We start from the raw sequence: 288,358 nt of genomic DNA on the forward strand, positions 1-288,358 counted from the left end.
TGGCTATGGCTTGGGGGGGCACTTTTTTCAGTGCCATTGTAACTTCGAACAGTTACTAAGTAAACTGTTATATAAGTTGAGGGCTACCTGTACTTCATCATTTTTTTCTTTTTTTGGTCATCAAGTTTTTGACACCTGCTAGACGACTGGTGGTACTCGGATGTTACCATATCCTAAAAGTGGTACAATAGGTGAAAAGGTTGAAAAACCTTGATGCATAGATCCCTTTTGCATTTACTACTGTTGAGCCAGGTTGTTATCATAGTTACTATTGTTGACCTAAAGATGTGGTATCCAGAAAGCTTAAAAGAGAACACTCATTTTAAGAAGAGAAGCCCCTACTCTAAATATTTAGTAGGCAGTAGTTATACAATCTCCACAGCAGTTACCTCAAGTTAAGGACAGATATATTCATCTGAAATTTGCTGTTTATTTCTCTTGTAACATCCTTCATCTAATAAAAATAAAATTAGTTTTGATTAACAAAAGGATAAGGCTTTGAAACTGGCAGGTATGCCACACAACTTCAGGTGAATGGAAGAATGAAACAATAGTACCACAGTAGGATGCCCAATGTGCTTCTGTAAAATGTTGGAAAGAAGGCCATGGGGAGACAGTACGTTTTACTGAAGACCTGATGACCGTGATGGCACAATGATTAAAAGAGACAGGTGAAGTAGCCCTTTCCACTTCTGCCTCTCCCCAAAATAAAAATACATCTGGTTGCTTGAGATGGTAAGTCAGCAATCATCACTTCAACAGACCGCATGCTTTAAACATTGTTCCCATACTTTCATGACACCCAACTGAAGGAATCAATTCCTGAAACCCTCTGAAGCAATGCTTGGGTAGACTGGTCATTTTTCTAGTTGTTTCCTTCAGCAGAACAGGGTGGTTTATTCCAACTCTTTGGGAACAGGTACCTGTGTGGGAATTGTAATAAAATGCATGAACTGGAGAAGGGAACGGCCAGAGAGAAAGCTTTTAAATGATAGAAACAGCATATACATTGCAAAAGACACGGTAAAGTGGAAAACAATTTCTTGACTTGCTTTCTGGCAAAACATATCAAAGCAGCTCTTATTCAGCAAAACATACAGTGAAACCATTTTGCTTGAAAGTAACTTGGTTGCAGAAAAATGCTGTTCAGCAACTCAGGATTTTGCTGTTCCAAAAATAAAACCTTTGCTCTGGTATCCCACACCAAACTATGTTTCCACTGCACAACAAAGTTGCCACCGTATTGAGTGCAAGTGACATAATAAATCAGGGAGACAACATTCTGGAATCACATCACATTTTATGTATCTGGTAAAAATCCTTAACCTTGTTTTCTTACTTCATAGGCAGCTAGAAGTTGAAAAACATTCAAATGTACTTACATTTTTCTTCTTGTCTCATTTATGGTATTTTATGGACAGTATATATTATACACAGGGGAATGATAGCTTTTTAAAAATATATAGTTATCATCACTTTTTTGGTCAGATGTAGCTCAATGCAATTCCTATTTTAGGTAATACTTAACTAGGTTTTCCCAAAGAATCTGACAAACAAGAAAATGTTAATAATGTTAGTTCTTCCCACTTGCAAGTAGAAATGTATTGTCTCTATGCATATTTAGAATAAATTGTAAATTTTAAAATAAATTATATATTTTTTCATCCCAGCTAATGTACTGATTCCCCCCCATTCAACACAAAATTTAGAACTTTAACTTGATTACACCCAAATCTGTGTTGAAATGTGACAAAGTCTTTATCTCAATGCAGTTTTTGTCTTTCACTCATTACTAAACGTTTATATTTTCTAAGCTTGATTTGCAATTCCTGTTGTGTTTTTTTCCTCCCCATTATGTCTGGCCTTCACCAGGCTTGAAACCAGGAGATTGTGAGTACTAGTCCTGCTTTAGGCATGAAAGCTGACTGAGTGATCTTGGGCCAGTCATTCCCTGTCAGCCTGGCCCACCTCACAGGGTTGCTGTTGTGGGGTAAGTAGGAGGGGGAAAGAATATTCGGTATGTTCACTGTCTTGTGTTATTTATACAAATAATAAAGGCAGAAGGTAAATCAATCAACTGATCAATCACATTTGAAACTGACTAGGATTTTCCTACGTTTTCTCTTTTGGAATGATAATTTACCCATAATGCCATAGTGCAATGAACTACCATTAGCTGTAGTATATACAGCTTGGCTTTGATCTTGGAAACTTATATCTGCACTTCTGAGGGTGGCGTAATTTACTACTGGGAATGACTTCACTCATTAACAGGTGCAACATACTGGCCTTTTCTCAAGTGAGAGCTTCTGTCTGAGGCATCCCAATCAATCTAAAGAGAGACATTGAATCCAGAGCTGGTTCAGTATGAACTCCAGCCCGCTGTGTAAATGAGAAGGGCGGACTGTGGCAGAAAATGCACTTCATGTCCTACAGTGCTTTCAGTAGATGGCATTTAAGAAGCCTCATCCCACCTTTGAACGATTTGTAAACATTCTCAAGTGCAGTGGTTGTTAGCTTTTTTTTATCTAATTCCTTGAGTGTGTGCAGGTGCATGCATGAAGCACAGAGACGTGTACTTCAAGTACTTCATAAGTTGAAGCCAATATAATGCTATTAGTAAAGGTAAAGGTAAAGGTTCCCCCGCACATGTGTTCTAGTCATTTCTGACTCTAGGGGCCGGTGCTCATCTCCGTTTCAAAGCCGAAGAGCGAACGCTTGTCCAAGGACGTCTCCGTGGTCATGTGGCCGGCATGACTAGACGCCAAAGGCGCACAGAATGCTGTTACCTTCCCACCGTAGTGGTCCCTATTTTTCTACTTGCATTTTTACGTGCTTTCGAACTGCTAGGTTGGCAGAAGCTGGGACGAGTAACAGGCGCTCACTCTGTTACACGGCACTCGGGATTCGACCCGCCAAACTGCCGACCTTCTGATCAACAAGCTCAGCGTCCTAATACCTATAATGCTATTAGAGATACTTATAAAATGTTGTAGTATCATTTTGGCTTACCAGATTACCTTACGCTAGAAGTCACCATTGATGGGCAACTTAGAAGCTTACTAAGCCTCCTTGTTTCAACTGAGTATTCACCCCTTGACAAGAATGTTCCTAAGATCACAGGCCAACATGTAGAAAGCCATTTAAGCATTACAGAATGCTTGTCTGCATGGACTATTTCTGATTCTAGTCAAAGAAATATTTATTCTGCCCTACACTTTATGAGCAGGTGCATATGAAAAGATCAGTGTTATCTTGTACAGTTATTGTTGTAAAATGGCTTGTATGGCTGAGCAGAACATTTTTTTAATTACATTTATATCCCGCCCTTCTCCGAAGACTCAGGGCGGCTTACAAGCTTAGCAGTAGCAGTAACATAAATCAGGAGAAGATAATAGATTTCTAAATCATCTGTAGGAGATCAGTAGGGCTTCTCTTTTTGTTTACTTATAATGATTTAGTAATGATGGCAACAAAATGCTTCCCTCCCCCTTACTTAACCTTGTAAACGTTTATCCTTCTTTACAATTAGAAGTTAGGGGAATTAGTAGTCATTTTGCTGGTGCTTCCTCCCCTCCCAGAGTTTTGGAAATGTGGTTTCCATAATCTGTTGTCTGTAGCTATGTTGGAAGCTGAAATCCAAACTTCCTGAAGAGTATGAAGCTGAAGAAAGAAATCTCCGTGCTGAAGAAAGAAATCGTATAATAATTAAAACCAGTGCTTTTTTGTAAAAAAAAAAAAAAGGTGCTGGAACTCACACACACCATACAACCTGCCTTGTCTACCCTACAAGGTTTCATCCAAAAAAGGTGCTGGAACTCCATTCTGGGCGTTCTATGAGAAAAAAAGCCCTGATTAAAACTGAATAGTTTTGTGAAGGAGAAAAGCATTTATAGGTAGCCCTTGACTTACAACCAGCAGCAACTGTCCAAAGTTACCAACAGACCCCCCTCACCATCCCAAAAAATACTTACAACTCAGTTCTGAAGTTCTGATGGCTGGCTGTACATTTCAGATGCTTGGCAAATTGGCATTTCAACCATTTGCACGCATCATGTGATGGTGATTTAAAATATTTTTTGCCCAAACCTGACTTTTACTTCCAGGTTTTGGTAAAAAAACAAAACAAAAAAAACAGCGGGTTTGCTTAATGACCACAGCATTCATTTAACAATCATTGCAAAAAAAAAAAAGGTAGTAAAACAGGTCCAGCCACATGATGACCTGCTTTATCACCATTGCTACATGACAGTAATGGGCATGTTCCATTACCATCGTAAGCCAAGGACTACCTGTCAATACTAATCACATTTTATCAGCTGTCAATTCTGCCTTTTCTAAGAGCAGCAATCAAGTAAAGAGCCAAGACTGCAAGACATTCCTTCTTGCTCGGGCCACTCCCTACTTACCGGTTTCAGATAAGCTACATTACTCTGACGAATATCCTTAAGTAGCTTCTCTCTTGGAGTGATCTCAACCAAAGGAGGGGGCCGCCTTCTTGGAATAGGTTTTAGGGTCTTAATCACATCTTTGAGGTTAGTTTTTTCAGTTGGCTCTACATATTCCTGGATAGAAGGTTTGCGCTGGACTCTCTTGAGCTTTACTATCTTGAAAGCGGGAAGGTCACCACTGCTTTCTTTATCGGGCTCTTCTCTTCTAGCAGGTTCCTCTTTTCGGCCAATCGGTGGGGCTTTGGGAACCAGCGTCATTGGAGGCTGCATCGAATGAGGCATCATTGAAGTCGGCATTGGTCCCCCTAGCAATTCCCACATCCCGGGAGGCAACCCAAGTCCGTTCTCCAACATAGCGATGAGTTCTTTCTGCTGCTTTAACTGTTGCACTTTTTGCTCCTCCATCCTTTTCTGTCTCTGCTTATCAAGGTTTCTACTAAGGAGATTAGTGACCACCATTCTGGGTCCTGGAAGTTCAAAGTGGTAGCCTATCTTAAGAAGTGTGGGGTTGGCTTTCAGGAGCCTGGCAATCTCCATTTCTGACTGATGACCTAACATACTTCTCTGATTGTGGAAACGTAGCTCTGTAAGCTTCTCGTTGTACTGAAGGCATCTCATGATGGCGACAATCCCTTTGCCTGAGATGAAATTGGAATCGATATTCAAAGTGGTGATACTCCTATTTTCACGCAGCATGTTGGCCAAGGCAAAAGCTACATTGTCATCTGCCCCAACATTGGCTAAACTGAATGTTTTTATGTGCTTGTTCTTTTTCATGGCATTGACAAAGTCTACTAGCATCTCCTTGGGGATGTTCTCAATGTTGTTTAAGTTGAGTTCTGTCATTTCTGGGTCATTTCTCCGGACTCTTTCTAGACTCCCTTCTAAATTAGTTTGATTTCCTGAAGGCCGTGCACTTAATTTAATAAAACTAGTATCTAGAGCTAATTTTTTGGGAATATTTAACTTTGAAATTTTCTTTTCATTTTCTCCTTCTTTTTCACCTGATTCTGTGTATGATCCTTTAGTTTCCTTGGTGCTCTTGCCATTCTCATAAAGTTTTTTTGTTTCCATATCTTTCTTCTCTGATTCTTCTATTTTCTCTTCTTCTTCTTCTTCTTCTTCTCCTCCTCTTTCTTCCTCCTCTTCCTCCTCCTCTTCTTCCTCCTCTTCTACTTCTTCCTCTTCCTCATCCATTTGATTTTTCTCTTTGTAATCCTTTATATCTTCATTTGCAGCATTATTGGCCATTGGCTTTTCATTGCTATTGTTGGCAACATTTTCTTCAGAGTGTTCTCTGATGGGTCTCTGTAAAAACAAAATGCTAAGAGCTGAAATAATTTTAAATAGTTTTACCACATTATTTGACCAAGACTTAGAAAGGTGATGAATTTGTTTTTCTATTAGGAAGATTTACAAGTTCAAAAGGCACCATAATATATATATATATATATATATATATATATATATATATATATATATATATATATATATATATATATATATGTGTGTGTGTGTGTGTGTGTGTGTGTGTGTGTGTGTGTGTGTGTGTGTATGGATCCTTGGTTTTTCGGGTTTTTCCCCGCGTAGAACTAAAGGTGTAGGCGCAACGTTTCGACGGAATCCCATCCGTCATCATCAGGCTTTAGCTTCCTTCTTCTGGGAGAAGCATGTGGCTGTTTGTTCCTCTTTTTTAAACTGCCAGAGGGGGTGTGTTCTGTGGAGGTGTGCTCTGATTGGGTAGGGGACCAAGTGTGTTCTGATTGGGTGGGAGTGTGTTTTGAATGGTGGGTGTGTTCTGATTGGGTGGGGGGGGTGTTCTGAGTGGATGGGCTGGTCTCAGCTGCCAGCTTCAGACCTGAGCTGGTGAGTTGTGCTGCTTTTGTTCGGCTTCGTGTTTGTGGTGGTGCCATGTTTTTATAGTGGGTGTCAGTTTGCTTATTGTGTGGTTTGGAGGGGTTTAAAGTGGCTGATGTTGCAGCTGTAGTTAGGTTTCTGTTTTGTGGTTGTGTGTCTTTATCGTTGTGGGTTCGGATTTGCTTTTTGAATGGTTGTGTGGTGGTGATGTCATGTGATGTTATCATGAGTTTGGGTCTGGTATCATTCTTGGTGGTTGGGCTTCGTCTGTCAATCAAGGCGGGTTTCCAAATGGCTGGTAGATGAGAGGTATCATCTCATTTATTCATGCTGTGGGGGCGTTTTTCTATCTCAATGGCTTCTCTGATTATTCTGTTGTTAAAATGTTCAATTTTGGTGATAGTTTTGGTTTTTTTAAAATCAATTTCATGTCCCGTGGCTTCAAAGTGTTGGACCAGGGATGAAGTTTGTTCTCCCTTTCTGAGTGAGTTTTTGTGCTCTTCAATGCGTGCACTTATTCTTCTGTTGGTCTGTCCGATGTATGTGGTGGGGCAGGTGGTGCATGGGATTTCGTATACTCCTTGGTTTTCTAACCCAATTATGTCCTTGGGGTTTCTTAGGATGGTGGATATTTTTCTGTCTGTGTAGAATGCTGTTTTGATGTTGTGTTTTTGGAGGACCTTGCTGATTCTGTCTGTGGTCCCTTTTAAGTATGGGAGGACGGCTTTGCCATTTTCTTGTTCTCTGTCTTGGGTTTTTGTGGGTGTCTCTCTTCGGATTAAGTTGGTAATCGTGTTTCTTTGGAATCCATTGGCTGTTAGTACATTAGTGAGAGTGTGTAGTTCGGTTTTTAGGTGTTGTTCGTCAGCTAGGTGTTTTGTTCTGGAGATGAGTGTCTTGGCTACGGAGTTGATCTGTGCTGGGTGGTGGTGTGAGAGTGCGTTCAGATAGCGGTTTGTGTGTGTTTTTTTATGGTAGATAGTGTGTCCTAGGGAGCCGTTGGATTTCTTGTAGACTAAGACATCAAGGAAGGGAAGTTGATTGTTAGCTTCTGTTTCCATGGTGAATTGTATTTTGGGGTGTAGGCTATTGAGGTGTATGAGGAAGTCATCCAGTTTTTCTTTGCCGTGTGGCCAGATTACGAAGGTGTCATCTACGTATCTGAGCCAGAGTTTGGGTTTGTGGTTGGATTTTTCTAGAGCCACGGGACATGAAATTGATTTTTAAAAAAACCAAAACTATCGCCAAAATTGAACATTTTAACAACAGAATAATCAGAGAAGCCATTGAGATAGAAAAACGCCCCCACAGCATGAATACACGAGATGATACCTCTCGTCTACCAGCCATTTGGAAACCCGCCTTGATTGACAGACGAGGCCCAACCACCAAGAATGATACCAGACCCAAACTCATGATAACATCACATGACATCACCACCACACAACCATCCTAAAGACGTGGACAGGATCATGGGGAAGCTGAGCTCCACCACGTGTTTATTGGACCCGTGCCCCTCCTGGCTGGTTTATGCGGCTCGAGATGGGACACGAGGCTGGCTCCAGGCAGTGATAACTGCTTCCTTGAGTGAGGGTAGTTTTCCCACCGCCTTGAAGGAGGCGGTGGTGAGACCCCTCCTTAAGAAGCCTGCCTTGGATCCAGCTGTATTAAATAACTTCCGTCCGGTCTCCAACCTTCGCTTTCTCGCGAAGGTTGTTGAGAGCGTGGTGGCGCATCAGCTCCCTTTGTTCCTGGAGGAAACTGACTATCTGGACCCGTACCAATCGGGTTTCAGGCCCGGGCACAGCACGGAGACGGCATTGGTCGCTCTGGTGAATGGTCTTTGGCGGGCTCAGGACAGGGGTTGTTCCTCTGTCCTAGTCCTATTAGACCTCTCAGCGGCTTTTGATACCATCGACCATGGTATCTTGCTGCAACATCTCAGGGGGTTGGGAGTGGGAGGCACTGTTCTTCAGTGGTTATCCTCCTACCTCCTGGGACGTTCGCAGTTGGTGTTGGCAGGGGGGCAGAGGTCGACCTCGAGGCCTCTCGTTTGTGGAGTCCCTCAGGGGTCGGTCCTCTCGCCTCTCCTGTTCAACATCTATGTGAAGCCTCTGGGTGAGATCATTCGTGGCTTTGGAGTTGGTTATCATCAGTACGCTGATGATACCCAGCTTTTTATTTCGACCCCAAACCACCCCAGTGATGCCCTCGACGTGATGTCCTGTTGCCTGGAGGCGGTCCGGGTCTGGATAGGGAGGAACAGGCTTCGACTCAACCCTGACAAGACTGAGTGGCTGTTCGTGCCGGCATCCCGTAAAATTCAGATTGTTCGATCTCTTACTATGGGGGGAGTTATTACCCCCCATAGATAGGGCTTGTAACTTGGGTGTCCTCCTAGATTCACAGCTTTCCTTAGAAGATCATATAGTAACTGTGACTAGGGGGGCCTTCGCCCAAGTTAGCCTGGTGCACCAGTTGCGGCCCTATCTGGACCGGGATGCCTTGCGTACAGTCACTCATGCGCTCGTGACCTCTCGGTTAGACTACTGCAATGCTCTCTACATGGGGTTGCCCTTGAGGACCACTCGGAGGCTTCAACTGGTGCAAAATGCAGCCGCGCAAGTTGTGTTGGGGGTCTCCCGATACTTCCATGTTACACCTCTGCTTCGTGAGCTGCATTGGCTTCCAGTTGCCCTCCGGGTGAGATTCAAGGTGCTGGTGATGATCTATAAAGCCCTACATGGCATGGGTCCAGAGTACCTAAGGCAGCACCTGCGGCCGGCGTCAACTTCCGTTCGCCCAGTACGCTCCCACAGAGAGGGCCTCCTCAGGGTGCCACCGGTCAGAGAATGTCGACTGATGGCCCCCAGGGGGAGGGCATTCTCTGTGGGCGCGCCAGAACTTTGGAATCGTCTACCGGTTGAGCTCCGGATGGCTCCCGACCTTCGCTCCTTCCGACGTGATCTAAAAACTCACTTGTTTGAACAAGCTGGCCTGGTCTGATGGGTGATGGGTTTTGGGTTTTAATTACTGATTTTAACTAATTTATTATATTTGGGCACAATTGTTTAATCTGTTTTAATTTTTGTATTGTATTTTTGGTATTTTATTGCCCTGTACACCACCCTGAGTCCTTCGGGAGAAGGGCGGTATATAAATGAAATAAATATAAATATAAATATAATTTGCATTAAGACTTTATTTTTCACATTTTTGAACTACCCATCTCAGAATAACAGAATAACAGATTTGGAAGAGACATTGGCGATCTCCTAGTCCAACCCCCTATGCAAGCAGGAAACCCTATACTATTTCAGACAAAATCTCCCTTTGAGAGGGACTCTGGGCAGTATGCAGTAAAATGTTATATAAAGACAATATATAAACATTAAACATTTAGAAGCAGGCAAGGATGATTAAACACTGTTAAAATTAGTTAAAAGGTGAAGGGAGAGCTGTCAGGGCATCAGCCTGCCCCAGAGCTGTGTGATCCTCTAGGGCAGGGATAGGCAACCTTGGCTCTTTTATGACTCATGCACTTCAACTCCCAGAATTCCTGAGTCAGCTATGCTGAGGTGAAAGAGAGAGGTTTCCAAGCTGAGCCATGCTGGCTCAGGAATTCTGGAAGTTGAAGTCCACGAGTCATAAAAGAGCCAAGGTTGCCTACCCCTGCTCTAGGGTCTTCACACAAGGCCGCAGAGCCATGTTTTGACTCCTTTTCAGAAGGCCAGGAGAGTGGGGGCCTGCTTCACCTCCAGGGAAAGAATATTCCACAGGGTGGGGGCAATAGCAGAGAAGGCTCTCTTCCTAGACCCTGTGGCAGAAATTGGGATCATACCCAATTGGGATCATACCCTTCTTGCCTGATTGGATGGGATGTGCCAATGAGATGGGATATAGGTAGCCTGCCCCTAAGCCATGTAGCGCTTATGTTGGCATCCATTCCCTCACCCCTGCAAACCCCCCTGTTTTGATGAACAAAGGTCTAAGTATTCAAGATAGCAATAGGAATTTATTCAACATACCAGTTTTCCTCCTACTGTTATTTTACGTTTACGTTTACGTTTTATTTAATTTATATACCGCCCTTCTCCCTGGGGACTCAGGGCGGTTCACAGGGCATATAAATAAAAATACAATACTATACAAAAGTTAAAACAAAGATTAAATCGGTGCCCAATTAAAAAACAATAATGCAATCTAAAATGACAATTTAAAACCCAGCTCCCCCATCAGGCCAGACCGGCCAATTCAAACAAATGGGTCTTCAGACCACGACGGAAAGTTCGGAGGTCCGATGCCGTCCGGAGCTCCACCGGCAGTTGGTTCCACAAAGCCGGGGCACCCACAGAGAAGGCTCTCCCCCTGGGGGCCGCCAGTCGGCATTCCCTGACCGGAGGCACCCTGAGGAGGCCCAGGGCGGAGGGGAGTTGAAGCCGGCAGCAGGTGGTCCCCGAGGTACCCCGGACCCATGCCATGTAGGGACTTAAAGATCATAACCAAGACCTTGAACCTCACCCGGAAGACAACTGGTAACCAATGCAGCTCGCGGAGCAAAGGTGTAACATGGGAGTACCGGGAAACTCCCAAGACAACTCTCGCGGCCGCATTCTGTACCAGTTGAAGCCTCCGAGTGGTCTTCAAGGGAAGCCCCATGTAGAGAGCATTACAGTAGTCAAGGCGAGAGGTCACGAGCGCATGAGTGACCGTGCACAGGGCATCCCGGTCCAGATAGGGCCGCAACTGGCGCACCAGGCGAACCTGGGCAAAAGCCCCCCTAGTCACGGCCACTACATGATCTTCTAGGGTAAGCCGTGAATCTAGGAGGACTCCCAAGTTGCGAGCCCTATCCACGGGGGGTAAGAGCTCACCCCCCATAGAAAGAGATGGAACATTTTGAATGTCCCGGGATGCCGGAATGCACAGCCACTCAGTCTTGTCAGGGTTGAGCTGAAGTCTGTTCCTCCCCATCCAGACCCGAACCGCCTCCAGGCAACGGGACATCACAGCGAGGGCATCACTGGGGTGGTTTGGGGTCGAAAAGAAAAGTTGGGTATCATCGGCATATTGATGATACCCAACTCCAAAACCACGAATGATCTCACCCAGCGGTTTCATGTAGATGTTGAACAGGAGAGGCGAGAGAACCGACCCCTGAGGAACTCCACAAACGAGAGACCTAGGGGCCGATCTCTGCCCCCCTGCCAACACCGACTGCGAACGTCCCAGGAGATAGGAGGAGAACCACCGAAGAACCGTGCCTCCCACTCCCAATCCCCTGAGACGCCGCAGCAAGATACCATGGTCGATGGTATCGAAAGCCGCCGAGAGGTCTAATAGGACTAGGACAGAGGAATATCCCCTGTCCCGAGCCCTCCAGAGATCATTCACCAGAGCGACCAATGCCGTCTCCGTGCTGTACCCGGGCCTGAAACCCGATTGGTAGGGGTCCAGATAATCCGCTTCATCCAGGACCAGAGGGAGCTGATGCGCCACCACACTCTCAACAACCTTCGCAAGAAAGCGAAGGTTGGAGACTGGACGAAAGTTGTTCAATACAGCTGGGTCCAAGGCAGGCTTCTTGAGGAGAGGTCTCACCACCGCCTCCTTCAAGACTGTGGGGAAATAACCCTCACTCAAAGAAGCAGATATAACCGCCTGGAGCCAGCCTCGTGTCCTCTCCCTAGCTGCATAAACCAGCCAGGAAGGGCACAGATCCAACAAACATGTGGAGGAGCTCAGCCTCCCCATAATCCTGTCCACTTCATCAGGGGTCACAGAATCAAACTCTTCCCAGATAACATTGACAAGACCGTCCGTGTCCTGATCGCCTGACTCTGCCCAGCTGGAGTCCAAACCGGTCCGAATCCGAGCGATTTTATCCGACAGATGTTGACTAAATTCCTCAGCACGACCCTGCAAGGGATCCTCCCTCACCTCCTGATTAAGAAGTGAGCGAGTCACCCTAAACAGGGCGGCCGGGCGATTATCTGCGGACGCAATGAGGGTAGAGAAGTAATTACACCTCGCCACCCTCATCGCTGCGAGATAAGACCTAATATAGGTTCTTAACCGCAACCGGTCGGGTTCGGATCGGCTCGACCTCCAACAGCTCTCTAGGCCCCGTTTCCGACGCTTCATCTCCCGGAGCTCCGCGGAAAACCATGGAGCTCGCTGGGATCTGCGCCGGGTCAGGGGCCGCAAGGGTACAACCCGGTCAAGTGCCTCAGTGGCTGCCCTTTCCCAGGTTTCCACTAAGGCATCCGCCAAGCTGTGAGCAATGGAGGCAGGTGGGGACCCCAGCGCCGCTTGGAATCTATCAGGATCCATTAAGCGTCTGGGGCGGTACCATCTAATTGGTTCCGTATCCCCACGGCAGGGGGTGGCAAAACGGAAGACCATCCGCAGGAGATGATGATCGGTCCATGACGGGCATAATAAATGGAGAGCCCCCACCAAGATCATCCAACCACCATCTAGATAAAAAAATCAGGTCAAGAGTGTGGCCTCCCTCATGAGTTGGTTCAGAAATTACTTGCGTCAGGTCCATGGCCGTCATGGAAGCCATGAACTCCCGAGCTAGCTCAGATGAGCCTCCCAGGGATGGTAGATTGAAGTCTCCCAAAACTATAAGTTTGGGAAACTCAACCACCAACCCTGAGAGGATATCAAGCAGCTCGGGCAGGGCTGCCGCTGTACGACTAGGCGAAATGTACGTCAGCAGCAAACCCAACTGCGCCCCAGAACCAAATCTCACAAAGAGAGACTCACACCCGCCTATCTGAGAAACGGTGGTCTCCCGCGGACATAAGGTCTCCCTAATAATAACCGCCACTCCCCCACCCCTACCTTGAGCTCTTGGCCGGTGCAGCACCCGGAAGCCTGGTGGGCAGAGGTCAACCAAAGAGACCCCACCCTCTGGGCCCAACCAGGTCTCCGTGATGCAGGCCAGGTCCGCATGCTCACCCTCAACTAAATCCCTAACGAGGGGAGCTTTTTTAACCACGGACCTGGCATTCAGATACACCAGCCGGAGCTCAGGAGGCTGCACATCCTCGCTCCCGGAACCTACTGGAATTCAGCGAGTTTGGACACTGTATAAACTACAGCCCTAAATTATGCCATTCCCTACTTTATTTTTCTGAAACTAGATTTCAGTGGCCTTTGTGCTAACTCTCTAGTCAACAAAACACAGGTTTACATGCTGCACAATTGTCTTTCCTATATTAAAAAAAAAAGAGTGGTAACTATTTTTTTGTCTTTGCACACATCAATCTAGTTTTGTAACAAGGACTGACAAAAAAAGAATATTTTTTTTAAAAAATAATGGTCTAAGAATCACAGTTGCACCAAATAGTCATTCTGGTACTTTTTGGTCCAGATTTTCTTTAGGCCATACTTTATGGTAAGCCATTGGACCTAATATGTATGGATGGAAGGAATAGACCATTTATACTATGTGGAATAAAAAACCTGAGCCTGGTTATAATCCTGTTTATGTGTCTTTTCGTGCTTGCCCCCTTTTGAAATATGCATATCATTTGGAAAAACCCGTGATGTAATTCAGGGGTCTTCAAACTTGGCCCTTTTATGACTTGTGGACTTCAACTCCCAGAATTCCTCTGCCAGCATACCTGGCTGAGGAATTCTGGGAGTTGAAGTCCACAAGTCATAAAAGGGCCAAGTTTGAAGACCTCTGATGTACGTAATTTTTCAGTCTTGTTCCTTGCTCTTCCAACAATCTCTTTTCCTTCCCCATCTGCTGGATGGAGGGATCATCACTTTAGAACCCCCAAGCATCATTTGCTAAGACTGGTTTGGAAAGAGAAATAATATAAAGCATCCCTTATTATGGTATTCATCCATTTTATTATGCTTTAATCTAAGAATTACCTCCTAAGAAAAAGGAGTGTGAGGTGAACTTGTTTCCATCGCAAAGTCAAGTCTACTATGTTTTTTTTCCTATCCTGTTGCCTTTTGAAAAAACACCTTTTGAGACAAGATTTCCTCAGGGCCAGGTGAAAGATTCTAATTATATTCTACATTGCATATTCTGGTAATTCTAGTATCAGTCTTTTCCTGGGAATCTGTGAAATCTTTCTTATTCTGGCTGAGAGTCACTCACCAATCCCTTGATATCTCTATTGATTGCCTGCCTACCCAAAGTGTTCAGGTGAAAATCAAACACATTTGCCCTCACGGATACCCATTTTTTTAAATATATCTACACTATTTCCTATGTTCTACAGATAGTCTTCGAATTACAACAGTTTGTTTAGTGACCATCTGAAGTTACAATGCCAGTGAAAAAAAGTGACTTATGACCATTTTCTCACACTTATGACCATTGCAACATCCTCAGGGTCATGGGATTTCCATTTGGATGTTTGACAACTGCTTCATGTTTATGATGATGGCAATATCCCGAGGTCATGCGATCCCCTTTTGCAACTTTCTGACAAGCAAAGTCAATGGGGAAGCCAGATTCACTTAACAACCTTGTTACTAACTTAACAACTGCAGTGATTCATTTAACAACCGTGGCAAAAAAAGTCATAAAATGGGGCAAAACTCACTTAACAAATTTCTCACCTAGCAACATAAATTTTGGGCTCAATTGTGTCTACTGCTCTTCTGCCCTTCTCAGCCTTCTGGAGATAGATCACATCCCTCAGCCTTTCTCTAGGTCATGAAATGTAAAGAAAGCTGACTTGTGTGATACTTTACATGATATTTATCTAAATATTATGAAGATTTAAACACTCAAATTTAAATATTTGTTGCTGTCTGCATTGCAAAGAAAGTACTTTACACTGAAGTTCTGAGACTCAGCATCCCCACTAGTGTTTCACAAGTGCGTGGAATGAATATGCAGGAATTCCCATTATCCATTCATTTATACATATGATGTGCCTCTCCAGAGCTACTTTGTGATATTTTTAAAAAATGCATCCTGTCTATTGGGAAAAGCTTTTGGTTATTGTTTTACCTGTGTTCCCCCCGAACAGACTGTATTAGTTAATGTTTTATTTGCTACATATATGCCTTTAGTGCAGGGGTAGGCAACCTTAGCTCTTTTATGACTCGTGGACTTCAACTCCCAGAATTCCTGAGCCAGCACAATTCCTGGCTCAGGAATTCTGGGAGTTGAAGTCCACGAGTCATAAAAGAGCCAAGGTTGCCTACCCATGCTTTAGTGACAAGATTTTTTTTAAAAAGAAATTACTATCTTTGCAGCAGATTTTCAATGTGTTTCTGTTTTTATTGGTACATTTTTCCAGCACATCAGTGCATGTTACTACAACAATCCCTTAGCTTTTCATATTCAGAAATTCTATATATGCATATCTCTCTCTCTGTCTCTCTCTTTCTCTCTCTTTTACCATTTTCTGCAACTGAGTCTCCTCAGGCGCAATCACCTTTCTGGCTTGCCATTCAAAAAGTTGATGTGGTACAACATAATATTTTCAGGACTTGGTTGAAGCACCAAGCAAAGCTACACCCCTATGCTCATGCTGCGTGATTTCTTAGCTTGAATGAGCAGTAGTAGAAAAACACCATTTTGCTCTCAGAGTTAAGTTTAGCACCCAACTTTCTCTGTACTGATATCCAGTGTTGCACTGATGCTAAATCATAAGACAATATTTGAAACACATCTAACAAATTAGAAACAACCTAGAAAGTGCGACACTTTGTATATCATTTTCTCTAAGGAACTAAGTCAATGTTTCCAAACCATGGCAATTTGCACGTAGGTGGTCTTCAATTCCTAGAATTCCCCATTCAGTTTGATCATTGCTGATAAATTCTGGGAGTTGTAGCCCACACACTTAGGAAATTCATGGGAGATGAAGTCAGACACATGAGAAGACACTGAAGGAAGGTCCAGATACTATGGCTTAGGCAGGTTCATTTGGCTCTTTGTGGAGGATGGGCTTTATTAGGTGAAGATGGTCCTTATGGATTCCTCCCCCCCAAATCTTCCTGGTTTTCTCTGATAAAAATCTTGTGAAATATTCTTCTCCATATAAGAAATATTTTAGTTTGCATAATTTAATTAATCTAATAGCTAGTCATTATAGCGGTGCAATGGGTAGAATGCAGTACGTATTACAAGCAAACTCTGTCCACAGCTTGGAGTTTGATCCTGACTAGTTCGAACTCCAAGGTCGACTCATCCTTCCATCCTTCCAAGGTCAATAAAATGAGGATCCAGATTGTTGGGGGCAATACTCTGACACTGTAAATCGCTTAGAGAGGGCTGTGAAGCACTGTGACAGTATATGCTATTGCTATTCCTGTTTTTATTAAGGAAATTTATTCAGCTGCTCAGGTAAACAGGAATATAAACACAATAAAATTAGTAAAAAAAGCATTATGGAATTTTAATTATTAATATAATAGGTTGGTTGGATTGGGATTTCAAGATTATTTTATAATAATAGCTTTTTATATTTTTGTATCAGGTAACAGTAAGTAGTAGAATATCATATATTTTAGACTGTTCTGTTAAAGTTCTTTTTTTATTATTCAACCAGACTGGAGATGTAAATTTTATCCTAGGGATCCATAAAGTTACCTGAGCCATAAAAAAAATAGAGCCAGGAAAGGTTTGCAGGTTGAACCTGCTGTTTAGTGCAGGAATAATAAATTAAAACATCAGTATGTCTTAGTCTACTACAGAAGTCCCCAACCTTTTGGGCACCAAGGACTGGTTCCATGGAGAGAGGTTTTTCCGTGGACCAGAGGGTGCGTGGTTTTGTGTGCTGCCTGCATCTCACAGATGGGGCTTTGCTTGTTTGTGTGGCCCGGTTGCTGGCATGCTGTGACCCAGTACTGGTTTATTACATGCAAAAAAATATTCTAAAACCTCTTTTAAAGTATAGACATCTGCTAAAATGCAAGACTTATTTATTGGAAATGGCAGCATGTTAGCAGGTGCTGATCAAACCCTGTGATAAAATATGGAATAGCACCTGTATGCAGAATATTTGCATTTCCTGCTCCTTACCTCTGAAGGTAATAGTGTGACAGGTGTCCTTTCATCCTCATGCATTCTTCTGGAGGCCTTCTCCCAGTACAGGTAATCAACAAGAGATCGATGATCAAAGTTTCCTGTCGGGGTTTTTTCCGTCTGATCCTTCTGTATCATGCCGACTGGCACTTTGGGGTCTGGAGCCATGACTTCCATTTCACACTGTAGTTCCTTCAGTTCTTCAGGAGAGAGGTTTGCTAAGATTTCATCTTCATCTATCTCTTCTGAACAGAAGTCCTCTTGGTCAGAGTTCTGGCTGAACTCAGACATGTTCTTTATTGATAAAAAATAACCACGGGGGCAAGTACTTGGGGGGGGGGAAAAACAACTGCCCGAATAGTAAAAAGGATAGTAATTCCTTTGGCAGCCTTATGAAAAAATCTTCAGTGTTCCTAGGTGTTTGTGTGTGGGTATTTTTCCACCCTCCGTCAGAGAGAATAACACAGCTCTGTCTTAGATGATGCTTCAGGAAGAGTGAGGGAGGATTGAAACATATGGTACAGCTAAATTAAGCAAGGCTTAGCCGGAGCAAGAAAATTTATGGAGGTGCTGCCATATTCTGTTTTGAGTAGCTTATGTCAGCTGTGTAAGCCCTTTTGACATTTTGGTACAGCTGCTCAGGGCATCGCCATAATCATGTTCTAGTGCATTCCCGTAGTTACACAATTTTAACTGGCTCATGATATACATTCAGCTTTAGAACATGAGAAAATAATGGCTTGTGCATGAATTGTATTTAGAACGGTAGAGATTTTAAAATTAGCATCGGTGACCCTATGAACCAATAGTTTTCACACTTGATCCAGAGCTTTACAACTGTTTCAAAATGATTGATTTATGAAGGCCAGATTAAATGACATTGGCAAATACCTCTGTTATTATTGACTCCAGAACTAAGGGATGCTTCTAAGTCACTAACAGATCAAATGGCCAGCACAGCAACAGCAACAGCACTATTAATTGCAAAAGAAAATGAAAATAATATTAGAAGATTACAATGTACATTGTTCAATGTTTTTGAAGAATTGGTTGGATCTCATTAAAAAACGATAAAGGTATCAGATCTGGTGTGAAAGGATATGTACCATCATTAGTTGTAGCAAAGATACAGAAAATTCTTTCTACTGTCATTTGGTGGTCATATGGATTGTCATATCTGGTGGCTTTACAAATTATCTATGTAGAGCAATCAGTGGACAACTATCTACTATATGTTGTTCGAAAATCTGAACAATTATTTGGTTCCAAATAATTGGAATTGGTTTTGCCGCATTTTATGTCCTTTCTTGCCACAGTTGTTAAGTGAATCATTGCAGTTGTTCAGTTAGTAAAATTTCTGTAACAGGGTTGTTAAGTGAATCTGGTTTGTCCATTGACTTTGCTTGTCAGATGATCACATGACTCCAGGACATTACGACTGTCATAAACATGAATCAGTTGCCAAGCATCTGAATTTTGATCATATGACCATGGGAATGCTACTATGGTTATAAGTGTGAAAAATGGTCATGTCACTTTCGTCAGTGCCATTATAACTTGAGACAGTCACCAAATGAACTGTTGTAAGTCAAGGACTATCTGTAATAATAGCATATCAAGGCAGATTCTCAATGTTCCTACTTACTTTTCATCACACTACTTAAACAATTCAGTGAAGAACCCTACAATGTATTATCTAGCAGAGAATAGTTATAAAGCAACTACTTATTTTTGTTTAGACTAGCATGAATTTCATGTCTCTGTCACCTTGGTGGGCAACCTATAGAATAACATGGATGGAATGTCTACATTCAGCAGTGGACAATCTGTTCATCTAGGAGGTGGATATCAATTCTCAGCAATCCCAGACTGCATAATAGTAATAAGAAGAAATATTAGGACCTCCACAATGCAAAATGTGGTGCGCAACAGGTTTCCTTGCTGTCAACCTTGTGAGGTAATCCAGACAAGAAATATAAGTACACCCAGATGAACTGATCCTACTTTATTGCAAAGTTACATTAACATAATCTTGCAAGACTCTGTATTTCCCCCCTCTCCACCTTAGAAGGAACCCCCTCTAGTTTTCCAGTTGTTTCTGGAAAACTAGAGGAGGCCCTTCTGAAATGCTTCTCATGCTTTCCCCTCACCTGAAGAATGAGTTGTTGCTTATCAGATCATTGCCCTGGCTGTAGGGCAGGGGTAGGCAACTTTGGCTCTTTTATGACTCGTGGACTTCAACTCCCAGAATTCCTGAGCCAGCCATGCTGAGGGGAAAGGGTGAGGTTTCTGGGAGTTGAAGTCCACGAGTCATAAAAGAGCCAAGGTTGCCTACCCCTGCTGTAGGGCTTCCTCCTGTCTCCCAACATATGTTTCTATATACCATCTCACCTGCCAAGATGATCACTCAGTGTAGCCTTTGGCAACCCACAGAAGATATTGATGGAGCCAGTTCCAATGTAAGTGCTACCAGGTTAGCAAAAGGCAATGACTATTCATGGGAAATTAAACCACAATGATTGTTAATAAACTCGGTGAACAACTTTGTTCCCGACCTAACTTATCTGCACATCTAACCGACATTGATAGAGTTCCTAGATGTGTTACATCTGATCTCATTGCCACATACCAGTTGAACATACTTCTCTCCACAACAAATAAAAACTAGCTTAGCAACCAATTGGACGTGCTTGATTGCTTGATTCCCCCAGAAAGGACACCGAGCCATTTGTTCTATTTTATATCCATTTTGCTGAAACAGTTCTGACTTAACAGAAAAATTAAATTCAAAGAAAGCCAATATGCAATGTTATATGAACTGCAAGGTACCCACAGTAATCAATTATGTTCACGTATTTTACTTTCTTCAACAGAAAAAAATAGTTAGGGATGGAGAACTTGCCGAATCAGAAGTTGATATGTAATAGGGGCAATCTTCAGCATATGTACTGTGCTTGGTTATGTAGCAACTATTATTTTTCTGCTGAAATCATACTGTTCAGAGCAGTTGTTTTTCAGCCCTGCATACATACACACAGACACACATATAAATACACATCAATATGAATGTCCATAGGCGATGTCGGTTGGTTGTTTATAATGCTTTCAAAAGAGAAATGAAGAACTGGACGTATGAGACCATCTTCAATTACACTGGAATTGTTTAAAGATCAGCAAAGTATATTGCGATGGGGAGAGACTACAGCTCGTCCTCGACTTACAACAGTTCATTTAGTGACTGTTCAAAGTTATGACAACACTGAAAAAAGTTACTTATGACCATTTTTCACTCTTGCAACCATTGCAGCATCCCCCTGGTCATGTGATGAAAATTCAGAAGCTTGGCAACTGACTCACATTTATGACGGTTGCAGTGTCCCGGGGTCATGTGATCACCTTTTGTGATCTTCTGACAAGCCAGATTCACTTAACAACCGTGTTACTAACTTAACAACTGCACTGATTCACTTAACAATTGACAAGAAAGGTCATAAGATGGAGGCAAAATTCACTTAACAACTGTCTTGCTGAGCAACAGAAATTTTTGGCCTTAATTATAGTCGTAAGGTGAATGAAAACTTGCCTTAGATGTCAGTTAGCTAGTGTTTAAACAGGAATTTTTCCTGCCAGTTCTGGGGAAGCTAACAATGGCACGTAGAAATCATTTGAGCTATGGATTTTCTTATGATTTACACAATTTGGTTTTTATCAGGAAATTCAGGTGTTTAACTGAAGGCAAAACTAGATGTTATGGCATAGTTGGCAATTGTTAAAAGTGTTTTTTAAAAGTGAAATCATAATGCAAGCTCTGCTCCTTTCAGATATGATTTCATAAAAATAAGCACTGCTTTCATCTTTACTTTCCCTTGCCTGTAGATGCCTCTCTTGCTTAAACAGACAAGTTCTAAGCCATTAAGCTTTTTAAGCAGTGTTTCTCAATGTTGGCAACTTTAAGATATGATGACTTCAACTCCCAGAATTCCCCAGCCAGCATGCTTTGAGAAGGTTTGCTCTAAATGTTAATATGTGGGATCCTTGTTGCTCTCTGAGCTTGGTTGTTTTCTTGCAGACATTTCATTATCCAAACTAGGTAATGTCATCAATGGTAGTCACTACAAGTTAACATGCACACTGTAAATTAAGCTAGAAAACAGCTGTAAGCAATCTAGAACTTTTTCTATAGAGCTGCCCTATTTTTTTTTACCTATTTCAGCGTGCCTGGCTGGGGAATTCTGGGAGTTGAAGTCCACAAGTCATAAAAGGGCCAAGTTTGAAGACCCCTGATCTATTTTGTACCACACAAGCTTCTAAACTCTCTTTACAGGAAGCTTTGCATAAAATGCATTGCAACAATTTAAATGAAATATAAGGAGAGAACAGATAATAGCTGACAAATTGAAAAGGCAGCAGCTGATACACTATGCACAACTGTTCAAACTAATTTCTACTTGAAAATTCTAGGGCCTGGAGTAAGATCAAGGAATACTTTTTAAAGTTGGAAACCTGATCTTTTGGGAAAGTTAACCTTTCTGAATTTGAGTAGTCAAGTTGGACTTTCAACCGATCAGTTTGTAATTTTCATTTAATCCAGAGTATTATCTAATTTAGACTCCACAGAATGGTGCAGACTTATTCCTTAGCATTAAATCAGACATGTCAAACACAAGGCCCGGGGGCCGGATCCGGCCCACGAAGTGGTTTCATGCGGCCCGCGAAGCCATACTGGAAACAGTGACAGAATGGCCCCCACTGCCTTGGCCCTGGCCCAGAGACCCTCCTTCTGCCAGAGACCCTCAGATCTGTCCCACTCCTGCCCAGGCCCCCATAGGCACCCTTGATGTGAACAATGTAGAGCTGGCCACACCCACCCAGTAGGCCATACACACTCTAGCCACGCTCACCCAGTAGGCCACGCCCACCCAGGCCACACCCACCCGGCCCCCTGAGAGCAACCGCAATGCTGATGCGGCCCTCAATGAAATTGAGTTTGACACCCCTGCATTAAATGAATGCTGAGACTCCATTGCTGATGGGTTGTTTCACTTGTGGTTTGTATTTTATAGTTTTTATGATGTTTGTTACTATAGTTTTCATGTCTGTATTTGTTGTTTTTATAGTTTCAGTTCTATTTATTGTCATGCACTACCCAGACTTGCCTCTGATAAGACGGGCAGCTATATAAACTCAACACATAAATAAATAAATAAAATACAAAAAAGAGCAACCGATGCTTCTCAAGTGTTGGAGCATTCACAACTTCTGGAGGCAGGTTGTTCCATTGGTTAATTGTTCTAACTGTCAGGAAGTTTCTCCTTAGTTCTAGGTTGCTTCTCTCCTTGACTAGTTTCCATACGTTGCTTCTTGTCCTGCTTTCAGGTGCTTTAGAGAATACCTTGACTCCCTCTTCTATGTGGTAGCCCCTGATATATTGGAACACTGCTATCATGTCACCCCTAGTCCTTCTTTTCATTAAACTAGACATAACCAATTCCAGCAGCTGTTCCTTATATGTTTTAGCCTCCAGTACCCTGATCATCTTTGTTCTCTGTACTGTTTCTAGAGTCTAGTGTCTCAACATCTTTTTTACATCGTGGGGACAAAAACTGGATGCAGTATTCCAATGTGGCCTTACCAAGGCATTATAAAGTGGAAGCGATTCGGGTTTGGATGGGGAGAAACAGGCTCCTACTCAATCCTGCCAAGACTGAGTGGCTGTGCATATTGGCATCTCGAGTGAATCACTCTTCTCCATCTTTAATGATGGGGGTGAGGTGTTACCCCCCGTCGATAGGGCTCGCAACTTGGGCGTCCTCCTGGATTCATGGCTCAGTTTGGAAGATCATATTGGAGCCGTGACCAGGGGGGCTTTTGCCCAGGTTCGCCTGGTGCGCCAGTTGTGGCCCTATCTGGACCTGGATGCCCTACGTACAATCACCCATGCGCTCGTGACCTCCCGGTTAGACTACTGCAATGCTCTCTACATGGGGCTGCCCTTGAGGACCACTCGGAGGCTTCAGCTGGTGCAGAATGCAGCCGCGCGAGTAGTAATGGGAGTGTCCCGATACTCTCATGTAACACCTCTTCTCCGCAAGCTGCATTGGCTTCCAGTTGCCCTCCGGGTGAGATTCAAGGTGCTGGTGATGACCTATAAAGCCCTAAATTGCATGGGTCCGGATTACCTTAGGGAGCACCTGCTACCAGCATCAGTCTCCCATCGTCCTGTGCGCGCCCACAGGGAGGGCCTCCTTAGGGTTCCACCGGTTAGAGATTGCCGGCGGGTGATTCCCAGGGGGAGGGCGTTCTCTGTGAGTGCGCCCGCCCTTTGGAACGAACTGCCAATGGAACTTCGGACTGCCCCCGACCTTCACTCTTTTCACCGGGACTTAAAAACCTGGTTGTTCGAATTGTCTGGCCTGGACTGAGGGATTTTAAATTTTAAAGTATTTAATTAAATTATATTAAATTAATTTTAAAATTTTAATTTTATTGTTATTAGGAATTGTGGACCTGTACTAATTTAATTCCATTTTATTCTTTTTTGTACTGTTTTAATTGCCCTGTGAACCGTCCTGAGTCCTTCGGGAATAGGGCGGTATATAAATTCAACTAATAAATAAATAAATAAATAAATAAATAAATAAATAAATAAATAAAGTGATATTAAAAATTTAATTTGGGGAGAGGGAGAGCTGAACATGCATAAGAAATGAAATTTGGATCTGTGCTGTGGAATCAAACGCAAGACCTAAAGCAAATATTCACTGCAGTGTTTATTAAACATTCCTACTGGTGTCTCTCCTCCAAAAAAATATTGAGAGAGGCCCCCACTCAACAAAGGGATGAATTCATATTTATACTCAAAAAAATACGTCTCAGAAAAGGCAGGAAAGACTAATGCATAAACTACAGATGATGTAAGAATACATGTTCATAGGGAAAGGATCTCAATTTTTAGATAATGGATCTCAGGTTACCTCTGGCACTCATTTTTCCTTCAGAAACCAAAAGGAGGAATAAAGCAATAAAACAATAAAATAGGGAGGAAAACACCTCCCATTAATCAAGAGGAGGGGGCAGTTTGGGAGTGCCAGATGCTAAAAGTAAAACATTTCTCATAGCAAATCTATGGGATTGTTCTAATAAGATAACCTGTGATTTACCTGTGATTTAACTGATTCCACTCATCTAAGAACACTTTTCCCCCACCGTGGCCCTCCACTATATTAGTTACTAAAAGAAAATAGCCCTGAACGTTGTCACAAAGATGGTACTAAAAATTAGCATCGTGATTCTGTAGCATATCATTTTGCCAGTTTGTTTTTAAAAACAATCAAGGAGAGCAAGAGAACTGGCAGATGCCAAAGATGTGTCTGCACCCACGTTAATCCTGATAAGATTCATGCATAATCCTGATAAGATTCATGCTAAGCTCGTAAGCCGCCCTGAGTCTTCGGAGAAGGGCGGGATATAAATGGAATTAAAATAAAAAATAATAATAAATAAATCATTTGCAGATTGGACAGCAGCACTTCCAAGCTGGTGGGCATGAACATACTGTAGCTGCCAGTTGATCCTAAAGCCCAGCATCTCTTTATTTAGCAACTAACCTACGAACAGAAGACTGAGGCAAGAGAGGCTTTAGTACGTCTTTTGGTGCAGTTTAGTTTAGAGGGAATATTGCTTAGCATGCAAGGTTCTTTTTTGGAGGGTCAAGAAAGAAATAAAATAACAGCAGCGTCAGTTCAATGAAAAAAGTGGCCATGTTAGGCTTCTATTTAAAATGAGAGTTCTGTTTTTTGTCAGCAACACATTGGTGGTTAATCTTTGTTCTTGTGTTCTTAAAGCTGGGCAACAGTTTGCAAATTCCACTCTAGAACATCTCATTCAATCAGTGTGATAAATGTCTTAGTAAATCTTTTCTAACAGAAGAGAATATATTAGTAAACCCGCTAACTCACTGTTATGTGTGCATGTAAATGAGTGGGACAGCACAGCACTTCTACAAGAGGTGAGTAACCCTCTGAGAGAACTTCCACACTGTCACCATTTTCTTTTCCATCCCTCCCCAGATTCTTAGATCCAGTTCCCAGTGATCCACGGCCATAGCAAGCAGTCATTAGATGTGGCTGGTGATCTCTCTAGCTGGCCAATGAGAAAATGCCAACATTGACATCTTGGCCCTGCTTTGTCATCCCATCCTTTGACGCACTGTGCTTGTTTTTACCACATGGCCCAAAATAGCAAACTCTGTCCCTGGCTGACTGGCTGCCCCTGAGCCCAGGGTGAGGGTACCCAGAGGTGACGTGGGATCAGGCAGATCAAAGGAACTGACAGTCCATTTCTGTCCCTGTGAAACTGGAGAATCCCCAGGCCCTAAAGAACCTGGCTCTCAAATTTTGAAATTTGGGACAATTAAGTTGGAAACAAAATCTTGAATACAAGGGTGGCTATGATGCCACTTTGGAAGTGGCACCAAAGCCCGTGTGGAAAGCGCCTGACATTTCCTGGTGTTTTTGTAGACATTATAGAATTGGAGAAAGTTGAACTTTCTCAATCCTCTTGGTGTCCCGTCTCCCTCCTCTACCCAATAATCACTACTGGGGAAGTAAATTCCCATTTGGTAGCTGCTCCTATCTCTAAATCGGGAGGCTGGAAGGGGACATTACTAAGAGGTTTTGATGACAGTCTAAGATCAGTGACAAACCATGGGTAAAAATTTTAGATAGGGCTTTTGTATCTTAATTCACAATTTATCCATGGTTTAGTTTGTACATTACACTTAGAATGTCATTTAAACCAAGTACTCATGCAATGGTGCCTTATCATCTAAATTCATATATGGAGTCATACTTAATATCAGCTAATTTATAAATCTGTTATTGATACATTATTCTAATATCCAGTTCAATTCCACCAGTACATAATGGTAATAACAATACTAATCCATCCTCTCCTTCTGTACTACTGTCCTCTAAAAGCCAATTTATACCCAGTCATTTTATGTTATTTATGTACATAATAAGTACACACAACCTTACACTTTGTAGAATTTCCAGGAGAATTCCACAGCTGAGGAATACGCAACAGGTCCCACCAGTACAGTTATTCTGGGTGGCGGGGCCCAGGAGGAAGTCCTCCTCTGCGGTGGCTCCTGCCCTTTGGAACATCTTCCCGCCTGCGATGTGAGGTTGGGCCCCAACCCTCCCATCTTTTTGTAAGGCTTAAAGATGTGGCTATGCCAGTCGGCTTGGGTCTCCAGTGGGGGAACGGCATAATGGAGATAGTTGATTGAGTAATAACAGATCCCATCTTCTCCCGACTCCACCCCCCGCCCTCCCCATGTGTTTTTAATGTCATTTTATCTTTTAACTGTATATATAAATGTAAGCTGCCCAGAGTTACCCTAGGGTAAGATGGGCAGCCAATAAATTTTATAAATGAATGAATAAGACGGGCAGCCAATCAATCAATCAATCAATCAATCAATCGTAAGTAAGTAAGTAAGTAAGTAAGTAAGTAAGTAAGTAAATAAATAAATAAGCCAGCCAGCCAGCCAGCCAGCCAGTCAAACTCAGCCTACAAACTGGACATCAGATAGACAACTAAGAATCCTTTTTGAATGGTGCAATTAAGAACTTATCTAAGAATCTTAATTTCTGCATTGACATCCTGGAACGCTGCTATTTTATATTGTGTACTCATAAGTACAACACTCTTCTCCCTTCTCTTTTAAACTTCAGTATAGTCATCTTTGATGTCATCCATAAATGGATTCCTGATCTTAAAAAAATAAATCAACTGTGGTCGCTACTTGGCATCTTATTCTCTGAAACCATACCGTTTGGGTCACTGAAGCTATCCATCCACCCTTGCAAATCTCCTGCTGATTTCTTGCCTGTAAATAACACACCTAGCTGTCTTCTTATATTTCCCTGATCTGCAAACATTCCATCTTTAGGGCATGAGCTTGTCTGATCGGCTGTGTTAAGGTCATGGTCTTTGTTGTAAGAGAAATAATCAAGAAATAGGCAATAGCACTATGTTTAAGGGCAGCCCCTTTAATTTAGCAGTTACATTTTTTTATTGGTAGTAGAGTTAAATGCTTTAGCCTGCCTGATCTTGCTATGTAACTCTTTTGTTTTTCCCCAGGGCTTTCTGTAACACGAAATTGATCCAAGGTTATGTTACCATGAGAAATATCACCATTTTTAACATCTGGAGTGAATGTATGCATTCATATCTATATGCCCACCTATTATATTATTTCCTCCTAGTATAAATAACAGGTATGCAGGTATAGGAGATAATTAAGAAATAGTAAGGCAAATAAATAGGAAACAAGAAATAACTCCCCTCAAAAGAAATAAAGCTACATCTAATTTTCTATAAGTAATTGTTTTTAGAACAATTTTTCTCTGAAGATGTTACCTAGCCTGATAGCGAAACATTCAGAAACCAACACACAAGCTTGGAGATCAAACTTTACCCTCATCCTACACCCCAGCTACAAATATTTGTCACTGTTGCAAACAATTGTTCTCTTTTATGCAATTTTTCTCACCCATACTCTTTCATTTCATCACCAAGGAACTTGTTTCTTAAGTGTCTTTAGCATAAATCCGTACACTTCTATGATACCCGGTAAATTATCATTTTATCTACTCTGTTCCAAGTAACTTTGCATCCTCTTTCCTTATGCTCACTGCATTAATTGTGTTGGGAGAGTAAGCTGTTTTTTCATACAGGACTCATATTTTTTCTTCTCTGCCGTCAACATTCTGCTTTCTCGTCTACATTTATTTTTCTTGACACTAGCAAAAATTGGTCTCTCACACATTCAGCATTTCTAATCAGTCTTTTATACTTTATTAATTCTCTCAATCTTCCATCACAATCAAACCATATTTTTCAATTCTTTCCTTAGCCATGTTCACGCATTAATTATAGTTAAACCACATATTCAAAAGAAAGAAACCTTTTTCAAAGCACTTATTTACTTGTCAGTTTTCTGCTTTATTTTCTGAATGGCCCTATCACTTTTTCTCTAATTTAGAGAAATTGACTGCAGTTCACAGGAAAATATATACAGCATGTATAATCTGGAGTATTTTATATCACACGTTTTTAACAGTGTAGATGGAGGAGAAAGCAGATAAAGGGGGATTAACTTTATCCCAGGAAAAGAGTATGTCTATCTTTTAATTTTATATGTTTTTAGCTCTTTAATGAGGAAAACATGTTTTGTTTTTGTTTTTATATTTTTAATTGTGGCTCATTGAAATTTCACTTGAATTTTTATTTACATTTTGTTATACTCCTCTAACTGTAGAAGCAAAGTAAGAAAATGTTTATTTTAACTGGTTATTTATTGCACCATTTTTAGTTTCTTGGACCAGGACTATCAGGTAAACACATGTTTATAATTTAAATATAATTTATTATATATACAAAGCAAAATATCTGCAAAGTTTCTTCAAAAGTTTGATGACTTACAATCTTTCTTTAAAAAAATAATAATTTAATTTTAATGGGATGGAGAAAAGATATCCAGGTTAGAATTTTAAGATACAATTAGAATCTTAATACTGCAGCCAAAATCAAACAACCAGAAAACATGAAAAGACTTTCAAATGACACAAATAATCCCAGGGCTGTCATGGATTCTGAAGCAGTTATACTGATATGAATGGAATTTATTTCCACATCAATCTGAGTAGGATTGGCGCATTTTCATGTTTACCAAAGTTTACCTTTGAATATAACAAAGGGCAAGGACATTGAAAACCACACTTTCCAAAAAGAAGATCTGATGTAAGAAGCCATGAGAAGTTAACATGCACCCATTTCCGATGCAAATCCTTATCTCGGCAAGTATACAAACCCCAGGAGGTGGGTCACAAGACATTGTCTTCCAAAGTTCTAGTTTTTCATTCCACATCTGAAGTAAAAGCAGACAAAAGGGAAGAAGCCCCCCCTCACAGCCATCAGAGCCTCCTCCTCCTCCTCCTCCTCCTCCTCCTCCTGGGTCACCACTTAAATTCTAAGTAGCAGGGTCATCAAAACATGCCTGAAGTGCCTTAAATGAGGAATGGATTCTATTTTTAAGATAACTGATGGGACAAGTGCTGACCTCAAATACTTATCAGAGCAAAGCTGCCCCAACCATCACACATTTTATCTGATAACTACCCTGCCAGAAATCATCTCCTATGGTAATGCCAGGAACACACTGGACCAAATGAACCCATGAAATGTAAACCTTTCCTCATTCTTTGTTGAGAGGCCTGATGGAGTCTAGTGCCGAAGAACACCAGCAGGCACAGTATTACAGTATTATATCACCTTGTTACCCTATAATGTAATATCAGGATTGTAAAGAATTCAATGGTAATTCTATGTTAACAGCAACAGCTAACCTCATCTAGAGTCTTTATGTCTTTAAGTCTTTAAGCTTAAGTGAGGGTGTTGATTACCATCAATATATTTTTATTTAATTTCACCAGTGCAGTGAGAGAGTCTTGGTCTCATCTAGTACCCATGTTATCCATAGAAGATTATGTTAGATGCCCTTAGGAGAATCACAAGCAGAACAGGGTGGCCAACACTAGTTAATTGTCCTCAGCATCTAATTATCAGGGACACATTGTTTCTTCATAGAGTGTTTTGGTTCTTTGCAGTTATAACTCATTGCTGATGGATCTATTGCCTGTGAATTTGCTAACCTTTTTAAAAAAGCTGGTGTCTAGCACTGAATCTTGTGGCAAAAAATTATTCCCATTTTTTTCCGTCCTGCCTTTATCTGGCTTGACTGTTCATTTTATTTATTTATGACATATAACCTTTCATCTCATACAAGTGAGGGTGGCTTGAAAGATTAAGCACTCTCTCAACCCCCCCCCCATTCTTCAATGTAACACAAGGATCTGTATTTTTGGCCACAGGCTAATAATACAATTATTGTGAGTCACTTCTCCTATTTGCACAAACTTCTATGTCTCTGTGCAAAAGAACAGTATGAAGAACATTTCACTGGCAAATAAATTGAAATTTCTATTCTGTTAACTTGAAGGTCTAAATAGAAGAGTCTTCTGTTAAGAGAACCAGGGAGGAATAGAACCTGGGTTTATACTTTGCACTAAGCCATAATCTGATCTGTTTGAGTCTGGTCTACATGGTCTTATGAAATGTCTGCAAAACAACAACAACAAAGTTCAGTGAGCACTAAGGACCCCACAGATGTTCCCTTTGTCTGATCTTAGGCCCATGATAGAAACAAATCTAAGTTTCAACTTAGACGACTCGCTCCCGTTATGACAAGAGCAACCAGTGGCACAATCAGGCAGAAGGCAGCAAAGTCAGAGGTTTAACAATGATCTTGCTTAAGTTACTTTGCACACCCTACATCAAGAAACTCCCTGTTAAATAGCAGGTTCTTTGATGCAGGAATGAAGATGCGAACATAGTACAGGTAACTCATACTTTATTTCGTGCTGTGACTGTACTGAGAGAAATGGCTGCAACCAGCCGCAATATATAGTCTAGCCCCTAGGTGGCAGCCAATAGGTTTGAATCAACCATTGCTGCCTGGAGATAGCCAATTGCAGCACAGGAGACTGGTAGTCTGGGTTGCTGGAGAGCCGTTAGCTGCTCCAGCAACCCACGTGGTATTCCCTCAAAAAGCCCAGTACATAACACTCCCATTCAGTGGCACCTTGCTAAGCACATTGATTTGTGCTTCTTAGATTGTAAGCCGCCCTGAGTCTTCGGAGAAGGGCGGGATATAAATGGGATTAAAAAAAAATAGTAAGACAGAGCAGAGGCTTTAGAAGAAGAAAAAGTAGAGAGCAGAAATGAAGAATGGCCCTGAAGTGAATGAAGCCCACCATTCTTTGGCCCAATGAACTGGGGCATTTAACGGAAATTAATAGCAACCCACAGGACAGGGAGAAAACACACTAATTCATGCAATAAGGATCTAGGTCTCTTGGTGATTTAGAAGCTGAACATGAGCCAACAGTGTGATTCCCAAAGGTGGTTTTTCAAGAGGCAACTGGACTTTCTTGTTGTTCTTTGAAGACCTTTCACTTCTCATCCAAGAAGCTTCTTCAGCTCTGACTGGATGGTTGAGAGAGGGGGAGGTGAAGTAGCCTAAGGACCACTCAGGACGACAGGCTAGTTAACAACAGGTTTATTACGAGCAAGGCAAACATAGAATAACTTGTCCGGCTTTTATAGCCGGCAGCTGGAAGCGAGGACCAATCAGAGGTGTTTATTTTGGCGCCGTGTCAAGCAGGGACCAATCCGCGCCGTCTTCTCTTGACAGCTCCGGCTTCCGCATGGTTGGTGTTTTGACAGCCGCGAGCTGTCAGTGGTTGCGCCTGCGCTGTGCGGTGGACGCTTTTGACAGCTCAGGCTTCCTCATGGTCCGGAGTTTGACAGCCGCGAGCTGTCAGTGGTGGCGCCTGCGCTGTGCGGGGAACTTTGACAGCTGTCAAAGTTCCCGCGTGTTTTCCTGTCAGACGGCTTCTTAGTTTATATACTTTGTCGATGAAGTATTATTGAACTGTTTACATATATAACACACCCCTTACCCCTCCCCTGGCGCGTTCCTTCCTTCTTGGACGTTTGAACCTGCCCACTGATAGTCTTTTAGGTAGGTGGGTGGTCTTCGATTCCTGTTTGAGCGGCGAAGGGGTGGAGGCTGGTCTGGTTCTGGTTGTTCGTTTTGTTGTTCCTCTTCCTGGTTTGGGATAGGCAGCATTTCCGGTGGGAGTTGTATCCCGGTATTGTCTGGTTGCTCAGAATTGTGTGGTGGTTGTCTGGGTCTGAGCTGGTCAATATGGCGGCGTATGTTGCCATGTGCTTGCGTGGCTATAAGGTATGAGATGGGCCCCGTTTGTTTTATTACTGTCCCTTGGACCCACTTGTTTTTATCTGTGTATGATCGTGCCCATATCAATTGACCAGGGTTGAGTGTGCGGGTGGGGTGGGGGTGCTCTTTTTCTTCTGGACATGTGTCAGGGTGCAGTCTGTCGAGTCTTGTTATTAGCCGCCTCCCCCATCTTAATTCAGCCGGTGATTTGCCCGTTGTTGTGCAAGGAGTTGTGTGTTGTGCCAAGAGGAACTGGCTGAGACGCCTCTGCCAGTTCCCTTTAATGAATTTTTTCAAAGCTTCTTTTGTGGACCGTACCATAATCTCAGCCATCCCGTTCGACGATGGGTGGAACGGCGCCGACGTGACCAGCCTAATACAATTCTTCGTAGCGAACATCTGAAATTCACGAGAGGTGAATTGAGGTCCGTTGTCTGAAACTATGGTGTCTGGAAGGCCGTGTGTAGCGAATATTGTTCGTAAGGCTTGAATAGTGGCTTCGGACGTTGTTTTTCTAAGGGGAGTGACTTCCAGCCATTTAGAATGGCTGTCCACTACAATTAAGAAACTTTGGCCCTGGATAGGTCCTGCAAAATCTATATGTATACGTGACCAAGGGTTCCTTGTAGTTTCCCATTTATGGATTGGCGCTTGGGGTGGCTCGTTCCTGGTCGCTTGACAGGTATAACACCCACCCACATACTTTTCTATTTGTTTATCTATGCCTGGCCACCACACATAACTTCTAGCCATCGCCTTCATCTTTACAATGCCTGGGTGTCCTTTATGTAAAATGTGTAATGTTTGGTCTATGTTTTTCTCTGGTATGATGACCCTATTTCCCCACAGCAGGCATCCTCTATGTGTTGAGATCTCATTTTTTCTGTTAAAATATGGTTGGAATTGGGGTTGTGGGTTTTGAGCTGGCCACCCTGTTGTGGCCCATTTGAGGACTCTGGTAAGTATTTTATCTTTAGCTGAATTACTGGCTATAATGTTTGCAGTCAAGGGGCATTCTGGGAGTTGGGAGATTGCTAAAATCTGACCGGCAGGGGCTGGGTCTGAGTCTATGTTTTGCATGGGTAGTCTGCTGAGGCAGTCAGCGTGTCCCAATTCTTTACCTGGCTTATGTATTAGTTGATAGGAATAGGCTGCTAAGAATGTTGACCATCGTAATATTCTCGGAGAGAGAATTTGTGGAGTAGTTTTATTCCAGGTGAATATGCCTAACAGGGGTTTGTGATCCGTAATTATAGTAAATGGTCTTCCATACAAGTAGTCGTGAAATTTTTTGACCCCTGCTACTATCGCTAGGGCTTCCCTGTCTATTTGTGCGTAGTTTCTTTCAGCTTTGGTCAGAGTGCGTGAATAGAATGCTATGGGTCTTTGTGTACCGTCCTTGAATAAGTGACTTAACACAGCCCCGATTCCATAGGGAGAGGCATCGCAAGCGATGCATATTGGGGTGTCTTCCCTGAAAAGGGTAATAGTTGAGCTGTGACAAATAATCTTTTTTAACGATTGGAAACTATTTTCATGTTCCTTGGTCCAGGACCAAGCTGTGCCCTTGTCCAGGAGCCTATGCAGAGGTTCCGCAATGGTGGCTTTATGGGGGATGAAGGCATGGTAAAAGTTTAATAGTCCTAAAAAGGATTGAAGCTCTTGCTTATTCCTAGGGCTGGGTGCGGTTTGAATAGCCTTTAGTTTTTCAGTGGTGGGGTGAATGCCCTGGCTATCAATTTTGTACCCTAGGAATTCTGTAGATGTGACTCCAATAGAGCACTTTTCCCGCTTAAGTTTGAGGCCGGCTTCTCTGAGCCGGCTCAGCACAGCTGACAGCCTGTCAGCTAGACTAGCTTCGTTTTCCCCGGCGATGAGAACATCGTCGAAATAGGGGCAGACCCCGGGTATTCCCTTCAGGGTCTTCTCCATGATACCCTGGAAGATACCCGGGGCTGCCGATATGCCGAATTGGAGCCTTTTTACTTTAAAGGCACCGCGGTGGGTGACAATAGTCTGAGCTTCCGCGGTGTCGTCAGTGACAGGCAGTTGCAAATACGCCTGCGTGAGATCAAGTTTGGCGAAAATGGCGCCAGAGCGGATGGAAGCAAATACGTCCCTTACCGCTGGCACCGGGTAAGCATGGGGGCTGAGGGCTAGGTTGATTGTCGCCTTATAGTCTGCGCACACTCTCACCTCACCATTAGGTTTGATTGGGGTGACAATAGGGGTCTCCCAGGTTCCCCCCTCTGTTGGCTCAAGCACCCCAAGTCCTATGAGGCGATCTAGTTCATTTTCAATTTTTTCTTTAAGGGCAAAGGGTACCCTCCTAGCTCTTATTTTAATTGGTTGGATTGCTGGGTTTAGCTGCAAGGAAATGGGGGGACCGGTATATTTCCCTAAAGTGCCATCGAAGACGTCGGCATACTTGTCGCAAACGGCTTCCAGGCTGGGTGCTTGAATGGTATTTACCCCCGTTAAGGCGATACCTAGTGGGCCGAACCAGTTTAGCCCTATCAAGTTAGTACGGTTCCCCGGCGTAACTAAAACCTCTAAGGGACCCTTGAACCCCTTGTACTGCACTACGACCTTAGCTCTCCCTACCAGAGGAATGGGGGTTTTCTGGAAATCAGCTAGATGTACCTGGGTTTGTCTCAAGGGAATTTGTTCTTGACCTTGCTGACAGATCTCCTGGTATGTTGTTAGCGAAATTAAGGAGACTGCTGACCCTGAGTCCACTTCCATGTGGCAGGGCACCCCCTGAATTTTGACCCAGATCTTAACCTTGGAGCTTATGCTGTTTACCCTGTCAATTGTCTCTACCAGGGGCCCTGGTGGGTTTTCTCTGCTGGCCTGGGCAGCCGGCCTACCTGGGGAATTTGCCTCCACATCATTGATGTTGTCCCGGCCCTTGCTGCGGCACACCGGCTTGATGTGGCCAGTCTTCCCGCAATTGTGGCATTTCGCGTTTCTAAAGCGGCAGCTTCCTCGGGCATGATTGCCCCCGCAGCTGGCACAGGCGGCTCGTTGCTCGTAACGCGGTGGCGGCGGAGGGGGGTTCCTGGACCTACGGCGGTCCGACGGGTCGCCTCTCCTCGGTTGCCGGCGCTCCATCCTGCGCTGCAGGGCTTCTCCATCTGTGAAATCCACCGACTCTCCGCTGTCGCTGAAGGTTGCGCTTTCTTGATAGACGGTCGCGGGGCTCTCTGGGGTCGTGTTTGCCGGCTTCTTCTTGTGGCTGTGCTTGTAAGCCATGATCTCTCTGGTCAGCTCTGCCAGGCTCATGTCGGGTTTGGAAGTTAGTTTCTTCTGTAGCCTCTCGTCCCTCAGACCGATCACCACCTGGTCTCTGATGCGGTCTTCCAGGTCGGGGAAACAGCAGTTCCGTGCGGCGTGTCGGACCCCGGCGATGAACTCGTTGGCGGGCTCGTCCGGCCGTTGTTTCTTTTGGGCGAATTGCACCCGCCAGTACAGTTCTGAACGAGCCGGCATGTAGTACTTGTTCAGCTGGTCCACCAGGTCCGCGTAGGAGACTTCTGTGATGGGCACCGGGCTGAACAACCCGACGGCTGCATCGTACACAGGAGGTCCGCTGATGTACAGCAGAGCGGCGGCCTTTGCTCTGTCGTCAGTGATTTTACTGATGAGGAGGAATCCCTCGACCTGGCCAAGGTGTTATTGCCATCTCTCGGGATGGCGGGTGTCAAATTCCCTCACACGGCCGAAGTTTGCCATGTCGTCCGGTCCTGGGTTGCTCCGATGGAAGTTAAAACGTCCGTGACAGCTCTTGCCGGGAACTTTCTTCCTCGGCCGTGACTTCAGCTCCGGAGCGATCCCACCTTCGTCGCCAGTGAAGTAGCCTAAGGACCACTCAGGACGACAGGCTAGTTAACAACAGGTTTATTACGAGCAAGGCAAACATAGAATAACTTGTCCGGCTTTTATAGCCGGCAGCTGGAAGCGAGGACCAATCAGAGGTGTTTATTTTGGCGCCGTGTCAAGCAGGGACCAATCTGCGCCGTCTTCTCTTGACAGCTCCGGCTTCCGCATGGTTGGTGTTTTGACAGCCGCGAGCTGTCAGTGGTTGCGCCTGCGCTGTGCGGTGGACGCTTTTGACAGCTCAGGCTTCCTCATGGTCCGGAGTTTGACAGCCGCGAGCTGTCAGTGGTGGCGCCTGCGCTGTGCGGGGAACTTTGACAGCTGTCAAAGTTCCCGCGTGTTTTCCTGTCAGACGGCTTCTTAGTTTATATACTTTGTCGATGAAGTATTATTGAACTGTTTACATATATAACACAGGAGGGACACGACATCATCTATCTCCAGTCTACAACATAGTCCTTTCAGCAGTTTCAAGAAGGTTCTACACCCATTTGCACTACTCAGATGACCCTGAGGACACAGATAAACCTCCAAGTGGCCTCAATGACTCTCTAAGGGAATGCAAATGTATAAATCCTTCCATTTCCCCACCATCCAGTCAGAGCTGAAGAAGCTTCTTAGTTGACAAGCGAAATGTTTTCAAAGAAAAATAAGAAAGTCCAGTTGTCTCCTGAAAAAGCACCTTTGGGACAACCATGACCTGGATGATTGAGAATCTCCATAGACAACAGGGAGATGGAGCTGCCAAAGAAGTACACACAATCCTCAACTTGTGATCAAAATCGGGACTAGAATTTCCATTGCTAAGCAAGGTGGCTGTTAAGTGACTTACCCGCTTTTATGCCCTTGTTGCCACAGTTATTGAACAAACCACTCTGGTTGTTAAGTGAATCCAGCTTCCTTCATTGACTTTGCTTGTTGGAAGCCACTTGGGAAGGATGCAGATGGTGATCACGTGAACCTGAGACACTGCAACCATCATAAATGCATGCCAGTTTGCTAACTACCCAAATTTTGATCACGTAACCCTGGAGATTCTGCAACCATCGTAACTGTTGTAACTCACTTTTTTCCAGTGCCTTTATATAACTTTGAACGGTTGCTAAATGAATGATTGTAAGTCAAGGATTACCAGTACCTCTAAATGCAGCCCTAGGCTGTAGCAATAGAAGTATACAGTGGCGTCAATATCAGGGGAACCCATTGTTCCTCTCTGTTTTGTGCAGTCCAAATCACGTCTAAAATACTGTGCCCTGTTTCAGAAAGAACACCGAGAAATTGGAGTCTGTTCAGTGGAGAGCAGCCAAGATGAAAGGCAAGGCCAAGGAGGAAAACCAAAGAAGAAGAGTGTTTAGCGGTACTGGATATGTTTAGCCTGACGAAGAAAAAAAAGAGGATAGGGGTTTATTATGTTTTTGAAACTTTCCCCTATGGATTCAGTGGAGAATTGTTCCTGAAGATGGGACAAAAATCAATTGATTTAAAGTACAAGAAATAGATTGGAGGACAAAAATGCCTAAAAATAAAAGTTGTCCAGTAAATACATCAGAGTGCCTTTAAAGACAGGGGCCTTTTTTTTTTTTTGCTGGATGTGTTGAAGCAGAGTTCGGACAGCAGTGAATTACTCTACTAGGGAAGGAGTTGGACTAGGTCAGGGGTAGGCAACCATGGCTCTTTTATGACTCGTGGACTTCAACTCCCAGAATTCCTGAGCCAGCTGTGCTGGCTCAGGAATTCTGGGAGTTGAAGTCCACGAGTCATAAAAGAGCCAAGGTTGCCTACCCCTGGACTAGGTGATCTCCCAACTGGATTTCAGCCTTTAAAATGTACGATTTGAACATTTGTAAGCAGTTAATTTTTAAGCCTCTGCAGCAGAGGTCCCCAACCTTTTGGACACCAGGGACCGGTTACGTGGAGAGAGGTTTTTCCATGGACTGGAAGGGCGTGGTTTTGTGTGCTGCTGCATCCCATGGATGGGGCTTTGCTTGTTTGTGTGGCCCGGTTGCTGGCATGCTGCGGCCCGGTACTGGTCCACAGGAGGGTTGGGGACCCCTGATCTACAGAACCGTTTCCTTGATTGTCATGGAAAGACCATTTAGCTTGTAATGATGCTAATAAGACACTAGAGGTCCTCACAGCCCCAGATGACAAAAGTTGCTAAAAGGATTCCTTTGGTTTATGGCAGACATTACTCAGTTTTTCTACAGCTGATCAAGATTGCACTTGTCATAGATTCCACTTTTGTACAAGGAGTCTCATTGTAATGATCCATGATCACGTTGACAGTTTTGTCCATTGAACTGGACAGTTTTGATATTAGTAACGAAGAAAGGATCTTTGGCTCAGCTCAAGGCCTGGGAGAGCAGGTAAATATCCAGTAACATTCTGAAAGTCCTTAAGGTGGGATCCATATAAATCAGAGAGGTTTTACTTGCTAGATCCTGAGATGACACCTAAAAGAGACACCTAAAGGCAGTCAATCTGCCTGATCTCACCTGATGGGCTGAAGCCATCAGAGATAGATGTTCCTTCAAATAGCTAGGTCCTATCTTTGTATGATATTGTTAACATGGTAGAAATGAAGACATTAAACATTATACTTTAGAGATATTTATGACCCTACTTCAACTTTGTTGCAAATACTAAACTTTAGCTTACCTCTAAAAGTAGGCATTGGTCTTCTTCGACCTTGGATACAGAGGCCATTAGAAAATATCAAGGCTATAACCTACATAGATTGGGAGGCAAAAAACATCCTGGAAAAAGGCATTTCTTACTGTTGTCAAGGTCAAGAAAACTCTACGAATAGGAACATCAGGATAAAAATATGCTGGATTGGATTTCTGACCCAACTAGTCCAGACATGTCAAACCTGCGACGTCACGTGATATCGTGTGACATATCGGAGCTTTTTCTCCATTGCCGGCAATGGGGTGGGCACGGTTTCCTGATGGCACATCTGGCCCGCGGGCTACCAGTTTGACACCCCTGATCTAGTGCATCAGTCTCACAATAGCCAACCAACTGTAAAAGGAATCCCACTAGCCTCCCAGCAGAGGCAGTCACAGTGCCATTAAGACTAATAGCCACTGTACCCCAGGACATCTATGATTTGGTCCAACTTATTATTATTACTTTTGAAGCCAGCCAAGTTGGTAACCAGCATTACATTTCATGTTAAGAGGACCATGCCACTTCCTAGAATTGAAGAAGTCCACTTGAAGAGGCCATTATCTTTTATCACACCTTACATAAGATGGTTCTAAGTAATCTTATCAAAATTGTGTATTTTGATTGAAATATTACAGCTGCTACTTCTATTGCTCCATTGTTTTCTCAAGTTGAACCTCTAAGGCAGGGGTGTCAAACTTGCAATGTTACGTGACGTGTCACGGCGTATCGTTATTTTTTTTCCATTGCCGGCAATGGGGTGGGCACGGTTTCACCATGACTCATCTGGCCCATGGGCTGGCAGTTTGATACCCCTGCTATAAGGGTTAGACCACATTAGGAAGTAATTCCTGAAAACAGCTGTACCACTAATCTGTGAACTACTGTATCTAGACTTTGCATGCCTCCTTTCAAATTTTGATGGTTGCAAAGTCTGTTTAGGCATTTGGAACAAAAGGTGGAAGATAATAATGATAAGGATAACTTTATTGTCACTTTGAATGTACACCAATCGGCATACATCAAAATGAAATTTCGTTGCATACAGCTCTCAAAGGGTCACCACCTCCGATATATACTTCTTGTTCATGGCCCGCTCAAATTTCACATTGTCCATTTTGGTCTCTAGGGAGTGAACGATGGCACACAGGACAGATGGAAATGGGGCTCCATGTGGATTAGCTCTCAAATTCGCTTGTATTCTGACAACCTCGCCTTCTTTCCTTTTTCTGATCCTGACTATTCCACCTTTTCCTTAAAGAGGCCTTGCTTCTTTTTGCCCCTGGAGCACGCTGCCGCCGCCACCAACTCCTCCAAAAGCCTCTCTCTCTTCCTCTGGGCCTGCCGACAGCCTCATCCAGTTCCTTTGCTCCATAAGCTCCAGGTCCTCTCCTCCTCTGCCTCCTCTGGAAACAGCCCTGATTTGCAATACAATCCATCACTGGGCCAGCAGTCAGATCTTGCTGCTGGTAGAACAAATTCAAACAGTGCCAACGACTTTTAACAGTCTCACCAACAGTTCCAAAACAACTAGAAACTCACCAGGCCAGCAAAGATTGTCGGTCGTATGTCGTATGTTACCTTAGTTCCACCATGTTGCTCAAACACATTAAAATTTCCTGATCATGTGGCCTATAGCCCTTACTATCCCTCCCAAAACTATTTGCCTTCAAGAGCCAATGCAGCCGCAGCCATTCCAGGTGCCGCCATCTTAGATCAGTCTGATTCTAGTTGCCCCAGCTCTGTTTGGACTTTCCAGGAGATGCAGTTAAGAGCAACAGGTCACCCATGACTAGATCTTGGCTGACTTGAAGCTTTGTCTCAGCAACAATACAGTAGTAGGACTGCGTTGTGATTCAGCATCAGCCTGTGATACTGGTAGCTGAGCCTGATGATTCTGAAGAGGAGGAGGAGGAGGGGTTTGGAGAGCCTTTGGTGTCAGAGGGAGGCTTTGATACACTGCAGGACTCTCAGCCTGGCCCCTCCTGTCATGTTCCTCATCAGACTCAGCCGTGTGAGCACGAGGTATTGGACGTAGATGATTCACAGCTGGATCTATTCAGGGACGCTAGGAGCAGGAGGCAATCCAGCAGAGCAGAACAGAGAAAGGCAATGAGGCAACTCGGTGAGAGGAAAAGAAGGCAATGAGAAGCCACGCCTTGGGACTGCTGATAAAAGGGGAAGGTGTGGGAGGTGCTGGTTGCTGAAGGCAACTGTTTGAAGATCTTCTGCTAAAGTCCTGGTCTGTTATTCCTGTTTAACTCTTGTTTGAACTTTTGATTTCTTTGTAAATAAATTTGGTGGGTTCTTCCAGCCTGTTGACTATAAAAAGGGGTTGTCCCTGACATTCAAACAGGGCCGGTCGTAGGCTGGAACAGAACAGACTGTCCATCATGGAGGTAAGCAGGGTTTGGTATCATGATGAAGGTTTCATGTTCTGATTGTGTGTGTGTAAGGGTATCCCAACTCAGGCAGATGTTTTTTAAATCATTATTTATTGTATTGCATTTATATCTCTTATACCATGTGATTTGAAATTGTTTTCTTATCTAAATACACTTTGTAACTTCTGGTGTGTTGTGGCCTGGTATGATTTGTTGGGTGGCATTAGCTTGGTGGCTGAAGATCTGCAAGTATGTGCAATGACTATATGAATACAGACTATCAACATTTTGGGAGAGGCCAGCTATTTACCACTGGGTCCTGCTGGTCATTATGAATTCCATCGAGAAAAAGTTCATTAGCTATTGCATTGGATAGCAAAACTGGTTATATTGCTGGCTATTCAGTAAGATTCACTTCTAAGGATTTCTGCCTCATAATCTTGTTGCTAATGGCAAAATGAGCATTAGAAATTTGCTCTTTCTCAACAGAAACCTGGGGAGGCTCATGGTTGCCTTTGAAGAGACTCTTTTCTAATTTTAGCCCTTTTTCCATTATATCAGAAGCCGTAGTGGCGCAGTAGTGAGAATGCAATATTGCAGGCTAACTCACTGCTCACTGCCAGGAGTTCAGTTCTCACCGGCTCAAGGTTGACTCAGCCTTCCCTCCTTCAGAGGTCGATAAAATGAGGATCTAGATTGTTGGCAGCAATACGCTGACTCTGTAAACTGCTTAGAGAGGGCTGTAAAGCACTATGAAGCAGTATATAAGTCTAAGTGCTGTTGCTATATCCATAGCCTAAATTTACAGGGAGCCCTGTTGGATTAAGGCAATGCCCTACTAAGACCAAGATTCTATATTATACACTGATCAACCAGATATAGCCTTTCATTTCTTTTATGTCTCCACTATAGCAGGTATTTATCTCATTCTAGCCTTGATTCAGAAAGTGCCATCCAGACATCAGTATTGACAGCTATTGTATGTTTTGCCCTCTCCCCCAATAAGCAATCTAGTCTGCTTTTAAAACCATCTAAATTGTCAGCTATCATCACGTCTGACAGCAGCAAATGTCATGTCTTTGTATACAGGCCTTCAATTTTCCAGTTCTCCCTGGGATCTTGTTTCATTCTCCCTTGTTGTCACTGTTTGAAAAACTCCATCTGTTGACATGCACATCGTGTGTCTCTTGCCTTTGATCTCCCTTCTCAATATCCATCTTTTCTGCAATCTTGTTCTTGAATCTTTGCAGCATTACTCAAGTTTAAGTGTGGCAACTGTATATGTTTAGCTCTTTGTTCACTGGTTGCTTTTTCTCTCCCAGGTTTCAAATAAGGCAAAGCTGGGGCGGGGGGGGGGGAGGAAAGCTGCTTAGTTCTCGTCCCCACTTTGCCTTGAAAAAGTGCAGGTAGGAATTACCACAAGGCAAGATTCAGGAGACAGCAACAAAGAACCCTTCTTGCATACATGTGGTCATGTCAGGTGGAAATACTATTTGGGGGGGGACCATTTTCTCTAATGCACCTGCTTTGATTTAGCCTGCTTGGCCTGAACTATGGGCAGCTGCTAATAAGGGGCCAGTCCTGTCATATACAGAAGTGTACAAAAGGTGGTTCCCCCCCCCCTGCTCCTAAAGCATGTTTGAAGCACGCCAATCAAGAAGCTTATCTGAGCTTCCTCAGTTCATTGTTTGCAAAAGAAGGTTATTTAGGTTAACCTGTGACAGGTTTAACTTTCCTTCTTAGGTCAAGATGAGGTGAGGTGAGGAAACTTAAGACTCCACTGTAATGCTTAGTAGGTCCCACTCCTGATATCTTGCCTTTTGATAGCAGAGAGAAAAATGAGTATTGAGATTGGACCATTCTCTGAACTCAAGGCATTATTTTTTTAATGGAATTAAATGCTCCTGATCTCTGAACCATTCTGGAAAATAATTTAATCCATTGGCCTTCTAGGAAGTTCATGTTTTATTTATGGCTCTGCCATTATGGCAGAAATCTGTGAGCGCCCACAGACAGCTTCAAAATTGTTAAGTGTATTCACTGGTTTCCCCAAAACAGAGTTCTGGCACGGGCAATGTTGTGTGTTCAGTTTATACAGGCCTGTGCAGTTGTTTCTGTGTTCCTGCATACGGCTCATTTTTCTCTCCATGGCAAACTGATATAGCTGTTCTGTCGGCTGACTGGATGTTTTAATTTCAAAAGAATGTATGAGATAGAGCGAAAAAGAGATATAGAGGATACGAATTTTCCTGTTGAGTTTTTCAAAGCTTACCTTGTTAGACATTTTGTTATACGAGCAGCTTGGTTCAGACAATGGTGAATACACTAGAAACTTAACATCTATCTTTATGGAAAAGATAGCCCAAATTCCAAAAAAGTGCTGCAACTTTTCCTCCGAGAATTTTCTATGACAATTACAAAATCTTGTGATGTCTCATATGTTAGTATTGAAAATTTGTAAGAACTGGTAATCTTGCAAGTTGGCCTCAGTTTTGTTTTTTTATGTTTTATTTTATGCTCCAATGCCCTTAAAGTTGAGAAGGAAAGTCTTAAACAAACAAAAAGAAAGTAAGGAAGTATTTAGTAGCATAAAGTTTATTTACCTATACAAAATCATAGGTCTCTGAAAAGTCTGTAGCAGTAAAAGAATAAGCAAAAAAGATTTTCTTGTTTTTAAAAGGCTATATAAATATGCACAAAGAAATAAATTATTTGTGTTTTACATTTTCAATGTTTATTCCAAACTTAAAACTTTAATAATACAAATGACTAAGGACCAGCTTAACAAATTCAGCTTCTCTTTGTGAGTGTACGCCTGTGTGTTTATGTGAATACACAGACTCACATATATATTCATGTGAGCATATATAGAATTCTTTGTACATGCTTTGGAGTATCAGTAAAAAGATTCATTTCCCCCCCAGAAACTATTGTATTCACAATATGGATAAGGAGTGATGGACCCTATTTTTTAAAGTCCCAAACAGCACCATTTTAGAGAATCCTGAAGCACAGTGTAACTGAGAAACAAATATAATTGTATATAGGCTGCAAACGTCTGATAGATGGTGTTTAGTCCTACAGATAGATATGAGGTAGGCTGATCCTTCGTGGCAAAAACCTGTAACTTGATTGTTATCTCTCTCTTTTGCACCAAACCCAAAATTTACTGAGTTTATTGGAAATAAGTTACTTATCACTCTGTGGTCCCAAGTTATAGAAGTCAATTTATAATGTATGCACACATTTCCATTCACAGATCAGATCAGTTGATTTCACAGAAGGGTGGAAACAAAACGTGTATCCAGCTCCTGATTTACCAAACGGGAATTCAAGATTGTCTGCTCTTAATTCAATTCCCAACCTGGATTACTTCCTGCTTCGCCCTTTTTCCCACAATGCCAATCCTAGCCAATGAATCCTCCTCAAAGTTCGGACTTCTTTGTGCATTTGTTCTGCACATCTTGTACTCCCCCCCCCCGTTTTATTAATGCCTATCGATTTCAAGGCACCGACATGGTGTAATTAATGTATTTGCATTCACTATTAAACGAAGAATAATACTGGCCCAGATAGCCCCAATTGGTCAACTGCAAAGTTTCTGTTTCCAGTCATTGGATATTATGGGATTTCTGGACAGAGGAAGCGCTTGGTGCTTGTATTCAAAGGTTATTGTGCTGCTTTTCTGCCTTTTTCTTTTACTGTAAGGATTTTTTTTCCTGGAGAGAAACACAGAAGAAAAGGGGGGGGGGGAAATCTGGGAGTGTTGCAAATGGAAGACAGTGTAGCTCTTGTAAACAATTCTGTGAAAGCACCTCAAATGTGTCCTGGTGCATTCCGTATTAAACCTTGATAATTACACAGCAACATGGGAAAGGACGGGGAAGAGAACATGTAAAATTGCATTTTTTTTAAAGTCAGGAAAACAATAATGCTTTATTACTTTTATGTGCAACTATTTCTCTGCCCCCACCCCCATCCCACTCCGTGTTTAAACTTATGGATATATATCTATACCCAAGATGGCATACCTTTAAAAGAACTTTAACCTTATTCGGAATACTGTTTAAAACGCACACACACACACACACACACACACACACACACACACACAAGCATCCTTCAAGTAGCATTGCAATACAAAGACAGTCTTCCACTCTGCTCATTATGCTCGTGGCATCCTTCAATAGAATCTTTTTGATCGGCAGATGCGACTCTCATGTTGCTTGCTTCTTTCTCTCCAAATTGTGCTGCTAAAAAATAACCTCATCCCAACAAGTATCTTCTTTTCACATTTGGGGATGTTTCGCAACGTCCACAACTCCTCCCCATTTTCCCCAACATAAAAATAAAAAGTGCTTTCAAAAATACTTTTAACCCAAAGTAGCATCTGAAGGTTAGGAACTTTAAAAGCAGGCAACTGGAGTCCTCTTCCTTTGCTGAGGATATTCAGATTCACACTGTTGTGCGAGCTTACAGGCGAGATCCTTTCGGTTTCTCTCACTGAATGCTTCTTGTCCTTCCAGCACAACCTCCCTGATGGGAGCTGCTGCACCAGGAACCTTATTTTCGTAGGGAAAATGTGTGTAAGGTGCAAGGCACATGGGGCATTTGAAGGAGAGGGCAAGTTCATACTAAAGTCCCAGGTTTTGAATCCTCGTGCCAGAAAAGTCTCTGCTCGCTCTCTTGCAGACCTTCTTGCAAAGGGTTCCGATTGCTGCTGCCCAACTGGTTAGTTTCAGGATATATCCTGGAAAAGAAGCACAACCATCAGTGGTAGGCCAGGTGTTCCTTTAGAGTTCACCCAGAAGGCCTTCTTATTCTAAACAGACCTCCCAGTTCTTTCAAGGGATGTTCTGAAGCCAACTTTTAAGAGAAGGCAGCCTGCATCGTGCTATTTTCTGATTGCCACATAAAATTTATGGGCATCCAAAACCCCAATAAAGCTGTCAGGACCCACCCCAATCCACGTCTTAGGAAGACAAAAAATCTTGGGAGTCAGTTCTAGTCCAAAAAGAATCTTTACTAGGACATGCTTGGTTGTGGGAATACAAGACAGGACTTAGTATTGTTTTACAAATTGAAATTTTATAAAGGATACCCGGTTCAACCCGCCTTCCCTCAACCCCATTTGGTCAGCCCCCATCCTTCTACTTCGTGTCATCCCTTTCGTGGGGGAAAAAAGGAACTTCGAATCTTTATGGTTATTGCCTTCTTCCTCTCCAGAATTAAAAGAAGATACAGGCCAGATGCCTTCTTCTCTAACCCTCCCTTTTGTTCCCCCAGTTCAAAAGGTTCCCTTGGTCTTTGAAATAACCTAAGGCAGGCTGAATCCACATATGCTCCTCCTTCCTCGGGAGATGGCAGAATCCATATGGGGGGGATAATGTTTTAAACATACATTTATGAATGTGATATAAATGGATTCTGACAAAAGCTAAGAGTGTCTGGAGCTTCTCAATCATCTAAGTCAGGGGTAGGCAACCTTGGCTCTTTTATGACTTGTGGACTTCAACTCCCAGAATTCCTGAGCCAGCATAAAAATCATAAAAGAGTTATAAAAGAGCCAAGGTTACCTACCCCTGATCTAGGTCATGGCTGTCCCAAAGGTGCTTTTCCAAAAGGCAATTGGACTTTTTTTTTAATGTTTCGCTTCTCATCCAAGAAGCTTTTCACTTCCAGAACTTAAGAAACTTCTTGGATGAGAAGTGAAACATTTTCAAAGAAAAAAAACCCCCAAGGAAGTCCAATTGCCTTTTGGAAAAGCACCTTTGGGCCAAGAAGTTAAGGTCATTCAAGCAGTGGGCTAATGCCTCCTTAAGTAACACCAGCTGCCTGCAATTAGTGCAGGTTCGCATCCCACCAGGCTCAAGGTTGACTCAGCCTTCCATCCTTCCGAGGTAGGTAAAATGAGGACCCAGATTGTTGGGGGCAATTAAGCTGACTTTGTAATAATGCCGCTTGGGGTGTGTGTGAAAGCCCTAATAAGCAGGCATATACATAGAATGAAGGCTACTGCTAAGCTTGTAAGCCGCCCTGAGTCTTCGGAGAAGGGCGGGATATAAATGGAATTAAAATAAATAAAAATAAAAAATTATGAAGGCAGGGTGTTGGAAAGACACAAATGGATGCAGTCCACAAGCCACACAGTCAATAGCCATTTAGATAACAATTAATCTGTTATACAGGCAGACCTCAACTTATGACCATTCATTTAGTAACCATTTGAAGTTACAATGAATTTTTTTTACTTATAACCGATCCTCATACTTATGACCATTGCAGCATCCCCACAGTCACAATATTGTGATCCAGGCAACTGGCTCACATTTACAGCTGCTGCAACATCCCATGGTCAAATGTTTGTGATTTGCAAACTTGCCAGCTGGTTTCCAACAAAACGAAATGAATGTGAAGCTGGCAGGAACAGTCGCAAACTTGCAATCACGTGATGACAACCACAGCAATACCACAGTAATAAAATTGGATGCCTTACTTAACAACTGCACTGCTTAACAATAAATTATCCAGTCCCAAATGTGGTCATAGGACTATTTGTGTATGTATTTTTTTAAGTCACTGCTATGAACATATAGCAATAGTAAATTATATCCTTGTAACTAAACACCCATTAAAAATACTCATCCCACCCTAAAAATTTAGGACTGGTTTATACACAGAATAGTGTATTACCTATAGCTTCTGCCAGGAATGGTGAAGCGTTAATTATGAAGCAAGCCTCAGTTTACAACATGGTCTTGTTGGCAATAAAACAGGTAAGACTGTCCTCATTTAGCAACCATGATTGGGATTGTCAACTCAGCAGTGAACTGTGTTTATGATCTTATTTCAGCTTTCCTTTGCTTTACAGACCTGTGGAGGTTGTAAAAGCGGGCATTGGTTGCAAGTTACTTCTTTATTACTATCATAACTGTTGAATGGTTGCTATATGAGGCAGTCATTAAATGAGGACTACCTGTAATAGTTTAGAGCAAGGGTGGAGAAGGAGTACCTCTTGGTTATTCATGGCACCCCAGCTCCTACTCTGCAGCCCCCCTCCCCACCCACCAAAGTAACAGAGTATGCTGCTGGAATTTGACAGCAAAGCCATCTCTCATTTTATTTTTGTTCTGTGGTAAAAATGGTGCTAAATAGGCCTTGGCAATTCTCCTAAAAGGTGACATTAATCAAACAATAAAAGAACTCACAATTTTTGTTCGGTTATATATTTTTTTCACCTTTAAGCCTTTTTTTTAAAAAAAAAAAAGAAAATCACTTGGAACAGGTCAGTTTTAAAAGCCCTCTTTAAAATGAAGCAAATGCCACAACATCACAAATTCATTTCCCCTTAACTCTGCTCAGCAATAAGCAATCCTCTAGTTCAGGGGTAGGCAACCTCGGCTCTTTTTCTAGTTCAAACCACCTACCCCACTGATCCTCTTATTTCAAGGAATTTAAACATCAAGTCATTCCTGCAGATGTTAAAGACACAGAAGGGCTTTGTTCTAAGGGAGAAAAGAATTTAAGACAACAAAACAGAAAAGGGGAGGGGAGAGGGAGCAGGAACAGGCACAAAACAGGGATTAGGGAAACAAATAGAAACCTCAGGATTGGTGTGTGTGGGAGGGGGGGAAGCAACTGGCAGCACTGGAGGGAAACGTCAAGCTACTTGCTGTTGGCAGAAGTGCCATGAAAGCCAAGGAGAAAATACAAGGGGAAAAAAAAAGTAATGGAAAACAAGGCATGAGGGTTATTGGTGGTGTCCTTGAATGTCATCTGGAGAACACGTATGCATTTTGTTTAAAAAGCATAAACGTGCATTTGGCAGCTTGGTGCCATCCCAGCTATAAAAGCTGCAACTCTCAGCCTCACAGGACTCAAGTAAACAGGCTGAAGGAGGCTGCCCTACCTAATCTTTGTATCTATTTTTCAGAAGCCAGATTGGAAAAGAAAGAGACAAACAGAATACACAAAGAAGGCCCGGATGTGGCAGTGCCTTTGTCTTTATTTATTTATTCATCAAATTTGAATAGCTAGCTGTCCATCTCACAAAAGGCAACTCTGTGTACAACAATAAAATATTTCTATACTTCCATTTACTTATTTGACAGGACTCAGAACTCTCCCCAATCCCACAGGATTATGAGTGTCATATAACATCAAACAAAAGGAAAACAAAAGAACACAGGATAAATAGTTAAATCCAGAGCAGTACAAAAAAACACCTCCCAACCCTGAGGAAAGATACAACTACAAATAATACCTAAGATAGGTGTCCAAGGCACTCACCTGGCACCAAAAGGGTTTTGAAATAAATCAGTTTTAATCTGTTTATGGAACTGCAGAAAGGTGTGGTTTGCAGACATTCCTAGGAGGAAGGTATTCCATACTTTGGGAATTATTACAGGGAAAGTCTTTTGTTTTACCATCTCCAGCAAACTTCAGGAGGTCCTCTCTTCGTGACTGGACTGGATGGGCATATTTTGTTCTGGCAAAGAGGTGTCAAGAGGCATCCTGGTGTTATGCCAAGTTGAGCTTTAAAATTAATTACCAGCTCTTTGAATTGGGCCTGGATTATACTAAACAGGTTGAATTGATCTAATATAAGGTAAAGGGCAGACTTCAGGAAATCAGGTCCTGGAAATGGACAGTTACATTATATATTATATAGCCTTATGTTTGTGCTATTTTTTTCTCACTGATGGCTTCACTGGGCTGAGATGCAGCACCTGATCATTCCTATACAGATGTGGTTTTTAACCTTCTCCCACCCCAAGTCTACGGTTTTTGCAATTGTGTGCTACAATTTATTAAGCAATTTTTTCAGCAACATGAAGCATACTGTAGGGGTCGCTGCCCAACATGTAGGCCTTTCTACGTTCACAAAAGCTGCAGAGATAAACCCACGCCTCACCTGCTCTGCAGTGGGTGGTTCCCATACACATTCCCGTAACAGCTGGCAAAAGACGACTGTGATAGTGTATCATAATCAGGAAGTCCTAACAAAACCTGATTACGCCAGTTCACAGAGGAATTTGTTGAGGATGCTGCAATTGAGGAAAGAAGAGATAAGGAGAAAAAGAATGACAGCAATGAATTTTTTTCATTTGGATAAGAACTGCTTAGATAAAAATTTGGCTACATGGTTTGAGTTCAAAGAAATACTGTACAAAACATCCCAGATGAAAGTGAAATGCCAATTTGATTAGAACACTCCTTTTAATGCAGCCGCCTCTCCCAATTTAGCACATGGGAGGTGGATCCTGATACATCTACATGAACTATATTGGGAAAGGTTATCTTAAAATATTTATACATTTTATTCCAGCTTTGCCGATGTAAGATGAACTTTAGCAAATTAATGCTGAGCTCACTGGCTTTCAGCAAAAGATGAAAGATGAAATTAAAAATGACCACCTGCCTGGTGATGTACTGATTAGGGTGTTGGATTTGGACTGAAAAGGCTGCTTTAAATCTCCATTTAGCAAGAAAGCTCATCTGGTGCTTTGGGGCCATCGCTCTTTATCTAACATTTGGAATTTATCACCAGCAACGGCAGATACATTTGCTAGAGTTAGACCCTGTCCTTCCTATAGGAGCTCATTATATCCCCTTTCTCAATTTTATGCTCTCCTACCATGTGAGTTGATTTGGGAGAGAGACTGAATGTGGAATTTTTACCTGAGTTTTCTTAATTCTAATCCAACACCTTCTAATACCATTTAGGCTCTGCCACATTTTAAGGCTTTCTGAAGTTTGTTTATTATTATTTTTTTCACTTTCAAAAGTCTATCCAGAATTTCCAGAATTGTACAATAAACACCTGTACAGAACCCTTATATTTGGGATAACATTTTACAATGAGAGACTGCCGATAGTTTACCTCTTTTTCAATAACAATGAAAAAGTTGTGGGATAAGAAGCCTCAGCAGAATAAATTCTACAACGATTATAACTATCTTGGACTTTTCCACTGCCCAAAATGGGTTGCCTTTTAAAGGTTATCTCCTGTGATTAAACACTTGGTTCCTTCCAGGCCCTCGTCACTATGGGAGACAGGATGTGGGATCTGATGAGCCATTTGTACAAACCTGTAAGGCTTGTCTCAAATTTCTTAACCTCCTGCACACACTGTTGACACCCGACCCTATTACAAACCAGTATGACCATTCTTTTAAAACCAGTATAACAGAAATCTCATCAATTACTTGGGTAAAATCCACAACACTTGGTTGAGTTTTTCTGATTCTGTTTGTGAAAGATACAGTACCATGACTAAGCTGACCTAATGAAGAACACTTAAATAGCAAGTTGCACATTAAAAGTTGCATGTAAATAATGAATAAAATAGTGGGTAAGTGCTGACATCTAAATTCAAACATGAGTAATTCTCTCACTCAAGCTATAATCTATAACAGGTACAACCAAGATCCACATCCTCTGACATTTTGTACTATTGCTATGAGCACTGGTCATGCTGTTAAGTATTTCTGGAAATTACAGCCTAAGACATCTGAAGGATGGTAAAGGTAAAGGTTCCCCTGCACATGCGTGCTAGTCGTTTCTGACTCTAGGGGCCGGTGCTCATCTCCGTTTCAAAGCCGAAGAGCCAGCGCTTGTCTGAGGACGTCTCCGTGGTCATGTGGTCAGCATGACTAGATGCCAAAAGCGCACAGAACGCTGTTACCTTCCCACCATAGTGGTCCCTATTTTTCTACTTGCATTTTTATGTGCTTTTGAACTGCTAGGTTGGCAGAAGCTGGGACGAGTAACAGGCGCTCACTCTGTTACGCGGCACTCGGGATTTGACCCACCAAACTGCCAACCTTCTGATCGACATGCTCAGCATCCTAACCCACTGAGCCACCGCGTCCCTTAAAGGATGGTAGGTTAATACTATTCAGGGCATCTCAGCCTTCCCTAACCAGATGCTTTTGGGATGTTTTAGGAGTACAGTTCCCAGATTATCAGCCAGATGATGGCTACCATTGCTGGGAATGCCAAGTATTCCATTTTTGTGTTGCATTCAGCCCATTATATAGCTACTCATATTCCAGATTCCCCAAACACTCAAGTTTTTAACCACCAACAATTGGAGAATTCTCCTTTCTATACCTCGCCCCACCATTTGCAATCTAATTAAACACTTCCTTCTATTATCTGATAATGAGCTTCTATGAGAGGAGAGTTTCCCACTTATTAAAATAAGAGCTTTGGTCACGCAAATGAATGGATGGCGTTTCATAGTGATAATAGATAAACCTCCTGCAGACAGAGGCCATTATTCATTCATTGGACCAAAGCATGCAAGATCTCTGAGGAACATCAACGCAAAACAGAGCAGTTAAAAAAACAAAACAAAAACAAACCACCTGACAAGCGGTAGAGTTACCTAAAGAGAAAGAAGATGAATGACTGCTTTGACAACTTAGCATCTGTAGTCCAGCACAGCCTAGGCCTCTCTGGGACTCACGATCAGCATCAAGGCCTGCCTGCAAGCCAAGGACCTGCTCTTTTTGTCCAGAGGCACGCTGGTACCAGCCACGAAGATGCTCTGCAACTAAGGCCTTGTGGATATTTTTAGTGATGTGCTCTGTTTTCATTGATGGCTTCCGGGGCAAGCGCAGCGTGGCGTATGGATTGTGTGGCACTCGCTCCATTTCATCTTCGTGGAAAGATCTGAATTCCCGATATCGACGTTCGTACCCATAGTGTGCTGAGGAACGATAGGAAGGGTTGACCGTGTATTGGCCCTCTGTGCCATTCTCATATACATAGCCACTGTTGTAATATATGTCGCCCCCTGTAGAAGGGGCATAGCCAGAAATGTAGCAACTGGTCGGCATCTGTCCTTGCTTTTTTGCATAGACCCCATTGCAGTTGTCCTTCTGGGCTAGGTTAGGCATACTTCCTGAACTGGAAGCAGAAATGTTCTGTTTCTTGGACCGTCTCCTGTTTCTAGTGCGGTTGTCAAGGGTTTGGGTGCTATAGCAGGGCTTTGAATTTGGGGTCATGCAGTAATACTCTGCACTGGATTGGCTGGTGTAGGAGGATCCATCATCTAGGATTTCTGTGCTGCTACTTCTTTGGGATTTTGAAAGGGTGAACATTGGCTTTTCACTGGTGGTTTCGGATAAGAAGGTAGTTTGGGTATCCAAACAGTGCTGAGGGGATGTATCGGGTCTGAAAAAAGAAACAGGTTTTTGTTACAAGGAAAGCAAACAGTCAGTTCCCATAAAAAGCATAGAGCAATAGATGCAAAGAAAGTCTAGTAAATTTCAAACAAAGTCGGCAAAGTAAAAGATAAGTAAACACATAACAACAATTCAACAACACAGCAAGATACCTACGGATAGCAGCAGCATCTTTTTGAGATTTTCCTCAAGGAAAATCCTAAGAGGGAGTATTTTAGACACACGAAGTTGAAAAGGGTCACAAATCTGCTTCATGCTATATTATGTAGCAGAACTTTATTCTATAGTTCAATAAACTCCCTTTTTTACGATCCTGTAATTCAGGGTAGAGTCATAACAACTGGATGGAATCAAGCGTTTACTGGCTGGATGCCCTTCCTGATGCCTATGCGGAGTTCGCAGCAAATATTTATCTTTGAGTTCTAGGAGAGAAACATTTGTTGCTACCTAGGATTAACCTCTCAACCTTCCCAGTGGGAGACAAGTGTCTTCACCACTAGGCCACCACACTGTTCTTTTAATAAAACTATAGAATTAGAAGCAGGTTGGTATTTCACTGCTGATGAATAAATCCTACATACCTGATCACAGAAATAATTCATAAGTGAACAGTGAAATCACCTGTACAATCAGCACAATAACATTCAGTTAAATGGTGAAATATTATCTTGTATGAAAATTAAAAATAAATTTATCTAAGGTGGCAATGAATGACATGAAAGCTGTATCCAATGTTATAGGTGAGCCACGAACGTATGTACATAATATGTATAGTAGGAAAGCAGTTTAACCAAAACATGAGACTTGTCAGTGACATAGGATCTGAGGATCTTTGATATAATACATATCAGAATTACAACTATCATCAGGGCTACCAGTACTTAAATAAATGTGAGAATTAAAATAAATGTGTTTGTGTGTGTGTGTAGAAGGGGAACAAAATCCAACCTCCATAGTAATACTACAGTTGTAGGTAATAATCATATGGCATAAACAAATATTGGATACTATTTATATTTACTTTGGAAAGAACACTCTTTCAACAAGTCATGTTTCTAATAAACAACCACATTCCAAAGTTACTGAGAAATACTGATCTAAGAGTTTCCTAACATTTTCTCAGCTGACAATCTTGCTGGGTGTTAAAGCTAATCATTGGTGTCATTGATATTTATTCAGGAAATTTCTTTCTGGTAACTAGAATTAGGTAGACCAGGGGTCTTCAAACTTGGCCCTTTTATGACTGGCTGAGGAATTCTGGGAGTTGAAGTCCACAAGCCATAAAAGGGCCAAGTTTAAAGACCCCTGAGGTAGACCCTTCAAACTAAGTTAGGCAATGTTTAGGAGAAGTGGGTATTCTCTCTGGAGCCCCAAATGCCATTCTTTGGTTCTCAAAACTTCAAGAGGCAATCTTATGTGTGCGTATATGATTTCCATAGGAACACAATGTTACTCAGACGTAGTACTCAAATTTACTCTGAAGTTCATATATAAAATACTAAACCCCTCAACTCATTAAAACCCAAACTCTCTTCCTCCCAAACCTGCCACATCCATTTGGGTAAAACCATAATTGTCCTGTCCTTTGTACTTCCTGGCTAACCCGTTTTTTGTGTGACTCAGTTTCTAGCTTTGAAGACTATAAACCCATTTAATTTTACTGCACCTAAACATAATTTGAAACAAAGCTTCCTGGTCAAGTACTCTGATTCAAAGATATTTAGCCATCAAATTCACCTCATCTGTAACAAATCAACTGAGAACTATTGTGGACACACCTATAGGTTTTGGCTGTAATACGCCTTTTGTACATGAATAGGAAATACTTTCAACTCAAATGAGGAAAAAAAATGGCAAGGGACTGACTTACTGCAAGTGAGTGCTACTGTAGGCATTGCGTGTGAGGACTGGTGTTGTGGGCATACTTCTTCCTCCATGGTGTTGCCTCTCGGCTGTCCGGTATGGACTGCTATGAGTTGACAGAGAATCTCTATGATTAGAAACAAAGGGATCTAGTGACCAGCATCATTCTAGTATCTTCAAACCAATGCAAAGAATACCACCATGGATACTATTTTCCTACAGGCTGACAATGCAAGAACAGTGCATATAATAGCAAGTGCCTTCATGCAGAAGAGCATCATGCTACAATCTACTTTGCAAAACAGTTGTTACTAAGCAGGGAGAGGCTTAAAAAGATAGGCAATGAAACAGGGCAGAGGGAGAAATGATCAAAGTTAACAAAGTGTTCATAGCACACAATTGTTATGAGCTATTAATATATTAATTCTTATATACTGCAGCTGCAAACAAAGAAAAACGGAAAGCTTCAGCTAATGAGACTCCTTTCCAGGGAGAGGGGTGGCATATAAACTTAATAAAAAAAATAAAATAAAATAAATGAAGATTCAAATAAGGCCTTGGCTCTATTCATATGGCATCATGCATGTATAAGGAGCAGTTTTCTGGTTCCGGCACTTTTGCAAGGAACTGCTTAAAATGATTCCCGGACCACCAGGGGTTGAGTCTTAGTGGTTTAGGTTTTGTCCTGCAATTTCTTTGTGTAAAGCTAGCTCCTGGTGCCAAGCAGTTGAGATGTTTGAGGCCACTGCAAAATCTGATTACTTATGAGATATCAAATCACTGTTAATTCTCTGAAATAAAATAGATTGATCTTCTCCGGGACGATCTGTTCCAGAGGTATGTATACATTTGCAGTCAGAGAATAGGTGAAAGCTCAGACTATAGAAATCACTATGAAAACAGAACGCAAGCTCTTTTGTTACAAGGCATTTCGTATGCATCTTTTAGTAGAAAAAGTAATCAATCAATCAATCATAGCAACAGTTTAAAAAAAAACCTCACCGCTTTAAAGTATCTGGCAATGCATGGAAAGTTTAAAAAAAAAAACAGCAACAACAAAGCAATAAAGCTATTGCAGCTTGAACATCATCAATGGTCCCATACCTGGAGTGTCTCTGTTCTAAGAGCTGTTCATTCATGGAAGACTTCCTGAGATGGATTCTCTCCACTCCAGGAGATTTGGGTGGTGGAGAGGCTGGCAGAGAGATTATTCTTTGGACTGCCACAGTAAGGGAAGTATTGCCTTAAAAAGAATCAATTGGAAGAAACAGCATGACTTTGTGTTATCTAGTCTAGGGCTTTTCAACCTTTTCACCCATTATACCACTTTTAGGATATGGCAACATCCGAGTACCACCAGTCACCTAGCTCCAGCCATCTCTTGCTTAGGTTTCTGCATTGCTGCCACCAGTTCAGCTCATTCCCCTCCTCCGCTACCAATTTTCTAGGATGATCGCGTACCACCTGCCAGGTGCCAATGTACCACAGGTGGTACCCGTACCACTGGTTGAAAAGCCCTGATCCAGTCCTTACATAACTCTTTATATTTCTATTGGAAAGAAATATTCTATTTCTTCCTTTATGAACCCGTGTTACTTTCACAAAAGTGAGATGAAGAAGCACATTAGACTACTGAGCCCATAATATTGCTCAGTGATGAATCCAAATTTGATCATTTCACATAGATGGATGCACGCCATCTGGATTAATACATCCAACCAAGGAAAGCCAACTAATTCCCTAGGCACACAGTCATCTTGTAATTAAACCCCCTGATTCCATGCATAAGACTGTGGGATGACAACTGGTTTTCGCTAGTGCTTCTTTAAGAGACAGCTCTTAAACAACTTTGAGGATGCATCGTACCAAGGCTGTGTTTTGATCAGACAATTTTTGAGAAGAATTTGATATGAATAAAACTGGAATGATTTTGACCTGAAAATCCTATCAGCTAGGACTTTAAAGAAGTCCAAATGGATAGATTCCATTCAAAAACTGGAGGATTAAAGCTTTAAGCCACGGTGGTAGTTTTTTATTAGCCATTTCTTACTTGCTTACTTACTGTAATTATTGTTTGAAACTTTTGACTGATCACATCATTTCTTTTTCTTTTCCCAGTTAGGAATGTACTGTGTACAATGATAAAAACATTAAAATAAATGCTGTTGGCTAATAATAAACTGGTCGGTGGTTGGACCCTTGTGAAAAACTCAGGCCATGTTTATAACTTCCAGAGTAAAAATATACACACAGAAATTGAGGATTTTAAAATTTTCTCTGCTTCAAAGCATGACCAGGTAAAGGCACTGTATAGGATTCATTCCAATGCCGGTAGCTTTGTTCTTGAGACTAACCAACTGGAAAGCATTGCCTCATCAAAATGAAAGAATTTGGCACATTTTTTCTGTGATAATAAATAGGATAGTGGGGTTCTATTTAGGACTAATGACTAACCAAGGGAGTATAGCTAACCCAGCCCAGTATTAGCTGGCAGGAAGTAACAAACCCAGGTATCATTATGGCAGCACTGAAAGATTAAAAAGGATAATAATTGCTTGTTTATATGAGTTAAATGTTCATGAAGATTAGGAGATTGTATCAGCATATTGTCTTTCTTCTTTCTCCTTTAACCCACTAGCACCTGAGTTTCTTTTTACATATATATAAAAATGAATGGCTCAGAATCCTCTTTACTATCTGGGATCAGTTTGGCTGAGAATTCATTGGTGAAGTGCATAATCACACTGGAGGTGGCTGAAGGACCAACAGCAGAACACACACACACACACCCAGTACCTTCTGCTCCTTACCTCCCCATCTTTCAGTTATAATCTGTATGTTTACTGTGATTTTATTTTGATTTCATCCTGTATGTATATTCATGGTTTTATTTTAGTGTTACACAAGTCCTACCTGCTCACGTGATATTTAGCCATTAACACCTCTTCCCCATGTGATTCTTAAAAACAGGAATTTGCAAAAAAGAAAAAAAAAACCCTGATCAATCTTTATTTTCAAATAATGTTCAACTAGGTGTCCCATCATCTCAGCTAACTTTATCACTAGAAATCCAAGAAAATCCAGAGACTATTGCTCCAGACACTTTTTATTTGGTAATAATCCTGAAATCCTGCTAGAAGGAAGACAAGACTCATAGTGGCTTCCTTACTGTGCTTTGAATCAAGTTTATTTATTTGTTGTATGGCTGTCTATCTTAGTCAATGACATGTTATTAACAGAAATTGGAATATTTATATTCTTTCTGTTGCTTTTGTCTAGAACCAGAATTTAATTTTAATTCTATGAGAAAGTTCCAAGTTCAAGTTCTTTATTCCAATGACTCTGGCCCTCATTGTAATTCACTATATTCAGTATTTTAGTTAAATTCAATTTCCAGTTCTTATACAAATGCCATTATCACTGTCTTTACATTTTATTAGTTATCTCTTGGCTAGACCAGAACTCATGAAATAGGATGCTAGAGTAAGTTCATGGATAGAACCAACTCCTTCCCCTTTATAGTGACAATGCAGAAGACCATTATTATTTCAAGAAGTTTAGTGACATATTTTGTCTCCTTCATATTAAAAACAATCTAGAAGTTTAGAACTCACTCTAAGATAACCTGTTAGTTTTCCACTCATGCTTGCTGAATAAAAAAGGAGGCATAGTGGCTCAGTGGTTAAGATGCTGGGTTTGTCGGTTGGAAAGTCGGCAGCTCAGGCTGGAGACCTGAACGCTACGTGACAGGGTGAGCTCCTGTCCTTGCCCCAGCTCCTGCCAACCTAGCAGTCTGAAAGCAAATGCGAATAGATAAATAGGTACCACTTTGGTAGGAAGGTAACAGTGCTCCGTGACATTATGCTGACCACCTGACTGCAGAAATGTCTTTGGAGAGTAGTGGGTCAATGGCCTTCAAATGGAAAAAAGGGACTCCTTTTATCTTTATACCTTGCTGAATAGAGGAGGAAGGGGAGAATCTTCACATAGCTTCCCATACTGTAAACCTGTGAAAATCTCACAATCATGTGCCTCCAAGTTAAGGTCAGGTCTTGCTATCTCATAACTATAACCGGGCCGTGAAGTCATGTTGCCAGGTTTTGATGGAGACCCAGGAATTGATGTTGTTTGTGGAGAGCTTCTGCACAGAACTTAGCACTGAGTACTGTGGCAATTGGCCACTCTTGAGGTATCTCTGCTGAGATTATGAAGGAACTCCTCGCAGCTTATCAGAAATTTGGGCATCATCGTGCTTGGTATGCATGCTTTTTATGTCATGCCGTTCAATCTGTTTGCTACAGTTAAACAATAAAGTTTAAAGTTTCTTTATTCACTGGCGCGATCATTTTGTCTGGCTCCAAAATCACCTGGGAACCTGATCACTGCCCTGAGACTTGGACAAAACACCCTCCCACACTGTTGAAAATCTGCTTCCGTGGGTTTGTTCCTCCAAACACATACAGTGATACGACTGCAGAACAGAGAGGCATTGAAAACATTCCTTCCGTGAACATCTCTAAAGCCCAACTGCTTGGACGTGCTCATTTGCTAGCAGGCATATTTATTTAGAAGTAGCCTGGCCTTTTTAAAGGTGCCAGCCGTTACAGAAATCAAGTTTCCTCTCTTTACCTCCACACCCAGAGAAGACAAGCAATACAGAATATAACATTTCCTGCGTGAATTTTGCTTTTAAAGTTAAGAGTGTGGGAATACGCACCATCTTCAAAAGATGTTGTATCAGACAAGGAGCTGCTCTCCGATGGTATAATTTCATCTGTGGAGAAGCAAAAAAAAAAAAAAAAAGATACTCATGAGTGACAAAAGCTGCAGTTTGGAACCTTAGATACATTATAGCATACAATTATTAAGACTGCCTATGATCACTCAGGGATCACATATTTCCAGGATTGGGTGCTATGTACAAGTAAAATGAATAATTAAGAACAAACATCAGTAAAGTGGGATCTGTTTTTTATTAGCTGGAGGCGTTAGCTCCAAGCAAATCATCGCTAACACGCTCAGAGAACAGACTAAGTCACTGATATACCAAAGCCAAACAAGTCAGCTGCTATTAATTTTTAAGATTTTTTTTACGTGTTACAATAGTGGCTATTGAAGATAGGCTACACAGTCCCACAACATTTGCTGCACTTTGCACAAATGTTAACATACCGTAGTGCGCTGGTGTCCTAACATCATAAGCACTAACTTAGGACAACTATACAAGCATGCAAGATGTATTTAATTTATTCCCAGAATATACTGAGTCGAACCTGCAAAACTCTCTCTGCAATTGCGTCTTTAATGAACCGTTTCAAAAAAAAATCCTCATGATCAAAATTAGAGAATCATATTGGATCACTGGACAGCATCCAGCTTTCTTTCCCTGATCTACACAGTTTTGTTGTTATTGTTCAGTCACTAAGCTGAGTCCAAGTCTTCGCAACCCATGGACCGTAACATACCAGGCTGCCCTGTCCTCCCCTGTCTCCTGGAATTTGCTCAAATTCATGTTCATTGTCTCAATGACACTATCTAACCATCTCATCCTCTGCCATCCGCTTCTCCTTTTGCCTTCAACCTTTCCAAGCTGTGTTTATAGTTTTGCTTTTTTGATTCTCTTTGACCAGAAAAAGGGCAGGAGAGATTATTTCCTCTTGTCCTTGTATGTCAATGTATGTCAAGAAAGGGAAAAGCTAGAACTACTGAATGTAGTTAATCAATGCGTGACCTTTTTCCAGTGCATTATTTGTAAAAAAAAAAAAAAAGTGCCGAAACTCACACACGTCATGCAACCCGCCTTGCCTACCCTACAAGGTTCCATCCAAAAAAGGTGCTGGAACTCCGTTCTGGGCGTTTTATGACAAAAAAAAAAGCCCTGCCTTTTTCTAACCCTAAGGTCATAAATTGGTAAGGTGGTGCCAACTCTGCTCGAAAGTGAAGCTCTTCATGCTAGACCAAAAGGTGAGGTATAAACTGCAGTTTGAAAATCAAAGTAAATGCCGGGCCTTCATCAGAAATAATGCCGATGGCAAGAGAACAAATGCACCAAGGGTTGTGCAGTTCCTGGGTTCACTTGCACATTGGTTGCTGAAATGTCCGGCAAACTTTCTACTGAAGGAATTGACTTCCTTGTGGAATATGCTTGTTGAATCATTAATTGTAACTCCAGTTGTCGAAGCTCTACTAATCAGTTTCTCAGCTTTCATTCTAAGCCACTGGCAACACTCAGCTTCTTCAAAGAATCCATTTTTGGTCTTCAAATCATTCTCCCCCATGAAAATGCTGTATGTATAATTCTAATTTGCTTAGCTTTCTGTTTGATAAGGTAAGTGAAACTGAACTTCATATACTTCTCCCTGTACCAGTTGGGTTACCGAACAAACAAGTCATTTAGGGAGCTCTCCTACACACATTTCAAATTTTTTCAAAAAGCAGGCATCAGCTCTGGGCAAAATCATTCATACCTATCAGTCTTCTTATACCTTCCCTCCTACTTTTCTGCTCAGCAGGGAATTGTTTACAACTAGATGAAGTGAATGCCTTATCAGAGCTCTCCAGATAAAGTATAACACCTGAATGCCTGGGGCCCTCAAAATTAAATCACTGCAAACACACTGGCTTCTCAAACAATAATAAGTAAAATGAATAAGGTGAAGTGTTCTTGAGTAAGCTAAAATCTCTAAAGTGACTTTAGAGTTCAAAGAGACAAGCAACCTTCCACATAACACCAACATTATTGACAAGAAAGAAAAATAGGGCTAGGCAACCTTGGCTCTTTTATAACTCGTGAACTTCAACTCCCAGAATTCCTGAGTCAGCTATGAAGTCCACACATAAAAGAGCCAAGGTTGCCTACCCCTGGATAGACCATAGTTTTTTCAGCCTGGCGATCAAGATATATAAAATCTAATAAAGTGTGAGATTAGGATTGGACTGATGAATTAAATCTTTTGCTTATTAAAAGGTCCCTTCGGCTGAAGGTCTGTTGAGAGATTACTAAAGCTGCCTATGTAAAAAATAAGGGGCAAGTTGCTACCCACTGACGAGAGAGTCCTCCATGCAGCAGTGATGGCTCATGTATGTAAAACATCAAGAAAGTGATGAAAAGTGAAAGGAAACAGTTAAAAGAGCAAGTGGGTACAACAGGTACAGGTATTGGACTTTAACAATATGTGAAAGTTTCCCCAAAGCCCAAGTTTGGGACATAAACAAGAGGCCATAGGCAGCTGATCCAAAACTTGCAAATTCTCCAACGTTCTTGGATTACAAAATATAGAGGCAGTTCATTAAATTCCTTGTGCAATCTCTTCAAGCCCATCTTCCTTACGCTATCGGTTCACTGACTAGAACTGGACCCACAAAAGGTGAAAAGGGAGTGGAGTCCCCTTCAAATGACTTGCCCTCTGCTGTGCTGCATTCGCACCACAGTCATACTATGGAACAGGTGAAAAAAAAGGAGGTGTTTTAATAGGCTCCAATCTTTTCTCATTTTAAAGACTTTTGCCAAGTGCCTGACTCTGCCTGCTTTGAGGAATGTTGAAATTCTGAGAGCCAAGACTTTTGGCTGCTTTTTTTTTTTTGGACTGCCTTGTGAATCAGCAAAGGTGATATAATGGGCTGGGCCCAAGGGTGTGAATGCGCTCTCTCCTCATATAACCTCAATTTGGAGAACTGAATTATCAACCTCTGGATCTGTTTATTCCTCTTCTTCCTCCCTGGTTGAGAATTCCCAGAGCTTTGGTGCCCAAACACCTGGAGGATTTTAGTTTGGAGCACACTGCTCTGATACAGGCAGTCCTCATTTACCGACTGCCCCATTTGGCAACCTAAACTATGACAGCACTGAAAAAGTAGGTTTATGACCAGTCCTTGAATTTGTGGCCTTCACAGCATTCTGTATTCCTGTGATTGCCATTTGTGACCCTCTGGCAACCAAAATCAAAGGGGAAGCCAGCAGGAAGTCACAAGTCCCAATCATGTGAAAGCTCGCTTAACCACCATGGTGATTCACATAATGGCTGACATTGTAAGTTCACATGGGCACGTGATGTTTCACTTTATGACTCCATCACTTAGCAATGAATTTGCTAGGCCCAACTGCTGCCCAATTATAAATGAGGACTGCCTGTACTGTAGATACCATTTTTGCATCATGATATACAGGGCTTTATTTTTATGCTATGCGGGCTTCAATCTTTTTGTCTTGCTGACTCACCAAATCAGCTGCCTTTTTATCTCCTTTCCTTCCCTCTCCTCCCCTCCCAGCCAACACTTGTTATGAGGTGGACAGGTGGGGGAAGGTCCTGCTCTAATGATCTGCTTGATCTGTTTTGGATTGCACGTTAGCCAACAAACACACTAAACAGCCACATTCTGCTCAAATCAGCATCTGATTCTTGACAGAACACAGTACCACACTAGTTTTGCCTGGAAGAATGCCACCAGGCCTTCCAGCCAAATTAAAACGCTTTAATTTGCTTTTCCCCTCCAACGCGTCGGCACTTGTTGGAATAAATGCTTCATCTGTCTTCTGTCTCAACCACATCTTACACGAAAACATGACAATCAGATTACAGGTCAGATCCTAAATTTGCTGAAGTCAGGCTTATAGTCCAACTGTTTCCCCCCCCCCCCCCCCACACCGAGGAGCCTAGATCTTTCATTTCTGTTACATAAATATGCTAGGAAAACATATAGGTGCATACAGACAGACAAAGCCTTGGCAGCACGAATTAAAGGCGGGATATTTTTTTTTTGATACCTGGTATAATCAGGGTTGACTTCTGTGTAGGTTTCTTCCCACATTTAATTCTATATTCGTTGATGGAATTTTCAGTCTCCTGAAGCTTTTTCACTGCCTCTGTGTACTCTTGTTTTCTTTTCTTTTTCACGTTTTTGCACAGGTCTGGCTCCCCAGCCAGTTTCTTTGCTGCTTCCACCAACTTTTGCTGGATGAGAAAGTTGCTTTCTAGGTTTTGCAGCTTTGGGTCCTACAAAAGATTTAAATCAATCAGTCAATCAATCAATCAATCAATCTAGCCATTCTATGTCATTTCTTGCCATAGAAGAAATGACCTCAATTTAAGCTATACCTTTAAGGTTTCTTTTTTCTCTCCATACGCGTAACAAAGAATAGCTGGTCTTTTTACCAGCTTAAAGGTCTTTTTAATTCTGCTACAGCCCATCGTTAAGAAGCCAACCGTTTTACGTGATATTTATTAGGGTTAAAGCTCAATATCTTTCCAGGAGCAGCTATGGATTTGCATAACTGTCATTCTGTGAACAAAAAGCTGTCACATTTTCCTGCATTATACTGCATTTAGAAAGATGATAGGTAAAGGTAAAGGTTCCCTCGCACATGCGTGCTAGTCGTTTCCGACTCTAGGGGCCAGTGCTCATCTCTGTTTCAAAGCCGAAGAGCCAGCGCTTGTCCGAGGATGTCTCTGTGGTCATGTGGCCGGCATGACTAGACGCCAAAGGTGTACTAACGCTGTTACCTTCCCACCGTAGTGGTCCCTATTTTTCTACTTGCATTTTTTACGTGCTTTCGAACTGGTAGGTTGGCAGAAGCTGGGACGAGTAACAGGCGCTCACTCTATTACGCGGCACTCGGGATTCGACCCGCCAAACTGCCGACCTTCTGATCGACAAGCTCAGCGTCCTAACCCACTGAGCCACCGCGTCCCTAAGGAAGATGATAAACACTAGTATAATGCCCATACATCTGAAAATCTTATGTATCAATGTTGGTAAAGAATCAGAGAGACTCAAGCCAATTGTATTGTCAATGTCTTGACAAACACGTCACCAAACTTCAGTGGTGCAACCAAGAATATCTGTAGGGTTAAAAACGCCAAGACGGCTGTGTGACTTGCATGATCCAAGTTCTTCCTCTTTTTATCTGTGATGCATATTCACGACGTGTAAAACAAGTGATGGAGATTAAAACTGCATGCCCGGGGGCCACCATTTTTAATTTTTGAAAACTCTTCCCCTAGATGCCCCTAAACTAGAGGGGGCTTTGTGGAGGGGAGGGGGCTTAAAAAAAGGAGGGAAAGAAAGATTAGACAGTTGCTGAATGCCATCTAAGGCAAGGCAGCTTTCAAACACTGGAGGACAATTCAGAGAACACATGAAGAAATATACAGTACAGGTTCTCCTCAACTTAAAACAGTTCATTTAGTGACTGTCTGAAGTTACAATGGCATTGAAAAAAGCGACTTATCATTTTTTACACTTACCACCACTGCAGCATCCCCCTTGGTCAGGGGTAGGCAAACTTTGCTCTTTTATGACTCACGGACTTCAAATGGCTTGGGTCTGGGATATCTGAGGGAACACCTGCTGCCAGCATCAAGCTCCCTTCGTCCAGTGCGCTCCCACAGGGAGGGTCTTCTCAGGGTGCCGCCGGTAAAAGATTGCCGGCGGGTAACACCCAGGGTAGGGGCCTTCTCAGTGGGTGCGCCTGCCCTCTGGAACCAGCTGCCCGTGGAGCTGAGGACTGCCCCCGACCTCTGTTCATTCCGCCGGAACCTGAAGACCTGGCTCTTCGAGATCTCTGACCCAGGCTGAGAATTTTAATTTTTTTAATTGGGGGCTTTTACTTTTTCAGGGACTGTTGTAATTTTTTTAATCGTTTTTAACTTTTGTATTTCTTGTTTTAATTACCCTGTAAACCGCCCTGAGTCCTTCGGGAAAGGGCGGTATACAAATCTAATAAAATAAATAAATAAATAAATAAATAAATAAATAAACTTCCAGAATTCCTGAGTCAGCTATGCTGACTCAGGAATTCTGGGAGTTGAAGTCCATGAGTCATAAAAGAGCCGAGGTTGCCTACCCCTGCCCTTGGTCATGTGATCAAAATTCAGACGCTTGACAACTGACTCATATTTATGACGATTGCGGCGTCCCGGGGGTCCTTGTGATCACCTTTTGTTATTTTTCTGACAAGCCATGTCAAAGGGCAAGCCAGATTCACTTAACAAAAAGTATGTGAACAAAACAAGTTCATTTGGTGGGGCGAAACTCATACTTCCTTCCTGGAAGCCTGCTTTTCAAGTGACAAAAAAACAAAAACCACACAACCTGCTCTACCTCCACCCTTACTTTGCCCAGCCTGGGTGTTGAACCCAGTTTTCTTCCTGTTCCACTGACAGTTTAATGGAATCTTGCTGGTGTGCTTGAAGCACTGTTATGCTTGAAACCAGTGCTCTGTTTTACAGCATAGCTGTTCCTTGTTTGTTTATTTGTTTATACATACATACATACATACATACATACATACATACATACATACATGAAAAGAACCTTAAAAAATGGGAAGGGAGCAACCTGCATTATGTTGGCTTCCAGATACCGGGTTGAGGGTCCAGAAAATAGAAGACCATGGCATATCTATCCTTCCATGTTGGCCCATCTCTACATTTTGAAATACAGGTAGTCCTCAACGTATGACCGCAGCCGAGCCCAAAATTTCCATATCACCGCAATTGACCCAAAACTTTCCATTGCTAAAGCAAGACAGTTAAGTGGATTTTGCCCTTTGCGACCTTTCCTGTCACAGTTGTTAAGTGAATCACTGCAGCTGTGAAGTTATTAACACGGTTGTGAAGTGAATCTGGGCTTCTCCATTGACTTTGCTTGTCAGAGGGTCGCAAAAGGTGATCACGTGACCCCTGGAACTCTGCAACTGTCATAGATACGTGCCAGTTGCCAAACTGCTGAATTCTGATCACATGACCCCCAGGATGCTGCAAAGGGTGGGTGAAAAACAGTCATAAGTCGCTTTTTTCAGTGCCATTGTAACTTTGAATGGCCACCGAACAAAAGGTTGTAAGTCAAGGACGACCTATGACACAAAATGCAAACAAAGACATCTATTTTACCAAAAAATGCTTCCCAAAACAGAGTTGCACATCACATTTTATAAGTAATTGCAACACGGATTTGAGAACCTGAAAAATTACTCCAAATAACAGGTTACACAAATGGTTGCATAGTAGCTCGCCATATTTTGCTTCCTACGTTAGCTTTCAATTGACACCAGAAAAGACTGCCTTCCAATAGAAAGGCCTACAATAAATCCAAAAGGAAATGATGAAATCTCCTAAAACACGTACAGCTCTCAGTCGGAAGGAAATAGTTCACCTCCTACACATAATTTATGCCCATGTTATGGAGTAACATGCTCTTCAAAGAGGTAAAGGGAAGGCATCTTTTCCAATAACATGCAATTCCGAAAATCTGCTCAAAGGCAATTCTCTGCATTCTATGTTTCACTGAATCCCAACAATCCAAATTTCAGGCAACTCAAATTAATTAGAGTTAAAATTCTGATGAAGACCAGCTCTTAAAATAATTGTTCAAAGACTGAAACCCACCCACTGATAATTAATCTTTATTTCTACCAGTACTTACATGGGGGATTCAAGGCCCTTATCCAACACCAAAAAAAACATGAGCTATAACAAGCAAGGTATTTAAAAGAGATTCCACTTAAACATTTTGGGGTGACCTGATTTTGCCAATGAATCCTCCAATGTCAAGTCTTTACTCAGGAGCTGGGTTAGGGTGAAGTATTCATCCAAGATGGCTGGAGCGCCAGATTTTTGTTTTACATTTTGATTTTTACTGTTGTAGTGAGTCACCCAGATTTGTGTTCTTAAGATGGGCAGCTGCCTAGATATTACAAAATCATAAATAAATAAACAAATAAAGATATATGCCTACCTCCTCACTGGGTAGCATACTGTCATCCAATCTGAATGCTGTACCTATACGCCTTCTGACTTGAGGAGGCTTCTCTCCACTGTTCAGAGGATATTCCTTTGGCATTTTTCCAGTGATCTCCTACAGAATACGAGAAGAGCACTCTTAGCAACCCGAGAAAGAATGAATGAATACTCCCAAACTGCGCTTGACTGGAGTGAAAACAACCAGTCTCACCGCTTCCCGCAAACAGATCTTCTTCAACTCTTCAACTTTCTTCAAGAGTTTCTCCTGCAAAAGCTTTTCTTTCTTTCTCAGTTCTACGATTTTCTCTTTCTTCTGCTCTTCGCTGACTTCTGAATCTTGAGATCCTATATAAAAAAATATATATAGACATGTAGACTCAAAGGGCTTGAGGCGAAATCCAATATTTGTGGATGTAAGAAAAATGAACAAAACCAAACAAAAATTAAGGGGAGGAAAAGCACAAATGAATCCCTGTGAGTAGACATGCTCAGTAGCCATAAAAGGCTAATTAACTATTTGCATACTGGTGAGAAAACAGTGTTTGGAAAAATACAAATGCTTATAAGAAGCCCACAACTTGTATTGCAATTCCATTTGTAAATTTGTTAGCTTAGCTTTAAAAAGAATGTGTTTTCACATCTTTCCTTAAACTAACTTGTGATTTTTCAGCAGCACCCCAATGGAATTCAATATACATCAGGCATGTCAAACACAAGGCCTGGGGGCCGGATTCGGCCCGTGAAGTGGTTTCATGTGGCCCGCAAAGCCATCCTGGAAACAGTGAGGGAATGGTCCTCGCTGCCTTGGCCCAGAGACCCTCCTCCTGCCAGAGACCCTCAGATCTGTCCCACTCCTGCCCAGGGCCCCATAGGCACCCTTGATGCCAACGATGTAGAGCTGGCCACGCCCACCCAGTAGGCCATACACACTCTAGCCACGCCCACCCAGTAGGCCACGCCCACCCTGGCCATACCCACCCGGCCCCTTGAGGGCAACTGCAATGCTGATGCGGCCCTCAATGAAATTGAGTTTGACACCCCTGATATACATCCACTACTTTCAGCTCAGACAAACATGCCTATGCTCTCATTAAATGTATGCAAATTGTTTAAACTCATTAGATTATGAGGTGAATTCAAGAATGTTGTAAGAAGTAAACGTTAAGTCACTGCTTGATTTCTAGCTGCAGTACTTTATAATTTAAGACTTCCTTTTCAAACATCTTTTCTATATATGCTGAGCAGATCCAGAAAAACTAGGTGGTTTTTAGGTTCCTCAATGAATTAAACAAAGTTTGGAATGGGTTTATTCATCCGGAAGATTAAAGTTGTCCTTCTTACAAATGTACAAAATCTGAAAAGGCTCATTGGGAGGAAGTATGACTAAGGTGCTAAGGGAGTGATCGTGGACAAGCTAATTCAAATTCTCACTTGACCATGGAGTTTAGTGGGAGAGTAAATCAACAGTTTTCTCTCACTTTACCAAAAGCTATGAGGCTAATATAAGGGGTAAGCCTAAAGTACATTATCTTGAGCAATCTAGAGGAAAGTTGGGTTAGAAATGCAACAAATCAGCTAGTTTTGTTGTTTTAAATCAGCCTTTCCAGAGAGGGTGACTCCAGAGATGTTGATAAGTGCCTGTGGCCATAATGGTTAAGACTTCTGGGAAATGCAGTTTCAATGAATTCAACATATTGAAATACAATATAAGGCTGGGGACCTTTATACTACAGTCCTGGAAGACTAGATTTTTAGTTCACTACACTGAAACACAAATTCCAGAATGTGGGACAGGTAAATTGGCTACTGCATCAATATACAGAACAAGACCACAGGAGACTTCTGACTCCAGAGAGTCCAAGGCCATCTGGGTGGAACAGACAAAAGATATGACGTATGAATGTCCTCATGCCACCCTGAAAGTTGTCCTGAATAAACCTGCATAGCAGGAGTAGGGCTGAATGTAAACCAGAACAGACAGACTGTAAAATTATGTTTCTTCCTTGCAACCAGCAACTTCTTGCATGAGTAGCCAAGAATGGGGTGGCTAGAACTAGCTATTCACAATATAATTGGTCCTTTCCTCCTTTCTGAAACTATCACATTTACACAAAACTTCTCCTGAGACTGCTGCTTCAAAAGTAAAAAATGCAGAATAAGCAGGAGAGATGAATAACCCCAAAGTGGCCGGTTCCATCTGTCTTGATTTTGTTTCTCAGCAGTTCTGTTTGCTCAGGAGGTCCTCTCCAGATCTATGTAGTTTACCTCTGTCTCTCCATCCAACCACTACAGAAGAACAAATATATGAAGAAACCCCCCCACTCCCCAAAAAAATCTAGCAAAATCCCACATAAGAAGCCTGTCATCCACATTAGCCTAAGGCCTGTGGGGTGGGAGACCCAGCTTTGAAGAGGACAAAAAAAAAGGAAATTTTTATTTCTGAGAATGTATTTCCATTCACTTTTCTTAGGGGGCCAAGCTTTTATTAGTTGATTATTTTTCCCCCTATTACAGGTAATCCTCGACTTACAAGAATTCATTTAGTGGCTGTTCAAAGGTACAGCGGTGCTGAAAAAGTTAAGTTACAACTGGAGCAGCATTGTCACGTGATCAAAACTTGGGCATGTATTTATGACAGTTGCACTGTCAGGTGATCAGCATTTCCAACCTTCTCAGCAGGCTTCCGACAAGCGAAGTCAATAGGGGAAGCCAGATTCACTTAATGACTGCATGATTCGCTTAACAACTGTGGCAAAAAGGTTGTAAAATGGGACAAAACTCACCTAACAACTGACTTGCTTAGCAACAGAAAATTTGGGCTCAATTATGGTCGTAAATCAAGGACGTCTACCTGCTGGATAATTATCTACTTTTCTGTGCTGGAGGACAATGAAGATAATTTTCCCTGAAAGTCGCTCCCTGATATTTTTGAAATCTGAAGTACCACCACCACTAACAAGCAGGATGTACGGTAAGTTGAGAGAAAGCTTTTGTTTTCATTTTACCATCACTTCCTTCTATGAAAACCCATCATGATACCCAAAACTGACTGTGCGATTTCCCCCCCCCCCCGAGCCTCTGCTTAAAGGACTAGCCAAGGTTTTTGTTGGATTTGTCATGTTCAATAATAGATTTATCTGAGGTCTCATATTAGTAGGTTTTCTTTTAGGTTTTTACCATTTAGAGCAGGAGTGGGGAACTTGTGGACTTCAACTCCCAGAATTCCTGAGCCAGCATAGGAATTCTGGGAGCTGAAGTCTACAAATCATAAAAGGGCCACACTATAGTTCTCCACCTCTGATTTAGAGTGTAACCACCAGCACACTCTATGGTACAAACAAACCTCAGAGATGCAAACATTTCAAACGGGCAAGAAGCTAAGCACGTTGATTTGTGCTTAGATTGTAAGCCGCCCTGAGTCTTCGGAGAAGGGCGGGATATAAATGGGATTAAAATAAATAAATAAAAATAAATAAATAAATAAAGACTTCCTACCTGAAGAGATTAAGCTACCATTGCTGGCCATAATAAGTTGATTCTTTGCTTCCAAAGCTGTTAGCTTCGAAACTTTTGGCACTCCTGTATCTGTCAGGTCCATTGCAATATCATCCAAGCTTCTGGCTGAGGGAATTTTTGCCTGAAAGGATTTTGAAGCAAGCAAACAAACCAAAACAATGAACTACCATGTGTCACCAAGTTAACTGTAGTAAAATAAAAGGTACAAAACACATTTCGTACGGTCCCCAAAGCTAAATATATATTGTTTTGAGACTTAACCTGTTTTCTGGATATCAGTGATTAAAAACACAAGCCAAAAACCTAATTAGGCATTAGAAATGTTCAAAATGAATCTAGGAAAAAAGAAAGGAAAAATGAAACTCATCAATTAAACGTTGTATGTGTTTTTTGGAACATTTCTCCAGCTGTGGCTGGAAGTAGCACGAAATAAGTTAAACAACTGCATTGCTGCTCAAATATAATACTAAAAAAAATGACTGTATTAACTGTAGCCTTTCAACCCAGGCTTCCATATTCCCGATGAATATGAAACTATTTACAAATGATAAAAAGAGTCAGTTCTGCTTGTTGTTCAGAATCACTAAAAGGGATATTTTTACAAGGTAGGCTACAAAATGTCATAATTTGCAAGGATAATACAGGGAGACCTCAGTTAGTGACCACTCATTTAGTAACCATTTAAATTTGTGATAGTGCTCAGCAAGTGGCATTTATGACCAATAATCAAATGTTCTGGCTGTTGCAGCATTCCCCATGGTCACGTGATCACAATTTAAGAGCTTGGCAACCAGCTCACTTGCACTTATGTGTGGGTTTATAAAAATAATAAAGATGGGATACAACAAACAAACAAACAACGCTTGCAAGGTCACATGAGCAACATTTGAGATTTTTTTCCCTGCCAGCTTCCCACAAGCAAAGCCAATGGGGAAGTTGGCAGAGAAGGTTGCAAATTGCTCCTGCCATTCCTTCTCCTTAGGAGCGCACTAAGGAGTAGGAGTAGGAGTAGGAGCCCACTATACAATCTCATACTCCATAGCTTGCACGCCCGCCCACACTCTATATAGTGCTCACTCCAGTCACACTGCACTGGAATGCATCCTTCTCCTCACGCTCCGTAGTACTCCGTAGTACTCGCCTGTCAATGGGCTGCTTGCAAGTCACCTAGGACTTGCAATTTTGTGCTGGCTTCCCAACTGACAATACTTGTTGGAAGCTGGCAAGAAGTTGTAATTGTCTCAGTTTCTTGCTTTACAACCCCTGATCTTCTCTCAGCAACAGGGACAGCCAGGATTGCTATCACTAAGAAATATGTTAACATGACATCGCTCTTTATGAATGATGCACTGCTTAGCAATGGAAGTTCCAATCCCAATTGCTGTCGTAACCCAAGGACTATCTCTGTATAATCACTCTAGGACAATTCTATAATTACATTAAATATCACTGAAGACCACTTACTTGGCTTTGTTTCCTGTCCAAGTAAAACTGATGTTGACTGATTGCCATCACCCAGATGGATTTGATTAGAGAAGTGTTTGCATACCAGGTTTGCACTACAAGGCCACTCTGTCCAAAGGTCCGTCTTGATACTGAAATTCTAAGCATTTTTGTAATTTTAAATGAATATTGCTTTTTGAGAGAGAGAGAGAGAGGGGGGGGGAGTCAACCCTTTAGATTAGCCTTTGCAAGTCTGTCCTCTAGAGGTTAAATAAGCAAAGAAGCAATTAATCAACCAACAGACGCCCAAATAGTTAACACTTCAATTTTTAAATGTTTATGTTGTACCTAGCTTAGTTCTCACTAAGATAGCAAACCCGTGCCTGGCTGTACCACTTAGATTATATAAGAGGCAGCAGCAACTGCTAGAAAGACTGAACATTCATTCACAAGAGGGGGGGAACTATCAGACAGAAGAAACCTTTCCTCAGATAAGTTGGAATTTTAGACATAGTGGGATTTACTCACGACCATCCCCAACCTCCTACCTTTCCCACATACCTAGAAACGAGGTTTCTTTATACCCAGACTTTCCTTTCAGTAGAAAACTGAGCTGAATCCATTTCCTTCACAATTGTACAAGGCAGTTTTGAACTAATATTGACATGAGGAACAAAGCTGATGATCACAGTGGGGTGGTTCTTGAGAGTGCTTTTCTGCTCTCCTCCCTGTCTAGTTTAGTGCACAGAGTATGGATCAAATATAAACCTCTCCTTTTTTGGATGACTGGATGAAGTGTGTAGTGATTATGTTGAATTCTAGCTCAGGGGTCCCCAACCCCCGGGCCATAGACTGGCACTGAGCTGTGGCATGCCAGAAACCGGGCCGCACAATCAAGTGAAACCCCATCCATGGAATGCAGGCAGCACCCAAAACCATGTCCCCTCTGGTTTGTGGAAAAACCTCCCCCAAATCTCCAGGCAGAATGAATGCTGTAGGAATTCTAGAAGCTGAATGTTGTATCTATAAGGCATTAGAATTTATGTATGTGGATAATTTGTACCACATTTTTTCAAAAGACTTAATCTGTATACAACATTCTCCCAACAGTTTTATTCTTAGTTGGCACCAACTTTTTTCTTATAAATATATTCATGGCTCTTTTTCAGGAACTGATTGGAATGCTAATGGAAAAAAGGGCTACAATAGCAATCCTCCATTATATTAGACATAAATGCTAGATGGAGCTATTTCACATAACACAGATATATCTGGGAAACAATGATGTTGAATTCATCCCTTTCAGGTTAGCACAATGGGGAGCCATACTATTGTAAAACATTTCCCCCCTCCTTGGGATGGATGAGCTAAAAATGAACCACATTACAGTCTAGCATCATGTGTGAATATGGCATAAGCCTAGATTCCATAGAATTAGCAACTTATCCAATTGGACAGTTAAAATAAGTTCCCGGTTTCTTACCTGTGGGGATCATGAACTTCTACTGCAAACTTCTTTTCACGAAAATAGAGATTCTCCAGCTGCTTCCATTGAAATAACTAGAAGAATTTTTTTAAAAAAAGAAAATACAAGTATCTCAGAACTCATAATTTATTTTCTCACAATGCTACACTGCTAATAATTCCACTGAACTGTAACCTAACAGTATTCCAAGCTACAGGTTAGAATTATGTAAAACAAATCCTATCCTTTAAAGTATTTCTAAAATTAAAATGCCTGCAGTAATATACTTTCTATATTTCTACTTTTATGTTGTGCCACAATCACAAGGATATTATAGGGTGTGCAGACACACGTGCAGACACTGTGAGTCGATACTGTCTTTTGACTATTCTGATTCAAAATGCTGTATTGTGATTGATCCCTTTGTTAAGACCCCTGTGCTGGTCTGTATAAGCAGATGTTATCACTATTAACAATTCTTTTCAGATAGCAGAACTCATAAAAATATCTTTTATCATCCAGAAATACCTTTATTTGCATGCAGAGTAGATTACAGCAGATGAGGTGAATTAGATGATAATGCACGATATTTCCAAGGTCAAAAGACAGCAACGACTCAGTGTCTGCACGTGTGTCTGCTGGTCATGGAGGAGCATGTGTGTCTGCCGGTTATGGAGGAGGAGAGTCCCCAGGGAGAAAGAAGGAGGAAGTCCATCCCAGAAAGGGGCGGGGTGTAAGGCACATGATCAAGAGAAGGAGGAAATATGTCATAGGGAAGGAGGAGTTGGCTACCCAGATAAGATAGCATATTATAATTTCCCCAAAACAGCCACATGGTGGTAGCACATAGGGCATTTTGCATTTGCAAATAAAGTTAACACACACAATGAAACATGTGATGTTCTTGCTGTGATGTCTGAAATGATCAAATTGCGACCATCACCAATGGAGACTTGATGTAATTTTTATCTGAGAATAGCATATCATCAGGCAGGACAACTAAATTGAACCTGGATATATCTTCTCTATATAGAGTATGAAAATACAAAATTCCATATAAAATACATGTAACTAATAGGGTCTGAATTGGTTGCCTAAAGCTGCAGTTTTAATAATTTCAAAGCATTTCCAGGCTTGTGGACTACTTCTGGAGACCAATCATCTGTTTACACATACACACACACACACACCACACACTCATCACAGTGTTTTCTAGTTGCAAGAAAACAGAGCCCTGAATACAGGGAAAAGTTCCTGGAGGAACTCTTAGGACAGATATTATGCAGTAGTGAACTATGTGGCCGTTAGGTGGAAGGCAGTTTACATGTGTTATAAGTGCTTAACTGGATATAACACCCACTAAACTGAATAGTATTCAGTTTGGAGTAGACAAATTACAGGATTGCCCTTTACTTTCTTTTTAATGTTTGTTATGGCCTCCCGGGTAAACAGTGATTCAGCTCCAACTCTTGACAATTTCCCTTATATAAAAAGCGAAGATCTGTGGAGAAGGAGAGAGGGAGGGCATCCCAACAATCATGAAAAGAACGACAAAATCCTCTGCTGCTCCTGCAAACCATGTCTCCCCATAGACATCTAATAACAATTCTCTTTCCATGAACTCTCATAGCTTTCTTTGTCTTAAATGGCAACAAGGAGTCATCCTTTAACAGCTGCCTTCTTTACCCTGTGTGGCACAAGTATTATTTCTCTGTCTGAGATGATGCTGAATGCAGTGAAAACTCTAAATAAGTTCGCTAAAATAAAAGATGAAAGTGTGACAATGGGAATGGAGGACAAAGGAAGATCATTATATATCTCCTATGTTAATAAATAACAAAAGAATAGCGTTTCCAATAATAGTTTAATATCACTCATGAGAGAGAGAGAGAGAGAGAGAGAGAGAGAGAGAGAGAGAGAGAGAGAGAGAGAGAGAGAGAGAGAGAGAGAAGAATGAATATGAGAATGGACTTCAACTCTTGAAATTCCCCAACCAGCCCTTCCCCCAGCCAGATAAGCATTTCTCAACCTAAGGGACTTGAAGATGTGTGGACTTTTAACTCCCAGTAGTCCCCACTCCATACATCTTCAAGCTGATAAGGATTAGAAACACTGATCTAGAATCTGAGAAGACCTAGAGCAGCATGTGGAATGCATTCTTCAGTTCCTTATTCAGGTTTGTAAAGGGATATATTCGCCACATAAACTTCCAGTTGATTCAGAAACCCTGGGATACACATATTATTGTATTATGAGCAAACGCTAGATCTTTCTTTTCTTTCTGAATTTTTACCCATGCTCTTTTAAACTCATGCCATAAGTTGACACTGCTATACCCTAGAATGGAATATATTTTATTTGGAGGTGGATATTCCCAGTATACAGTGAGTAATCGTGAATGCATTATGAAGAAAACATATCCATCCTGCTTTTCTATATGAACATTTCAGAGAAAGATGCAAGAAAAATTGATAAGGTTGACGTTATCCATCTTATTCTGACTACAAGCTAACAATGCTGCCCTTTCACTGTGGTTGGCACTTGGTACAGGCAGCAGCAAGGATGCCTCAAGGGTAACCCCAAAGTGTTGAAAGCAGCTGGGAACAGGAAGTAAGACCTATGCAACAAGGAAAGGATGGAGTTTAGGAGGGATGATGCAAGAGCATAGAAGGAATTTAAATTAGCATAGAAGAGGTGAAATGAGATGAAAAGGATGCATATGATCCATAAAACTAGTGAAACATTAAAAAAAACCTAGGAGGCTATCTCAAACTGAGTGAGATCATCTGCATCAATATTACAGGCAGTCCTCGACTTACAACAGTTCATTTAGTGACCATTCAAAGTTACAACAGTGCTGAAAAACAGGGACATATGACCATTATTCATACTTATGACCACTGCAACATCCCCATGGTCACGTGACCAAAATTTATGCATATTTATGACAGTTGTAATGTCCTGGGGTTTATGTGCTTCCTCTTTTGCGACCTCCTGACAAGCAAAGTCAATGAGGAAGCCAGATTCACTTAACAACCATGTTACTAACTTAACAACTGCAGCGATTCACTTAATAACTATGGCAAGAAAGATGGTAAAATTGGGAAAAACTCACTTAGCAACTGTTCAGTTCCAAAAACTGAAATTTTGAGCTCAATTGTGGTTGTTAAGTCAAGGACTACCTGTATCTAAGATAATGGTGTCGAATCTACAACCCTTGCTGAACTACAACTCCCAACATTCTCATCCCTGGCCCTGCTGACCACCGCTTGTGGGACTGGAAGTTTAGCATCCTCCCTAATCTAGACTTTGTGACAGTAAATATCCAGGATCGATACCAGAGATCTTGCCTGGAGCAATTTACAAGCAAAGTTTATATTCTACCATTGAGATATGTTCCTTCAGGGCTTTTTTTTTCAACTCTTCCTAGAAAGGTACCTTTTGCTGTATGTCACCACTTCAGAAGTCTTAATATACAATCAATCTACAGTTGTCCCCTTACTGTATTTCTTGGAACTTGCAACAGGAAAGGACTCTGCTTTCTGAAGTTCTTAATAAGCACCTGTGCACAACAAAGCTAACAAATTTTCACACACGTCTCTGAAGTGTATGAAAGATAATGAAGTAAATGCACTTTAGTTCCAAAACCTTTTGTTGCTATTGTTGATGTAGGAGATGAAAAGATACTTAAACAGCTGGTTTGGCAAGTAAACCTTTTTAACTTCAGCCCAAGGTAAATCAAAGTAAGGACAATTTATCTGGAACTCCACAGTTCCAGGTTTCATGCTTTTAAAAATGATTATGTGTAAGTCAGTCTCTCAACATCTAAATCTTCTGCTTGGATATATAGAAATTAATTTACTATCCACTGTGCTCCTGAAAAACAGTGCTTGGGGATGTTATCTTACAGTCTGTGCCTTTTCATTAATAAATAGCTGTTAATTGAGCACAATTTTCATAGCGGTCAATCTAACTTACTCTCATGTATATATGCAAAGGAGTGCTACACTCAAAGTACAACACTGTTTATATCTTGTGAGGAAGCCCTTTGATCAGAAATGTAATGGCTTCTGAGTAAAATGTTCAAATTATTCATTTCAGTAGATAATGAATACATAGCCAAGATAACGGATACTTAGCCAAGAAATTGGCCTACAAAAATCTCATCAAGATATTTCAGCTTTTATCGTATTTAACACCAGAATATTTTGAACTATCGTATCTCAACAAAACTGCCAAAAGTAAACTATAGTCAACAGTATAAAGCAATCATACATTTCATAAACACGAAAGATTAAATTCTGTGCTAAATACACTTTTGTCAGAAATAACACTGCTCCTTTGTCTGTGTTCACGGATGAGCCAAGCAACATTATTTTTACCAGCCTTTCATCTTCAAAAATATTTCCAGCTCCAAGCTGTACTTTGCAATTGTTTTATTAGATGTTCTGTTTAAAAAAGCTGTGAACAACACTGGATTTTGCTTGACAAAACACTCGGCTTTGGTTTGCTGGAATGTTTCAACAGTCCTTGTTTACATACCCAATTTTTATTCTATAACAAGAATACAAACATACTCAAAACTAGGATAAAAAACTTACAGGAGTTTTGAGACATCTTATTTCAATGAAAAATGACTGCAAAGCAGAAATTAGAACTGTCTCTATCCAACAAACATGTAAGTAAGAAAATTTAGTCCTGATCTTAAAGCATATTATATAGACACAAATTGGTTGATTTCACACAAACTATGACCATTTGGGCTCACCGACTCTTTTCACCAACTCCTTTCTCCCCAATTTCCATAACAGAAAATCTGTGCATTTTAATGTTGCACACAATACTTTATACTTGCAGCGGAAAATAAAAACTGTCCAAGACGGAAATTTCTTTGTGCTTACCTGGATCTTTGCAGAGGCTGAAGGAATGGTTATTCTGTACGTTCCAAAAAGTGCAACAGGAGATTTTTATTTTGAAAATGCATGCTTAAGATAATCCTCCTTCCCTCCAAGCCTTCCTCCAAGGAGCAAGGTAACTTCTTGCCTCAAAGCCTCAGACACTTAGGTGTAACTCTAGTTTCACCGACCGACTCTCTCTGCTGACACATTGCTGACATCATCAGTTTTTATTGCTGGGGCTACCTCCTTATTCCACCCTCCTTTTCTCCTCCTCCTCCACAGAGAGCACAAGAGAGAAAAGCAAGCAAACCTGCTTGGTGTCTCCCAGAAGGAGGGCTATGCCAGAAACCCGGGATCGGAGAGAGTGAAAATGTTTTTAATGCAGCCCAGGGGAGGACTTGTGTCACAACTTCCCACTATGCAGGGTGAGGAAGAAAGACCACCCTCTACATTCCCCTTAGTCTTACTCACCCTCTCCAAAGGCAACAGGTTTGACAAGAAAAGTTTCTAACATTCCCGGGGCCCTTCCCTTTGGCTCAGATGAACACGGAGAGAGCAAAGAGTGCGTGAAACAGGACTCCTTGAAAGTGTAGCCTCTTTCCTTTGTCGCCTTATCTTTCTGACTAATAATGACTCCTAGGCACTCTCCCTTTTCATCACTTCCTTAGGAATAATTTATGAGCCAGCAGGGCATGCGTGTGATCTCTCTACAGATCTGAAGTTTGTGGGGAGGCCATCAGGGCAACAAGAGTTTACTAAAATGAACAATGTCTGTTCACTAGAAGCTTGCAAAGCCCTTCGTGAGTCCCATGCATAAGTGGATGCTACAGTTCCTTATGCGTTCCTGATGGAAATAGTTGCATGACTTGCTTACGCAGATCCCCATGTACCAAACTGGTAGTCCTCGACTTACAACCATTCAGTTAGTGACCGCTCAAAGTTACAACGGCACTGGAAAAAGTGACTTATGACCATTTCTCACACTTACGACCGTTGCAACATGCCCTGGTCACATGATCAAAATTCAGATGCTTTGCAACTGGCATGTATTTATGACAGTTCCAGTGTTCTGGTGTCAGGTGATCACCTTTTGACAAGCAAAGTCAATGGAGAAGCTAGATTCACTTAACAACCATGTTACTATCTAAACAACTGCGGTGATTCACTTAACATCTGTGGTAAGAAAAGGTCATATAATGGGTTAAAACTCACTCAGCAACCGTTCTGTTTATCAACAGAAATTTGAGGGTCAATTATGGTTGTAAGGTGAGGACCACCTGTATTAAAAATTCAAAGCACTGATTTATCCAAGAACTTTATTGATGGAGTGAACACAGCAGGTGGCTTTGCCCTCAAGCACCTTGGAATCCCATCCTGAATCATATCCATGCTAACTGGAATAGTTGGTGTGATTAACTATTAACAATATTCTGTTTGTTTTCCAAACATCAGTCCTGTGGGATTCTGTCAAGCTTACTCTAAGTCAGGGGTCTTCAAACTTGGCTCTTTTATGACTTATGGACGTTAACTCCGAGAATTCCTCAGCCAGGCATGCTGACTGAGGAATTCTGGGAGTTGAAGTCCACAAGTCATAAAAGGGCCAAGTTTGAAGACCCCTGATCTAAGTGGCCATATAGCTGGAGTGTAAAACATTTTAAAAAATAAATCCATTTAGTTCATGAAAGAAATCTTGCACTTGCCTCAAATGTATTACTAAATAAACATTTTAAGTACTAATGTGGAAAGCAAACATATTGTAGACGCTCATGAAATATGATATACGAAATCTAAGGACCAGTTTTCTCAGAATATTTTTCTTAAATTCAGTTTGGTAATCTTTAAGCTAAATTAATGAACATATCTATATCTATCTATCTATCTATCTATCTATCTATCTATCTATCTATCTATCTATCTATCTAAAAGGTAAAGGTTCCCCCGCACATGCGTTCTAGTCGTTTCCGACTCTAGGGGCCGGTGCTCATCTCCGTTTCAAAGCCGAAGAGCCAGAGATTGTCCGAGGACGACTCTGTGGTCATGTGGCCGGCATGACTAGACGCCAAAGGCGCATGGAATGCTGTTACCTTCCCACCATAGTGGTCCCTATTTTTCTACTTGCATTTTTACATGCTTTCGAACTGCTAGGTTGGCAGAAGCTGGGACGAGTAACAGGCACTCACTCTGTTACGCGGCACTCAGGATTTGACCTGCCAAACTGCCGACCATCTGATCGACAAGCTCAGCGTCCTAACCCACTGAGCCACCATGTCCCTTATTACAGATATATACAATAGTGTTAATTAAATAATATAGCTTCAGACTAATAATCATAATAAAAAACGGAAAAGGGGATCCTGTGGAACAGTTCTAAACACTGAAATCATATTGCTCTTTCTTGCCTCCTTCTTAATACAAAAACACCCTCATCACTGAAATATTTAGACAAAGATACATAGCAAAAATCATTCCTGAAATCAAGTGTAAATTTCTCACTACAACGTTGCATAATAGCTCTTTTTGTCCAACCTCATCTCCAAAAAACCCCCCAACGCTTCTTGGTATCTTGACAAGTTTTTAAATACTGAGGATATAGCTATGAATATTATATGCATGTTGAATGCAAAGAGACTGATCTAGAGTAATGTTACCGCACCTGTTGTTATTAGCCCCAAATGGGACAAAGACAGGAAAAGACCAAACTGTATGAGTTACTGTTCTAACTTGCAAATTGCGTCCACAAATATTGTAAACAATGCTTAGGGCAGGGGTCCCCAACCCCTGGTCTTTGGACCAGTACCAGTCCATGGCATGCCAGCAACCGGGCCGCAGAGACAACCAAAGCCCCATCTGTGGGATGCAGACAGCATACAAAACCATGTATTCTCTGGTCCGTGGAAAAACCTTTCACCACGGAACCGGTCCCTGGTGCCCAAAAGGTTGGGGACCTCTGGCTTAGGGTATTGTAATAGACCGTAGGAATAATCTTGAGAAACAGGGGAAGCAACCAATACACCAGTCAGTGAAAAGAAATCTGAGTTGAAGGCAGAAATGTAATTGAGATAGCATGACAGGCATGACCTCCCTAGGTCTCTTGAAGGTAAAAAAAAATATTCTGGTTTTCCATAAAGCTTCAGATCATCCAACAGAGGTGAATGTGAGATTGTTTTTAGCATTTTTTTGCTGTTGGGTTGCCAAGATTTGGTTTTAATTATTAATTTCTTAATTTTAAAAATAATAATATTATTAATTACTATTTCTTTGGATTGTTGCTGTTTTAGTGTGGCTTTATTAACTTTATATATAATTTTCTGTCTTAATGTTCTCCATACAGTGCTTTGTTGACATATATTAAAAGGTAAATATATCACTATCCAAAGTAAATAATACAGTTTATCGAATGAAAAAGCTCTGTATCCCTTTTGTGTACTGTTAGCAGAACAGCTGAACAAAGCATAATGAATCTGACATTAAGCATTCCAACTTTACTGAATTCACATGGAAGCACACTATGCCAAATTGCCATAATAGTTCACGAAACTGTCTACCCATAGAAGAGATTTAGACAAGGCTTCCTAAAAACTAAAAATGCCACTACATAATCAACTCTTTTTTATGCAAAATAGCAAATTACTTGCATGCAACCAATTGCAAGAATAATGTATATTTGAGCAAGATGAAATCAATTCAACCTTTCTTGATGTTTTTGAAGATTCCACTATAAGAGCTGCCACTAGCAGAAAACAGAAATAGTACACAAACTGTTTTCAAAAAGGGATCTCATTTATGTCTTTTGAAATACTGAACACTGAATACTATTACTGACCTTAACAGGTAGAATTTGAAACAAACATGAAATTAAATACCCAACTATTAATTAATCCAAAGGACTCAAAATGTTGGTTTTTAAAGTAATATTTTTGATTATTTAAAAGAAGAGAAGAAGGCAGCCTTATCATTGGAAATTTGGTAACTTTGTCCCATAAAAGCCCTCATATTATATCTGATCTGAATTATCAGTACTGGTACCATCTTGGAACTTCCCTAATATTGACATTATTAAACCTTTGAGTTTTTAAAATTTATCTAATTTCTTTTTGCTGTTGCGTATTAGTGGATGTCATCTGGAAAACATGCATTATTGATTTAAACAAAAGCTATTTTAAAATTATTTTAAACACAATGAAAATCTACATGCCCATTACAATAGCATTGTATACGTTTTACTTTTCTTCAGGCATGGAAAAAAAAAGAAAAAATATACCCTAAAAGTTTTCAGGTAAAAGGCAAATGGGTGAACATGTTCCCTTTAAATGAGACTCCTAACTTCTATAACCTCTACATTAATTTGGTGGCCATCAAAATGTTGAATAAGCAGCAATAAAATAATTTAGGTACTATGGATTAACAATCCATATGTAGACATGAAAAAAACAACCTCTTCCCCCTCTCATACATGCACAACTTCCTCTCACCCCTCCCCCAGCTCTTACTCATCACCATCTGATAATTTTTTTTAATAAGTCAATCGTTGCAACATCACTGTTCTGGTAAGAAACTTCTAAAATTTGCACTGGTAAAATATGAATAAATTGAAGTCGGAGTCATGCCCACTTCCTTCCCCTCCAGATTATCCTTTTCACCATCATGAAGGTCAATTATGTCTCATGCCTGGGTGTATTCTTACTGTCTCCAAGTGACATCTGAGGATATGTCAAAGAGGAGGGCTACCCTATTTGGAATGTAAATATTCAGATGATGAGATGACAGAAAAGATTTACCGCAAACTAATTCCACCACCTGGCAACGGTGGTCCTATGGGAGAAGCGAGAGAAGCAGAGGAGATGAAAAAGGCAAAGAGTATTCTAAGGGGATAGATCTGTGGTGGCGAACCTATGGCACGTGTGCCACAGGTGGCACACAGAGCCCTCTCTGTGGGCACGCGCACTGTCGCCCCAGTCCTAGACCTTCAGTTGGGTTTTATAAAACCTTTTCGCTTTATTTTTTAAAAAAGGTTCAATCAATCAACCAATTTAAACTTCTTGCAGGAAAAAAAAGATCTCGCAAAGTTGGAATTGATTCATTGAACTTTTTAGACCCACCCAGTCTGCAGTTACCACCGCAGCCACGCCAACCCAATTGGCCATGCCTACCCATGGGCCATGCCCACCCAGCACCCGACAATACATAAGTGGGTTTTGGGTTGCAGTTTAGGCACTTGGTCTCTAGAAGGTTCGCTATCACTGGGATAGATAGCATTTTTTTTAAAAAAAAGTCCAAATCGTCCAGCATAATGCTGGTATCTGGCCCACTTCTTGATAACCCAGCTTCTTCTGCTATTTTTATGACATGTCGAAATTGGGGTTAAAGCCCTCTACTGTCTCTCTCTATTAAGTAATCTTACAGGCTCCATTCTAGAAAACAGACGCTTAGCAAAGCAGCCTACTGAATAAGTACTTATTTTTAATACATGCAGAATACGTCTAGATCTTTATATCTGTAACCATATTAGGGAAACCCACTTACTATAATTAGCAGCATTTTAATAGCGATTACAAGGAGTATTAACAGAACAATTTTGCTTCCATAATTAATTCACCCTAAGTTAATGGGACTAAGGTTCTTCCATTAAAATGGTTTGTAGTTATGAGGCACTGTTCCTTTCTAGCTAGGATTCATCACAGCGTTTCTTGGCCTCTCTTTTTCAACCAGCCCACCCGTCCCCTCCCTAAACATGGATGATTAATTTAGACACTGCCATCAGCAAGAAACTGGAATAGTATTATTTACTACCCAGCAAGTTCATGGTCATACATAATAGACAAGCCCAGATTGCCATTACTGTGCAGGATCATGAAGAATGATACTCAAAAACCAACAAAGTGGCAGAGATGCTTTATCTTAAAGCTGTAACAAGATGTGCATGCAGCTGAACATACATTTGCTGTGTACATAAGCAATGGCTTTAGTCAAGCTATTTATCATTCCTTGTAACAGAGGGAGAGAGAGAGAGAGAGAGAGAGAGAGAGAGAGAGAGAGAGAGAGAGAGAGAGAGAGAGAGAGAGAGAGAGAGAGGGAGGGGGAAGGCATGTTGGACCAACTTATTATTTGGTTATCTGTCAGACCAGGACCACACCTGAAGTTCCTATTAAACTGATTTATTGCTCATACTTATGCATAGGAATCTATTCAACTAACTGTTAGCAGTATTTTAGTCTCAGATAAGGTTTAACAGGATTCAAGAGAGGTTGGGCTAAATTTGTTTGTGGGTACATAGAGACTGTAGGCTTATTCCTCTTTTGACTCCATCCCAAGGTTCTGCCACTACTTCTCTTACCTAACAATCATTCAAGGCACTGTATAGTAAAATTGCTACAGTGCTGTCTCTATTGCAAGAAATATTGCCATCCTGGCTCACGAGCCTCCATTATTCTCAATTTGACATTGCATTTACAGGCAATCCTCATTTAGTGAGTCTTATACAGTGACCATTCGCTGTTATAACCGTGATGAACGTAACTGTATGACCAATCCTTGCATTTGTGGCCTTTGCAGGCCTGTAAAACAAGGAAAACTGAAGGAAGATCATAAGCACAGTTGCAGATTCACTGAATGACCATTTCATTGAAGCGCTGCTCCCAATTGTGCTTATTAAGCAGGATTAACTTATTGATTTTGATGAGGAGCTACAGAATCCAATACCAAGATAGGCAAGCTAGCCAGCATCACTTGCTTCCCTTTTGACCTGAGAAGCAAATAATCTGTCAAACAAATCCCTTTTAGGCTGCTCAAATGGCTCTTAAATATGAAATCATCGCTGTCTCAGGAGCATTTATACTTGACAATTGTTCTGATCAGGAGCAAGTTCTGCAATGCCCACCTTTTCAGAGCCAGCCACCACATTAACTGGAGCCAGCCATAGGTACCATTCCTTGTATTTTTGAGTGAGCCAGAGAGCCATTTTGGTTGAGGGGTTAAGGCACCTCGCTAGAAACCTTGTGGTGAGTTCTGATCCTGCCTTATTCATGAGTGCCAGCTGGATGGCTTTAGGTCAGTCACTCTCTCAGCCCAGTCCAACTCATAGGATTGTTGTGAAAAAAATAGGAGGATAGAGTATATACCTTTATTGTTATTTTTAATGTGGGCACAATGATACATATCAAAAATGAAATTTAGTTGCCCGCTCTCAAAGTGAACACATACATGACACCCACCTAAACATACTATATACAACATATACATATTATATACAACATATGTGTAGACCTACACCCCTACATATACATTGTTGGGATTCAGGGTCAGCCTGTGGGTTCGGCAGTTGGGTCGGACGATTCAGAGGAGGAGGGGGGTGTTGGAGAGCTTGCTGAGAATAATATTGAGGCTCCACAGAGCCCTCAGCCAGGCCCCTCCCATCTGGTCACGACGCAGACCCAGCTGTGTGAGCCTGACAGCGTGGATGAAGATGACCCACAGCTGGCCCTGTTCAAGGATGCCCGATGCAGGAGGCAGTCAATCAGGAGTAAACAGAGGAAGGCAATGGGGCACCTCGGAAGGAGGCAGAGAGAAGCCACGCCCTGAACTGTTTAAAAGGGGAATGTGTGGGAGGGCTGGTTTGCTGAAGGCAAAATAGCTCCTGTTTCATGGTTCGTGTTTGCTCTCTTTGCTGTTTTATGTTAATAAATTTGGCAGGCTTAGTTCCAGCCTCTAGCCTTCTTGTAAAGGGGTTGTCCCTGCCTTTTCTGCAGGGCCGGTAGCAGGCTGGTACAGAACATACATATGAATGTTAAACCCTGTCCATCTTGAATATATAATATATAATGGAAGGAGGCACTGGTTGTAAGTGCATTTCCAAAGGCAATTCAAACTGTTGGCTATGATATATAAAGCTGTACATGGCTCAGATTCTGGGTATCCATAAGACCATCTTTCCTCATAAATTCTGTCTAGTCAGTCTGAAGAATAGAGCATGTTCCTCTGTATGCTGAGGGTCCCTATCAATCATGGGGTGTAACAGGATGGGGCATGAAATGGCGATCTCTAGGAGGCTTACCCACAACTCTCCCCCCCCCCTCCCGGTGGCATCTACCCTCATGGTAATTTGAAAGCTTGTTAAAACATGGCTGATTTGAAAGATGATGAGAAATTAGATTTTAAATCATTAAGCAGCTTGGCCTAGTATCTATTGGACCTGACCCACAGAACCCCTTCTGAAGAGGTCCTTACAGCCAAGAGTTCAACTACAGTGATTCTCGTATGAGATACAGGCATTATGAATTTGTAGGTGGTTCTTACTTTCCCAAGCTTTTAAATGTAAATGATTTCACTCTTTGCTTTTAATCCATGATGGATTTAACTGTATTAACTTCACTGTTTTCTGCTTTTCGTTTTATTGTTGTTGTAAGCTATACCTTCTGTGTTGGAAGCACAGTATACATTTGATAAGAATTAGAAAAGTAAAATGATCAATAGTTAAGACTTGACATTGACCAAAGTCTAGGACTTGGGAGGTCCTTTGCGTAGGGAAATCTATAAAACGAACACTTGAGGAGTGCAGAACCAGGTAATAGTTCAAAGCTTAAAGACTTAGTAATGACTGTCTTGCTTCTAACTGTTCCATTGGAAAAATCAATTTTTAAACTAGGAACCACCTGTGGGAGAAAGTAGATTCAAATGATCAAGAAAAGAAATGTATATTACATCAGTTTTGGAATCATAATCATTAATAATCATTCAGCGATACAGAACTTAGGGTTCTTTTCTTTGGCTTAAATTTTTGCCTTCCCACAACAAAATATAATAAGCACGTATGCACACACACCAAAAGGAGGGAAAGTTTTTCTAAGAAGAGCGCTTTGACTACTTTTCCAGCAAAGTCCATTTATGCAAAAATAATTCAAGCGCAACAGCTTTCAGAAATCAAAAACAAGGACACTACATATTATAAAAAGCAAAATGCTTGTTTAGTGCTTGTGAACTGCATTTTCAGAAAGCTGAGGCCACAATGAAGTAAATACAACAGCAGAGAGCAAGTTAATAATTTAACAGCCTCTACATTTCTAAGCTCCTGCAAAAGACCAAGCCATCAGGAAATACATCTGCAAAGTTTCGCTGAAATAAATAAACATAAGAGTTTAAACAAAAATGACACCCAGGAAATAATATGCACTGACTAATTAATGTGAAGTTTAGTAATAATAATAATAATAATAATAATAATAATAATAATAATAATAATTTTATTTATTTTATTTTATTTTATTAAACTTCTATACCGCCCTTCTCCCAAAGGACTCAGGGCGGTGTACAGGGCAATAAAATGCAACATACAAAAGTTAAAAGAGAATTAAAATTAGTTAGCCCTAACAATAAATAATTAAAATAAACATAAACCTTAGTCCAGGCCGGCCTGTTCAAACAACCAAGTCTTCAGGTCACGGCGGAAAGAGCGAAGGTCGGGAGCCATCCGGAGCTCAACAGGCAGTTGGTTCCAAAGGGCTGGCGCGGCCACAGAGAATGCTCTCCCCCTGGGGGCCGCCAGCCGGCAATCCCTGACCGACGGCACCCTGAGGAGGCCCTCTCTGTGGGAACGCACAGGACGAAGGGAAGTTGACACCGGCAGCAGGTGCTCCCGTAGGTAGTCCGGACCCATGCCATTTAGGGCTTTATAGGTCATCACCAGCACCTTGAATCTCACCCGGAGGGCAACTGGAAGCCAATGCAGCTCGCGGAGTAGAGGTGTTACATGGGAGTATCGGGAAACCCCCATCACAACTCGCGCGGCCGCATTCTGCACCAGTTGAAGCCTCTGAGTGGTCCTCAAGGGCAGCCCCATGTAGAGAGCATTGCAGTAGTCTATCCGAGAGGTCACGAGCGCATGAGTGACTGTATGCAAAGCATCCCGGTCCAGATAGGGCCGCAACTGGCACACCAGGTGAACCTGGGCAAAAGCCCCCCTGACCACAGCTCCTACATGGTCTTCCAAACTGAGCTGTGAGTCAAGGAGGATACCCAAGTTGCGAGCCCTATCTACGGGGGGGGGGGGTAACACCTCACCCCCCATAGTTAAAGATGGAATGAACTGAATTTCCCGAGATGCAGGTACGTACAACCTAATAATAATAATAATAATAATAATAATAATAATAATAATAATAATAATAATAATAATATACTTAAGCAAACCTCCTCAGATTTGTTCCATGTGTATTTCCAAAGCTTTCACAAATTGTTCTTTAAAGTACAAATGATAGTGACTATCACTTTGAAAACAGACAGTTCTACAAAGAGGCCCAGACTACTGGCACTGCCTGCACTAATTATTCCCAACACATTCTTCAGGTCAGATCATCTATCAGGTGGGGATCTGTTTTTCCCCACTATGATTGTGAAGCAAATGGATTTATTTATTTATTTAAATATTTTTTATGGCTGTCTATCTCACAAAAGTGACTGTAGGCAGTGTAAAATAACTTACTCCAACCATCCACTACCTGCAATTTTCTATCTCTTCTGAAATTGAAGGACCTGAAATGGTCAGCTAGCAACAGCCACGCCAGTTAGAAATTCTAGAAGTTGCAATCTCAATATATCGGGGGGGGGGGGGGGGGGAACATCAGATTGGCTTATCCTGTTCTCACCTGCCCCTCTCCCCTTTAACAACCAAGATCAACGGCAGGGCTGTCTAGGAATTATGAGAATTGTCCAATATTTCTGGAGGCTACCAAGTTGCAGGATGGGACAGTGTTCAATTACCTGAATGCTGACAAATGTTTAATCTTGATACAATGCCATGACTTTTTCTAGTTTGTTGATTGCCCAATGCGTGCATGCATGCATTAATTAATTCATTAATTTATTCGATCATTAATGCAATTTCTATAACTACTCATCTCAGTCAATAATTCTGGGTGCTTATAATTAAAAAAATATATTACTGTTTTAAAAATTTTAAAACAATAAAAACACTAAAAACATCCACATTAAATATACATAGGAACAAGATACTTGGCCAGGTAGCAATACAGCCAGGAATCGAAGGCCTTTGACACATTCAGCGCCCCAGGCTCGGGAACATAAGTCAGATTTTTAGGGCCTTATGAAAGGCTAAGAGGAATTCTGTGACCTTTCACGTCCTAAATACTGTAAATGCTGCAAGCTGGGTTGGAACCACAATTTTCCTATTAAAAATAATTTCTTAAAAAGCGTGCCTGTGTTTAATCTAAAATGGGGTGTATCTAATTGCACAGGCTGCCTCATTCTCCAGAGATAAAGATAAAAACGCAGCACCTCTCAAACAATTTGAAGAAGCTTTAAAAAGCCAGGCATCTACAGTACACTATCAAGAGAAACGCCAATATATGTTGACAAAGCTCTTGTGTGAGTTTGATAAACGGAATTAGCAACTCCACTTTACAGTTCATAGAAAATCCAGAAAGAGGGCACCTCCCTCTGACTCTTCCGCTTGAAAGGAAGAACTGCAGAGCTGGAGGAAAAGGATAGTCTTTGACTTTTGAGCAAACAAAACTGGTCATTCACCTGAAGATATAAAATGCATAGAGTGAAAGAAACTGGAAATTATGGGTGATGCCAGAGTCCAGTCCAGATACGTACATCAGAGGATGAGTCATAGATACAGAATATTCTTGAGGCAAAAAAAAAAAAAACTGGCTTTCTCAAAGGAAAGAATGAGCAAACTTTTTTTCTTTCCTACTGTTAAACCCTCCCCAAGAGAAGAAAGAACCAAATATTTCTAAATATTTTCCAAAGACGCCGTGTGCTATACTATAGGATTGGACAGGGCCTAAATCATCCCTAGAGGGTATTTTTCTTGCATTTTGCACATTTTGCTACAGTATTCCTTTACTTTGCCCAGAAGTACTTGATTGTATATTAAGTATGACAAACAAATAAATATAAATTATTATATTTATATAATAAATATAGGTGACTGGCTCTAGGTTACTTTCGGCTATGTGGCTGGATCTAGATGACTTTCAGATATAGATTTTAAAAAAGGACAAAATCAAGATGATTAAAATAGTATTAAGAACATAAAATTTATAAAATTTTGAAAAGTGGTAGCACTGTAGGGTTAAAACTCAGAGGCCCCTCAATCAATATCCACAACAATTCCCAAGAGGCAACCTCTGAGAAGTAAATAATTGGTGCTCAATCCAAGGTAACCTTAGGAGGATTTATAGACTGGAGGAGTTTAACATGGAATATATTGTGGGTCTTCCATTCTTATTTTTCTATCAAAACTTTGAGGCAAACTAGGTTAATGTAGGCATCCAGTGAGTTTCCTGATGGTGTTTGGGGAATTTCTCACTGATTTGGAAGATGCTACTTCTGAGCACCTTGTTGACCACTGGAATACAGAGGCAACTTGGATCATTCCTCAAACAGCCTCTACCTGCCTTCCTTAGTAAACCAAGAGACTGCCCAGGAAGTGCTATATGGCTATTCTGTTGATTCAATAGGACAAGTGTAGATTGAAGGTGGCCTGCTGAGTCATTCTTGTGGCTGCTCAAATATCTGTCACCTGCCACACCTTACAGTGAAGCCTGCTTGTTAAGTGGCAGTTTCAGAAAACTGCATCTCTACAAGGGAATACTGTATTCATGTTGACAGTGGAAATGGCAATGATATTTAGTTGCTTCGCTAGAAGGAAGGATGACATAGTGTTTTTGCTGCCAACAACAAAGGGAATACAAAGATATTGAGCAATGCAGATAGGGGAATGGGAACAATGTGCGCGTGTGTGTATGTGTCAACACTGCTAACATTGGATATTTTGCTTTGACAACTGATGGAGATGCAACCATTTTCTTCTTATGTTTTACTCTTAGAGTTAGATGATGTTGGGGGGAGGAGGAATGTGCATGGGAGTTTAGCTAGACATAACAATACTGAACCTAGTGTGTGAACCAAGGTTGAAATAAAAGATGATAAGAATTGGTGGGCTGGAGAACTGGAGGGGAAGCCTGCATTTCAAACTAATTGGAGAATGTGATTTATGACTGTTAGTTGGAGGAGGGAATTGTGCTTTGATACTATGTGCTCAGGGGATGGAAACTCAGATTTTGGCTTTTTTATTTTTTTTATTTTTATTTTTTAATACTATTTCTATACCGCCCTTCTCCCGAAGGACTCAGGGTGGTGAACAGGGCTTTGACTATGTAAGTGACTATGTAAATGCCGATGCTATGCTACTCAAATAAAGATTCTTTAAGGTAAACAATGCCTTGAAGTTCTTTGAAGAGTTTCATCTGTCGGAACCATGACAGCATGTATGTGTGTATACCTGCATGGGGATGTTTTGTGTGTCATACCTGGCTTTGCACACATACCCATTGGCCTCTAAAAGTCTAGCCCAGGACATGTGTTGCTTTCAGAGCCTCCAACAAATTATCCAGCTTCTGCCTAGAATAGCAGATGCTAAGAATAACATTCCTCCCATCTATCACATTCCTAAAACTTAAGTGATTCTGGACAGTGAAATCAAATCTGAAGTTATTTTAGTTTCAGTAATGCACTCTGGTGATAATTTGGAAAGGCTTGTGTGTTCAGAAAAAAAGTAAACTATATTCTAGGGTTAAGTGGCAATCTCCTTTTCAAGAGAAAACAAACATCAAAAACTTTAAATAGTTACAGAGAGGTATGATAATAATAGCATGTGTCAAGACTTTCCAAGACTTTTCACTATCTCTGATTTACAGCACAGACTTATATATTATTACTTATAATTGTTAGCAAATGGATACAGGATTTCTGAGCCAGTGATCATTTGGGAAAGATTTAGGTCTTTATATACAATAAATAACCCAAGTACCCTGAAATAAAACATCACATGGATATATTTATTGAAGACAGAAACTTCTGGTTTAAAGAGACTTCTTTGATGAATTTTAATGTGGTACAGGGGTTGGGGCGGAACAGACAACATTTAGCTCATTGCCCTTTCTTGCCACAAACACTGCCATTTGCAGCAGCAAAGAGCAACAATTTTGTCATCCTATTTTGAAAACCAATGTTGGAAGCATAAAATGCTAATCTTTTAGAAATGCCAATATCCAACTCCAGAATGTTGTCAGATTTTTCAATTAGCTTTTAATTTGCTTTATTGTCTAACATCATACAGGAATCCTGTATTTAGAATATTTATATATAGTGACAGTGTTCAAAATACCCATTTTCTAATTTACAACCCTATTTATAATCAACTATATTTAAGAATCTTCTCTTTCTCTTTTTCAAAGTAGTTCCCATCGAATGGATAAGAGTAGCTACTGAAAAAGTTTAGATGTCACCATAACAGTTAAGACAGAGCCTTGGGCTGTCTTCTCTTCTTTCAGAACTTCAATTAAAAAAAGGGAAATAGAAATGTATACTTTAGTTAACCACAACTTGATGTTTCATCATGCCAAAGGTGCATTCATAGCTCAACTTTTCTTGGTCACAGTTTCCTTATAAGCAGGATTTGGAGAACACTCATACTAACTTGCCTTGATTGATCACGTTATGAAATCAGTGTCAACTCTAAACAACTAATAGATTTTTTTACAGATAGATTGATTTGCCCCCAATCTGGTCATGCAGGTTTTCTAATGTGCACACACTGCTGTAACCAAATCTATCCACCTTGCCGATGGTCATTCTTTGCAGAAAGCCATGGTGATGGTCTTAAGGGAATAGTCAGAAGATGTTACTGAAACAAGGGCAGAAACATTCCTTAAGAAATAAAATAGTGTTAGGAAGATAGGCTGGCTCCCCCTGACTAATGGCCTATAAGAGGAAGGGAAGATAAAATGAAAGCAGATTTGCAAGATTCTATTACTACAGCACAGGGGTTCCCAACCGGGGATGCGAGACGATACTCCAGGGGGTGCGAAAACTTGGCTTTTCAAAATTATAGTGTATATGCGTAATTCGTTGCCGTTATTTTCAACTTTTGTAAGGGTTGCAAAGAATATATCTGAAGCATTCTAGGGGTTGGGAGCCGCTACTATAGCATATCTCAATAAAATAAAATTCCAGTCTTCTTTTGTAGTCAGTTTCTCGATGTGGTCTACCTTATAAGACTCACATTCTCTTCTCTTTCCTTCTAAACTTTCCCAATATTAGAGTGTTCTCAATAGAGCTAAAACCTTGTGGAACATTTCACAGGACAGTATGATAATGTGCCATGAATGAGAATTCTGGATTCATTTGTTCGATGATCTGTTGGGTTTGTCTGATTGATTATCCATGGTATACCCAATAGTCTTCTCCAACACTGACACCATTCTTTTAATCCTGCATCTTCAAAGTCCAATGTTTCCTTCCATAGACTGTGACAGGGAAAGTACTATCTGCAAGATTCTGGTCTTAGTAAATATGACATGTTTTTTCTAAGTGCTACCCTATTAAGTCCAGTATCTGTCTATGCTTTGTTACGAAGCATATTTCCTGACTTCTAGCTCCTCTGCTCTTGATGCTTGATCCTAAAAGGCAAAAGCTATCTTAACACTTCAGTGTCTTTATTGTCCATTCTAAGGCTGGTTGTTGGATCTGCTTTTATTGGTTTGGTCTTTATATTTAATCCTAGTCTCATTTGCTAAATGTCTCCTTGACTTCCATTGCACTTGCAGATCATTTGCATTTTCGAACAGCAAAATAATACCAGCATTTTGCAGGTTACTGAATTACTTCCTCCAATTTTAAAATAACTCTCATATCCTTGCAGCTCAAACTCCCTCAATATATATTCAAGATATAGTGTAAGTTGAATAAAGTCTTGTTTCACTCAATCAATCTGTTTTGCCATGTCTTATCTGCACTATGGCTTCTTGTCCCATGGATAGATTTTCATGAGGACAACGAGTTATTCTGAGATTCCTATTTACCCAAGGACTGATTTGCCTTACCAGATTGTAATTGTTGTGGCATAAATAACTTTATGGCATTATTATAGATCAGCATATTAGTACTATTCATGTAACAGAATAACAGAGTTGGCAGGAACTCTGCAGTTTCTGGTCCAACTCCCTGCACAAGCAGGAGATCCTATACCCGTGGTGGCGAACCACGGGTATAGGTGGCGAACCACAGGTGGCACGCAGAGCCCTCTCTGTGGGCACGCGCACTGTCACCCCAGTCCTAGACCTTCAGTTGGGTTTTATAAAACCTTTTCGCTTTAGACCTACGCCGCTGTGTGCAAAAAAAAAAAAAGGTTCAATCAATCAATCAATTTCAACTTCTCGTAGGAAAAAAAAGATCTCGCAAAGTTGGAATTGATTGATTGAACTTTTTAGTCCCACCCAGTCTGCTGTTACCACCGCAGCCACGCCAACCCAATTGGCCATGCCCACCCAATGGGCCACGCCCACCCGGCACCAGACAATACATAAGTGGGTTTTGGGTTGCAGTTTGGGCACTCGGTCTCTAAAAGGTTCGCCATCACTGTCCTGTACCATTTCAGGCAAGTGGCTGTCCAGTCTCTTTTAAAGGTCTCCATTGATGGAGCACCCACACCTTCTGAAGGCAAGCTGTTCCACTGGTTAATTGTTCTTACTGTTAGGAAATTTCTCCTTAGTTCTAGGTTGCTTCTCTCCTTGATTAGTTTCCATCCATTATTTCTTGTCTTGCCTTCAGGTGCTTTGCAAAATAAGTAGACCCCTCCGCTCTCTTCTTCATGGCAGCCTCTCAAATATTGGAACACTGCTATCATGTCACTCCTAGTCCTTCTTTTCACTAGACTAATACTTGCTTATTATCATTTTAGTTGCTGAAAATTAAGCTTATTTAATTATCCTTATTTAAAATAACTAACTGCACTGGAATCTTAGGCGTATTTGCTCAGACGTCCCACTAATCTTAGTAAGTTTTATTTCCAGTAATTGGTGGATAGATATACATTTATCTTTGGTCAAAGGTTTCTAAGGATTATTATAATGTGAAGTTTTATTTTTGAGGGCCGCTCATATAAATTTGTTTAATAATTATATATAATGTTATCCTTTCATTATCCTTTCTGGAGGAAAAGAGAACTTACAGCAGGTCACTATCATAGAAGGAAGAAACAGAACATGTGGTAGAAGAGAAAAAAGCAGCAGAGCAGGCAGGGCTTACAGTTAAATTTGCCTTTTGAAAAGTTTCTGAAATAAAAGCAGTTAAGTTGCACCCTTTCCCCCTACCTTGGTCTAGAAGAGGGTTATTCTCAGGTTGTATGTAAAAACTAATAATTGTTTAATCTCTTCTCTGGCAGCAGCTTAAAAGAATGCAGAATTGATTAAGAGCCAGTGATAAAAGAGAACACAGTGAGTTACCCAGCTGGAATGTAGGCAGAGAAAGAAGTAGTAGCCAATGCTTTTTAATCTAACTGGAGAAACTGTCTGAAATACCTCAACTGCTGTAAAATCAGCACTGCCTTCTCAGTGTAGGAAAGAAAAGTGCACTTGGACATCTTTGAAGCCCTAAATCCTGGAAAATATTAACTCAGTACAGGTAGTCCTTGACTTACAACCACAACTGAGCCCAACATTTCCACTGCTAAGTAAGAGTCGTTAAGTTAGTACTGCTCCATTTTACAACCTTTCCTATCACAGTTGTTAAGTGAATCGCCGCAGTTGTTAAATGAATCCGAAAGCTTCCCCATTGACTTTGCTTGCCAGAAGGTCACAAAACATGATCACTTGACCTCGGGACATTGCAACTATCATAAATACATTCCAGTTACTGAGCACCTGGATGTTGGTCATGTGACCAAGGGGATGCTGCAAAGGTCGAAAGTGTGAAACGGTGATAAATCCCGTCTTTTTAGTGTCATTGTAACTTCAACCGGTTCTAAATGAATGGTTTTAACTGGAGGACCACCTGTTTGTGCTCTGGTTAATTATAGTGCAGTTACTAAGTTTTGTAAGAACAATTGACTAAAGTTTGTGAAAATGTATGGATTTAGACTGCAAAAAATGTTCTCTTTCAGACAGAATAAAAATAATTGCCGATGTTTCGCCTTTAACTTGTATATACCTATATCTGGGGAGACCAGTTTTACAGGGATGGTGTGTGGATCTGAGTACTCTATCAAATAGAGCAGTGTCTGGTTTTTTTAAAAATAGATTACAAGTAACCAGAGATTGTGCAGAGAACACTTGTCCCAAAAGAAAGCTGCTAAATCCCACTTGCTATACACATTTGACCTGAGTGTATACAGCTCACCCTTGCCAAACATACATACCTATTTCTCCCAGCAACCAGAATTAGCATAACCACTTACTTTTAACAGTGAAACAGAGCAAACATAGAACCACCCTTTGTGTCAAGAAACCGTATATACTCTCATCACTTCCATTACCTCCTACTTTAAAAGGAGTTATTGTTTCTTAAGAGTTAAAGCCAACAATATTGGTTTCTCTCACTTCCTCCCGTATTGGGCACTCTTTGGGAACGGTGCAAATGCATATTGTGTTGTCAAAAGAACTGTTTTGGGGTGGAATGGAACCCGTCACTCACAGAACCAAGACCCATCCATTTGTTCCACAAGATGACTCTTATCTGTTCCAACATTCCCTACCCACAAAAGCCAGCCAGAAGCCTATAGGAAGCAAGATAAATACATTTATGTTGCTATTCTTCCACAGGAACTGGTAACTGGAAAACGTAATGTCTATGACGCTGCAAATAAGATATGATAGTTGTAACCAGCATCCTTTTTATAGCTGTATATCATCTACGAGTTGCCTAATTCACCTGTAAATGTTCAGTTTACTGAAAACAAAATGAAGATGAGAAAATGGCAATATAATTTTAAAATACGGCAGTGCACATTTTAAAATGTATTTTTCTCCTTTAAATATATTGATGTTATATTTAACTGTGCTGTGGTAATAATAATAATAAAAGTAATACTGAGTATTCAAAACTCAAACACTAAGATATTTCGGATAAATCGCGCCATTTCAAGATGTTACAGAAGAAACTACAGGGAAGAGATGAAGGAATCCATTTTTGCCCAAGTGAAAAATCCTTCCCTCAGTGGAGGCCTCAAACGCCACCTTTACCCATTTTTTTTATGTAGCTCTTCCATCAGTCCCCAGAAAGATTTAAGATCACTTCACAGGTTCACCAGGGAGGTCCTGCTTCACAACCCACCTAGGGATAAGTATTTAGGAACATTTACATCCCAATGACTCTCTGGTTACTCGCCTAAGGAGCCTGTCCAGATTAGGTGAGAAATGAAACTTCCCTGGAGGACATATACGGGGTCTCCCCAACTAGCTTGCTCAGATTGAAGAAGCTACTAGGCTAAGCAGCAAAACCTTTTGAACCAACAAGGAAAGAAGTCTAATTACTTTGATTCAGCTTCCAGACAACTCTACCTGGATGACTGAGAATCTTCACCAACAAACGTACTTCAATTGCATATGTTGTTAAGTTTCTTGGACAATTTCCAGGCCAAGAAATAACACATTATCCATTCATTAAAAACCACAATGCCATTTAATCCTTTTACATTGCATACTGCAATGGGTAGTTATGGTCAAGACTGATGCCTAATGCATTTCAAACAGTGTTCCAAAATTTTATACTGAGCAACATCTTTGTTAATCATGATTTTACATGCTTTTGCTTGCATGTACACTCCAGAGCCTTGCAGACTGCTTTGTTCAATTTTAACCAACCATGATTCTTAAAGAATGATGTAAGCCCTTCCAGTGGATTTCTTTATTTCTTATATATTCTGGAGAATGCTCTCTCAGGATCTCTTATTGTATTGTAATAATAGGTAAAGGTAAAGGTTACCCCGCACATGCGTGCTAGTCATTTCCAACTCTAGGGGCCGGTGCTCATCTCCGTTTCAAAGCTGAAGAGCCAGCGCTTGTCCGAGGACATCTCCGTGGTCATGTGGCCAGCATGACTAGACGCCAAAGGCTCACGGAATGCTATTACCTTCCCACCGCAGTGGTCCCTATTTTTCTACTTGCATTTTTACGTGCTTTCAAACTGCTAGGTTGGCAGAAGCTGGGACGAGTAACAGGCGCTCACTCTGCTACGCGGCACTCGGGATTCGACCCGCCAAACTGCCGACCATCTGATCGACAAGCTCAGCGTCCTAACCCACTGAGCCATCACGTCCCTATTGTAATAATAGTCATGCATTATTCTTTAACCTATAGTTTGAATATAAAATTCTGGAGCTAAGAAATTTGGAACCTTCTTTTGAGTTTAGTTTGACTTTGCAGAGAGTTTTGAGTTTACTCTCTGCTGAGCTTTTGTAAACCGTATTTGTCTCAAATGGTATATCCATGTAACTTCAGTTTAATGTGCTTAGAATACTTATGAGGGCAACTGGGAAGGTCCAATGTCTTAAATCCATATGGTGACAGAGAAACAATTGTTGCCCATCCATAGTTTTATTTTGATTATCCCCAGAAATAATATTAACTGTCTCAACTGATTGGCTTCATAATATATCAACAAACATTAAGCTTGGTGTTGTTGTATCTCCCTTATTTATATTTTTATTCACACTGCGTTTATATATTCTGTGATTTTTTTCCTTTTGTGAATAAATGTACTGAGTATAATAATATAATAATATAATATAATATAATATAATATAATATAATATAATATAATATAATATAATATAATATAATATAATATAATATAATATAAAGTTGGAAGGGACCTTGGAGGTCATCTAGTCCAACCCCCTGCTCAGGCAGGAAACCCTATACCATTTCAAGAAAATGGCTGTCCAGTCTCTTCTTAAAAACCTCCAGTGTTGGAGCATTCACCACCTCTGGAGGCAGGTTGTTCCACTGGTTAATTGTTCTAACTGTCAGGAAGTTTCTCCTTAGTTCTAGGTTGCTTCTCTCCTTGACTAGTTTCCATCCGTTGCTTCTTGTCCTGCTTTCAGGTGCTTTGGAGAATAGCTTGACTCCCTCTTCTTTGTGGTAGCCCCTGAGATATTGGAATGCCATGGCAAACTGACATGCTCTTCAGGGCAAAATAATAAATAAAATTTGAAAAAGAAAACTTAAGTTTAGGAAGCAGGTATATGTCAGATTCATTTTAATCATAAAAATATCTAGGGGTTTACAGTTGGCCTAAATTTGGATTATTAGTTTTTAATGTGGACATTAGCCCAAATTTTCCCCAGTCTCTGCTTAATTTCAGAAATAATGTTAATGAATCCGAAAGCCTCAAGGCCACCATCATCATCACCATCAACAGACCAATCAGGATCACATTTTGATGAGTACATTTGATAATCTTTGCTTAGAACCTATGAAGAGAAGAATTTTCTTAGAATTTTTCTTAGAATCCATTGAATTCACCTTCACTGTGGATAAAGGATACCCCCTATACAACAACTTTAATAGTTTTAATCAGAAAGTTCGAAATGTGAAAGTTCGAAAAGGAACAGGAAGCACAATTCAACCTCCTGGTTTTCCAGATAGCAGAAAGATACTGTATTAATTTCTCAAGAAAGGAATTAACAGAAACATTTGGCTTTTTTGGAGGGAGAATTAATGTGAGTCAGGGCAGGAGGAGGCATGCTGCTTCTATTCCCACATTGATCTCCATCAAACTGCTCAAAAATGCTTTATCTGTTGCGATGCCTATCCTTTAGAACACCATTCTTTGTGAGATTCAGATGGCTCCAACCTTATCTGTATTTTAAAACTTAGCTATTCTCACACGCCTTGAGCTGGCATCTAAAGTTAGCCTAGTTGCATGACTTATATCTGTAAGATGAAAGTTGCTATGGGGCTCCAGTACATTTAATGATCCCATGGTATATCTATTTTTGCTAGGTTTTACTGCCATGGTTTTATTCTATTCTTAGCTGTCCAGTGTCATGGAAGATACAGTCATGGCCGAAATTGTTGGCACCCCAGAAATTTTCTCACAGAAAAGTATTGCAGGAACACATGTTTTGCTATACACAGGTTTATTCCCTTTGTGTGTATTGGAACACAACAAAAAAGGGAGGAAAAAAAGCAAATTGGACATAATGTCAAACAAAATTCCTAAAATGGGCCGGACAAAATTATTGGCAGCCTTTCAAAATTGTGGGTAAACAAGATTGTTTCAACCATGTGATGCTCCTTTAAACTCACCTGCGGCAAGTAACAGGTGTGGGCAATATAAAAATCACACCTGAAAGCAGATAAAAAGGAGAGAAGTTCACTTAGTCTTTGCATTGTGTGTCTGCGTGTGCCACACTAAGCATGGACAACAGAAAGAGGAGACGAGAACTGTCTGAGGACTTGAGAACCAAAATTGTGGACAAATATCAACAATCTCAAGGTTACAAGTCCATCTCCAGAGATCTAGATTTGCCTTTGTCCACAGTGCACAAAATTATCAAGAAGTTTGCAACCCATGGCACTGTAGCGAATCTCCCTGGTCGTGGACAGAAGAGAAAAACTGATGAAAGGTTGCAACGCAGGATAGTACGGATGGTGGATAAGCAGCCCCAAACAAGTTCCAAAGGAATGCAAGCTGTCCTGCAGGCTCAGGGAGCATCAGTGTCAGCGCAAACTATCTGTCGACATTTAAATGAAATGAAACGCTATGGCAGGAGACCCAGGAGGATCCCACTGCTGATACAGAGACATAAAAAAGCAAGATTACAGTTTGCCAAAATGTACTTGAGTAAGCCAAAATCCTTCTGGGAAAACATCTTGTGGACAGATGAGACCAAGATAGAGCTTTTTGGTAAAGCACATCATTCTACTGTTTACCGAAAACAAAATGAGGCCTACAAAGAAAAGAACACAGTACCTACAGTGAAATATGGTGGAGGTTCAATGATGTTTTGGGGCTGTTTTGCTGCCTCTGGCACTGGGTGCCTTGAATGTGTGCAAGGCATCATGAAATCTGAGGATTAGAGCCCAGTGTCAGAAAGCTGGGTTTGCGTCCGAGATCTTGGGTCGACCAGCAGGACAATGACCCCAAACATACGTCAAAAAGCACCCAGAAATGGATGGCAAGAAAGCGCTGGAGAGTTCTGAAGTGGCCAGCAATGAGTCCAGATCTGAATCCCATTGAACACCTGAGGAGAGATCTTAAAATTGCTGTTGGGAAAAGGCACCCTTCCAATAAGACAGACCTGGAGCAGTTTGCAAAGGAAGAGTGGTCCAAAATTCCGGGTGAGAGGTGTCAGAACCTTATTGTTGGTTATAGGAAGCGACTGATTTCAGTTATTTTTTCCAAAGGGTGTGCAACCAAATATTAAGTTAAGGGTGCCAATAATTTTGTCCGGCCCATTTTTGGAGTTTTGTTTGACATTATGTCCAATTTGCCTTTTTTCCTCCCTTTTTTGTTGTGTTCCAATACACACAAAGGGAATAAACCTGTGTATAGCAAAACATGTGTTCCTGCAATACTTTTCTGTGAGAAATACTTGATTTTCTGGAAACATTTCTGGGGTGCCAACAGTTTCAGCCATGACTGTAGGCAGGCAGCCATATAAATTGTATGTAAGTTTGTATAAATAAATCTAACGATTCTGGTGGAGCAGTTTCTGCACATTTTCTGGTGTGTACTCTATGCAGGGTAGGGAATTAAGAGCTAGATGTGAAGCAATTACAGGACAGGAAAGTGCACAAGCTGATTCTCGTACATTATGTTACCCTGTTAGAACATCAAGATGACATTTTAACAGGACTGAAATCATGTTTTCTCACTCATGCACCTATCTGGGGGAAAAAGGAGTGAGTAACCCCTAACCCCATGTTACAGGAACTTTTCTGTCTGTTTTATATAAATGTTTAACAAGTACAAGAGACAAAACAGATTCAGGAAATCTGATCTATCTACTTCTCCACACATTGGGGTTCCTGAAGATGTAACTATTTTCTAGAAAGCTAACCAGATGTATCACTCCTTTATATACGTCACTTATGTTCCAAGGACAGCAAATGGTGCAATCGAAAGAAAACATGTTAAATCCAAAATATTCTGAGGACAAGAATAGCAAAATAAGCTTCCAACTTGGACAACAACATAAAGCAGAAAGGCTGAGAAGAAAAAAATATAAGGTGTTTTTTTCCTCTGGTACAATAACTACATGTGTTTGAGTTTTCTCCAACATGGAGTTAATTCCCAAGGTCTTCAGAGCTTATTCCAGATGTTTATTCTTTGTTCAAGAAGTAGCGATGAGGCAATTTCTATGTACAGACATCCCATCTTAGTTGTCTCACAAACTGTGCATGGAACACAGCAAGCACTTCTTGGCTCCCTGCACTTTCATGTAGAAAATGCTGCCTCAGTTGGGACTGTTGTTTCATACGCAGGCACAAAATGTTCTTTTGAAAAACTGCTTAGCATTTCAGAGAAGAGTTGAAATTTGCGGGGAGGGAAAGAAGCATAAGTAAGGCATCGCAGTTGGGGTTTCCTGACTTGGCAGGAACAATCACAATAGTTACCTTGCAACCTAATCTTCAGTCCAAGCAAAAGTTACAAGAGTTGGAACAATTTAACTTAGAAAACACATTCCTAATCTATTTCATAGAATTTCATAAAATGATGCGTGTTGTAATAATAATAATAATAATAATAATGAGAAGGAGAAGGAGAAGAAGAAGAAGAAGAAGAAGAAGAAGAAGAAGAAGAAGAAGAAGAAGAAGAAGAAGAAGAAGAAGAAGTAGTAGTAGTTGTTGGAAGGGACCTTGGAGGTCATCTAGTCCAACCCCCTGCTCAGGCAGGAAAGTACACTGAAAGCATTTTTCCTCCCTGTCATATAATACTTGAACCAAGAGCCAATCAGCGTGTGATCTGGCAGTATTTTCACAGGCAAATTGAAGGATGTACTTCTTCACACAACACTTCATTAAACTATGGAAACAACTGCCATGATTTCATGATGAATTAGCCAAATTCATGAACTCAGGATAGCTATATGGAATCTTCCAATCTCTTTACAGAATGTCTCTTAATATCAGTTGCAGGAATGGGGTAGGGAAGGGAGAGGAGAAATGTTGGTGGGTTACTAGTTCAGATCTTACTGGGAGGCATCTCAGGTATCTGACTAGTCATCTGGGCAGTTCACAGAACATATACAACATTAAAATATAACGCAAAATGAAGATATGTGCTCTAAAACAATTTTTACTGCGCCTAATTATTTCAACAGACTAGAACACTCTTTCCATTTTCATGTTCTCCAGATGTTTCCTGGACTACAATTCTCATATAGCCAGTTTCGCCACCTTGATGGGAACTATAGTCCAATATACCTGGAGAAAGTCGGACTGTGGGAAACTGCTCTAGAATTAAGAAATACTTTTCTTTTGCTGAATAACAGTGAGGGAAAAAAGGCACAATATGAATCTCACGGTCGCTTTCCATTTATATATTACAAAGACAAATACACATATGCAGATGGACTTACTTTTCTAGGTTTGACTTTATCTTGTAAGTCGTACTGGCCAATTCCTTTATAACTGATCCCAAGCCACCACGGGATGCCTTGTTTATCCTAAGGCAGAGAAGAATAGAAGTTCTAAGGCTTTTTAGCAAGAGTCAAAAACTTCAGAGTTGATATAAGGTTTCTTTACTTCATCCTGCAACAAGTATAAGCAGGTTAGGGAGATGAAGGCAGCCCTTTGTTAGCACACCTGCGGCTGACAGAGAAGGTTTATTGTTTGAAGGGGTCTGCTATTCCTTTCCCAGCTGGAAGATGCTATGCAAACAGCCAGAGAGCCGTAGGAAAGAGAAGCTGCCATATTCTTTGAAGCCATGGCTAGAGATGGGGCAGAAATGGAAGAAAATCTGTGGGAGGCAAGCGACAATAGTAAAAGAAGTCTTGATGAGGGACAAGTCCAAAGCAAGGGTGAACTGTTGAGAGAAAGGAATGGGCTGTGTACACACTTTGCACAATTCTATATGTAATTTGTACACTTGGTTCAGCTAGAGCACATACATTACTTTAAACGCACATATGAAGGAGCAGAAAGCGTTAAGAGAAAATAGTTATTGTGGTTTTTTTTTTAAAGAGAAAATTGGGCTGACATATTTTATGGGTGAGATTTTATCTTCCATAGAGCTCAGGGTTGAAATCAGGAGTTCTTGGTGCTCTTTGAGCTTGGTTATTTTCTTGCACATGTGTCATTACCCAAACTAAGTAACATCATCAGTGCCACTAAGGAGTGGAGTTTGCTCTCAATTTACATTTTAGAGCAGGGGTGTCAAACTCAATTTCATTGAGGGCCGCATCAGCATTGCGGTTGCCCTCAAGGGGCCGGGTGGGTATGGCCAGGGTGGGCGTGGCCTACTGGGTAGGCGTGGCTAGAGTGCGTATGGCCTACTGGGTGGGCGTGGCCAGCTCTACATCGTTCGCATCAAGGGTGCCTATGGGGGCCTGGGCAGGAGTGGGACAGATCTGAGGGTCTCTGGCAGGAGGAGGGTCTCTGGGCCAGGGCCAAGGCAGTGGGGGCCGTTCCCTCACTGTTTCCAGGATGGCTTTGCGGGCCACATGAAACCACTTCGCGGGCCAGATCTGACCCCCGGGCCTTGTGTTTGACATTTATTTATTTATTTAATTAATTTAATTTATATACCGCCCTTCTCCCGAAGGACTCAGGGCGGTGTACAGGGCAATAAATACCAAAAAGTACAAAATACAAAAATTAAAAACAAATTAAACAATTGTGCCCGAATACAATAAATTAATTAAAACCCCAAACCCATCAGACCAGGCCGGCTTTTTCAAATAAATAAGTTTTTAGATCACGTCGGAAAAAGCGAAGGTCGGGAGCCATCCAGAGCTCAACCGGTAAACGGTTCCAAAGGTCTGGCGCGCCCACAGAGAACGCCCTCCCCCTGGGGGCCGCCAGTCGGCATTCTCTGACCGGTGGCATGTCTGTTCTAGAGGCTTGCCCTGTCAATGTTGGTGGAAGTGGTCTTGGAGGAGCTATTTTTCAAGCAACAAAACAGTAAATTATAGCACTGCACAATAAGGCATGATTTCCATAACTTTTTAAAGCAACTTTTAAAGAACATTACAAGAGCTAGTAAGGTGTCCTGGTTAAGATGCTGGACCAGGAGCAAGGAGATACAAGTTCTGGCTCTTCCTTAGGCATGGAGGACAGCTGGGTGTCTTTGAGCCAGTTACTTTCTTTCATCCCTAGATTAAAAAGTTGAAAAACAACCTGGCAGGTGGCCAATGATAATACCACTACTGCAGGTTGCCAACAAAATTGCACAGACCTGTCCATGAAGTCATCAAAATACATGAAAAAGAAGGGGAGGAGGGGGTAAATTACTGTATTATTAAATTGTTTGTGGCTAAAATTAACCAAAGATTCCTAGCTCAAAACCAGCAAAATAAACTAAAGGAGAACTAAGGAAGCCAGAGACTCCAAACACAATTTATGCGTGGAGTTGACTCTATTTTTCCCTAAATAAAAAGTTATTTCCATTCATTTTATTTTAAAGGGAAGTTTTGGAAGGCAATTATAAGCTGCTAAAAATAAGATGCCAGCATTGTAATCTTCTTGAGGTACAGAGGGGGCTTTGGGTCTAATAGCTCCATATCCCAGAAGGTCCCACTTTAAAGGACTGAGAGTTGTGCCGCAGAAAAATTGCCAACAGTACTTTCAATAATGGAAGAATTTTGCTCCTCCATGTCATGACTTCTTCAATACCAGTAGATACCAACAAATGAAGACATCCACCAGGCCCAAGTCTACTCCATTCTTCAATGTTTGTTACCCACAGTTCAGTGTGAGCATTCCATGAAAATTAAAAGATTCTACAATTTTATTAAGGGAGTTTGAGGCTTTAAAATGTGGAGAAATGTGGAAAAACTATTCTAGTGTCTCTAAATTCCCTATCAAAATAGGGATTTGTGAAACACAGACATTTTTTGAAAAGTTTGGAGAAGTGATCATTTGCTACACAGGATCAATTCACATGTAGAGAAGCATGCGTATGACCACTTGACACATATATGATAATCTATGCCTCTGGCGGGATGTCTGAATAGGAATGTTGCTGTTCATATACATATTCAGCAAACTCATTACAGTTTGAGTGCAGTTTCAGATGGCGTGAATCTATTTGCTTTGTTATTAATATAACTGTAGCTCTTCTTGAATGCTAGCCCCATTAATATAATGTAAGTACTAGTTTCTGTAGGTTTTATTCACAGAGATGCAAAATGTTATTTGTATTATTCTAATCAACATTATAACTCTGAACGGGGAAAAAAACCTCTTGAATAAATTATAGGAACTTAAAATACTGTCTGCTAGGCAAAAGACAGAGGAGATTCCAAATGAAACAATGTCCTTCCTGCCATAATAATAATGATAATATGATGATGATGATGATGATGATGATGATAATAATAATAATAATAATAATAATAATAATAATAATAATAATAATAATAATAATAATAATAATAATAGTTGGAAGGGACACTGGAGGTCATCTAGTCCAACTCCCTGCCCAGGCAGGAAACCCTACAGCTTTTCAGACAAATAGCTGTCCAGCTTAATTTTTGTTATTAGTTAGAAACAAAGATACTCCATGTTCATGTAGTCTTTCGTTATTTCCTATGGCTGACAATTCTCCAGGACCTTAAGCCAAAGTCCTTATCATCTCCTGATAGTTTGATGAAGGATTATTGAAAACCATCACCTAAGTATAAGATGTGCAGTCATGCAGACTCTAGTCAAAGTGCTCAAGGTGGATCCAGGGAAGCCAAATAACAAACAACTGTATGTTGTTTGTTGAAGAGATTGAAGGATGAAGAGGACACCAAACTTTTTCATGATCTGAGAAAGGTAAGAAGAGCTGAGCCAAAAAGGTAAAAAGTCCTTAAATGGGGCACTATGACATGACAGCATCTCCTTACTCGTTTTAACCAAATGAGCTGCTTTTATTAAAAAAATGCATAAAACAGACAGCTCACTCAGTTTTGTTTTACAGTACTCACTAACCTTCACTCCATAATAATGGATTCCATAAGTAGGCAGAGCTTCAACCAATTTCATGTACCTGGAAGGACAGATATACAAGTCAAAGAAGCAGTTTCTTCGTAATATCTTCTACTAATACACATTACCTGAGTGATGCCTTTGGATTCATTCATTCATTCTATTTATTTACTTATCGAATTCTGAAACTGCCCAACTGCTTCACAGAGGGACTCTGGGAAGTGTTTTAGGTTTCACATCAAATTGTTTCAGATGCTTTAATTATATAAAACATCAATCAACATTAATAGTGAAGTCTGTGTACAAACAAGTTCAAGCACAGCAACAAACTAGTTAACATCTCAAAGGAGACGATTAAACTAGAACTAGCCTTTTTTTTTAATAACCTCCTTCTGCCCTCAGTCGCCTTGATGCTCTCGGGGTTGCCAGCTACTTCCCTGAAAGCATTCCCTCGTATAACAACGGAACAGAACTTGGCTTCATTTCTAGCAATTGAGCTCTCTACAATACTGATCTAAAATATTTTCCAAGTTTAGCTTTTGGGAATGTTCAGTTCTTCTAAAACAGCTCCACTGTAAACGTAGCTTGCCCACTTTATGAGTGCATGTCAGCCTTCCCAAGTAAACCAGACAGGAAAACAAGACTAGATGAGTTAAATCTACTTTATCGTGAAGCTACATAAATCTTGCAAGTCTGAAAGTACAAAACCTCTCACCTCCAATTTTAAGTGTCTGAATGATTGGGGCAGATCCTTTCTAAGTTTCTTCCTCTAACTGTTAATCTATTGGAGGCTCCTGCCTCTCTTATCTGGTTGTTCACTAGGTAGCATCTCTTCCCCCACCTTTCCCCAAGTTCCTTCCCACATTCCATTACAATGCATGACATAAATCTGAACAATAAAAGGTAGGAATCCTACAGGCCTGATCTGCTAAGCACCCATTCATAGGAAAGAGTTGTGTTATACAGCTTTTGCTGCTGGATAGGTTTCTGGTTTATCTCTAGTCTGAAAGGCCTTGTTCAAGGGATAAATACATACGCTATCAACCTCAAGTGAGAGGACAGCAGGGACCCAGAGGAAGAAGAGCAATGTGTCGGAAGATAAATTAGGTGGTCTAAAATGCTTCGGGATTGCAGAGGTGGAACCCAAACAAGCTCTGGAACTGCATGGATTACTGTACTCGGAAAGCATCAGTCCCAATCACAGTAGTTGTCAATAGTTCAGAAGAGGGCTGGAATCTGTTCTGTGTTGCAGCCTCTCCCATAAATAGATGTTTGCCTTCCTCATGCGGTAAACCAGCTAAGAAACACAATAAGCCAATTCTACTTTTTTTTGGTAAGGTTATGTTAACAGAATCTTGCAAGTCTGACAGGTCTTCTCCTCCCTCTTCTTTATATTCTAAAAAATTGGAGGGTGTCTTCTGCACCTTTTGCCCAACCCACATTCCTGCTGAGGGGGCTAAGCTGCCTTTTATCAGTCAACCCTTGGCTGTGGTCTCACTGCCTTTTCTTCCGAGGTCATTTCCACACACCATTACAAAAAGCTGAATAATAATACACTTACTGAACAATCGCTTGTCCTCTAGTCAGTCCCTTGTTCTTAATGTAATGTTCGATGACTCTGTCCTCACTGAGGAAAACAAGCAAAAAGGGTCTATTAAAGAGAGGAAGACGGGTTTTAGATCCTATGTTGCTCCAAATGCATCTCAGTCAGACGAAACGATCCACAGAATCTCTCTGTAAAGTATACCCCTACGCAGTCCGTCAATCCACAAAATGAATACTCCCAAGTTTTGGATGGCACAGAATGGACTTACAGGTTAAGCCACTTCCCGAGGAAATACTCTATAGCCGGGATGTATGCCATTTCATAAAAAGTAACTGTGGAGAAAGGGAGCTGCAATGGCTATAAAGTTAGCGGAGCTATATCAGGCTGTAAAAAAAACAAAAAACCCCAGTCTCTGCCCAATGCCTTTCAGACATGCTGGCCTACAACTTGGATTACTCCTACCCAGCAAGATTAATGACAGGGTTTTTCTGACACACACATTGAGACACACACCTTCCTTCCTTTCCTAAATACAGCTTAAATGATTTGCAGACAGGGCAAAAGCAAAACCTTTTATTTTCTTGTATGATTTGAGGCATATGGCAGTAATCTCATAATGATAGTGAAGTTAATTTACCACAAAAGTATGATGTGATAAAGAGGGTAATGTGTGTTGGTATGGCCCAGGCAATCCCAGATTCAAATCTGCTGTCTCTCTCTCTTTTCTATCTAAAAAGAGTGTGGAGTGCAATTCTCCTATCCTGGGGGTGAAATGGACTATTTCAAACATTTTGGAAGGTTTCATGCTTGTATCCTTAAAACTGAGCTATTTTGAGCTTGAAGCACTTCCAAAATGATTGAGATAAGGTGGTAAAGATATGAACCCATGGTCTTGAGGTTTGAAACATTTTCCATCTTGCTATGTTTGGAATATGGTTCAACAATCATGACTAATATGTCTCTATTTTTCTCTTTTTCCTCTCTTCATCCCATGGTGGAAAAATGGGTATGTTATCTTATTTGATTACATTTGTTTCTTGAGCATCAAAAATGAGATCAGCCTGCATGCTTCTTGAATGAAGAGAAACTAGACAAATACACCATGTACTCATGAATAAGCTAAGAATGTTGGGTACCAAAATATACTCCAAAAATTGGGTTTGGATTATCCATGGATGGATTTATCCATAAGTACATACAGTAATGCTTCTTAATGTACCGGTATATCCAAATATATTCACTTATAAGCCCATCCCTAAATAAGCTGATCCCAGAATTTTCCAACAAAATACCATGAAAAATGGCTAATCTGTGGATTACTCATGGATAAGCCAATTATGAAAATTAAAACACATGAAATTTTCAGGTATCAGCTTATCTGTACATTGTGCATTTTTTGTGGTATTTTAAAAGTTAAAATTTTGAGGTTGGCTCATCTGTGAACAGGTTTACGCACAAATATATACAATGTTCAGCACAGTCAGATTTGACACCAAGGACTTACACATATAGAAACTGATGTAAATAACTTCCACAATGCAAATGGTGACACTAATAGTAGCAGCCATAACATTAAAATTCAATTAATTTGCTCATCTTCCAGTGTTATTAATGATTTGCTATCAGTGCACTTGTGCATTCTACATAGATCAAATGGGCAAGTGTCTATACAATATAACTGAAACAAATCTTGACAACAAAATTGACAATATTCTAAAAACAAAGGGAGAAAGGAGAACTTATAACTCTCCGAAGACATATTTTACAGACTAAGTTGGCCATTCTGGAAGAAAGAAACTTCCAAGACAGATTACAACATAAAACAGCAGAGCTTCAATAGATTCAATTCTCTTATAACCCAAGCAAAGTCAGAATGAATGAATGTATGAATGAACGAATACACATAAGTACACATACATATAATACTATAGACCAGACTTTCTGAACCTTGGCAACTTTCAGATGTGTGCACTTCAACTCCCAGAATTCCCGAGCCAAGCACGGGGAATAATACTGCTATAAATGCAAAGTATATTTACCTTCAAATGAGATAAATGTATAAAGGGTAGCAATTCTTTCCTCCCCTGATTCTGGAAATCAGGATTTTGACTGATTATGAACCATCAAGTCAGTGTCGATTCCTACTGATCACACAGAAGTCTTTAAAAAGGGAACAATTCCTATAGCTGTGATTGCTTTATAGAGGCATTGTATTAGGAAGCAACAATACAGAGGATTTCTACTTTTGTGCCTTGGTTGTGGCTTTCCCACAGCAACTGATTGGCTGTTGTGAAACAAAGTATGTTGGGCCCAAATGGACTTATGGTTTTATGCATCAAGAACTCTTACACTATTTTCCCAAGATGCCTGTAGGAACTCATTGTTCGTATTAGTAATCACAAGTTATAATTTAAGTGTGACCTAAGGCTGCCTGATATTTTTACAGAAAAATTGCAGAAAGAAATGTCATATGGACATTAAAGGTATCTCTTTCAAGGAAAAATAGAAACCTGGTAAGTATTAGAACTACTTTATTATGCCAAAATGAAAAGTGCGCAGGTTTGATTGTATGGAGAGGAAATGAAACAAGCAAGGTTTTGTTTGTGTCAACAAAATAATCTCTAAATATTTTTATGATATCCCTGGGTTCTATGTATGGGGTTCTGCTTTTGGGGTTCCCAAGAAATTCACCTTTGTGCTATGACATATCACTGTTACAGAAAAAGCTAGTGACTTACCAGAACATACAAAAGCGGTATGTACTCTGTATGGTTAGGCTTCTAAAATCTTTGCATAACCATGCCCAGGATTACAACCCAAAGGGATAAGCCATCATAAACTATAATAGCCACAGACTATTCTTTTCACTGTTCTTCATTAAATTCATGTTGAAGCTTGATTATGTAAAGAAAATTTTACAATAACAACTTGACAATGATGGGACTTTTAATGATAAGACAGCAGCATATTTTTATTACAAAACCTTGCTACGAGGAAGCCTGGAAACAGCTCTATAATTAATAACTAGCTTTTCCTGACATTGTGCTCTCCAGGTGTATCCACCATGCTGACCAGAAATTCTGGAAGTTGCAGACTCAACTCTCTGGAGGACACCAGTTACGGAAGCTTGGGGAAACCACTAGAAACCAAAGTGCCATTTGCAAATGTTCTTACAGTATCAGAAAATGGTCTCAGTGGCTCCAAACCCCTGAGTTTTACTCACCTGCAATCCTAGCCATGCTTTTCAGATGACCCGTTTTATTCAGCATTCAATAGTCTACTCATGATTAGAGGCATCAAGGATTGCAAACTAAGACTCTTTCAGAAAGATGGCTAGTAGAAGTATGTTTCTTTGTGTTATTTATGTACAAGTAGTCCTCAATTTACAACCATTTGTTTAGTGACTGTTTGAAGTTACAACACCACCAGAAAAAGCGAGTTATCCCTGTTTTTCACAAAACGATTGCAGCACCCCCACGATCCCGTGATCAAAATTTGGACATTTGGCAACTGGCATGCGTTTATGATGGTTGCAATATCTTGAGGTCATGTGGTCACCTTTTGCAACCTTCTGACAAGCAAAGTCAATGGAGAAGCCAAATTCACCTAACAACCGTGTTGCTAACTTAAAAACTGCAGTGATTTATCTGAACAAATGTGGCTAGAAAAGTCATAAAATGAAACAAAACTGACTTAACAACTGTCTTGCTTAGCAGTGGAAATTTTGGGCTAAATTGTGGTCATAAGTTGAAGACTATATGTAGGGGGATATTGTTTTGTTAAACAAGCAAGCCTATTTTAAAATACCGAGGTGGACACTAATACAAAGGTCTCCAACTTTCTGGGCACCAGGGACTGGTTCCGTAGAGAGAGGTTTTTCCGTGGACCGGAGTGTGCGTGGTTTTGTGTGCTGCCTGCATCTCGTGGATGGGGCTTTGCTTGTTTGTGCGGACCAGTTGATGGCATGCCGCAGCCTGGTACTGGTCCATGGACCGGGGATTGGGGACCCCTGCTCCAATATATTATAGTAGTATTTATTTCCAGAGTTTGGATAAAATACAATCTTGTTTGATGATTTATCAAACAATCAGAATAGGAAGAAAAGTTCAGCCGTGCCATAAAAATACCAGGGTGTTAAAATGTGTACAAGAGACTGTGTTTTATTTTATAAAGCAGGATAGAACTTAGCAGCCATGGATACCAAAATGCTTATGAAATGTTTCTCAAGGAAGGCAAGGCCTCACTCTCCACATGGCTTCTATGTTTTAAAACTTCTTTCAATTTAAATAAATAAAGAGAGAGAGAAAGAGAGAGAGAGAGAGAGAGAGAGAGAGAGAGAGAGAGAGAGAGAGAGAGAGAGAGAGAGAGAGAGAGAGAGAGAGATTATGTCACGAAGTGTTTATTCTCTAGTATTATCTGAATTTAGAAAAATGCCTTTGGGTTCCATGTCAGCTTTGTAAGCATTAAAAATGGTGCTTGGTTTGGAAATTTGCCACCTGCCCAGAAAAAAAGACAAAGGTAAGCTGGAATAGAACCGAAAAACTTGGGAGATGACTTAATTAAGGAATTAGAGGGATTGGTACTGTTGTGTTTTGTGACTTGTAACACAAGCTTTACTACAGCCTTTTTGCATTCAAAGCTTTTTCCATTATGTAACCTTGGATATTACTGTCAATAGTTCACAAAGCTTTAAATTTATAAGGAAGGAGGATACAAAGAGAAGTCCAGGATCCCAATATGATATACCTGTACCTTTTATAATTAGGTCTTACCAATAGGCAAGTGAAGGATGCTCCTGCAAGGTTTTTGTAGGAAATGCAGGCAAGTTCTTCAGAGCTTTTCTTGCATTTTCGTCACTTTAAAAAGACAAAAAGAAGGGCAAAGTGTTATTATCTTGGAATCAAAATGATGTTTACATTAACTCAAAGTCTCCAATTTTAATCACTGAATAAGTTCATAGTATATTTCAGCTACCATGGCAGTCTAATACTGTAGAATTTTTTGCATTACTCTTTTACACAAAATATGGTCACTTGCATTACCATTTTGATTAAGAACACAGTGCTGCTAAAGAGATCCAGTTGCTGAGAAATAGATAAAGCTGAAATAACTTTTACTGGCTGTGATTGCTTCCAGGATGTTTTTTTGTTATAGGATATATGTTGGTTTGATAAAAGAACCTTCAAATATTTTAACATGAAAAAATGGGTGCTAAAATTGTAGAAGCAATCTTGATTCAAAACAGTTAAGAAGAGATCCAGAGGAGGAAAAACAGCTTCAAACTGTAACTTGCTTCAATACGCAGAAATTGGGCAAAAGTGAATCTAATCATTTTAAGAGGGCAGAAGCATGTGTGGTTGCTGGCACAAAACAAAACAAATAAAAGCAGGCAACATTTTTGGTTTGCATGCATGGTTAAATAGCCCAGTCGGGTTGTGCAGGATTTTGGAATGCTTTAATAGGGATCTGCAAGAACCAACATGAATTGTTGGTATCTAGGATTCACTGGGATGACTGAGTCATTACCAGATGTTTGATTTCCTGATGATGAAGGTTGATAAGTGACTTCTTCAAAACTGGGCCACATTCTTAAATAATTTAGCACTGGAAGGATTATACACCATTGATAAAACCTTCATTTTATTTTTCTGTAATTTCTGCCCTGGAATTGTGAATACTGAAGTAGAAGCTATTGGGATGCACATCTCAGTATACATTACTTTACTGGATGGTGGATATGAGGCTGAAAAACAGGGAGTCAAAACATGAGATAATAACTACAATAAATAAAACTATTTCTTAGGTGAACAACAGAATAGCTGCATGCAGTGATTTTACTCCTTTATGAATTAAGGGTCTTCTATCAAAAGTCACTTCTCACTGAGGTAGCTCAAGCAGCTTTATAATAACTGCAGACAACCTTGGGGGGGGTGTTGCACTAAGACCTTCTCCACCCCTCAGGGCCATCATTAAAAGTTTGGAGGAGTAAAATGATTTTAAGGGAAGAGATTGGTCACTAGGGCCTTATAAAATTTTAAACCCTTCTAAACTAGAGGGAAAAAAGCATTTTGTTTATTTTGGGTTTCAGACCATTAATGGGTACAGTAGGCTCCTTAAGTATCTGCAAAGATTTAAATTCATTTCACCCCTTAAGTCCTTGCAAAAAAAATACTCTCTTGATTTCTGTTCTTGTTTTGAAAGTTTGATTTTTTTAAAAAAATTCTGTATCTTAAACTCCACATTCAAAAGCGCATTTTACTACCAGGAAAAAGCCACTCTCTCTTCTCAACCATAATTCTATTATCCAAAGAAGATAACTGTTATGATCTCCAGATACGTTGGATTACAACTTTTATTTTCCTCATCCAGTATGATCTCTGGATGTGGATTATGGGAGGTGTTATAAAAACATAATTTTCTCTCTGCTAGTTATATACACAAAAAATGCATATGCAAATGCATTAGTATAACAGGTTTCCTTCAGCTGTTCATCTGTATCCAAAGAAGCAATGAAAGGTTTTAATTTCAATTATGAGTTCCTCAATAAAACACATTTCTCAGTGCCCAACTGCATGCTATTTTAAAGATGCCAACAGCATGGGGTGGAGGAAAGAAGGCTCCTTCCTATAATTCTTAGATTAGCATTTATATGAATCTTTTATCTATTTGCAAAAATGTTATCCATTAAGATATGTGAATAGTTTTTTGCAAACAAAAAATAACTATAAGAGGTCTCAGAAAGTATCATGACTACAATAGCAGGTAAAGGATTACAACTCCCAAGTTCCTGATATGTATCTTACCCAAATTGGATCTCCTGCTCCTACTCTAGAGTAAAAGAGGCAGAAAATGTAGTTGTCAACTACAGCTTTTAATAGCATATAATTTGGCCCATGTGTCAAACTAAACTTTAATTACCAGCATTCACTTCATCGCCTCTTAATTCATTTACCCTACAATAAAGGTGTAGAAGTCTGATCTAGATTCAATTTAAAGTATGGAAGTTGGGTAAACTTACACTTACACTTTCCCACAACTTGATATTTCTAAAATCTGTCTGCCCCCAACTCACTTGTAAAAAAAGAATAATAATAGATAATGGTGACTCAAAAGGAAAAAAAAACCTAAATAGACTTAAGGATCAAATCCACCCAGAGGATTATAATATTGGCCACAATCCTTATCAGCTATTCATAGAGTTGTTGTATGTGGTAACAATTCTGTAAATGGACCAACATTAAAGACCAATCCTGTTTCCTTGTAATTTTCAATCAATTCTTTGATTTCAGTCAGCTACCAATATTTAAACATCCACCTTACATTCAATGTCTCCTTTTTTCATGAAGAATGTGGGGTAGGAGGACATTTAAATTAGAATTCGACTTCCTAATGAACACATTTGTTCTCACTATAGATCAGCTTCCTGCATTCCGATTAAAAATAATTTAATAAAGGGATCCATAACTCTAGGAAATGGACTGCTGTGTTATTTCATTTATCTGCAATTAAGGAGATACAAGGAGTTGTGATGTCAGGGAAAAGGTTTTTCTCTGTCTTTCTATTAAAGGATTGTTCTGGATTCTCCTAGACTTGAAGTCCTGTGTTTTGCTAATAATTAAATTAATGATTACAAATGTTTTTCCATAGCCTTCAAGAGAGAATTCTCTTCAAGGAATGAAGACATTTGAAAAATTGCTAGGTACTTTAATTTTATCACATCTTATGCTGTCTTAGTGGAAAAAGTGGTCTCATAGGCACCAAAGAAAGTACCGTATTTTCCGGCATATAAGACGACTGGGCGTATAAGACAACCCCCTACATTTCCTGTTAAATTATAGGGTTTGGGCTATACTCGCCGTATAAGACTCCCCCTCTTCCAACGCACACTAAATAAAAATTAAAAAACATCAGATTTGATTTTAATATGGTAATTTTAATTCAAATGCTTATGACATGCAGGTGCTTAGTAGGAAAACTGTCACTTATAAACATAAGGCTGTTTGTCATCAAACATGTAAACATAAAACAGTGCAAGTGGATTAAATAATAATAATAATAATAATAATAATAATAATAATAATAATAATAATAATTTGGAGGGGACCTTGGAGGTCATCTAGTCCAACCCCCTGCTAAGGCAGGAAACCCTATAAACCCTGTCAAAAAATCACAGACTGCAGCTTCTTCTCCAATTGGTCCCGCTTTCCCTGCACAGACTAAATGGAAGATCCGCTCCAGGTTTTCCAGCCAGCCCTGTTTCTAAATTTTCAGCACCCGGCGTATAAGACGACCCCTCACTTTTGAGAAGATTTTCATGGGTTAAAAAGTAGTCTTATACGCCAGAAAATACAGTACTTATTTCCACTGAGTTTCAACTCACCTCAAAAATATTAATGTTTGCAAACATTTGTAATGATAATGATAATGATAATGATAATGATGATGATGATGATAATAATAATAATAATAATAATAATAATAATCATAAGAAGAAGAAGAAGAAGAAGAAGTTGGAAGGGACCTTGGAGGTCATCTAGTCCAACCCCCTGCTAAGGCAGGAAACCCAATACCATTTCAGACAAATGGCTGTCCAGTCTCTTCTTAAAACTTCCAGTGTTGGAGCATTCACCGCTTCTGGAGGCAGGTTGTTCCACTGGTTAATTGTTCTAACTGTCAGGAAATTTATCCTTAGTTCTAGGTTGCTTCTCTCTTTAGTTAGTTTCCATCCATTGCTTCTTGTCCTGCCTTCACGTGCTTTGGGGAATAGCTTGACTCCCTTTTCTTTGTGGCAGCCCCTGAGATATTGGAACACTGCTATCATGTCACCCCCTCGTCCTTCTCTTCATTAAACTAGACATACCCATTTCCAGCAACCGTTCCTCATATCTTTTGGCCTCCAGTCCCCTAATCATTTTGTTGCTCTTCTCTGTACTCTTTCTAGAGTCTCAACATCTTTTTCACATCTTGGTGACCAAAACTGGGTGCAGTATTCCAAGTGTGATCTTACCAAGGCATTGTAAAATTTTAATATGTTCACTTAAAATCTCAGGATATTTTCCACTGTCTTTTCATAATGGTATTCATAATATTCTATTCTGCTTATGAATGTGGGGCCAAGTAATTCTTGTTCATTTCGAAGAGAGAAGGCATAAGACTGGCTTGCAAATCCACTACAGCAAGGACTATCTTTGTGTAAAGAAGGGATGATATTAGAGGGAACAGTTCTTTGCTTCTGTTAGCATACTTGACTTTAACTTGTAAAGAAACTGTATTTTCAGTTTTGTACTTGCTCCCTTACTTAACCAGTGTGACCTACAAATGAAACATCTAAAATAGCAAGAGCACTTAGACTTATATACCGCTTCACAGTGCTTTACAGCCCTCTCTAAGCAATTTACAGAGTCAGCATATTGCCCACAACAATCTGGGATCTTCATTTTACCAAGCTTGGAAGGATGGAAGGCTGAGTTAACCTTGAGCCAGTGGGAAAATGAACCCCAATGAGAATATAATCTTAACAGAAAGTTGGGAAGAGCTAAAATAGTGGTGTTTATTGTATTTTAGCTAACAGTACTTCAAAGTTATTTTGTTTGCATTTGGATTATTTTTCTATAAACTTTCATGTTTACAGCCTATAACTTAATATAGATAAAAATACTGCTTTTTGAGTATGATTTACTAACTTGATATCAGTGTTTTAATTGGAAACCCTTGACAGTGCTTGCCCTGTAGTTTATTTAGCTGTCCAGTATGTCAATTAAAAGCTTGTGTTAGTTTAGATAATAATAGGCAAGTAATCAGCATGTCCTTGTCAAGAAAAAAGAAGATTGCAAAGTAAAACTAAAGCCATGGACATCAATAGTTACTAATTAGTAAATTATGTTGAAGAAGATATTAAAGTTCAGAGGAAATCATACAATCAATCATATTCATCCAAAGGCTCATAATTATAATCAGAATCTATTAATTGTAACATGTATATTAAGCTCTTGCTCAGTTTGTTTCTACATGAAAGAGTCACTCCACTTGGAATATTACAAGAACAGCCAAAAGGTTATTCTGAGCAGGATCCAGAAAAAAGAGGAAGGGCATAATTAATTATAACAATTTTGTCTCATAAACCTGTGAGATAATCCCCTGAAATATTTTAGATGTCTGATTAACAGTGGCCCATTAGCTAAAGAAACACTAAACAAACCACAAAATATTCCAGTGAGATTTGAAATTAACAATTCGCCTAAACGAGGGGTGTCAACTACCGGCCCATGGGTCAGATGCGTCATGGCAAAACCACGCCCACTCCATTGCCGGCAATGGAAAAAAAGTTGTGATACGTCGTAACACGTCATGTGACGTTGCGAGTTTTACACCCCTGACTTAAACTGATCTCATAAGCTTAATACATAAGTTTTCCCCAACTTTGGATCCCTACCTTGTTGAACTCCACCTCTCATCTCTTATGACTATCGGGGAAATTTAATTTAATTATTGCTTTAATTTTGCTTTACTAAGCTTTAAAAAGCTTTAAAAACTTAGATTTTTTTTAAAAAAAATACAGCGCTATACTGCACATAATGTGATTAAATCTGTTATGAAATGTTGCTGGGGAACTCTAAAATAATGCCGAACAAAGTGACTTGTTTGTTTGCTTTCAAATCTGTTGGCTTGAGCAAAAGGGTAAAATCTGAAATGGTTTTCTGCACTGAGTTGCCTATCAAATCCTGACAATCCATAGGAATGCCTTGCAGCAAGCATACATTGTATAAAGCCATAAGCAGTTAAGAGGTTATGAGATCATGTGAGCTGTTATTTATAATTGTAACTGCAATAAATTATGTTGCATGAACAAATTAATTATCCTCAACGAAGCAGTTTAAGATCACTTGCAATTTTTATTCACATAGCAAACACAGCTGAAGCTTCCTTAGATGAACTTAATAATTAAGCCAGCAATCCCAGAAAAAAAGCTTCCCACAATTATTGGGACTTGGACAGCATATACATTTAACAACAACAAACAAACTATTAGCCTCTTATCATTCCCTGCCAAAAACAAGTTGAGCAGCTCAGAGAAACCTGATAGCCTTTGTGATGGATTTCTCATTCTGCAATATATAATTGTATCATACTTTATGCATGACAGCAGCAATACTCATTAAATTCAATAAATCTAATCTAATCTAATCTAATCACAAAGACACCAAACCCATGCAGCAATATGTGATTCTATATCCAAAGTAATAAAGGTGTTTTAAATTTTTATTTTCACAGTAGGGATAAAGAAAAGTACCATACAATACAGTCCTATATGAGCTTTGGGTTGAATACAACTTGCTTCCAAATAAGGCTTTATGCTGCTACACTCTTATAAACTTTTCCGAATCAGCAACACACAAATTCACCTCCAGCAGACAGGATGGATGATAAATCACCTACATAACCTTTATGCAGATGATACCACTCTAATGGCAGAAAGTGAAGAGGAACTAAAGAGCCTCTTGTTGCGAGTGAAGGAGAGTGCAAAACTTGGGTTGAAACTAAACATTAAGAAAACCAAGATCATGGCATCCGGCCCTCTCAATTCCTGGCAAATAGATGGGGAAGAAATGGAGGTAGTGACAGATTTTATTTTCCTGGGCTCCAAGATCACTGCAGATGGGGACTGTAGCCAAGAAATTAAAAGACGCTTGCTCCTGGGGAGGAAAGCCATGGCAAATCTAGACAGCACACTAAAAAGCAGAGACATCACCCTGTCAACAAAAGTGCGTATAGTCAAGGCTATGGTCTTCCCAGTTGCAATGTATGGCAGTGAAAGCTGGACCATAAGAAAGGCTGAGCGCCAAAGAATTGAAGCCTTTGAACTCTGGTGCTGGAGAAGACTCCTGCGAGTCCCTTGGACTGCAAGGCGATCAAACCGGTCAGTCCTAGAGGAGATCAACCCTGACTGCTCTTTAGAAGGCCAGATCCTGAAGCTAAAACTCAAATACTTTGCCCACCTAATGAGAAGGAAGGACTCACTGGAGAAGAGCCTCATGCTGGGAAAGATTGAGGGCACTAGAAGAAGGAGACGACAGAGAATGAGGTGGCTGGATGGAGTCACTGAAGCAGTAGGCGTGAGCTTAAATGGACTCCAGAAGATGGTAGAGGACAGGAAGGCCTGGAGGAACGTTGTCCATGGGGTCGCGATGGGTCGGACACGACTTTGCAACTAACAACAACAACAAACCTTTATGGGTAGGCTGGAAGATTTGAAACTGAAGAGCATTTCAGTTTTCTTGCTTTTAAGAGAATAATGACCCAAGCAGGGTCACTGCTTGGTCATTATATAATAGAATAACAGAGTTGGAAGTGATCTTGGAGGTCCTTTAGTCCAATCACCTGCTCAAGCAGGAAACCCTACATCATTCTAGACAAGTGGTGGAGCACCCACAACTTCTGGAGGCAAGCCGTTCCACTGATTGTTCTCACTGTTAGGAAATTTCTTTTTAGTTCTAGGTTGCTTCTCTCCTTGATTAGTTTCCATCCATTGTTTCTTGTCTTGCCTTCTGGTGCTTTGGAAAATAAGTTAACCCACTCTTCTTGTATCAGCCCCTCCAATGAGGGCAATTAATCAGTGGAACAACTTGCCTTCAGAAGTTGTGAATGCTCTTTAACACTGGAGGTTTTTAAGAAGAGACGGGACAACCATTTGTCTGAAATGGTACAGGGTTTCCTGCCTGAGAAGGGGATTGGACTAGAACAGGACTTTTCAACCTTTTCACCCATTGTACCACTTTTAGGATATGGCAACATCCAAGTACCACCAGTTGCCTAGCAAGGTGTCAAAAACTTGATGACCAAAAAAAAGGAAAAAAGTGATGAAATACAGGTAGTCCTTGACTTACAACAGTTCGCTTAGTGACTGTTCGAAGTTACAATGGCACTGAAAAAAGTGCCTCCCAAGCCACAGCCGTGCTAGACACCTGCCTGCCCACCCGGCAGCGCTCTTCCTCCTGTCCGAGCTTTTCATTGTTGTGAGCATTTCTGTTGAGGATAGGCAGCGGGGGTGGAGTGGGGTGAGTTTAGTTTTTATCCTCCCCCCCAATCTGCTGGGTGGTTGCAGCAGGTTTTGGTCACTTCACATGACCCTGAGACACTATGACTGTCATAAATATGAATCAGTTGCCAAGCATCTGAATGTAAATCACAAGACCCTGGAGATGCTGCAACATTCCAGCTGATTGGCGCTTCTTCTGGGCTCAGAAGCACCAGGATCAGCGCCGAGCTCCAGGTGGAGCCTGGCACTGATCCTGGTGCTTCCGCTGAGCCCTGACAGCCCCGAAGAAGCACCAATCAGCTGGAAAGCAGCACTGATCCTGGCACTTCCGCTGAGCCCTGACAGCCCTGCATCTCCAGCCATCTCTCGCTCAGGCTTGTGCGGTGCTGCCACCAAATCAGCTTATTCCACTCCCCCGGTACCATTTTTCTAGGATGGCCGCGTACCACCTGCCAGGTGCCAATGTACCACAGGTGGTACCTGTACTACCACTGGTTGAAAAGCCCTGTCACCAGAAGACCTCCAAGGTCCCTTCCATCTCTATTACTATTATTTGCCATAGGTAAACCGTTTGTACAAATTTTCCCATAATAATACCTTACATTTATTTGTTCCAAACCCACTGATTCACTAAAATTGCTTCTCTCAATTTTTTCATATATTTTATCATACCATTTTTAAATAGTTTAATCTTTGGGTCATATTTCAGCAACAATTTGTAACTACGGTATGTCATAATGAATTATTTTTATTTTGTGTAAACATTTCAAATTTTGTCATCTTGTTTTTCCAGTTATTTGCAAATGCATTAAACATGGTAAATTTCTTCCTTCATTGTGCAGTTTTACTGTCTTTAATCTGTTCCTTGAACTTTGATATATGATAATGGTATATGTAATTAAATCATTTTTACTGTACTTATCCTTAAAAGTAAAAAAATGTTTAATGGTGAAGCTAGTGATGAAATTGCTGGACTTTATTCTTGTTAAGGATTCCAGATTTTTTTTAACAAACTTTGTATTATTATATGTCCTTTTAAAATTATTTTCTTATTTTTTTGTATCATTAGTAGCTATTAAGTCCATTAGTTAGTCACACTCTATTATTGATATTCTACTATTTGGAGAGTTTTTTTTCATTCTATCATCCATTACAGGCAACTTTCTCTATAATACAATCTTAGATTGGGAAATGTAAGTCTATCTTCTTCCTTTGAATCTTGTAGAATTACAAACATTACTCAGTTTTTTATATGAATCTGTTGATTATTCTTTGATAATCCTGAACGTTTGTCTGAAATTACAATTAATGCCATTTGGAACAAAAAGTTCCTTTGAGGTAATAACTCCAAAATACTGCCCAAACCTACTCAAATGAAATTTTTGACTATGCCTGCTCATCTTGTAGACTACTGAGACTTCAAAAGAACTTGATATTATTATTCTTGGCTTCACACTTCAGGTTAAGCCATTAACTTCTAAAAAGACAACTATTTATTTTTTATTTATTAATTTTATTTGTATACCGCCCTTCTCCCGAAGGACTCAGGGCGGTGAACAGGGCAATGCATGTTAAAAGACAAAGTACAAAAATTAAAAAAGATTAAACAGAATGCCCACAACTCTTACAATAAGTTAAAACACAATAAGAAAAGTTAAAACACATTAATAAAACCCAACCCCATCCCATCAGGCCAGGCCAGCTTGTTTGAAGAGGTAAGTCTTTAGATCGCACTGGAAGGAGCGGAGGTCGAGCGCCATCAACCGGAAGATGGTTCCATAAATCCGGCGCGCCCACAGAGAATGCCCTCCCCCTGGAGGTGGCACCCTGAGGAGGCCCTCTGTGTGAGCATACTGGGCGGAGGGAAGTTGATGCCGGCCGCAAGTGCTCCCTAAGGTATTCCGGACCCATGCCATGTAGGGCTTTGTAGGTCATTACCAACACCTTGAATCTCACCCGGAAGACAACTGGAAGCCAATGCAGCTCGCGGAGCAGAGGTGTAACATGGGAGTATCAGGAAACTCCCAACACAACTCTCGCGGCTGCATTCTGTACCAGTTGGAGCCCCCGAGTGGTCTTCAAGGGCAGCCTCATGTAGAGACCGTTGCAGTAGTCCAAACGAGAGGTCACAAGCGCGTGAGTGACCGCATGCAAGGCATCCCGGTCTAGATAGGGCCGCAACTGGCGCACCAGGCGGACCTGGGCGAAGGCCCCCCTAGTCACAGCTACTATATGGTCTTCTAAAGAAAGCTGTGAATCTAGGAGGACTCCCAAGTTGCGAGCCCTATCTACAGGGGGTAATAATTCACCCCCATAGGAGATGGGATATCCTGAATATCCCGAGATGCTGGTACGCACAGCCACTCAGTCTTGTCAGGGTTGAGTTGAAGCCTGTTCCTCCCCATCCAGACCCGCACCGACTCCAGGCAGCGGGACATCATGTTGAGGGCATCACTGGGGTGGTTTGGGGTCGAAACGAAAAGCTGGGTATCATCAGCATACTGATACCCAACTCCAAAACCACGAATGATCTCACCCAGCGGTTTCATGTAGATGTTGAACAGGAGAGGTGAGAGGACCGACCCCTGAGGGACTCTACAAGCGAGAGGCCTCGAGGTCGACCTCTGCCCCCCTGCCAACACCGACTGCGAACATCCCAGGAGATAGGAGGAGAACCACTGAAAAACCGTGCCTCCCACTCCCAATCCCCTGAGACGCCGCAGCAAGATACCATGGTCGATGGTATTGAAAGCCACTGAGAGGTCTAATAGGACTAGGACAGAGGAATTTCCCCTGTCCCGAGCCCTCCAGAGATCATTCACCAGCGCGACCAATGCCGTCTCCGTGCTGTACCCGGGCCTGAAGCCCGATTGGTACGGGTCTAGATAATCCGCTTCATCCAGAACCAGAGGAAGCTGATGCGCCACCACGCTCTCAATAGCTTCTTCAAATGAACCACTCTTTAAATGGTAGCTCAGAGCTAAGTGTGAGCCTACCAGATTAGTTCCTGAGGTGTTTAGAACTGAAGTCATTTCTCCCTCATCTATATATTACTAAAACTGTCATTGCAGTGACCTTTAATTGGGTGAAAAGGTGCATCATAGGGCAACAATTTTTAAACCAAGGTACCTCACATGGGCTAAATTATAGAATGTGTCTAAAATCCAGGAACCATGATTCCCAATTGAATGAAATTTGGGGATGTTGTGGCTAGTTCAATGTTACAGGCTACTGCTGCTGTCATGTGATCTTCATTTTCAAGGTTCTGTAACAGTTTCCTAGCCAGTCTTGCAATCCTTTGCTCCTTCTCCCTGCCCCAACAGCAGGCACTTAGCTGCCTGCTAGAAAGGGAGGAAACACATGAACCCACCCCATGCAACCGTTGCCTACTCCCGACTTGTGGTGCCCCCAGAGTAGGTTCCCTGACCTGTGCCACCCCATGTTTCTTTCCCAACCCACCCAGCATCACTTGGGTACCCCTACACACCCTCCATGACCTGTACCAATCTTGCATGTGTTCCCTGACCTGTGAGGCAACCTCTTGTAAGCCCCATGCATTTTTCTTAACCAGGACCATCCAACACGCATATGTCCTACCTCACCTGCATGGTACCTCTTACACACCCCAGAACCTCCATGTACCCTTCTTGATCCATGATGCCCCCCTTGGCCTTCTTCCCCAACCCACACAGCACCTCCCCCCAGTACCCTTCCCGACCTACACCACCAGTGCACACCCTCCCCAACCAACATTGCTTCTCTTATGCACATCCATGTACCATTCTTGACCTGCAGATCCCACATCTTCTTGTTCCCTCCCCTGCCTAGCAGAAGCTTGCTTCCCTGCCTGCTGGCATTTGAACTCGCAACATCTTGCTGGCTTCCCCACTGACTTTCTCACTGCATGCTTCCCACAAACAAGTTAAGTGGGGAAGCCAGCAAAAGATGGAAGTTCCTCCTGCTTCCATTGCTTTTTGCCCACCAGTGGTCAATCTGTTTCACTGTCTAGATAAAAAAATATATATGAAATGATGACTCTGTAGGGCATGGGCTGTCTAGTTCTTAGATAATGCTCTGATCAGAAAGACCTTTGAAGTCATCCATTCAAAGGTTTACACAGCCCTCTAATGTAATATATGATGAAGGAAATAAAACATACATCCGCTAATGTACACCCATAGTTGCTGTGAATTCACTGATCTGATTTGGATGGCACCTGACTCCAATTGATTTTGACAGCTCACAACATTAAAAAAGCCAAATGTATTTATTTCTTTAAAATAGTTGACTAGGTCACCCATGATATGCACTACAACCCCGGGCAACTCAGAAGTAAAACACTAAAAACAACAAAATATGAAAGTAAAAAAGACTATCCCAGTGCCTCCAAAGACATCTCCATACTTCCCAAAATAAAAAAAAAAATAGTTTCATGCTAAACAAGGCAATAAGTACAATAAAATAACAAGATGCTAATCCAGACCGCTTACATGAAAGCATACGCAACATATGTTAAACACATCCAAAAAGGGTACATGGAGGTTCTAGGATGTGTAAAGTCAGGTAGTCTACAGACTCACTATTTTATGCACTTTTACCAATAAAATCTAACCCTCTAAGTCAGGGGTGTCAAACCAGCAACGTCATGTGATGTATTGTGACGTATTGCGACTTTTTTGCCATTGCCGGCAATGGGGTGGGCACGCTTTTGCTATGATGTATCCGGGCCCATGGGCCGGCAGTTTGACACCCCTGCTCTAAGTGATTGATTGGTATGCTAAGCCACAGTGGTGGGGTCTCTTGGTTTATCTTAATTTATTATGCAAACTCAGATGCAATGATGTGTAAACCATGTTTTACAAATTAGAATATGTGTGAACTGAGTCACTGTGGCTTATTTGACAGTTGTCAAAATAAACCTAGTTTAGATTTTAGCGCAATGTATGCACCGGTATGCTGATTAGAACTACTCTACAATATTCCTGTTATCTCTGAAGCATGAAGAGAGCGCTTTTCTTGTGTACATATTTGTGCTCATATTACAGGTAAACATACTCAAGCATTTCTACGTCAGATGATTCATCTGGGACACAATTAAATGTCTCTACAAATTACTATCTTTTTCCTGAATGTAGTGGGAAATCCTAAAGGGTAGCTGGCTTCCCCACTGACTAGCTCGTGGGTAGCTGTCAGGGAGCATTGGAAATTATGAACATATGACTGCAGTTGATTGCGGTGAAATAGTGGTTGCGCGGTGGTGCTGAAATGGCCACAGTTTTGCCAGATTTCAATCGCACTGGAGTAATGGGTCCTGGATTTTGGATGCACGCTGTAAGTTAGTCCATTTGAGGGGTCTTAGTTCAAAAACTACTCTCCCACGATGCACTATTTTGCCCAACTGAAGATTACAAGCAGACACAACAGTTTTAGTAGTATATTAGATTACCCATGACCCCACTGGCTTATCATTTCAGAGGTATTTCCTTACCTAAACAGAGAAAGTAAGTGGTTGCTGCTGGGTGGGGGAGAGAGCAAGGGAAGGATTGCTTGAGTGGTCAGAAAGCTATCAGGGGTACATTAAAAATGAGGATAAAATGAACACAGCAGCAATTCTGAAGCAGCAGTGCTGAAGTAGCCACAATTTCCCCAAATTTCATCCCCTCTGGAGTAATGGGTCCTAGCATTCTGTAAACCCATTTGAATGTTCTTTGTTGGCAAAGTTTTGCACTTTATCCAATTAAAGTTTTATACAAAGTATAAAACAGACACAAGAGTTTTGTAGTATATAGATAGATTCAAGTCCACTACCCATTTGCTTTCTCAAACTTCTAGCTCTCTGTGTAATGGAGTCAAATGTCTGCTGGATGATTCCATTACTAAAATACTCATTAGATACTTTAGAACATACTGTATGTACGTATGCACATACTGTATATTCTTTCATGTAATTAACAGTGATTTCTGTATTTTACTTGCTGATCTACGACCAAATAAAGATTTGATAAGGATGGGTATTTTTTATTAAGAGCCATTACCCCTTTTTTACATTTCTTAGACACTATTACTATTACGGGTTATGTGTATGCCTCTGAATCATCATAATTTTGCCAAGTCATTTAAAGTAAAAGCACAAAAGAAGACCAGGACACCACTTCCAAAAGGAAACCTTTCTCTTTGAAGATAAGACGATTTCTGCAAACAACCTTGATGGTGCAAGACGGTTCTTGCAGATGCTAATTAAGTTATCAACAATGTGACAAAAGGAATCAGCCCAATTTCAATTCAAAACTCTGCAGCAAGTGTTCTGGTAAGAGTGATATGTCAGGCTGCTCTGTGGCAGACAGACCAAAATAAGGAGAACCCACAGTCTAAATTCTGAATCAGCCCCCGTTGTCCTTTGTCTGCTTATCACTAGCCTGCAGTGCCCAATTACTCCAGAAGCTTGCCAGTTATTCCAGAGGTTGCCTTAGCTGTTGCTGTTATTGTTTTTAAATCCAGATCAGCATAAGGTGAAACAAGTTCAGACAAGGGTTTTCATCGCAGTATGGATCTGATTCCTTTTAGATTATTAGTACAGCTGTTTTCTTTGAACAGCTTCCCTTTCCCCCCACCCCTCAGCTAAAATGAATAAATGAATGTCACTACTGAGTTTATGGCCACTTGTATTTAGCATTTATGCAACAAATCTGGAGGCATGTTTGGCAAGTTGAAGAACTTAGAAAACACACATTGTTTCCATTTGACGGGGAAGTTCCTGACTTTTAATTAAGCTGCAACAAGAGTCTGCAGGATATAGTTTTACACAAACGTTTTCCTCTTACAAACTGTGTTTATCACCCAAATAATGATACCCCCCCCACTCCTTTCTACTTGTCACCCATCAGGAATTCATTATATTGTCTTGTTATGGTACACCAGACAGAGTTATCTCTGTAGTCCATGGGCTATAATACAAACCCAACGTGTCAGCTATTTAAAGAAAATACAGTCTCTCCTGGGAGCAATTTAATGGACTTTCAGAAACAAAAAAAAGGTCAAGGTTTGAATATTGCAAACAAACAAAAAAAGAAATGTTAAGTAAGTCAAGTATATTTGGCTTAATCTCAACTCCACCAATGAGATTCATATTCTTAGACAAAGGAAGATGGAAAGATTTTCATTAAGTCTTTTCCCCTCCTAGAATGGAAAGACTGTTCAAGCTACAAATTTGGGGTGCAACTTGAAGAGGAACCCCAAAAGGAAAGAAATGGAGATGGATCTTCATGGATTTGCTTCCTAAGGCTGGGTCATCATACTCCTTCAGTAAGCAGCTCTATAAGCCAGATGGAAACCAACGGCTTACAAACCAAAAGTCACACTATGAGGGTTGGGGTAGAATCTTTGGTCAACAGAGTTATGACTTGGGTGTCCCTTACAAGGCATGGGCATGTTCTTTCTGAGAACAGATTTTATTTTAAAAATAATAATAACACAGATAGGCTAGAGCAGGGGTGGGGAACCTTGGCTCTTTTATGACTTGTGGACTTCAACTCCCAGAATTCCTGAGCCAGCCAAAGAATCTGAAGCATGCTGGTTCAGGAATTCTGGGAGTTGAAGTCCACAAGTCATAAAAGAGCCAAGGTTTCCCAGCCCTGGGCTAAAGGAACTTTTATGTCGCTCCACATTAATCCAAGCCGAAGAAGAATATCAATTTCAGCGAAATTAAGCTACAAGCTTAGCCTGAAACTTCAGCAGATTTGTAAGGTAACCTTGGTTTACTATCTGTGAACTCCTCCCCACCCCAATACTACAAGAGCAGATTTATTTTTAAGCCCACCTTGAGATTTACAATCTGAACTCCAAGGAATCTGAATTGCTAGCAAAACTATAAAGCGCTAATAGAATATAAACCTGCACTTCCCAAAGTAAGCATTGAAAAACTGCTTTTGCTATTACTGTTCCAGATGGGAGTGGATTTTCTCTTCACCTCCAAAGCAGTTGGGCTCCACCTCCATGCAGAGGTGGTTTCCTCCAGGGTTAAATCCATCCCTTTCAGATTTGTACTGACCTGTTTTGCTTCTCCCTTGAGACTCTTAACTTTTCCCTGCTTCCCAGCCTCAGCCCCCTCCCCATCCTGCTGAGGAAGCACAACGTCTGGCATCTATTGACAGGCACGTCATGCCAATTTCCCTTCCCAAGTACAACAGGGAAATGAAAAAGAGAAGCCAGAGAGAACTCCAGCTGTCGAAGCTCTTCTGTTTGTTTATATACAGACAAGTACTTGAGAAAAAAGGGACTCCAGTTGTAGAAACTTTATAAAAGTATCCCAACAACATTGGATGAATGAGTAAGTGCTTTATCTGTTTTGGCAACAGGACAGACATGAGCCACATCAGTGGTGTCCTCTTTTTATTGTAAGACAAGGTACAAGGTATGGCTGTGAAAGCTGGACCGTAAGAAAGGCTGAGCGCCAAAGAATTGAGGCCTTTGCTGGAGAAGACTCCTGTGAGTCCCTTGGACTGCAAGGCGATCAAACCAGTCAGTCCTAGATCAACCCTGACTGCTCTTTAGAAGGCCAGATCTTGAAGTTGAAACTCAAATACTTTGGCCACCTAATGAGAAGGAAGGACTCACTGGAGAAGAGCCTAATGCTGGGAAAGGGTGAGGGCAAGAGAAGAAGGGGATGACAGAGAATGAGGTGTCTGGATGGAGTCACTGAAGCAGTAGACGTGAGCTTAAATGGACTCCAGAAGATGGTAGAGGACAGGAAGGCCTGGAGGAACGTTGTCCATAGGGTCGCGATGGGTCGGACACGACTTCGCAACTAACAACAACAACAAGGTACAAGGCATGCTTTGCAGGTTAAAGTCCAGTCATCAAGTTGTTTGCTAGAAAGATCACTCACCAGCAGCAGGGACAGGACCTATGTGAAGCTCAGGGGTGTCAAACTGCTGGCTTGCGGGTCGGATGCGTCATGCCAAAAATGCACCCACCCCATTGCCGGCAATAGAAAAAAAAGTCGTGACACGTCACGTGACGTTGTAAGTTTCACACCCCTGGTGAAGGTTAGCACATACACCTCTGAGTGCCATATTTTCATGTTCCTGGCTTCTTTAAATGCAACAGCTTGCATGGCATAGGTTAACATCCTATGCAGAATTAAGATGGATTTAATATTGATAAGGAACATTTCTCCTCAATCACTTATAAGAACATCAAACCAGCTGCTGGATCATGCCAAAGGCTTATTAATTAAGCATCTGGGCCCCACAATGGCCTCAAATACAATGCAATGCAATAGCACTTTCTGCTCAAGTTCCTTAGTACCTGACATTGAAAACTATTCGGCTTCTGATGCTGGAGTAAGTATAAAGCCAGACTGAGTAGAAAAACTACTAATATTATCCAGCCATGATTTATTTTTGGAGAGCAGCAGGCAAGATCATGCTTACCAGCTGCATGCTTGCAAGCTACCTGAGGTAAACTACCTGTAACAGAGTTTTTACTCTCAGAATATTACAACGTGAGGGACCTTACATGGTTCAGCACTGTACAATCTATTATGACCTCTCCTTCTGGTTTGTTTTTTTTTACGAAACACAAGAAGCTGTTCCCAAATCAGTTTAATAAGTAACCCTTGCCAAATCCGTGTAATAAACAGCTCATTCAAAACACTCCAAACAAAGCACACTTTCCCTTACAGTCAGAGTACAATTTATTACATAAAAGCATTATAGCAGATCACTAAAGGACTCTACAATCCAACATTACAGTATGGAAAGATTACGTCCTGCCTTTCCTTCCTTGAATATTGTATTACAGGGTTCCCCAACCCATGACTGGCTGAGGAGTTCTGGGAGTGAAAAGTTCCAGTTTAAATCCACAAGTCTTAAAGTTGCCAACTTTGGAGACCCCCGATGTATTAGAATACTTTTCTCCCGCTTCTCCAGAGGACTCCTCTTGGCTTCCACTTCTTTTTCGACGGTGCTATTTGGATTATAGAAAGCTCTACAGTGAGAGTGAGGTTGGCTACTCCTATATATGGCGTTAAGTGCCTACTAAATTTGTTTTAGTTCTCTTCTGTTTAGAAGGTGGTTGTTAATGAGAATTCAATTAACTCCATTTTATGCTGTAATAGGGCACATAAAATGATGCCTGCTTTACTTTGTATAAAATTATTCCATAAGGGGTCAGAAAAAGGTCTTAGTGCTATGATGTAGACTTTTTCCAAACCTAGTAGTATTTTAAAAGTTCTGCTTACTACTGAAGTTCAATCTACAATGCCCATCCCCTCTCTTCTATGACTGTATATCCTCATTTTTTATTGTTTTGATTGACTATTAAAAGGCTGCTTAAGCACATGGCTGTCGTGCTGACACTAGCCATAAAAGATCTGTAAAAAGATCTCATCTTTTCCATCCCATTCAAAGCTCCTCTGGCAAATGTCACTTGGCACACTTTAAGAGAGGCTGTATAGTATTCTTCTAAAACTACTGCTCTGTTGCCAGATTTTTTTTTCTCCAGCTTGAATCTACTACAAAGCATTCAAGGACAGAAACATGTCCTTAGCCTTTAAAACAAGATTTGCTTTCTCTTCTAAAACACTGACAGTATGTTCCCTCAGGCATGACTGTCTCCTTAACAGCATGTTAATATCCTTGTGGCTGCAACAACAGCACTAGTTGATATCTTGCTTTAAACTCACTCTGCCTTCACCACAAACATAGAAATAGATTTATAACCTGGATACTAATTTAAAAAACATTGGATCCATCTGACAATGTGCTCATGTATTATGATTCAGTTGTCCTTAATGTCAGTACAGATCCATGCTGGTGGTAATAACTGTGTTTAGAAGAGTTGGTCCACAATATTTCTCCTCAATGTTATCATGAAAAAAAACCCGCTTATTTGTGTAGACACTTTAAAACATGATTTGTATATTCATGTATGTGCCTTAATTTTTAGTTTTATGTAGTTTTGTAGTTCTATTCTATTACTTATTTATTAAATTTATATGCTACGCATCTCAACTGTTGGGCAATTCTGGACAGCTAATTATTAATGATTAAATAATTGTATTATTTTTCCATATTTGTATAGTCTTAGAATTCCTGGGTAGGATGAAAGAAAAGTGAGAATACGGCAGCGAGACTTTTAGTAGCGCAATATTGGAAGAAGGAAGAACTGCCGACTATAGAAGAATGGACTTTAAAAGTTTCCAATTTGGCGGAAATGGCAAAGATTTCAGTGTATTTGAAAGACCAATCGCAACAGAGATATATTGTGTGGAGAAGATGGATTGATTATATCCAGAATAAATATGGGACTAAAAAGTTTCACTTAGCATTTGAATAAGTAGTGGATTTATATGATGTATAACTAGCTTGTAGTTATTTTATTAAGAGTTAAAGTGCAATAGAATTTAATATTTTATTGTTGTTTGCATATTCTAGATTATGTTTGTTTGTATTTTTATACCCTGTATTTAGCTCTGGGAAATTGGGGGTGGGGGAGGGGAGAGTTGGGGAGGTTTGGGGAGAGGGGAGGGGGATGGGAGGGGTTTTGTATTCAAAAATGTACTGTAAAACTTTTCAATAAAAAAAAAGAAAAGTGAGAATACATTTCATAACAAATAAAAAAAGAATCAACATACCTAGCAAAATGTCTGATCATTGTTACCAGAGGAAACAGCTCAGGTTATTACCTTATAAACATTTTTTTTAAAATGCACTATGATTTTCTACCAATATTGTACGCAGTTATAAACAGTAGTGCTTATGTGAGGACATAACTTCATCAAAATGGAGTTGGGAAGAAAATGTATAGAATTATATCAATATTCAATTCAAGCTGTTTTTTTAAAGATTATTAAACAAGTTAAACTTACATTGGGATTTCATTTCTGAGTTGTCATTTACAGGACTGCATTATTTGAGATTTCTCCAATGAGTACTGTCCTAAACACATGGATCAAGTCCCATCATCCACAGCTAGCACAAACTGAAATATTAAGCAAGTCTGGGGGCAAAGATTATACAATTCTCGGTGGATAACTCTGATATAATATAGTAAAATAAATTCCAAAACAAGAGTTACTTGTCCCTAAACAAAACCTGTCTGCTAAAATATGTGAAGGTTTGGATTTTTTTTTCTTTCCCAGCACCTGGTTTCAAGCTGGCAATTCCATTTTCTTCAGGCTTGACATCAACAGAGTTTGATGGCTAGCACATCAGACATGTGCTACTTCCAGCTGCTTCTTGGCCAACTGTTTCAATGTTTTTATCAACCACAGAATCAATGCTGGTATTGTTTTGCCAGAACTCAGTTATCTTGTGAATTTGCTGTATCCCTGATGATGATAAGGAGAACTACCAGTTTGGAAAGAGGGGGAAGAGAAATAAGGCATAGGTTTGTTTTATTTTATTTTATTTATTTAATTGAATTATTCAATATTCATCTTGTTTTGGCAATGAGACAATCAGATCACAGTAGGCTTCAATTATTGATATCATGTATTGAAGCTGACAGGAGGACATTTGTCAGTGTGTTATGTGATCGCTATCAAGTTGGTTGGGGTTTTTTGTGTTCTTTCATTTAGTGAGCTTGTAAAACGTAATAAAATTAAACTAACGGTGCAAAGAGTTGACTGGTTGCCCAGAAAGCGATGTAAAATAGTATTATTAAGTGAACAAGGCTACAGTTATAAAGAAATTAGAAGAAAAATTGGTGGAAACTTAACCAAAGGTAGCATTTCTACTGTACACTTTTCCCAAAAGGTTTCCACAATTTTGGCCACTACTGTAGGTAAAACTAATGGATGTCACATATTTCTCTCTCCCAGAATGGTAGGCAGACCATCCTTGCATTAAGACATTGAAGAAATGCAAATGAGCCCTAAATGTATTGACATTTAACTGAATACATCCTTGCATCAAAGTCTGTATAATTTTTTTTTCTAAAAAAAATACCATGCCTGCAAAATGAATGCAGCACATCTACATAAATTCTTAGCACAAGTGGCCTACACCTGTTGTTTCATACATATGCTAGCAACTTTCTTGGGACAGCTTGACACATGGCAGTGACCTTGCTTTAACTCTAGTAAATGATGCAGGAGTTTCCTGAAGGTCTACAAATGTCCCAAGTTGGCGTTAAACAGCTGCCTGGACTTGACATTACCAATTCCATAGCATAAAGAGGAAACTAAAGAAAGACGATTTTTCCCTTACCAGAGCAACAAATTGAGCATGTTGCAGCAACTGCTACTGATCTCGGAGAATAACCACCTTTAAATAATTCAGTTCCCTCACCTTCATTTTCTGGAGTTCTCATTCTGCACATTTGCCTATAAAGCTTCTCAGATGTAATTAATACATACGGTATAATTGAGTGAATTCTGTGTGAAAGTACTTAAGGTCTAGACTATCAATAAAATAATTACTGGTCTTGGAAGATGTCTCAGTATAGTTTAAACTTCATATCTAATTAAGACAGCTGCTTGTTTAAATTTAGCAAATTAAATGTCTTGCCAACTCACAATATCCATGTAATATTCTTCATGATGGCACCTTCAGCACACTTCAGATCCCTTTCATGCATTAAATCAGATTAACAATTAAGAATTCTAATCTGTGATTAATGTTTATCAGTTTGAAACCTTAATGTTTTTATCCCTATTTGTAAAAATCACTACCCTTAATCATTTCTTGCATTGTTACAAAAAAGCAGCAACTGCTTAATTAACACACTTAAAAGTAGATATTTTGGCGCCAGACGTACTGATGTAATACACCTGATAGCTGTAAGCTATGAAGGATGTGTGATGATCCAGATGATGATCCAAGCTAACCTAATAATAGATTGGCTGTGTTCACACAACATACTAAATCACAAACTAGCCAGCCACAGGCGGTATTTAATTTATGATTCATGAATCATGCAAACCCAAGCAACTGGCACAGATAATTCCGAGGATCATGTGTAAACACGATCACCAAATGATCAGCAGTGTTAACACAAGTTGTTGGTAAACTGATAGAAGGAAGCTATGAAACACTAGTACAACTTGCTAATTGCAAAGTAGATTGCAATTCCCTCATATCTCTTTGTTGTTGTTTTTTAAAAAAACAATTCAATAGTAAAGGATCAAGCGGTCAAGAAATATACACCAGACTAGCACTTGATGATAAGAGCCATAAAGGGCTCTGAAAATATATTCAGACACTATGTTTACACCTAAGGGACGCAGTGGCTCAGTGGGTTAGGACGCTGAGCTTGTCGATCAGAAGGTCCGCAGTTTGGCGGGTCGAATCCCGAGTGCCGCGTAACAGAGTGAGCGCCTGTTACTCGTCCCAGCTTCTGCCAACCTAGCAGTTCGAAAGCACGTAAAAATACAAGTAGAAAAATAGGGACCACTACGGTGGGAAGGTAACAGTGTTCCGTGCGCTTTTGGCGTCTAGTCATGCCGGCCACACAACCACGGAGACATCCTTGGACAAACGCTGGCTCTTCGGCTTTGAAACGGAGGTGAGCACCGGCCCCTAGAGTTGGAAACGACTAGCACGCATGTGCGGGGGAACCTTTACCTTTACCTATGTTTACACCTATGAAGTTCAGAACAGTATAGACAAAGTTGGACTCTGAAAAAGCAGGAAAAGTATTGGCACTTTTGAACTTGGAGAAGATTCTTGAGAATGCCAAGGGCAGCCAAGGAAGCAAACTAATGGATCATCAAACAAATTAACACAGAATTCTCACTTGAGGAACGAATAACTTTGGACCTATTGTGCAAAGACCTAGCTCTTTGGAAAAGGTTCTGATGGCTGAGAAAGGTGGAAGCAAAGAGAAAAAGAGAAAGACCAGCAGCAAGATCAATTAATTAAAAAAAACCCATCAAGTCTTCTGTCCTGAGATTTCTTGGTAGTCTCTCATCCAAGTCCAACCCTCCCTACTTGTTTTGAAGTTTGCTCAAGCACTGATTGGTGGTGCCATGGGCTATGACAGTAATTCTGCAGCTATAGAATAAGAGTGCTCAATCTTGTTTTCTATTACGGACTTCATTTCTGCAGAAATAACCATATAGTGGAATACCAGGCTAAAAGAAGCAGTGAGCAAACCAACTCATTTCTTTCTTTTATGGCATGGTTCTTTTTAGCATCCTCTTTTTCTGAAAATCTTCTGACTTGCAAAACACTTTTGGATACTAGACTTGAGCTTTTCGACTATGAAAGTCTCTGCACCCAACCATACACAACAAAAAACAATGCATTTGCCTAATGGCAAAAAATATATGTTCTTACAACAGGTCATGTCAGAATATAACCATACATGCATCTTATTTTGGCAGAATGGTAAGCAACAACAAGCCATCTTCCCTTTGCAAGAAACCAAGCCATTAATGAAACATTAATCTGATTAAAAACCAATCACTCTTGTCTTCTTCTCCTCCCCCCCCTAATTTAAATCTGACATCACTTTAGCCACCCTCTGTCACCTGATTAAAGCTTTTGCCTATATTAACTCCTCCTGATTTGGGAATGCCATAGACTAACAGTGCTCTCCTCTTACAAAATCTCTCAAGTGAGCTGCTGCTAATTAAGCTCCCCAGCATCACTTTCAACACAGACACAATGTCCTTTTTATTTAATTGCTCCTACAAGAATTGCACACTGAAGGAACTGTATTTTGCTGATAGGAAGAAAACTGACTAAAGCTGCATCTGATTTGCACATGGTAGGGAAGAGCTGAACCCACCAAGCTCAAAATCTTCCAGCAGCCACAATATAGCTGTCAGGATAGGAGTGTGACGGGTGAGCCCCCTTGAAGCAGCTGCAAAAGGAAAGACTGCACATTGATCTACAAGGCTGCCAAACTTTTTGCTAAGCATACATTAGGGCTATTCACAGATCAGATTAGGAGATTTACAGGGACATTGTGTGTGTGTGTGTGTGTGTGTGTGTGTGTGTGTTGTGAAAGGAACCTCTCTAGATGGAGGCTAGCTTGCTACAAAATACTGAGAAGATTTATTTCATCACATTTTAGCTAATATAAGCATCCAGACTATTGCACTTTGGAAAAGAATAGTTCAATTTTCACTTGCCCCTTTGCTAATACTTGCTCTGAATTTATGCTGCTTGTTGCACTTGCTCTGCTTTGTGATTAGCAAATGCAGGAAAAGTTAAACCTCACCCACACAGTTAATAATGAAAAAGGAAATGTAATTACCTAGAGTAGTCTCCTTTTGCTTCCTATAAAGGGGGAAAATCATGTTAGAAATCTTTTTTTGTTTTGTAATGGCTGTTTACATTTCATTTACCGTAGATACCATACCACATCATTAAAATTCAAGTTAATAGTTTTGAACAAATGCTGACCCTATGTGCAAATTGAAAGTACATCAGTGGCTTTCTTTTTTTAAAGGTTTTAAAACCTTTATTTAAAAGAACCAACTCACTCCCTCCATGACCACCAACCCCATGTGTGTAAGACAAAAACTAAAATTACACAGGTCTGGTAATCTGGATCCATTTCAAACACATTTTTAAAAAAATCAAAGTTTCATTATTTTATTAATACAAATGGAAGCCACTTCTTCAGAAAAATAACCCACGCAAAAACAACTACATGATAAATAACTGAAGCAGAATTGATAAGACATTTTAAAGTCTTCGTAGTGATTTTCAATATAATTACAGCCCCTTTTTTCTCTACTTCAGAATCTTTCTCCTATGCCCAACATATAGTTTTAGTATTACAGAAAATACATACAATTATACCAGACAGATGACACAAAAGTATACTTTACTCAAAGCACGCTACCCCACTCCAAGTAAGTTTTCTTCATGCATTTCTTCTCCGGCAAATTTTGAATGTCTGCACAGTGACCTCTTTGCAAAACGTGAAGAACAAACAGGTATTCCTTTTTAACTGGGTCAGCCGGGGTATAGTTTTACATTTTATTACAAAAATATAAACAATGCTGCAGAAACTCCAGTCTGGGAACTGAAGGCATGGCAGGTTAAAAGAAACCACAAAATGAGTTCGGGAAAAACCTTACCTGTAAAATCAAAGCAGCTAATCTAAAGACTGTCTCGCTTTCCACTTCAATATGTCCCTGTTTAAATAAAGAGGGAAGTATTAAGTTAGCACGGCTGAACTCCGGAGGGGAGGGAAATCTCCCCTCGCCTCAGGTTACAAGGACTCTCTTAGTCTAACACTACTCAGCAACCCTGGGTTTTCCTTCCATTTCCAGGTCGTACCATTACAGCGGAAAGGGGTGAATGTAATATAGCCATAAAGTTTGGATAATTGCTTATTAATATGGAAAACAGGGGAAATCATCCTGCAAGAAAAGAAGAATTGGGAGGGAGAAGGAAATTGCCAACCAGACCGCTTGCAATCTTTGATGAATCATGACTCCAGCTTGCAAATTTTGACCCTCCGGGTTTCCCAGGGGTTCAATGGCTGCAGTGACTAGCTACTTTGCTAAAGCACTTCTGTTTGTGGAAGGTGCTTATAATTATGCAGACAGACACACAATAATCCTATGCTTATACACTAAGAAATATGTCCCATTGGGTTGATGAAGTACAGTAAGCATTAAAAAAGAAACACTATTTTCCTTTGGTGGTGAGATGGCTGACTTGAGTTATCTTGTTTAAATAAGCGTGCATATTTAATTTCTAAATGAAAACATAGCTGATTAAATTTATACATGTCCATCATCTTTACCCTTTGGGTTAAACAACATTATGCAAAAAGCAGAAAAGGACTATGAAATAAAACGAAGAACTAAGAAAAAGAAATGGTTCCGTTTATGCCAACAGCAGTTACCTTACCCTAATCTATTTTGAAAACTGCAAGTCGTCCTCCATTATCTAATACCAATTTAGTGACTGTTTGAAGTTAGTGGTGGACATTTGTGTGCTTTGAAACCAGCAGGCTTTCATGACTATTGTAGCGTCTTGTGGTAATATGATTGCCATTTGTGCACTTCATAACCAGCTTCAAACAAGCAGAATCAATGGAGAAATTGGCAATAAAATTTCAAGTTGTGATCATGTGATGTCTTGCTTAATGACTGTGGATGATTCACTTAACAACAGAAGCTGAAGTGAGGTTTGTAAGTCTGGATCATTCAATATTATTATTTAGTTAGTGTCCAGGGCACTTCTCAGTGGAGTTGCCAGTTTCAATTGTGGTCAGTAAGCGAGGACTATATTTGTATGTCCAATGCATCCACATTGCACATGGCGTTTTGTTCTCTACACACCTTGTCTCTGTTTCTTTTTGAAGATCTTATGAATGCCATTGCACCACAACGTCCTCAGTCTTTCCCTTTCTCTCAGTCGATTCATTCTTCTTTCATATACATATGTATTAGTCACACTAGGCACACCAGGCCAACAAATCAGCTCTATAGGAAGGCTAAAACTACATATGTCATTAGGTATAATACAAAATTTTGTCAGTCTGATTGTGTCGTACCTCTTCCCCCATCTTTCAATTCAGTGAATTATGGAGGTGAACGTGTCACTTGCCCATGTTATCTAGCCATTTTGAACTGAAAATGTGTTTTACCATTTGTCACCTTGGCAATACAGATAGGTGTATCAGTTATCTTCCTTAACTTTACAGTTTGTTTTGCAGGTTGAACTTCAATCATATACTGTTCATGTTGAATTTAGCAATCAACCTTTAACTGCATACTTCTGCTAAACATTCCATAATTCAAGCCTATTCACTTATCATATGCTTTCCATAAATCAAGAAACATACAATAAACTTTAGATCTCATAGGTAATCATTCATATCTTAGGGATCTGTTAAACAGCAAAAATGTAGTACTCACACCCTCCCTAGCATAAAGTTAAATTGCCCTTCCACAGTTTGGCTTATTGTCACCTGTTGTACCCCGTAGATATGAATTGTGCCCCAAAACTTCACACATGCAAACTTAACTAATCCTTTTGATGCTGGTTTTTTTTTGCTTTAATTCTTACTATTTTTTCTTTTATTTGGGGGAAAATAATGGAATTCTTCTTATTGGAAGTGGCAGCTGTGGTTAAAAGGGCTTTTGACAGATTCATCTACTGTATCAATTAGGCCATGTCCTGGACTGGGAGGCCTTGCTCACAGTATCCAAAACTCCCTTTGGATTACTGCACTACACTATACATGGGGCTGCCCTTAAAACCACCCAGAAACTTCAACAGTGTGCACAGCGATGGACGTCCCTAGGCTTGCATATGTAACACCTCTGTCTTGTGAGTTGCACTGGCTTCCAGCTTCTGGGTGCAATTGAAAGTGCTGCTCATCACCGGGATATCTGAGGGAACACCTGCTGCGGGCATCAAGTTCCCTTCGTCCTGTGCGCTCCCACAGGGAGGGCCTTCTCAGGGTGCCGCCGGCAAAGGATTGCCGGAGGGCGACACCCAGAGGGAGGGCCTTCTCTGTGGGCGCGCCTGCCCTTTGGAACCAGTTACTCATAGAGCTCAGGACTGCCCCAGATTTTCATTCATCCCGCCGGGACCTGAAGACCTGGCTCTTTGAGCTTTCCGGCCAGGACTGAGAACTTTTAATTTTTAACCTATTGTAATTGGGTTTTTTTTAATTAGAGTTAAGGGTTTTAGATTTTAATTAAGGATAATTTAATTTATTTTAATTTGTTATTAACTTTTGTATTGTTATATTGTTTTAATTGAATAAAACCTAAACCTTAATCGTCTTGTGAACCGCCCTGGGTCCTACGGGAGAAGGGCGGTATATAAGTCTAAATAATAAATAAATAAATAAATAAATAAATAAATAAATAAATAAATAAATAAATGTCCTATATGGGCCAGGGCCAGGCTGTCTGTGGGACCACCTTTCCCTAAGGTCATTAACTTATCAGGTCAGAAGGGTGGGTATGCTCCTTGTCTCTTACCTTAAATTTATTTAGCATATGGCATATTATACACAGACTAGCAATATACATTAACATTTCATCTAGATTAGTAGAACACAATAAAATATAAATGTTAAAAAGATCTGTGTTCAAATATCAATGTCTAGGCCATCTAACTATTGAAGTGCAGCATCGTTTATATTAAAAAAAAATCAGATACTGGACCGGTACATGCCCTCAGCTTACAGCTGGTCATGATGTGATCTACAGTTTGATGTGGGACCCCGCAGTCACATTGAAGGGAGGATACCATGCCCTATTTCTGCAGAGAGTCCTGGCAGATGCCATATGAGGTGCGAATCCTATTCAGGATTGTCCATGACTGACATGGTACTTCAAAGCCTGGCACCTTTTTTTGTGGGGTCATTTATATGTCTTCCTATGACTGGGAGTTCAGCGACCCATTAGGCTTTCCATTGGGAGTCAATGTTAAAGTTGTTACCTTAAATACTGCCAACTTAATAGGAGCTAGGGGCGCAGTGGCTCAGCGGTTAAAGATGCTGAACTGAGCTCTGCGTGATGGAGTGAGCTCCCGTTACTTGTCCCAGCTCCTGCCCGTCCAGCAGTTTGAAAGCATGCAAAGGTGAATAGATAAATAGGTACCACTTTGGTGGAAAGGTAACAGCATTCCGTGTCCCTTGGCGTATAGCCATGCTGGCCACATTACCATGGAAATGTCTCCGGACAACACTGACACCCTTGGCTAAGAAATGGAGATGAGCAGACTCTCCCCCCCCCCGAGTTGGAAACAACTAGACAGGGGAAACCTTTACTTTTATGGGAACTAGAAAGCGTAACTTTTTTTAGAAGTTCATCAGGTAGACTTCTGTAAAACCCTGAAGACATGCCTTTACCCACAAGAGCTGGGATGAGGTGCCTGCATATTGGAAGCTTAACTTGGTGCCAGGTCTTGGTATTTAATGAGTCTGGTTTTTATAGCATTAATATAGTTTTTACCCGCTTTAATTTTTGAGCCGTCCAGAGTTTGTTATAAGATGGGAAGTTATACAAATATTTTTCAACAAATAAAACTGTCAGGCAAAACTGCAGTGTTCAAACACACTTTAAAGAGGACACACAGTTACTCCTTAAAACAAATGGCATCATTTTTTTCAATTATTTCTTCTACATTTGCAGACAGATTTTGTTTTCAATGTTTTCACAGCATTTTTGAATTTCTCTTGGATATTAATATGAACAGCATTTGTTTTTAGTTAAAACTAAACATAGCAGGTCTCTGAATGATTCTCTCCTGCATCTTCTCAGGTCAGTTTCATTTTGAATGTCATTATTTTTGTTATCGTTTTGATTCACACAGCAGGAGGCTCCTTGTTTAGTCCTCTTCATCAAGGTCCAAAATAAATGTTTTATTTCCCTCAAAGTGAGTCTACAATTTCTCTGTCAGTCTGAATCTTTCCTTGGCTAGATTCTCTGTAACTTTTATTTTATTTTTATATACAGTCTTATTAAAGTTCTGTGTTTTACATTCTGAGTTTTGAGACGGCCTAGTGGCTTATCAGCAATAAACTGTTGCATAGCAGAGGATTACCTATATCTATAAGTCCCACAAATGAGCCCCAAATTTCCGTTGCTAAGTGAGGCAGTAGTGAGTTTTGTCCATTTTAATTACCTTTTTGCCACAGTTGTTAAGCAAACTCACAGCAGTTAAGGGAATCATTTGGTCAATAAGCATGATTCCACCATTGACTTTGCTTGTCAGAAGCTGGCTGAGAAGGTTCAAATGGTGATCACATGACCCCGGGACCCTGAAACTGTCACAAATACATGCCAGTTGCTAAGCAACGAAATTTTGATCTTGTGGCCATGGAGATGCTGTGATGGTTGTAAGTTACTTTTTTCAGTGCTGCTGTAACTTTGAACAATCACTAAAAGAATGTTTTGTCAGTGGAAGATTACCTGTATACAAATTATGTTTTCTCCTCCTTTTTTAAAGCTTATAAGAATTCTCTTATAAGCATTTTTCCTTCCCCATTGTCTTGTTTTCATCTTCATTCTACCTACAACATTTATTTTGTATTTCTCATTAACATAACTACACACATTTCTATGATATCCTGTAACATGTTGACTCTGTTCTCAACATCTTCCATACCCATTTTCCATTCATTTTATTCTTTTGGGACATAAATTTGCCCTTATAGCTTTCATAATTTTCTTGGTCTTTCATCATAAATAATTGTTTGATCAGAGATCAGCACAGAGTTTTTTTATTTCCACGTGGATATCTTACAACAAAAGTGCGTATCTGTCAACAAAAGTGCGAATAGTCAAGGCTATGGTCTTCCCAGTTGCAATGTATGGCAGTGAAAGCTAGACCATAAGAAAGGCTGAGCGCCAAAGAATTGAAGCCTTTGAACTATGGTGCTGGAGAAGACTCCTGCGAGTCCCTTGGACTGCAAGGCGATCAAACCGGTCAGTCCTAGAGGAGATCAATCCTGACTGCTCTTTAGAAGGCCAGATCCTGAAGCTAAAACTCAAATACTTTGGCCACCTAATGAGAAGGAAGGACTCACTGGAGAAGAGCCTAATGCTGGGAAAGATTGAGGGCAATAGAAGAAGGGGACGACAGAGAATGAGGTGGCTGGATGGAGTCACTGAAGCAGTAGGCATGAGCTTAAATGGACTTCAGAAGATGGTAGAGGACAGGAAGGCCTGGAGGAACATTGTCCATAGGGTCGCGATGGGTCGGACACGACTTCGCAACTAACAACAACAACAATCTTACAAGTCAGGGCCACGAAAAGGGCGAAATATTGCTGAAGTATAAGCACATGCAGTAGCTACCTATAGCTGAGTAAGAAGTTCATATATAGAACTTCTGGATGTAAATGTTGTTCATTATAGGAATTTTAAAAAAATAAGAGTATTTAGGTTGCCTTATTTTATATAAAGATGAAAAATTCATACATCATACTAAGCAGTTTTTGTTTTTATACATAATGGATTAAATAAGTGCACTAGACTAAAATCAAACCAAACACATAATGACTAGCTGAATATGTGACCCTATGCAGAAATACGATTAAACAGTTAGAACGCTTGATCTTTGGTCACATATTTTAATTTGATTATACCAACTTAATATTTTCCTAATAGTAATTTAATTATCAAATAATTCCAATACCTTCCATTTAGACTCATACCCTTTTATTAATATGCAAATTATAATTGGAAGTTTGATGGTTTGGCACTATAGTAGACTTATGAAAAAAAATCAGTAAGTCACATATAAGAAATCCTGGTGCTTTATGTGAAAACAGGATTTCATTTTAAGGGGGATAAATACATATGTTTTCAAGTTCACTCTTTAATTTTACTATGCTGAAACAACAGAAACACCTTTGTGGTCTAGACAAAAGAATGACAAGATTCTAACGTAAAAAAAAATCATCTCCAAATTAGGTAAATTTTTGACAAGTTTCTAATTATGAAGCTGTTCTTTCTCTGAAATTTTTCCAAAGCATCTGACACTATGAAAGCAAAATGGACCAAAAACTGTTATGCTCAGTTTCTGCACTGTCTTCATGATTACTTTCTAGCAGTTGATCCAATTCTTTTTCTTCTTAGTGTTTTTTCTGCAAGTGCAGGGTCTGCTTTTGCTTTTCAGATCAACCGAGTGTTGTTCCATTAGTTGTGACACGAACTGATCCACTGACTTTTTGCCTGAGCCTGATCTCATGGGCTTAGCAACAATGACTGGCCCGAGGTCATCTACCTAGATTTCCTACCTAAGGTGGTACTAGAACTCACAGTCTCCTAATTTCTAGCCTGGTACCTTAACCACTTGACCCAACTGACTCTCTACCAATTGAGCCTCCGCTGTTTGGTCAAAGGACACATGGAAACATATACATATTAGCAACACATGCCAATACAATCTGTTATCATGATTGACGGTTGGTTCATTGTGTGACATTTCGATGTGGTACCCAGATTCACTTTTAGACAAATTAGGAAACTATGAAATGACTTGAAAATATGAAAATAAAATTAATCTGTAATTCTAGAACTGAAATAATTGACAAAACCAAATCTAACATGAAACCCCAAATTTGATATTGCTATAATTGCATTTATGTTTTAAATAGATAATTAAGCAAGCTACCTGGGGTAACCTGAAGGGTACAATTCCAGAATTAGTCAAAATTGCAAGGAAGTATAAAGCGCCTAAGTGGATATAATCTAGTTGTTCATACATCGTAGAAGAAAATATATTTAACTGCATAAAAGAAAATACAGAGGTAAACTGCATTGCAAAGGGACCCAATTATTCTTAAATACAGTGATTAAAACACTAAAAATAAGTAATACATAAAACAGTAATATATGTGCTTTTTTATTCATCCATTAAATCAATAACAAAACAAATTGCATTTTGATAGAGGGTTAGTGAAAATAAAGATTTGTTTGTTTGTTTGTTTACCTAATATGCCAGCCATATTATTGTCAGGTGACTCTGGATGACTTATACAATAAAACTAAAATACAAACATAAAAACTTTTAAAAAATAAATATTAAAATTAACAAAAAATAGTTAGTTTAGGAACCAGAATCCAATGGGACAGGAGTGGGATCTTCTTCCAAATCCATTTAATATCTCCAACGAGGGATGCTCCCATTGGGGCTTCAAGCCAGTTGGCAGAACCAGGATTTCAGGGTCTTTTGGAAGGCCATGAGTTCGGATCTCACCTCAAGGGGCACAATGTTCCAAAGGGTGGAGTAAGTTTACCCCTTAAGCTTCTAGAAAGCTGGGCTTTCCCCAAGTGTTGGGAGAGGATGAGGCCAAAATGTAAGGCCAATGTCATGGGCAATATCGGGGAAGTTCAGTTGTGGGACAGGCTTTTCCCATTTTGTTTTTAATGTTCTTTATTTTTATTGTTTGCTTATGAGCTGTCCGGGGTTTGATTTTAAGATGGGCCGCTATAAAAATGTTTTAAATGAATAAATAAATATCTGACCATTTTTACAGTTTGATGATGAAGCTCTAGACCACGGATGTCAAACTCACCATGTCATGTGATGCGTCGTGACGTATCACGACTTTTTTCACATTGCCGGAGCTGGGGTAGGCGTGGTATCTGCGTGAAGAAACTGGCCTGCGGGCCAGCAGTTTGACACCCCGGCTCTAGACTATCACAATCCATTTCTGCTGCTTTAGGACAGAAGAAGCCACTCATACTTCAGAAAGCCAAAACCTGGATGATTTTAAGTATGTAAGGTGATATCTGATTTTCTTTCAAAACTTTTACTTTAGCCCAAGCTTTTACACAATTCATGGAGGATAACAGGACTGCTTAGCTTTCTCCTAACAGCCTTGAAACCGATGTGGCAGATATTTCTAATTTCCCATAGGCAATAATTCTGATTTTACAGGTGCTATCCATTACCAACAAATGCAATGTCTTTTTAACACATTGCAATTGATAAGGTGTTTATAATCTGTCTCAGTGTAACCTGTATCAGCATAACTGGCCTGTGTTCTCCTTGCCTTCCCCCTCCCAACTCCTCCCAATTTAAATTGTATACAGGCTGAGCATCTGATGAAGTGAGCTGCAACTTATGAAAGCTTATGCCTGTTAATAAAATGTGTTAGTTAGAAAAGATGCTACCAAACTCTTGATTTGCAGTAGAGACACAATTCTTTTCTTCGTTTGTGAATGGAAACTTCTGTCATGGAGAATTATCTGGTACAGGTAGTCCTCGACTTACAACACTTTGTTTAGTGACCTTTGAAGTTACAACAGCACTGGAAAAAGTGACTCTAATGACTGTTTTTCGCACTTACGACTCTTGCAGCATCCCCACGGTCACATAACCAAAATTCAGATGCTTGGTAACTGACTCATATTTATGACAGTTGCAGTGTCCTGAGGTCATTTGATCACCTTTTGTAACCTTCTGACAAGCAAAGTCAGTGGGGAAGCCAGAGTCACTTAACAGTCATGTTACTAACGTAACAACTGCAGCGACTCACTTAACAACTATGGCAAGAAACATCTTAAATGAGGCAAAGTTCGCTTAACAATTGTCTCACTTTGCAACAGAACAGAAATTTTGGGCTCAATTCTGGTCCTAAGTCGAGTCGAGGACTGCCTGCATTGAAATGAATCCTTCTGTAGAAATTTGGTAGAATAAATCATTTTCCTGTGATTTATAAAAGACGTAGCTCAGATTTTATCCATACATAAATTTTACCCTTGCCAACAACTCAAAAAGAACATTTATTTCTGAATAACTACAAGCAAGTGCAGCCTGATCCAGCTTTCACAAATTTGACGCCTTGCAAATCTATGAGGATTACAATAACTACTGTTGCCAATTAAGTACCAGGGCTGAAGGCCAAAAGTCATACTAGCAGATTTCTGGGAGCAGAGGTTAGGGAAGGTTCCCACAAGTAAACAAAACTCTAGTGCAGTCCTGAAGATTTCAAAACTGGTACAGCTTCAGCACTGACTCATGGGAATAAAATTATGACTACTCTACAGTCAATTTGTTCTTAAAGGCTACTGCCATCAGAAGAAAATGTTAGTTGTGGAAAGCCCTTCCAAATATTTATTTATTTATTTATTTATTTATTTATTTATTTATTTATTTATTTATTTATTTGGGACTTATATGCCGCCCTATCTCCCGAAGGACTCAGGGTGGCTAACATCAATAAAAGACAATAATACAAATGTTAAAAAAAATAAATTAAAGCCCCGATGATAAAATATTAAAAACATTTTAAAAAATCCCTATTGTCAGTCCAGGTCAGCCTGTTGAAAAAGCCATGTTTTAAGGTCGCGACGAAAGGAACGGAGATCCGGGGCCATCCGGAGCTCAAGGGGAAGTTGATTCCACAGGGCAGGTGCTCCCACAGAGAAGGCCCTCCCCCTGGGGGTCGCCAGCGACATTGTCTAGCCGACAGCACCCTGAGGAGGCCCTCACTGTGTGAGCGCACCAGGTGATGGGAAGTCGTTCCTGGCAGCAGACGGTCCTGCAAATATCCCGGGCCTAAGCCATGTAGGGCTTTAGGCCCAGCACCTTAAATCTTAAATATATCTTGCTGAAAGATCTTTGGAATAGAATAGAGCTGTAAGGGACCTTGGAGGTCTTCTAGTCTAGTCCCCTGCTCAAGCAGGATAACCTATACCAGGGGTGTCAAGCTCACAACCTCACATTACATGTCGTGACGTATTGCGATTTTTTTTCCATTGCCGGCAATGGGATGGGCATGGTTTCGGCATGACGCATCCAGCCTGTAGGCCGGCAGTTTGACACCCCTGACCCATACCATTTCAGACAAGTGACTGTCTAGTCTCTTCTTAAAAATCTCCAGTGATGGAATGCAAAAGATGTCTGTGATGGAGTGTTAGGAAGAAGAATGAATGAATGAATGAATGAATGAATGAATGAATGAATGAATGAATGAATGAATATTTGTCTTCAGCAATAACCACATTCCAGTCACCTGAAGAATGAGACAAGACTATGTTTATTAAATCATTCATGGGGTTCTTGGCAACCTGGAAGTGGCTTTTTTGTGTACTTATTCTCCACACTTGTCTTTCTGCCTCCCTCTGGAACTGAAAACTGGCACCAGCAAAACGAAAGAAAGAATGCCAGGAAGGCAAGTATGGCCTGCTAATATGCTAATTAAATGGAAGAATGTACAAGAGATATCCATGCCATCACCACAGTAAAAATGAAGAATCAGAGGCTTAAAGAATATAGTGGTATTTATAATTGGTAGCAAAGCGAAGCAGTTGAAATCACTGGTTGGGTTTGAATATGTTGTGAACCCATAGTTTAATATTGTGCCTTCCTGTTTCCCATCTACTATTCTAGTCCAGTGCAATCAGGGCCACCTGAAAATAGTCCAAAAAGAGTGTTTACACTCATTGACAATATAAGTTTGGTCTCCATGTGGATCTGTAGAGTTAGAAGAAACGGAAGAGTGTGGAAGCATGAGATTTCTTGACATCATGTTAGATTATGTTTCAGTGTTATATACAAATAAATATAAGAAAGCATATTCAATGCATAAAGTAGCATAAGGTTTTATGAAAGGAAAACCACTTTATCAGATATACTGGTAAAGATATACTGTACAAGTCTTATCCAACTTTATTCCATATAAATTTGTAATGCTTCTAATTACAATATAAAGGAAAAAATCTCTATTTCTATCTATCGTCTATCTCTCTCTCTGTGTGTGTGTATATGTATATGTGTGTATATTATGTGTGTATGCGTATATATATATATATATATATATATAGTATATAATAATAATAAGTTGGAAGGGACCTTGGAGGTCATCTAGTCCAACCCCCTGCTCAGGCAGGAAACCCTATACCATTTCAGGCAAATGGCTGTCCAGTCTCTTCTTAAAAACCTCCAGTGTTGGAGCATTCACCACTTCTGGAGGCAGGTTGTTCCACTGGTTAATTGTTCTAACTGTCAGGAAGTTTCTCCTTAGTTCTAGGTTGCTTCTCTCCTTGACTAGTTTCCATCCATTGCTTCTTGTCCTGCTTTCAGGTGCTTTGGAGAATAGCTTGACTCCCTCTTCTTTGTGGCAGCCCCTGAGATATTGGAACACTGCTATCATGTCACCCCTCACCCTTCTCTTCGTTAAACTACACATACCCAATTCCAGCAGCCGTTCCTTATATGTTTAAGCCTCCAGTCCCCCAATCATCTTTGTTGCTCTTCTATGTACACGCAAACATACATACACATCTTTGAGGCATGCACACAAGTTAATACAGGGATTTTGTTTACTCAGCTGTTCATTTTTACCCTTGGCATGTATTTGGTTATCACTATTTTTCCAAGTTATTTTTAGTTCCTTCTATTAGGGTTCCAATCAAAGAAAAATATAGCTAAGGCACATAAACATTACAAAACTGTTTTAATGCACTATGTAGATATCTTTAGGTTAACTTTCTCAAAGTTAAGCTGCACATGTTTGCAGAAAGTACTCCAAAAATGAAAGCCTGGTTTGTTTGTTTGTTTTTTGGAAAAAGCTTGTAATAAGATGCAGACCATATTTGAAAACTAATTAATCAGAAGATGTAGCGTAATATCTCCTGTAAGTAGGATTTTGGCCAAACAGAATAAACAGAAAGGATCAAATTGGATTTCAAACAAAATGCACTGGATTTACTTCATAATGTTATTTTTATACAGAAGAACTGGTTTTGTAGAAAATGTTAATGGGAACAATCTCTCTCAAGAGGATCAGAAATGTTAAAAGGAGTTAACTTCACTCTCAAATTATTTACCATTAAACAATAAGACTTTTACATATATAACAAACATAAAAGATGTGTTTGCAAGATAATCAAATGAAGAGGTGTAAGAAAAATGTTATTTCTAATGACACAGCGCAGAAAGAAGCTACTCCTATGTGGTGATTTTGTTTACTGAGGATAATTGCGAATAATTTTTGCAATATTTATTGTGGATTGCAAAATGTTTTAGATTAGGATCAATTAGTAGCAAGGACATGGGAAATAGAGCAGATCAGCTTGTGGCTTACAAGTTCTAGAAATAATAATGTAGCATATGGGACATTCAAAATCTTACATTGCAAAGCCATTGCGCTGTAGAAAAAATAGGGAATTATCCTGGATTGAGGATCAGGGGACATCCATCAGGAAGAGTTGAATAAATAATTAAGGGGGGAACAACCATGTAATTGAAGCTGCACACCCTTTTTTGGCATGTAACATGCACTTGATGTAACATGCACAGGGCTTCAGTCATGCAATTATGGATACCATCCTGACTTTTTTTTTAGACCTTTACCCATGGATAACCTTGTTCCAAGGTAACCTGCAGTAGTTCTTTCAGGGGAATTGTTCCAGGGCCTCACTCAGCAGAATAAATAGGCTTCAAATGATGTATGCCAGTGTTACTACAGTTTGAATTCAGTAAAGTAAGTACTTCATGGAAACATATCTTCTTAGTTCCATGTCCTTCCTCTTTAATCCCTAGATATTTGAGTGAACCCCTCCCTCCCGAGTTTCAGAAAATCAGTATTCTGAATTGCAGGCAGGGTGGTTATGATTATCCTTTCAGACGATGAATTAATCTCATGGTATTTTGAATATTGATTCCTAGTTTCTTTTTCTTTACAATATACTGTATAGTTTTAGTTTTAAAAATGGAGTGCTTACCTATGTTTTTAATCCCAGTTTATGGATTTGGGGAGTTCTATGCCAGTTGGTTGATTACAATGGCTTATAAGCCCTGCAAATAAATACCACCATTTAACTTACAGCCCAGGAAATAATACAATTAATTGCCCAATCTAAAGTAATTGTAATCATCTACTTCAAACTACTAGAAACTCTTATCTATATATCAGTCTTTTGTCCAAGTTGGCCAGCAGCTGAAGCCCATACACCTGGAGGATATCCAGTTGGGAAAGTTTAAAGAATGAAGGGATGGGTCCCTGACACTCTTAATACTGGACTGTATAAACAGGAAACTGCATTTTTAAAAGTGTTTCCTTATGTGCTCACCACCCTGCCTGAATTAAGCTTCAAACTGTTGTTTTAGAAAATATTGGCAAGTCTTCTTCACATTTCACTCTATGCATTCCTGGCTTCAAGAAGGAATCGTCCACATTTATTTATGGGCATACAGGAACGGTGAGCAGTGGGGTGGGTCTTACATTTTTGTCTCTATCTTTTTGATTAATCCATTCTTTTCCTTCTGTCCTTGAAGAGGTTACATCATTGACCCCTTATCACTCCATTTAATGAAAAGAAGGGTGAGGGGTGACATGATAGCAGTTTTCCAATATCTCAGGGGCTACCACAAAGAAGAGGGAGTCAAGCTATTCTCCAAAGCACCTGAAAGCAGGACAAGAAGCAACGGATGGAAACTAGTCAAGGAGAGAAGCAACCTAGAACTAAGGAGAAACTTCCTGACAGTTAGAAAAACTAACCAGTGGAACAACCTGCCTCCAGAGGTGGTGAATGCTCCAACACTGGAGGTTTTTAAGAAGAGACTGGCCAGCCATTTGCCTGAAATGGTATAAGGTTTCCTGCCTGAGCAGGGGCTTGGACTAGATGACCTCCAAGGTCCCTTCCAACTTTTTTATTATTATTATTATTATTATTATTATTATTATTATTATTATTATTATTATTATTTAGCTCACCATCCCCTATTGGGCCCCTATGGATTGATTTCTGCCCCACTGATTACAGAGTCCCTGTGTGCCCATAGATTAATTTGGGCAGCACAGATTAATTTGTGCCCATAGATTAATTTGGTCATTGCCATGGTCTACTGAAATTGTCCTTTCCCAACCTTGATTGCCTCAGCCTTTTTACAACAGTTACACAACAGCAAGTGAAGTGGGGTCTTAGTCAAATGTACTCAAGGACTGACAGTTTCAGAGGGCCATTTCAATAGGTTGGAGGAGAGAAGAACTAATGAAACAAGAACTATAATAGGACCAAAGAGACAAAGTAATTCATTCTTAATCAAATGGATTTGTTTATTAAATATCAATAGTTTTATAGTGGAATAAACTAAAAATAAAATTCACCAAAGTGTGGAAATAAAGTGCTCAGCAAGAGGGTATATTCTGAAACAGATGGATTGACATTCAGTAAGTATCTACTTTCACATCAGTAAATGACACGTATGCATGGGTGTACATACCTACCTCAAGGCAATAATGTGTTTGGGATATGGATAGAAAAGCCTCACTGTGGGCCATGGCGTAATTTTAGAAATGCAGAAAAATTAATGTAAGATTTTACAAAGAAAGCTTTATTTCATCAGGTGGGATTATGGTATGTACAAGGGTTTAAAACTGTATTACAAATTTGTACTGGGCCCCTTGAAAATTAGATTAGGCCGTGGAAACCTGGCTTACAAATTCTGCAGCAAATCACAAAATAATCATAAGGAATTAATTCTAGAATTTGGGATACGGCCATTATTAAAAAGATTGCTCTATCCTGGATCTGCACATTCTCATCTCATTTTTGTTCACAGCTTCCTTCCTCTTCTTTTGGAGCTTTTATGAGTTATATTTTTAGGAACCAGAATGATACATCTAATATGCACTATGTATATTTAAGTAGTCAAAGAAAGAGAAACAGAAACCCTTTGGTGCAAGGGAATGCTCCTTGCTCCCAGACAAGTGACAAGGGAATTGTGAAATGTTTGTTGTAAAACTTTTAAAAGCTTCTGATGTGTTGTAAAATTGGCAGGTAGCCAGACTTCATGAACACTACTAAAACAGATTTGTAGTGTGTGTATGTTTGTCTGTGTCTTCTATTCCAACAATGTTAACTGCATAATCAACAACAACAAAAATTTCTTCATCGTCTTCTCCCCTACTAGCAATCCTTTGAATAAAAACAATAAATAATAAGAAGTTGGAAGGGACCTTGGAGGTCATCTAGTTCAACCCCCTGCTCAGGCAGGAAACCCTATACCATTTCAGGCAAATGATAGTAATTAACAGCCTACTTCTATGCGGAACTACTAGAAAGGGAAACCAATAGGTTGAGTTAAACTACTTTCTGTAACACTGCTTAGAATTGCAGGCTCTGCTATGCGAACTGTCAATTTTAAGTGGTATGTATTAAATTTTGGCAACATGCATAAGATCAGAAACATAGTTTCAGCAGCTTATTAAATGGTTTGGTATATAGACATCAAAAGAATACTTTGTTTTAAAGCAGGGGTCTTCAAACTTGGCCCTTTTATGACTTGTGGACTTCAACTCCCAGAATTCCTCAGCCAGCAAAGCTGGCTGAGGAATTCTGGGAGTTAAAGTCCACAAGTCATAAAAGGGCCAAGTTTGAAGACCCCTGTTTTAAAGAGTGTTTTTTAAGAGCCAATGGTTTTCTATTGACAACATGAGTTGAGTTGCTTCTAAAAGATGTCTCTTAAACTCTATTTTGAGGAGCAACTTCAATTAAATTATAATGCATGGCTCCAGAATACATGCTGTATCCATTCTGTATCCATTGATCTAAACTTTTTAGTGAGATCACATGTATTGAACTAGGAGTTTCCATTCACACAGAAACACACAAAGCAGCATTCCAGTTTCCCAACTTGGACAGTGAATTATGTGTTACAGAAGTCCAGAAAGAGAAAAAGAAAGACTGACAGACAGAAACAGAGACACACAGAAAGACCTATATTCATTAACTGTATTGTTCAATAACTAAAGTCATGAGTATGTTAAAGTAAACATTGTAAAATTTGCAAAGTGCCCAGACCACTTTTTTTTCTACTTGCCATCCATTATTCTGATAGTTGTGTCATATGACTTGTTTTTTTATAGTAACAGGATCCGGCAGTGCCATTTCCTTAAGTAGAAATGCCATTATCAAATCCAGTTGTTGAAAGTGACAGGCATATATATTCTTGGCCTTAATTATTCTTTACTCCCCTCCTAGAGAAAATCCTAATTAGCACCAATTTGACCATCTGACTTTCTAAATAATGGGTAGCAGCTAGCTGACCAAGGCTGATCTAGAATAATCAGGGTTAGCCTCTAGTTAGTGCCCAGATGAGAAAGTCTGGAAAAACTAGGGCATGATTTTTATGGTGTTGGATTTTTCTTATAACAATCCTGTTCATTAGTTCAGAAGAAAACCAGAAGTTCATCTTTCTTCCTTTCACTCATTCCCAGTTGTGAGTGACCATCCAATTAATGCTTTAATAGAAACTCGTCATAACTAAGCTGTTTCTGAATTGTTGGATAGCTAAATAGTTAATGTACTTTATTTTAAAAAAATTCATATTTTAATTTAGTTGGCAGCTGTCTTGAAGATTTTCTAGTGGACGGTTGGGATAGAAGTGTTCAAATAATTTGTCCCTTGTAATTTTGTGATTTTTCTTAGTCTTCAGAGATGTAATCCTCAGATCAGAGGAAAGATGCATGTTGAACATGGTCTATGTAAACGTAGCTGACTTATGCAATCTCAAATATGAGCTTAGGCAGGAAAATCCTTTAAAACTGTTATGGTCAGCATCAAGCTCCCTTCGTCCAGTACGCTCCCACAGGGAGGGTCTTCTCAGGGTGCCGCCGGTAAAAGATTGCCAGTGGGTAACACCCAGGGGGAGGGCCTTCTCAGTGGGTGCGCCTGCCCTCTGGAACCAGCTGCCCGTGTAGCTGAGGACTGCCCCCGACCTCCGTTCATTCCTCTGGGACCTGAAGACCTGGCTCTTCGAGCTCTCTGACCCAGGCTGAGAATTTTAATTTTAATTTTAATTGGGGGCTTTTACTTTTTCAGGGACTGTTGTAATTTTTTTAATCGTTTTTAACTTTTGTATTTCTTGTTTTAATTACCTTGTAAACCGCCCTGAGTCCTTCGGGAAAGGGCGGTATACAAATCTAAATAAATAAATAAATAAATAAATAAATAAATAAATAAATAAATAAATAAATAAATAAATAAATGCACTGAAGCAGTGATCTCTAGTATGACAGCTGGAGTATTACAAGAATGTATGAATGTATTCTCATTTCATTCATGAAATTCTGTCATGTGTGCACATAAGGTCTGTGTTCTATTAATTTCAGTCATATATGCCCTTAACTATCTTACTCAGTATCTAATTTCTCACTGAGTGGTTATGCCATTGCTTTCCACATTAGTCTGTCCATATGCCAATAAAAACAGCATAAAAATAGGTTTGTGAAATAAGTAGGTGTTAAGAAAAAGGCAGGTTAATAGGCTACAGAAGGCTGAAGCTAATGACAGCAGCACCGGGACAAGGAATACTATAAAGAAAAAGCACACAAACAGATAAGGATATGATTAAAATAGATAAGAATATGATGTAGCAGCTGATTAAAAAGTCTTTTCATGCCAGGAATATTGCCCCAAAGGGATTGGTTCTATTGGTCACTCACTGAATCATAGAATAATCATAGGGCTGGAAGGGACCTTGGAAATCTTCTAGTCCAATCCCTTGCCCTAGGCAGCAGTCCTTATGCCATCCAGGACAAATGATTGTCCAATCTTTTCTTGAAAACCTCCAGAACTCCAGGAGGCAAGCTGTTCCACTGATTAACTGCTTTTACTATCAGGAAATTCCTTTTTATTTCCCTCTGATGAGCTTCCATCCATTGTTTTTTGTCCTGCCTTCAGGTGCTATGGAAAATAAATCAATCCCCTCTTCCGATGGCAGTCCTTCAAGTTTTGGAAGATGGCTATCATGTCACTCCTAAGCCTTCTCTTCATTAGGCTAAATATACCTAGCCCCTAGCCATGATTTAGCCTCCAGATTTCTTATCATCTTTGTTGCTCTTCTCTGCACTGTTTCTATTATTATTGGCCTAATCTGATGATATGACTTTTTCATTATTGAGTTCCATACGTTCTTTCTTGGTATTGTTGGCCAAGCTTTGTGATTTTTCATAAATGGTTTTTCTACTCTATCAGTGATTTCACACTAAACTTTTCGGAATACTATATGCTATTTTCTTGCTTATCCACCAGCTTCAAATTTGAAGAGTGAGGAACAAGGTTGCTGATTTGCTGACTTCCATGGAGTGCCTGAGCCATCAAGAAAGTGCCTTGTTTTACTGCTCTAAAGATCATGATGGCCACCAGCCAAATTGTAAGAGTGAGGGAAAAAATGGAGCCCTATTCTTCGAACAAGTTTAAATTCATGCATGAATTGGCACATCTGTGCTCTTCTAATTATGACCCCGGTTACACATACCACAATATGGTACATTCAGTGCTTGAAAACACCAAACTTTAAACAAGTTGAGGCAGCATTCTATTACACTTAGACAATAAACCAAATAGAGCATAAGGTAAACCGGCATTAAGAAACATGAGCATGGTGCAGTTTGAAACAGCAGGATTTGCCTGGTGAATGGAACTCTAGTTATATTTTCACTGGAAACATCTAAGAGCAACTTGGATAAAATGTGGTCTGCAGAAACAGGGGTAAGTCCCTCGGGAGATAGGGCGGGATATAAATCCCATTAATAAATAAACTAAATAAATAAAGTATAGAACTCTTTAGACCAGGGGTGTCAAACTGCCTGCCCACGGGCTGGACACATCATGTGGAAGCCACGCCCACCCCATTGCCGACAATGGCAAAACTGTCCCAATACGTCGCGAGACGTCACATGATGTTGCGAGTTGGACATGTCTGCTTTAGGCTATAATTTGCCACACATTGAACTTCAGGCATAATGGTAGCACTTCCGCTTTCACTGAAAGAGGAGAGAATTTCTAGCAGTCACACCTGATAATATTTTGGCTCTTTGCCTCAACCTTCTTGTCTCCTGTCATGTGGTCTCTTCAGTGGCCACAATCTGCATAACACTCCTACATGAAAATAAATTAGCTTGAGCAAATAACTGATTTGGTTGCAATAATTTATCACCGGTATGGGATGAGTACTTATATAAAAATGTAAGTAAACTTCTTTGAGTACAGGTAGTCCTTGTCTGAGTCCAAAACTTTTGTTGCTAAGCAAGAATGTTGTTAAGTGAGTTTTACCCCATTTTACAACCTTTCTTGCCACAGATGTTAATTCAGGGGTCTCCAAACTTGGCCCTTTTATGACTTGTGGATGGCAACACCTAGAATTCCTCAGCCAGGCACGCTGGCTGAGGAATTCTGGGAGTTGAAGTCCACAAGTCATAAAAGGGCCAAGTTTGAAGACCCCTGTATTAAGTGAATCACTGCAGTTAAATTAGTAACACAGTTGTTAAATGAATCTGTAGGCTATAAGAGATCACATGAGGTGATCGCATGACCCCAGGACTTTGTAACCATCATAAATACACACCAGTTATGAAGTGTCTGAATTTTGATCACATGACCATGGATATGCTGTTACAGGTTTGTAAAAAATGGTTATAAATCACTTTTTTGGATACCATTGTAACTTTGAATAGTCACTAAACAAATGGTTGTAAGTCAAGGACTACCTGTATAGGAAAAAGAATTAACCTAAAATATCAATAGCCAAGCTACATAGGGATGGACAAGATATGAATGGACAAGATATCATGTACATGGTAATGTTATTATACAGACAACACTGCATAGAAAACTATGTCTAATAACATGACACATGGGCTGTCAGTTTGACACAATGACTTGCTATAGATACTGCTGCCATGCCTCCTCACTACAACACTCATAAGCCTCCACAGAGAAGCTGACTAAAACTTATGTCTAAAGCAAAGAAAAGGAATCAAACATGAAAAGTTTAAAGCACGGGTGTCAAACTCGCGACATTACGTGACGTGTTGCAATGTATTACAACTTTTTTCCCCATTGCCGGCAATGAAGTGGGTGCGGTTTCGGTGTGAAGCATCCGGCCCGTGGGCCGGCAGTTTGACACCCCTGGTTTAAAGGGTTGGCAAGCTGATAGCTCAAGCTGAAGCCAAAGTGGACAATAAAGGCCAACAGCAAGCTCACCTGACCAACACTTCTTTCCAATTAAGTTTCAAAGTTTTTTTTCCTGCCTTGAGTAAAGATAGGTGTTGGGCACATTCTTAACTATGATGACAACCTCTTAAGTAAAGAAGATTAGCAATCATTCAGTGTATTCCGTTTGCTTTTATAGGGCCTGTTTGCAGAGTACCACTCTTGTTCTCTTTTTTGCTCCGAGCAAACAATAAAACAAGTTGCTTGGAAAACGAGGTGGAGCCTGAAACAAATACAGACTGAACTGTGCAGGCTGGTTTATCCTAAAGGTGTGTGAAATCTTGGTTTCTGTTGGAAGGGCCTCGGGCGATACACCTTGTTAAGAGCTAGGCTAATGTCAAAATAGTTGCCATTGTAATCATGAGAACTTTGCCTCATAAATGTCTGAGTGAGTTTGAGGCATTTTTTTTCCTGTCCAGCCTGTCCATCTTAAAACAAAAAGAATCAAAGCACCCAAAAGAATTGTATAAAGTCCATGACTTTTATATGGAGGATCGGTATTTACTTGTGATCCATGCCTGAAGCAAGGGAGTAACTGGATAGTTCTAAGACAAATGGGTCAGCGAGCCCAGTAATTGATATCCTTGCTTAGAGAAGAAGCATCCCAACCTGTTTAAAAGACTTTTTCAAAGGCCTGTCTTAACTAATGCGAAGCATTTCACAGAGCAAAGTTTCAACGGTCTCAAGGAAAAAGGTCATATGCCGGTGATGCATGAAAAAAGCCAATCCAGCTTTCAATACTGAACATAGTTCTAGTCTTGTACAGCTCTTCCTGTGGCACTAACTACCATATTAACTATCCAGACTGGCTCTCTCAGTTTCATCTACTTTTTTGTGGTATGATGGTTCACATAAGTAGCTTTAAGGGAACTGATCTGCTACAGCATCATATAAGTATATCCAGTGGTGGGATTCAAATATGTGAACAACCGTTTCCTTGTGTGGATGTCGCTTCCGGAAGTCCATTCTGGGCCTGGACAACAAAAAATTAGCTACCGGTTCTGCTGAAGTGGTGCTGAATCCCACCACTGAGTATATCCATCTTAGACAATGGTTGGCTTCACATACCTTGCTAAGCCATATTTTGACTTTGTTTTGCTTTGAAGTGAAACAGCCATTTACTGCAGCCTAATAAATATTCCCATAGTCCCAACAATGGGACATTCACTGCAGCAGAGATAAAATGACATTTGGGTTATATATTAATATGAACCAACCTCATTTACCTTTGAATCTTTACTTAAGGGCAAACTTTAATTCACAGGCCCTGAATTAAAAATACAAACGGGAATACAATTATGTATCAGTTCTCACACTCCTGTTATTCATGCTTTATGATTTCTCTGCATCTCTTAAAACGTACACAATATCAAATTGCAGTGACAGACAGACCTTAGGGGAAAATGTGTCCAAAGTGGTCCGACATGAATGTCTGTTAGCTACATTCAGAAATAAGTTTAAATAGGTGTCTTTTTGTATCAGATCTTTACTGAGGCGTTTTGCCCTTCCTCACTACTGTCAGTTTGTTCCACAAGCAGAAGCCTCATCAGTTGACCACATCTGTATATTTGCAATCTAATGCCTATGTAATCCAGCAGTCAACAGGAAGTAACAAAATATTGCTTGACCCACAAAATGCGAAATGCTGAGGACTTGCCTTAAATGCTAGTATAAGCAGGTTGATGTCATGATAGAAACTTATAGAACAAGTTGATAGGATTTGATCTCCAGATGATTTAGAGAATCCATTTCGCTTATAGTCTCAGTTTGAATTTACCTCTAAGGTTCTAATGCAAAAACTGGTTCTTGACATTGCAAAATAGATCCCAATTTTATAACACACAGAACACACTCAAAACTGTAGCAATGATAGATTTTAGGAGAAGCCCAAAATTCTACCTCTTACAATATGAGCCTTGGTGGAGCAGTGGGCTAATGCCTCCTTAAGTAACACCAGCTGCCTGCAATTAGTGCAGGTTCGAGTCCCACCAGGCTCAAGGTTGACTCAGCCTTCCATCCTTCCCAGGTAGGTAAAATGAGGACCCAGATTGTTGGGGCCAATTAAGCTGACTTTGTAATAATGCCTCTTGGGGTGTGTGTGAAAGCCCTAATAAGCAGGCATAAACATAGAATGAAGGCTACTGCTAAGCTTGTAAGCCGCCCTGAGTCTTCGGAGAAGGGCGGGATATAAATGGAATTAAAATAAAATAAAAAAATAAATACTAGACAACACAGTATCAACAGTAGAGACCTTCAAGTTTCTAGGTTCTATAAAGTCTCAAGACTTAAAATGGACACCTAACATAAAAAATGTCACCAAAAAAAGCACAACAAAGAATGTTTGTGCCAACTCAGAAAGGTCAAGAATGCCCGAAGACCTGCTGATACAGTTCTACAAAGGAATTATTAAGTCTGTCATTTGCACCTCTATAACTGTCTGGTTTGGCACTGCAACCAAACAAGATAGACACAGATTTCAACGGATAGTTAGAATGCAGGGGGAAAAAATGCTACCAGCCTGTGTTCCATTGAGGACCGGTATACTGTACGAGCCAGAAAGAGGGCTGTGAAAATGTCTACAGACCCCCTCACATCCTGGACATAAACTGTTTCAATTTCTTCCCTCAAGACGACACTGTAGGGCATTGCACGCCAAAACAACTAGACACAAGGACAGTTTTTTGCCCCCATGCCATCAACAACTAATTCCCACAATACTGTCAAACTACTTAGTAGGGCTATATTACTATTATCCACTTCATGGATTACTGCCTTGTCGTGGCGAAGGGGCTTGCATAATTCAATGAAGCTATGAGCTATGCCGTGCAGGGCCACCCAAGACAGACAAGACATAGCAGAGAGTTCTGACAAAACGTGATCCACTGGAGAAGGAAATGGCAACCCACTCCATTATCTTTGCCATGAAAACCCTATGGACAGTACCAAAAGGCAAAACGATATGACGCTGGAAGATGAGCCCCTCAGGTCAGAAGGCGTCCAATATGCTACTGGGGAAGAGCAGAGGGCTAGTTAGTAGCGCCAGAAAGAATGAAGTGACTGGGCCAAAGCCGAAAGGACGCTCAGCTGTGGATGTTTCTGGTGGTGAAAGGAAAGTCTGATGCTGTAAAGATTTTTTCCATAGGAACCTGGAATGTAAGATCCATGAATCAAGGCAAGCTGGACGTGCTCAAACAAGACATGACAAGACAGAACATCAACATCTTAGGAATCAGCAAACTAAAATGGACAGGAATGGGTGAATTTAATTCAGTTGACCATCAGGTATACTACTGCAGGCAAGAATCCCTCAGAACTTTTATAAAATGTTTTATAGATGGCATTTAGATCCTAAAAAGCTTGCAAGTATGTATCCGAATTACCAGCCTAAATGTTGGAGGTGCGGTGATGAAGATGCAACATATTTTCACATATGGTGGACATGTAAGAAGGTTAAGGTTTTTTGGATAAAAGTCTGGTGGAATATGCAGAAGATTTTTAAACGGAGGATAAAGTTTTGTCCGCAATTTTTTTTGTTGGGAATAATTGTTGACGCTACAGTTGTGGACTCCAAGTTGATGTTGAACTTAGTTACGGCAGCAAGACTTTTGATAGGTCAATATTGGAAGAAAGAGGAACTGCCGACCATAGAAGAATGGACTTTAAAGGTTTCCGACCTGGCAGAGATGGCGAAGATTTCGGCCTATTTGAAAGATCATTCGCAAGAACGTTACATTATGGAATGGAGAAAATGGATTGAGTTTATCCAGAACAAGTATAGAGTTAAGAAGTTTTATGTAGCATTCGAATAAGTCTTCTTTCGTTTTCTTTTTTCTTTTTCTATTTTAGTTTTTTATATATATTTAATATTGCTAAGGTTTGTTTTATCCTATATAAGCTAGAGAGTGATGGATTTTAGAATTTATAGTTGTTAGTATATGGTTGTTTATGATTGCTTTTTTTTATATATATACCTTGTATTTAGCTCTGGGAAGTCGGGGGGGGAGGGGGGGAGGGGGGAGGGAGGGGGGAGGAGGGAGGGGGGGAGGGGGGGAGGTAGGGGGGGAGGAGGGAGGGGGAAGGGGGGTTTTTTAAAGGAAAACTGTATTTTAAAACTTTTCAATAAAAAAAAAAGAATCCCTCAGAAGAAATGGAGTAGCCTTCATAGTCAATAAAAGAGTAGGAAAAGCAATACTGGGATACAATCCCCAAAATGACAGAATGATCTCAGTTCGAATCCAAGGCAAACCATTCAATACCACAGTAGTCCAAGTCTATGCCCCAACCACCGGTGCTGAAGAGGATGAAATTGACCGGTTCTATGAAGCCCTACAGCACCTTATAGAACTAACACCAAAAAATGATGTCCTTATCATCATGGGGGACTGGAATGCTAAAGTAGGAAGCCAAAAGATAACCGGAATAACAGGCAAGTTTAGCCTTGGAGTGCAAAATGAAGCAGGGCACAGGCTGATAGAATTTTGTCAAGAGAATATGATGGTTATAGCAAACACTCTTTCCAACAACCCAAGAGACGGCTCTACACATGGACATCACCAGACGGTCAACACAGAAATCAAATTGACTATGTGCTTTGCAGCCAAAGATGGAGAAGCTCTATACAGTCAGTAAAAACAAGACCAGGAGCTGACTGTGGCTCAGACCATGAGCTTCTTGTTGCAAAGTTTAGGCTTAAACTGAAGAAAGTAGGGAAAAGCACTAGGCCACTCAGGTATGAATTAAATCATATCCCTGTTGAATATACAGTAGAGGTGACAAATAGATTTAAGGAATTAGATCTGATAGACAGAGTGCCTGAAGAATTATGGATGGAGGTTCGCAACATTGTACAAGAGGTAGCAACTAAAAGCATCCCAAAGAAAAAGAAATGCAAGAAAGCAAAATGGCTGTCTGAGGAAGCTTTGCAAATAGCTGAGGAAAGGAGGGAAGTGAAAGGCAAGGGAGAAAAAGAAAGATACGCCCAATTGAATGCAGAATTCCAGAGAATAGCTAGAAGAGATAAGAATGCCTTCTTAAATGAACAGTGCAAAGAAATAGAAGAAAACAATAGAATAGGGAGGACCAGAGATCTTTTCAAGAAAATTGGAGAGATGAAGGGAACATTTCATGCAAAAATGGGCATGATAAAGGACCAAAATAGCAGGGACCTAACAGAGGCAGAAGAGATTAAGAAGAGGTGGCAAAATTACACAGAAGAACTATACAAGAATGAGCTTAACATCCCTGATAACCATGATGAGGTGGTTAATGACCTCGAGCCCGACATCCTAGAATGTGAAGTGAAGTGGGCCTTAGAAAAACTGAGCAACAACAAAGCTAGTGGAGGTGACAGTATTCCAGCTGAGAAATTCAAAATCTTAAAAGAGAGCCTTGGTGGAGCAGTGGGCTAATGCCTCTTTAAGTAACACCAGCTGCCTGCAATTAGTGCAGGTTCGCATCCCACCAGGCTCAAGGTTGACTCAGCCTTCCATCCTTCTGAGGTAGGTAAAATGAGGACCCAGATTGTTGGGGGCAATTAAGCTGACTTTGTAATAATGCCACTGGGGTATGTGTGAAAGCCCTAATAAGCAGGCATAAACATAGAATGAAGGCTACTGCTAAGCTTGTAAGCCGCCCTGAGTCTTTGGAGAAAGGCGGGATATAAATGGAATTAAAATAAAAAATAAATAAAATAAAAAGACAATGCAGTAAAAGTGCTACGCTCAGTTTGCCAGCAAATTTGGAAAACTCAACAGTGGCCACAGGATTGGAAAAGATCAGCTTACATTCCAATTCCAAAGAAAAGCAGTGCCAAAGAATGTTCAAACTATCACACCATTGCACTCATTTCACATGCTAGTAAAGTTATGCTTAAAATCCTACAAGCTAGACTCCAGCAGTATGTGAATCGAGAACTACCAGAAGTACAGGCAGGATTTTGAAGAGGCAGAGGAACTAGAGATCAAATTGCCAACATATGCTGGATCATGGAGAAAGCTAGGGAGTTCCAGAAAAACATCTATTTCTGCTTCATTGACTATGCTAAAGCCTTTGATTGTGTGGATCACAACAAACTGTGGCAAGTTCTTAAAGAGATGGGAGTACCAGACCATCTTATTTGTCTCTTGAGAAACCTATATGCGGGTCAAGAAGCAACAGTGAGAACTGGACACAGAACCACTGATTGGTTCAAAATTGGGAAAGGAGTCCGGCAAGGCTGTATACTGTCGCCCTGCCTATTTAACTTATATGCAGAGCACATCATGAGAAAGGCAGGGCTAGATGAATCAAAAGTTGGAATTAAGATTGCCGGGAGAAATATCAACAACCTAAGATATGCAGATGATATCACTCTAATGGCAGAAAGTGAAGAAGAACTAAAGAGCCTCTTGTTGAGGGTGAAGAAGGAAAGTGCAAAAGTTGGGTTGAAACTTAACATTAAGAAAACCAAGATCATGGCATCTGGCCCTCTCAATTCCTGTCAAATAGATGGGGAAGTGACAGATTTTATTTTCCTGGGCTCTAAGATCACTGCAGATGGGGACTGTAGCCAAGAAATTAAAAGATATTTGCTCCTCGGGAGGAAAGCCATGGCAAATCTAGACAGCACACTAAAAAGCAGAGACATCACCTTGTCAACAAAAGTCCGTATAGTCAAGGTTATGGTCTTCCCAGTTGCAATGTATGGCTGTGAAAATTGGACCATAAGAAAGGCTGAGCGCCAAAGAATTGAGGCCTTTGAACTATGGTGCTGGAGAAGATTCCTCTGAGTCCCTTGGACTGCAAGGCGATCAAACCGGTCAGTCCTAGAACAGATCAACCCTGACTGCTCTTTAGAAGGCCAGATCCTGAAGCTGAAACTCAAATACTTTGGCCACCTAATGAGAAGGAAGGACTCACTGGAGAAGAGCCTAATGCTGGGAAGAGAAGGGGACAACAGAGAATGAGGTGGCTGGATGGAGTCACTGAAGCAGTAGGCGTGAGCTTAAATGGACTCCAGAAAATGGTAGAGGACAGGAAGGCCTGGAGGAACGTTGTCCATGGGGTTGCAATGGGTCGGATACGGCTTCGCAGCTAACAACAACAAGTACTATTATCCTTCTCATCTTTCCTATTACTTATTTCCTTATCTTCTTATGACTATAACTTTGTTGCTTGTATCTTACAATTTATATTGTTTTATTTAGTATCCTGGTATGATTTATATTGATTGCTTATTTAGTATCCTATGACTATCGCTAAGTGTTGTATCTTATGATTTATGATGAATGTATTTTATGATGATGATGATGATGATGATGATGATGATGATGATGATGATGATGATTTATCACATTGTTTATATGTAGACTGAGAGATTACGCACCGGAGACAAATTCCTATGTATCCAATCACACTTGGCCAATAAAGAATTCTATTTTATTCTATAAGGATAATGCCAGAAGTCCTCATTTGAATAATATCCAGCACAGTCCTTGTCATTCTGGCTGTTCATTTTTTACCAGGATGTTACATTTATATTTTTTGTTGTAGCAATAGCAATAGCACTTTGACTCATATACCGCTTCATTGTACTTTACAGCCCTCTCAAAACGGTTTACAGAGTCAGCCTATTGACCCAACAATCTGGGTCCTCATTTTGCTGACCTTGGAAGGATAGAAGGCTTAGTCAACCTTCAGCCCGTCAGGATCGAACTGCTGGCAGTTGGCAGAATTACCCTGCAATACTGCATTTTAACCACTGCGCCAGCACAGCGCTTGTACCTGAATGTGCCTGTCTAAAAACCTTCTAGTTTTTTGCTGTTCAATATGTCTTTCAATTCAGTTGTCATGTGAATTTGCCCCATTTTATGATCTTTCTTGCCACAGCTGCCAAGTGCATCAGTGCAGTTGTCAAGTTAGCTGATAAGTGAATTTGGCTTCCTCCATGACTTTGATTGTCAGAAGGCAAAAAGGGATCACATGACCTCAGGACACTGCAACTGTTATACATACATGCCAGTTGCCAAACGTCCAAATTTTGATCCTGTGACCACAAGGATGTTACTATGGTCATACATAGGAAAACTGGTCATAACTCCCTTTTTTCTAGTGCCATTGCAACTTAAAATGATCACCAAATGAATGATTGTAAGTTGAGGACCACCTGTATTTCTAATTCCTAGTACATAAGCAATACCCAACACTCAGAAGTGACAGAAACTGTGATTTTGTAAGATCTAGCCAGTGATATATAACTGAGCCTTGTGGAACAGACTTAGCAACAGCAATTTTGGGCTAAATTGTAGTCATAAGTTGAGGACTACCTGTATCTGAACACCAGATTCCTTACCTCTGAAACATAGGTCTTTATTTCAAGTGCAATCTTCACACACCGTTATGAAAATAAATGCAGGCTTTCTAAAATTATCTAATTTAGGTTACTTTTAAAAGGAAAAGGAGGGTTTTTTTCTGACAAAACAGGACATTTCAGTTATCATTATAAATCCAAACAGCATTTTAAGAAGGGTATAATAAGCAGCTCACAAAGTATATTCTATAAGAACAAAAATAAACTGTGTTCAAACACACTTTATTATCTAAGAATGTAGAAAGCTGTCTGGTAATGAGTCAGATCCCTGATCCACCTATTTTAGTATTATCAGTACTGATTGATAGTGGCTTGATAGGGTTCATGGTTGGTTGAACTTGGGACCTCATGGAAATAATATGCTAGCTAGCATAGACATGAGGGTGGAGCTGTGGACAAGCAATACAAAAAAGTTAATAGTTGAACAGAAAAATAATCATCCCTTGTAATCAAATTACAGAATATATTTATATGGAGTTATTATATTTTCCTGTCCCATGAAATAACCCACTTGGCTTCAGTTTTATCTCACAATGGATACTTCAGTCAACTATTACTTTACTGAAAGAGTTAATAAATGTTCAGTAACTCACAGAATTATTGATCTGGCCAGGTTTCTGTACCACACCCCACTATCTAAGCTTCTCCACTCCAGGCTATTACATTTGTGGGAGTTTTATGAGATTACTGATTGGGACAATCTTTTCAGTTTCATTCTTTAGCTAAGCTGGGCAGAAGAGACTATAGAAATTATTATTTTCACTTATTATTAAGCTTAGAGGTATTACCAATTTCTGTTCCCTAAAAGAAGTGGTAGAATTGAAGTAATCCTCAATTCTGAAAGTGAGAGGAATAACTGAGATTACTGAAATACAATGAATGTGTCATTGTGTCATTTGCACTGTGTCATTTGCATCTCCAGTCTGATGCAGATATGTTCAGCCAGTAATTAGGTTATGGCTTGGGCAATAAATAAATATGAATTCTTGAGTAAATTCAGCAGTCATGGGAAAAGATGAATCCTCTTGGGAAGATCCCATTGATTAAATACAAAATATGTATTTGTGGCGGATGAGAATGAACATAAAATTTTCACAATACAGCAAGATAAACAGCTGAGCCCATAAAATGTTCTACATTGGTACTGTTTTTTCCAATTTGTTTTGGACTATATAACCCATCAGAAATTAGATACAAACTATGAACTGCTGAGATATAACATTTGATTCAGAATAGTGAAAGTAAGCTGAATAAACATTTCCTTCTATCTAAATGAAAGGAGAACATGTGTTAAATGTTCAGTATCAAATGAAATACATTAGGGTATAAAGACCCATCTCCCAATCACATTCTCACACAGGGATTTCACTAATGGGAACTAATTAGTAAGATTAGATTGAGATCAATAATATCATCCATTTAATGGCTAGAAATAGAATCAGGGCTGGAAACATCCCTGATGATAATTAGGAATGGAAAAAATAAAATTGCCACAATCATAAATTTATATAAATTTCAGGCACAATCATACATAGGTTATTGAGTTCTTTGTGGTCAACCACAAAGATATCACAGAACTGTCTTCTCTCTAATAGGCAGAAAGGAGTAATGAAAATGATCAGAAGATTTATGTAGGCAATTGATTTATGGAAAATAAAGATGTCCTAATGGCTAGTGGTTCAGAGGATTTTAAAAGAGGATGAAATAAATTAACAGAGGAGTTAATTATAATTCTTACAATAACAGAGTTGCTTATTCTATTTGTGGCTTTTCAGTGATGTTTTATTTGATATAATAATCCCCTGATTTGTCAGTCTGAATATAATAAATGAATCATATGACAGAAACTTCTTGAGTGGACCAGTGGGAGGGATTAATGGCTCTTGGATGTTCCTAATTTTTAACATTAGAATCTGCTACCATTGGCTTTGCTAGACAATCTACAAAGACTTACAGACCAGCAAGGTTCTGCTCTTGAAAGTCAATCAACGTCCTAGTGGATAAAATGCTATATCATGGAAAAGTGAGTCAGCAATGCTAATTCTTGGATCCTTAGGGATCCAAGGCTAGATTACTTTCAATCATATCACCTACGTAACTTACTACTTCCCCCTCCCTGCCTCCTGATTTGAATGACATGGGAATGAGCGAAAAGAAGTTTCGTGTTATAGTGCAAATATTTTTAAAAAAGACATTTACTGCATTTTTGGAGTTGCCACCCACTTTCAAAGGCACCTAGAAAAACTGGGTTTGGGGACAGTGATCTTCCCTTGGGCTGACTAGCTGGTTCCACAAGAAACCACAGCCTGGCATCATTTATTCCGATACCAATTAGCACACACCTAGTAGTTAAGTGTAATATGTTATTCTCAGTTCAAACTACTCACAAAGCAGTTAAAACTTTCATTAGTAGTTCTCTACAATATTTACAGTATTACAGATTATTGTGGTTGTAACCAGCTCCCTTCAACCCCAAACAGGAGCAATACAATGTTTATATTTTGAGCATACAGGGAGTCCATGTCTTACAAATGTAATGGAGCCCACCCATCATGGTGACAAGTTGTGACAGGTATAAAGCGGGTAGCCCATATGACTGACCTAATTTTTTAAAAATATTTCTGTGGTGGTTGTTAAGCGAATGCAGTAATTGTAAAGTGAACACCATTGTCATTAAGACAATGCTACAATTTTTAAGGGAACCCGTGGTTTTCTCTGAGGTGCTTTAACTGAGAATCAAAAGTAAATGCCTGTTTTTGGCAAAAACATCAAAAATCACAGTCATATGACTGCAGGATGCTGAAATGGCCATTAATGCTGTCCGGTTGCTACTCCCGAAATGTGCTGCAGGTGGCTGCAGGGACAGCAACCTTCAGAGCTTCAGAATCAGGACATAAGTGCCTTTGGGGGGGGGACTAAATAAGTGGTCCTAAGTCAAGGACTACCTGCATAAATATGTAAATATTCTTTGTCTCATGAACATAAACAGCTGTTTTTTTAAAGTCATTTGTACTTTCCACCTTGTTCTGGATATGCCCACAACTAGTGAAGAAAGATATGTTCACAATTCTTTTGCCTCAGGTAAAACTGTTCTGCACTACCATTTTTGGAAATATGACTTCCCAATGGTCAAAACACATTTGACATGAAAAAAAAATCTTCTCTTGACATGCCGGTGAACAGAGTTAGTGATTTTGATGGATGCTTATAAAGTTTCCTAAGAAAAAAAATGTTTAGCTTTATTTATACATTCTTTTCCAATGAGGGAATTATTATACAAGCCAAATCTTTGAGAGCTTTCTTTTATGTACATATTCAAAGCAATCTCTCTCTGCCCCAATATTCCTTTACTTAACTTTTTCCTCAACCCTATTTCTTCATGATGGATGACACCTGTTCTATTTTGGAGCCCGTTGCCCATTGTTTGTATTTGAGAATTGACGTGTGTTTGCACACGCATGCACTTGTGAAAAAGAATTACTCACATTTCCCTTGGTTGATGGGTATTTAAATGGAGAAGTGCATCCATATAATTTAATTACTTGTATGTTTACAACTACTGAAGTATAATCTGCAGTTGTATGGAAAACTGAGCCAAATTACCTGTTGCACACAGGACTTTGCGTTGAGGAAAAAAAGTTCAACTGTGGTCTTGTCCTTCAGAAATGAAATGCTTTCTATGTAAAATCTAAAAGAAAGGGTGAGAGGAATAATTTTATTATCTTGTAATCGCAGAGTTGTAAATCAAAGGTTAAAAACCAACACCGTTGTACTGCAAATCAATTCAATTAGTCCAACAGCACTGCACAAAAACATTCGTACAGTACGTAAAACAAAGGGGAAGGCTTATCAAATATATGTATTGTAAAAATCAGATTCTTGTTTGAGTGTCAGCAAAGAAATTCACTCCCCAAGAGTATTTTTCAATGAAACCATAAAATATCACTGCAATAAAAATCCCAAACTGGAAGAACCTATCCATTTTGCACAAATTTTTGAAAGAAAAGAAATCAAGTTACCTACAAAATATTTATTCTGATATATACGGTAATTGATAAGATGAAATAGAAGAAGGGACAAGGTACATTTAAACAGATGTCACACCTATTAAGCTGCTTCCTTTGCTAAATTCTGGGTACTGATTTTAAAGGTTTTGGCAATATATTATGGTGTTTTTCCGTGGTAACTTGGCAGTACGTTACCTTATTTAAGATACTGATTTTAACAAGCTGAAAACCCAGATGTTGAGTTTAGATCTGCTCATCTGGTCTCTTTACTTCCAAGTAGTAATCACATGGAGATTTGTACCACTGAACCTATGGTGATTTTAGGAGGCAGCAATTTTGACAATTGGGGACATAAAGCAGCACTCAAGGGAAAGGCAATTTTGGCAATTCTGCAAATCAAAAAAAGGAACTCTAGGCTATAACATTCAATATATACATTCAAATTTGCATGTAGCAATTCCCATTTGTTGCACTGTTATTAGTTACACCTGCTGAGAAGTTATTTTCAAAAGTGAAAATGATAAAAACTTATCCATTCTCTTCCATGGTTGAAGGTGCTGGATTAGCAATGAGCTCAACTGAAAATAACATTGGAAAGGCATTGGGTGAAACTGATCTCATGGAAGAGTTTTCAATCTAAAAGATCTCAAAAAGTTTCATGTTACTATTGCCATGTTAATAAGTTGTCAGTTTGTGTCCTCTTAAGATAGCAGATGAAGAAGTAAAAATAAGATGAAGTCTTAATCATGAAGGTGAATACTGAAGAACCTGATTCATTGCTTTGTTCTTTTCTTTCATTTATGAAATTTGATAACTGTACTTTCAGGGCCATGTCACAGGTTGAGAATTCTTAGAATAAAATCAGATATATCGGGAACAGTGCTGAAAGATTATAAAAAAGAATTGTACAATTGTCCTGGTCCACCAATGGATATACTCAAGTTCCTGGGTGTGCAGTTAACAAGTAGGCTGGCTTGGTCGCAAGATAGGGAGATGCTGGTGAAGAGGGCACAGCAGCGCCTGCATTTTCTGTGTCGCATGAGGAAAGCACATCTTCCTTCCCCTGTCCTGACCACTTTCTACAGAGGGACAATCGAGAGCCTCCTGTCATACAGCATCACAGTTTCGTTTGGAAACATCACTGCTTCAGACAGGAAGGAGGTGCAGAGAGTGGTGAGGATGGCCGAAAAGATCATTGGCAGTTCCCTCCCTCCCATCCAGGACATAGCACAGAAGCATTGTTTGAACAGTGTCCGTAAGATTATCTGGGACGCTACTCATCCTCTTCACAACCTGTTTTCCTTGTTACCTTCTGAGATAAGGCTTCGTGGTATCTGTAGCAGAACATCCAGATTCAGTCACAGTTTTGTTCTGGACCGTATTAACCTTATGAACTCTAAAGCTTCCTTCTTCCGTTATGTATTCAAGATGGACAGTGATTAATATTTGTATGTTACTTATATGTAAAGGTCTATACATAAGTTGTGTATAGTATGTTTACATTTGTGCTATGTATGTGTACACTTTGAGACTAAATTTCATTTTTAATGTGTGCCATTGTGCCCACAGTAAAAAATGACAATAAAGGTTATCTAGCTAAGTACTTTCCTAATTATGGTATCACAATTATGAAATATTCTCCTCCAAGACTTGCAAATACTCCACATTTGGTATACTGTGTCCAGTTTTGGTCACTACAAAACAAAAAAAGATGCTGATGCCTGAAAAGAATACAGAGAAAAGCAACAAAAATGATAAGAAGTCTGGAGGCTAAACTGGACAGCTAAAGAAACTAGTCTGGTTTAGCCTAACAAAGTGAAGGGTTGGGGGGGGAAAATGATAGCCATTTCCCAATACTTGAAGGGCTGTAACAGGGAAGAGGGGATCGATTTGTTCTCTAGAGCATCTGAGAACAGGACAAGAAGCAATGGATGAAAGCTTGTCAGAGGGAGATCCAACCTGGAAATAAGGAGGAATTTCCTGACAGTAAGAATGATTAATAGCTTGCCTTCCAGAGTTGTGGATGCTCCATTGCTGGAGGTTTTCAAATAAAGACTAGACAACTGTTTATCCATGATGGAATGAGGACTCTGGCCTTGGGCCAGGATTTGGACTGGAAGACCCTTCCAGCCTTATGATTCTAAGACAGAGGTCCCCAACCTTTTAGGCACCAAGGACCAGTTCCATGGAGAGAGGTTTTTCCGCGGACTGGAGAGTGCGTGGTTTTGTGTGCTGCCTGCAACCTGCATATTGGGCTTTGCTTGTTTGTGTGGACCAGTTGCTGGCATGCCGTGGCCCGGTACTGGTCCATGCACCAGTGGTTGGGGACCCCTGTTCTAAGAGATTAACATCACATCAACATTAATTTCATTTCAGTATGTGAATTCTGGTGTTCTAAACTTGCTTCTCTTTCTGTAGATGTTTCCTTGTCAAGCTAGGTAATATAATTAGTGGATAGGGGTTATGGTGGGAGTAGAACTTTGTTGTCTGCATATATGTAGCAGTTTGTCTTACTGGAGTATTTTTTCTTCTTCAGTTGCTTTTTGGGTGGCGTCTATCCTGAAGATTTGAGACTAGCTCTTTTTCTATTGTGTTATTATTTTATTGTCTGAGCAGGAACCTTGAAAGTATGGAGTTTGGAGAGAGATATATTAGATACCTCCAGCCCTCTGAACATGTGCAGTTACAACACATAGAGAAGACTAGGAAGTTCCTTAAAAGGTTTTCTTTAAACTGCATTTCAAATGTAAAACGATTAGTATAATGAGTCATCTTGTTAAGGCTTAAATATAAAAATTACATAAAAATTACCACATGGGCTGACATACAGTACTAGTTCAGAAGTGATAGGGAAATGTGACACACACGTTCATGCATATATCATCCCTTTAACTATTTTTTTAAATTTGTCCTACTTATTTGTCATTGATAATAACAAAGATCCATTTATTCTTTTCAAAAAAAATTGGTTACAACTAGAAATTCCACAGTGCAAATTCATTTTGTATTGCATATCCATACTTACCTGACTGCAAAAACCAAAGTTGCTGGACCGGGTTTTTTAGGTAAATCATGATCCAGAACTCTGTGATCTAACTGTAACCAGACATTGTGTCCCCTGAAAAACATCAAAACAGAACAGGAAACATAATAAACAAATGATATTAATTCACATAGTGGAGACTATTTTTCTCAGCAATTTAAAAGATCAAGGTAACGTAGAGATGAAGTTGGCTAACTCTTCTATTTTTCTCATTTTATTCACTGCCTACCTTCATAGCAAGCACAGATAATGTAGCATTTATAAATATTCAGCAAAGTCCAATCTTATCCCTCCTCTTCATTAAGAACCAATTAATGGGCTGAAATGTAGGTAGTCCTCTACATACAGCCATTCATTTAGTGACTATTTGAAGATACAACAGCATTGGAAAAATGACTTATGACCAATCCCTGCACTTGTGACCAACCCAGCATCCTCATGTTCATGCAGTTGAAATTCAGACACTTGGCAAATGGCATGTATTTATGACGATTGCAGCATCCCTTAGTTGTGGGGTTGCCATCTTCCCAGCCATCCACTGGCAAGCAAAGTCAACGAGGGAAGCTGAATTTGCTTAATGACTGCATGATTCACTTAACAACTGCAGTGATTCGCTTAGCAACTCTGTCAAAAAAGGCCATAATATCAGGTGCAATTCACTTAACAACTGCCTTGCTTAGCAATGGACATTCGGGTCCCAATGTAATCAAGGACCACCTGTATGATTGTGAACAGGGGCCAGAATGAAACATAGGAGTAATAGTTGGCATGCACATAATTGGCGTAACTTTCTCAGAGAGTCTAAAGTGGAAGCCGACTGTCCATTCAAATGAAAGATGCACTAACTCTACACAGCAATTCCAAATGTGATCAGAGACTCAAGGTGTAGTAAACTGGTTTCTGGTTACTTTATCAAATGTTTAAAAAGTGTTTTCCGAATTGCTTGTACCACTTAGCCACCTCGTAATAACTTATTGACAATATTGCTGGCTTCTCTCTCTCTCTCTCTCTCCCCCCCCCCCCTCTCTCTCTCTCTCTCTCTCTCACACACACACACACACACACACACACACACACACACACAAGGAAGTTAGGATTTAAGTTCTTGAGCAAAGGAACTACTAGCCTTCAAAATCCTATTATAGCACATTATTAATTCAAAAGAAACAGAAAGGCAAAAAGCCATTCCTTTTTTACAGCCTCATATACAAGAGGATGGTACAGTGTTTCAGTGGTTAAGATGCTGGGCTTGTCAGCTGGAAAGCCAGCAGCACAGGTTTGAGACTTGAAGCACCATGCAATAGGGTGAGCTACCATCCTTGCCCCATTTCCTGCCAACCTAACAGTTTGAAAGCATGCAAATGCAAGTAGATAAATAGGTACCACTTTGGTGGGAGGGTAACAGTGTAACATGTCATCATGCTGGCCACATGACTGCAGAAATGTCTTTGGACAGTGCTGGCTCAATGGTCCTGAAATGGAGATGAACACTGCTCCCTATAGTTGGCAACAACTAGCAGAGTAAAAACTGCAGGGACTCTTACCTCTACCTTTTATACACCAGAAGAATTAAGCATTCTCACTATTTACTAACTGGATATGAAAAAAGTTGGAATCCAATCTATCTAGATGGTACTAAGTGTGGAGTGGTGGTTCAATCTTCATTTGTTCTTTTCACGTCTACATTTTACAATGGCCTACAATGAATTTATAAATGTATCTTTTTGAGAGGAAAAATAAGCATGAGGAAAAGAAAGCCTTCACCATTAAAGTGTATTGTTATCATTCATCTGTGCTTTGACTGAACAGTATTTGTGTCACTGAGTCACACGCTTTGCCTAATAGAAAAAGTTTTAAGTGGTGTCTTCTGCCCTCTGGAGGTTGCAATTCATAACCAAAAAACACAAAAAGGAATTTAACATCAGTAGATAATTTCCTAAACTAGAAAGTTGTTAAGGGGAAGAGATATTTCCTCTTATGTTCAGTCTTATGTTTTTTAGGAATTTTTTCTCAAATAGCAGCAGATGTACCAACACCTTCAAAATCTATTGACAGAATTTACCTATAGAAAAGTTGAGAAGATCCAGCAACAGGAAATCAATCATTCATATAGCAGAAAATATATGCAAATACACATATAATTTATTTTGTTTACATATAGTATGCATATCTATATGTATAACACGTAAATTAAAGAAATTTTGGAAGAGAAACTAGAGGAAGATTGTCAAATTTGAAGACTGATTTGGGGGGACCTCATAACTGTCTTCACTGAGGGACTGTCACAGAGAAGACGTGGTCAACCTATTCTCCAAAGCGCCTGAGGGCAGGGCAAGAAGTAATGGGGGGAAAGCTTGTTAAAGGCATAAGGAGAAATTTTATGACAGGCAGAACAATTAATCAATGAAACAGCTTGCTTCCCAGAATTGTGAGATGCTCCATTATTGTAGGTTTTCAAAAGTTGACTAGACAACCATATGACTGGGATGGTATAACGTCTCCTGCCTTGAAGACTTCTGAGGCCTCTTCCAATCCTTTTTTGATTCTATGTTCTATAGTTCTATAACTTCATTGTTTCATGGCTGCATCTTCCCTACTCTAAATTCTCATCCAATCTCTGCACATGAAGAGGGAAACATGTAACCCTATGTGTGTAAACAGCATGGAAATTAACTTGGAGTGGAAAAATAATAATTGGAGAACTATCTAACCAGCCTCTTCTCCCTTCCAATTCTTGAGTGTATTTAGCTTAACTTTCCCCAATCTGAATGTCCTCCAGATGTATAGACTTAAACACAAAAATCTTTTAACAGCCGGCCAGTTGGCTGAGTTCTGGGAGTTGTAATCCAAAGATCAGGCTGGGGAAAGCTATGTAATCCCTAAGAAATTCTGTTTGGTGGGTGTCTGAAATAGATAAATAATGTTAGCACCACACTGACCTAGGCTGACCGGAAAAAGGTTGTGCAGGATAACCTAACAATAAAGCAAAATAAAAGGCATAGCAGTTAACACTATGCATACCCAGACAGCAATATTTTTTGCTATAATCATAAAAGAAGCAAGCAGAAGGAGAATTCTATAGTTTGGGGATATCAGTCAATAAATGAAGCCTATGATATTCTCTAAAAATAAATTTGGAAACACCAGTTTACATTTTGACTATTCAAGGGGTTTAAAAATAACTGCATGATGTACTTACATATCATCTATGAATGTTATCCCAAAATATTCCTTTTCTTTGAGGTTGAAATGTGAAGCCACCAAATCCAATAATTCCCGTGACAAAAGTTTAGGCTATAGGCAAAGGAAAAAAAGTATGTTATTCTTGCTATCTCTCTTGTGTTAAAACAATAATATCAAATTATCCTCTCTCTGCTGCCAATTTGCGTTAATAACACTTTTGGAAAATTTTTCATTCTTTCCCATTGGACTATTTTTCTAGCTTGGAGTAGAAATTTAATTTTTATTTTCATAGTAATAGGGTTGGAAGGGGTAGCTCTTCCTCATTTACATATCTTTATAAGTAATTAAAATTATCTATTTAAAAATATTTTAAGAAACTCCACTGCAACAGGACTATAGTGAATTCAAACAAAGTTACCCTTGTAATATTATCAAAAGAGATATCATGATCAAATATTAGCGAAAGTAAAACTAACACGCAATGCAATGTAGCCCATGTTGATCACCTATAGTGTCACCTCAGTTCTTGTCAAAAATTCATTCCGGAAGATGCGCTGAATACTAAAACCAACTGGTACTGAGAAAATCACATGACTTACCACATGACCCGCTATTTCAGCTGGAAGAAATAGTCAGTCATGAGGCAAGCCAACATCACCAAATTCTTCCTTGCATCTCTAATAATGACAGAAAGATGAGCCCCAGGACAAGATTTCTGCTTCCAAACATGTCGAATAACGAATTTGATGAGTTTTGAAGCAGTCGAGTGCTGAGGTATGACAATATAGGATTCTAAAGGGAGGGAGGCCCTTGGTGACCTTCTAATACTCTCAGTTCAAAGTAGGAATCTTGAAATAATTCTGACATGTTGCTGTCTGTTGTTGTTGTTAGTTGTGAAGTCGTATCCGACCCATCGCGAACCCCATGGACAACGTTCCTCCAGGGCTTCCTGTCCTCTACCATCTTCTGGAGTCCATTAAGGTCACGCCTACTGCTTCAGTGACTCCATCCAGCCACCTCATTCTCTGTCGTCCCCTTCTTCTCTTGCCCTCAACCTTTCCCAGCATTAGGCTCTTCTCCAGTGAGTCCTTCCTTCTCATTAGGTGGCCAAAGTACCATCATTAGGTGGCCAAAGTACCATCAACCAAAGTTGAGTCCTGAGAAAGTTGACTGATTCATTGCTGAAGAGCAATCTCCTCTCAGAAATCTCTCCCTCCTAATGTTTAGATGAAATCTACTTGCTTGAACCCACTAGTTATATAGTCCTTCTTCAAGAACACGAGAGAATAAATCTTCTCGAATTACTATTACTACTACTACTACTACTACACAGATATCAGACAGGTTTCATTTTGCCTTCCATACAGATTATAATGTCTCCTAACTCTTTCAGCTTGTTTTCAGCAGGTTAAATTTCTATATTACTGATTGTCATGATTGTCCTTCCTCTAAATGCAGGTCATCCTCGACTTGCAACCATTTGTTTAGCAACCTTTTGAAGTTACAACAGCATTGAAAAAATGACTTATGACACATCCCCACAATGGCTGCAGCATCCCAGGGTCATGTGACTATCATCTGTGATGTTCCCAGCCAGCTTCCAACAAGCTAAATAAATAGTGCAGCTGGATTCACTGAACCATCATATGATTCACTTAACTGAAGTGATTTGTTTAACAACCATGGCAGAAAAGATCATAAAATAAGGACACGACTCACTTAATAACCATCTTACTTAGCAACAGAAATTCTGGGCTCAATTGTGGTGGTAAATCAAGAACTACCAATACACTACAGTTTTCTTGATTTCTTCATATAGTGCCCAAAGCACTCCAGAAACAAGCAGTCCTATTAAATTATTCTCATCCTCTGAACTAGCTACTATGCCTCCCCCTCTTTCTTAGAGCTGTTGTCATACTGGGGAGTGAACAGCTGGGCTGTTCATCCTCTTTGAGTGCTTGGAACTTCAAATAAGCACGGACCAAACAGCTCTCTGTTATTATGCAGAAAAGAGCAACAAAGATGACCAGGGGACTGGAATGGTTGCTGGAACTGGGTATGTCTAGTCAAATGAGGAGAAGGGTGAGGGGTGACATGATAGCAGAGTTCCAATATCTCAGGGGATGCCACAAAGAAGAGGGAGTCAAGCTATTCTCCAAAGCACCTGAAGGCAGGACAAGAAGCAACGGATGGAAACTGATCGAGAGAAACAACCTAGAACTAAGGAGAAACTTCCTGACAGTTAGAACAATTAACCTGTGGAACAACCTGCCTCCAGAAGTTGTGAATGCTCTAACACTGGAAGTTTTGAAGAAGAGACTGGACAGCCATTTGTCTGAAATGGTATAGGCCTTCTGCCTAAAGAGGGGGGTTGGACTAGAAGACCTCCAAGGTCCCTTCCAACTCTGTTATTCTTTTCTTTTCTTTTCTGTTTTGTTCTACTCTAATCATAAAAATGTATTGCTGCACGATTTCTCCAAGCTTGTGTCCAACCTTAAAAAAAACTCTGTTGCTTTAATTAATGACAGAGAGGTGCTACACTGGCACAAAGTTTAAAGCATTTCTTTCAAATTATTTTTGAAGCACGATCAGCCCTGCTGAAGAGGTCAATTACTGAATCAGTGCTACAGAAACAATAAAACTACAATATGTCTCACCTGAACTAGTAGCTCCAGCTTCCTATCATCCAGAAGCTGTACTTGGCAGTGTCTCCCTTCGGTCATCTGTAAGACAAATGGAAGAGCATTAACTATAGAACAGTATTGGTTTCTTACTCCAAAGGTATGTAGGGGTAGGCAACCTCGGTTCTTTTATGACTCATGGACTTCAATTCCCAGAATTCCTGAGTCAGCTATGCTGACTCAGGAATTCTGGGAATTGAAGTCCATGAGTCATAAAAAAGCCAAAGTTTATCTGTTGGTACACGCCCATTTACCAAGGTAGTCCTCGACTTACAATCACAGTTGGGACCAGAATGTCAAGCACCTGGGAAATCAGGAGATTCAAACAGTTCCAATGAATATAAAGATTTATTGCAAGCTTAAGTTCTCTATAAGAATCTGGCCAAGTGACTGTTAGGGGAAATGCGCAGGAGTTAAGAATAAAAAGGAATTCAAGGTGGGCTGGAATAAGATATCTTGTGGATGCAAAGGGACTCGTGACTTATGACGCGTTTGACCCCCTCCCTCGGGTTCAGCCTGGTCATCTCCTACACAGAATTTTCGTGGTTAAGCAAGGTGGGTTTTAAATAGATCACACCTGATTTTATGACCTGTTCCCCCACGGTTGTTAAGCAAATCACTGCAGTTGTTAATGGAATCACACGTTTGTTAAACAAAGCTGCTTCCCCCCATTGACTAAATCATATTGGAAGCTGACTGGGGAAGGTTGCAAATGGTGATCATGTGATCCTAGGATGCTGCAACTGTCATAAATACATGACAATTGCTAGCCCCCTGAATTTTGATCCCATGACTGTGGAGATAAGGAATGAGATGGTCATAAGTCTGAGATGGTTGTAAGTCTGAGGACAGGTGGTAAGTCACTTTTTCAGTGCTGTGGCATCTTTGAACAGTTGTTAAATGAATGGTTGTAAGTCTACGACTACCTATATACACACACACCCACACTTATAACATCGTAACAGTATCATTGATCATATCTTTCCTTCATTTCTGATCTAATTCAGTTTTAGTTCATGGTTTTGTTGTCCAGGCCCCAACCGAAAGAATTTCTTACAGGGTTTGTGGTAGTCTAAGTGGTTCAAGTGATTTAATTATGAGATTTTTGTCTCATCTTTAAACTGCACCCCAATGGTGGCAAATGGGTGGATCTGTTCTCAATATAAAACCTTCCTTTCTCAATACCCCACCCCAATTTATAAACCACACTGGGAATAGAATAGAATAGAATAGAATAGAATAGAATAGAATAGAATAGAATAGAATAGAATAGAATAGAATAGAATAGAATAGAATAGAATAGAATAGGACAGGACAGGACAGGACAGGACAGGACAGGACAGGACAGGACAGAACAGGACAGGACAGGATAGGATAGGATAGGATAGGATAGAATAGAATTGGAAGGGACCTTGGAGGTCTCCTAGTCCACCCCCCTGCTCAAGCAGGAGAACCTATACTGTCTCAGACAAGTGACTGTCAGATGCTATTGTGCTCATTAATTAATTAATCAGAATAGAGCTGAAAAGGTTCTTGGAGGTCTTCCAGTCCAACCCCTTGCTCAAGCAGGAGACCCTATATTATTTCAGGCAAGTGGCTGTCCAGTCTCTTCTTAAAAACTTCCAGTGTTGGAGCATTCACAACTTTTGGAGGCAAGCTGTTCCACTGATTAATATCTTGATTGCCATCCAAGGCATCGTCCTCCAGTCCCTTGGTCAAACTTCAGTTCCGAATACAACCTCCTCGTGTTCTTATGTACGAAACAAGCATGCTGGGTTTTAGCTTGGGAGGATGCATGGGTTCAATCAATGTGATTTTATATATTATGATTTCTTGCTTGGTGAAATAAGTTATAAAATCAGTGTATTGATACTTTTTAATTTATCTAAAATGGGCTGCGTTGTGCACTGGGACAACTCTCCCCAGACTGTCATCTGCAAAGATTCTAGAATGAGATAATACTCCAGAACTGTACGGTAAGGAAATTCTAGAAGTGTAATCCTGTTGGATCTGGAAGATGTCATCTGAGGAATGAGTTAATTAGATAGAGCAGCGGTCCCCAACCTTTTGGGCACTGGGGACCGATTCTGTGGAAAACAATTTTCCCACGGATTGGGGGATGTGTGTCACGGTTTTATGCTCTACCTAGATCCCACACATGTGCAGATGAAGCTTCGCTCGCTTGCACGGCCCGGTTCCTGATGGTCCATGGACAGGCACATATCCATAGCCTGGGATTTGGGGACCCCTGAATGACTAAATGTGGTTAATTCCCTCCACTGAAGAAAACCAAAAGGAACATAATTATTTTTCTGTCTTAAAAACCTTTTTACAAGTTCGAAATCGTGCACAATATAAAATGATGGAATTCAATTCACTATTAAGACAAATGGTCTGTACAAAGAAATTCCATGTGGGAAATGCTACAACAGTAAAGCTGCTTTTACAGTAATATGATAATATGAGTGAAAGACACAGCTTTAGCAGTGAAAGCCTGATTTCATGCTTGCAACTTCAGATATGTGATATAAAACCTCCAGTGTATTTTTCTCTTCTCCCCAGGAGCAGCAGCTCTGATCTACCAAAGTTGCTGTTTTAGCCACTATTTTTATACCCCACAATGTCAAGTTATACTCCAGATGTATTTAGATGCTATATAAACAAGAAGCCTCAGGGGGAAAAAAACCCAATTTAGGAAGTAAAAAAGTAAGAGTAAACCTCTGTATATCTAAATACAGAATAGCATCATAGCAAGGAAGTTTTAGAGAGTTTTCTTTTTTAAAAAAATATATAGAATTCTGATTTACTCTCTGCTTGATTTTATTTTCTTAAGGCAAAACTTGTTTGAATTGGCACATTCTGTCACCCTCTCTTCTTTTATCACAAGACTGTATTTTCCTGTTCCCAAAGATGTTGTATTTTTAAGTAAGCAAAAATGCCAAGACACATTTGGAAACAAATTACAGTAGGCACTCTCTATGTGTGCATTTATTTCAAGGATATGTAATTGTCCATTGCTTATTTAGAATCAAATTACTCTTTTCACTCACTTTGATCACCTGTGCGCAAACAAATTCTTTCCCTCCGCTGTTTTCCGGTTAGTTTCCAGTGGATAACCCAAAAGTAAATCCAGAAATAAAAATATACCAGAAGAACAGAAAATCTGTTTATCTTTATTTAAGGGGGTCTTTAAAGTCTTCAACATACAGGTACTCCTCAACTTACCAGCATTCATTTAGTGACTGTTTGAAGTTACAAGCTATTTGCAGTTTTTGGACACTGAAAAACCAAACCACTGAGTTCTGCTCTTAGAAACCAAAACGGTGCCTGGATTAAGATACATGATTTCTGTAGCTGTAGTGGAGAATTCACTTCCCTCCATAGATAATTGACTCACCAAGCCTACCACCTCTACTGTAGATGTGTCCATGGACAAAATTTCAGTGCGCTCAGAATTGCAATTCCACAACATGTAGAGGCTACAGGTTTCGTACTTGTGGTTCACACGAAACCTGTTCTGATTCCTGTTATCTTCAGAGACAAAGCCAACTAGAAATACGAACTCCATTTTCTTTCTGGCTCCAAGCAAAAATGATTTCATTTTTTTTTCAGAATTTACAGTATCTCATTAATTTTGTACTTGTTGTTTCTCCGTTTTAATGTCTGCTACATGTGTGCTAGAGTCGTTTTGCATTTCAAAACACGTGATATCATTTTAATATAAATTTAATTTTAAAATCTAAGCGTTTTATTGCGGGTTTCCTTAGAAACTGGTGTTTGAAGGGCCGTAACTATAAATAATTAGTGAAAAAATTTACTGTCTTGAATGGGAGTTTTCTCAACAACAAAAAAATTAAAAATCAGAACGCTGGAAAAGTTTGGTTCAGCTGTATTTTTTGAGTGTGCATTTAATGATTTCAACAACGGTTTCAAGATTGTTATGTGACAAAATGCAGACAGCAATCAGAATGAGTTAATTTTATTGGCATTATTTCTGATTTAGCTCAAAGAGTTGATGGGTTAGAGGGCAGATGCATTACATACCTATTTTAAATTTTCAACAGCTCATAAGGAACTTAAAAAAAAAAAGAAAATCTTGTTTCCATTTTTAAAGTCCCCAAAAGGAATCTGCCCATCCTCCAGCTATTTAGTTAAAGCAGTTAAGCTTCTTGTGGAATGAATGGCTGTCTGATTTAAGAATGGTTTATCTCATATTAGCTTAATCCTGTTGCCAGACAAAAAAGAATATAAACCAGGTTAATTCACTCTTAATTGAAAAAGAGCATCTCTGGAGAAAAAAATATATATCTTGATTAAATTTAAACATTCACTACATCAAACTTACATAACCTAATTTTGATTAATGGCTATTAGCAGATAAAAATCTTCATCCTCCATTTGGAGTGAATTTGTTCTCACAGGAAGCTAACTACCTAATTTACACAAAGCTTAGCAAATTTGCCAGGATCTTCTTAATACTGTTAATCTCTCACATCTTCCCCTTATGATCAGCATATGACTTGTCAGCAGCTTTGAACTTTCCTCACTTTCATCTAGCCATGATAAAAATATGCCTTAGCAGAATATTTTATTCTGCTGTGTCTCCATGAATTTGTCTCAATTTTTTCCCAACCCTCCTGTAAGGCAGGCTCAAAAGTCAACTATTGTAATGAAGTTAAAGCAATGTTTTCTATCTTAAGCTAACAACAACCAATAATAACATCTGTAAAGTTTGTAAAATCTGTAACATTTTGCTACCCATTCTACCAACGATGTAAGTAACCAGTAGCAAGTACAATCAGAAAGGTGCTTATTGTTATTCCACAAGCAACTCTTCTTCTCCAATTAGCTGAGTTTAGTGATTCCCCCAACTCCTTAAAAAGCTGGACAGAACATCAAGACCTTAAATTGTGCCAGGATGTTTTTCTGCACAGCCCTCATGTGATCATTGTACCCTGCATCAGCAAGCAACCTAGACATGTTGTAGCATTTTGCACCAGTTTCCTTTTCCAGATATTTTTCAAGGGTTGCTCCACATAAAGCCCACTGTAGTAGTCAAGATTAGTGGTAACCAAGATATGAATAATTGCTGCTAAATCCAACCAACTCAGAGCAGAATGGGACAACTCCACAGTCAACTTGCCATGGCCAATTTGATGTGGCCAACTCACCATAGCCAACCCATTGCGAGACAACTCACCATGGCCAACTCACCACTGGACAACTCACTGCGGGACAATTCAACAATTTTAATTATTTCAAATAATTTGGAAAAAAATGTTTTTATTTTTGTCATTTACATTTTATTTTAACTTCAATGAACTAAGGAAAGAGTTGCCAAGACTGCCACTCCATAACCTGCCCCTTTAGTAGAATCCAAGCAATGAAGAAAAGGCTGCTCAGTGCAGGTATTCCTCACTTCTACTAGAACCAGAATCTTAGTTGTTGAGCAAAATGCTCATTAAAGGAGATGTCATGTGGCTGTCCACATGACTGTTTTGTTCAACAACTGCAATCCTGGCACTCCTAGTTGTGGTTGTTAAGTGATTCCCACAGCTCATTTAGTGGATGGAGTCCCAGGTGAACAGTGTGGGGTGCCTCTGGGGGAAGGGAGCAACTTTCAGCTCCTGAGGTTGACATACTCATACATGGCCTATGCTGGACTGCCCAGAGTGTCCCTTCACCCCAACGAGGCATGCCACACTCTGTGTTTTGCTTGGATTTCAGCTCTCTCTCTTCTTTAGGAGCTTGTTCGAAAGAGCTGCCTGCTTTAGGTGCATGGAATAGTATGCCCAGCAGGTATGGAGCTCCAGGGGCGTAGCGTGGGTTGTCAGCACCCGGGGCAAGGCAACTGGAAGCGGAAATAGAGGGGCGGGCGGGCGGTGATGTCACGGCACCGCCGAAAAGACGCGCCCCGCAGCGGCGTAGACTTTCCAAGAAGAGTCGCGCACATGCGGGCTGCTTCCGGGTCCCTCTCGAGGGCGGCTGGGCGGGGCTCCGACCTGCAAGAGCCGCTGCATTCAAGCTCGCACGTGAGCCCTGCTAAATAAAGCCACGCATGCACACGAAGCTAGGCCGGCCGGCCAGCGGGTCCGTCTTCGCTCGGCCAAACCTGCCTTGGCGCCTGCGGGGTGCTTGCGGTTGGCCTGAACCTGGGCGGAGAGTTGGCCGCTTCCATTTATTTTATTCAGTTTATGTGGCCGCCCATCTCACCTGCCGGACTCATTTCGCTTTGCAAGAAAGAGCAGCTCAAGAGCGGAGCCAAGCCAACTCTGTGCAGCCCTTGGGGCTCCCTGAGCAGCTCAGTGCGAGCGCGCCCCCCCCAAATGTTGCGCCCGGTGCGGCCGGCCCCCCCTGCACCCCCCACGCTACGCCACTGTGGAGCTCAGATCTTCAGGATGTGAGGTCCGTTTCTCCGCTCCATGCATGCATGGAAGGGAACACCTTCAGCAGGGTGCAGGAATTGAATTCAGCTAATCTGCCATGAAGACTTACAGAATATGGCAGAAACCAAACAGATCTGTAAGAAAGAGCGAATGAAGTACAGAAAAAAGACACGGCGAGGCAAAGAATTACAAACCCAATGTATTTAAAAAAACAACCCAACAACTAGAAGGCAAAGCAGATAATAATAAAACCTGGCAAAAGCAGGAAAATTGAAGAGACAGAGTGGCTAACTTCGGCTGCACAAGACCAAGATTTAAGAAAATATATATACAAAGTTTGAAATTGAGAAGGCAGCAACAGATAGCAAATGCCATCTTTGCAAAGAAGCTAAAGCGGACCACCTAGTTAGCTGCTGCAAGAAAATAGCAACAACAATGCTTTGGAATATCTACCAGAAATTCTGTTTGCCAGCAACTATAAACTAGACAAAGTAATAAAGAAGGAAAAACAATTTAGAATTCAACAGACAGGCACCTCCCACATCACATTCCAGATTTAACAATTGTTGATAAGAAAGAAAAAAAGTTTGGATAATGGATATGGCATTATCTGGAGATATCAGATTAGAAGAGAAAGGACTGGAGAAAATGACAAAATACAAAGATCTGGAAATAGAAATAAAATGACTGTGGCCAAGGAAAGCAAGGATAATATCAATCCCAAAATATCTGGAGCACCACTTGAACATCATCGGCATTGACAAAATCACCACCAGTCAATTTCAAAAATCAGCTTTATTCAGAACAGGGTTTCTAATACTAACTTTAACACCATCAAACACTCACAATCTACCTATCCCGGTGCTTGGGAAAGACTCGATACAAGAATAAAAATGCCAAATCCAGTCTAAATACCAGGCTAACCATGCAACCAACCATAATAATAACAACAATAACAAATAACAAATAACTAATAATAATAATAATAATAATAATAATAATAATAATAATAATAATAATAATACAATATCATGAAAACGTCCATTTAGAAGAAACCAGTACCTCTTCTATCAGTCACTTGATGAAAATAAAGTCCAAACTACTGTTCTACCATGTAAAGAAAAAATCTTAAACGTTTGGAAAGAACTGTGGGAAAACTCAGTGGAACATAATAAAACTGCCTCCTGGATCAAAGATATCCAAAAACAAGCAACACAAAACAAAATGAAGAATATTGTAATAACCACCAATATAATAATAATAATAAGTTGGAAGGGACCTTGGAGGTCATCTAGTCCAACCCCCTGCTAAGGAAGGAAACCCTATACCATTTCAGACAAATGGCTGTCCAGTCTCTTCTTAAAAACTTCCAGTCTTGGAGCATTCACCACTTCTGGAGGCAGGTTGTTCCACTGGTTAATTGTCAGGAAATTTCTCCTTAGTTCTAGGTTGCTTCTCTCCTTGACTAGTTTCCATCCATTGCTTCTTGTCCTGCTTTCAGGTGCTTTGGAGAATAGCTTGACTCCCTCTTCTTTGTGGCGGCCCCTGAGATATTGGAACACTGCTATCATGTCACCCCTCACCCTTCTCTTCATTAAACTACACATACCCAATTCCAGCAACCGTTCCCTATATGTTTTAACCTCCAGTCCCCCAATCATCTTTGTTGCTCTTCTCTGTACTCTTTCTAGAGTCTCGACATCTTTTTTACATCATGGTGACCAAAACTGGATGCAGTATTCCAGGTGTGGCCTTACCAAGGCATTATAAAGTGGTATTAGTACTTCATGTGATCTTGATTCTATTCCTCTGTTAATGCAGCCTAGCACTGTGTTGGCTTTTTTGGCAGCTGCAGCACACTGCTGGCTCATATTTAAGTGATTGTCCACTAGGACTCCGAGATCCCTCTCACAGTTACTCCTATCGAGCAAGGTACCACCTATACTATACCTGTGCATTTGATTTTTCCTGCCTAAATGCAGAACCTTACTTTTTTCACCATTGAATTTCATTTTGTTAGATAGTGCCCAGTATTCGAGTCTGTCCAGATCCTCCTGTATCTTAAGCCTATCTTCTGGAGTATTGGCTATTCCTGCCAGCTTGGTGTCATCTGCAAATTTGATGAGTTCCCCATCTATCCCCTCATCCAAATCGTTGATGAAGATGTTGAAGAGCACTGGGCCCAGAACAGAGCCCTGGGGCACCCCACTACACACTTCCTTCCATGTAGATGCAGTTCCATTGAGGACCACACGCTGAGTACGGCCTGTCAGCCAGCTATGAATCCATCTGGTGGTGATGCTATCTAACCCACATTTTTCTATCTTATCAAGTAGTAGGTTGTGATCTACTTTATCAATTGCCTCACTGAAATCGAAGTAAATTAAATCTACAGCATTCCTCTGGTCCACTAGTTTTGTCACTTGGTCAAAGAATGCAATAAGGTTTGTCTGGCACGATCTGTTTTTGACAAACCCATGTTGGCTTTTAGTGATAACTTTGTTCTCATCAAGGTGTTTGCTGATTTGTTGTTTGATTATCTTTTCCAGAATCTTCCCAGGTATTGAGGTCAGGCTGATAGGTCTGTAGTTTCCTGGATCTGTTTTTTCCCCTTTTTTGAAGATGGGAACTACATCAGCTCTCTTCCAGTCCTCTGGTAGTTCCCCAGTGCTCCAGGATCTTTGAAAAATATAGTTCAGTGGTTCTGAGATCACGTCTGCCAGTTCCTTGAGAACCTTGGGGTGTAATCCATCTGGTCCTGGTGATTTGAACTCGTCTAGGCTGGACAGGTGCTCACTTACCATTTTCTTGCCTATCTTAACTTGCGTTTCTATTCTGTTTTTTATGGCACTGGTTTTGGTAGGTTGGACTGTTTTTTCCCTTTGTGTAAAGACAGATGAAAAAAACGAGTTAAATATTTCTGCTTTCTCCCTGTTGCTTGTCACCTTCTTGCCACTTTCCCCCACTAATGGACCAATCATTTCCTTAACTTTTTTCTTGTTTCTTATATGTTGAAAGAAGCTTTTTTTGTTATTTTTGACTTTGGCCGTAAGCCTTAGTTCATTTTGAGCCTTAGCTTCCCTCACTTCATCTTTGCAGGCACGGGCTGATTGCTAATATTCTGCTTTAGTTATGTGCCCCTCTTTCCACTTTCTATACTTGTCCCTTTTATCTTTCAGTTTATCAGAGAGTTCTTTATGCAGCCATGCTGGTTTCCTTTGAAAGCTGTTATTTTTCTTCTTTGTTGGTATTGTGCTAGACTGGGCCTTTATTATCTCACTTTTCAAAATTTCCCAAGCTTCTTGAGTTGTTTTCCCCTTTAGGATTCTCATCCATGGAATTCTTCCCATGGTCTCTCTAAGTTTATTGAAATTAGCTCTTTTAAAGTCCAAGACTCTAGTTTGGCTGTGTTCTATTGCTTGTGCCTCCAGAATGTTGAATTCCAATATTGCATGATCACTTCCCCCCAAGGTTCCTGTGGCTTCGACACCTTCTATCATTTCATCTCTGTTAGTGAGAATTAAATCCATTATGGCTAATCCCCTAGTTCCCTTCTCTACTTTTTGGGAGAGAAAGTTGTCTGCTAGGTTTATCAGGAATCTGTTTGATCTTCCACTTGGTGCAGAGTTTGTCTCCCAGTTGATATCAGGGTAATTAAAGTCCCCCATTACTATTGTGATGTGCTTCTTACATACCTTAGTTAGCTGACTAGCAAAAAGTTCATCTGTTTCCTCTGCTTGGTTGGGCGGCCTATAGTATACATCTATGGCAATGTCATTTCCCCCCCTTTTATATTGACCCAAATGCTTTCAAGTTTACAGTTTTCGTCATTGTTGTGCTCTATTTCTGTAGAGATAAAGTTATTTCTTATATATAGAGCAACTCCTCCTCCTCTTTTGTTTAGTCTGTTTCTTTTAAATAGTTTAAATCCCTCTAGCTGTGTGTTCCATTTGTAGGTTTCGTCCCACCATGTTTCCATAATGGCAACAATATCATATCTGCCCTCATTTACCTGAATTTCTAGTTCACCCTGCTTACTGTTCATACTCTGTGCATTAGTGTATAGACATTTGAGTCCTTTATGACTGACCCTGTGTTTACTTGCTGCATAACTTCTGTGGTGCCTGGCTTCCCCTATTTTCTTAGATTGCTGGGGACAGTGATGTTCTGTATCAATTAACTCACTATCCCCATTATTTAGTTTAAATGTTCCTCCAAAAAAGCTGTGATTTTATTGCCAAATAACTCAGTCCCTTTCTTGGATGGATGCAGACCATCTCTTTTATACATTTTTTCATTGGACCAGCTACAGACATCGTGACTAATATAACCAAAGCCTTCTCCTTTACACCACTCCTTTAGCCACATATTAAATTCTGCTATACGCTAGCCTTTTCCATTTTGCTCCTTATACACTGGTAAGAGCTCTGAAAAAGTGATCCTACAGCCTATTCTGCTGAGTTCCTGCCCCAAGCTCTGGAAATCATTCTGCACAGAGAGTACATCATTTTGGGACAGATCGTTAGTGCCAAGATGTACAATGGCATCCACATCACAGTCTTTGCTGGCATTGTACATCTTGGTATACAAATTAAATTATTAAATTAAATTAAATTAAATTAAATTGTTGACTATTTTGAAAATACGCTTCTTGTCCCTACTGGCAGTAGCACCTGGAAGACACCTGACCTCTTTTGAAACCTCTGTATCCTTTCCTAAATTAACATCCCTTATAATTGAGTCACCAACCAGAAGGTGGCTTCTCTTTTTGGGTACCTTTCTTTTTTGCATGACAGATGTGTAATGTGCAATATGATTGCAAAACAAGTAAAGAAGGTCAAGAACTGGAGTTCACCTGTCCTGGATGAGCTGGTTGAAATACCTCATCAGCCTCTATCACCGCATGGCCACTCAGTTTGATGAAATGCTTCAAAATGCTTCAAAATGCCACAAGTGAAGAATGGTTAACAGCTGGTCAAACATACTTGATAATGAAAGACCCTGAAAAGAGCACAGAACCAAGCAACTACCGCCCAATTACTTGTCTGCCAACAACGTTCAAACTTTTTACAAGAATACTGGCAAATTCAGTATTCAATCATCTGATGGAAAACAATTTGTATCCAGCAGAACAAAAAGGAAATTATAAAAAAGCAAGAGGAACAAAAGATCAGTTGCTCACTGACAAAATGGTACTTAAAAATGCAAAACGATGAAAAACAAATTTAAATATGGCGTGGATTGATTACAAGAAAATATTTGACTCATTACCCCACAGTTGGATTAATGCGTGTTTGGAAAACTTTGGAATCAGCAAAAACATCTGTACATTTTTGACAGCAAATATGCAAAAATGGAAAACAGTTCTAACAGCAAATGGGGAGAACATTGGTGAAATCAACATCAGACAAGGAATCTTTCAAGGGCACTCACTTTCACCACTACTATTCAACATCGCATTAATTCCATTGACAATAATATTACGAAACACAAAATTGGGATACCACATCTCAAGCCAGCATGGCAAGATAAACCATCTACTATACATGGATGACTTAAAATTGTATGCAAAAAGCCACACTGAACTTGAATCAATACTCAACGCAGTTCAACTGTTTAGCAGCGACATCAGAATGGACTTTGGACTTGGAAAATGTGCTATATTATCCATGCAGTGAGGAAAAATGGGAAAAATAGAAGGAATAGAACTGGGAAACGGAAGTATTATGAAAGCACTAGCAAAGGATGATGGTTACAAATACCTAGGCATATTGGAAGCAGATAACATCTTGAATGGAAAAGTCAGAGTTAACACAAAAAGAATACATCAGAAGAGTCCGCAAAATACTAAAATCAAAGCTGAATGGTGGAAATATAATTAAAGCCATTAATACATGGGCAGTCCCAGTGATATGCTACCTAGCTTGAATTATCAACTGGATTCTGGCTGAATTGGAACACTTAGACCAGAAAACATGTAAACTTTTGAATATGTACCACGCTCTACATCCACAAGGTGACATCGACAGGTTGTACCTGCCAAAAAGAATAGAGGGCAGAGGGCTACTGCAAATCCACCAAACTGTAGAAGAAGAAAAACCAAGTTTGAATGACTGTGTGAAAAATTGCTGCAGGCTGTGAAAACAGAGAGCATTATTAAAATAACAGAAACAAAGGCAGAATATAAGGAAAAATGGCTGGATGATAGATTAAATAGATGGAAAACCAAAGCTTTACATGGACAACATTTGAAAAACATTGAAGGAAAATGTGATAACAACTTGACTTGGGCATGGCTTAAGATGCGAACCATCAAGAAAGAAACAGAAGGCTTAATACTGGCTGCTCAAGAACAAGCACTACAAACTAATGTCATGAAAGCGAAGATACAAAAATCTACTGACAACACAAATTGCCGACTTTGCAACAACAAAGCTGAAACTGTTTCACATTTAATATGTGAGTGCAGCAAAATTGTGCAAACTGATTACAAAGCTAGACATGACCGAGTTGCTAAACTAATCCACTGGGCATTGTGTAAAAAATGCAACTTTCCTGTGTCTGAAAAGTCGTGGGAACATAGGGTGGAAAAAGTCGAGAATGAGAGGGTGAAGATCTTGTGGGACTTCCGAATACAGACAGATCGCCATTTGGAACACAACACGCCAGATATCACAGTTGCAGAGAACCGAAGCGTACAGCTGATTGATATCGCTGTACCAGGAAATGCCAGAGCTGAAGAAAAAGAACTAGAAAAAAAAACGAAATACAACAACCTGGCCATCGAAACTGCGCGATTATGGATGAAACGCATAACAGTGATACCCATTGTCATCGGGGCACTGGGAACTATGTCCAAAAACTTTACAAAACACATCAAGAAATTGCAACTTCCTGCAATAACTCCAGCAAAGATACAAAAAACTGTGCTACTTGGAACATCTTACATTTTAAGGAGATACCTGGTTGATACCTAGGATGCTGGCAGCAACTCGTGTCAACCATTAGTGCCAGTCAATTTGAGTGTTCAGTTGACTGAGTTTCATGTTTTATGAATAAAAGTTTTATAACAACAACAACAACAACACAGTCACTTAGCTTACCTGTCTGTGGCAAAGGCCATCTTTGGCAAAGGATGAAGTTCCCAGGAGCAACATAAAACAACATTTTCTCAGATTGAGGTGGATTGAGTGCCCAAAGGAAATAATACCAGGAAAAGGAGTGGCCACTTAAACTTTAATTTTTCCAAATTAAAAAAACCCTGCTCCAACAGCAGAGTAAGTTCCTTGGAGCTGACAGGTTCATTCTGATAGACCCTAGTAGTCAGGATTAATTTCTCTTTCAACAATTCATTGCCTAACACACAGTAATGAAGTCACACCTCTTTAATCACGGGTGTTGGCAGGGGCCTGTCACTGGGCACATTTGAGATTTTGAATGCTTGATCATAAATGGTCACAAGAGTATTGTGGCCAAATACAAATACCCATTTACCAGAAAGCAAATGATGGCTTGACCCTTGCCACCTTTTGTAGCCTTTCTCCCAAGCTACTACAGATATCTATAGCTCACTATAGATATCAAAACAAGATCAGGCAGAGGTTTATTTAATTTTGGCCAAAGGCTGACCTCTTTGAAGTCAAATGTGAAAATATGTTGGGTGTGATGATTGGTGAATCGCAGTTAAAATGAGCTACAAGTAGGAAAACTGGGTGAGCTTTGTCTTCTGCTGGACCACCAGTGTCTCTCTGCAGTGCAAGCAGCACTCTGTGAAAAGCAACTGAAACTTAATTCCTTTGGAATGAGGTTTTCCACAACCATTTTGGCCGAGAAGTATTCACTCTGGCCTGATCTGTGAGTTATTTTGGGATGGTTTCAAAACTATCCAGTGAAATTGTAGTTTGATTCAGTATTTTTCGGTTTATATATATAGAAGAATTTGGGAGCTTTTGAACGGATTGAGAAAAAAAAATGAGCTGGTTTCTGTAGCTGAGGTTGCAAAACAAATAAAATAAAAGGTCTATGTAAATACTGAAGATTCCTGGCACAATTTCTGCACCAAGATGACTAAAAGACAGTGCTACAAAAACTGTATAAATGTATATACTTGCTGTTTCTGCATAATTTTATTTTACTTCTAATAACTGTACTAAATTTCATGATTTGGAGAAATGAAATAGATTGATTTCTTGAATGGAGATAGCAGCTAGTCACAGGCAGATCGCAAATCACCTCCAGCACTAGAGAGTACCAAACAAATCTCCCAATAAATACTGTAGGACCATAACACATTCTTGAGTGTGTATCTGCTTTAGATTCTTTTCTTTGTCACTAAACTAGTAACCTACACAAGAAATACAAAGATATAATTTGTGTATATTAGTTTGTTTCACAGTAAAATATGGAAAATAGACAAAGAACAAAAATTACAAGTATTATCAACTCTTTTTATTTAATATATATATATATATATATATATATATATATATATATATATATATATATATATATATAATACTTGTTAACTATTTAAATTACCTTGCTAGGCCCCAAACATGTTAGTAATTTACATAAATATATGAGCTGTCCGGTGTGACTACTGCCTGTTCGATGGCCTTCAAGATAGGCTGAAACAGGAAATAAAGATTTGCCCCATGTTTGGGGCCTATATATATATATGTATATATGTATGTATATATGTATATATATGTATATATATATATGTGTATATATATTTGTTGTTGTTAGCTGCGAAGTCGTGTCCGACCCATCGCGACCCTATGGACAACATTCCTCCAGGCCTTCCTGTCCTCTACCATCTTCTGGAGTCCATTTAAGCTCACGCCTACTGCTTCAGTGACTCCATCCAGCCACCTCATTCTCTGTCGTCCCCTTCTTCTATTGCCCTCGATCTTCCCCAGCATTAGGCTCTTCTCCAGGGAGTCCTTCCTTCTCATTAGGTGGCCAAAGTACTTGAGTTTTAGCTTCAGGATCTGGCCTTCTAAAGAGCAGTCAGGATTGATCTCCTCTAGGACTGACCGGTTTGATCGCCTTGCAGTCCAAGGGACTCGCAGGAGTCTTCTCCAGCACCACAGTTCAAAGGCCTCAATTCTTTGGCGCTCAGCCTTTCTTATGGTCCAACTTTCACTACCATACATTGCAACTGGAAAGACCATAGCCTTGACTATACGCACTTTTGTTGACAGGGTGATGTCTCTGCTTTTTAGTGTGCTGTCTAGATTTGCCATGGCTTTCCTCCCCAGGAGCAAGCGTCTTTTAATTTCTTGGCTACAGTCCCCATCTGCAGTGATCTTGGAGCCCAGGAAAATAAAATCTGTCACTACCTCCATTTCTTCCCCATCTATTTGCCAGGAATTGAGAGGGCCAGATGCCATGATCTTGGTTTTCTTAATGTTAAGTTTCAACCCAAGTTTTGCACTCTCCTTCTTCACCTGCAACAAGAGGCTCTTTAGTTCTTCTTCACTTTCTGCCATTAGAGTGGTATCATCTGCGTATCTTAGGTTGTTGATATTTCTTCCGGCAATCTTAATTCCAACTTTTGATTCATCTAGCCCTGCCTTTCTCATGATGTGCTCTGCATATAAGTTAAATAGGCAGGGCGACAGTATACAGCCTTGCCGGACTCCTTTCCCAATTTTGAACCAATCAGTGGTTCCGTGTCCAGTTCTCACTGTTGCTTCTTGACCCGCATATAGGTTTCTCAAGAGACCAATAAGATGGTCTGGTACTCCCATCTCTTTAAGAACTTGCCACAGTTTGTTATGATCCACACAATCAAAGGCTTTAGCATAGTCAATGAAGCAGAAGTAGATGTTTTTCTGGAACTCCCTAGCTTTCTCCATGATCCAGCGTATGTTGGCAATTTGATCTCTAGTTCCTCTGCCTCTTCGAAATCCTGCCTGCACTTCTGGTAGTTCTCGATCCACATACTGCTGAAGTCTAGCTTGTAGGATTTTAAGCATGACTTTACTAGCATGAGAAATGAGTGCAATGGTGCGATAGTTTGAACATTCTTTGGCACTGCCTTTCTTAGGAATTGGAATGTAAACTGATCTTTTCCAATCCTGTGGCCACTGTTGAGTTTTCCAAATTTGCTGGCAAATTGAGTGTAGCACTTTTACTGCATTGTCTTTTAAGATTTTGAATAGCTCAGCTGGAATACTGTCACCTCCACTAGCTTTGTTGTTGCTCAGCTTTTCTAAGGCCCACTTCACTTCACATTCTAGGATGTCTGGCTCGAGGTCAGTGACCACCTCATTGTGATTATCAGGGACGTTAAGCTCATTCTTGTATAGTTCTTCTGTGTAATTTTGCCACCTCTTCTTAATCTCTTCTGCCTCTGTTAGGTCCCTGCCATTTTGGTCCTTTATCATGCCCATTTTTGCATTAAACGTTCCCTTCATTTCTCCAATTTTCTTGAAAAGATCTCTGGTCCTCCCTATTCTATTGTTTTCTTCTATTTCTTTGCACTGTTCATTTAAGAAGGCATTCTTATCTCTTCTAGCTATTCTCTGGAATTCTGCATTCAATTGGGTGTATCTTTCTTTTTCTCCCTTGCCTTTCGCTTCCCTCCTTTCCTCAGCTATTTGCAAAGCTTCCTCAGACAGCCATTTTGCTTTCTTGCATTTCTTTTTCTTTGGGATGGTTTTGGTTGCTACCTGTTGTACAATGTCACGAACCTCTGTCCATAGTTCTTCAGGCACTCTGTCTATCAGATCTAATTCCTTAAATCTATTTGTCACCTCTACTGTATATTCAACAGGGATATGATTTAATTCATACCTGACTGGCCTAGTGCTTTTCCCTACTTTCTTCAGTTTAAGCCTAAACTTTGCAAGGAGAAGCTCATGGTCTGAGCCACAGTCAGCTCCTGGTCTTGTTTTTACTGACTGTATAGAGCTTCTCCATCTTTGGCTGCAGAGCATATAGTCAATCTGATTTCTGTGTTGACCATCTGGTGATGTCCATGTGTTGAGCCGTCTCTTGGGTTGTTGGAAAAGAGTGTTTGCTATGACCATCGCATTCTCTTGACAGAATTCTATCAGCCTGTGCCCTGCTTCATTTTGCACTCCAAGGCCAAACTTGCCTGTTATTCCAGTTATCTTTTGGCTTCCTACTTTAGCATTCCAATCCCCCATGATGATAAGAACATCATTTTTTGGTGTTAGTTCTATAAGGTGCTGTAGTGCTTCATAGAACTGGTCAATTTCATCCTCTTCAGCACTGGTGGTTGGGGCATAGACTTGGACTACTGTGATATTGAATGGTTTCCCTTGGATTCGAACTGAGATCATTCTGTCATTTTGAGGATTGTATCCCAGTATTGCTTTTCCTACTCTTTTATTGACTATGAAGGCTACTCCATTTCTTCTGAAGGATTCTTGCCCACAGTAGTATACCTGATGGTCATCTGAATTAAATTCACCCATTCCTGTCCATTTTAGTTCGCTGATACCTAAGATGTCAATGTTCAGTCTTGTCATCTCTTGTTTGACCACGTCCAGTTTTCCTTGATTCATGGATCTTACATTCCAGGTTCCTATGGAGAAAAAATCTTTACAGCATCGGACTTTCCTTTCACCACCAGACACATCCACAGCTGAGCGTCCTTTCGGCTTTGGCCCAGTCGCTTCATTCTTTCTGGCGCTACTAGTACTAGCCCTCTGCTCTTCCCCAGTAGCATATTGGACGCCTTCCGACCTGAGGGGCTCATCTTCCAGCGTCATATCGTTTTGCCTTTTGGTACTGTCCATAGGGTTTTCATGGCAAAGATACTGGAGTGGGTTGCCATTTCCTTCTCCCGTGGATCACGTTTTGTCAGAACTCTCTGCTATGACCTGTCCGTCTTGGGTGGCCCTGCACGGCATAGCTCATAGCTTCATTGAATTACGCAAGCCCCTTCGCCACGACAAGGCAGTAATCCATGAAGGGGGTGTATATATATATATATATATATATATATATATATATATATATATATATATATATATATATATATATATATGTTTTCTGAGGTTTTCGCGGGTGTCTGTATGTGGACCTTTGGTCATTCGGGTTTTTTCCCGCGTAGAAATGAAGGTGTAGGTCATCCGTCATCATCAGGCTGGTGGCTTCTGCTTCCTTCTTCTGGGAGAAGCATGTGGTAGTGGCTGTTTGTTCCTCTTTTTTAAACTGCCAGAGGGGGTGTGTTCTGTGGGTGGAGGTGTGCTCTGATTGGGTGGGGGATTAAGTGTGTTCTGATTGGGTGGGAGTGTGTTTTGAATGGTGGGTGTGTTCTGATTGGGTGGGGGTGTGTTTTGAGTGGATGGGCTGGTCTCAGCTGCCAGCCTTAGACCTGAGCTGGTGAGTTGTGCTGCTTTTGTTCAGCTTCGTGTTTGTGGTGGTGCCATGTTTTTATAGTGGGTGTCAGTTTGCTTATTGTGTGGTTTGGAGGGGTTTAAAGTGGCTGATGTTGCAGCTGTAGTTAGGTTTCTGTTTTGTGGTTGTGCGTCGTTATCATTGTGGGTTCGGATTTGCTTTTTGAATGGTTGTGTGGTGGTGATGTCATGTGATGTTATCATGAGTTTTGGTCTGGTATCATTCTTGGTGGTTGGGACTCGTCTGTCAATCAAGGCGGGTTTCCAAATGGCTGGTAGGCGAGAGGTATCATCTCGTTTGTTCATGCTGTGGGGGCGTTTTTCTATCTCAATGGCTTCTCTGATTATTCTGTTGTTAAAATGTTCGATTTTGGCGATAGTTTTGGTTTTTTTAAAATCAATTTCATGTCCCGTGGCTTCAAAGTGTTGGACCAGCCACTACCACATGCTTCTCCCAGAAGAAGGAAGCAGAAGCCACCAGCCTGATGATGACGGATGGGATTCCGTTGAAACATTGCGCCTACACCTTCATTTCTACGCGGGGAAAAACCCGAATGACCAAAGGTCCATATATATATATATATATATATATATATATATATATATATATATATATATGTATATATGTATATATGTATATATATATATGTTTAAGTATTTGTCAAGGTTTTTTGAATGGACCTTGCTAATTAACTCTTTCATTCCTGTTTTGGCCCGGCTCAGGGCTTATCCACAGGAACTAGTCAACTTATGACAGCTCATTATTTGTGCATATATATATATATGTATTTGTATATGTATATGTATATGTATATGTGTATGTGTATGAAACATAGAAATGCCATTGTTCAGAAGCACATAAATAAAAAGAGAGTTGATGATACTTATAATATTTTTTCTATTTTCTATTATATATGTGTGTGTGTGTGTGTGTGTGTGTGTAAATAGCATATTTGTTTATACATAAACAAATCTTAAAAGCTATAAGAATGTATTTAGAAACTGATAGAGAGCAATTTATAAAATAATTCTTAACACAGAGCTTCTAAAGGAAGAGCAGTCTGAGCTGGAAAGTGGAATAAAACATGTCATGAGTTTGGAGTCATTGTGTTTCCACAAGAGATGTAAGTCCAGCCCCTTGTGATACCATTGACCCTTATCTAGGGCCACTTTAACACTGACCGTTAGTTGACTAGATTCTTGTTTATTGGTAGCAACAATAAACTCTTCTGTACTTTGAACTCAATGGATGCTCCTGGTCATTAGCACCAGAGCTGGTAAAATACTTGGTGTCTATCTGATTATCATGGCATTAATTCTGGGAATTATTTAGAGCTGGTCCATAGCACATATATCCCATCCAGTGATGTCTGCACAACAAAGTGTAGTTACAAATAAAAAAGTTCCCAAGTGTGTTTTGTTCCAAAGAATTATATTTGTATCTCCTGGGTAATCTCAAGAGATCGGATAATTCCTACAGTAACAGAACAGAAATATTACCTGTGCTTAGTTATAAAACAGCCTAAATACTCAGGGAACTTAGGTCTGTTGTCAGCTTTGCAATTAAACTTTTCATCTGTCTCTGCATAAATTGACATCATGAACAAGAAATACAGAGACTAGCAGAAATACAGAGACTAGTAGAATTATTTATTTATTAACTGTATTTCTAGGCATCTTTCAATGAAAGTCCCAGAAAATTTCTACATCTTCTAACTAGAAGGTTCTAATTATATTAATAGTTCATAGTAATTATAGCCCCTATTATTTGGGCAAATCTGTTGGGATATTTAAAACTGAGATAATTCCAGTGTCCTAAAGGCAGGGCTTTTTTTTCTCGTAGAACGCCCAGAACGGAGTTCCGGCACCTTTTTTTGGATGGAACCTTGTAGGGTAGGCAAGGTGGGTTGTATGACATATGTGAGTTCCAGCACCTTTTTCTTTTACCAAAAAAGCACTGCCTAAAGGTAAAGGTAAAGGATCCCCCGCACATGCGTGCTAGTCATTTCCGACTCTAGGGGCCGGTGCTCATCTCCGTTTCAAAGCCGAAGAGCCAGCGCTTGTCCGAGGACGTCTCCATGGTCATGCGGCCGGCATGACTAGACGCCAAAGGCGTCAATCCGTTCAAAAGCTCCCAAATTCTTCTATATATATAAACTGAAAAATACTGAATCAAACTACAATTTCACTGGATAGTTTTGAAACCATCCCAAAATAACTCACAGATCAGGCCAGAGTGAATACTTCTCGGCCAAAATGGTTGTGGAAAACCTCATTCCAAAGGAATTAAGTTTCAGTTGCTTTTCACAGAATGCTGCTTGCACTGGAGAGAGACACTGGTGGTCCAGCAGAAGTTACCTTCCCACCGTAGTGGTCCTTATTTTCCTACTTGCATTTTTTACGTGCTTTCGAACTGCTAGGTTGGCAAAAGCTGGGACGAGTAACAGGCGCTCACTCTGTTACGCGGCACTCGGGATTCGACCCACCAAACTGCCGACCTTCTGATCGACAAGCTCAGCATCCTAACCCACTGAGCCACCGCGTCCCTCCAGTGTCCTAGGCACAAGGTAGTTTGCTCTTTTTACAAAAAAACAGTAAGGTTTATTTGGTCTGTTTACAAAGGTTTTGCTTGGAAATATTAGATTTTCCTCAGAAATTATCTTTGGAAATTATAGCGAAGGAAGTAGAACATGTTTTGGACTAAAATACATTTTTCTTTAAAAAAAAATTATTAAATAAATGCATTGAAGGATTTGTGATTTCCTAACAGGAATTTTAGAATTTTTTCCCCTTACTGGTAAAAATTGATTTTTATGCATGTGAGAGAAGCTTCAACTTGACAGGGTTTGATTGCCATTGTCTTTCTCTTTCACACAGATATGCACATGAATAATGGATTTGACAAGGTTGAAGTTTTGTGATTCCTTAAATATCTCTTTTAAAAGGTTTCTCATGAGCTCCATACCTGTCCTTGTTGTATCTTCTAAGACCAAGAACTGTATGAAAGGGGACAGAAATAAGAGAAAGCAGTTTTAACTCATGAGACCCTTGACGGTTGCAATCTGAAAAGGGGCTATTTCCTCCAATGATTTCTTGCTTATCCTTCTTTGGGAGATCACTGTATAATTATTTGCTTTCAATAAAATGATTCCTGAAAAGGTTCCAATATTGTAAGGTACATAACCAAACCTATCTGTGAAATCAAAACCAACGGTGACTTATTATCAGTTTCCAAAATTTAATATTCTCACAGGGAAATAAATCAGTGTTTGTAGCAAAGGAAATAAATAGTAGGTTCAAAATAAATAACATTCCAAATATTAATGAATGAAATGCATCTAGAGTAAACAAATTCCTTATCGTGTAACTTTTTTTTTATTGAAAAGTTTTACAGTACATTTTATCTTTAGCAAAACAAAACCCCTCCCAACCCCCACCCCTCCCACCCCCTTCCCACTCCCCAACCCTCCCCAGCCCCTCCCTCCCTTTCCCCTCCCCGAATTCCCAGAGCTGAGTACAGGGTATAAAAATACAGACAATCATAATCTACCTTATGCAAAACAATCCTAAACTATTAAAACTATCGCACTTTAACTCATATAGATAAACTACAAACGTATAAATATCGCATCAATAATTATTCAAATGCTGAATAATACTTTTTAGTCCCATATTTACTTCGTAGTATCTCTCTGTTGCAAATAGTCTTTCAGGTGCACTAAGGTCTTTACCATATCCTCAAAATTAAAAACTTTACAGTCCATTCTTCTATAATCAGTAGTTCTACCTTTTTACTAAAAATCTTACTGCCATAGTTAATTTCAACATCCACTTAATATCCACCGCAATACTGTCAATAAAAGTACCCAATAAAAACAATTACAGGCAAACTTGTTAATAGCAAAGCCCTCCCTCCCTCAACAATTCTTTCAGTCTAAGGAAAATCAAGTACCGTATGTTTACTTTCAGTTTGCTATCTTTTGACATATCATTTTATTCTTTGTAATTATTAATTCTAAAATCATATCTCTTATTTAATTAAGACCTCCCTACAATAATAAACTAATGGAACTTCACAAAACAATTACATATAAATGTTCTTACCTCCAGATCATATTTTTTTTAAAAGAACCAGCAAAATATACAATTCTCTCTTCTAAGCCTTTGTATATATATTTCCCTAAAACAAGGCAGTTTTGTAGCAAGGACTTTTACAATTCCAGACTTATTCCGGTACCATTTAATAGCTAGGAAATGACCTTACTGTGTGATTGCTTTGATTACAGAATGAGAACAAAAGTCCCTCAAAATAAGCTAGGCAACACAAGATATTAAAAGATTTGCATAGAAAAGGAACAATCAAACAAAAAACAAAAAGCCATATATTGTTCTTATGTTCCACTGAGATAAATGTATTTGCCTCTTGCTATTTCTAGGCCCATAAGTCACAAACAAACTACAATTCCTGAGCAAATTCCTCTCTACAGGTAGTCCTTGACTGAAAACTGTAAATTGAGCCTGGAATTATCATCATTAAATCGTTGTATTAATTAAGCAGGTAACCATGTGACTGCACCCGATTTTACGACCTTTTTCAAAGGGGAAATTAAGCAGATGCGGTTGTCATTAAGTGAATGGGGCAGTCCTTAAGTAACTGTAGCAGTCATTAAGCAAATCCATTTAGCCAATAGGCATTTTTTTGCCAGAAACCAGAATGAAATTCTGGAAACCTGCATAAAATGTAAAAAATCATAGTCACATGACAATGTTACAGTTGACTGCCCTCAGATGCCATAACACATTTTTATTTGATGTTAGCTACCCAAAATTGAAACAGCAAGAGGGTGGCCATATAAATCATTTTTAAAGTAAATACACATATCATATGCCTGGAACAAATTGACAAATATAATCACAGGCACAGTTGAATTCAAATGTCCAGAAAACAGGCACATTTTCCTAGCTGAACAAGACAAGAATTCTTGCAGGAAACTATTTCTTAATTAAAATGCTAGGATTGCTGATTTCTTCTGAGAATTCACAGTTGCCTGGGAAGCACTGCACTTTTATTGCCATAAAAGAAAATGGAGATTTTGTGTCGGCCACAAAATACTCAAAATACTCAGCCAAGCATACTCAACAGAAATGCTCACAACAATGAAAACTTTGGACAGGAGGAAGAGCGCCACCAGGCGGACAGGCAGGTGTCTTGTTCGGCTGTGGCTTGGGGGGCACTTTTTTCAGTGCCATTGTAATTTCGAACAGTCACTAAGCGAACTATTGTAAGTTGAGGACTTCCTGTGCTTCATCACTTTTTTCCTTTTTTTTTTTTTGGTCATCAAGTTTTTGACACCTTGCTAGGCGACTGGTTGTAATGTACTCGCATATTGCCATATCCTAAAAGTGGTACAATGAGTGAAAAGGTTGAAAAGCCCTGGATTAAAGGACAAATACACCCTATATTTGCTTATGGGATACAATAAATAATTCATCCCACAACTCTGAGTATTAACCTCTCTATAGTGACTGAGATATCCCTATCAGCATCTGTACAGGGAATGAGTGGAATTCCTAATGGCTAATTATGATGTGGAAATCTCTCCCTCTTAACAATTTAGAACATAGGCTTTGCTTGAGCAGGATATTGAGAAGGCACATTAATTTTACCCCAGATAAAACCTTATAGAGGATGTTAATGGACATAGTTATTTGGGAAACATACGCAATGGCATCAAATGTTCATATATTTAGACTACGGTAATTGTAAAAAAGATGTTGAGACTCTAGAAACAGTGCAGAGAGAACAACAAAAATCATCAGGGGACTGGAGGCTAAAACATATAAGGAACGGTTGCTGGAATTGGTTATGTCTAGTTTAATGAAGAGAAAGACGGGGAGTGACATGATAACAGTATTCCAATATCTCAGGGGCTGCCACAAAGAAGAGGGAGTCAAGCTATTCTCCAAAGCACCTAAAGGCTGAACAAGAAGCAATGGATGGAAACTAATCAAGAAGAAAACAACCTAGAACTAAGCAGAAATTTCCTGACAGTGAAAACAATTAATCAGTGGAAAGGCTTGCCTCCAGAAGCTGTGGGTGCTCCAATAGTGGAAGTTGTAAAGAAGAGATTGGACAATCACTTGTCTAAAATGGTATAAGGTTTCCTGCCTGAGCAGCAGGTGGACTAGAAAATGTCCAAGGTCCCTTCCAACTCTGCTATTCTGTTATTGTCAGTCTTATCATGGGAATAATACACATCCACATTCATATCCACAACTACATCTTAGTGACATCGATTTGTATTCAAATATTTATAACAAGCACGACTGATTTATTGATTTGCCTTTTCTTCAGGTGCTCAAACTGGCATGTCTAATGCCTTCCCCTATTTATTTCCACAGAAACAACCATGTGAGGTAGGCTGGCTTGAGGGAGAATAACTGGCCCAAAGTCATCCAGGGCGCTAGTGACTGAAAGTGGATTAGCAACTGGGTCTCCCTTAATGCTAGTCCAATACTGGAGCTCCTGTACCTCATCTCTTGGGGGCTTTGCTGAAAAGCATTTCAAAATGAGAACAATTCTATCTATGTTTTGACTAGACAAGTGTATAAGATGAAACACATATTTATATGTCATATGACCATATGACTTTTATCACAAGACTAATATGATCCCTGGAAGATTTAGATTATTCCAATATTTATTTAATATATAGACTCAAAATGGTCTATGCAGCACTGTTTTCTTTAATTTTTATCAGAGTTAAAATCCTGAAGTGGAGGCAGTGAACTAGCCAAATTCTCCATTCAGCAACCATGGTTATACAGATAATCTTCAACTTATGACCCCAATTGAGCCCAGAATTTCTGTTGCTAAGCAAGAGAATAGTTAAGTGAATTTTGACCCATGTTATGACCTTTCTTGCCACGGTTGTTAAGTGAATCACTGCAGTTGTTAAATTAGAAATACAGTTGTTAAGTGAATCTGGCTTCCGCCTTGACTTTGCTTGTTAAAAGGAGGATCACAGGACTGCAATGTGACTGCAATGTGATTTATGCAATCGTCATAAATACATACCAGTTGCCAAATGTCTGAATTTTGATCACATGATCATGGGGGAAAATGGTCACTTTGTTCAGTGCCATTTTAACTTTGAATGGTCATTAAACAAACCTGTAGGTAGATTTGAACTTGACTTTCCTTAGTTTTAGTCCAATACCTGAATCATTATACAACAGCAGATTCTTAAAGTGATAAGCAGGAAAGCAAGCTGATGGAAACCAAAGGCCAAAAAAGAAATGAGTAAAATTTCTCTGCTTTTGTACTCCACCTTTGGATGCTCCTAAAATTCTTACCTCTCTTTGAGAAATATCTTTGGGTAGATGGATCTGTCAAGGCTGCTAAGATTTAAAATCTAGCTGCTATTCATTTGCTTCTTTCCTCTGTACCAAGAACATTAACAGAGGGAAAATTCAAAACTCAACATTACTGTGTTCCCTCAATGCAAGGAGACAGAAAGCAGAAAGCAACCAAAGTCTTGCTGAACAAGAGCAGCATATAAGCCTCAGCAAATAAAAGTATGTTAAAATTAATTAAATAAATACTCCAAATCGGCAGCGAGTTCAGAATTCACTGTCTGACATCCTGACAGACTGAAGCACCTGTAATGTTCTTTATCATTATTTCTGTATCTATACTGATCTTGAAATATAGTTTCAACTTCAGCTCAATAGATCTCTGAGAATATCCATCATCTTTGTTAAACCTTTATTATTCAGAAAGAACACTTATTCTCTGCTCTTATGGTGTATTTCCTTACCTTGAATTGTACTTTTTACAGTTACTGTAAACTGCACAGATAGCTTTCACTATTGGGCAGTTTAAAATCTTTTAACAAATAAATAAATCAGACAAGACTCCACTATGACTGAATCTTGATCCTTTTGGGAAAAGCCACACTACCCAAAGTCAAAGAGCTGTCCAATTTCTGAGATCATTAGCTGTCAATCTGAAAGAACGCAACTTGACTGCTTATGATTATGACTCTCTGAAGATTTAAGATTTGAAATGAGGTTTGGGAAAGCATATTTACCAGAAACCAGCACCATTTTCTTAAAAAGGGCCTGTGCCAGATAAATCTCATTGCTTTTTTGGGAAGGTGGGGGCAAAGGAGGGACAAGGGAAATGTCAAGGGAATGCTGAAGATGTAGTGTACCTGGACTTGGGTCCGGAATACCTCGGGGACCACCTGCTGCCGGCGTCGACTCCCCTCCGCCCTGTGCATTCCCACAGAGAGGGCCTCCTCAGGGTGCCTCCGGTCAGAGAATGCCGGCTGGTGGCCCCCAGGGGGAGGGCCTTCTCTGTGGGCGCCCCGGCTTTGTGGAATCAACTGCCGGTTGAGCTCCGGATGGCACCAGATCTTCGCTCCTTCCGGCGCGGGTTAAAGACCCATTTATTCGAACAAGCTGGCCTGGCCTGATGGGGAGTTTTAATGTTTGTATATTTTGATTGTTTTAACTTGGGCAATAATTTAATCCTTTTTCAACTTTTGTACTTTTGTATTTTCATTCAAATGCCCTGTTCACCGCCCTGAGTCCTTCGGGAGAAGGCCGGTATAAAAATTCAATAAAGTTAAACTTCAGTAAGGCATTTGCTAAAGATGGCCATAGCCTCCTTCTTAATAAATGGAACCATGTGGTCTCATTATCACATTGTTTTGCAGTTGGTTGACAACTACACTACATGTGATCCTTAATGAATCTATGGATCTATGACTAGATGGAAAGAGCTATGCAGTGAGGAATCTCAAAGTTATGTACTGGGTCTATTGCATTTCAGCTTTTTAATTTAATGACTTAGAATGAAGGGATAAAATGAATCCCATCACATTTGTAGATGACATAAAACTGCTATTATCTCAGAACCTGGGCATAAGATTTGAAAAGATCTTGAGAAACTTTGTTGGAAAATTAAGTTTTTGATAAGAGTTTGTTGGAAAAAGCCAATGGTCCTTTCCAATGAAATGCAATTCATTGGTGATAAACGTAGGGTACTGCACTTAGGTAGAAAATATCTGATGCATTGACAGATGTCCAGTACTAGTGCAGTGGTACTTCTAAAGTTCTGGTAAATCACAGAGCCAGCAGCGCTCCTTCTTAGTATTCCAAAAGTACTAATGCAATCTTGGTTGCATCAACAGATGGTTAATGTCAAAATCACAGGAGGTGGTAATTCTGCTGTATGTACACTAGTCATACCTCAACTGGAATACAATCTCCAGTTCTATTTGTCACAGTACAGAAAAGAGCAACCAAGGTAGTGATGGAGAGACTTGGAGGCTAAATCCTATGAAAATCAGCTAAAGGAACTAGGTATGTTTTGTCAGAAGAAGAGAAGGGTAAATGGAGATGTGATAGTGTTCCAATATGAAGGAGTATACGTAAATCCTGCCATTCCCTACCATCCAGTCAGAGCTGAAGAAGCTTCTTGGATGAGAAGCGAAACGTCCCTAAAGAAAAACAAGAAAGTCCAGTTACTTCGTAAAAAAGCACCTTTGGGCTAATATGAAGAGAATGTCACAGGAAAAACAGTATAGATTTATTATCTGTAAGAGCTGGAGACAGGACAAGATGATGGGTGAAATCTTTAGCAAGAAATCCAAATTTGAAATAAGAAGTAATTTCTGACCAGAAATAGATTACCGGTACTTCCTGGAGTTATGGGTTTTCAAAACAAAAGTTGGACAGCCATTTTTCTAGGATGGTCTGAGGAATCCTGCCCTGCAGAAGGTTGGACTAGATTTCTAAAATCCTTTCCAACCTTATGATTCAGTGAGATTTTGGTGCGTTGTTTGGCTTTTATCCCTCAGAAACCTAACACTAAATGGTGAAAAAACGACAAAATATTTTCCTATAGAGTAGGAATGGATGGGTGCAGTTAATTCCTCTTTCTATATCACGCAACCTGTTTGAGATGGAAACAATCAATACATGTAAAAGAAACAACAAAGCGTGAACTGAATTTTGTTAAGAAAACAGTCAAGGAAGAATTTTACATGTGAAATTTAATAGCTCTTGTGAATATTAGCCCAGGAAATATGAATCATTAAACACATGGTAAATGAATGAATAAAGGAATGCCTATTTTGAAAACTGGCACAGTGGTGCCTTTAAGGAAATGAAATGAAATTCAAGGCAGGAAATGAAATTTCTGCAGTTAAGGAAGGAGGAGCAAATACAAAACTTTATTTCATTCAATCTTTTATGGGTTTTTAAAATATTTTTCCAGGAGCAAAACATGTTATTTCACAAGCTGAGGTAGAAATATACTTGGCTGAAATGGTTGCAAGCTAAATGAGAAAAACTAATTTAACCATAAAATGGCAAGATAGGTTATATTGTTGTTTCTGTTTTCAATATTTCAGCTTGTGTTGTGTTGATTTATAGTTGCTCATCTACTAAAAGGAAAAAAAAACCTCTGGCACAGACAAGATTGCTTTCAATAAATTTCACTTTTGGAAGAGAACGAGTTGTCTTTGGCATTTTTACAGGTGGTTTAGCGTTGCACTGCAGTTTTACAGTTTTCATTTAGATACTCTTGAATGGCAAACTACAATTAATTAAAAATGCCAGGTGCAACTTTTTTTTTGTAACAGAAATGGCAAGTGTGAGCTTGATGCCGTCTTTTAGAGCTCCATCAAATTCATGGGCCAGATAAGCCCTGTTTGATGGGTAAGTCTTATGCAGTCCAACAGTAAATTTAATCCAAAAAGAATCCCAACCTGATAAAGATTAAAGTTGGGTTATTATAATATTTTTTGCACTTTGTTTCAATTACTTTCAACTAGTTCAAGGGGAAAAAATCTTTAAAAAAAGGTTTTGGCAAAACTCAGAGATATTTATGATGTATAAATAGAAAGTCCTGTTCTTTAATGTAGAATCATGTTTCCAACCATCTATTGCATTTATTGCCTGCATCAACTCCTTTCCCTTGATCAGGAAATAGCACTGTAATAAAGGGAAAGATGAAAGAAAGAAAGAAAGAAAGAAAGAAAGAAAGAAAGAAAGAAAGAAAGAAAGAAAGAAAGAAGGAAGGAAGGAAGGAAGGAAGGAAGGAAGGAAGGAAGGAAGGAAGGAAGGAAGGAAGGAAGGATGGATAACACAAAAGCAGCTTATGACAAAGAATGTTACTACAGGAAATTATATAATATTTTGTGAAACAAATAGAAAACCAGAACTACTTTTTAAAGGAAAAATAATTTCAAAATTGAAGATGAGATTTCAGTACACTATTACTGAAACCACCAATTGTCTCTTTGCTTCTAGGTCTATTCCAAAATTCCTAGTAGTATTTATTTTTAAATTCTATTCCCAATTATATAATCTTTTTGGAAATAGTTTAAAACATTTTTTATTTGCCAAAGAAATTTAAGTGGTAATTAAATCTCTAGCTGCTCTGTCTTTTTTATGACTTTATTTTTCTGTTTGATTAGCGATGTTGTTTTACATTGTATTTATACAGGGATAAATAATTTTAAACATATTTTATACAATGTCATAGTATCCATTCTGGACAAATCCTATTAGGAGAAACTACACTTTTCTCAGAATTATGACAAAAGATTTCTAATTTGGATATCCCAATTAATTAATTAAAGAGTAATTAATCTCTAATTAACTAACTGACTTTAAAAAGTCAATACTAAGTTAAACCTAAACACAAACAGTTCTAAAGAGAAATCAAGCTGTTCAAGATACACTTGTAACGCATCAAACCAGAGTTTTGGGTATAAAGAAAATTGTGAGCTAAAGGCTTTATAATGCTCTTCTGTCTTTCTAGTGCAGATATTTGAAACCTTAATTTTTCTGTTAACTCTGAAAAAAAACCATTGTAAAGACATTCTCCCTTTTTGAGCAATTTCATTTTGGAAAATGTATTCAGGGTGGAGCGGTAAAGGAAACATAATGTTTCAGGTGTCCATGCTAACTAGATTTGAATTACAGGAAACAGAAATACTGTAGACTATTTCCGTCTTTATTCCTCTCTTCCAAGTTAGTAATTCAGTAAAATGTGTAAATTTCCAAGTTTATATTCTGAATTTCAGGATTTTATCAATAGTTACTCCAGCTGACCTGGAAGAATCAACCTTCCAGATTTTAGTATAAGTTTGTTCCAACTTATTATATGGACTTAATTCTCTAAAACAGAGCAAGGATGTTTTTTATCACAATTCAAACTATTCAGCCGCAGTTTATTTGCTGGTTCTTCATCCCTCTAGGGTAGGCAACCTTGGCTCTTTTATGACTCGTGGACTTCAACTCCCAGAATTCCTGAGCCAGGCTGGCTCAGAAATTCTGGGAGTTGAAGTCCACGAGTCATAAAAGAGCCAAGGTTGTCTACTCCTGCTCTAGTGCAATAACTTTAATTTGGGGCACTGCTCCAGGATAATACAACAGAAGCATGCTTCAATGTTCAGCCTGCATTTGTTTGTTTGTTTATTGTATAGGCTTCCCATGTCACTATCCAAAGTGACTTCCATACATGTACTGAATATTTTCATTTGCCAAAAAAAAAAAAGCTTTAACACACTCACCAACACCATTAATTTGCAGAAAAACCACAGCTAAAGAATATCAAATAACAGCAGGGCTATACAGTGTTTTTTTTGTAAGAAAAAAGGTGCTGGAACTCACATCTTTTATTTAAAAAATTATATATTCAGTTCTTAGCAGGACTGGTGGTTAAGAAGTAATGAGTATTTTTTTTCATTTTGAAATTTGGGGTCACACTTTTACGCTAAAAATTAAAAAAAGATTTTCAATTCACCAATGATTTTTTAAAATAAAGAAATTATTTACCTTTTGCACGTAGTCAATCACTGTACACACACCCACACAGGTCAGTTGTGTAACGAAACATAACGGTCATTGCCCGCAGTAAGCACTCAGCGTGCAACCAGATGACCAATCACAAGCCGAGCAGTGCCCACAAGCCAAGCAGCGCCATCACAACCAGCGCAGACAAAGTACGCATGCATCAGACCCGACACACAAGCAACCCGCATGCACTATTTTAATGATTTTGCCGCCAATCTGCTATGCTTGACAAGGCAATTCAAGTCCACATGGACCAAACATCAAATTTTCAAAAGTTACTTTTAAAACTTGGAAAATCTATTGAAAAAAGGTATCGGAACTCTGTTCTGGTGCATTCTATGACAAAAAAAAAGCACTGGGACTATATATGACTTTTAACAGAGATTATAGACAACCCCTCCAACAAAGAAAACAAGACATTAGTTTTAAATGTTCATAATGAAAACAAGCAGATTTAGGGAAATTCCATATTTTATGGACAGAGCACATTGCAGATATATGCTCCAAAATAAAGTTTATGCCATTCCTATCAAAATGAAAGTTTTCGAGTATCATTATGGCAGATCACCAGTTGATAATGCACTGGAGAGAATGCTTTATATACACAAACATGCTTGTTTTTTATATATCCTTTCATATATGCCAATACCTATTTAAGCTAATTTCATTTATACCTGTCCAGGTTCCCTTCTTATTCTCCTATTTCAATCCTATCATTTACACCACTCTAGTTCTCTATCTGTGCAGTGATTGATCAAGACAAGTGTTTAAGCTGACATAAATTGTTTAAAGATATAGCAGATTCAGATAAGTGATAGATTTGGGCCATCTCTTCATGAATGAAACATGAGCACAAACAGATAATCTTTTGCATTAAGTGAACTGTTTCTTAACATCAATAAATATCTAAACATAAGAAGCATTTAGCATTTCTTTGATACCAGGCTACACATACTGTAGAAATCAGAGGAGCCAATAATAATGGGGAACAAAATTATCACTGAAAAGTGTGGGGATATTTGCAAAGCATAAAAGTAATCTCTTCTAGGAAAATGTGTCACGAGGTGTATATAAATAACATTCTTAGAGATCCCTAAGCTTCAGCCTTGCATTTGGGAGTTAGGTCAAATCCTAATACTATTAGCACGAACTCTTATTGAGTTGTAAAAGACTCTGCTGCGACTAGGACCTTGGAGTCCTAGAGGATGATCACTTGACTATGAGCCAGAAGTGTGCAGCAGCCACCAAAAAAGCTAATACAATCCTGGGTTGTATAAACAGAGGCATAGAATCAGGATCGTGTGAAGTATTAGTAAAAGGTAAAGGTAAAGGTTCCCCCACACCTGCGTGCTAGTCGTTTCTGACTCTAGGGGCCGGTGCTCATCTCCGTTTCAAAGCCAAAGAGCCAGCGCTTGTCCGAGGACGTCTCCGTGGTCATGTGGCCGGCATGACTAGACGCCAAAGGCGCACGGAACGCTGTTACCTTCCCACCGGAGTGGTCCCTATTTTTCTACTTGCATTTTTTACATGCTTTCGAACTGCTAGGTTGGCAGAAGCTGGGACGAGTAACAGGCGCTCACTCTGTTACGCGGCACTCGGGATTTGACCCGCCAAACTGCCGACCTTCTGATCGACAAGCTCAGCATCCTAACCCACTGAGCCACCACGTCCCTGAAGTATTAGTACCGCTTTATAAAACCCTAGTAAAATCACACCTGGAATACTGCAGCCAGTTTTGGTCACCATACTACATAAAGGTGTTGAGACTTTGGAAAAGAGAAATTAAAATGATCAAAGGCCTGGAGATGAAAACATATGAAGAACAGCTGCAGGACTTGGGTTTGGCTAGTCAAAAGAAAAGAAGAGACAGGGGCGACATGATAGCAGTATTCCAGTATTTGATGGGCTGCCACAAAGACTTCAAACTAATTCTCAAAACACCAGATGGCAGGACAAAAAACGATGGTTGGAAACTGACCAAAGAGAGAAGCAACCCAGGGGAATTTAGGAGAAACTTCCTAACAGTTAGGATAATTAACCAGTAGAATAGCTTGCCTCCAGAAACTGTGTGCGCTCCATCACTGGAGGTTTTTAAGAAGAGACTAGACAGTCACTTGTCTGAAATGGTATAAGTTCTCCTACTTGAGCAGGGGGCTGGGCTAGAAGACCTCCAAGGTCCTATTCTATTCTATTCTATTCTATTCTATTCTATTCTATTCTATTCTATTCTATTCTATTCTATTCTATTCTATTCTATTCTATTCTATTGACGTCTCTCTGCCAATTTCACCATTATCATATTTCCACCTCTTTGAGGGGTCCTTGGTGGTTTCCGAGCTTGGTTGTTTTCTTGCAGATGTTTCATTATCCAAACTAGGTAAGATTATCAGTGCTAATGTTATCTAGTTTGGGTAATGAAACATCTGTAAGTAAACAACTAAGCTCAGAAACCACCAAGGACTCCTCATTTCAACTCAGAGCTACAAATATTGTTCTTTTTTTTTGGCTTCTTTTGTTTGAATTTTGCAAAAGTTTGAGTCTTACGCTTTGATTTTATCCTGCTCTAAATAAATCTGTTAACTGTTCTTTGCCAGTCCTGATTTTTATCTCAAATTGGAATCTGTCATTTGGAACAGAATCTTGGGCAGTAAATTCGTTTTTTGTTACTGCAAACAAAAATAACTCCTAACTTGGAAAGTTTAAAACTTTTTCAGCCTACAATGAAGGACTTGCTTTGAGAGAGCAATGGCTGGGGGCTGAGTTTTGAATTATGTCTTCAGTTCTCTATTGGAAAGATCAGCTCTATGCAGCAATATCTAACAGTTGAACCTGGAGCCAGTCTGCTTATTTGTTCTTCAGATAAACTGTAAAACCTTGGATGCTTATACACATGTATAAAATAGCAAGGGTGGAGAAAGAAAACTCTGAAAATTAGTACAAATATGGCTTCTGGTTTTCTTTGTTTTGTTTTGTTTTGAACTCAAGAGAATACTGGAAAGAAATTATGCGAAGAGACTTGGGTCTTCCATCTGAATGAATGAACCTTTATTATCAAAGTACAACATGTATACAGTGAGATTGGCTGAGCCTCCCTTCGTGCCCCCCCCCCACAACTCACAGTGACAACAAACCCACCATCTTGTTACACCATGTGAGCTAATTGCACAACACACCAGCCTCGCAAGTTAATCATACATAAGAGTTATTTCCCATTCAGGAGCCTGACAGCCCATGGATAAATACTGTTCTTCACCCTGTTGGTATGGCTGGCTACACTTCTGTATCTCCTACCCGATGGTAGGAGAGTAAAGAGGTACCGACCAGGGTGTGAGTCGTCGCTGAGAATCTTCCTCTCTCTTCCAAGGCAGCGAGCCCTGGCGAGGTCATCCAGTGGTGCCCACGATGTTTTGTGCTGTGCTCACCACCCTCTATAATATCTTGCTATCCACTGTGTCAGACCAGCATACCAAACCACAATACTGTGCGAGAGGATGCTCTCTATAGTAGACCGGTAAAAGAAGGTCATTAGTCCTTGTTCTACTCCCTGTTCTTCCACAAGACCCTGAACATCAGAAGGGTAACTCTCTGATAACAGAACAGAACTGAATCAGATTTAGTGTGGAATGGGAGCTGGCAAAAGAAAAGGCAAGTTCAAAATGGAGCCACATCTGGACAAAGACTACAGAAGGCAAGCATTCCAGAAAAAAAAAATCCCTCAGTGCACCCATATAAAAGAGGGAAAATGCACTGGGGAAATTTTCTTCTGGAATGTGTTCTCTTCTTTCTCTTCTGTTCCAGTGACAATGCCACAAAGCAAAAATTAGTAGTACTTTAATTTATCATGTACTTACAAAGACATATAACAAAATACAACTGAAACAATAATGCATTAGAGATAGTCCTCAACTTACAACCACAATTGAACCAGGAACTTTGGTTATTAAACAGCTGCAGCTGTTAAGTCCACATGACTGGGCTCAATTTTATGCCTGCTTTTATGATACTCATTAAGCGAGTCACTGTGGTCATTAAATGAATCACATGATCATAAGTCCGGCTCCAGCTTTTCCAATGGACATTTTTCGCTGATTGTGTGACTATGGGACACTGCAACCAGTAGTAAATGCAAGTTGGTTGCCAAGCACCCACAGGGTAGTGTAGCTATCATCATTTCAAGGACAGATAATTAGTAACATTTCTAGAGTCCAGTCAGAAGTCAAGGTGCCATGGTTCTGACTGATGAACCCAACTGAGTAAGCACCATCAAGACGATCCAATCTCTTAATGCAAAACTTTATTGAGTACATCATTTCGGCACAGACGAAAGCAAAACCAGCTCTGGTAATTTCCCGTGCAAACAACCATAATTAAAGTATAGAATTCTCCCTCCCCCTAATAGTGCAGGTCACATGGTCCAATCGAGTGTCAAAATATTGTTATGAAAAAGTGTCTCTATGGGTTTATACCTGCTGAAACGTCTTTGGTTCATGTGGGCTGACTTATTGTTGTCAGGAGCCTGCATTCCATTTCCCCCTCTCCTCCCCCCTAGTGCGTTGGCAAGTGGAGAAGCAATAATAGTGGCAACATCATATGCGTGCTTCGAGCTAGACAGAAGGACTACTATACAAAATGAGTCATATCTGAGTAAACAATTTCAGAATTTCTCGTATTTCTTAGGAGCTGAATCCATCCACCTCTGCCCATCTTTTTGGTATAATATCACTTGGACAGAATTCTAGAAGTTATGCCCTATGTCAGTGATGGCAAATCTTTTAGAGACCGAGTGTCCAAAAACTGTCCCACCACCTGCCTGTGGAGCCACCCACTGCCTCCACAGCCCACCTCAGATCACCCATGCGGCCCAGCAGCGCCATGGCAGCCATGGCCTCTGCCCACGCCCTGCAGCATCAACTGCGTGTGATGGGTACAAGGGCAAAGTCTTGTCCCTGCTGCTCAGCTGCCATGTCCTTGGCTGTGCTACTCCACGTGGGCTACGCTCGGGGATGACTCCTCCAGGGGGACTGCTGGTGAGGAGGGGGCCATGGGGGGAGGCAGGTCTGGGGCAATGGCGTGCGTGCCCACAGAGAGGGCTCTGAGTGCCGCCTCTGGCACCCGTGCCATAGGTTCACCACCACTGCCCTATGTGCTTTCCCAACCTTGTTTAAAGATCTAATTCCCTTACTAATTAGCATGTGTCTGATAGTGGGAAGTTAAAGGCAGGAATTCCCTTCAACTGAGCATATGTGATAGTGTCTACATAAAGACATCCATGCCCAGGCAATAATATGATTGAAGCTTGACTTCACCTAGGATGTTTACACTATATAGTCTAGACAGTAAGTAGGACTCCAAACTTATATTTTGTCACATCCTGAAAAAAACACACAATTCTAATTAAAAAAAACATAGACCATTTATTTCGGCATCCTTATCTGATTAACATTGACGAACAGAGTTTCTTTCCATAAGGATAGTATTTGTTTTCATCAAACACTAAAAGTCCTATAATCTTAGGAAGTTCCTTTCTAAATCACCACTGCATTCCATTGTAAAGCCAAAGAACTGTACGCATATGAAAATACACACTGTCACAGAAGTTACATGGAAATTGTAAGCCGCCCTGAGTCTTCGGAGAAGGGCAGGATATAAATGGAATTAAAATAAAATAAATAAATAAAATCTGACACAGGAAAATATGTGTAGCTCAGGGTTGAAATGAGGGGTCCTTGGTGCTGTCTGAGCTTGACGGTTTTCTTGCAGACGTTTCATTTACCAAACTAGGTAACATCATCAGTGCATTACCTACTTTGGGTAAGGAAAGGACTGCAGGAAGACAAATTCAGTCCATCAAGGACTGACATCTGTGACATCTGATTTATCACCTTTTTTAAAAAAAAGAGTTAATTTGAAAGGATCTTAGGGAATGATGGGATCCAATAATATGTAAATGTTCCTGAATAATAATAACCACTTCCCCCCCCCCTATCTTTTTCTTTTTCAAAGTATTTGACACCTTTTGAGCACTGATCTCCAAACTAGACAAAACAACCAGGAATGGGGTAAGAAAAAGAGGAAGAGCACGAGATGTTTTGAAACAAGTAATTACTCAGGAAAGAAGAAGAATTTGTAGCAGGTTGGAGAAAAGAATTAGGCAGTATAAAATAAAATTTTCCTGCCACTGCATTTAGTGCTTACTTGATGGAAACTGAACAAGTCCCATTAGTTCAGGTAAGTGCTTGAAGTAGCAAGGGATGGCAAGCCTGATGAATGGCACCCAGACAGAAAAACAGAAGCAATCCCAACTAATAGTTCTGAATAAACACGGGAGGGAATTTTGTCCTGCCAAGAGTCCTGAAAGGCATTGCATTTTTTTTTAAAAGATGTGGAACACAAATCCCACCACCTAGGACAGGGGTAGGCAACCTTGGCTCTTTTATAACTCTGGACTTCAACTCCTAGAATTCCTGAGCCAGCATAGCTGGCTCAGGAATTCTGGGAATTGAAGTCCACGAGTCATAAAAGAGCCAAGGTTGCCTACCCCTGACCTAGGACCTGCTCACCGCTTGTCTTAGGAGACGCGCAAAGTGTACATCCCAAGGCAGATTATGTGTCTTTCAGGCAGAGATCTGGGGCACGTCTGTCATTCAAGAGCGTCCCACAGGTGAATCGGCCAAGCCTGTTTCAGTTGCACCCTCCGCTCTTCCTCTTTCTCCCATTCTGGATGTGCATCAGGAAGGAAAACCACCCACCCACCCACCCAACCCGAATCGCTAAAATGGCTTTACCTGGTAAAGGTCCCTTACCCCACACCACGCGCTCAGGGTTTGGTGGCAGCCCCTCACTCTCTGCGTGTACCACCTCCGGAGGGCCGAGATGGTCAAGTTCCACACGAAACGGCTGCCGTTAAAAAGGAAGTCTTCCACTCCACACGTGAAAACCGAAGCCATGATCTAGCTCGGATCGGCTGCTTCGAAGCCTCAGTCCAACAAGCCACGCTGCTTCCTGCCTCGAGTCTCTCCGATTTTTATTTTTTATTTTTTAAAAAAAGCTCCAAACTTCTGCTAGGACAGGCGGCCTTTTATTACACCGCGCAGCACGGGAAAGGGTGGCGAAGTGTGAGGTCAAGCCATCCAGACAAACTCCTCTTTCTCCCTGGTTTCCTGGGCAGACTGGCGTGGCTTCGAGTCCGGCCAACGGCTGCGGTGCCTCCCCCCTGCCTAGGAGCGCACAGAGCAGCCTTGTTGCCCTTCGGAACAGCTTAGATAAATCTCCCTTTTAAGCTTCTGGAGCTACCCAGTACGGGCTCTAATTACACGTTTAACCCATTTCTGGAGCGCACGCCTCTCTCCCGTGTCCCTCGTCTGAACACTGATCGCTCTGGGGCGGGCGGGAGGCGCGTGTGCAAGAGAGCCGCAAAACAATTCCTTTCGAGTAATTCAACCCCCTTCCCTCTGGTGCCCTCCGTGGGGAAACTCACTCCGGCAGGGTGCGGCAGATGAGCCCCCTTCCCCCCCCTTAGCTCCATCCCAGCATCTCTTTATTTTCTTTCTTTCTTTCCTCCGTTCCGTCCGTCTGTCTGTCTGTCTGTCTGTCTCTCTCTCTCTCTCTCTCCTTTCTATCTGTTGCATGCAAACAACTTCAAAAACCGTGTTTAGAAAGAAAAAGAGGGCATGCTTCTCCCTCCCCCCCCCCGCGATAGCGGGTTTTGATTCTTAAAACCCATTGAGCCAATCCCGATGAAAACAAGGCAAGAGTGTCTGAACGCGCCTGAGTCTGTATAAAACTCCCTCCCAACGTTATAAAAGGGAATTAACTCCGATGCCCCCCCTCCCCGTTGAAACTAAGGATAATCCTATTAACGCAGCACATGCAACACGAGGAGAAAAAAACAAAACAAAACAAAAGCAGAAGCTGAGCTTTTCTCCGTGCAGACTGAGGTAAATAAACACTTTGGGAAATGGCAGCCCCAAGAGAATCGCAGGGTTCCCTTTGTAGTTGGGGATAAAATTAAGCTGCGCGGCGGAGCCCTTTGGAGATTTCAACCTTTAGCACTAGAAAACGTCTTTTATTATACAGGCAATTCCTTACAAGGATCTGATGGGGAATAGTTGTTTGATAGTGGCAGAATTGAAGGATTCTTCTTATTTTTTTAAAAGAACTTTCATAGAATCTAGATTTTTTTTTACCAGCTAATTCTTCATTAAGAGTCAGCTAAGGAGAGAAAAGATTTTGCCTTTTATTATTCATGAAGTGAGAAGCTGTTCCCTTAAGAGGGAGGAGGAATAGGAGTCTAGACACAGCACAGAAACTTTTCAGGAGGAGTAAAAAAAATAAAAGATATGGCTGAAGAATACCAATTGTTATAAAGATGGTTAGTATCATCAGCTTAATTAATGGATGCTGCAAAGCCCCATGTTTTTTTTCCCTGGCATTCTGTCAGATTCCATGCTAGCTTTAGATGTTTATTGTTTGCACAGCAGTGCTACTTTTACAGCAACATGCCTAAAACAAAAATAACACATTCTGATTCCAGACCAGAGAACCATGTTTAATGACTAACTATGTTTAAAACACATCAATTACAAAAATTAATCTATTATAACCCGTAGAGGTTATTTAATTGGCTCTGCACATTGTGTAAGGGAGAAACTTGTGCAGTATTGTATAAATACAGTACAGCAACTTGGTTCAAAGGTGGTACCTTCAACATGTACCAGATTCTCACTCCCACTGGGATAATGAGTGTTGCAGCTGGGTAATCCAGTATGTTTGAAGAACCCCTGATATGAAAGATTGCAATAAGTTAGGATCCATTTTTTAAGAATTGAGATAAAAGAGGAAATTTTAAGGGGAATTCGTAATTCAAATTCCATTTTTTCTAAAAAAAAGCAATATGACAAATGTAAGCAATTTAAGACTTAGTCATGTGTTTTGTGCCCATGGCCATTTTCAACAGTGAGCAGGTATATGCAGGGCTTTTTTTTTTTGTCATAGAATGCTCAGAACGGAGTTCCGGCACCTTTTTTGGATGGAACCTTGTAGGGTAGGCAAGACGGGTTGTATGACGTGTGAGTTCCGGCACCTTTTTCTTTTACAAAAAAAAAGCACTGGGTATATGAGGCTAGATCTAAACAGTCAGTATATTAATATTTAATTGTAAAATGAATAATGATAGCAAGCACCGGCCAATCATACTCTTCATTAAGTTCAGAAGACAGCACATTCCCACACTTTTTCTTTTCTCCCCTTCAAAATGAATACGTGTACTTGAGTTTTTATATGTAGCTTTCTCTCTCTTTTTGTAAGTGCTCAGAGACAAAATTTTGAAACTTTCTCATCAAGTAGGGCACTTCAAAGAAGACAAAAGAATCATTAAAAAGATAATCCTATCAATTCCAAAAATTTTCTGAAGTTTCATTTCATCACGTGAAGTGTTAATACCACTTTATAACGCCTTAGTAAGGCCACACTTGGGATACTGCCTCCAGCTTTGGTCACCATGATGTAAAAAAGAAAGAGTACAGAGAAGAGCAACAAAGATGATCAGGGGACTGGAGGCTGAAACATACGAGGAAGAGTTGCTGGAATTGGGTATGTTTAGTTTAATGAAGAGAAGGACGAGGGGTGACATGATAGCAGTGTTCCAATGTCTCAGGGGTTGCCACAAAGAAGAGGGAGTCAAGCTCTTCTCCAAAGCACCTGAAGGCAGGACAAGAAGCAACAGATGGAAACTAATCAAGGACAGAAGCAACCTCGAACTAAGAGAAATTTCCTGACAGTTAGAACAATTGCTCACTGGAAGTTTTTAAGAAGAGATTGGACAACCATTTGTCTGAAATGGTATAGGGTTTTCTGCCTGAGCAGGTTATTGAACTAGAAGACCTCCAAGGTCCCTCCCAAATCTATTATGATTGTGATTATTATTTCATATGGCGTTAATACGTAATTCTTAAATATCAAGAATTCTGGTTTCTTTTAATTTACTTCCTAACCTTAGAACTTTAAAATAATTAGAAACTATCCCAAAGTAGTTTATCACAAGTATGGAAATTGTTCTGCTGAATTTGGGCAGCAAATTAATGAGAATTGGGTCTTCTCACAGCGGTTCAGCTAAAGAATAACTCTCTATACATCTAGTCAGAAAACTCTCATTTCACTAAAGCTTACTCCAAGATAAGTAAACATTTCAGCAAACTAAAAGCCCTTTTTAATTCATTTGGTTAGTTTTATGTAACAGCTGGAAAGTAAGATGTCTCTGCACAAATACATGCAGGCACAAGAAAGAACAACTTATGATTCCTCACCATCCAAGCTAGCTCACTGCAACCTAGTATGGAAAGCAACTTTATTTTGAATGTACAAATTTTCATCACTGCTATGTGATAGAAATCAGTACAAAGTCCAGAATAGTATAAAGCAGTTCAAGATAAGAAAAACAAAACATAAATATGGTAAAGCAATGTATGAATCTATGTTTGGGTCTATCTTGTGGCAATACTTGCAATGAAGTATTCACATACCACTGTGACTGTATCTGCATAGTCTTATCCAGTGCTTTTTTGTAAAAGAAAAAGGTGCCAGAACTTGCACATGTCATACAACCCGCTTTGCCTACCCTACAAGGTTCCATCCAAAAAAGGTGCCGGAACTCCGTTCTGAGCGTTCTATGAGAAAAAAAGCCCTGTTGCCACATTGGGAAAAGCAGACAAAATGGCCACTTATGCATTTTCTAGAGTCCTCAAAGAAAAGAAAAAATCACTCATACTTACAGGTAAATTCACTCATATTGGACATCTTAAAGAAAGGTAGAACTAAACCACTTCTGAATGGTCCAGGTGAGTCACCAAAAATCAATCACCCTTCAAAAATAACTTGACATTCTGGTTAGCAATTAACCTACTTGTAGATATTTTGGGCACGCTTTAGAACAAGATTCTTTGCTTTGATGGAGGTCGCTGTCCTTTTTTATAGAAAAATCTTAAAAGGAACACTGATTCATATTATGAGATGGGCATCTTAAATGAAGCAGCAGAGAAAGAACCAGGATACTGAAAAGATAGAAAAAGGCTTACTGTAATTATGTCAGTCTTCTGTGGGGTAGGTGGAAAAAGATCAGCAGGAGGTATACATCGTTTTGAAAAGACCAGAAAAAAAATGGCTGCTTCATACTTTTTGAACTTTAGCCAGAAGATGAGCAATCTGTATGACACTACTTCCACAGGCTGAATTTTTAAAAAATAACCAGCTTCATGTTATTAAATAAGCCATACGAACAAACAAAATGATATAAATATAGAAGACAATGTAGGGAACAAAATTGGAATTGGAGAAAAAAGGAAATACGTTTTAACTAAAGTTTGCTAATGATTTTATCCAACCAATCTGAGTGCCTCATTATGTTCTTCAATTCTTCAGTCCACGGTCCCAACACACTGGGTAAGCACCATGTGAGAGAAGGCTGTTTATACAATTGTTATCACTATGTGGAATTTGGTTGACTTTCCTGTCATCAGACTGCTTTATAAATTGTACATATTCAGTATTCATTTGAGCAATATGATGCACTACAGTATAACTTGTTTGCCAATTAAGCCAGCAGAGAAGAAAACATATCTGAAATGTGGAAAATCTGACTCTGTACATCCATCAAAAGTGACTTAGAAGATATATTTCAAATCTTCCATGAGTGCAGTTCTCTCTGATGCTAATTAAAGCAACTATGTCCTTTTTCAAGCTTCCATCTGTGTATATGAGATCTAAAAGACCTGGTCCAAAATTTTATAAAAGTGTGCACAACCTGGGCCTATTCAGTATGTTCTGATCATCGTCAACTACCACTCACAACAATACTCTCAGGGTCCCTGGTTAACTCACTGCTTCTTTTTAAGTTGTCTAATGGGGAAAGCCACCCCATTCTTTCTTTCTCACCCTTTGCTCATGTTCCATGTTTTGCTGAAAATATTAAAATTGCGATGTTTATAAATAGATTTTTTTTGTCATGAGAAGTTGAAGAGAACAGAAAGCTCTATTTAATTTATAAGGTAGTTTTCAATGAGCAGGGGATAAACCAGGAATTCAGCATGCCTTTGATCTATTTCACGTGAACTGTGAAGAATATATAGATACATTTTAGTTATTTTATTTGTATATTCATCTATCTCACGTTTGTGACTCTGGGTGTGGCTCTTGCAATTAGATAACCAAGCAATAAAAACCATAAGCAAAATTTGTTTTATAAAAAAGGTTGCACACATTCTGGAGAGAGAGAAGTTCCCAGCACAAGCTCGGAAGCTTGGAAGAATAAACGGATGGTCCTGGTGACTGAGTCAGATTGGGTCCTGCAAAATGGTTGTAAATTTGAGTCTGGTTACATGGATGACTCAATTATAGTTGTAAGTCAAGGACTACCTATATACTAAAGTAGCTCTCAAGAATCTGTTTCACTCAAAGTTGCCTCAAATCGGATCCCTAGGGTTTCCCATCCTTAGTCCTCAATTTCCATAAAAATCTTTGCTTTCGCATTGTTGGTGGGGGAGTCCTGTTTTGAACATTGAATAAATTATTGGATATTTCTTCTCAGTGTTCTGTATTTTCCATGTCAGAACAATCTCACTAATCTGATTATGTGGGATTAAAATATAAAATGCCACATAATGTAACTATATAAGATGAACGTTTAATGAAATCAACAGTTCCAATAACCCCCACAAAAATATGATATAAGGTATTTCTCCTTTAACCCTGTCATCTTACTTTTTAGTTCCCTCTAGTTCTTAAATGTAAAATCCCTGAGAAAGGAGAAGGGTCCACAAAAGGCGAAACTTTATTCCCACGTATCATGTGTGAGGATGCCTTTCTAAGCTGGATCATCTGAAGCAATGTGATCCTTTGGTTTCTGTGTCATAACAACTACAGCTAGGCAAGAGCAGTCTGTTCAGAGGATGTTTAGGAACAGTGCTATAGTAGTTCAGGTTGCAAAGAAAGCTTAATCCTCCTTATCTGAAAGGTCTACTGTAGATGCTTGTGTTTATGAAAACTCCCGCTGGTTAATTAATTATCCATGCCTTTAAAATCTGGAACATACTTTCCCCGATGCAGTCTGGGGGTCTGAAAGTTCTGCGAGATAAAACACTGTTTTCAGAAACTAAGATTTTTGTTTGCAGCTAGAAGGTAATATTTGCCAATGTAAATAAAATCACCTCCATGTAAGAAGCTCAAGATAACTGTCTTCTCTGAAGGGCCATCTACAATTACTTCTAAACCTAAACAATATTAAATGCCTTGTTAAAATATTTTGATATCCAATCTAGTTATCTTTAAACTGTGAACATAACTTCCAGAATTCCAAGTCCAACATACAACATGTTTTGTTGACCAAAGCATGATGAGTATCCAGGTGTGCCCTTGCTTAAGTTCCCACTAGGGAAAAGTGAGTGTCATTGGTCTTTCTGCAGTGAGCACAGCAAGCATCCAACAATTTTATTGTTTACTTAAGCACAATAGAATATAACTGAAGTATCAGAGGCAATGAAAGCAAAGCTGAATAATTATTTAAAAGATCTAAAATGAGCAAGTTGTACAGCTGTATTCTGAAAAAAGCTGGATATATTATGAGGAGTCTTCTTTGAGTTTGGTTGTTTTCTTACAGACATTTCATTAACCAAACTAGGTAACATCATTAGTGCTAATCACCCCGAGCTACGAATATTCTCCTTTATTGGTACCGGTCATATACAGTAATTAGTCCTAGAACAATACTTGATTGTTTCCCAGTGCAATGATTCTAATGTAACTCATAATCATAATCATAATAATAAAGTTGGAAGGGACCTTGGAGGTCATCTAGTCCAACCCAGTGTTGGAGCATTCACAGCTTCTGGTGGCAGGTTGTTCCACTGGTTAATTGTTCTAACTGTCAGGAAGTTTCTCTTTAGTTCTAGGTTGCTTCTCTCCTTGATTAGTTTCCATCCTGCCTTTGGGTGCTTTGACTCCTTTGGGTGCTTGACTCCCTCTTCTTTGTGGCAGCCCCTGAGATATTGGAACACTGCTATCATGTCACCCCTAGTCCTTCTCTTCAATAAACTAGACATACCCAATTCCAGCAGCCGTTCCTTGTAAGTTTTAGCCTCCAGTCCCTTAATCATCTTTGTTGCTCTTCTCTGTACTCTTTCTAGACCCTCAACATCTTTTTTACATCATGGTGACCAAAACTGGCTGCAGTATTTCATGTGTGGCCTTACCAAGGCATTGTAAAGTGGTATTAATATTTCATGTGATCTTGATTCTATCCCTATGTTAATGTAGCCTAGCACTGTGTTGGCTTTTTTGGCAACTGCAGCACACTGCTGGCTCATCTTTAAGTGATTGTCCACTAGGACTCCGAGATCCCTCTCACAGTTACCACTATTGAGCAAGGTACCCCCTATACAATACCTGTATATTTGGTTTTTCTTGCCTAAATGTAGAACCTTACTTTTTTCACCATTGAATTTCATTTTGTTAGATAGCGCCCAGTGTTCAAGTCTGTCCAGATCCTCCTATATCTTAAGCCTGTATTCTGGAGTATTGGCTATTCCTGCCAGCTTGGTGTTATCTGCAAATTTGATGAGTTCCCCATCTATCCCCTCGTCTAATCGTTGATGAAGATGTTGAAGAGCACTGGGCTCAAAACAGAGCCCTTTGCCACCTCACTACACACTTCTCTCCATGTAGATGCGGTTTCATTGAGGACCACACGCTGAGTATGGCTGGTCAGCCAGCTATAAATCCATCTGGTGGTGATGCTGTCTAACCCACATTTTTCTATCTTATCAAGTAGTAGTTTGTGATCTACTTTATCAAATGCTTTACTGAAGTCCAAGTAAATTATATCCACAACATTCCTCTGATCCACTAATTTTATCACTTGGTCAAAGAATGCAATAAGATTTGTCTGGCATGATCTGTTTTTGACGAACCCATGTTGGCTTTTAGTAAAGATTTTGTTTGTCTCTAGGTGCTTGCTGATTCGTTGTTTGATTATCTTTTCCAGAATCTTCCCAGGTATTGAGGTCAGGGAGATAGGTCTGTAATTTCCTGGATCCATTTTTCCCTTTTTTGAAGATGGGAACTACATCAGTTCTTTTCCAGTCCTCTGGTAGTTCCCCAGTGCTCCAGGATCTTTGAAAAATATAGTTCAGTGGTTCTGAGATCACATCTGCCAGTTCCTTGAGAACCTTGGGGTGTAATCCATCTGTCCTGGTGATTTGAACTCATCTAGGCTGGACAGATGAGGTGGTCACTGACCTCGAGCCAGACATCCTAGAATGTGAAGTGAAGTGGGCCTTAGAAAAGCTGAGCAACAACAAAGCTAGTGGAGGTGACAGTATTCCAGCTGAGCTATTCAAAATCTTAAAAGACAATGCAGTAAAAGTGCTACACTCAATTTGCCAGCAAATTTGGAAAACTCAACAGTGGCCACAGGATTGGAAAAGATCAGTTTACATTCCAATTCCTAAGAAAGGCAGTGCCAAAGAATGTTCAAACTATCGCACCATTGCACTCATTTCTCATGCTAGTAAAGTCATGCTTAAAATCCTACAAGCTAGACTTCAGCAGTATGTGGATCGAGAACTACCAGAAGTGCAGGCAGGATTTCGAAGAGGCAGAGGAACTAGAGATCAAATTGCCAACATACGCTGGATCATGGAGAAAGCTAGGGAGTTCCAGAAAAACATCTACTTCTGCTTCATTGACTATGCTAAAGCCTTTGATTGTGTGGATCATAACAAACTGTGGCAAGTTCTTAAAGAGATGGGAGTACCAGACCATCTTATTGGTCTCTTGAGAAACCTATATGCGGGTCAAGAAGCAACAGTGAGAACTGGACACGGAACCACTGATTGGTTCAAAATTGGGAAAGGAGTCCGGCAAGGCTGTATACTGTCGCCCTGCCTATTTAACTTATATGCAGAGCACATCATGAGAAAGGCAGGGCTAGATGAATCAAAAGTTGGAATTAAGATTGCCGGAAGAAATATCAACAACCTAAGATACGCAGATGATACCACTCTAATGGCAGAAAGTGAAGAAGAACTAAAGAGCCTCTTGTTGCAGGTGAAGAAGGAGAGTGCAAAACTTGGGTTGAAACTTAACATTAAGAAAACCAAGATCATGGCATCTGGCCCTCTCAATTCCTGGCAAATAGATGGGGAAGAAATGGAGGTAGTAACAGATTTTATTTTCCTGGGCTCCAAGATCACTGCAGATGGGGACTGTAGCCAAGAAATTAAAAGACGCTTGCTCCTGGGGAGGAAAGCCATGGCAAATCTAGACAGCACACTAAAAAGCAGAGACATCACCCTGTCAACAAAAGTGCGTATAGTCAAGGCTATGGTCTTTCCAGTTGCAATGTATGGTAGTGAAAGTTGGACCATAAGAAAGGCTGAGCGCCAAAGAATTGAGGCCTTTGAACTGTGGTGCTGGAGAAGACTCCTGCGAGTCCCTTGGACTGCAAGGCGATCAAACCGGTCAGTCCTAGAGGAGATCAATCCTGACTGCTCTTTAGAAGGCCAGATCCTGAAGCTAAAACTCAAGTACTTTGGCCACCTAATGAGAAGGAAGGACTCCCTGGAGAAGAGCCTAATGCTGGGGAAGATCGAGGGCAATAGAAGAAGGGGACGACAGAGAATGAGGTGGCTGGATGGAGTCACTGAAGCAGTAGGCGTGAGCTTAAATGGACTCCAGAAGATGGTAGAGGACAGGAAGGCCTGGAGGAATGTTGTCCATAGGGTCGCGATGGGTCGGACACGACTTCGCAGCTAACAACAACAACAAGGCTGGACAGGTGTTCACTTACCATTTTCTTGCCTATCTTGTGTTTCTATTCTGTTTTTATGGCACTGGTTTTGGTAGGTTGGACTGTTTTTTCCCTTTGTGTAAAGACAGATGCAAAAAACAAGTTAAATAGTTCTGCTTTCTCCCTGTTGCGTGTCACCTTCTTGCCACTTTCACCCACTAATGGACCAATCATTTCCTTCAGTTTTTTTGTTTTTTACATGTTGAAAGAAGCTTTTTTTGTTATTTTTGACTTTGGTCGCAAGCCTTAGTTCATTTTGAGCCTTAGCTTCCCTCACTTCATCTTTGCAGGCATGGGCTATTTGCTAATATTCTGCTTTAGTTATGTGCCCCTCTTTCCACTTTCTATACTTGTCCTTTTTATCTTTCAATTTATCAGAGAGTTCTTTATGCAGCCATGCTGGTTTCTTTTGAGAGCTGTTATTTTTCCTCTTTGTTGGTATTGTGCTAGACTGGGTTTTTATTATCTCACTCTTCAAAATTTCCCAAGCTTCTTGAGTTGTTTTCCCCTTTAGGATTCTCATCCATGGAATTCTTCCCAAGCTCTCTCTAAGTTTATTGAAATTAGCTCTCTTAAAGTCCAAGACTCTAGTTTGACTATATTCTATTGCTTGTGCTTCCATAATGTTGAATTCCAATATTGCATGATCATTTCCTCCCAAGGTTCCTGTGGCTTCAACACCTTCTATCATTTCATCTCTGTTATTGAGAATTAGATCCAAAATGACTAATCCCCTAGTTCCCTTCTCTACTTTTTGGGTGACAAGGTTGTCTGCTAGGTTTGTCAGGAATCTGTTTGATCTTCCACTTAGTGCAGAGTTTGTCTCCCAGTTGATGTCAGGGTAGTTAAAGTCCCCCATTGCTATTGTGATGTGCTTCTTACATACCTTTGTTAGCTGACTAGCAAAATGTTCATCTATGTCCTCTGTTTTGTTGGGTGGCCTATAGTATACACCTATGACAATGCCATTTTTCTCCCTTTTATATTGACCCAAATGCATTCACGTTTACAGTTTTCATCATTGTTGTGCTCTATTTCTGTAGAGACATAGTTATTTCTTATATAGAGAGCAGCTCTACCTCCTCATTTATTTGGTCTGTTTCTTTTGAATAATTTAAATCCCTGTAGCTGTGTGTCCCATGGTGGGTTTCATCCCACCATGTTTCCGTAATGGCGACAATATCATATCTGCCCTCATCAATCTGAATTTCTAGTTCACCCTGTTTATTGCTCATACTCTGTGCATTGGAACAGTAACACACCAACTCAAAACTGTAGGACCTGATATAGGTCCTTTCAAGATTCAATAATCAAGGAATCTGCCAGATTTTTCAAGCCATTTTCCATTGCTGTCCTCTACAGAAGGAATATCTTGATGGAATTACCATTGTTTTGGAATCATAGTATTGAAACATATACTAAAAAGTTCTTCAGCTTCTCTCTGTCTTTAATCTATTCAAGTTAATATTATTTGAATGGCCATTTGTTAAGAGACCAGTAATCTGAAATACAGATTTACTGGACAACTAGGAAAAGGCAAAATAAACAAAACAGTATTGATTAAATTGAATTAATCAGAGAATAAAATAAAAAACCTATTCCAACACCCAACAGCAAATGTGGGGTTCAATTAACTAATCAAAGCTGGTCTAAAAGTGAACTTCTAGTGATTACAATCCAAATTTTCATTGATATATCTGCTAGAAAAAAGTTTGAATTTTACTTGCCTCACCTACTTAGACAAGCAGAGGAATTGATAAGTCAAAGCACCAAGCATGGTAGAATGGGCATATAAGGTTGATTTAATCATCCATTTTGAGCAGGAATAGAGGTAATCTTTAAAATAGTAATACTGCATCTTCCTTTAATATATTAAAAGAATTTTGAATCTGGCCAGAGATAGGTCTCTTATTCCAGAGTATTTGTGTAACAATTAGTAAGAATGAAGTGTTTTCTGAGCAAGCCATCTTTTGTAAAAACAAAGAGAAATGCATATATGTTTCTGAAAGTCACTGTCAAGGAGCAGTTTTATTTTTAAACTGGTTCTCTCAAAGCTGAATGAAATTAAATTATGGGCAAAATGCCACAACATTTAAGGTCAATGAAACCTAACTTCTAAAAGGATGTGCAATTATCTTCAGAGTTGGCACAAAAACCTAATCTAGCAAAAACTTTAGTTAACAAAGACTCAAGTAAGCTTAGACAAAATTTAGTCCAGGTAACACATTCAACAGAACATTAGTGACACACTAAAGAAAATGAAGAATAGCTTGTACAAACTCTGAGTAGATTATTGATAGAAAGTTTACACTATGTGAAAGCAAATCTGTGAACCATAGCTCAATATTTTAACGTTAAAATACATTTAGGGCAGACATGTCAAACACAAGGCCCGGGGGCCAGATCCGGCCCGCGAAGTGGTTTCATGCGGCCCGCGAAGCCATCCTGGAAACAGTGAGGGAACGGCCCCCACTGCCTTGGCCCTGGCCCACAGACCCTCCTTCTGCCAGAGACCCTCAGATCTGTCCCACTCCTGCCCAGGCCCCCATAGGCACCCTTGATGCGAACGATGTAGAGCTGGCCACGCCCACCCAGTAGGCCATACACACTCTAGCCACGCCCACCCAGTAGGCCACACCCACCCAGGCCACACCCACCCGGCCCCCTGAGGGCAACCACAATGCTGATGCGGCCCTCAATGAAATGGAGTTTGACACCCCTGATTTAGGGCCACAAGGACACTGTAAGAATTGTCAGTGCTGCTGTATTGAAAAATTAGGTTAGCAGATTTTTAAGCCTAGGCAGCAGACAGCTTTTATTTCTTTCACTTATTTGATAAATACTGTCTTTGAAATCTTGAGTTTGGTCCGTATAGATGCTGTTTCTCATTCAAATGTGGTTGCAATCAGGGCCTTGCTGTGAACAATGGCACTTTTGTTTTTAGGATAGCTGATGACAAGCTCCTCTTTATTATAATAAATAGCAAAGGCTTGCAAGCATCACCCTAATTGTACTGGCATAACAGAAAGAATAACTGCCTTATCAGCACAAAGCAGTAAGGAGACCCGTTTATTCCCCTGCTGATAGTGAAACTCATTTCCAGATAAAGCCTGAATTATAGATTTCATATAGAAGGGGAAAAGAAGAAGTGCTAAATACACAATTGTTTGATCTGTTTTTGAATGGCAATTGGGGGTCACAAAACCTCTGACATTGGTACTTTTTCTTTTATCCTGTTTTGCCCACAAAAAATCTGTGAGCTGAATTGGGTTGAGAGATGCCCAAAGTCACCCAGCTGGCTTTGATGCTTTTTTAAATATAATTTTTCATTACTTTTGAAACAGAAAGAGAAAAAAGAAAACAAAAGCAAAAGGAATAAATATTATATAAAACTCCCCACCGCATAGTAAGTACTTAAAAGCAAATAAATGAAATGTAAATGCAAAAATGTAACAGAAAAATCGATTTAAAGTATAATAAAGTTGTTAGAACAACAGTTATATTTATATATAATTATCTAATACAAATATTTTATATACTGCATGTTTGTGTGTATACTCTGTATGATAGTCACAAAGGAATATACACACACAAACACACACACACACACACACAGGATTTGCATTTTTAGTCTTATTAAGGATGTATATATATATATATATATATATATATATATATATATATATATATATATATATATATATATATATATACACATACACATACATACAGTATACAGTATATGTATATGTGTATATGTACACACACATATATATGGTAAGTTTTTTTCTGGTCAAACCGGTCTGATTGATGCACCTTTGGTTTTGAACTGCTATACTGCAGTTCTATTATTATGATCACTTTTGCCTTGCAGCTCCAACCTAGGAGAGTTAAGCAGGGCTCAAGGCGCTACTGCGTTACATTACAAATTCGAATTTCTTTTTTGCTGACAAAGAGTTAAAGAATTAAATGGGAGACTAGAATAGCTATTTCAAGCTTCTTAACTCTTATCAGCTAACCATACCCTTTGTGGGATTCAAACCTAGGCATATATACATATATCCCTTTTGACTACCATACTTTTTTTAACCTACTGTACTTTATATAAATGTGTCCCATATTTCCTTATATTTAATCATAGAAAATCTATGTCTATAGGCAATCTGAACATTGATAGCAAATATAATGTTGTTCAATCCATTGAATAAATGGGGCCATATGTTTATCTTTACAGGATCATTCTTTTAGCTGATTTTGAACATAAGGGCATGGAGAATCCATTTAAATTGTCCACTTGTCAAGTGCCATGTATTAGGGATGTAATTCAAAAGAATATTTTCCTCTGAAAATTTTAATTTTTGCTACATTGCCAATATTCTACTAATTTCTCTCAAACATAAAAGTATTGTTGTTGTTGTTAGTTGCGAAGTCATGTCGTGTACACAGTCCCTTCCTAGATAAGTGTATTGTAATCCAGTAAATTCTAAATATTATTTTTGTTGCACAAATTGCAGTTTAAGATCCATTTTGAATAATTTAAATCCCTGTAGCTGTGTGTCCCATGGTGGGTTTCGTCCCACCATGTTTCCGTAATGGCGACAATATCATATCTGCCCTCATCAATCTGAATTTCTAGTTCACCCTGTTTATTGCTCATACTCTGTGAATTGGAACAGTAACACACCAACTCAAAACTGTAGGATCTGATATAGGTCCTTTCAAGATTCAATAATCAAGATCCAGTTTAAGATCCATTGACACTTTTGGTACAGAAATTAAAACACTCTCCCATTGTGTAGACAATGTAGGAACCTCTATTCCTTTACTCCACTCATCTCTTAACTTCTGCATATCAAATAGATTTAACTTCTGCATATCAAATAGATTTAATGATAACAAATACCTATAGAAATGAATAGTAGTTTTTTTTAAAAAATTAAAACATTTAATTAGTTGTTCTGGTATTTCATGTATCTCAGAAGCTGAAAATCCTGCAGGTTCAAACAATATTAACAGATGTTGTTTTTGTAAATATTGTCACTGAATTACATATGATATTTGTGTCTTAGCATAGTGTATGTTAAAAAATTTATCCTCATCATCTATCAATTGGTCCAAAGTCAATATGCTCACTTTCCTCCAGCATTCATGCCTAAAACTAGAGAACTCACAGTTTCCTGGTTTCCAGCTCAGTGCCTTAACCACTGGACCAAACATATATTCATATAATATCATAATTAAAGCAAAATGTGATCTACAGTGAAGGCTGCCCATTTTATCTAAAGACTCTCTCTAGGAATGGAATGAAAAGCAGTAACAATGTTCATCGTTTATTACATTGGCATGAGAATAAAATATAATTTAGCTATGCATCTATGAAATGTAAACCAGATATCAAAAAAACAGCCAAACCTTGCTTTTTCCTGGCATTCTCTTGATATATCAAAATATTTTTTGAAGGATAATAAATATGACTTCCAAAAAGATATTAATAATTGTGATACAGTGCAATGAAGCATGCTAGAGATCATTTGGATAAACAGCATGATTCCAGGTATGTATATCTATCTTTATCTTTAATGGAGCTTCAAGGAAATTGATGTAAGATTGCAGCAATGATATGATGAAAGTATCTGCAGCTATCTTTTCTCTACTTCTAATAGACCAATTTTTACGGGAAGAATTTTTTTCTTGGGACTGAGATAGCAGTTGATGGTTGTTTATAGGATTTTATTGGTTGAACTTTTATTCTCTGTATGTGTTTCACTATTATTGTAAACAACCAGGAGTCAGTTTATGATTACAGCAAGGTAAACAAACAAACTCAAACCATCTGTTGGGTTGGGGGATTGCTCATTCTTCAAGTTCAATGGTCAGGTATGTCAAGCTAAGCCCAATAAGGTTTTATCATTTCTTTCTTTCCAGCTGTCTCCATCCAATTTCTGAGAAAGGGATCTCTTGTGATCCTGCTGATAATCACTGTGAAATAATTTAACAGGAATAACCATGGGCGTCCTTTGTACCAGTGAGGCACAACTGAGAATGTGAGGTGCCCTGGGTATTTTGAAGAAGTATAAAATATCAAAAAGAGTCTAAAGGAGGCAGAAAATTATATCCACTTGGAGTTTATTAATGACTGAAATAAAATATTGAAACTCAAGTGGGTTTGGGTTTTATTACGGTAGTTTAATCTTTTATAAGGCATACATATATACATGTTTGTATTATTCTCTTTAAAGGTAAGCAATAATGTGCAAAGCTCAGAAAGTGAATAAAAATAACAAGCCAAAGAAATTAAAGGCATGGAATAAATCTGATACCAGCACCATTCATGCTTCACAATATTTTGCAGGCTATCATTGCTTCCACCACGTCAAAAACTGACCTTTGCTCTTTAAACTGCTCACAGCTCTCTCCGGGAGAATATTATTAACCCCACCCAACCACACCTGTCTTGGTTTTCCTGTTCCTCTTGACCCCTTCACTCTTACTTCCTACATTTGTCTTGCATCTTGATTTCATTCATGCTTTCTACATGACAAAGCTCAACATGGATCTTTTATACTGGTCACTGTTGTTTATTTAATACTGATTCATTGTTAACTCTATTTCTTCTTGTCTTATCACTGAATTCCACACTAGAAATTAGCATTCTTACAGGGTAAATAAGAGAAAAATCTGCCTGCTGTAGTCTTTTGCTGATTCTCATTTGTTTATTCATTGGGTAAATTTATATAGCCACTTGTTTCACATATGCGACTCTGAGCAGCATACAAAATTAAAACCCCAAAATATACAACAAAATAACCAAAAACACAACAACAAAAATCATTAAAACATTAAAAACAATAAAAACCATTAAAAATATAATATCGGGGAGAATATACTATCCCTTGCAAGACAGCCATTTTCTTAGCATTACAGTCACTTGAATAGAATAGAATAGAATAGAATAGAATAGAATAGAATAGAATAGAATAGAATAGAATAGAATAGTTGGAAAGGACCTTGGAGGTCTTCTAGTCCAACCCCCTGCTTAGCCAGGAGGCTCATACTATGTTTCCAGATCTCCAGGGCAGATGACAAAGCTGGCCATGCCAGAAGGCCAATAATGACAGAAGCAATCTGACTTCAGGGGAGAGGATGGGTGTCATGGCAGAAAAGACTCCTTGGTCCTGTCAGATGACATTAATTTCTGGATGGGGTCTGCCACATGTCCTTCTTGCTGGACTTGATAGGGTTTGGATCAGATTGGAGAGAGTTGGTCCCTCAAATAAGGTTCTGAGAAACCTTCCAAGCCAGACTAGCTCCTGCCAAAGAGATAATGCAAGCAGGCCTTTTCTTCCTTATGAAATGTTGTAATTTCACCACTTGCTCACTATAGCCAGCGCCATCTGTTCAGATTTGGCTACTTTTCTTGTTCTCACAGATCTGGCAAGCTGCCTCTTGGCATTTCTCCATGCTAATAGACCTTCCATAATGTATCCAGTTAATCTTTGCCCATTTTGCACAGCAGGAGTTTTAGGTATCATAACATTTTATTTGTTTCTGGGAAGGTCATAACATATCTCCAAAGCTAGATGATCTGGCTAGGTAAATTAACATTGTATTCCTTCAGTGATCATGGAAGACCATTACAGAAGATTTTGTTCTACTCCGATATCCCCCTGATGTACTCTCTGGTACCTGCATCCTTGCAAGTTCTGAAAAAAACATCCTAAAATGCTTAACCAAAAGCAAATGATAACTCCCATCTCTATTAATTATATCAGTACTTTGAATTGCTGATACTTGTCTGAGGGATATGCACTTTTCTCTGGCCCACAGAGGTTAAAACAACCCTTTAATCTATCCTGATCATTCTGCTGAACCCTACTAAGATTTATTTAAATAAATCAATTCTTTTAATTCATTTGCATTTTGGACCATAACTTGTGACCCATGCAAAAAATGTTCTCCACAGTGATGTCATTTACAGCCTTCTCTGCCCATTAACAAAATTAAGGAGAAAGTTCCTAACAGTGAGGACAATTAACCAATGGAACAGCTTGCCTTCAGACATTGTGGGTGCTTCATCATTGGAGGTTTTTAAGTAGAGACTGGACAGCCACTTGTCTGAAATAGTATAGGATCTCCTGCTTGAGCAAGGGGCTGGACTAGAAGACCTCCAAGGTCCCTTCCAGCTCTATTCTGATCTGAGTACTGTATTGTCATGTCTTCAAGAATCTCCATCAGATATGTTCAACCTTTTGGCTTATGAGAGTGGGAGGTGTATGGATAGATAAAAAAGACAACAGATAGAAGTGTGCTGTTTCTAGTAACTATTGTTAACTTTTTCACCCCACTTCCTTATTGACTTCCTTCTCATGAAGGGCTTTAAATTGTACAGGTCTTTAAACTGTACAGCTAGTCCTCACTTAACAGTGGTCATTGGGACTGGCCACTTACTTGCTAAGCAATGCAGTCATAAAAGCACCACGTCATGCAGTATGACCATGCTGATTTATGACAGCAATTGCCACAACCCCAATGGCCATCATTAGGCAAATCCTGCACAGTCACAATGTCCCACAGTCACAAGAGTGCCATTAGCGGCTTCCTGCCAGGTACCTCACTGACTCTGTTTGTCAGAAGCCAACAGTGAAAGTCACAAATGGTGATCATATGACCACAGGATATTGCAACATTGTAATTGTGAATCAGCCAAGCGTTCAAATCGTAATCATACGACTGTGGGAGTGCCATGACGGCCACAACTCATCATACGTCTCCCTCATTCAGAGCCATTATAACTTCCAATGGTCATTGAATGAATGAATGATGGATTAATTAATGAGGACTACCTACAAACATATTGCCACAAATCATCAAATCTTTGTATCTGTACAAATAAAAGACATATAAACATAGTTCATTAACTATCACTGCACACAAGTTAAATGGTCATGCAGTACATAGCCAGTTTCAAAGAAATAGACATAAATACAAGTATCTGAAAGGAAGTGTGTACAGCCATACATATACGTATTTGTAAGCCAGATGACAACATTTCATGAACTGAAATCCTCAAAACCTACATCACAATAAATGTGTTAATGTTGAAGTTTGCTCAAAATTTAGTTGTCTCTAATTTAAAACTGAGCCCCTCAGGTCAGAAGGTGTCCAATATGATACTGGGGAAGTGCAGAGGGCTAGTACTAGTAGCGCCAGAAAGAATGAAGCAACTGGGCCAAAGCCGAAAGGACACTCAGCTGTGGATGTATCTGGTGGTGAAAGGAAAGTCCAATGCTGTAAAGATTTTTTCTCCATAGGAACCTGGAATGTAAGATCCATGAATCAAGGCAAGCTGGACGTGGTCAAACAAGAGATGACAAGACTGAACATCGACATCTTAGGAATCAGTGAACTAAAATGGACAGGAATGGGTGAATTTAATTCAGATGACCATCAGGTATACTACTGTGGGCAAGAATCCCTTAGAAGAAATGGAGTAGCCTTCATAGTCAATAAAAGAGTAGGAAAAGCAATACTGGGATACAACCCCCAAAATGACAGAATGATCTCAGTTCGAATCCAAGGCAAACCATACAATATCACAGTAGTCCAAGTCTATGCCCCAACCACCAGTGCTGAAGAGGAAGAAACTGACCGGTTCTATGAAGCCCTACAGCACCTTATAGAACTAACACCAAAAATGATGTCGTTATCATCATGGGGGATTGGAATGCTAAAGTAGGAAGCCAAAAGATAACTGTAATAACAGGCAAGTTTGGCCTTGGAGTAATTAGATCTGATAGACAGAGTGCCTGAAGAATGATGGACAGAGGTTTGCAACATTGTAGAAGAAGTAGCAACTAAAACCATCCCAAAGAAAAAGAAATGCAAGAAAGCAAAATGGCTGTCTGAGGAAGCTTTGCAAATAGCTGAGGAAAGGAGGGAAGTGAAAGGCAAGGGAGAAAAAGAAAGATACATCCAATTGAATGCAGAATTCCAGAGAATAGCTAGAAGAGATAATAATGCCTTCTTAAATGAACAGTGCAAAGAAATAGAATAAAACAATAGAATAGGGAGGACCAGAGATCTCTTCAAGAAAATTGGAGAGATGAAGGGAACGTTTCATGCAAAAATGGGCATGATAAAGGACCAAAATGGCAGGGACCTAACAGAGGCAGAAGAGATTAAGAAGAGGTGGCAAAATTACACAAAAGAACTATAAAAGAATGAGCTTAACGTACCTGATAACCATGATGAGGTGGTCACTGACCTCGAGCCAGACATCCTAGAATGTGAAGTGAAGTGGGCCTTAGAAAAACTGAGCAACAACAAAGCTAGTGGAGGTGACAGTATTCCAGCTGAGCTATTCAAAATCTTAAAAGACGATGCAGTAAAAGTGCTACACTCAATTTGCCAGCAAATTTGGAAAACTCAACAGTGGCCACAGGATTGGAAAAGATCAGTTTACATTCCAATTCCAAAGAAAGGCAGTGCCAAAGAATGTTCAAACTATCAAACCATTGCAGTCATTTCACATGCTAGTAAAGTTATACTTAAAATCCTACAAGCTAGACTCCAGCAGTATGTGGATTGAGAACTACCAGAAGTACAGGCAGGATTTTGAAGAGGCAGAGGAACTAGAGATCAAATTGCCAACATACGCTGGATCATGGAGAAAGCTAGGGAGTTCCAGAAAAACATCTACTTCTGCTTCATTGACTATGCTAAAGCATTTGATTGTGTGGATCACAACAAACTGTGGCAAGTTCTTAAAGAGATGGGAGTACCAGGCCATTTTATTTGTCTCTTGAGAAACCTATATGCGGGTCAAGAAGCAACAGTGAGAACTGGACACGGAACCTCTGATTGGTTCAAAATTGGGAAAGGAGTCCGGCAAGGCTGTATACTGTTGTCCTGCCTATTTAACTTATATGCAGAGCACATCATGAGAAAGGCAGGGCTCGATGAATCGAAAGTTGGAATTAAGATTGCTGGGAGAAATATCAACAACCTAAGATATGCAGATGATACCACTCTAATGGCAGAAAGTGAAGAGGAACTAAAGAGCCTCTTGTTGCGAGTGAAGAAGGAGAGTGCAAAACTTGGGTTGAAACTAAACATTAAGAAAACCAAGATCATGACATCCAGCCCTCTTAATTCCTGGCAAATAGATGGGGAAGAAATGGAGGTAGTGACAGATTTTATTTTCCTGGGCTCCAAGATCACTGCAGATGGGGACTGTAGCCAAGAAATTAAAAGACGCTTGCTCCTCGGGAGGAAAGCAATGGCAAATCTAGACAGCACACTAAAAAGCAGAGACATCACCCTGTCAACAAAAGTGCATATAGTCGAGGCTATGGTCTTCCCAGTTGCAATGTACTGTATGGCAGTGAAAGTTGGACCATAAGAAAGGCTGAACGCCAAAGAATTGAGGCCTTTGAACAATGGTGCTGGAGAAGACTCCTGCGAGTCCCTTGGATTGCAAGGCAATCAAACCAGTCAGTCCTAGAGGAGATCACCTCTGACTGCTCTTTAGAAGGCAAGATCCTGAAGTTGAAACTCAAATACTTTGGCCACCTAATGAGAAGGAAGGACTCACTGGAGCAGAGCCTAATGCTGGGAAAGATTGAGGGCAAGAGAAGAAGGGGACAACAGAGAATTAGGTGGCTGGATGGAGTCACTGAAGCAGTAGGTGTGAGCTTAAATGGACTCCAGAAGATGGTAGAGGACAGAAAGGCCTGGAGGAACATTGTCCATGGGGTCGCGATGGGTCAGACACAACTTCGCAGCTAACAACAATTTAAAACCAGAATTTGGGATGCTCATGGGAAAGTTATATGTAGTTTATTTATTAATTAATGAAATAAAGTTGTGCATCTCAGAAAATGACTCTGGAAGGAGTAGAATAATCCATTAAAATAGTAAAATATAAAACTGTCATTATCTAAAACCATTATATAATTTTAATTAAAAGCATTAAAACTACTGTATAAAAGTAAAACTAAAACAAAAAGAGTAAATAATAGGCAGACAAATAATACTAATAATAACAGAGCCACCTCACCCATTCTTCATTTCTGGGATCCTGAGACCTGCTGGCATCACCAGATCATAAGAGACCCTAAAAAGCCCATCATCCACAGCCTGCCAAATGAAGCTCCCTAGACTATTAAGCCAATTGAAGATAGGAAATTAAGCTGGCAATGTCTATTTTCAACAAGCTCAGTGAAAGTCCCTATTTCACATCCTGTGGTACTTACAATTGTCTACATGAATGCGTGTGTGATAAGAGTAATCACAACAAATAATGAGATTATGGCACAGCGAATATTTGGTAAAATAAACCAATTGTTGTTTATTAGAGCAGATTAAAATCGGCCTAAATGCTGCATTGCTGTACAACACATCTCTAGAATAATAATCTCTAGAATATCTGGGGCATTTCAACAGCTTGGAAACGTGAACTTTGAGCATGAACCCTACTTACAGAGAACAGTTCTACAGTACATTGATCTTCATGCCTTATTAAAGTTTATTTAAAACCAAGAAACATTCACGAGACATTTTGAGAGAGGTTTTTGAGAAAATAAGTTTCTTATGTGGGAACAGAGAAGGAATCTCAAAATCTGTGCTGTAAGAACAGAAATTAATCAAGTGAGGCTGTTCCACATATACAAGGAGTGATGAGGCAACACAGAATCTTTGCACTATGTCACCAAAAACTACATGTATGCTTCCCTATAATTTAAACTACTGCATGAGCAGTCATGCAGTCATGCATGCATATAAGGCAAGGGTCTTCAAACTTGGCCCTTTTGTGATTAGTGGACTTCAACTCCCAGAATTCCTCAGCCAGGCACACTGGCTGGGGAATTCTGGGAGTTGAAGTCCACAAGTCATAAAAGGGGCAAGTTTGAAGACCCTGATATAAGGGATAACAGCAGAGAAAAGGAGAGAGCTCCTAGCTAGTAATTCACTTCCCCTGTGTATATGACATTACTTGACAATACTATGGAATATAGTATTGTTTCCATTTTTCAAAATTTAACACCCAGAAATACAGTTTGCTTCTAAAATGATTTTTTTCTTGTTCCTTCCACAGAGGGAAGGTATGCAATGAGATGTTTGGGCAAGTTGGCAGGATAAAGCAAGAGAGTTCATATCCTTCTTTAGAAAACAAAAGTGGCAGGAATTCACTGTGGAAGGATTTATTTAAAGGTGATTTAGGGTTGCTGATGGTTTTTCTGAGAAAACCCTGGTGTTGGAAGATATTTTTGCTTGTTCTTTAAACACATAATTTGATGCTTTCATCATAGACAATTTTGGTGTTGTCCATACTTCAGAGGAGGCATTGAAAGTAATTTTCTGACATATCCATTAGAGAGAGAAAGAAGAAGGGAGGGAGGGAGGGAGAGAGAATGAAACTGCCATAATAAAACATAGCATTATCATTAGTGGTTGACGATCATAATAGGGTAGAGTTTACAAACAGAATAACAGAATTCAGTAACATTTAAGGACACAGATTTGTCTTTGTTATCTAATAAGTAATCTGAGTAAAACAAATCAGAAATACCCTGAGAATTTCCCTGAGAAGAGAAATCAACTGCAAATGAGGGTTCCTATGTAATTGGCAGTTCTACATGAGCTGTAGATTTATTTATTTATTTTTATATCCTACCTTTATTATTTTTATAAACTCAGCTCAAAGGTGACTCTCGAGGTCGTTGCAGAATGGGGTTGGCCGTCCAGAACAATATAATCTTCTGTTTGTTATGCTTTGACAAAAAGCATAAAATATCTTCAATCCTAACGAAGGTTATTTGTAATGAGTAGTGCCAAGAATCACAGCCAGCTCTTTTAAAATTGTGCTTGCATCATATTTTCCACTGAAAAATGGAATCCGTTCAAGCAATTTGCTTTCTAAAAGGGAAACTTAAGAAACTTAAGGTATTAGTGGGGGAGGACATTATTTAGCCCCTATGTAGAAAAAGGTTCGCTGAAGGAGTGGGCCTAGTGAAAATACGTTTCATCTCTTTTCTATGTATATCATGGCATCATAGACAAGTATGACTCTTGCAGAGTTTGTTTCGAGATTTTGTAAAAAAAAGAATCCCCACACTCTGTGAATCGCTAAGTTTAAAAGCAAGGTTTTACACTTAGGCAGGAAAAATCAAAGGTACAAGTGCAGATTAGGCGAAACCTGGTCCAAAAACAGTAACTGTGAGAGGGACCTTGGACTCCTTGTGGACGATCACTTAAATATGAGCCAGCGGTGTGTGGCAGCAGCCAAAAAAGCTAATACAATCCTTGGTTGTATAAACAGAGGCATAGAATCAAAATCACATGAAGTATTAGTACCGCTTTATAAAGCCTTAGTAAGACCACACCTGGAATACTGCATCCAGCTTTGGTCACCACATTACAAAAAAGATGTCAAGACCTTGGGGAAAAAAAGCCTGGAAACTAAAACATATGAAGTATGGTTGCAGGATTTGGATTTGGTTAGTCTAGAGCAGGCATGTCAAACTTGCATCATGTCATGTCACGGGACATATTGGGACTTTTTCCCCATTGCCAGCAATGGGGTGGGTGCAGTTTCGGCATGACACATCTGGCCCAAGGGCCAGCAGTTTCACCTCCAAGGTCCCTTCCAACTACTACTACTACTTCTTCTTCTTCTTCTTCTTCTTCTTCTTCTTCTTCTTCTTCTTCTTCTTCTTCTTCTTCTTCTTCTTCTTCTTCTTCTTCTTCTTCTTCTTATTATTATTATTATTATTATTATTGCCAATGACATGCCTAGTCTAGAGAAAAAAAGGACTAATAGGGACATGATAGCAGTATTCCAGTATTTGAGGGGCTGCCACAAAGAGGAGTGAGTCAACCTATTTTCCAAAGCACCAGAGAGCAGGACAAGAAACAATGGATGGAAACTAATGAAGGAGAGGAGAACCTGAAATTAAGGAAAAACTTCCTAACAGTGAGGATAATTAACTGGACTGCCATCTGTCAGAAATGGTGTAGGGTCTCCTGCTTGGGTGGGGGGTTGGGCTAGATGACCTACAAGGTCCCTTCCAACTCTGTTATTTTAATTCTAATTCAGAAGTTGTAGGTGCTTCATCATTGGAAGTTTTTAAGAGGAGATTGGGCAGTCACTTGTCTGAAATGGTGTAGGGTCTCCTACTTGAGCAGAGGGCTGGACTAGAAGACCTCCAAGGTCCCTTCCAGCTCTGTTCCGATTGAAATGTTACCAAGGCAACAAGAGCTCCAGTTATATGAAAAGAGTTGGGCCCTAGTTTAATACCTTACATTTCTCAAGGAGACCCTAAAATTATTAAGTTTGTAGTGCTGTCTCAGCTGGCTACTATCAATTGCATTACAGGTAGCCCTTGATTTATAATGATTCATTTAGTGACTATTCGAAGTGACAAAGGTACTGAATAAAGTGACTTACGACTGTTTTTTCCACACTTACAATTGTTGCAGCATCCATACAGTCACATGATCAAAATTCAGATATTTTGCAACTGGCTCGTATTTATGACGGTTGTAGTATTCTGGGGTTATGTGATCACATTTTGACAAGCAAAGTCAGGGGTTTTCAAACTTGCCCCTTTTATAACTTGTGGACTTCAACTCCCAGAATTCCTTTGCTGGCGGAGGAATTCTGGGAATTGAAATCCACAAGTCATAAAAGAGCCAAGTTTGAAGACTCCTGAGCAAAGACAATGGGGAACCCAGATTCATTTAACAACTGTGTTACTAACTTAAAGACGGCAGTGATTCACTTAACAACTGTGGCAAGAAAGGTTGTAAAATGGGACAAAATTCACTTAACAACTATTGCTTAGGAATAGAAATGTGGGCTCAATTGTACTCATGTTGAGGACTACCTATACTCAAATTGTTGTAAAAATTAAGTATATAAGAATACGCTTCTGCCTACTTTGTTACATAAGAATTTGGTTTATAACGAGGAACATAATAGTAAATTGATTACAGTGGGAATAGCAAAATGAGAAGAGAGGGGGGCAAGAATGATTGTCTGACAAATAAATGTATATTAAATACAATAGTGAGTAACTGGTATGAAAGGGGTCCATAGTAGTAATTTGGCCATATAAAGAGAATGAAAGAGGATCACATTGCAAAAATGAATATATGAAGAAAAAGTAAATGAGTCATGAAGAAGCAGAAACTCAAAAGGGTAGTGAAATGAGAAATTTATGGAACAAATAGTAATGTATGAATTGGTTTATAGGCATAGCGATAGCAAATGCAGTGGATGCAGGCATTTGCAAAGATAGGAAGTTATGGAAAACGTCACTGAATAGTGTTGGTCTGAACTAATTTTTGCTATGTTTCCATCTCTTTTTATTATATTCTGCCCTTAGTTTGTTTGGTTTGCATTTTTTTTACTTCTTTCCTGCACATTGAATAATGTTACTTACCCCAAAAGGATCAGCATGAGAGGTGAGAGCCTGTGTGTATGGATAGAATAGATTCTGGCCAGTATTTCCAGCAGAATCAGTTAAAGAGCACAAATTTCAGTACTATTTACTACAGTCTATACCAGGGGTAGGCAACCTTGGCTCTTTTATGACTCGTGGACTTCAACTCCCAGAATAGTTGAAGTCCACGAGTCATAAAAGAGCCAAGGTTGCCTACCCCTGGTCTGTACTAATGGGTAGATGTTTCAGTTCTGTTTTAAAACAGAGGAAGTTTATTTTGCAGGACAATGGAGTAAAAGCAGTAGCAGTTTGGTCCTGTGGGAACTGTGACATTTGGAAAAGTCACACATACTCAACACTGAGAAAGGATGTCAAGAAAGGAAACTCTAGAGGTGGAGGGCAGCATTGCCTATATAGCACTGTAGTCATTGTCCTAGACAGCTGAGTCAACTAAGATAATAAAAAAGGGAGGAATTAGAGACACACCAAAAATATGGGAAAAGAGGGACTAAATTCATACCAGTTCAGTGGAGCACGGTGGCCAAAGGGTAAAAGCTTACCCAATTACTAGTTGATGATAATTAAACTGTGCGTTTGATGAATTCTGGTTCAACAGTATTGCATGCAATATGAATCACTGAAGGAAGGGACCTTGGAGGTCTTCTATTGTTTCTTCTCACTTCTCCTTCTCACTACAATTAGATCTGCTAGGACTAGAATTCTCCTTATCCAACATAATTAATTTTGTTGCAAATTTGAAATACTTTCTCCAGCAAATTAAGCAAAAATATGTGGCAACTCATGACAACTTTAAGGGTGGGAGTGTGCCCACCCTATTTAACCAAGTAGGATGGGCAGTTGTGCTCAGGGAAAGGTGACTCCATTAATTACCTGACTTTGTGCCCCATAGGGTTTTAAAGGTGATAACCAGCAGCTTGAACTCTACCAGGAAGGCCACTGGGAGACATGATCTAAAGCAGGGATCTCCAAAGATAGCAACTTTAAGACTTGTGGACCAACTCCCAGAACTCCTCAGCCAGACCCCTGATCTAAGGACTTGAGAATTAACCAAGGCATTCTTAAGGGAATGAAGGATAGTATCAAATATTTTAAATAAATAAATATAAAACAGAAACTAAAGAATAAAAAAGGCAGCCACTGGCTTCTAAATGGCAGGAAAAGCTGGTTGGCTGGTCTCTTCAAGGTCAGATGCCACTGCAATACACTCTGTAGTGTGAAGTAAACTCTAGTAGTTTTTTCTTGACTTAGCGCCCCTTAACTGGCCAAAGAGAAGGTAAAATATTAACTGAACATATTTGGAAAAGTAAGCACAAAAGAATTTTGTGCAGTAGTGCTCTGTAATATAGAATGAAGGCAGCTTCAAAAAGTCTCCAGTATGACATTTTGTACCCACTTTCCACTTGGTAGGAAAAATATACCCTCTTATCCAAGAAAGCATCTCAATTGCAATCCCAAAGCATGGCTATTTTGCTACTTTAAGTATACCCCCGAGATATTCCTGTGGATTTATTTACTGTATTTCACAATTTTATATGGCTGACCAACTCACGCATGGTGACTCCGAGTGGTTTACAAAATTAAAAAAAATTCACAGTACAGTAACCCATAAACCCTGACCCCCAATGGGTGGCTTCTGTCACCACAGCAATATATCTGCCTCCAATATGCTAGGCATCTGGAATGCTGTCTGTTGGTGAGTGAATCACAGCTTACTTATTTGCTGGCATATGGACTATAATGTGCATAATGCCAGCTCTAATGAATAGTGCTTGATGATGGTACATGTCTGGATAATACTGCAGAATGAAGTTCCAGCTGTTTGTTTTCCATGATAAAACATAGGAATACCAGCTGGACTATTTTCAAGCTGCCAGAATTCTATCAGATGTCACTATAAAGATTTTAGGACTGAGGAGAAGAAATTATTATGCTTGGTTTGAATTTCTTCTTTCCAAGAGGGCTTATATTTTGTACAATTTATAATTTGGATTAAACATTGCTAGCTGACTTGTACTTTCTGATTACGTGAATAGAAAGCTGCAGTGAATAATAAACAATAATAATAAACAGTTTTTTAAAAAACATTAAAATCAATGGATATGAAACATGAGAGCCAGTTTAGTGTGGTGGTTAAGGTGCTGGCCTAGGAACCAGAAGACTGTGAGTTCTAGTCTCACCTTAATCATGAAAGTTATTTGGTTAATTCTGGACCTGTCACCCTTTCTCAGCTCAATTCAGCTGACAGTTATTGTAGTGGGGAAAATAAGAGGAAGAAGGAGTATTAGGTATGTTCACCACCTTGAGTTGTTTATAAAAATAATAAATTGTGATGTTCACTGGTAATAATGGGAGTTGTTCTGGCTACCCTGTTTTGTCACGCAAACCTGATTCCCAAACATTCTTTTCCAAGCTGTTCCAGAGACAACCTAACCCTCATCTATTAGCATAAACATAAGCAAGGAGAACCAATAAGGACCCTTGCCCATAAAACAGTTGCTTGGAATGGCATCATTATTTATTTATCTATTTACATTTATTGGTCACCCAACTTCAGTGCACTCTGGGTGGGGTACAAACTGCAAAAAGACACAAAAACATCTAAAGGTATTAAATCCTCAGGCAGCCCGGACTAAAATGCTTTAATAAAAAAATTCACAGGGCCATCTAACAAATAACAACAACAACAACAAAAAAGATCTGAATATCCACTAGCATTGGGTTATTTTGTTTGAAGGAGTGTGATTGCTATTCTTTCATTTTTAATCACATTTTTAAATATTATTCTATATTATATTTCATATAAACCCCCAATAATTGTTGGTTTATATCAGAGGTCCTCAACCCGTTGGGCACCGGTTCCATGGAGAGAGGTTTTTTCCGCGGACCGGAGGGGGCGTGGTTTCGTGTGCTGCCTGCGGATGGGGCTTTGCTTGTTTGTGCGGCCCAGTTGCTGGCATGCTACAGCCCGGTACTGGTCCACGGACCGGGGGTTGGGGATCCCTAGCTTATATGAAATGCAACAAAGAAACATCTTTGGCTTTTAAAGATGATCCTTAAGTATCATTGAAATGAAAACGCTTTGAGTACTAAATCAATATAGGGTGCTCTCTTTTTCTGTCATTTCAGGGTAAATGAAACAGTTTGATGTTAAAACATCAGACCATGACTTCCTTGTTTCAAGATTGGATGGACTCCACATTTTTTCCAAAAGTTCTCTCTTTGTGTTGAAATAAGGCAAATAATAATAATAATAATAATAATAATAATAATGATGATGATGATGATGATGATGACGACGACGACGTTGGAAGGGACCTTGGAGATCATCTAGTCCAACCCTCTGCTCAGGCAGGAAACCGTATACCATTTCAGACAAATGGCTGTCCAGTCTCTTCTTAAAAACCTCCAGTGATGAAGCACCCACAACCTCTGGAGATGAGCTGATGAATCATTGGAGCATTCACCGCTTCTGGAGGCAGATTGTTCCACTGATTAATTGTTCTAACTGTCATTTCTCCTTAGTTCTAGGTTGCTTCTTTCTCTCTTTGGTTAGTTTCCATCCGTTGCTTCTTGTCCTGCCTTCAGGTGCTTTGGAGAATAGCTTGATTCCCTCTTCTTTGTGGCAGCCCCTGAGATATTGGAACATTGCTATCATGTCGCTCCTCACCCTTCTCTTCATTAAACTAGAGATACCCAATTCCGGCAACTGTTCCTTATATGTTTTAGCCTCCAGTCCTCTAATCATCTTTGTTGCTCTTCTCTGTACTCTTTCTAGAGTCTCGACATCTTTTTTACATTGTGGTGACCAAAACTGGATGCAGTATTCTAAGTGTGGCCTTACCAAGGCATTGTAAAGTGGTATTAAAAAACTCACACGATCTTGATTCTATCCCTCTGTTAATGCAGCCTAACACTGTGTTGGCTTTTTTGGCAACTGCAGCACACTGCTGGCTCATATCTAAGTGATTGTCCACTAGGACTCCCGAGATCCCTCTCACAGTTACTACTATTGAGCAAGGTACCACCTATACTATAGTTAATGCCTTTGAGATATATTTTGCATTCTATATAAGTCGGAAGAGAGATACAACTGACTCAAAAATAAGAGCCAGTCTGTCCAACATGACTACTCAAAGAAAAAACAAGTTTTATAGGTGTAGATTCTCTGTGGTGTACAGCATAGCATAGCAAGTGTTCTGTAGTATTTAATACTCCCTCTTGTGGTCCCTCCAAACAATTAAAATGGAAAGACCAGATTAAATGTTACACCTGCCAAAAATGCAAAAGGAAAAGAAACAAAAGAAAGAAATCAAGCAGAATTTATTTATGAATTATTTATTTCTTTTATCAAATGAAAAAAAAACCCATAATTACACAAGGTAGTTCCTGATTTCTTATGAGAAGACAGGAGTATGCACATACTCTTGTACAAAATGGATGCCTTACAGACATAAATACTGAGGTGAAATGAGCATTTTTCAAAACTTTTCTGATTTTTTTAACTCTCCTTTCTTAAAAGATATGTTTGTTTCTCAACCAAAGCTCAACAATTGTAATCTCATGAGTTAACTAAATGCATACAAGGAACAACATGAATTTTTATTATTCTGAGAGGTATACAGTTCAATCCTAGATAGCTGAAGATGTTTCTGTCCTAGGGCATAAAGGAAAAAAAATCTGCTTGAACTCTGTGTGGCGTCAGGAAGGGCATCTAGCCAGTAAACACTCAGTTCCATCCAGTCGCTCTACTCCATATAAAGGGATTATAGGGTTGTAAAGAGGAGTTAGAGCAGTGGTGGGATTCAGCCAGTTCGTACCTGTTTGGCAGAACCGGTAGCTAACTTTTTGTTGCCCAGGACCAGAATGGACTTCTGAAAGTGGCATCCATACAGAGAACCAGTTGTTCACATATTTGAATCCCACCACTGAGTTAGGGATATGTAATATTGCAGACTTGAACAAAATGCCACTGAAAGAATGGTAATGGTTAAGCTTGTGCATGGTGTAATGTATTGGGCCTTGTTTTACTGAGTGTACCACGTGGGTTTGAATGCTGGACGGTTGCTTAAGCAGGGAGCTGGCTAATGGCTCCCAGCTCCTCAGACAACCTGTCTCTAGCACCGCCATTGGCTGCCTCTAGGACGGCAATAGGTTGCTTCAAACCTATTGGCCACCACCTAGAGGCCAGGGTATAAATAGCTGCATTTGCAGCCCTGTTTCTCAGTTCAGTTCCTGCAAGCAAATAAAGAATGTCCTTGACTGAACTCACTCGCCTCATCTCTTCTCTCAAGCAATGAGTCCAGTACACACACTTGCTTTTAAAAGTTATGTAGAAGAAAGTTTTCAAGTAAAGCAGGATGCTGGGTACATTATATCTAAAAACAATCTTGCCTTGTTTTGGCTTCGATATGAGCCTGATTAACGGCATGGCTACATTAACGAGTTGGTACATTATTAAAAAGAATTTGCTTTAATAATAAAGTAAGCTGCAGTTTCTTTCTTTGGACTTTAGTATCATTAAAAATAAAAAAGAAATCAAGGTATCACTTATTGAAAAGTTCCTTTATTCAGGGATGAAAAAGAGAAAGTACTGCAACCACCTGTCAATCTAATATTACCTTCCTCATTCACTCAATAAAATCTCTTCTTGCTAGACTTCACATCATCTTTAGTGAAGGGTCAAGGTCTTGAAGAAAATTGTCCGTAGATCCCAAAGAAAACTTTTTTTCATAATTACTTAGAAAATCCTAAAAAGTTGAAAATGTTAGTCAGAATAATCCATCACTTCTAGCACCTTTCCAATCTAGTAGCCACCAGATGTGTTGGACCATGGATGTCCTGGTTAGAGATAGTAGGGGTTTTAGTCCAGCACTGGAATTGATGCTACAGGTTTCTGTGGCATGTTTAAGGATGTTTAAACACACTTTAAAGATGTATAACAATCCCTCAGTATTCTCTCAGTGCACCAAATTATCTCAAAATATTCCATTCCAGTTGGCTTTTCAGAATTCTGCTTAATATATTTATTTATAAAAGGTAAAGGTAAAGGTTCCCCCGCACATGCGTGCTAGTCGTTTCCAACTCTAGGGGCCGGTGCTCATCTCCGTTTCAAAGCCGAAGAGCCAGCGCTTGTCCGAGGACATCACCGTGGTCATGTGGCCGGCATGACTAGATGCCAAAGGCGCACGGAACGCTGTTACCTTCCCACCGTAGTGGTCCCTATTTTTCTACTTGCATTTTTACGTGCTTTCGAACTGCTAGGTCGGCAGAAGCTGGGACGAGTAACAGGCGCTCACTCTGTTACGCAGCACTCAGGATTCGACCTGCCAAACTGCTGACCTTCGGATCGACAAGCTCAGCGTCCTAACCCACTGAGCCACCGCGTCCCTTATTTATTTATACATTTACTTATTTATTATTTATAAAATTTATTAGCTGCCCATCTTATCACGGGGAAACTCTGAATGGCTATTTATTACATATATTTCATAGGTGAAAAATTATATTGGCTACATTATAGTGCAGCAGCAAAATCATGTAGAAGCACTTTTCACCTGGATCCCTACCTTAGTTTTTAAGCTACTGCTCCCACCTTGCAATCCTTCTCATCCTTCCATAGCTCATGACACTCATGACACTTTCTCATTTTCATCCTTATTTGTCCATTCTTTATTTTTCTTTATTCAGCTTGACATAAAAAGGTAAAATTTCAAAAGTCCAGGTGATTCTCAGTTCAGCTGGCTCTTTTATGACTCATGGACTTCAACTCTCAGAATTCCTGAGCATAGCAGGCTCAGGAATTCTGGGAGTTGAAGTCCATGAGTCATAAAAGAGCCAAGGTTGCCTAGCCCTGACTTAGATCAAGTTCTCAAACCTGTGAATTAGCACAGTACATGCCAGAAGGTTATAAAAGGAATGGCTTGACGATTCCCATTGGAATCACAGGAGATTGTAGAGTTTACAAGGGAGCTCAATGAATTAGGTTTGGCTTCTATTCAGCCAAACTTTCATCAAATCCTCTCAGACCATTCAAAATTACAGCGGCACTGAAAAAAGTGGGTTATGACTGTTTTTCACACTTATGACTGTTGCGGCATCCCCATGGACACCTGATCAAAATTCAGACACTTGGAAACTGGCATGTATTTATGATGGTTTCAGTGTCCAGGGGTCATGTGATTACCATTTCTAACCTTCTGACAAGCAAAGTCAATGTGGAAGCCAAATTCCCTTAACAATTGTGTTACTAACTTAGTAACTGCAGTGGTTTATTTGACAACTGTGGCAAGAAAAGTCATAAAATGAAGCAATACTCCCTTAACAATTGCCTTGCTTAGCAATGGAAATTTTGTTTGAGATAGTTGAACAAAGAGAACAGAGAATCTCCTGTCTCAACCATCATATCAAGCCTGGCTCCTAAGGAAAATGAGTCAAAAAGTTTTATTTTCAAGGATTTTTTAAGAATATTCTCTAAATGGATATTAGATTTTTTTTTCTACAATAGCTCTATACCAGGGGTGTCAAATTCAATTTCATTGAGGGCCACATCAGCATTGCAGTTGCCCTCAGGGGGCTGGGTGGGTATGGCCTGGGTGGGCGTGGCCTACTGGGTGGGCGTGGCTAGAGTGCCTACTGGGTGGGCATGGCCAGCTCTACATAGTTCGCATCAAGGGTGCCTACGGGGGCCTGGGCAGGAGTGGGACAGATCTGAGGGTCTCTGGCAGGAGGAGGGTCTGTGGGCCAGGGCCAAGGCAGTGGGGGCCGTTCTCTCACTGTTTCCAGGATGGCTTCGCGGGCCACATGAAACCACTTCGTGGGCCGGATCTGGCCCCCGGGCCTTGTGTTTGACATGTCTGCTCTATACAACTTAAATCTTTTTTCTGATCGCTTTGGAGAATGTAGGGCTGTCTTGTAACATCCCTTCTATCTTTATCATGAAAGAGTTGCAAAGTCTATTTTAAAAATTAATTACAATGAGACCCTTGAATATATCCATCTGAAACCTGACAAAATTAATGTCCTTTGACGGATCTATCTTTTGTGCTATTTTCATCTCCTTCTGTCATGAAATGAAGCAGCTGCAAGCATTTTGATGCTTCTCAGGTGTAGCTTAGGGATGAACTTTTTTTTTAAAAAAATCATTTTTTGAAACAGGTCAAACTGAATCATTTTCCTTTCAGATGACAATTAAATCATAACTTTTTTGAATTTTGAATCTCCAGTTCAAGTCAAATCAGGGCTGATTTGTACAGAAAGAACTTCTCGCTCAGGCCTTTTTATATCTTTTATGGATTTCATAATGGGACTCAGTGGCACATAAGTAAATGACAATTTCTGTGAAAGTGAAGAGCATGAGTAAATTTGGACAAATATATTTTCATCCAATGAGATTAAGATAGAATGTTATTTTTCCTCACATAAGCATACAAACCAAGAAGAGTCTAATAACTTATACTGAAATTTAATGTAACCTAGTTTGCTGAAAGGGACGCGGTGGCTCAGTGGGTTAGGACGCTGAACTTGTCGATCAGAAGGTCGGCAGTTTGGTGGGTTGAATCCCGAGTGCCGCGTAATAGAGTGAGCACCTGTTACTCGTCCCAGCTTCTGCCAACCTAGCAGTTCGAAAGCACGTAAAAATGCAAGTAGAAAAATAGGGACCACTACGGTGGGAAGGTAACAGTGTTCCATGCGCCTTTGGCGTCTAGTCATGCCGGCCACATGACCACGGAGACGTCCTCGGACAAGCGCTGGCTCTTCGGCTTTGAAATGGAGATGAGCACCGGCCCCTAGAGTTGGAAAGGACTAGCACGCATGTGCGGGGGAACCTTTACCTTTACCTTTAGTTTGCTGAATGCTAGTTCCTAGTTGGGATAATGTTGAGACAATGTTAATGTCAACAGAAACTTCCTAATCTATTGTTTATGTTGCAAAGAAAAGAACAAAAAACCCCTGCATGGATTAGTGGATTAATCCATTAAATAACAACAACATAAAAGCTGCACTTGGGCAAGGCCAGTGTGACTTGTTACAGGTAGTCCTTGACTGACAACCATAAATAAGTCCGAATTTTTTGTTGGTATGCTAGGCAGTTGTTAAGTGAGTTTGGCCCCATTTTACAACCATTAAGCAAATCACTGCAGTTAAGTGAATCATGCAGTCATTAAATGAATCTGGCTCTCCCCATTGACTTTGCTTGTTGAAAGCTGGATGGGAAAGTTACAGTGATGATCAGATGACCCCCAGATAGTCCAACTGTCATAAATGACTAAACTAGTAGACCAACGAAACGCAGTGGATATAGTATACCTAGATTTCAGTAAGGCATTTGACAAAATAGACCACAACTTACTCCTTGGTAAGCTAGGAAAAGGTGGAATAGACATCACCACCAGATGGAACTGTAGCTGGCTGACAAACTGCACTCAGTGAGTGGTCCTCAATAGCACTACATCCACATGGAGAGAAGTAAGCAATAGGGTACCACAAGGTTCTGTCTTAGGCCCAGTACTCTTCAATATCTTCATAAACGACTTAGATCAGACACGTCAAACACAAGGCCCGGGGGCCGGATGCGGCCCGCGAAATGGTTTCATGTGGCCCGCGAACCCATCCTGGAAACAGTGAGGGAATGGCCCCCACTGCCTTGGCCCTGGCCCAGAGACCCTCCTTCTGCCAGAGACCCCCAGATCTGTCCCACTCCTGCCCAGGCCCCCATAGGCACCCTTGATGCGAACGATGTAGAGCTGGCCACGCCCATCCAGTAGGCCATACGCACTCTAGCCATGCCCACCCAGCAGGCCACGCCCACCCTGGCCACACCCACCCGGCCCCCTGAGGGCAACCACAATGCTGATGCGGCCCTCAATGAAATTGAGTTTGACACCCCTGACTTAGATGAAGGAATTGAAGGGGAACTCATAAAATTTGCAGATGACAGCCAACTGGCAGTAATAGCCAACACCCCAGAAGACAAATTCAGGATCCAAAAAGATCTTGACAAACTCGAACAATGGGCCCTATCCAACAAAATGAGTTTCGATGTGGAGAAAAGCAAAGTCTTACTCTTAGGCAGGAAAAACCAAAAGAACAAATACAGACTGGGTGAAACCTAGCTTGGAGGCAGTAATTGTGAAAGGAACCTTGGAGTCCTGGTGGACAATCACTTAACTATGAGCCAGCAGCATGCAGCAGCAACCAAAAAATCTAATGCAATCCTAGGTTGTATAAACAGAAGAATAGAATCAAGATCACACAAAGTACTGGTGCCACTTTATAAAGCCCTAGTAAGACCACACCTCGAATACTGCAGCCAATTTTGGTCACCATATCACAAAAAAGATGTTGAGAGTCTGAAAAAAATTCAGAGAAGAGCAACTAAGATGATCAAAGGCCTAGAGATCAAAATGTATGAAGAACAGCTGCAGAACTTGGGTTTGGCCAGTCTAAAGAAGAGAAGAAACAGGGGAGACATGATAGCAGTTTTCCAGTAACTGAGGGGCTGCCACAAGGCAGAGGGGGCCACGTTGTTCACCACACCAGAGGGAAGGACGAGAAACAAAGGTTGGAAACTGATTAAAGAGAGAAGCAACCTGGAATTAAGGAGAAACAGTGAAGACAATTAACCCGTGGAACAACTTGCCTCCAGAAATCGTGGGCACTCCATCACTTGAGATTTTAAAGAAGAGACTAGACCTATTGTGGCGAACCTATGGCACGCGTTCCACAGGTGGCACACAGAGCCCTCTCTGTAGGCACATGCGCCGTCGCCCCAATCCTAGGTTTCAGCTGGGTTTTATAAAAAGTTCCGTGTCCAAAAAAAAAAAGGGTCAATCAATCAATCAATTTCAACTTGTGGGGGAAAAAAGGTCTTGCAAAGTTGGAATTGATTGATTGAACTTTTTAATTCCGCCCAGTCTGCTGTTACCACCGCAGCCATGTCCACCCAATGGGCCATGCCCACCCAATTGGCCATACCCGCCCAATGGGCCACACCCACCCAGCACCCGATGATACATAAGTGGGTTTTGGGTTGCAGTTTGGGCACTCGGTCTCTAAAAGGTTCGCCATCACTGGACTAGACATTCTCACCTGTCTAAGATGGTATAGGCCCTCCTGCTTGAGCAGGGGGCTGGACTAGAAGACCTCCAAGGTCCCTTCCAGCTCTATTCTATTCTAAATACATGCCAGTTGCCAAGCGCTCGAATTTTGATCATGTGACTGTGATCAAAAGTGTGAAAAACGATCATAAGTCACTTCTTTCAGTGCCACTGAAACGGTCACTAGACAAATAGTTGTAAGCTGAGGACTACCTGTGAAACTGAAGGCTCATCCTAATTTAGTATTTTTCAACCTCAGCAATTTTAAGAGGTATGGACTTCAACTCCCAGAATCCCCCCCAGGAGCATTTTAATATTTTTAAAATTATTGAGACTGAAAAACACAGCCCTAGAGGAAAATCTGTGGAGATTCTCAGTCATCCAGTTACCTCAAAGGTTTTTTTTTCCCCTTCCAAAAGGCAACTGGACTGTTTTTTCCCTTGAGAAAGAAGAAGAAAACACTTAACTTTTCATCCAAAAAGCTCCATCCAGTTCCTTCCCACGCCAACACCATCAGAATTGATGAAGCTTCTTGGATGAGAAGCAAAATGTTTTCTTCTTCCTCCTCAACGAAAAAAAAACCCAGTCCAGTTGCCTTTTGGCGGGAGAAAAGGCACCTCTGAGTACCCTAAGGGAAGGAAGACTCTTCTCGAGGTAGATTTTAATTTATTCTTCCTTTACAATTATTTCCTGCTCTCACGAATTACCATGAGAGAGTCAAATAAGGCATTGTTTCTAAAGAGTTGAGATGGGAAGGAGGAAAGTAAGAGTTTTAAGCAAATTCCAATCTCTGGAAATTTAGACATATTTTATTATCTTTGTCCACACACCAGAGGGCAGTCTGTGCAATGCTACATTTCCACCAGCTTATTTTATTTAAAGCAACTAATTAGCAAAATGGGTATGTTGCACACAGATTTTATTTTTATAGCCATACTTGTGAAAGCCTAAATAGCAGACACTAATTGGCTGAACTTCAAACTGTCACAAGTCTCAATCCATAATTGTTGTCCTGTGTGGGGGGTTTTTTTTTGGGGGGGGGGAATGGGGTGGGGGGGAGAGGGAGAAAGAGAGATACTAAAAAAAGAGGCCAAAATGAGGTCAAAATTAAATGTGATTTAATTGCTTTAAATTAAAACGAAATACAATATTTTAAAATTTTGTGTATTTAATGATAATTGGAGGAATACTGGGGCTATGCCCAAAGTTTGGGGATGTGCAGGTTTTGCACCTCTGGTTTATAAATGACTAAATGGTATTATCTGAGGGGGTCCTTAGTACTCTCTGTGGTTTACTTGCAGGCAAACAAACTAGGTAACATCATCAGTATTAGTAAAGAGTGGGGGTTTGCTCTTACTAGCTCCTACTGCTCCTTACTAGCACTGATGATGTTACCTAGTTTAGGTAATGAAACGTTTGCAAGAAACCAAGCATGCTCAAAGAGCACCATGGACCCTTTATTCTAATCCTTATCCACAAATATTCTCATTTATTGATATTATATGAATTCTTAAATACAGGTAGTCCTTGAGTTATGACTGTAATGGTGCCTATTAGGGAGTAAGTCATAATGGTCTAAAACTGGTCATGTGACTGGCCCGATTTTATGACTTTTTTGTGTCATTTGTTAAGTGAAATTGGCAGTTGTAAATGTGAACAGGGCAGTCATTAAGCGAATACAGTGGTTGTTAAGCAAACTCATGACACGGTTTGGTTGAAAACCAGAAGTGCCAGGTTTTGGCAAAACCACTGTAAAACGTGGTCATGTGGCTGTGGGACATTGCAAACTGTGTTGCTGAACACCTGAAGTGTAGTCATGTGACTGCAGTGGCGGGTGGGTAGGTGACTGTCAGAACTTCAGATTCAGGCCTGCCCCCTTTTTCTGGTAGGTCATAACTTTGAATGCTCGTAAATCGAGGACCACCTGTAAAGGCAAAACCTCAGTACCATATTCCCTGAATTAATGTTAAAAAAATTTGTTCTGTTGGCATTAAGACTCTAATAAGGATCACACTGCATAATGATGCCTAGTATGCCCTGTTCAATGGAAAGTGGTCCCCAATATTTATTTATTTATTTATACCCTACCATTATTATTTTTACAAATATTGGGGGGGGGGAGGTCTATTGGGTACTTTTGGAATTTTAAGTGGGCCTATTGGCTGTCTTGGCAAATCACATAAATGATTCATCAACTCAGCTCCAGAGGTTGTGGGTGCTTCATCACTGGAGGTTTTTAAGAAGAGACTGAACATCCACTTGTCTGGAATTGTATAGGGTCTCCTGCTTGACCAGGGGGTTGGACTAGGAGACCTCCAAGGTCCCTTCCACCTCTATTCTGATTGATTGATTGATTGATTGAAATGTGTCTCCCCATCTTCTCTCATCTGCCAAAACGTGTTCTTAATCAACTCTGCTTACCTCTCCTTTTTTTTCAGGAAAAGGACACACAATAACCTCTTTTTTATTTCCCAAATATCCCTCCAAGTAAAATTAAGTTAGGTGGGGCATGCGGCCTAATGAACGTTTGTTCATGGGCTTATTAGTATTTGAGGCTGTTCACTGAGAGGAGCTTCATTATTTAATGGCTGGCTTTATAGTAAGTAGGAAAGAAGAGCAATCAACAACACTCAGGAGCAGCTCTGAAGACACATCAATAAACTGTTGGCTCTGCTTTTGTTTTCTAGCTCCTATCAAGGCAAAGTGATAACAAGAGAAAAATGGCAGAACAAAGTCAAGTCTAATCTAGAGTCAAGAAAAATGGGCTGCCTGCCCTGTTGATCCCAGCAGTCCTCTCTCCTCCTAAATCACTGTGGACAGAGTAATAATGCATTCTGACTGAAATCCAAAGCCTTTGCTGGGCAAAGCTTTGCTAGATTTTAATAATTTCTCATCGCTGTAGTAACTCATAGCAATCAAAGTGGCTGGGATAGAAGAAATGAGAAATTGATGCTGCACATACAGTAGCAGAAATCAGAACTTTTGTCCTAGTCAGTTGTTTTTTTTTTTAACACAAACAGCCATCCCACCCCAGGTGTCATTGAGAAATAGTTTCTTATACCAGCAGATTTAACCCAGACCAGCCACAGCACAAGATATAAGCATGTCTCCAAAGGGAGAAATACAGGTGGTCTTCAACCTATGACCAAAACTGACCCCAAAATTTCTGTGGCTAAGTGAGATTGATTAGTTGTTAAGAGCGTTTTATCCCATTTTCCGATCTTTCTTGCCACAAATGTTAAATAAATTACGGCGGTTGTTAAAGTTAGTAACGCAGTTGTTAATTGAATCTGATTTCCCCATTGACTTTGCTTCTCAGAACATCACAAAGAGCGATCACTTCACCCATTATAAATACACGCCAGTTGCCAAGTGCCCAAATTTTGATCATGTGACCATGGGGATGGCTGCAACAGTCCTTAAGTGTGAAAACCAGGCATAAGTCACTAAACAAACTGCTGTAAGTCAAAGTCTACCTCTACCAGCTATCCTAGCTTTGTCTCACCTTTCTCTGCTCTCCTGGGCCACTCAGATGTAGCTCATGGTTGCAAAATACCTGCTTAATCCCTGGTTATATTATCCGTATCTTGTCCCAGTGTGCTGCAGGATGTGGGGATCTGGGTGGAGAAGAACAGACTCAGGCTGAATCCTAACAAGACTAAGTGGTTGTGAGTATTTAACCATCTGGCCTTGGGGACTTTCCAGTCTTTAGTCTTGGATGGGGCGGCATTCACATGTTTGAGAATGGTGCACAATCTGGGAATACTTTTGGCTTCAAAGCTACTCCATAAACAGCAGGTGGCAGCAGTAGCCAAGGAGACCTTTACACAGATAGACCCACAGGTAATCCTCAACTCCTCAGTCTTATGACCACAACAGGGACTGCAAAATTCATTGTTAAGAGGCATGGTTATTAAGTGAGACATCACCACACTTGAGTTTCTGATCTTTGTGCTATGGTTGTTAAGCGTATTGCTGTGGTTCTTAAGCAAGTCAACATGAGACCACAACTTGCAACCTTCCCTGTTAGCTTGCCCACTGACTTTACTCATCAGTAGGGAAGGTCACCAATGGCAATCACATCACCACAGGTAATTGCAATGGTTGTCAGCGCGTGATGGTTGCCAAGCACTCAAATCATGATCTCGTGACCATGGGGACATTGTGACAGCTGTGTGAGCACTTGTTTTAAATCACTTTTCTGAATATGGTTGTAACTTTGAATGATATGTTAAATGAATGGTTACTAAGTGACGACTATGGTTAATCACTTAGTAACAAAAGAATGGCTACTAAGTGCATCAGTTATGCCCATTCCTACATTAGGCAGCACTTTACACAATCATTAATGCCTTAGTCAGCTCATAAAGGTATTATTGCAATGCAATCTGCACAGGACTTCCCTTGAAAACCACTTAAAAGTTACTGCTAGCCCCATGGTATAGGTAGTAAGCAACATGTCATGGTTCTAAGAGCTACAGTGGTTGCCAGTCAGCTTCTGGGTGTAACTCAAGGTATTGCTTACTACTTATAAAGGCCTTCATGGCCCAAGGTCTGGGTATTTGAGGGACCACCTATCTCTGATAGTTTCAGCCCATTTGGTAAAATCTGGCAAAGTGGACTCCAGTTCCTTTGGTCATACAATCTGTCTATCAAGATGCCCAAATGGTTCCTTCTCTGTACTGGTGGTTGTCCTCTAGATCAGAGGTCCCAACTCCCGAGTCAACTCTGTTGCCTTTTAAGAACCAGGCTGCACATTTGGAAGGTGAGTAGCAGGTGAACAAAACTATGCATGCACGAGATCTAGTTTGCACTCTTCTCCTCCCCCCACCCCTGGCCTGGCCTGTGGAAAAATTATCTTCCAGGAAACTGACCCCTGGTGCCAAAAAGGTTGGGGATCGTTGCTCTAGATTAGCATCCCCCTGAAGACCCACACTGTCCTCACCAAGGTGTTGTTCAGGAAAATTGAAAATTGGGTTAGCAGTGTTTTATCTCTTTGGCCACATATCACCATTTTCTTCATTTTATTGTATTTTTGCTTTTTCTTTGCTTTTAAAGAGTAAATTCCCCAGAGTCATTTGGAGTTGGATATAAGGCAGGTTATTGATTGTGGCAAGATAGAAATATATTTATTAATAAATTTTTAAAAAAGGTGAGACCGTCAGTCCTAATATTCACAGACCTTTTAAAAATGTTTCCGTTTCTAATAATGAAGTATAATTGGCTTTGTTATCTGTAATATTTTTCCTCTCATGATCTTGTTTTCATCCATGTTTATTGTTTAAATTGTTTTAAATTGTTTTTATAGTATGTTTTATTGTACACCACCCAGAGTGACCTCATGTGAGATGGGAGGCCACATACATTTGTCAAGCAAACAAGATAGTGGGTTTATGCTAAACAATGGCCTGTGCTAGGAAGGCAAGATACTAGATAATTAGCATCCCCTTAGTCTCTGAACTTTATCTGGCCCATTCATGCTATGTGTAGAATTAAAATCTATAGGATGTGGTATTTTTTTAAGTTATCTCTTCTATTATTATGGGTATGCATCTTCTCTCCCCTCTGCTAGGTTATTTCTATTTCTAATTTTAATTCAAAATGCAATAAGAATTGCAGAAAAAAAGAAAGGTAGAGAGGGAAATTGCATATCCAGGAATGATGTTGCCTCTTCTGCTCTGATTAAGAAAATACAAATGGACCAAAGTAAAATGATCATTAGTACACATACACACATCACAAGATGAGCTTCTTTGTTCAGTCACTCAGGATTTTAATTTGCTTTGCCTACGTGCATTTAGCAACAAGAGGTGCATTTAGCAACAGGAGTGAGAAAAACTAAAACAAGCTATGCATTAAAAGTGTGTGTGTGTGTGTGTGTAGTCTTCACCTAATGACGGTTGCTCAGCAGCTGTTCAAAGTTCCAATGGACTTAGCACCTGGAGGGATATTTACAATCCAGATTTGAAATTCCGACAGCCATGCCCCCTCCCCAAAGTCATGTGACTGCACTTTGAACACATGGCAACCAAGCCACTTTTGCAGTCATCTGCAGCATCCTGTGGTCACGGGGCTGACAGTTTTTACTGAAAACCAGTGTTTACTTCCAGTTTTCAGCAAAACTTAATCCATAGCAAACCATCCAACTGTGGATTTGCTTAATGGCCATGGGGATTCCTAAAATAAGCAATCAGTGATATGATTGCCTGTTTTACAACTGTCACCAGTTATGACCATGATGGGCAGGTTCCATTACAGTCATAACTCAAGGACTACCTGTTCTTAAGTGTGTGGGTGTGTGTATATGTGTGTTTTGTAGATCCTACTTCATGCTATTGTCATGGTTCCAATAGATGAAACCCTTCAAAAGAACTTCGAGGCATTGTTTACCTTAAAGAATCTTTTATTTGAGAAGCAAAGTATTGGCACTACATAGTTGAAACCAGAAATTAAATTCCCTTCCCCTGGATACATAGTAAAAAAGTGCAATTCCCTCCTGCAATAAACAGTCATAAATCACATTCCCCAATTAGCTTGAAGCACGGGCTTTCTCCCTAGCATTCCAGCCTGCCAAAACACTATAAGCTCTGGGCCCAATGTCCTTGGGTTCCCACGATTAAGTTATTCTTGTTATGACTAGCTGGACTCTCATCCTTATTCCCCCTCCCAGCAGCAACTAATTCTAAAAGCAATAGAGAAAATAGCTACATTTCCATCTGTTGTCAAAGCAAGAACATCCGATGTTAGCAGTGTTTACAGCTATTTCTTTGACTCAAAGTTAATGATTATTTGACACTATAAGGCAGTCCACTTATCTTAAAGTTGCCATGGTTGAGAAACACTGCTGTAACAATATGGATGACTGGTGATTGGGATTCATGCAGGATGAACACATTGGGGACACATCCAGACTTTTTTAATGAAGTTTTTGTACTGTGAAATCAAAATGTCTAGGGGAAAGTCCTCATTTGTGTGATTCTGGGCCTGTTTATGACTCATGGTCAAACATGTTTACTCACCAAAGTCCACAGCTGTGTCATAAAATATATACATACATAGCTACTTAAATATAGTTTGCTGAAAATGAAGATTAATGTGAAATGATCTTGAAAGAGATTGAGTGATGTTAAGGGCCGTGGTGGCGAACTGGTTAGAATGCAGTACTGCAGGCTAACTCACTGCTTACTCCAGGAGTTCAATTCTGACCTGCTCAAGGTTGACTCAGCTTTCCATCTTTCTGAGGTCAGTAAAATGAAGAGCCAGATTGTTGGGAGCAATATTTTGACTTAGAGAGGGCTTTAAAACACTGTGAAGCAGTATATAAGTCTCAGTACTATTGCTATTGCTTAATTAATCAAGACTATACTGTCTTAAAAGTTAAGGGTGCACTGATAACCACTTTGCAATTGTTTTATTCATTAAAAGGAGAGGATACCAGCTTAAAGCAACGAACAGAATTAATTTTAAATGAGTTCTTTTCTTTCATTTAAAGTTATTAAATGAAGCTGAGAAAAATAAAACACTCAAAATCGACTGCAAAGCAATATCTTTATCAGAGCATGTAAATTTTCAATTGCTCAAGGATTCTTCATTAATCTAAGTGGTACAAAAAAAAGAACAGAGAATGAGGGGAAAGGCATAAAAATTCTAATATTAGGACAGATGTTGTGGCCTTCATTCTAGTAATCAAAGTAGCACATTAAGTGCATTTATTACTAGTTTTAGATAAAAGATTGCAGAAATGTTCAGAAAATAACAAAGCAAAAGGCTTTTTCTGCATTGAAGTAAGAAAATTAGAGCAGAGGGAAAGGAAGTGACACAGGAAAAATTAAAGAAAAGATATATATTTCTTTGAAAATTATTCCTACATTACATTATTAAGCAACTCTACTGGATCTATTCTGGTATCAGAAGCAAGCTAAAGGCAGAATAAATTGCCAATAAATTCTGCACATGTTGCAGACTCATGAAGAAATACAGTTTATGATCTACAAGCTGGAGTGTTTTAAAGGCTTTTACTGTTGTTGTTAGTTGTGAAGTCGTGTCCGACCCATCGTGACCCCATGGACAACGTTCATCCAGGCCTTCCTGTCCTCTACCATCTTCTGGAGTCCATTTAGGCTCACGCCTACTGTTTCAATGACTCCATCCAGCCACCTCATTCTCTGTCGTCCCCTTCTTCTCTTGCCCTCAACCTTTCCCAGCATTAGGCTCTTCTCCAGTGAGTCCTTCCTTCTCATTAGGTGGCCAAAGTATTTGAGTTTCAACTTCAGGATCTGGCCTTCTAAAGAGCAGTCAGGGTTGATCTCCTCTAGGACTGACCGGTTTGATCGCCTTGCAGTCCAAGGGACTTGCAGGAGTCTTCTCAAGCACCATAGTTCAAAGGCTTCAATTCTTTGGCGCTCAGCCTTTCTTATGGTCCAATTTTCACAGCCTTACATTGCAACTGGGAAGACCATAGCCTTGACTATATGCACTTTTGTTTGCAGGGTGATGTCTCTGCTTTTTAGTGTGCTGTCTAGATTTGCCATGGCTTTCCTCACCAGGAGCAAGCGTCTTTTAATTTCTTGGCTGCAGTCCTTGTCTGCGGTGATCTCAGAGCCCAGGAAAATAAAATCTGTCACTACCTCCATTTATTCCCCATCTATTTGCCAGGAATTGAGAGGGCCGGATGCCATGATCTTGGTTTTCTTAATGTTTAGTTTCAACCCAACTTTTGCATTCTCCTTCTTCACCCGTAGTTCTCGATCCACATACTGCTGGAGTCTAGCTTGTAGGATTTTAAGCATAACTTTACTAGCATGTGAAATGAGTGCAATGGTGCAATAGTTTAACATTTTTTGGCACTGCCTTTCTTTGGAATTGGAATGTAAACTGATCTTTTTTCAATCCTGTGGCCACTGTTGAGTTTTCCAAATTTGCTGGCAAATTCAGTGTAACACTTTTACTGCATCCTCTTTTAAGATTTTGAGTAGCTCAGCTGGAATACTGTCACCTCCACTAGCTTTGTTGTTGCTCAGCTTTCCTAAGGCCCATTTCACTTCACATTCTAGGATGTCTGGCTCAAGGTCAGTGACCACCTCATCATGGATATCTGGGATGTTAAGCTCATTCTTGTATAGTTCTTCTGTGTAATTTTGCCACCTCTTCTTAATCTCTTCTGCCTCTGTTAGGTCCCTGCCATTTTGGCCCTTTATCATGCCCATTCTTGCATTAAACATTCCCTTCATCTCTCCAATTTTCTTGAAGCGATCTCTAGTCCTCCCTATTCTATTGTTTTCTTCTATTTATTTGCACTGTTCATTTAAGAAGGTATTCTTATCTCTTCTAGCTATTCTCTGGGTGTATTTTCTTTTCCTCCCTTGCCTTTCACTTCCCTCCTGTCCTCAGCTATTTGCAAAGCTTCCTCAGACAGCCATTTTGCTTTCTTGCATTTCTTTTTCTTTGGGATGATTTTACTTGCTACTTCTTGTACAATGTTGCGATCCTCCGTCCATAGTTCTTCAGGCACTCTGTCTATCAGATCTAATTCCTTAAATCTATTTGTCACCTCTACTGTATATTCGTCAGGGATATGATTTAGTTCATACCTGAGTGGCCTAGTACCTTTCCCTACTTTCCTCAGTTTAAGCCTAAATTTTGCAATGAGAAGCTCATGATCTGAGCCACAGTCAGCTCCTGGTCTTGTTTTTACTGACTGTATAGAGCTTCTCCATCTTTGGCTGCATAACACATAGTCAATCTGATTTCTGTGTTGACTGTCTGGTGATGTCCATGTGTAGAGCCATCTCTTGGGTTGTTGGAAAAGAGTGTTTGGTATGACCATTGTATTCTCTTTTCTAAATTCTATCAGCCTGTGTCCTGCTTCATTTTGTACTCCAAGGCCAATTTGCCTGTTATTTTGGTTATCTTTTGGCTTTCTACTTTAGCATTCCAATCCCCCATGATAATAAGGACATCATTGTTTGGTGTTAGTTCTATAAGGTGCTGTAGGGCTTCATAGAACCGGTCAATTTCATCCTCTTCAGCACCGGTGGTTGGGGCATAGACTTGGACTACTGTGATATTGAATGGTTTGCCTTGGATTCGAACTGAGATCATTCTGTCATTTGGGGGATTGTATCCCAGTATTGGTTTGCTTATTCTTTTATTGACTATGAAGGCTACTGCATTTCTTCTGTGGGATTCTTGCCCACAGTAGTATACCTGATGGTCAACTGAATTAAATTTACCCATTCCTGTCCATTTTAGTTAGCTGATACCTGTATCAGAGGTGACAAAGGTGACAAATACCTGATACCTGTATCAGAGGTGACAAAGATGTAGATGTTCAGTCTTGTCATCTCTTGTTTGACCACATCCAGCTTTTCTTGATTCATGGATCTTACATTCAAGGTTCCTATGGAGCATCGGACTTTCCTTTCAGCACCATATACATCCACAGCTGAGCGTCCTTTCGGCTTTGGCCCAGTCGCTTCATTCTTTCTGGCGCTACTAGTACTAGCCCTCTGCACTTCCCCAATAGCATATTGGATGCCTTCTGACCTGAGGGGCTCATCTTCCAGCATCATATCTTTTTTCCTTTTTATACTGTCCATGGGGTTTTCATGGCAAAGATACTGGAGTGGGTTGCCATTTCCTTCTCCAGTGGATCACGTTTTGTCAGAACTCTCTGCTATGACCTGTCCGTCTTGGGTGGCCCTGCATGGCATAGCTCATAGCTTCATTGAATTACGCAAGCCCCTTCGCCACGACAAGGCAGTAATCCATGAAGGGGGAAGGCTTTTACTATCTGAATACTAATAAGTTAGTAATAGATAGCTACATCTGACTTTTGCACTGGGCTTTGAAACTGATTTTTTTTTTAAAAAAATGCAGAATTAAGAAATGCAGAGAAGATGGCCAAAGTACTTTTTAAGTTTTTTTTAAAAAAGAAAGAAAAATCACACTATCCTCAAGGAAACAATCCAAAACTAAATATGGTACAAGGTAACATTTGCAAATATTTTACCTCTTATGGATGAAACAAGCAGAGATTTAGCAAGATGTTAGCAACAGTCATTGCCATGTGAAGTCCCTGATGATGATGGCATTTTTTTAAAAAAATAACTGCTTCATCCCCAAAAATCCATTTACAAAGCCTGAGAAATGTCAAGACCAGGCAGACTTCCAGTGCGGTCACACTCAAAACAAAAAGTGTTGGCAGTGTAAAGACAATGTGAAATAACTAGAGTACCATACTCTCAGTACAAAGGCATGTATTGAACTGCTCAACAGGCTGAAACTGGCTTGTCTTTATTTTATTCTTTAGCTTATCTTCAAAAGCTCAGTGAAAGCATGAACTTGGCTTTTAAGACCTAAGAATGCAAGAATAACATCAGAGATCTGCTGGGTCAGACCAACCGCCACCTGGTTCAGCATTCGATTCCCACAGCAATTTGCCAGATGCTATGGGAGACCCACAAGTAGGACATAAGTATAAGAGCCTCCCATTTGTATTGTCCACAAACTCCATTGCTAGAATTAATATATAAAGATCATCAGGAACTGCCCTTGTCCTTTCCTTCCTTGTTTTAAAGCTCTTTGACCTATACAGTTCTGAGCCTCCTTCTGTATTCTTCCTTAGCTCTTGGCTCTGACTAGTTCTTCCCACTACTGGAAAATTAGTGGAGAGGAGAAGAAACAGAGTACATGTTCCACCATGGTCCAGATCCTGACCGTTGTTGTTGTTGTTAGTTGTGAAGTCGTGTCCGACCCATTGTGACCCCATGGACAACGTTCCTCGAGGACTTCCTGTCCTCTACCATCTTCTGGAGTCTTTATTTTTACCTGATGTTTGCCATGCGTCAAATGAACCACGGTTCATCGCCCTCTGATAGGGAAGTATTAATTTATTTCCCTGACAACTTGGTATGGTTGTTCTTGACCCAGCTGTTCTAGGTTATTTTGGTAACCTAACCATGCTGCCAAATACTAGGTCTGAACATTATTGTGAAGTCCAAGTTGAAAGACAACACAGGGAGATCTAATTAAGTTCTGTTCTTTATTTGTTTACATTTAAGCGACAAAATCTTGCCAGACTAAAGCTTCTAAGCTAATAGAAACACCTGGGAGATTCTAGGGTGTGGCTGTCTTGAATTTTTTCCCCTTCCTCTCCCGTCCAGTTTAGGACTGTGCAGTCTCTTGTTTGGGGCCTTTCTCTGGAAGGTGCTGCCTTCTCCCTGGGAAGGGAGGCATTGCTGACATTCCCCACACTCCTTCTCCAGATGCACATTCCATCATATACGGTATGTGGATATTAGTAAGCAGCACTGAAGGGGGAAGCAGAATCGTATAAGGTAGTCACACTGCTGTTACCACTGTACCTGACAGATGTTCTATCACCAGCCCTGTTGGTCAGAACTTGTTAAGAGAGGCATATACACATTTACTGCAAGACATAAATAGTCTATTCACCTGCTTGCTCAGAATGCCTCTTGAGTAGTTTTGGATAGAGCTTTTGACAAAGTTCCAAAAAAAACCAAAAACCAACCTGGAACAGCCCAGAATGTTCAGGAGATTTTGAAACTAAATTTTATCAAGAGGCAGTGAATGAATTGGGGTTGTTTAGCTTTGAGAAAGAAGACTGAAGTTAGATTAAATAGCACTATTCAAGTGCCTGACCAGAAGACATCTTCATTCTGTAGCATTTTTGTTTGAAGTTTTTAATTCTCTTGTAAGCTGACCGGAGTCCCTTGAGGACTGGGTAGGCTTAGCAATGAATTAAACAAATAAGAGCTGTTGCCTAACACCAGAACAGTTCATGATTAAGACCATAACAATTTTAAGATATAGAAAGGCAGATTGTATAGAATCAGTGCAAAAACCTCTTAATAAGAGCAGTTCAACACTGGATCCAATTATTCATGGAGAGAGTAGACTCTGATTTACTAGTAGTAAATCAGCAGTACTATACTACTACAGGCTGGTATGTATATATGTATAGGTATAGGTATAGGTATAGGTATAGGCATGGCTTTTTTGTCATAAAACGCCCAGAATGGAGTTCCAGCACCTTTTTTGGATGGAACCTTGTAGGGTAGGCAAGGCAGGTTGTATGACATGTGTAAGTTCCGGCACCTTTTTCTTTTACAAAAAAAGCACTGGGTATAGGTATAGGTATAGGCAGTGGTGGGATCCAGCCAGTTCACACCAGTTCAGGAGAACCAGTACCTAATATTTTGTTGCCCAGGTCCAGAATGGATTTCCAGAAGCAGCATCCACACAGAGAACTGGTTATTCACATATTTGAATCCTACCACTGGGTATAGGTATAGGTATAGATATATAGATATCTTATAAAGGAGCTTTCTTATGGGTGCCTGCATTGGGTAGGAACTTAGATGATGTAAATGGCACCTTCCAATTTGCTGATTCTGCAATAAGGATGTATCCAGGACTATCTCACTCACTCATTATGTGGAGAATCTCTATGTAATGGGGTTTGAGTTATCATCATTGTGCCCAGTGGTTGGATTCAACCAGTTCGTACCAGTTCGGTACAACTGGTAGCTAATTTTTTTGTTGCCCAGGCCCAGAATGGACTTCCAGAAGCAGCATCCACACAGAGAACCAGTTGTTCACATATTTGAATCCCACCACTGATTGTGCCTATTGGACTATGGTAGATTTGTACTTATTAGTTTTCTAACATTTTTGTTATGATTTGATATCATCAACCAGTTGGGAATTATTTTCCAGGTTCTGCAATACATTATATTGAACTGAATAGTCAACTGAATAAAAAGTACATAAAGTACAAATATTGTAAAATATTCAATATTTTAAAAGCAGAATATGTAACATCAGATAAAGTGTTGTTGTGGGTAGGAAAAAGGGTAAGCCTGTGCAAATGTATAATCCCTTCAAGAACTTCTTAGGACCTTCATCAATAGAGATATTTCATTTCAAGGTTCACTCTATTGTTTAATTTACATGACTTTCCACTGTTTTACATAGCTTTTATTACAATATACCAGAATACAGTTGGAATTACATGACAGTCTTCTGAATGTACCACTTGGCCAAAAAAGTTATTAATGCTTTCCTATGTGAAAATTCTTTGAAGAAGAAACTAAGACAAAAGCGAATAATATGGACTTATGGATTTATTCTAAAATGTAGCATTTTAAAACAGAGATCTGCATTTATAGTCAGCGGGGCTCCTATTTGTTATATTCATGTGGCACAGTTCAGTCTTTCTTCTCAGGATTTTTTCCATTTCATTCTTTTGCAGGATAGAAAAATAACCCCCAAACTTTGAGCAAGATGGAAGAGAAAAACAAACTGCAATAAATGAAGCTTAACAACAAATATTTTCTTACTCTTAGCATCTCTTTCCACAAGTCTTGTTACAACAGCAGGATGGTGCCTGAGAAAATAATTGTATGCTTAATTCACATTTACTACTGATTGAGCTGACTTAGTGAGCCCGAACTTTTACTTATATATCTCAAATTCATTACTGTGTGGTGATGCTTTGAGCATAATAGTTAATACCATCTCTTTGAGGGCCTTCAGAAGAAAAAAAAAAAAGGATTATTACAAATGAGCTGACCTGATATATTCATATCCTCTGCTTCTTTTGTCTCTAAAGGATGACAATAGCTCCATTTTAGTTCCTGGTGATTTGGTTGAAGTGGACTTGTCTTTCATTTTCCTGGAGAGTTGAGTGAAGCAGAAATTCTTCTCTATGCTAGCATTTTGGATTTATGGAGAGCCAGTGCCATACTTAACAAGGATGGAAAAAACATTCACTTAGTTGGCATAAAGGACTTGGCAGATTTGTGTTCTTTTCTGCCTGACCATCTGTTCTTCCTCCAAATGTATTGTTACTTAGCTTTGCTTGGTGGGCATTTTTCCAAAGTCTAAACTGCACTGGCATTTGTTCAGAAGACAGAAATGTTACTGCATTCTCATTGGCATTAATGCCAAAACAATTCCTAGAGTTATGCAATCCTGGGATAGAAACCTTCTTTGCAAAGCACATAGCAGATATTCCAGACAAAGTACACAATTAAGCCTTTCAAAAAGTGAATAAACAAGGCTAACCAAAAAGCAAAACTCCTTGGGACTTTTAAAGAAAAAGCCATTACTTTCTAATTAATATGCCAATATGCAGCCGAAACATATGCATATTTAATTCAGAATGAAAATGTACTATATTGAATAGATATTACTACCAAATAACTTTAACTAGGAGCGAAATCCATGATGATTTAAACAATTACATTTTGTTATTTGAAGATTTGTCACTTCTTAGGATTAATGAATTAGTACCAAAAGAGAATTTCATTTTTACAATATTTTGATTCCTTCTCCATTATGGTTCATTGCATAGTCAGCCAGCTGTTTAGACTGGATTTGGCATTTTTGTTCACCTATTGAATCTTTCCCAAGGATCTGGAATAGGCAGATGTGGATATCTGATGGGTTAAAAGTATTGTTCCAGGATGTAAGCTGTTCCAAGTAAAGTTGCCTTTTGCAACTGACTGATGGTGAATTTGTCAATGCTGATGGTGTTCAAGTGATGCTACAGGTGTTGCAATTACAATTTTCATTATGTGTCACATATAAGGTCTTACATAAGCAAGGAAAATCTGACTTGGGCAATCAGTTGGGAAAATCATTTGCAGAGTGGGAAACTTGCCAAGGAAAAGACAAAAGAGTGAAAAAAGACCCAATCTCCTCTTCTCTCTCTCTCTTTCTTTTTCACTTTCTTGAAAAAAACTACATCAAATAATCAGACCAGAAGCAATGATGATCCAATCCGATGCAAATTCACAGGTGATACATTGGATTTTTTAAAAAATGAACATAAGTAGTAGCAGCTGAGCCCTACAGTGTTTGTATAACTGTTTGCCCAAAATAAGAGGCTTTTTGGACTTGTGGGAAGAATCCAGAGAAATAAATATTTTGGGGAATATTAAAAAGGCAGAATATAGTTCCCCAAAGGAATAATGGAGAAGATCTTTTTTTAAAAAAAAAAAGACAGAAACCAGCACCAGCTCCTCTCCGCCAGGCAAAAAACCAAGCAGAAACTAGCTTTTAGAAATGCAGATGTAATAATCCATTCAGGAAGGTTGGAGCCAGGAAGTTAGAAGGTGTTGAAATTAGGAAGACAAAGACCCCTAAAATCTACATACCCCCACCCAAATAATAGGATTAACCCACCAATACCAAAAGGACACACTCAGACTCAGGTCAAAGTACATGAGACAGGTAATATAAAGCCTCAAATAGGAAGAACTCCAAATACAAAGCCCAAGGGAGGTATAAAAGCCCACCACTCCCTGCTACATGGGGTCAGCTTTCCCAGAGCCATCTTTCTGTCTGGCTCTCCTCTTCAATAAACTGCAACCTTCTTCCTAAAGCAGTCTCCATTTTGTTTATTCCCAGCTTGGACTGGACCCTGATGAAGATTCTTCTTTCTACAGACTGCTTGATTTTTTCCTACAATTAGTTGGTGGGCATCTTTTTTTAAAAAAATCCCATTTATATCCCGCCCTTCTCCGAAGACTCAGGGCGGCTTACAATCTAAGCACAAATCAAATGTGCTTTGCAATAGCCTTCATTCTATGTATATGCCTGCTTATTAGGGCTTTTGGACCCCCCCAAGCGGCATTATTACAAAGTCAGCTTATTGCCCCCAACAATCTGGGTCCTCATTTTACCTACCTCGGAAGGATGGAAGGCTGAGTCAACCTTGAGCCTGGTGGGATGCGAACCTGCAATAATTTCAGGCAGCTGGTGTTACTTAAGGAGGCATTAGCCCACTGCTCCACCAAGGCTAATCTCACGCTCCAGTTAGAAATACTGTGAATACTCCATTCTATTGTTCATTATGTGCCTAAGTGAACAACAATTAGGTTTTTGGAAAATGCTACTGCCATGGAAAACTTATCCTTACTGGTTGCTCCCAAGACTTTTCATCAAGCAATTAAAGCTGGATTCAGAGAAGTATTTGGGCTTTGTAGAAAACAGCTAGTGTATTCTGCCTACATCTTTCAATGCATGAACTGTCAATAAACATAATCACTAAGCGACTTCAATCCAGTAATTTATGTGAGACTTTTTGTCAAAGTAGATGTGCACAGAATGGCCATCTGATGAAACCAATGGTCCCTTCTACTTCCATCCACACTTTCTGAAAATAAGTCACACAAGCGTTGGGGAAAAACAGATGTCAGTTGGAAGATAGGATAATAGGTTTTTTTTATCCCAAAACAAACCTTGCTGTCAAGAATAATTAAACAACTCTCCAATTATCCTATTCCTATAGGAATAACTTTTATGTTAGACATCTAAAGAAGATATCCCTCTGACCCATATTATAAAGGTCAGCTTATAAAAGAACTTCTCTGATTTAAGGACTGTCCAGTCCAAATGTTATAATTTATAAAAAAAAAGGTTTTGAAAGGGAAAACAAGGATCTTTAGACTGTCCATATGTCAGTCATTACTATGTTATGATTTTATACTTGGTATATATTTTATGTATTAAATGTATACACTACCCATCTTGCTGTCACATGACTCTGGGTGGCTTACAATACATATATTATGTTTGGTATGTAAGTCCTTTTTAGGTATATGATAGTCCTTATTGGTGTATAATAGTCCTTATTTCAGAATGTCAATGCTGCTAACATTCGATGTTCCCGCACTGACAACTGATGAAAATGCAGCCATTTTCTCTATTCCTTTAATGTGTTTTTTCTTGCTTTTAGAAATCAGGTGCAGTGGGGGGGATTGGGATGTAAGCTCAGCTAGCCATAATAATAACGCTGCCGTGGGAACCCAAGGACAAGCTGATAACATTTTAGCGAGCTGAGGAGAAAGCCCACACGCTTCAAACTAATTAGGGAATGTGATTTATGACAGTTTATTGGGGGTGGGAATTGTACTTTGTTACTTTGTATCTGGGGGAAGGGAATTTAGTTTTTGGGTTCAACTATGTAGTACCGATACTTTGTATCCCGAATAAATGTTCTTTAAGGAAGAATTTTGCTTCAAAGTTCTTTTGATGGGTTTCATCTAAGTAACACCAGCTGCCTGCAATTAGTGCAGGTTTGAGTCCCACCAGGCTCAAGGTTGACTCAGCCTTCCATCCTTCCGAGGTAGGGAAAATGAGGACCCAGATTGTTGGGGGCAATAAGCTGACTTTGTAATAATGCCGCTTGGGGGGGGGGGCGAAAGCCCTAATAAGCAGGCATATACACAGAATGAAGGCTATTGCTAAGCACATTGATTTGTGCTTCTTAGATTGTAAGTTGCCCTGAGTCTTCGGAGAAGGGTGGGATATAAATGGGATAAATAAAAATAAACAAATAACCATGACAGTCTGTCTATTTATTTATTTATCTCACTCTATGTAATCTTATCAAACATTTTTTGTTATTTAGAATGGAGAATCCATTCTTAGCTGGACCAGCAAATGACATTAGTACATGAGCTGCATTATGGAAGATTCCAAACTTGTGGCCAGGTTCTTGCTATATTATTTTCCTGTTCACTAGGTATTAGCTTTATAGATTTATATTTTTTTTCATCTCTTTTGGTTTCTCCTTCATCCTCCATGTGTTTCAACTGCCCTAATATCTACCTCTCTTCCTCCATCTTAAAGCTAATGGTATTTTAAAAAGCAGGCTTTGTCCTGCATTAATTATATATTGACAATGCTAAGGCAATGCCCTTTAAAAAGATTGAAACCATGGATAAATTCAAAAACATATATGAGGCATATTGACTTCACCTGGTGTGTATGGTGATGTTCCCTCTTGGAAGCTCAGAAGCCAAATGGGAGGGACTTGCTACTTCATTTGAATCTCAATAACCAAACTCTTACAGCACAAGCCACACATTTTATAGTGACTGAATCACATTAATCAGACTGCTTGTCCCTTTCTAGCTGACAGTAATAAGGGACAGGTGGCCCATCACATTGCAGTGAGGATTTCTGTTCAGCAAACTGCTGGAGTGTGTGTTGTAATAATGTGGACAATTAACATTCATGCTTTGGGGCATGTTGGTGATGATGGGAGCCTAACAAGAGTAAGAAAGGATTTGATGCCATGCTCTGATGCACATTAAGCACATTAAGCGACTCCCAGCCCAAATGCATTTTGAAAACAAGTAGTAACCTTTTCAACCAAATAATTTCAAATGGAAATGTGTAGGCAACCTTAATTTTGCCTGATGCTTAGGGGCAGAAAGTAGTGTGAGAACCAGAGGAGAATTGTTGAACTCCCCCTTGAGACTTTTAATGGTCTACTGAGCTACGCCAGAAACAGAAGAAATCATGTTATAATTAGCAAAGCATTCATCACATAATAATTAACACAAGAACTTTGAATACCAATGGCTTACCACACTGTCCATCAGTGTATCATCAGATGAGAACTGCATAATGAGACCACTTTGGATTATGTAACAGAGGGAGAAGCTAAGGTTTGGTCCCCATTTCAGGGGTTGGCAATAAAGTGTACAAAGAAAATCTACGAAGATGGTGAGAGGCTTGGAGGCCATATAGTTAGAAGAGTGAAAGACACTGGGTATCTTTAGCCTAAAGAAGAAAAGACCAGGGGGAAACACAATTGCAGTTCTTGAATATTTGAAAAGCTGTCACAGGGAAATGGGTGTGGATTTACTTCTCATAGCACTGGAAAGGTTAGAATTTCTATCTGTCTGTCTGTCTGTCTGTCTGTCTGTCTGTCTGTCTGTCTGTCTGTCTGTCTGTCTATCTATCTATCTATCTATCTATCTATCTATCTATCTATCTATCTATCTATCTATCTCTATATCATCTGTTTATCTTCTGTTAAAATTGTGTCCTATTTTCAGCAACTTTCTGGACAGGTCCTTGAGGTTTTTCTGGCAAGGTTTTTCAGAAGTGGTTTGCCAGTGCCTCTTTTCTAGAGCAAGTGACTGGGGCAAGGTTCCTCCACTGGCTTTGGGCCTAAGGCGGAACTAAAATTCATGGTATCTCAGTTTCTGGCCTGATGCCTTAACCACCACACCACACCACAGCCTGCCTGCCTCTCCCTCTCCCTCCCTCCCTCCCTCTTTCTCTCTCTCTCTCTCTCACACACACACCCCTCTCTTTCTCCCTCCCTCCTTCCCTCCCTTCCTCTCCCCTTATCCCAATTATGATTCAGTTGTATGTTGTTGTATTCAGCTGACTAGAGTTGCCTGTACATCAGTAAATACAAATACATAAATTAAGAAATAAAAATAGTTTCAAATGAGAATAAGCTTCACAGAGATAGTTCCAAACTTAAAAGAATTTCCTGAACGTGAAAAAATATTAAGTAACAAAGTTGACAGCGCTCCATCGTTGGAAGTTTTCAAGCAAAGGTTGGACAACCATTTGGCTGGGATGGTCTGAGCATTCCTACCTTGTGCAGAAGTTGGACTGGAAGACCTCCAAGGTCCTTTCCAACCATATGTTTGTGTAATACTCATGGAGTCTTCTTTTCATGCCCATTAAGCTCCTTGGCTAATCTGCCTTTCCTATTTCTAGATCATTGACATTAAAACAAAATTAAATAGAAAACTGTATTACAGGATGTCACTCTCTAGCATTATCCCATGTCCCAGTCCATGTGTTCACTGTACAAGCTTGTATTGTTGTGTGGTATTTCTGTGGTAGGTTGTGCACTAACTCCCAGTATGTTTCTAAGTGCAATTCAAGATGTTGACTCTTTTATAGCAGCCCTATGTAGCTCAGGGCCTGAGTATTTATAGGGCAAGCAAGCCTGACTTAGCCTGTTCACCTCCAAGTGAACAGAAATTTCACGTTGAAGGTTCCTGTCTATCAAGAGGGTTCAAAAATGGCATTTTCTTGAGGGCTACCCTCCTCTGGAATAACTTGGCCTGCAAGGTAAGTTTGGTCCCACTTTTACAACTTTCGAAAAGCTTCTTTGGTGAGATCTTTGGGATTTGATTCATATTATGGATACCAGGTGTGAATGTTATCATTATTTCTATTATGAAAGGTTACTTATTGTATTGCTACCATGGTGTTGTCACTGTTGCTGTATGAGATAAAGGCAGATTGTACAATTCATAAAGAAACGTAAGTCTCTAAACATTCTTAAGACATTAAAATGCAGAGTTGGTGCAGCTAATACTTTGTGTCGAAGGCAATATATGCTTTAGCTGGAGTTCTGGTTCAGCAGTATCTGAGACCTATCCTTTCCCCTCTGTCGGTATAACTCTTAATGAATGACTATTAATATTGCTTAAGTCAGTTTGGCTGCTATTAGAAATAACCTTAGATAGACCTTGATTTAAGATAGCAGGATGATTATTCGTAAGTGTACAGGTAGCCCTTGACTTGACGACCATTTGTTTAGTAACTGTTCAAGGTTACAAGGGTGCTAAAAAAGTTACTTACAACTGGACTTCACGCTTATGATTATTGTAACCCCCCTGCAGTCATGTGATCAAAATTTGGGCACTTGGCAACAGGCATGTATTTACAATGGTTGCAATAGTCCAGGTCACTTGATTAACATTTGCAATCTTCCCAGCTGGCTTCCAACAAGCAAAATTATTGGGGAAGTCAGATTTGCTTAATGAATGTGTGATTCACTTAATTGTCATGGCAAAAAAGGTGCATGTGACTCATTTAACAACTGCCTTGATTAGCAACAGAAATTCTGATCCCGAATGTGGTTGTAAGTTGAGAACTACCTGTATGAGCATATGTGACTTTATCTATGATAAAGTCAAACCACAATAGTGTGTTGTGTGACTCCATTCTTAGTATACATCAAATGTGTGCAATGACCTCTGAAAGTTTTCAGTGCAACTCCCAGAATTTTCTAAAATTGGTTTTCAAATTTTATAAAATTGAAATTTTTTTATAAATTTTATTTAATTTCAAAAATAAAAATAAAAGTAAAGGTCATTTTTTGGGGTGAGTGGTGAGTGAAACACTCATACATCCTCAAAGGCTAAGTGGGATTCTTGACCCAAGATAGCCTTGTGCACAGAGGCTGCTTAGGAATATAAAGGTTACATATTGTTTCATGGGGTATTTGCTTGATTAAATCCTGAAAAAGAATGGGGGGGGGAGGGAGGTTAAGTTGCAACTGAATTATCAGTCAAACCATGAGCAATACAATTCTCTATGATCTATTCACATGTCCCATTAAGCCATGGCTTATTTTACTATGGAATTTTTTTAATGAACCACAATTGGTTGGATTTGCACAGCAATCTTAATTTAAACCAAACCAACTACAGTAGTACGGCTGAGTAGATGTTTGATTCCCTCTTTATAGCTGTGTGTAGGCTCTTGTGCACGCAAATATGGAAAATAAAAAAAAAAAACATTTCCAAGATCATGAAACCTTTCTGCAGTCATTTGGCTGTACGTTTAGCTCAATGACGGAATAGTAGGGCTTGCAGTTCAGCAAAAGTGAAGGACAGATTGCAGTAATGCTGTTAATATAAATATCTGGCAGGAGTAAAGTCATTTTATAGGGTCATAATGGAATTGGTTTGCCCTTTCGTCACAACAGGCTAACATAAAAGAAAATTGATTTGTCACACGACATACCTCTAGAAATATGGATAATATAAAACAGAGCTTAAGAAGGTGGCCTTGTGTACTTACCTGGGTCGATCAGTGTTCAGTACTATTTCTAGTATCTCAAAGGAGGGAGAAATCAACCATTGAGAAAGCTAATGAAATGTTGCAAATCAATTGTCTTGCTGGTAAAGTGTTTTGCTGTTTCAGTCATGAAAGCTGATCGTATCAGTAACTTGGCTTACCAATATCTGCCATAAGCCTTTTTTTCCCTAGAAACCTGTAAAAATCTACCAAGAAAGAAGCATCACTGAGTTTTGTGGAAATTATTCCCAGATATACAACTACAGATTTTCAACTTGAATTCATAGATGTTGCTAAACTGTGATGACATAATTTATCTGGCCTTAGCTTTTCATGTTATTTACACACACATCCATTGTACACCATGGTTCATGGTTTGGTGCAGTGAGTATAGACAGTCATTATAACATATTCAACAAATTGTGGCTAAAATAAATTATAGTGTAGCACAATGTGTAGAAGTATGAGTAAGCTCAAAAGAGTTCCATAAAAGTGTTTTGAGTTTTTGTCCTAAGATCTTTTTGCAAGCCTGCTGTGTTCATGTCAGAAACTTTCTGTTGTTCTTTTCGTCTCATGAAATTTCAAAATGATGGAACATTTTATTTTTGGCAGTGTTCCAGAGCACCTTATATTGGAAGGCCATTAGAAACAGTATATTGCTTTCCACTGGCCTTCAATGTGATTGGAGATAATAAATTAGAGGTTGTGTGTACTACATTTAGTTATGTCAGGGGGAAAAACCCCCCTGCATTTTTGTCCCTTGTTACCAGCTAACACTGGCACATCTTTTAGGTAATTAGCAGCTTCAAGGACGTTCTCTAGGGCTCCTTCAGTTTAGCTTCACACGGTTCCTGGTAAACAATGTAAGTGCGTCTCCCATGTTGGAAAGACAAAGGAAAAAATATGAATAAAAAATATAATTACACAAGGCATAGGAAGTTATCTAATCTTCAGCAGAAATCTAATTTTAAACTGGGAACCACCAAATTATAATATTCATTTAGTGTGCGCCTTGCATAAGCTCAACTCTGATGAGGAGAGGAGTGACAGCTTTGCCACAGGTTGATCCTATCTTTCTCTGGAAATCTTTGTAAGAATGTGAAGATATATCAGATCCACAAGTTGGTATCTCTCAACTTACAGATCTCAGAAAGTCTTGAAGGTTTAAATCTTCATGGCATTCCCACCTTCATTCTATTTCTCTCTCTTCCTCTCTCCTCCTCTCCCATGGAGCTGACTAATCTGGGTCCTCAGCCTCACCATGAGCAATATGTGTATGTGTAGTTTAATGAAGAGAAGGGTGAGGGGTGACATGATAGCAGTGTTCCAATATCTCAGGGGCTGCCACAAAGAAGAGGGAGTCAAGCTATTCTCCAAAGCACCTGAAGGCAGGACAAGAAGCAACGGATGGAAACTAGTCAAGGAGAGAAGCAACCTAGAACTAAGGAGAAACTTCGTGACAGTTAAAACAATTAACCAGTGGAACAACCTGCCTTCAGAAGTGGTGAATGCTCCAACACTGGAAGTTTTTAAGAAGGGACTGGACAGCCATTTGTCTGAAATGATATAGGGTTTCCTGCCTGAGCAGGGGGTTGGACTAGATGACCTCCAAGGCCCTTCCAACTACTTCTTCTTCTTCTTCTTCTTCTTCTTCTTCTTCTTCTTCTTCTTCTTCTTCTTCTTCTTCTTATTATTATTATTATTATTATTATTATTATTATTATTATTATTATTATTATTATTATACAAATATGTGGAAAGGATCTTGGGCAACAAAAGGAAGAGCCACAGATTAGGCAATGGTCACATAGGCAGCAAATGACCCTGAAGAAAGAATGGGGATGTGGGAAATGTCTCAGAAGGGGCCTTCCTAATTTCCTGGACTGTAAAGGTGAAGGGGAGGGGAAGAGATGTGTTTTAGACTGGCAAAAGTTCATTTAATGTAACCTTACAATAAAGATACACTTAATACTTCTGGGTGTGCTTCTTGTTTGGACTACATCACAAGGCTGACAACAAATAAGCCTTCATATCTATGAATGTGTATGCATTCATGACTGCATCTATACTGAAAATTCTGTGGTGCCAGAATTCCCTGTCATGCCAATAACGTGACTGCCTGAAGGGAGAAGAAGAAATCTATTTGAAACACATAGATAGGGGAAGATTGTTCTTCTGGGGATGATTTTTCCATTCTAACTACATTTCCTTTTTGAGGCCTTCTGGTGCTACCGACATATTTAAAAAAAAACAAAACAAAAACTTCATGAATTTTGAAAGCATTTGGAGTTTTCATTATTTTCCCAGTATTTGAAAAAACAAAGCTGGCTTTCTACAAGGGCAAGAGAGTTCCTTTCACTCAGGCTATCAAAGTAATACCTTAATAATAGACATATTATCATATGATAAGGACACACACGGCAGGGTCTCCCTATGTGAAGCTTTTGTTCCAAAGTTTTGTCCTTAACATTGCTAGGTCCTGACCAAAAGCAAAAAAGAGGCACTGAGAAAAAAAAAATGGAAGAAGGTTCAAAAGGACAAGGGAAAAAAAAAGCTACCAGCAGATTTCTTTGTTGAATAGTGGTGTGTGTGTGTGTGTGTGTGTGTGTGTGTGTGTGTGTGTAGGAGGAGGAAGCAAGGTCAAGCTGCTGAGGGAGGTTCTTGGCACCTTCTGCTTTATGTGTCTTGCATCATTAAAATGATATAATCAGAATGGATGCCTCCTGTGGGGCGGGGAGATGCTGAGGTTCCTTGAAAACGAGGGGAGAAAAAGTACTTCAGTTGGAGGAGAGAATGGAAAGAAACCATGTTAATTGGGTCTTTGAGGAGATAAGACTTTCTCTCTATGGATGAAAAATCCCCCATACAGGATCCCTGTCTGGTTCGGATTCAGACCTACAGTATCTTCCTTGTCTGCACTTTGGATTCCCTTATTAAATTTCTCTCTGGAACTGGGGGAGCGAGTACAAAGCACACAGTGACGGCTACAAGGCTTGAGCAGAAAAGGAATAGATCAGGACACGTTCGGGCTACCTCTTTTTTTTCCCTTTCCCTCGATCACTCGAGACTGATAATATTAATTATGCTTCCCCATCATACAAGCCGAGGCTTGTTTCCTGCCAGGTTGTTATGTGAACATCTTCTTCCCCTCCACTGGATGCTTTACAGATGCTCTGGGACTCCAACTCTGAGACCTACAGCCAGCAAGTGCATTCTGGGATTTGTCATTCTTGTACCTCAGAAGGTACCAGGTTAAAGAAGACTATTTGTAGAGAAATTAACTCAGATAGGGTTCAGAGTTCCCAGTAGGCCATGAAAGTAGATTTTGGCTCAAAATATGTTTATGGTTGGAGAAAATGACTAAAAAACAGATAGACTTTAAGCCAGAATTATTCTTGTTAGGAGTAATAGGAGCAAATTATGAAAAAGACTTTATATATTTAATTCTACACGTACTAATTCAATTGCAGCAAGAGTTCTATTTGCCCAATATTGGAAAAATGAAAATTTACCAACTGAAGAAGAATTAATTAAGAAAATCCTAGAGTGTGCAGAAATGGATAGATTGACTTTAAAGAGAAAAGAGAAAGAAGATTCAGTGTATTTTAGAACATGGAATAATTTTTATCAGTGGCTAGAAAAACAAGTTAGAGAGAAAGGAATGTGATATGTAACTTTGAACATATATTAGTAAGAAGACCATAGAGGGATTAATTAATATATTGTTTATGATAATTGACTATTACTCATTGTTTTTTTCTTTAAACACATGAACCCAGACTTTATGCTGTTTGCTAAATATTGAAAATGTTATTTGTAAAAACTCCAACTCCAACCCCAACCCTAATTCTAAACCAAATCCCAACCCCAACCCCACCCTATTTCTATTTCTATAAAAATTAATAACAGACTGAATCCAGAACAATCCCTGCACCTGACTTTAACATTATTTTCTCTTTTTTTGCTGAATCTTCTCTTCTCTTGCAAACTCCTAGTGTTTGCTTCTTTTTATTTTGGGAAAAGTGTGAATGCCATTAGCAGCTTCAAATGCATGTGGGGAAAAATGTCTGAGGGTTATTTATTAATGTAATGTAATGTAATGTTCATTTAAAGAACATATATGGCTGCTGAACTCCAACAGTGTGAATTACTAATATGCAACCTGGCTTGCATTCCTACTCTCTTCTGATGTGAACTTAATTTTTCTTGGCCCAACATTTGAGGAAATACTCATTTTTAAAAAAACAACAACAAATCTTTCTAAAGGTCAGGTTTTTATGATTTTTAAAGGCCAAGGAGGCCTGGGCCCAACCAAAGAAATTAACTTCCCCACACTTCTCACAAAGCTACAAAATGACAGTTTTGTTTTTAACTACCGTATATACTTGAGTATAAGCCGACTCGAGTATAAGCCGAGACCCCCAATTTCACCCCCAAAAACTGGAAAAAATTATTGACTCGAGTATAAGCCGATCCGCTGTTCTGCAAGCCTCCGCCGCCGGCAGAGGCTGGATCCGCGCTCTGCAAGCCTCTGCCGCCAGCAGAGGCTCGATCCGCCATTTTGCAAGCCTGAATACACAGGAATACCCTGTGTGGCAGCGGCTCTCGGGGAAGCCCTGGCTGTCCGCTTCCTCGCTCCACGCTGCCATTCGGGGCCCGCGCGTTCCCCGGGCAAATCGCGGCGCCCAGCAGGCAAGGAAACACGCCCGCTCCAGTCGCCCCCCCTTCCCTCAGGAGACGCGAAGCAAGTGACCGCCCGGAGCTTACCGAGGACTTGTGCGCGGCCGAGGCTTCGGTGCTTCCAGGATCGCGCGCACCTCTCCCAAGCCGCCGCCGTCCGGAGACCTGCCGAAGTTTGGGGAGGTTTGGGTTCCGCAGCGGAAAGAAGCAGGCAGGCAGGGCGCGGAGGTCCAGAGACCTGCCGACGTTTGGGGAGGTTTGGGGAGGTGCGCGCGCACCTCCCCAAACCTCCCCAAACTTCGGCAGGTCTCTGGACGGCGGTGGCTTGGGAGAGGTGCGCGCGATCCCGGAAGCACCAAAGCCTCGGCCGCGCACAAGTCCTTGGTAAGTTTTTTGTTGACTGGAGTATAAGCCGAAGTGGAATTTTTCAGCCCAAAAACTGGGCTGAAAAAATCGGCTTATACTCAAGTATATACGGTACTTTTTATGGATTGTTGTGAGCTGATTAATCACATGAGATGGGCAACCATATAAGTCCCATCAATAAATAAATAAGAAAAATCAGCTTAAAAAAAGCCCATGGATGCTAAGTCTCTATCTAAAGTGGCCAACACATAAAGGAAAACCTGATCAGGAACAGTCCAACTGTTGTTATTTAATCTTTATTGTGGAAATGTTGAGAGAGTATAACAATAATAATAGAGTTGGAAGGGACATTTGAGGTCTTCTAGTCCAACCTCCTGCTCAGGCAGGAAACCCTATACCATTTCAGACAAATGGTTGTCTTCTTAAAAACTTCCAGTGTTGAAGCATTCCCAACTTCTGGAGGCAGGTTGTTCCACTGGTTAATTGTTCTGTCAGAAAGTTTCTCCTTAGTTCTAGGTTGCTTCTCTCCTTGATTAGTTTCCATCCATCGCTTCTTGTCCTGCCTTCAGGTGCTTTGGAGAATAGCTTGACTCCCTCTTCTTTGTGGTAGCCCCTGAGATATTGGAACACTGCTATCATGTCACCCCTCACTCTTCTCTTTGTTAAACTAGACATACCCAATTCCAGCAACCATTCTTTATATGTTTTAGCCTCCAGTCTCCTCCCTAATCGTCTTTGTTGCTATTCTCTGTACTCTTTCTAGAGTCTCAACATCTTTTTTTTATATTGTGGTGACCAAAACTGGATGCAATATGCCAAGTGTGGCCTTACCAAGGCATTGTAAAGTGGTATTAACACTTCATGTGATCCATATGAAAGGCGTGATTTTAAAACAGACATTTAAGCTTTCTTTACTCCAATTTTGAAAAGGAAGGAAGGAAATGCACAATATGATAACAGCATCCACAGAAGTGGAATATCCTCCAGCTGTACTGTATTATCTTTATGTATCCTGCCCAATTGGTTGCCTGTGCATTTCCTGAGCTATGTTTTTTCCCTCCACCAGTAGAGCAATTCTTATTTCCTCCCTTAAAGACTTACTAGAAAAAGCAGCTTTCCATTCACAATCTGGTTCATCAATGGAAAATTTCACCTCTGTCCTCCGCCTTGCTGGGTCCATAGACAACAAAGAAAGAAGCCACCTTGTTCATTTATAGTCAAAGGCATCCAGTACATACTACAATGACATCAGGCAAATGATGCCAATTCTGCAACTCAACCCAGCAGAGGCAAATTGCATCATGATATCATTTCCCTGGGGTGTGTGTGTGATTGTGTGTGTGATGTCACTTGTCATCACATGGAAATCCATATTTATAGCATTCCATTCCATCACACAATGTACCTCTAATGTTGTGAAAGGTGTATTGTATGACTTTAGTAGTATAGGAAGGTTCCTTATGTTGACCTGCTTAATACATGACAATCTCCAAATCTGATAACCCTAAAATCCACACCCACTCTGTCTTATCAGATTGAACATAGAACATAGAATAACAAAGCTGGAATGGACCTTGAAGGTCATCTACTCCAACACCCTGCTCGAGCAGGACACCCTTATACCATTTTAGACAAATGGCTGCCCAGTGTCTTCTTGAATGCTTCCAGTGATGGGGCACCCACAAAGCAAGCCGTTCCACTGATTATTTGTTCTAACAAATAATTGGTTCTAGGTTGCTTCTCCTCTTGGTTAGGGTTCCATCCATTGGGTCCTGTCTTGCTTTCTGGTGCAAAGCTTTGAGCCAAAACTTGTTTTACCAATCCAGACCCCACAACCTCTAACCCTATGAGGACTATTTATGATAACCCATTCCTTGAGCCAGATCTCTGGGTCCACATGTGTTCATAACCAAGCAGGATGATGCCATGTATATTATGGTATCATTATACAAATGACTGCCACAAATTATATCATCTGTGCTATTTGCATATCATCTGTCTACTTGTAGACATCTATGCCAGCTTCAGCAGGCTTCAAGTCACAGGTTTTCTAGCCTTGCTCTAAAAAAAAAAAGGCTGAGGACACAACAATAACCTTTTACCAAAGCACGTACACTGTCACAAAATCTGATCACACGGTCCCACAAGTGCAAAATTTCATTCCCGCAATTATCCAAGAAGAAGGTAGCTGAGGGGAGAATTAATTTGGTCATAAAATAGCCTCAGTCTTTTTTATTACAAGCCAGAGGGTTTCTCTGCAGGATCTCCATCTAAGCCTAATAAAACAAAGAAAGTATTCAAGTCCCCTTTTCTGCCATTCTCCTTCTTTGCTTGAGGGCACTTCTCCATCTCCAATTCCAAAGCTCTATAATAGTTTTTAGCCATTAAAGCTCAATGATGTGCTTCACATATGACACTAAGACAGAATGAATGGAATCACATATCATACTAAGCCAAAAGCAAACAAACTATATTATGGCTTAGTACAATGTATAAATCAGACCTAAGACTATTTGGAAATCAATTACTTTTTCTGTTGGAAAAATTACGGTCGGTAATTTCCATTTTAGTTTGCACCCATCATTCTTCCAGTCACTCCCTATATCCAGATCTGAACAAGCAGGCACATTGCTCACTTCAGCTAGCAAAGATAGGATTTCAAATTTCTTTATTAAAAATCAGCAAAACACCAAAACAATTATTTAATATAAATAGGTTTTTGGCATGGTGGTGCCAAAACCATGGTGGTTAGAATACAGTATTGCAGGCTAATTCTGCTGACTGCCATGAGTTCGATTCTCACTGGCTCAAGGTTGACTCAGCCTTCCATCCTTCTGAGGTTGATAAAATGAGGATTCAGATTGTTGGGGGGCAATATGCTCTGTAAACTGCTTAGAGAGGGCTGTAAAGCACTATGAGGTGGTACATAAGTCTAGCTGCTATTGCTAGGATAAAGGACAGGCAAAAGAGAGGAGAAAGAGAGATGCCAACAACAAGCAATACAGTAATTTATCCTTATCTCTCTATCTATATATATACATCAAAAGGCACAAAACTCTCCCAAGCCACAGAAAATATGAGTGCGGTTATTCACATGGAGTCATAAAAGAAGTGACTTTGGGTTATTCCAGGCTTAATCCTTTGATGTAGATCAGAGGTCCTCAACCTTTTGGGCACCAGGGACCGGTTC

The 288,358-nt window shown here is 40.0% G+C and overlaps 2 protein-coding genes across 4 annotated transcripts; both read right to left on the minus strand.

The window, feature by feature from the left end:
* Positions 1 to 416: 416 nt before the first annotated feature.
* Positions 417 to 17,810, minus strand: LMOD3 (leiomodin 3). 2 transcript variants are annotated; one of them, XM_083355695.1, is made up of 4 exons: positions 17,323 to 17,810; positions 4,410 to 5,759; positions 3,765 to 3,834; positions 417 to 923 (listed from the first exon to the last, which is right to left on the minus strand). In XM_083355695.1, exons 1-3 carry the CDS (start codon positions 17,614 to 17,616, stop codon positions 3,787 to 3,789), a joined length of 1,692 nt encoding a protein of 563 aa, XP_083211821.1. In that variant the 5' UTR covers positions 17,617 to 17,810; the 3' UTR covers positions 417 to 923; positions 3,765 to 3,786. The 2 variants fall into 2 exon arrangements, with proteins under 2 accessions (XP_083211821.1, XP_083211822.1); XM_083355696.1 differs by lacking the exon at positions 3,765 to 3,834.
* A 25,895-nt stretch (positions 17,811 to 43,705) lies between these two features.
* FRMD4B (FERM domain containing 4B) lies at positions 43,706 to 220,011 on the minus strand (the record flags this gene model as incomplete). 2 transcript variants are annotated; one of them, XM_083355174.1, is made up of 23 exons in its annotated part: positions 43,706 to 45,880; positions 50,045 to 50,177; positions 52,523 to 53,313; positions 55,195 to 55,314; positions 56,292 to 56,430; positions 59,905 to 59,961; positions 63,952 to 64,180; positions 67,923 to 68,042; positions 68,139 to 68,272; positions 71,423 to 71,564; positions 72,908 to 73,046; positions 74,370 to 74,446; positions 104,637 to 104,723; positions 108,193 to 108,250; positions 109,751 to 109,816; positions 114,508 to 114,591; positions 138,978 to 139,000; positions 139,810 to 139,866; positions 172,115 to 172,199; positions 175,544 to 175,636; positions 178,761 to 178,855; positions 181,402 to 181,467; positions 219,850 to 220,011. In XM_083355174.1, 23 exons carry the CDS (start codon positions 220,009 to 220,011, stop codon positions 45,760 to 45,762), a joined length of 3,078 nt encoding a protein of 1,025 aa, XP_083211300.1. In that variant the 3' UTR covers positions 43,706 to 45,759. The 2 variants fall into 2 exon arrangements, with proteins under 2 accessions (XP_083211300.1, XP_083211299.1); XM_083355173.1 differs by having other exon boundaries at positions 55,195 to 55,336; positions 56,275 to 56,430.
* Positions 220,012 to 288,358: the final 68,347 nt, after the last annotated feature.

The sequence above is a fragment of the Vipera ursinii genome, assembly GCF_947247035.1.
Source record: "Vipera ursinii genome assembly, chromosome: 2".
Taxonomy (NCBI): Eukaryota; Metazoa; Chordata; class Lepidosauria; order Squamata; family Viperidae; genus Vipera; species Vipera ursinii.

Excerpts from the sequence above, each read along its gene's own strand:
- LMOD3 (XM_083355695.1), bottom strand. The coding sequence starts at position 17,616 with ATGTCTGAGTTCAGCCAGAACTCTGACCAAGAGGACTTCTGTTCAGAA. Across the intron at positions 5,760-17,322 it reads TCACACTATTACCTTCAGAG|AGACCCATCAGAGAACACTC; the intron begins GTAAGGAGCAGG and ends TTGTTTTTACAG. Across the intron at positions 3,835-4,409 it reads ATGTAGCTTATCTGAAACCG|AACGCCCAGAATGGAGTTCC; the intron begins GTAAGTAGGGAG and ends TTTTTCTCATAG.